Below are 223025 nucleotides of genomic sequence, written 5' to 3' on the forward strand. Positions count from 1 at the left end.
ATCTAGGTTAGACACTTAAAATTTGTAAAGTTATGCTATTCTATGTGACGAATAAGATATGTTCTGCAATTTTCGTGTTGGTAATAGATTATTATAAATTATCAAATTTAAACATAGTGTTCTTTAACTAGATGTTTCTCAAAAACGGACCGAGATATCGCAATGAAGCAAAAGTACATAATTAATGAAAAAATAATTGCTTTCTTCAATTTTTGAATCAAATTTCATGTTAGACATACGAGGTAAAATATTACTAACTGTAAGTTCTGTCAAATTGACTGTAAGTGGCTCCCTCTATTAGCAACGCGGCATCTATTAGGACCCTGTATGTGCTTAATCATATGTACTCCGCTCAAGCAGTGCTTTACCACGCGTTTATCATGTAATTCCTCTTGAGAAAATGCAAAAGCAAATTGTTTTAAATAATGTAGATATTCGCATTGCACCGATGTATCGCTCGATAAAAAATCTAATGTGGAAAAATTTTCGAGCGGCATCACGCAATAAAGCATTGCTTGACCTTTACCAACATGAACGAAGACTTTCTATGGATAATACAGTAAGTGCTAAGAATTTTTATATAAATATAGAAACTACTCTTTCTAAAAATAATAAAACGCAGGTGGAGGGCTACCACGATATCGCACGAATACCGCTTATTCTTAAAAAAAAAAACAACGAATGATCACATTTCACACGTTTGCGTTAAAATCGTCATTAGGATTTTTAGTAACTGATAATCGCATGGGTGAATATGAAAAAGCCAAGTGTGTAGTCAAAATAAGAGGAGAGGAAAATTTTTAATTAGAAACTTTTTATCAAGTCCCCTAACAACTCATACTTCCATTGCAGGATTCGAGAGGTTAATTGCTCTTAGCGTTTTTTAAGCGGGTGTAATGAGAAAGGTCCTCATTAAGAAAAGTTTTAACACCTACCTATTTAATACGAATTTTATATTTGTTTCGAAGGTTGACAATCAGATATTGTTTACCAGCTATCGGAATATTGTAAGTGAATATTATAAATAAATATTTCAGATGCTATCAAAGGTATTAAAGGAAATGCAAGGAGTACACGCATGGGACTCAAACGTGGTGACACTGAAATAACTCCATATGTGATGATCAATTTGATGAACATCTCATAGAGACAGTCCAGAAATTTGGGTTTGAAGCCCAGTTTTTTTACAAAAACATTAGTTTGTCCAAAGGGACAGCTTCGCTTTGTTGATCGTCTGTTCCAAATGTGCATTCCAGTTTAGTGTCTTGGCTGGGATTGCACCTAGATATTTCGCCTTTAACCCAAGTGAAATGATCTGTCTCTAAAGAGATGACACCTATAAATGATCTAATTTTTCCGATTTTTATAAAGAAGACTATTGCTGTTTTGTTAGGATTTACAGAAATCAGCAGTCCAGACACCATATGCAGGGTGATTCACGATCGATGATAAGTTAGACGTTTTCGGAAAACGAAATTCATGAGCTTTCTGAATTTGTAAAAAAACGTAATTGGCTCTATTGGCCTAAAATATTTTCAGCATGTTACGTTGCTTGTTATATAAAAAAGAAGTTGGAACTCCAATATTAAACGAGGCACCCTCTATTTTATCCTATTTTTAGGATCGCTTTTTCTTTCGGAGCATTTCTGCTTAATAATTCCTAATCTAGCTGGTTAATTTTTTTGTTAAAAATGCGCCCTAATAAAACTTCTGTTTACAACACGATTATAATTTTCAATGAACAGAAGTTTTGAAGATTGTTTCGGGAAGGTCTGCCAATTTGTCCCATGAAGAAAAAGTGGATCTGCCTTGCATAAAGTGATTCAAAATTAATATTTATATGATTAATTTTTAAGTTTCGGCACCTAAACCGTTATACTTCGTAAATTAAGCTATTTTATGTATTATTTTGTAACATTATATTATTTTGGACATGTAAAATCGTTCTTTTATCTTTCCCATAAGTAAAAAAATTCATTGGGGTAAGATCGCGATATCTAGCAAGCCAATCCAAATGCTTAAAAAATGGTCGTCAAACATTTTAAAAGTTCCTTTGGTACGTTCTGATTCCAATAAATTGGTGCTTCGTCCGATTGGAAGCTACAGATGTAATGTTCTTTTACAGTCAAATTTCCTAAAAAATCGCTCACGGTTCATCATAAATGATGAACCTTGTTATATTTCAGGACACAAAACATTAAAAGTAATTTTTAAAAATTTAATTTATTTAACCAAATGTGAGTCGTGACTAGTCCAGAACAGGTTTTTGTCCATTGAAAAAGATTTTATTGGAAAACTTGATTTCGTCTAATCAAATTAAATTTAAGGAAATTGGGGTCTTTTGGTATTCGTACCAAAATTATTTTACAAAAGTGGATCTCGCGTTTGCAAGTTTCTAGCTTCAGACGTTGGACTTTGTCGAACGTGAATGCATGAATTATATACTTAGGAAGAATTCTCGGAATGTTGAAGTGTAATTAAACTGAACTGCCCCGGACCAGCATGAACTAATTTTTTATTTCCTGTCTTTTCCTATTTTAATATATTTTTTGTTAAAATGTAAATTAAAAAATATACATTTTTATGAAAATATTAAAAATCATTTTTTATGTTTCATCATGTTATCTGGTGTACTAAAATTTTTGCATCTATACCTCTGTACAGTTGCAATGCTAATGCTAGGGCTCTCTAGCCCTCTCTAGCCCTAACATTAGCATTGCAGCAATACATGAGCTCATTTATTTCTTAAGCATATCGCATTTCCATTGACTAATTTAAGACTTATTCCCTTTCATTTGTATTTGTCTTAACAGAATATGACGTTATATCAGGCCTGAAACTATCGTAATCCGTTCATTTATCTAAAACCGGATCAGCACAGCACCTTTCCTTTCGTCCTGACCTTTTTGTTAGGTCGTAGTTAATTATGGTTTCCATGGTTTCAGGACGATGAAGAAAAGCTTGTAATGTCTTTGATGATAAGGAAAACTTGTAATTTTTGTGATAATAAGTCAAATGAGGGTTTTTTACCTGAAATTAAGATTTGCGAACCAACCTGCGATAACCCAATCATTATCGACGATGTCCACCGATGGTCGCGGCTAAAGTGGTCACACAAAGCCGTGCATGGTTCCCGCTGGCGAATCGTAAAATTACTCATTCATACCAATTTGTTTCATTCATCCATTCTTGGTAATGCGGTAATAAAAACATGGCAACTGCATAATAAAAACAAATAGTCAAAATGTACGCACTGTTCACATAGCTCCATCCTTAACGATTCATTGTGTTTATGTTAGAATGGAGACAGACACTTCTGGTTGCGGTTTGCTTCGTTTTTTTGTTGCCTTGAAGCTGCACAGTAATGTTTTTGATTTAGTTGAGACAAAATTGTTAAAAGATAAAAGATATGAAGACATTGGGGCTAATCACAGAGTAAAAGAAAAATCAACAAATTACTCATAGACAGGAAAAGGATGTGGGTATCATGGAACAGAATGTAAAGATTATAGAGAAATCTCATGCTTAAAGCATTTGGTTAAAAAATCAGAAAAACATAACTCGATAAGAGATTGCGAAGACTACACAAAAGATTGCCCGAGAACTGGACGCCAGGCTCCCACGAGTAGTTACATGCACAAAAAAGTATCTTTTCGTGGAACTGACCACAGAAAAAGGGTCAGACCCCCATTTATATTTTCGATCATATTAATCTCCAAACCAACTAGCAATCAATCTGTAAACTTTCACCTACAACTGAGACGCCATATAACGTATCCTTCAAATCAGTCTTCAACACTTTCAGGTGGTGGAGTGTCTTAAAAACTCATTTAAATGATACGTAAGGTTAAGAGGTGTTGAATCAAAAGATTGGCATCTCACCTACCCATCCATTGGTGGAGAAATCGATAGTTCAGATATTTTTCATCTTCTTGATAAATGAGGTTTTTGTTGTTGAATTAAATATCAATTTTTTTAATTAAACTTCCATTTCAAAATATCTTTTATAAACTTCGAACGATGACTAGGTCTATGCTATTATAAAAGATACAAATACAAATGTTTCTTAAATCTTCTTGGAAAAAGACTGACCCAATGATTTAGTTTCTTAAACCTTTGTGTGCAGTCTTTGCTTTCGGTCAAAGCCCTATACGATGATTCTTAAAAATGTGTGGAATTTCATTATTCTAATGTCTGTCTGTCTTGTGTTTGTTTAAAGTCATTTGAGAAAAAAGATGATTCGCCACCAGAACACGGACAAGGGGCTAAAAAAATGTTTGATCCCTCTATGTAATTACTGAGTCGTATAGTCAAATAAAAGGTCAATTTAACAAAAGCATTTTTTCATATCTCTGAATTATATCTAAAACTATTTCAAAGTCATTTGGACGAATTACAAGTAAGACAATTAATATTTAATTTGATGTTATTTAAGAGATTTTTCTTACTATTTGATTTGGTACAATTTTAAGCATTGATTCAAGTGTCACAGAAGAAGCAGAACAAACTGAAACAACACCCTGTAGTGCATAGATTGACACCTGGCAATTTGAGAGAAGAAACAATTTTTGTGATAACTCAACAAAAAAGTTTTTTCTTATACAGGGTGATTCTTAACCAATACGTATAAACTTAGGAGATTATAGCTGAGGGCAAATATCGATTAATAGTGAAAAAACAATTTTAAATTTGGAGATACCGATTTATTTCAAATTAAAATTAAAAAAATTGAATTTCAAAAAACTGACAATACATTTAATTCATCATAGTAACTGTTTGAAGTTATTTCCACAGTTTTCAATACATAGTTAAGACACGAAAAAGTTATATGAACCCGAACAGTTACTATGATAAATTAAACGCATTTTGAATTTTTTTGAAATTCAGGTTCTTTTATTTTTATTTTAAATAAATCGGTATCTCCAAAACTGAAAATGTTTTACTACTTTTTTTCATTATTAATCATTATTTGCCCTCAACTATAATTTTCCTAGTTTATGAGTACATGTTAAGATTCACCCTGTATACACACACACATAAAAAATTCGATTGTGGAGTTGATCGACCTAGTTTCTTAATTTAATATACCGTATACAGCATCTTATCATCATCAATATACAAATGATCGTTCCACATAATTCTTCGCGTGTTAATCTGTATTCACAATTTACACTTTGTCGGCTTGTAACCCTCATTTTTCTTTTTCACAAGTACCAAAAGTTTCCTGTATTTTAGTATGTGTAAATTATCCTTAGTAATAAATGATGCCCTCAGTATAGGGTATTTGGCCCAAAGGATTGATGCACGCATTTGTTTCAATTCTTTAACTAAATTGCCAGGAACGCGCATTCTGTATGTAATTTTCATCTACTTTCTCTTCACGCCATTTTTTGAAGTATAATTATTGTTTCTGGTATATTAATTTTGACTTTTTCGGTCAAAGTGCCGCGGTGGCTTCTTCTGAAGTACATTCAATGGTAATATTTGACATTTATTATTGATATGCCTTAACAACTCGGACTACCTATTGCTTAATGGTAGCTACAGGGTTGTACTTAGCATTCAGCTTTATGTTATGTAAAAATACCGACATTTGGAATGAAAATTTTATAAGCGATAAGCTTGGTTGCCAAAAAGGATTAAAGAGAACGACAAAAGAATTTACAGATCTACAATACATAACAGACACTTTTAGTTTAAGAGATTTTTTTAAAATTCAAAAACAGGGTTCTTTCTTATTAAATTTAGAAACTAACTAGATGAGGAAAAATTGAATTCTCTGAAAAAAAATTCCATGAAGTAAAATGTCTTACAGGACCGTGGAGTAAGAAGGGGTGCTGGGTGGGGTAAGGTAAGGTAGGTAGGGTAACCAAAACATGGTTTTGGAAAATTGAAACGATACAGAGAAGATTGGCATGGCCCCTGTGCAAAGATGACACGCAAAATCATTAACGTTAGGTTAAGTGGTAATACTGTCTGTGGTAATCCTTGCGCAGGACCCATGCTAATCTTCTCTGTATTCTTTCCATTTAAGTCGAAGCGAATATAACTTAACCTAACCTAATCTAACCAGAGTAAATATACATCTAAATTACGTTTTTTTTACCTCTCCCAGCATCCCTTTTCACTTCATGGTCCCGCAAGACACTTTATTTCGTGAAAAATTTTTGGGAACATTTTTTGAGAAAATTCAATTTTTACTCATCTAGATAGTTTTTGAATTTAATAAGAAAAAGTCCTGTTTTTGAATTTTTTAAAAATCTCTAAAACTAAAAGTGTCCATTATGTACTGTAGACCCGTAAATTCTTTTGTTGTTCTCTTTAATCCTTTTTGATAATCAAGCTTATCGCCTATAGATTTTTCATTGAAGTTAAACATCTAAAGAACCTGCATTTCCAACAGTTAATAATGTATATATATGAGGTGATGTGCAATTTGGGGCTCGTTTGAACCTATGAGTATGGGTAATTTTCGATTATCTGGAAAAACCGTTAAAATAATAAAGACCTTTCTAATAAAACCTGATGATGCAGGCACAAACAGTAGCACTTTTCTTAATTTTTCCTTAAACAACGTGTCAATTTGAAAGCAAATCACCCTCGATCTTTCAGTCCTTATAGAAAATATGTAAATATGCAAAAACACGTCGATTTTATTTTTAAGGGAGACAATTTTTAAGTCGGTTTTCTATTAGATTTCATCCACCCTCTAGCGGGGGCTGAAACAACCACTAAAATTTTAAATGAGAAGGGAGATTGAGTTATACTTCGGTCTTTCAATGACTATGACACTATACAGTCTTTCAATGACCTTTAGAAATTTACGTTTTTTTTTTATTGAGAGGTTTTCGAAAAATCGTACCCAAACCGTAAACCAGCTTAGGTATCAACTACATTGTAGAAAAATTGTTTTTTGATGTTTTAAGTGTTCAAAATGTTGTTCATTATTTTCTAAACAGTAATAAAGTGTGTTGTCCAAACTCCACTCTAACATTCACAAAAATTTCTATTTGAATTTTTCTACACACAACTGTAATTCTTCTCTTTAATTCATTCAAATCTTGAGGCTGGGTTTTATAAACTACAAATTTCAGAGAGAAAAAATCCAGAGATGTTAAATCGGGCGATCGTGGTGGCCACTCAATTGGTCTTCTTTGAACAATTTATTTGTCCGGAAACCTATCGTGTAACCACTGTCTAAGAGGAAGAAAATAGTGTAGTGGAGCTCCACTTTGTTGAAAATGAAAATCTTATTGTAAAATGCTATTACCAGCGTTTAACTCGCGAAATAAAATTTGCAATTGTAAATAATTATTTAACAAAAAACTCAAGAATTCCATCGTCATTTCTTACTCGAATAGTCTTAGTCTTACTGTTATTTCTACAAGTAAAAAATTTAAATAAATGTATTTATAAATGCAAATAAATAAATAAAAACCAAAATAATTATCTCTTGTTTCTAAACCCCAGCTTCAAGTTTTGGAAGTTATGGGTAAGGAAATTCAAGTAGAAGTTTTTGTGAATGCTAGAGTAGAGTTTGAAACAAATTTTATTACTGCTTAGAAAATAGTGAATAGCAATTTAAACACTTCAAACATTAATAAACAATTTTTCTACAATACAGTTGATACTTAAGCTTGTTTACAGGTTGGACATGATTTTTCCAAACTTTCAATGAAAAAATATAGGAATAGGTACATTTGGAAAGGTAATAGAAAGATCTTTCAATGAGACATAACTCAATTCCCTTTCCCATTTAAAGTTTTATGGGTTGTTTTCACCCCCGCCAGAGTGTGCATGCAATTTAATAGAAAACTGATTTAAAGAATGTCCCCCTTGAAAATAAAATCGACGCATTTTTGCATATTTACATATTTTGTATAAGGACCGCAATTTGAGGGTGGTTCGTTTTCACATTGACACGCTATGGACACCATATGCAAACGCGTACAATTGTAATGGATGTTGGTTTAGCAAACTCAGGAACAAGTTGCGAAGTAATTTGTTTCTCGGTTAAGTAATGATACACCTTAATGAAGTAACGAAATGAAGAAACTCCGTTAACGAAGTGAACGTCAACGCGACAATTCGGCCAAGAGATCTTTCGCAAGTTTCACAAAGTTCTTATATGTATACTAAAACGAAGGTCTAACGCACAGAGGTGTACTACCGTTAAGGGGCAATCATCGGTTAATTTACTATCATCTTTAAAGCGTAATACTTAGCTGAACCGCAAAATAGGTCTTTTATTGGGGTGTTACAGTTAAGCTTTTGGAACAAAACTTGAATGCGCTTAAACTGTAGTTCTCACAAAAAATGATGAACGTTTTATTGTACAGGGTAAAACTTATTTGGGATAATTGGTACTAAAATCTTACCATGCTGGGTATATTACATAAAAAAGTGATAATGCGCATGGGCATAATATAAGGGTGCATTACACAATTACGAATTTCAAATATTTCTGCGCTGTAGATTCAAAGGAACTATCTGAAAGTTACAAATATTTCTTTATCAAAGATTACCGCAAATGCAAAAAACAATTACGTTGTATAAAGCTGAGTAATCACCGTGTGAGTAAATATGTTTAAGCAAGCACTTGCCCAGCTCGGTTTATCACTAAAGAAAATATATTTTACACAGGTGCGGTCTTCGTCAGTTCTTTTCTTAACTAAAAATATTCAATAATTCAAATACGAAATATGACTGGAATGCAAGTGCACTTCCAAAGAAAAGTTCGCGAGAAATTTTGAAACAGCTGCAGTGCTCTTTCGCCAATGACGGGGCTCAATTGAAACATTAATAAGACAGTTGCTGGGTTTAATAAAATAATTGTTAAAAAAATTAATTTGGGTTACTGACACACATTCTCCACCGTAATTTGCGAATGCATTTTTTTTTTTTTTGACCCTGTTCGATATGGAAGTTCATGTGTGGTTTGCAGCGATCTCAAAGCGGGTTGCCATTTAACCTGGAATTTTGTACGTGTTTTCGTGAAATTAATTCTACAGAGTCAAACAATAACTAGGGTGATTAGTGTTAAAATGAAATCCCTCTATGTTTCTCTTCAGCTTTGTAACATCTTTTCACGATTGATCTGTACTTTCTCCAATTTCCCTATTGTATCCCCCAAAATACTACATCATCAATAAAGGGCACCTAAGGCCAACTTAAATATTTCAAATATTTACCGCCATAGAAGAAATCAATTGACGCTATCTCCATTCATCGAAAACAATTTCAAGCTCTCCGAGGAAACTCCCTGAGACCTTGGAATCTGAGGGAGCCCTCTTATTCTTTACCTTGTAGCCCCCGGCTTTGAGCTACTTAGGGTCTTGGCTTGTCAGCCTGATTTACTGAAAGTTTTACTCAAATATCAGATGAGATTGTAGAGTAGCTGAGGGTTTAATATGATCATGTATTGACTAGTTTTTCATGGAGCCTGGAGATATCTGGTTTCTTGGGTAAAGCATTTGCTTCTTCCTGAATTGACTTATGTATGTAGTTGACCTGTAGGTACAGATGAGATTTACTTGATTCAAATAATTCTGGAACTTAAAATTCAGTTTAGAATATTTCATGTTACAAGCATCTTTCAGTAGAGTCTGGGAAATTTCAATATTTTCAAATATACAGTATATTCCCATATTAGGTTACCAAGAAAAGAAAATTTCTTATTTTTCATTTTGCGAGAAAAATGTATTCTTCATGAAAATTTTTACTTGTTTTAAAACAGTTGAATCGGTTCTCATCGTTTCAATTTTTCTTTTCGCTACAAAGAAATGACGAAAAATAGGTTCGTTTAGTTGAAAATTTTTCTAAGTCACAAAAATTAATACTCGTTTCCATGGCAAACGTAATCAAAACTTTTGTTTATTAAGTTTTTATTGCAATAATTCGCCAAAAAAAGTAAATTACAAATAAGAATTTTACATTAAAAAAATATTGTCCAATTATACCATGGTAAGAAATTGCACACCATACGTTGACTTCAACCGGATATTACCATTACGAACGATTCGGAAATAGGAATTGTAGTGGCACCAGTGCTTTTCATGCTAAGATGAAATAGTACCATTGGTGGAGAATGTGACCATCAGAGAATACTATGTCTCCATAAAAGTGTTGATTATTTATAGTTTGAGTGCCCATCCACAAACAGAAATCCAAACGCTTTGCTCGATCTCCTGGTTCTAAAACAAAATTAACAATTGGTTTAAACGGACGAATTATCAATTGTTTCAATGTTTTTTGAATATATATTTTACTTATTCTTAATTGAAGTGATATTTTCCGTAAAGAAAATTTTGGATTATTTTGAACCGAATCCATTACAATAACAGTGGCAACCTCATCTTCCTTGATTAATTTTTGTGTACCACATTTTGAAATGTAAATATACGGAACTTTTGATTAAATTCCTCGATAACTCGAGGGATTACGTTATCACCTTTGCCATAGCACTGTATCAGGTAAATTCGTTGCTCTTTCGACAACGTTATCGTTCAATTCAAGTCTTGTTTACGATTGCCGTAAAACGAGAAATTAATTTTTGGGACTTGGAAAAATATTCAACTAAAACAAATTTTTCAACATTTTTCTGTGATGAAAAGGAAAATTGAAACGATGAGAACTGATTGAACCGTTTTGGAACAACCAAAAATTTTTATGAAGAATGTATTTTTCTCGTAAAATTAAAAATAAAAAAGTTTTTCCTCTTGGCAACTCTATCCAGGAACGTACTGTAGAACAATTTAAGTTCATTTATATCCCATTATACCACATCATTAGTGTAGGATGTCCTATGATGAGAAGAAGATACTTAACTATACAGCTCATTTCCAGTAAAAAAGTAACATAAACATAGGTCCGAAAATGGTTCGTGACCTAAAGACAGGGTGTTAAACTTTGAAAATGGTTCACAATCTGTTTTTTACATCTTCCAGCGTTTATGAGTTATATCGTTCAAATTTAGGGTGGATAATACTCTCAAGGATATATGTACATCATATGGCGTATCTCAGTCGGAGCTCTACAAGGTATTAGTTGCTTTTGACTCGGGCCCCCATTAATATTTTTGATCACATTATGCCTGAAACTAATTGGCTATCAAGCTGTAGATGTTCCGCTAATAACAGGGCTCAATTGAAACATTTAATAAGACAATTGTTGGGTTCACATATATTTTCTTCTGTAATTTACGAACATGCCACATTTTTTAGCTCTGCTCAATAAGGAAGTTTGTGCCATTTGCAACGATTTCGATGAAAATTGCCATTTAATCTTCAAATCCAACTGGACGTGCTTTTGTGAGACAAAATGTTCCATGAAATGAAAAAATGAAAGTCCCCATTTGTTTCTCATCAATTTTCTAACTCTTCACGATTGACCTGTGCCTTCTGTTGTATCTTTATTGCCTCCTGTCCAATTGCCACAATCAGAATGCCAATTTGGGATCAGTTTCGTGTATTTATCTCACTTATATCATTCAATTTTCAACTCTTCTTTCTAATTCAAAATACCACATCATCAATCAAGGGCATCTAAAGGCAGCATAAATCCTTCAACGATTTACCACCAAAGAAAATATCAAGCGGCGCCATCTCCATTCATCGAACACGGTGAGCAAGTTCTTTGAAGAGACTACCTGGAATCCTGGGACCTAAGGAAGTCCTTTTATTTATTCCCCTGTATTATAATCAACCAAAAAGCACTCGTCTTTGAATTACCTGCGACGTGGCTTGTGCTAATAAACAATCATTGCCAGATTTACTAAGATTTTTGTTCAAAGGTTCGATGAGCATGTTTTTAAATAACACCTTGACGATTCCATTTGCGAACACCTGTCGTTACCCCGTATATGAGCAGCTTCAGGGGTGATATATGGTGACAGCTGTTACGTGGTGGGCTGCAGTCGTATTTTCAAATTTATGGAAGCAGAGATGGGGCAGTAGGAAGGGTAATTTTATAGATTTATCTTTCGTATGATAGAACAGACCATTTTCAGGGATATTTTAAGTGAAATTGTATGCTAAACAGCTAACAAGTAAGTCACGACGTTTAACATAGATGCATCCTTTAGAGCAGGGGTCCCCAAACTTTTTATAAATAGGGCTGCATGTCAATTTACAAGGCGTCTCTAAACATAATGCCATAAATTTAACCATGTATTCTTCCAAAATATGTCGAAAACTTCATATAAATATACAGGGTGTAACAAATTCGAGTCTGTGGTTGGGAATCTCGGAAACGGTAAGAGAATCAAAGTCGCTTAAACAGAGACAAAGTTGCCTATTTTAACACTCAACAATAATCCTTTTGCGAATTTAAAAAAATCCCAATACTTTCGGAAATATCCGACAAAAAAAGGAAAATTTTTATCTTCATTGTTCTGAAAAAACTCGAAAATCATTATTCGGAAAAAAATGATAACGAAACATTATTATAGCACTTTTTGTTTGGCTCTCTACTGGTGTAATCGATATTTTTACTTGATTATTGATTTTTGAAATATCACGAACTAATTTAGATTTTCTTATAAGCACTATCTTAGATTTTTACAGAATTGGAGTCTACATGAAATTTCCTTTCCAGTGATGTATCATATATTCAGTATTTTAGTGAATTTTGTATGAATAAAAGTAAAAAACCTTTTTCCATGTAAGGAGCCTTGAATTACGTTGCTAAGTTAACAAACGTTGACTTGACATGGTGCCCATAAGAAAATACAAAGTAGTTCATGATATCTCTAAAACTAATCATGGAGTGAAAATATCAAGTAAATTTGTAAAAAGCGAGACAAAAATGCTCTAATAATGTTTCATTATCAGTTTTCGTCGAATAGCGGTGTTTGAGTTTTTTTAAGAAAAAACAAAAATCAAAATTTTCAGTTTTAATCGGATGTTTTTGAAATTATTTGGATTTTTAAAAATTCGCAAATGGATTATTGTTGAGCGTCAAAATACACAACTTTGCCTCTATTTAACCGACTTTGTATCTCTTACCGTTTCTGAAATCTCCATACAGAAACTCGAATTTGTTATGCCTTGTATATCGAAAGACGCTTCGTTTTCAATGTACAAGGTGTGAAAGTTGGTTCCTGAGAATGGCATTTTTATTAATACTTTCAAAACGTTTCGAGATAAATTAATGAAATTTTATACTTTATTATAAATTTTTAAGCTCTTTCTGAAACTCTATAAAGTATCTCTAAATAACTTTATAAATTTTCATATTTTTCCAGAGGCAGGATAATGCTTTGAAAGTATCTAAATGATTTTGTATCAAAAACATAAAATATGAAGATTTTAACATAGAAAAGGTACTAGTTGAAAATCGAAATCTCCAACAGTATTCGAGAAAATTGAAATTTAACAAATAAGTGGATATAATGTTTTATTAAATTTAAAACTTTTTTTATTCATTCTCTTTAACCATAATTGTAATTAAACACTGTTCCGGAGACAGCGAAAAACCACCAGACTTTATTAATAAATGCTATCATGTGCGGTAATGTCAAAAATGCTTTTTGTTACATTTCCAGGCCAACCGCGTTTTAAATCTAATGTTTATTTAATAAAATACAGCATCCATCGATTTGTTAAATCACAATTTTCTCGACAATTCTTGGAGATTTGTTTTTCAACAAAAGTACCTGTTTTAATTTAAAAACCTTCAAATTTAATATTTTTCTTACCAAATCACCCATAAAGTTAAATAAAAAAAGGTTAGGTGCTTTTTAAGTATTACGCCCTATGTTACCCGCCTCTGGAAAAATATGGCAATTTCTTTATCGAAATTAAGAAAGAGCCCACAAAGTTATAATAAAGAACAAAATTTCATTAACTTATCTCGAAACGTTTCCACAATATTAATAAAAAAAACCATAGTCAGGAACCAACCTCCCATGCCCTGTATATCGGAAACGAAGGGCGTTTCGATATATATTTATATTAAGTTTTCGTCATATTTTGTGAACTAGAATACGTGGCTGAATTTATGGCACACTATTCAGAGACACTTTGTATAAAACTATGAGCGGACCGGATATAAAAGTTTTATACGAAAATAATGTTAATAAAATTATTTGTTGAATGTTTTATTATTTATGAAATATATAGAATTATCAAACAAAAAATACAAATAGATACAATATGATTGATGTACTTGTTTTGTAGATCTTTCAATTATTTTATTTATATTTGGTGCCGATTTAGAAGCACCAATAGTCAAAAAATCTTTCAAAGACTATCAGTCATTTTTGAACGATTTTTTGATTTTATATATTTCAATCTGGAAAAATTTTGGTCACATACGTAAGTTGTTCCAAAAATAGATATCATTTTTCTAGCAAGAATTCTAATATTGCTATAATCATTTAGTGCAAACAACAAAACTGAACTAATTTTTCATTTTTAAACAAAGAATTTAGAGTATTGTTAAATTGAAAATCCATTTTTAATTGCATATTTACATCAACCTTATTATGGTCTACTTCAAATGAATTTTGAAACAAAATAAACATTTTTTCATATTTACAAGTCTTTGAACTACACACATAGGGCGTTTTCTAACAATATAATTTTTTCAATGCAATTGTGAGCTGAAAATGTAGATTTCTATTGGATAATTTTCTGCAAATTTTCACATGACCGAAAATGTGAAAAATTATTTTGCTGCAACTATTGCATGAAAAGAAGTAATTTTATTTGAAATGATTTAATATGGAAAAAGAGTTCATGTACAAGTTTTCCTTTTCCTTGTAAGTTTACATTAAAGGAGCTAAGACGTTCAGTTACGTCAGTCAAAAATGCTAGATCCCACAATCATATGGAATCTGAAAGTTATGGAACTGGCTTTAATTTTTCCATCACATCAATTTCCTTTCGTAACTCAAAGAAGCGTATTAACACTTTTCTGAGGCTGAACCATCGTACTTCAGTATGGTTCAATAAATGGCCATATTCAAGTTCAATATGTTTAAGAAAACTGTTTGTGATTAAGTTCAGCTTTTCTTATAAAATTTACTGCAGAAACGACGATAGACATCACTTGCATTAAATTAAGCATTTTTTCCGCGTAAAGTCTGTCGGTTGAAAATTTCCGATACGCTTTTATATGGCATTAATATTTAACACAGTGGATAATCGTGAATTTTTTTCTCCCTTCGGCCACGGGCCGCATGAACAAGTGTCAAGGGCCGGATTTCGCCCGCGGGCCGTAGTTTGGGGACCTCTGCTTTAGAGTATTCGAGCTGTTTAATAAGCACGCAGTGTAACCAACATCCTTTTTGCCACGTTGAATATTCGAGGCAGCTTTAATGGCCCATCGAAGAGGAAGTCCCAAGAGTCTTCCACCATCGACAACTGACATCATCAATCATAAGTCACGTACAGATACGCAGTGTGAGTATGCAGTTTTGCAGATTTTCAAACCGGATTTTAGTTCTCAATAGGCTACAAAAGCGTGTCAAAATAATCGCATTTCGCCATTATTACCCCAACACCAAGTTTATTTGATTATAAATGATGACAGTAGTGATATGCGTATTTTAGCTTTAAAAATGCATATTAACTTTCCAATGCCCCTTGATTTGCTAATTTCACGGCTATCATATATCAGCTCAGAGTGCCAGCAAGGTCAAATAAACCATTATTCAAAACAAGTCTCAGTTAAATTAATCCGCCCGCAAAAAAGATTAAAAGAAAACATCATTCGAAATCATTACTTTGGTATGGTGAAAAAATCAAAATATGTCACCCATATTCATCAGTCATTTTTAACCGGTTTCTCTCTGTTTGTTCAGACTTAACGTAATCTAAACCCTTCCTCACATGGACCAAAAGTATGATATATCTTAGTAGTCTAATCCCATGGTGGCAAATTTTAGGGTCACGACGAATTTGACTAATGAGTATAAAATGCCGACATCCGCTCTTTTTTCATTCCGACATCTCAACCTAATGATTACACTACAAAAACAATTTTGGGAAAGGTTATGGGTCTGTTTATTTGGTAATTATAGCTCGGCTAGAAAATGTCATGTATACTTTCGTAATGCAGAGCATACTGAGCATTTTTTGATGATCTCGGTTTCAAAAAGTGAAGATAAATGCATTAGTCGGACACGGTTAGGCATGCGCATGTGCATACATTGTTGCCAAATTTGCACATATTTGGTAAGAGGAATACAAATCGAACATATTTTTCGACATGCGCAGAATTTGTAATGTGCTAGTAACGTCAGTATCGATGTTCTCATCCCCCCCCCCCCCCTTTCTTTTACAGACCAAGGTCACCTGTGTAATCCCTTGGTCACGAGGAGTGTGTTATGAAAGTGTGCGTAAAATATGCACTTGTGTAGATTGAGATCAGTGAGGAACAGCTGTCGTTATGGTCATTCTCGCTCTCGGACATCTGCGCCATTAACGTTGATGGGCTTTTTTTACCAGGGAAATCGATATACCACGGAAAATATATACAGGGTTGATGTTAAACTGATAATGGTGCGTTATGTTCAAATTTTTGAGTCATAAAAATTCCTCAATGCCAAAATTGCATAGTTTCAAAATATCTATCCAATACCGCATAGAACCAAGATCGCCTTTCATATATGTCTTAGAGCTCATTTAAATCGTTTTCAGAATATTAACAATTTAGTTTGTTATAGGATAAATTTTTTGTTGCAATTGTTACTCATTTTTAATATTACAAAAAAATTATGAAAAATAGTTGTAAATAAAATCGACATTCAAGGAAAATAAGATAATAAAATAAATATTATACACTAATTGAATAAATTAAATCGTTAATATTTCTAAAAGTATTTGAAAGAGATAAGGATATAAGCTTTAGGTCTCCTTTTTAAGCAAATTACTTTTTAAAAGCGACTATATTAAGGGTTATAAAAATAAAATTAAAAATGCGCAAACTTTAAGGGCGTAATAAGCTTTACAGATAATTATGTATAAAGGCTCGTTGGGAGTAGTTTTATGCAGTTGGCTATTTCAGAATGCGAATAAAGTTTATCAAACTATGTTGATACCGTATTTGCGATAAGAAGAAAACTACATGACTCATGTTACATAGAATAGGTCCACATTTACCATGATGAATCTAAAAATGCGATATTATACAGTCAGCGGCAAAAGTGAGTACACACTTAAAAGTTGTACAATTTATCCCGTGGTAAAAAATTTTTAAAAAACCTTATTTAAAGTTATGAATACAGTAGAATGTTCGTATAATTACCGCTTAAAAACATGTTTATATACAATTGGCAACAAGGTAGACTTTGGGGAATCACAGGACTCCATAAAATACGATGCAAAAATGAGTACACAGTCTGTGTATTAGAGATCAGTTAAAACTAAGTACAGTTGAACTCGTCTATTATGGACTCGCTCATAATGGACACTCGGATATAATGGACAACTTTTGAGTTCCCGTTTCTAAGTACATTTTAATCAATGTAATTTAGTTCGGATATAATGGACTCGGTTATAATGGACTTTCGGTTATAATGGACCTAAAATACAACAAAGTCCACTATAAACGAGGGTTATTTTAGGAAAAATCCCGATTTTAGAATCTATCTGCTTTTATATTTTGTATCTATTTAAAGGTTAGTGTTAAGGCTTGCTCTTATATATACAAATTATAAGTTATCCAGATGCAACGTCTATCCAAATCGCACCTTTGTCAGCGATTATCGAGGTTTTACCCGTTACTTCCCGATAAGGGAAATGATATTCCAGCGGCACTCTTTGTCGGTTTCTCGATCACACTCGCTGGTGCCTTTATCACCATTTTTTATTTTGACTGGATAAGGCAGGATTATTGCTTTGTACGACTTGCGAGCGTCCTCTTTGATGCTACAGTTGTTCTGGATACATATTCAGAACGACGTTCTAGAATGTTCCATACGATGTATTTAAGCTTTTGCAGCTGAGGAAAGACGCCTTTTATCCATTGTCCATCGCATGATTTTCATTTATCTACCTCTCGAATTAAGTTGTTAAGTTAAAGAACGAATCTCCAACAGTTGCGTTAGGTTAAATGTAACCAACAGAACATTTTGTGTTGTTGTGTAAAAAGAAACAATGGAAAAAACAAACGTCGTGCAATTTCACTGATTGAAAAACTATCCATCATCAAAGAAATTGAAAATGGAATTCCGCAAATCGAACTATCTAAAAAATTATGTTTAAATAAACAATTTCAAATATCTGGAGACAGCGGGATAAAATTAAAAATCATTTAAAAAATAATAGTGAATCAAAGAAGAAAGTGCGAGCAAGTACACATTAAAAAATTGATCAAATGCTTTATAAGTGGTTTCTTCAAAAACGTGCAAATAAAATTCCTATATCAGGAGATATGTTAAAACTGCAAGCGGAAGCTTTCGATCAGCAGAGTAGTGATGTTTTCAAATGTACCACCGGATGAATAAACCGTTTCAAAAAACGACATAATGTGGTTGTTGGCAAAATTTCGGGTCAGGCTGCATCTGTAAATATTGGAGAAACCAACAGTTGGCTTTCATCAGTCTGGCCTTTATTGTGCAAAAATTATGAAGAAAAAGACATATTCAATGCAGACGAAACTGGGATTTTTTATAAACTGACTCCTGACAAAACATTGATGGTAAAGGGCGAAAAATGTGTTGGCGGAAAACTTTCAAAAGACAGGATTACAGTGTTAGTTTGTACAAATTTGGATGGGTCTGAAAAACCAAAATTATTTGTTATAGGTACGTCAATATGAAATCATACATATTTATTTATTTCAATTATCTTATAAACACTTATGTTGTAAGCAAGTTTCAAAAACCGAGATGCTTAAAAAATTGTAAAATATTACCCACAGATTACACCGTAAATAAAAAGACCTGGATGACTTCAACAATTTTTGAAGATTATCTTATAAAACGGGATCAAAGCCTTTTCCATCAAAAGAGGAAAATATTGTTGCTTGTGGATAATTGCTCAGCGCATCCTCGTCCTCAGTTGCGGAACATTAAACTTGAATTTTTCCCGCCAAATTCAACTGCAGTTTTGCAACCGATAGATCAAGGGGTGATATGGAGTCTTAAGCAAGTTTACAGAAAAGATATGTTGAGAAAAATTATTCGGATGCAGGAAGTTAATGACATTAAAAACTTGACAGTTTTGGATGCTATGAACATTTTGTCTTTGGCTTGGGAGACAGTTTCTTCAAAAATAATTCAGAATTGTTTTCGACATGCCGAATTGATAAAAGGGGCAACTGTAATACAAGAAGAAAATTGGTTTCCAGAAGATGAAATTCCATTACGTGAATGGATTAAAATTCAAAATCTTTTAAGTTTTAACAGTAATGATCAGTTTTTAGACTATGTACGAGTTGATGCTAATCTTATTACTACTCAGAAATTAACTGATCAAGAAATTGTTGAAGATATTTGTTGCAATGAAAATACCGATGTGAATGAGATAGAAGAAGTAAATGATGACGAAATCGAAGAAGTGACTGAATTAGAGGCTTTGAAATCACTTCAAACATTACGAAAATACTTCCAGCGAAGAGATTCTCAAGACGAAGTTCTTAAACAATTAAATAAGTTGGAATTACCTTTGATAGAAAAATATTTCAACAACACATTAAAGCAAATCAAAATAACGGATTTTATTTAAGATTAACTTTATACAGGGTGGCGCACTTCACCTCCCGTCTCCTATAGCTAGGTTATCATTGACAGTAGGATTTCGATATTTTGTATACTTTACCTGTGTCTTAGGACGTACTCCAGGAAAATATTTCTAATTATACAGGGTGTCCCAAAAAAGTGTGACGATACCGAACTTTTTTTTTTTTAATGGAACACCCTATTTTTTTTCACAATTTAAATGCTTTCTATGATTGTCTACATATTCCTAAAATTTTGTTGAGATCGGTTAAATATTACTGGCGAAAAAAATAAAAAACTGAAAAAAATTACATTTGCGCCTCTAGCTTGAAAAAATAATAAAACATAGAGATAATGTCTATGTGAAAAAACTACTCAAGATGCTTATTAAGCATGGTTTAATAGTTTTATTAAAAAAGTTTCGATGATCGATATTGTACAGGGTCTCCAAAATTTAGCGTCACATTTTTCAAACTTCAAAGTGTTTTATTTTTCTTATTTTAAATTGGGACCCCCGTATATTTTAATTTAGTTCGATGCAGAATTCAAAAACAAACATTTTTCGAATTACATGTCTGTCGCAATTCTTAACACTTCGAGAGTTGTTCGCGGAAAACCATTCCAATAGTAATTAAATTGATTAAAAAACTACGGTTTCTATGACAAACGAATTATTTATAGGACTTATTTTATAATTACAATTATCTTACAACCATTACACATCTAAAGTATGTGTTCGAAATGTCCTCCGTTCTGTTGAAGACACAAATTAAGACGACTATGGAAGGTCTTGTAACTTTCTGCAATTCATAAAAAAATCGAGGGTGGCTTTGAACAAATTCGAAAAAAAATTTCGAACACATACTTTAGATGGGTAATGGTTGTAAGATAATTGTAATTATAAAATAAGTCCTATAAATAATTCATTTGTCATAGCAACCGTAGTTTTTTAATCAATTTAATTACTATTGGAATGGTTTTCCGCGAACAACTCTCGAAGTGTTAGAAATTGCGACAGACATGTAATTCGAAAAATGTTTGTTTTTGAATTCTGCATCGAACTAAATTAAAATATACGGGGGTCCCAATTTAAAATAAGAAAAATAAAACACTTTGAAGTTTGAAAAATGTGACGCTAAATTTTGGAGACCCTGTACAATATCGATCATCGAAACTTTTTTAATAAAACTATTAAACCATGCTTAATAAGCTTCTTGAGTAGTTTTTTCACATAGACATTATCTCTATTTTTTATTATTTTTTCAAGCTAGAGGCGCAAATGTAATTTTTTTCAGTTTTTAATTTTTTTGGCCAGTATTATTTAACCGATCTCAACAAAATTTTAGGAATATGTAGACAATCATAGAAAGCATTTAAATTGTGAAAAAAAATAGGGTGTTCCATTAAAAAAAAAAAGTTCGGTATCGTCACACTTTTTTGGGACACCCTGTATAATTAGAAATATTTTCCTGGAGTACGTCCTAAGACACAGGTAAAGTATACAAAATATCGAAATCCTACTGTCAATGATAACCGAGCTATAGGAGACGGGAGGTGAAGTGCGCCACCCTGTATGCATTATATGTATATGTATGTTTTTGTATTTGTATGTATTAGGTGTACAACTTTGCTTCCGCCGTTTTTGAATAGATGTATGTAGCGGTAAGTAATGATCGAAATAAATAACCCCATGTGGGCATGCAGGAGCCTTGGGCACCTGTTAACATAACCTCATAAAAATATTAGTCTATTTGTGTCTTCATCATAAAGTTATTCGCAATTGAAAATGTCAGTGTACAAGCCAAATTCTCGTCATTTGCGGGAGGTTTTACTTTTCTGCTTCAATATGAAGAAATCTGCTGCTGAGGCTCATCAAATGCTCTCAGATACTTATGGGGAAGCCACTATTAGTGAAAGGACATGTCGTGAGTGGTTTCAGCGCTTCAAGAACGGTGATTTTCACGTCGAAGACCAACATAGCGGTGGAAGAAAGAAGGTTTTCCAAGATGCGAACTTGGAAGCATTACTTGACGAAGACTCGTGTCAAAGTCAACAAGAATTGGCACAATCATTGGGAGTGACTCAACAAACAATCTCAAAACGCCTCAAAGACATGGGAATGATTCAGAAGCAAGGATATTGGGTGCCGTACGAGTTGAAACCAAGAGATATTGACAGGCGTCTGTTCGCTTGTGAACAGTTGCTTGCAAGGCAAAGACGGAAGGGATTTCTGCATCGTATTGTGACTGGGGACGAGAAATGGGTTCATTACGATAATCCCAAACGCAAAAAGACTTGGGGATATCCCGGCCATGCTTCCACGTCGACGGCCAAACCGTCTATTCATGGTTCCAAAATCATGCTCTGTATTTGGTGGGATCAACTCGGCGTAATATATTATGAGCTGTTACAACCAACTGAAACAATCACAGGTGCTCTTTATCGAACCCAATTAATGCGTTTGAGCCGAGCATTGAAAAAGAAACGGCTGCAATACAACGAGAGACATGATAAAGTGATTTTGCAGCACGATAATGCTCGACCCCATGTTGCGCAAGTGGTCAAGAAATACTTGGAAACATTGAAATGGGAAGTCCTACCCCACCCGCCATATTCTCCTGACCTAGCTCCTTCTGATTATCACTTGTTTCGATCCATGGCACATGGGCTAGCTGACCAACACTTCCGGTCTTATGAAGAAGTAAGAAATTGGATAGAATCGTGGATCGCTTCAAAAGATGTCCAATTTTTTCAACACGGGATTCGTATGCTGCCCGAAAGATGGGAGAAAGTAGTGGCCAGCGATGGACAATACTTTGGATCCTAAAGGTATAATTAGTTTTTTACAATAAAATCGCGAAATTCGGAAAAAAAACGGCGGAAGCAAAGTTGTACACCTAATATTATATATAATACATGCATATTTATTTAATAAATTTATATGTAGTTTTATGTATCTTTATACAATTAGTTTGTTTTATTATGTTGTATAATATATTATTACATATAATGTACTATATAGATGCATACATACAATTTTTTTAAATTTTTTGTGATACTAAGTGAAATAAAAAAACTTTTCATTTTTTAACTTGCATTTATCTGTTTTTTTTTAATCACTCTTTAAAATTGTTTTGCTTATAATGGACTTCAGCTATAATGGACTTATTGGGGTAAATCCCTGGAGTCCATTATAACCGAGTTCAACTGTAGCATGCAGTGAAGAAGTAATTCGTATGATTTGTTAATTGTTTGGCTGTTAATACAATATCCAATAAGTAACAACATGGCAAAACGTAATGAAAATCATAAAAGGACTGAAATATCAGAAAATTTACGCAAACTTATTGTAACCTTGCGGCAAGAGTTCAAGTCTTTTCGGGAAATTGGAAATATAGTGAAGAGACATTACAGAACTATAAAAAAAATTTGGGATAAATATGAAGCTACGGGTAGTGTGCGCTATAAACCTCGTTCAGGACGTCCACGGAAGTTAACACCTCTTGATATACGCGATATAACAAGGACGGTTAAAAAAAATCCTAAAACCAGTGCAGTGCAATTAGCCGCGGATATGTCAGAACAGAAGGGGACTTCTATAAATGTTAGTACTATTCGGCGAGCACTCAATTCGCAAGGTTTCCATGGTCGTATACCCCGTAAAAAGTCAGCTATTAGTGCTAAAAATCGAACCCTCAGAGTGGCCTTTGCAAAAAAATACTTATCAGAACCACTAGAATTTTGGAACACGATTCTTTTTACAGATGAAAGTAAATTTGAGATATTTGGTCAAAAAAAGAGATCAAAAATATGGCGAACGAAAAATTCTAAGCTGGATCCCAAAAATCTCTTGAGCACCGTCAAACACGGGGGTGGTTCCGTAATGGTTTGGGGTGCAATGACAGCCTCTGAAGTGGGGCAGTTGGTTTTTATTAACAAAATAATGGATAAAACAATATATATGAATATCCTAAAAGCCAATTTACAGCCCAGTATTGTTAAATTAGGTTTACAGGGGTCATGGGTATTTCAACAAGATAATGACCCCAAGCACACTGCCCATATGGTTAAGGAATGGTTGTTATACAACGTTCCAAAACAACTCCATACTCCACCCCAGTCTCCAGATCTCAATCCAATTGAAAATCTGTGGGAAATATTGGACAGGAAGGTGCGTTCTAAACAAATTACAAGCGCAACTTCTCTCAAAACTGCACTACTTGAAGCATGGGATACAATTTTGCCTACTGTTACACAAAATTTAATGAATTCTATGCCCAGACGATTAAGAGCTATCATCAAGGCCAATAGTGGACCAACAAAGTATTAATTTTTATCGTTAATGTTAACAAAATGCATTGGAACACGCCGATTTGTAAATATTGTGTACTGACTTTTGCCTCTATTTTAAAGCTCTGTTATAAGGCAATCATCTATAAATCGATTTGTAATCCATTTAGGTAATTACAATTATTACCATGTTTTTATGTAACCACATATGTACCTATATTTAATGTTTATAAAATCTTTTTCATTATTTAGTTTATCTTAAATACATTATTCTTTCAATTTCTATTGTGTGTACTCACTTTTGCCGCTGACTGTACATGCAATATACAGGGATTAGTTTAGGTTAATTCGGGTTACCACTAAAGAAAAGTTATTTACCTAACAAGTGCCGAAAATGCACAGTGCAGTAGTTTAGCAGGTACCGTCGCACCTCCTAAGCAAATAGCTATTTTTATGGGAAAGTACAAAAGTGTCTTTATCATACTTGATTACCGACGGAATTCCGCTTCACGTCTTTGGGTCAACTGGAATCAGCGTGTTGTATCACCTTTCGCACTTGTTAGGTAAATAACTATTCTTTAGTGATAACACGAACTAGCATGAGCTAACCCTCACATATTATCGCATTTTTGGATATTTTTCCTACGAGCGCATGCATGTTGACGTTATTGCCTTGTAAAAGTTCATTTAAATAAGAGCGTGCGGTAAAATCTTTACACGCAGATGTGTGGTATAATATATTTCATTACAGGTCAGGAAAACAGCAATTTGACGTGTGCGCGTGAGAATTTGATGTGTCAAGTAACGTGGGAAATCATTTAGGCACAAAAAAATATATTTCGGACCTATAATGAATGAGTCTCTTCATTGTTAAACTCGGAAAATGAAAAGCAATACCTCGAATTGACTTACCTGCTACGTAGAGTTCATTTTTTGCATTTGTAAACAATTTTACAAGAAAATTCTTCTGTTCAGGAAGTCTTGCTGTTTACATGTATAGGAGGAATTTACTCTTGTAAAGCAAGAAGTTTCATTAAATTACCTTCTCTGATGAAAAACGGAAATATTGTTAGCGCAATTTTATATTTACCTCCTTTTCTTTTGGACATGCAAATTGCTAGTACTCATTGTCTTAGTTTACATAGCTCTTTCTTGGAGTAGCTAGAGGCATCAATTCACCATTTAGAGAATATCTTCAGGTATTTGCTTGAATTTTCAAGTTCCGATAGGCAGATTTAAAAACGATAAGCAAATTCTGATGTGACACATTGGGGTAATGCTGAAAAAATAGTAATGACGCTTTTATTATTATATTTCGTATTCCATAAGGAGTCCGTCAAACGACGTTTTCCGTGCGCTCACAGGAAATATGTATTTTCTCGTGCCCTTATAGGAAATGTGCATTTTCAATACAGTTGACTAATGAAAAATGCTAATTTCCAGTGTCATATAATGAAAAAATAATTTATTGTAAAAAATTCAACGCTGTTTACACCACATTGATTTGCGTGCGGCAAAATGCAACTTTTAGTTCTAAAATACGTGCGGTAACCCACCATATTGCACACTTATAGAAAAAAACTTATTTTATGAGTTTTTTGACGATCAAGATAATAGTTTCATCCACTGGATAGGTTTTTCGAAAACTAGGACGTTCGCATTTAATGTAAATTATAATTAAATCTTAAAGTTTCTGAGATATTGGAGAGTTGCCAGGTTCATCAGCGACCGGTATATGGATTGAAGAATGCCCTGTTTTATTCAGAGACTTAATTCCGAGCTCTCAATGTAACTAACGGTTTTTGAAACTGAATCGTGATGAGTTAAAAAATTTATTACTTTGCTGGCAGACTTTACTTTGTTTGAGAAAAACCAATATACGATAACGATAAAAAATCAAATATAAACTAAATAGTCAGAAGTGAATATGTAAATGTAAACACTACGGATATCTTCCATGATTTTTTGGAAAGGATACCTACATATGTAAGGTTTGAGAAGATACACTTAAACAGAAGGCTTGCAGTAGTTCTTTATAACACTAATAGAGAATATCTGCACAATTTTAATATTCTCGTACGTCCATTGTGTGTCTAAGCGTCTAAATTTTCATTATTTGCATAGTAAATATACTTTTAGTATTCCTTCTTTTTTTTCAATTTGTTTGCAAGTTATTCCAATCCTACATTTTCGTCTAAAGCCAAAATTCTGTAAAAATGCTGATGTCAATGAAAGGGGCAATGAGGGCAAATATTTACTTTATAACAAAGTAACAGGTTCGGAGGTTCTAGAATATCAAACGAGGTATCGGTGTTATCACACCTCGGTTCTGTTCTTCAAGGGTGGAAGTCCTTTAACAAAAGAGAGAGATCGATGCTAGACGTGTACTATCGAAAGCATAAAATTGTAAAATGAATATGTTTTGGTAGTTTAATAAAATGTCTCGAGGCACATTATGTGACACCTTACATAGATTCTTTTCACTCCATATCGTTCCAACTAAAATAATTGACCCTCGCAAATATGGGACAAAATACAGAATAGTCCTTCAGGAACTGTACTACTGAGTTGTGGAAAAAGTATGAAAATTTGGCACGATACCAAAATTAATTGTGGCATAACGACTTTTTAAAAAATTTTCAAGATAGCGTCACTTCTGGTATAATCGGAAGTGGATGTAGACTTACGTATTTAATTGAAAGGGTCTTGACATCATTAAATTTTTGGATTCACATGCAAATTCTGCAGATATTTTATATGACATATCCGCAATGTTCGAAACAATTACTTTCCAAATATATTATAACACTTTTTGCACTTTCCAGTGCTTTAATTTCGGAGCTCTTAAATGTTTTCTAGTCCTATCCTAATTTCTTAAAATCAATTCACGAGTTAACAGATGTAACAAATGTTGATACATATCAAATTAAGACACATTTGCCATCACACAGAGCTCGAGGAGTTAAAATAGAAATCTGTTTTGCACTAACTTTTACCCTTCGGAAGTCACAGGCGTAGAACGGCTAGAAAATGTCATATGTCAAGCGCCATTATATCAAAAACATTTGAAAATCGGTATAGATTATATCGTATGAAATATTCCTAGAATATTAAGGCCAACTCAAAAATTTTACAATAAATAGATTAATCTATTAAAAATAAGTAAGTTGACATCAACTTCTTTATACATATGTATAACCGGGAGGTATAACCTGGGTATAACCGAAAGTGTTGCGCTGCTAGACTTCCATATTTTGGCAAATTTTCAGATTTTTCTTGCGTATATATTTAATCCTTCGTCCATCGATACAATTCCAAAAGGACCACCCTGTATATTCAGATAATATATCATGCCTTTAGCCCACCATAATGAGTTAAATTAACAGTTTTTTTTTACATGTTTAATAGAAGAAGTGCTAATTATCCGCTTAAAATAGTTAATTACCTACAAACTCATAAATTGAATAAGCTTCAGGAACAAGGTTGTTAGGTTCTAAACTTAAAAAGACACTTTAAGCTAAGGAAAAGATGTTGAATGGGTGCCAAGGCAACTATATTACGTCTCTTAAGTTAAACGTTATTAAGAACCTTTCCTAGTTTAGTTTCTTTTAGAATATCCATTAACGAACTTGGGGAGTTCAGTGGCGGACTTCCCAACTATATCGTTTTTAAAAATTATTTTTACTTCTCATTTCTATTCATTATAACGGATGTTTTCAACAATTTTGATTAGGTAGCATGAAATCGTCATAAAAATTCCTCTTCCGCATTAGCTAAGACGCTTTATTAAAGCAAATGATGATATCCGTCTGGGTCTGGTGTGATCTCAAGAAGCCCCACTATAATGTTAAATTTAAACTTCCTTCGTGACTCGTACTTGAAAACTATATGCCAGACCTCAGGCTACGTTTTATTTACGAAAATAAGTCTATTGTTTTGACTCATGATGATGCCTTTTTTGGGAACAACGTTTGAAATTTTATTGAATGAGCGACCAAACTGTAAGTGCCATTGTCTGCATGAATAATTAATTAATCGAATATTTTCAGAAGGATTGAGGGACATACATGTAGATCTTACAAAAGCTAGTAGCGAATAAAGTTGTGCCGTATATGTGTACATGAATCTCTATAAAACAAATTTACATCACGGTAACTATTATTCATATTCTCATACTGCGCCAAATTGAGTATACAGGGTGGTCTGAAGTGCAAACGCGAAATATCAGTCACGTGTTTACGTGGAAAAAGTAATACAAGAACAAAAAAAAAATAAATAAAATATTTTTTAAGGACTTTTTTTTTAATATAGGCTGGCAAAAATATGCAATACGACAGAACTTAAATTTTGCCCTGACAAGACTCGCTGGTCCTTACGGATTACATTAATAAAAATAAAAATAATTTTTTACAGTACAATGTGTTCGATCCTCAATAATCAGTGATTACAAAATTTAGTTTAAACGACTCTAGCTGTTCTCAATAAATTGAAGAATTTGCATGCTCAAAATGAAATTTCAAATCTTTTTATACAGGGTGTCCCGAAAGTGTATGCCAAAGATGGCATCATGAGATTATTTGAGGCAATATATTAAAATTTGATTCAAAAATCATTTGAAAAAAGTATTTTGTTTAAAGAATGTTGGCGGTCAAAGTTCTTGGAAAAAAAACATATATTTCGCTATATCTAGAGAATGCTTCAAAGGATTTCAGTGAAACCCATTGTGCAGTTATTCATTGGTACAGGAATTATTTTTATGTAACATTTATATCTATTCACAATGTGTAAGTGTCAAGTTCTAACCATCTCCAACAAAAATGACCAGAGCTTTTCATTGGGTACCTGCATCATATTGATTTTTTTTCTCATTATACAGTAGCCCTTTCTCCAACTTTTTTTATTGATCTCAAAAAAAACTTAAGAAAATTTTTATAAATTTTTATGACATTTTCCGTAAGTGACATCAGCGTTCACACCGGCAATTATCGACAATTATCGAAGTGACGGCAAATTGTTGTTCTGTATAAGAAAATAAAATAATTTTTTTCAGCGTGAAATGTTAACTGTTCGAGAAATGTCCAAAAGATAAAAAAAAGTTGGAGAAAGGGCTACTGTATAATGAGAAAAAAAATCAATACGATGTAACTAGTCAATGAAAAGCTCTGGTCATTTTTGTACGAAGATGGCTAAGAACTAACCACTTGTACATTGCGAATAGACATGAATGTTACATAAAAATAATTCCTGTACTAATGAATAAATGCACATTGGGTTTCATTGAAATCCATTCGAACATTTTCCATATATAGCGAAAAACATGTTTTTTTAAAGAACTTTGATCATCAATAGTGTCTAAGGAAGACCCTTTTTTCAAATAACTTTTGAGCCAAATCTTAATGTACTGACCCCAATAATTTCATGATACTATTTTTGACAGGCATTTTCGCGACATCCTGTATAGCAACAAATTTTTTTAACGTATGCACGGTTAATAGATTTGACAACATAATTTCAATTACTTTCTTCAAAACGTTGTTCAATACGAGGGCAACACCTTGCATGGTCCAAGCTATTATTAACTACTAAAGCAGTTTAGATTAACTTATTGTCACAGGTCAACTTAACGAACCGTTTAGGTAACTAAGTATAGATTTAGTTCCGTTTTAGATCATATGTGTGCCCACACGATTTCGAATGGAAAACAATGTCGTCATACCCAGCATCCAAAAAAGTCAATGCTATGAACCCAACTAATTATAGCATTCCGATGTTTGACCAGACGATAGGTCAGACTGTTTTCGACGAACTCGGCTATTCGCATATATTTTGTCTGGAATTTGTCGGCTCCTCTTTCCAAATCAATTACCGTAATAATTTCATTAAAACCCTAAACCTTCAACATTCAACTGATGCACTTCGATGGGTTTAATGTTTCTTACAACATCCTTAATTGAACACAAGTCCCCCGTTAATTGGTCATTTAAATAAAAACGCAAGCCCGCTGCCGTTACCTACATAACTCCTTCAGTAAATCCAAATGACTTGCGCTCAAGATATTTCTAGCTGATACAATTCCCTGAAGCAGACCAAAATCATATCTTCTTTGAGTGGAGCATTCCTATCCAATAATAGAGTTATTATGTGTAAATTCATCTGTGACATTTCACTTTCCTCCCCTACGTTTTCACGCCGTAAAACCTTTATGACGGACTAAATTGTAGTTCGGTTTCCAATAAAAGAGAAAATAAGGGGCTTTACCTTATAAAGCCATTCGCTTGTTTATAAGAGATCCTTTTCTTCGAAACTTGTGTGCAGGCCATAAATTGACACCATAAAGGGTGCAAACTTAATAACTTCCTTAGATAAAATTCCAGTTCATAAGGAGAAATGTCCATTTTCAAAATATTTAGAACATGCCGATAGTGGGAAGTGACCGTATATGGCTTGCAAAGTAGAAATTTTTATTTATTCATTTAATTTTTTTTGGGAAGGGGTGGGGGATAATAACGCCTCAAACCCCAGTAGGGGTTGTAGCAGAGGGATTGCACACTGCTCTCAGTTAAAAGTAATCCGAATAACATTCGCCCTTTACTAAGGGTTCGGACGATACAGTAAATCAGAAAAATATTCGGACATTCAGTCTTAGAACTATTTATCACATCAAAAAAGTAACTAATACGTATTTTTTAATTAGTATGACCTCCTTTCTGATCTATCACACATTGCAATCTCTAGACATGGATGAAATGAGATTTTTTATAAAACTAATATTAATATTTTCTACTCTTCAAGTAAAATTCATTTTAATTCATTTTTATTTGAAATATCATGTCTTATTTTTACGTCTAAATAATGCCATCGTTTTCAATGGGATTAAGATCTGAAGATTGGACAGGAATTTTAATGACTTTTGGATAATTGTACAATCTCCATTCTAGCACTATTTTAACAGTGTACTGTGGATCATTGTCCTGATATAATTTAAAAGTCTTTATGCCCATGTCACTTGCACTTTTTAATAAATTCGTTTTTAAAATGTTTAAGTACATTGTTTTATCCACGATATTATTTGCTACCATGAGCTTTTCTTAGCTACCCTCCCATTATATCCATTTCTGCGTATGCAGCATCGAATAGCTTCAACAGATACTTTTTTATCCATTTGTTGTTCTAGGTTTACTTGCGATTTAGGAGCGCTAATTTTGGGATTTCTCTTAAGTTGGTTCATAATAAACCTTTCTTCGCATTCGTTTAAAATATATGGACGACCGGTTTGTTTTAGAGGAGAAATGCGATCTTCATTCTTAAAACGTTGGATGATGTCACTAACTGTACGTTTCGCTAAATTTAATTTTTCGGCGCTTTTGCGATAGGAAAGCTTCTTTTCATAATTGAATATCACTAATTGTCTTAAATCAAAACTAATATTGCTTTTATTTTTAATTCGATCCATTGTCCTCGTTTCTAACTGTAAATTGACGGATAACACTGATTTCAAATTGCCAAATTGAGTTATTTGCTGGAATAAATATTAAAATATTGAAGAATCAACAAATGTCCGAATATTTTTTTGGTGTCGAAAATCGATACGGGTTTAAAGTTTCATCTATTTTTTATATTAATTAGAAAATATTTACCTATTTTTACATTTTTGTTAGTAATAAACGACTACAAAATCATATTAAAAAGAAAAACGAACACCCTTTAATTTTTTGTTAGTTTGTATAAGCATATGTGTCCGAATATTTTTCTGATCCACTGTATATCCTTGCGAACGTTACAGCAACAAATTTGTTACCATCTTTCTTTTATTATTTATTTTTATACAGGACATCCGGCAAGGTCATGTCGCAAACTCTAGAGATTTTAAAGAAGACTAAAATAATGCTAGTACTTCATATCAAAAAATTCCTAGCAGCCTTCGTTACACAGTTATTCGCTCTCAAAGTAAAAAGTTAAAAAAAGTATTTTTGCTTTAACTTTCAAACAATTTTCATGGTAACAACGAAAGTTGGGCGATGTAAATAATTCATAGTCGTGCTTATTTTCATATGTAAACAGATATTTCGTATGTCTGTCTTATACAAGGTGTTGGGGAAATAACCTTAAAGTTATTTCTTTAACACCCTGTACAAGGGAAGTCAAAATTTCTCACTTAAACTGATTCACTTCACTATTTCTTTTAATGAATTGACAAAATCGCTACTTTTTTCACAATTTTCCTACAAAAAATGTATACTTTGGTTTAATCGATATCTTGTACCGTTTTTGAGAAATTCGCATTTTCTTATCTACATACACTATACATGTCAACAATTTAAAATCAATTACAATAGCATATAAAGCAGCAAGATTCTTTCAAAGAAGTTCTTAAATTACTCCAGGACGATAAGCACGACCGTAAACTGGAGGATCACAGAATGAAGTGAAGAGTGCGTTAGACAACAAAGTAATGTTTTTCTTTGTCACTGTTTTGAATTCATAGTATCGTGTAGGGATTGGTTTTCCAGAAAGTATGTGTCCGCTTTTCAATATGTTGAGAAACTCTAGTTTCTATTTTATCTAAAATTTAATTTCCGTAGTTCTGGGTGCTACCGGGAATCCAGGCCTGCTCGACGGTTATATATAATTAACGTACAATAAAAAACTAAACTGGAAAGTAATTATTTGCGCAACAAAGGAATGAACGTGCCACTTTGTCTCCTTGGACCTTTAAATAATTTCCTCTAAATTTCTTTTTCGTTATCGTAAGTTTTTAATCTGCAACTTCATTTCTCTAGTGTGACTTGGAGTTTAGGCCAACTTAACAGCTCCATTAAGACATTTAGTTACCTTAATGAAGTTAAAAAGACTACATATGTAATTGGAAAGGAAGTGTCTATCCTATGTTCACCAATTGCGCTTGGCGTACAAGGGAAAGTAAACTGAACAAATCGTGAATATTGCTACTTTTTGTAGCGAAAATTTATCATTTCCTCTTCTTATAGGGCTTTTGGGAGTACTGAGCTTGACCCATGCGTTCTTCCTTAGACCAAGATCTTCTAGAGATTCAGAAACGTACGAAAGACGACCCAGAGGCCGGTGTCCGAAACATTTTCAATATCTTCTCATTTCCTCACAAGTTCTTGCTTCAGTCCACGACGTTACTTGGTGCACTGGCATCTTTTGAAAAGAATGGTTGCAATTTTTTAATAAATGAGGTGTAGGTCTTGACACTTAGTCTCATGTACTTAAAGTGACCTTTCGAGAACTCAAAGTAACTTCCCAAACAGTCTTTTCCAAAGCCGTTTAAAAGATCGAGGGCTTTGCTTATGGTCCTCTGAAGAGTTTTCAAAGGTAAATCAAAGAAAGTTCGTGTATATTTTGCAAATGATTCAGGAAAGTCAACTTGAAATTTAACAAGGAGAAAAATTATGGACTGTGCTGAAAAGATTACCAAAAACTTCATTCCTATTAGAACTTCCAGCTGAGTCTAGACATATAATATAGCAGAACTTCTGTTTTGGTATGCCTTCACGAGATACATAGAATAGGAAATTTTACATTGTTTATTTCCTTCAAGCTCCTGATTAAGTTTAGATGAGTCAGAGAAGGAAATCATAGACTGTCCCGAGAACGGGAAAGAAGAGTTTCATTGCTATTCAGGTTACTTTAAATTAGGATCAGTATACACCTTTGCGTAAAGAGAGACAAGATAAGATTTTCTCGAAGTTAATTCAGGTTGACTTCAGATTTTGAGTGAATTGGACAAAGAAATTATAGATTCTTACAGAGAAAGGCAAAGAAGAGATATAGCCCATACCAAATATCAACTATTAGGTTCCTTAGATGTTGAAATTTCACGTAAAACCTACAGGCCATAAGTTTGATTGCCGAGACAGATTAAAGAGACCGCCAAAATAATTTACGACTTCTAACACATCGATGCTGATACCTGAAATTCTCAAGGATTTATATTACCTTGTATGTTAAAATTGCCATTTAATAGAAGACGAGAAGAATTTTCTCTTTTTCAAGGCTCATGTTAAATAGTACGTTACGTATCGAGAGACTAAAATAAGTCTTTTAATCCCGCTGTAAAGCAAATTGTTAAGAGATTAAAATACACTTTAGTGTTGAGGTGTGTACCCTATTTTTTGCACTTTAAAATGTTGGGGTTCTTAGTATTTTCATATAAAATAATACTGAGAGCTAAATGATACTCGAAGTACCCTGTATATGGATATTCTGAGGTAACTGCTAGGTACATACATAGGTGCATAGATTGCCATGAAGTTATATTGGTCTCAATTCATTAATTTTATCATGGAAAAAGTCAACGCAGCAGTTTTACCGAAAAAGTTAAATTTGATATTCCAAAAACGATATATGGGCTTCCGAAATTAAATATGAGAAAAAAGACGCGAAGAGAAAGAAGTAAGAAAAAATTACACAAAAAGCATGTGTCTGGTATATTCATTGATGAATCGAAGGAACTGCAAGCATCAACAGGCCTGATTTGGGCATATCAAAATACAATCAGCTTTCACCATTTTTAAAAAGGAGAAAGGTGTATCTAAAATGATTTTTTTGTGCGAATTTTTTAGTATACTTTCCAGTTTGATTTATCTTAATGAAATAATATCGCAATTTCGCTTTATGTTAATACTAGAATTCAGATTTTTTATTTCCTAGAGTGCTCAATTTTTTATTCAAATTTTCATAGAGATTTGGCAATAGCTATGAATTCTTGCAGAAGAACTGGAATTGTTAAACATCTGCCAAGTGACAAAAAATGAAGTTTTTGAATCTGGGGGTTTCTTGTTACAATTTATTTAAAAATCGAAATTTCAACGTTCTCAAATAACTCAAAAGTTTCTATATTTATACATGACTCTATAAACTCTATCAACAAAAATTACAAATAATCAACAATTTTTTTTTTAAATCTTGTTAATGTTACTAAATTGAAAATTCGTTAATCTGTATAGTAGTAATTGCTCCTTTCAAACTGAGTTATATAAAATTAGGGTTGCCAGTAAAAAAAATTAGGTGATATCACTTCTGCTAGGATAATGACGTTATAATAGCATATTAAGATACTAGTTTCATAAGATAGCGTGCAGCTTTGGCGCACGAATTGAAGTTTGCAAAACGATAAACGAAGCGACGAAAAAAAACTCAAAAATAATTACAAATTTATATTTAATTATATATTATTATATAATTAAATTATTATTTATATTATATTATTATATTATTTATATTATAATTAAATATAAATATTACTATTATATATAATATATTATTATATATAATAGTAATTTTAAGGTTGTCAAAAATTAGGTTAGTCACATTATGTTAACCACTCATTTTCTTGAATTTGCCTCTTTAAATTGTATACATCAATCGTAGCTAACGCATCAAGGAAAATATAACAATAGCAGTACCATAATATAGCTCATAATTAAATTGCTAGCTGTACGGTTATGTAGCCATATTCGTTCGAGATTAGAAAAAATATGTTTACTTATCAGAGTTTTCAGTTTCCAGGGTGATTTTTTCTTCATTTTATATTTACAGCTTTTACTCAATTTCTTCCAACTTTACGTTCTTACTACAATAAGATAAACCTGTACCGTTAAAAATAAAAAGAAATGAGTGGTTAATATCTATGGTGGAATTTGAATTAAACATTTTATGTTAATTATTGAATTTCGAAAAAACTGAAACTTAATAATAAGAACAAAAATGTTAACAATAAGAACAAAAAACAATTCCTTCAGTATTGTAAATCACAGAGAAATTGCAACGCATTATGAGAAGAACCTTGATGATGATGTTATTAACGTTAATAACAATGTTAAAAATATAACAATACTTATCTATAGATTATTCTAATTAATAACAACATTTTGACCCTATACAGGTTGAAAAATATTTTTTCCACTGTTTGCTTTAAAAGACATCATTATTGAATGCATTAAATTACTGAAAAATTCGCTTTCTGGCCTTCTTTACAAAATAATGGAATAACAGGGTAATAATAGCTCGTGTACGGCTCACTATCGACTTATCGAACTAATGGAGAAGTTTGCTTTGCATTGTTGTGTAACTTTTGGTTGCTATGGAAACGTATGTTAAATAAAATGTCCGTGTTGATGTGTTCAAAATGCGATGTTTTTTTTGTGTTTTGGATTTAAATGTGGAACCTTCGGCAATTCTGGCAAAATAATCTAATGTTTAGAGGTTATACAGAAATGTAAAAGTTTAGGTATAGGAATATTATGAATCGTTTTAAAAGAATTTTTTTTTCATGTATTTACTAACATACAGGAAGTACTATTAAAACATGCAGTTCAGAGAGGTTTCGTATCTGACCGAAAAACATTAATTTTGGGCCACTCTGAACAAGGTAGAGCCACTTTTTTTACTTGGGGCAAATTCGTGGACTTATCCAAAACAATTGCCATGATTTCCGCGTTTTTTTAAATTTCAAATAACGTCGTAACAAAGATTTTATAAAGGCTTTATTTACAAAAAAATAAATTTAATTGATATTTCGACAATCACTAGAGGTGAAATGATTAAAAAATAATAGCGAATCTAAATAATAGAAATTATACAGAGTGTCCCACTTGATACTTTTGAGTTGCTACTCGATTTTTATAACCATCAACGCCGTATTTGTGGAAATATTTTAGGTTGATTGACCGATATCGATTAGCTGTATTTGCGACTTTTCGAAAAGATCATGTGTTCCATAAACGTTTAACCTACCATCGATCGTGAACCACCCTGTATAATATAGACCCTACTAATCTTTGTTAACGATTAGTTTCCATGTGTTCTGTTGTTGTCGGTTGTTTTAAAAATAATATCATTGTCAAAACCTCTTTGTTGTTTCTTCTTGTTTGCTTATTTTATTATTTCATTTCCCATATTCATTGATGAACAAAATTAAGTTTTTATACTGACTACTGTGTTAAAAATAACGCTGATTTTTGGAGCGGAATAAACCTTTCCAATGGACTACTCTTTGGTTCATAGTTGTTACATCTACGTGTGCTCTGAATATCTACATAGTTCAGATTAGAATCAAACGAACTTACCTGTGATGGTCGATCTTGATTACACGAGGCCTCGTCGAAGTAAGAAAGGTCCCAACCCAAATCCCTTGCCCTTGTTCAGGTGCACCATTCCAGCTTTAAACATGATTTGGCAGTGATACCTAAAAGACCGACGCGGGTGGAGGGGTGCCGGAGAGCGTAGCCTTCAAATTTTGTGATCGATATCGCATAAAAGAGAATTGACCTCATATAATCAAGATCGAACATCACAAATCAATTCGATTGATCTTATAATTATGGTGCTCGCGTGTGGCGTAATGAAAACATTGTTTACACCTTTGGCGTAAATCACTTTAAATAAAAAAATAGACCGAATCTGTTTGCTTACACAATAACTTCCATGGCGGAAACATTAAGTTTACGATCAGCCATTGTTATATTCTACGACCCCTCTCTCGAGGCAACGGACCGTAAAGTTACAATATCGCCCGTCGCCCTTGGCAGCGGGCTGTAAAGTAAAGATAACCCTCCGGTAATTTTTAGTCGTCTTTAATCAAATAATTAAGTATAATATTCTACTTGAATGTCGAAGATAAAAAAATATAATTCCTGCGTCAAACCTTGAAGGTGCCACGAGCCGAAAGAAGGTTACGTCCTTGACCGAATAAAAGTCCTCTGCTTCAGTGCTTTGCATCAACTTCGGCCGCAGGCGTAATCTTCTTATTTCAGCTCTCTACATGTAAGTCACTATTAAGCCTTCATCTGTTGCTTACAATGGTTCCCAATCAGATGAGGACATTTTCACTAAAAGGCCAAACTTTCAGCTGCGGGCGTAAAGTTGAGTTTTACGCCCTTGGTACCAAAATAACCCAACCACAAATAATGAATGTATACACTTTCGTGTCACCCGTTTTCAAATTTTGGCATATGTTATTGTCGGTGGGTTGAAATAACATCTCAACTGTAAGTAGGTATGTATGATGCCACTCACAGACAGTATAACAACCTTTGAAATCATTGAGTTCAATAGCCATTGCTCTATTTATTTACTTTTTTTAAATAGATTGTCAAACGTCTAGGGCGGAGGAGGACAATTAGGGGATTTGGCACGGAGGTTTCTCCACAGCACGTGTACGATTTAATTTGGATCGACCTTTAAAAAAGGCGACGCGCGGCGTGGAAGCAAGGTCAAGAAATAAAGTAGAGAAGATTATTAGATTGTGTTCATTTAAACAAACGTCATTATCAAGGCAGTTAAGGGAAAATGGAGAAGTATTAAAAGCACAAAAATATACATATACGAATACCCAAATGGAGAACTAACCTAAATATAAATGCACCACCTATAATGGAATTAGTGTCAATAAATTATGTTTCCCAATATAATATTTGCAATTCCCACAAGTAATATAGAAAGCATGACCAAATTTTTGGATGTTGCTAACAAGGCTATGATCTTGACTCCTTTATAACCCATAGCAAGGCGTATTTATGCTTAATGAGAGATACGTTCCACATCACTCAACGTTCCCCGCTAAATGATTTACTTAATTAAAATAGAAAAAACTAACGGTTTTTCCATGGGCAACGCAATTTCCTACATCCATAAATCTGGGCTCGGGTAACCTTCGTCCGTGAATCTTATGTCTAAAGCCATAATTTTCTGTTTTATTTTGAAATATTTTATTACGCATCCGCGCTTTCGTATAATTGAAATTGAACGTGTTTAGGTCTGACTCATAAGACAGGGTGTCCCAAGCTAAGTTATCAGGAATTCAGAAGCCGTGAAAAAAGCGCATCCTAAGATGGCTTGCTCGCACAAATATAAACGCTAGGAACTCTACGGGATGTTTCAGGAAGAATGGGCCATAAGATGAGGGTGGATAGACCATCTGAAATGTAGTTAAATGCAGCTAGAATGAGAGCCCTAGCCTAATTTTTCTTCCAACCATTTTAGCCATTTTAGTAAATTTCGTTGAAAACCCTTTCATCTAAACCAGCTACACTCACTTTCACCTGAAATGCACCACCCAGTAATAATAATAATTAAATTTTGTAATTTTGGCAAAATAATGCTTCATAATAGAGTAATAAATGATGAGAGTTTCAGTAAAAAAGAAAGAACATTTATTAATTAAAACATTAATAATGAGTGACATCGCCTCGTACGGCATGCAAGCACGTACTCTTAGCGACATGTTTTGCAACAAATGATCAATACCCTCCTGGGATATTCCATGTTACCTCAAGATGGTATCGTAGGTCATCCTCTATCAAAATCCGAAACGTGGAAAAAATTTCGACGCTGTCTCACTTTATTTTAAGCATTTTAAGATGTCTTGTTCACAGTTCGGCATCACAATAAACTGATATTTCCATGTAAATATTATTTTATTTATTAACAATTGAATAAAAAATCTAGAATTTCGATGACAAAAAAACCATTGGCATTCTTTCTTTTTTACTGAAACTCTGACATTTGATACTTCATTGTGAAGCATTATTTTGCCAAAATTACAAGATTTAATTATTATTATTACTGGATGGTGCATTTCAGGCGAAAGTGAGTTTATTTCTCCATTTTTTACCACTCCAAAGGTAAATACGGCTACATTTTTAAAATCCATATTAAATTTCCTATAAGATAGGATAGTTTTTGTTAGTAAAAGTATTTTTTCGAACCCACCATGGCCCCTTAAAAAATAGGAAAATCTGAAACTCCATATTTCTTAGTGGTACTCAATGATAGCTCTCGTAATATTTCTAAGCTACCTCTTTGGGGATGTCGCCAAAATTGCCCTATTTAATATACTTTTAAACGGTATACCCACGTTTAACGTCCAAAAATCTTTTGGTCAGAAATACGGCGCCAAACAGTTAAAAAAGGCAAACACAAGAGTAGGTAAACCGTTTAAAAGTACATTAAATAGGACAACTTTTATAAAATTCCCAAAGAGGTAGTTTGGAAATTCATTACGTAAGCTATCATTGAACAGTGCTGAGGAATTTGGAGTTTGAGATTTTCCCATCCTTTTCGTGGCTACGATGGGTTCGAAAAGACTTTACTAACAAAAACTATCCTATCTTATAAAAAATTTAATATGGACTTTAAAAATGTAGTCGTATTTGTGTTTTGAGTGGTAAGAAGTGGAAAAATAGCAGGTTTAGATAAAAAAAAACTCGGGTTCTCGACGAATTTACTAAAATGTTTATATCTTGAAGAAGAGTCAGTCTAGGGCCCTCATTTCGGCTGCATTTAATTACATTTTATATGGTCTATCTACCCTCAATCTACAGCCCTTCTTTCCTGAAATGCCCTTTATATTCACATTCTTATATTTACATTCTTATGACATTGCAGGTCGGTTTTATGATAAATAAACCTAATGTAAAATGAACCGAATTTGAGGAAAAAGGAAAATATTTTCAAAAATTAGAAAAACACTACCTATAAGCTACGAAAAGAAAAGGAATGGAAAAAAAGAAAAAGGACAAATCAATACGTTATGATCAAATTTAACCATGTTTATACATGTATATTTTTGACACACCTAATAGACGTGTAATTTTTGTAAAACCGGTACTATATAAAGTAGTACTCGTCGATGTAGCTTAATGCACCGAATTTGGTCAAATGGTAAAATGTTAAAAAATTATTTAAGAAAAGTCATTTTAAAATCAAAGTTTAAAGCCGTTTACTACGAAAATGAAGCAATTTTCTATATGTATACAGTGTGGAAGTTTTGGATGGAACAGTACATATAACTAAGATGCCGAATATGCATCCAAATTGCGGCCAAAATTCTCAGACACGTCGATTTTTATTTTTTCTTGCGGTTTTTTTTTATGGTAAATTCATGTATATAGGGTAGTCCAAAAATCAGGTATGATCACTAACTTTGTTTTTTTCAAATAGAAACACCTATTTTTTATTTCATTTTTGAGTTCTACGCAAAATTCTAGGTGTTTCATGTACCAACACAACAGGTTTCTAGAAATTTACAATAGAACATTGTTAACGTTTATTTACCGTGTGTCCTAAAAAATTTTCTGATCAAGTAGATCATGAAATTATCTTTTTTTTATTGTTTATTTTTGTTCAGTTTCTGTTTATGCCAAGTAGTATTCTTCGTTGCTTTTGATTTATTGCAAAATGGTTCGTCATTTGACAGAAAAACAGAGAATCGAAATTCTGATTATGAAAGGATGTGGAGATAGACAACGTACACATCAAGAAGTATGTGTTTTATTTAACAATAAATATCCAGATGATAGCCCTTTAGTGCACTCCACAGTTTGTAAAATTTTAAATAAGTTTTCTGAACTGAGACACGTTAGAGACAATTTACAGCACCGGTTTGAAGTACCCCAAGAAGTACAATTAAACGTTTTATTGAAGCTACAAGAAAATTCGCTTAATACTTCGCAAGCAGTGGCTGTAAATAATAACATCAGCTACACTTCTGTTCTGAAATATTTGAAAACTTATAAATGGCATCCATACAAATTACCACGATTTTCTTTGGCTTGAATTAGTTAATCTACGAGTTAAATGCAGATGATCTTAATCGTAGAGTTGAATTCTGTGCTAACATGATGGAGAGGTGCAATACTGATGCTACTTTTGTCAATCTTATTATTTTTTCTGATGAAGCGAAACTACCTTTACACTTAACGATACAGTCAATAGACAAAATTGTCGTTATTAGGCGCCCCAGAATCCTCATTGGACGATGGAGGACCACGCTCAATTTTCAAAAAAGGTAAATGTTTGGGCCGGATTAGTTGACAACAGAATTTTAGGACTCTATTTCATTAACGAAACATTAACGGGTCAAAAATTATTTAGAATTGCTCATAGATCTTGTTGCTGCTTTTGTTGAGTTATATCCAAATGAGAATCATCCTGATGTTCCCAGTGACATTTTATGGTTTCAACATAATGGAACACCCCCTCATTACTACATTAACGTTAGGGCTTGTTACATGACATTTTTCCTGAACGCTGGATTGGGAGACGAGGGGTAATTGAATGGCCGGCACGATCACCTGACCTCACCCCTTTAGATTACTTTCTATGGGGTTATCTTAAAAGTAATGTATACTTTAACCAACGAGCAAATATCGAAGCCTTAAAAGAAAAGAAATGAAAAAAATTAAATAAGAACAATTACCCCAGCAATGCTTCAAAATGTCAAATAGGAGTTTATTCATCGTTTTCCTTACTGAAGTAGAGAAGTAGGTGGGATTTGAACATTTAATTTAATTGTTGCTTGTTGTTTTATTTTGTATTAAATCGGTCCTTTTCAGGACCAAAGCAATTTTAAAAGAAATCAAAAGTTTTAATTTTTGATATATTCAATCGTAAATTTTTTGAGACCTGTTGCGTTTAGGCCTTAGGACATGGTACATGAAACACATTTAGAATTTTACGTAGAATTGAAAAACGAAATAAAAAATAGGTGTTTTTGTTTGAAAAAACAAAATTGGTAGTCGTACCTGATTTTTGGACTACCCTGTATACATGAATTTACCATTAAAGAAATCGCAAGAAAAAATAAAAATCGACGTGTCCGAGGATTTTGGCTGCATATATTCGGCATCTTAGTTATATGGACTGTTCCATCCAAAACTTCCACACTGTATACAGAGTGGTCCACTTTTTTGTAGCAAAACTTTAACAATCAAGAGAAAAACTTATTTTAAAAAGAAAATTTCATATCAATATAGGCCCATAAACGATTCATTTTAAAAATGGAGGGCGTTGAAAACTTTTTAAAAAATTCGATTATTTTTTATAATACTCCAAATTCTGGAGATATTTATACTAAATTTGGTGTACAGCATCATATTGTATGCTACCATATTCAGTAATAATATCACGGTCCACAAGCAACCAATGCCGGAGTTATGAAGTTTTACTACCATAAAATTCAATAAATTATTAATACGGTCCTGTCTAAAATCAAATTTCAATTTTTTTCTAAATGAGTAATTCATTCTCTACAATAAATATATCTTGAGATTTTTTCGTACCTGGCTTAGTTACGTAATAAATTCAATAAAAAAAAATTTAATTAATAAATTCTCTCGACTTAACCCCGTTGGATTTTTTTGTTTGAGGATTTTTAAAAGAACAAGGATATGCAACTCCTGTGGAAACAAGGGAAGAACTTATTGGCCGCATTAAAGATGTGTGCACAGAATTTAAAAATCATAATTTATAGTGTTCTCCGATCCATTAAACGTCGATGTGAATTATGTGTGTAACAAAATGGTTCATATTTTGAACACCTACTTTAAATGAAGTGAATTTTTTAGCTGTTTTCCACTTTTAATTATGCAATATGTATCATTGACAATAACAAACAATAAAATTTGATTTTAGACAAAAGTTTATTGGTAATTTATTGAATTTGATGGCATAGAACTCCACAACTCCATCATTGGTTGCTCGTGGGCTATCATATAATTACTAAATATGGCAGCATACAATGTGATGCTGTACACCAAATTTGGTATAAATATCTCTAAAAGTTGGAGTATTATAAAAAATAATCGATTTTTTTTTTAAGTTTTCAATCCCTGATACTTTTAAAACGGAGCATTTATAGAACTATGTTGATATGAAATGTTCTTCTTGAAATAAATTTTTCTATCGACTATTAAAGTCCTGCTACAAAAAAGTGGACCACCATGAGTAAATTGAGCTAAATCGACTTACTTGCTCCTTAGGAATTAATGGTAATTTTTTTCAGAAAAGTTAGTCTCACAAATTACTTACATATATCTTATTGTCCATGATTTTTTTGGACGCCCTATACTTTAAATAAAACTGGGACTGTTAGAAAAATTATTTTTCGCGTAAAGAGAATAACTACTGTTGGAAATGTCATCAAAGAGTAATTAATATTCTGGTTTAGTTTTTTGTTCTGTATATCGTAGGTCTCCTTCAATTCCTAATTATGAGTTTGCCGATAATCTAGAAGAAGTAAATGTAACATTGTTTTTTATAACTGTGGTCTACTCTTTTTGGCAAATCACATATTAACCCATGAAGGTAAATTAGCTTTCTTCACAGTCTTATCTTGGACCCGGCCAAGAATACCGCCGCGGGAGTAAATTTGCTGCTTTATGGCCTTGTAAAATAAGTATCCATTTTATTACTATTTTGCCGAGTTATATAAAAAGTAACTCGACGAAATTTTAAAAAAAAGTCAGTATTTTCACAAAAAATTTAAGCTTTTAGCTTATATGAAGTATTTTAATTGTGATCGTCAACCAAAATACGTGAATCTGACTAATTCCATCGTACTCTACGTTAAAATGTAACATAAAAAAAATTGCTATTGCTATTTTGAAAAATAATTACATCTGTGGTTATTGGTATCATTTTAAAGCTTAAAAAACCTTATGAAAAGAAGTTCATGTCATATCTGAAAAGTGATAAATGGTAGAAAAATCTGTTAAATGTGTTTTATTTAAAATAATTTTTCCTACAAATTTATTATTTAAGTTGTTTCTCTAAACTCGCAAATAGCTATTTGATTGGCTTAAAAAAAAGTTACAAAATTTGGTTTTCTTGGTTTTTCCGGCGAAAGTCACATTATCATGACATTTTACGTCTTATATATGCGCCGATTACACCGACGTATAGTACATCTATGGCCACCAAATGATGTCATTATGGTATCATAGTATCATATCATAGTATCATATCATGAAATCATAATGGTATCATAGTACATGGCAGCCTTCCGTTCAAAAATTGAACCAATTTTAATGAAATGCCGGAAACTGTTTGTTATATCCCGCCCTTGTAGATCATTGAGTTTCTCTAAACTTTATATCGCTACTTATAACAATGTTTTTTGGGACTACCGGCAAAGCAAATTTACTGCTGTTTATGGAAGGTCTCAATGGAATAATATACTAAAACTACTACACCCTAACCAATGAGCGTTTATGGAGTTTGTTAGGTGAACCAAGTTGCTGCCGGCCGATGTTTATACCTGTAGATTTATTGTCCGGAAATCGCGCAAACCTCACACACTTTGTCTTAGCATTTAAAGATGTATTTGGTGGCATAATTTTTAGCAAAATTAAATATTTAGATTAGTCTCAAAATATCAAGATAGGAACGTAAAAACGATTTCTATTTAGCTTAAACCACTTGGAAGTTGCGTTTTTTTAAATGCAATCAGTATCAGACTGCAAACGTTAATACCTTTTGGAATAAGCTGCATAAAATAATCTTAGAACTCTGAGATAAATCAAAAAATAAAAAAATATACAGGGTTCATGTGATCTATTAAAATATCGCATTATGTTTGATTTAAAATAAGCAAGTTTCCATTTATTTCCGGTCTAACCTGATGTGCCGCCATTTCTGAAAATGCTCTAATTGAGTGGCATATTTCGTCTTTCGTTGCTTGAAGCTTTGTTCAAGTAGAAAAGAATTATTCCGGATTATCATAAGGAGTATAAATTCCCGATAAGTATAATGCGCATATTTCTGACTGCTTCTGCCTTTCCAAAATCTCTGTTGAAGCAGATCTGGAATTTCATGAAATTTTATTTTAAAGCACTCAGCAACAATAAGGTACGGGCATCATCATCATGTTTGTTCATGACTTGACAAATTGTTTGCATTCTTGCAGGATGAACTGATCATGTTCAATTTCTTTGTTTTAGGTCCATTTTTCGTGCAACAATTAAGGAGCTCACGCATTTCTGCCTCTGAGATAGGACAACCATGTTAATCTCCCGCATTTACGATTATTTTCAGATCAGCCTCATAGTCAAGAAGGTAAATCGTTCATATCAAAACCGAAATAGAATGAGCCTAAAGGAGAGCATCGGGTAGCCCTGGCAATTCTCTATAGGTTTTTATGTCTCTGTGGACTAGGAACTCTTAAACAGAAGTCTAGAATGATGTTTCCCCAGCGGTATGTCAAGCGGATTTGGTTAAAAGCCTCCTTAAAACTTCAAAAGTCCCTTTAAAGGCTTCCTTTAAGTTGACAAGAAAGATCCCCCTATGATCTCAAGGTATTTCTCATATCCGGCAATTCATTGCTTTTTTATCCAGCGGTCGAGTGTGTTCCAACTACTAAGACATTATTCTGAACCACTGGACTGTGGATCGTTGGAGAGTAGCGAAAAATACACATATTTAAGAACCAGTAACAAGTGGAAGCAGACCATCAAGACCATCGGAGAAATTTAATCGAGATAAGGTTATTATTGCTATAGCGAATCAAGTAGGATGAAGATAGATTCGTGCTCTTTGCGAAAGAACACTTCACCTTCCTCGTTACAAAGTCTAACACTCAAAATCAGATTGTTTTGACAAAATTCTCTATAGACAATCCTCTCTGGAGGATTGCTGAGTACTGTCCTGTTCAAATAAATTTCCCAATACGATTCATTAATATAAATAAAAGAAATCCATCTAATCATGCAAGATTTAACATAATGGTTGCCTGACGATTCTTAGACACATATTGTAACTATTATAATAAGACACCAATGCGGTGGTCCTCAATTGGGCGCTCATTCTTACCATCCATAACATCGAACAAAAAAAGCCAATTAGAGGTTGTGTCTATTTAAAAAAACATCACGCCTAGCGGAACTTTTTTAATTCTCTCACACAATTTTTAGCTCAGGGACTTTTTGAACACGTTTTAAGTATTAAATGAAAGTCTTTTTTTTCGTTATTTTTTTATTTGCGTCTTATTATGGCTTATTTGGGGTAATAGTTACCTATTGAATATATCGTACCGTGACAGAATATAACAAAAAGCGAAAAAATTGGGGCTGAACAAGGCTACTTCAGGTAGAAAATATTTTTACGCACGAATGGATCGAAACTGTTTGTTTACACCTTCAGTTCCATGGCGGAAACAACCAGGCGTTGTTATACTTTTGCGGCCTGCCACTCACGGCAACAGGCCGTAAAGTTGCAATAACGCTCGTTGCTCTTGGCAACGGGCCGTTAAAATGAATATAACGTCAGTTAATTTTTTAACACTCTTCATTAAATAACCAGGTATAATATTACTTTAGTTGTGTGGAAAAGATTTTAAAAAAATTATTAATGCATAAAAGTTGTACATACAAGAACAACGAGCCAAAAGAGGAATTGCGTCTTTGGTCGAATACAGGCTCTGTGTTTCGCATTGGGTTTCAAACTTTGCCCACGGGCGCAGTCTTCTCTCAGCAATCTACACGTAATTAACTATTGTTAAGTATACATCAATAATGAAACAAAAAAATATATAAATTTTAATATAAATGAAGGGGCGGTGATTATAAAAACAAAGGCAGAATCAGTATGGCTGATTATTTATTATAGTTATTTAACCAACGAGTGTATTAAAGTAAGCGTTAATAACGAATACCGTTTAACGCGTGAACGAATGGATTGCGTAAATTTATGGTTAAGCACGCTAATTTAAGTATATAAGATATGCAAACTTCCTATTTCAAAAATTCAAATACAATGATACTAGCAGAGTCGTAACAAGAACCAGAATAACGGATGACAAATGCGAGTCTTTTAAATTTCAAAGTCCAAAACTATATCTTTTACAACCTATATCTGTAATGTATGAGTAAGTGTCAAGAAGGACAACAACATAGTGACCCTGAAATTATTTAGCAATGGAAGGAAATGTTATCCCATTTTACGATTTTACGTATACTTGGTTGATTTATGATAAAATCATGCATAAAATTAAAAAATGTATATTCATTTTTTTGGACTTAATGATAATTACTGAATGATTTTGTGCACATTAAGCAAAGTTGTTAATAGCCAGTCCAAAGAAAAGATGTTAAGCGATATGGTAGAGCCAGGAAATTTTTAAAACATACTACACTTAACTTAAAAATTATTTAACGAGAAAAGACGGAAAACGTAAAGTTAAGAGGTTTTAAATTTTTGTCGGTTACTATCTGTATATTTTCGGCAATGATTTATCTTTAGTCTTTTTTCCTGTCAATTATTGCGTTCCCACTTTATCACTTAGTATTACAAAACTATAACTTCAACGACAAATTTGATGCAAATTTTATTTAACCGTTTGAAGATGTGAAATGAAAATGAAAATTAAAATTGAGTATAAAGTCTTTTTCCACAATTTTTTACCTACTTACTTTTCCTGTAGCTTTTACTTTCTTTATTAGGAGTCATTTGGTAAACGTACTCCTCTCTAAAGAACTGGTAATATAAATTACCGGAAAATTAACTTATTTTTTGTATACCGATTACGACCATATATTATAGTTAGATTATAATTAAAACTTAACTATAAAAATTCGGTCTCACTGGACCTCATTTAAATTTCACTCGAATTCAGAGATTGCTGAACACTAATTTCCTCATTAGTATACGAGTTCTATTAGACATTAACCCATATTTCAGTTGGAGAAAACACTTTCTTGTTAAGAAGGCAAAGAATGTTGATATTTTTTGAATTTTTAGTATTTACACAGAAGTAAGCACCATTAATATGAAAAATAATAAAATTACAAAATGGAAATTTACAGGCAAGTTCCAATGCCAACAGTCAATGCCAACGTACGGATATCATCATATGTTGGCATCGAATCACATTTCAAAACAAATCGGATTTTTTACTTAATTTTTTCAATTATCTGTTTTATTTTGAAACTATTTTTGCTGTATTTCATTCAACCTCAATGCAGATTTGCTTGGAAATTTCCATTTGGCAATGGAAATTAATTTGATATTCAGAATACATATTTTTGTGTACACGCTGAAAATTTAAAACTTAAACTATTCAATATGGCATCCGATTTTAATAAAAAAATATACGACTTGACGCTCTACAGTTTTTTGTCAGTTTGTGGACAGTATTTGGATGAGTAAAGCCCATTCAAATACATCGTGAATGACCTTAAATACGAATTATTGTCTTTTTTAAGTATACTCTTCTACAGTGAAAAATGTCAATATACTGTGGGTACATAAATCCCCCCTCCCCCGGTTACTTTTTATCAAATTGTTATTTCTTTAAAATTCAAAAGCAACGTTAAATGAAACAAAAAAATACTATCTCTTTACCTTTCTTTATTTTTTAAAATTTTGCTTACGTCACCATTGCGCAAAAGGGTTAATTTTCTAAAATTGAAACAAGGGTCAAGCAATAGAAAGGTTTTTAAAAACTACATTAAATGCTGTATTACGATTCAAAATCTATTACTTAGTTTTTGAGAAAAACAGCTAAAAATTTCGTAAAAAATGCAATACAAACTCAGTTAAATAGTGTGTAAACATTCAAAAAATTTGTTTGTTGATAGGAAATTAGTTTGTTTTCGATTTTATGATGACAAACAATCATTGGTTTTTTTATTTTTTTTTTTAAACAAACCCACAAAAATATACTATATGACACACAATGCATCGACTATACAGGGTGTCAATAAAAGATCTTTACAACGCTTTACCTTAGGTAGCTGAGATCAAAATAAAACAATTTAACCACATTTGCCTTAGTCTAAAAGTTGATAATAACCGAGCTACAGGGTGGCAAAGTTGAAATGTAAAATTCAATTCAATTTTTAGCCATAATTATTAAATGGCAAGAGGAAAACTCATGAAATTTTCTACATGGGGGTTTTTCGGGCTGAGGAATTCATATCTACAAACAAAATTTCGGTAAATCGCAGAGGGCCCCACGTATACGCATTAGGTACTTGTTTAGGTCCTTTAAGCTTTTTTGTTTTTAACGGTAAACCAGTTTTGGATGAAAAAACGTATTTGCGCGGTATTTTTGCTTAAAAAAGGTATACCTTAATCAAGTCGCTAACTGCAATCATTTTCGAAAGAAACGCTTGTAAAGTAAATGGAAAGGAATGTAATTTTTAAAATTTTTATTTTTTAATATTAAAAATAACATTAAAAAAATTCTTAAGTAACTGTTCAAAATGCCCACCATTTACACGCACAAAAAAATTAAAGCGACGAATAAAATTTAATTGTATTCTTTGCATTACTTCGTCATTGCCCCGTTGCATTCCTTTCCATTTACTTTACAAGCGTTTCTTTCGAAAATGAGTGCAGTTAGCGACTTGATTAAAGTATACCTTTTTTAAGTAAAAATACCGCGCAAATGCGTTTTTTATCCAAAACTGGTTTACCGTTAAAAACAAAAAAGTTTGAAGGACCTAAACAAGTACGTAATGCGTATACGTGGGGCCCTCTGCGATTTACCGAAATTTTGTTTGTAGATATGAATTCCTCAGCCCGAAAAACCCCCTTGTAGAAAATTTCATGAGTTTTCCTCTTGCCATTTAATAATTATGGCTAAAAATTGAATTGAATTTTACATTTCAACTTTGCCACCCTGTAGCTCGGTTATTATCAACTTTTGGACTAAGGCAAATGTGGTTAAATCGTTTTATTTTGATCTCAGCTACCTAAGGTAAAGCGTTGTAAAGACCTTTTAGAGACACCCTGTATGTATAAGGAAACTATCACAACTTGCATTCTTTTGCAATTATATAAGATAAAACTCAATGACGTTATGGAAAGAAGTGAAAAAAGTCTTAAGGCTTGAAGTAAGAAAGAAATGCAGAAGGTGAACAATATAAACACACACAACAACAAATTTAAAACTTCTATTACCATATTGTTTGATGCTGCTGGGCGTTCCAGGATGTTCTTAACTGAAGATATGGGACTTAAATGCGTCGTCCCTTGGAAAGAGAAGATGCAGTAGCAGAGGGATCTTGTGGAGCCTGTTCATCTTTCACCATGTCCTCTTTCTTTCAAAGAATGTTAATCAAACAATGTCAATTATACTCATATTATTAATCTATTTTATATACTTTCCTAATCAAAAGAACTGGAATGCGTGTGACATTTGAAGAACAATTTTATGTTTAGCGTATCATATGTACTTTTAATTTTAACTCTACAATTATTGAAAATTTTGCAAATTAATGTGATGGATAATTTTGGTCTGATAAACCAATTAGGTAATATTAATAAATTGAACTAAAATTAAAATCAATTAAAAGTAACACATTTTTTATATGTCTTGTTTCAAACAATATGTGCAAGCCCATGAGAGCTAAATAAGAATTTTCGACTATTTGGTAACATATTCAAATGAGAAATTTACATTTTCGGTTAAAAAGAAGTACAATTCAGAAGATAATTGGTAGATATATAAACCTACAAACAAGTTTATCAGCATAATGTGCTTTCATTAATTTTAAATGACTTTACACACCAAATTAAGGGTGATTGGTTGCTAATCTCAGTAAAGAAAGCTGTATATATGAAAATTTGATATTTATCGAACCAAGGATCATTTCGACACATATCAGATAGGTTCAACGTTACCATTAACCGTCGAGTGATTCACTATAGTTTTATAACATCTAGTAGAAAATCCGAGAACTTTAATGAGAAAAGCAACCTATTACATATGAGTGGTGCAGCAGATGGAACCCACTTGAAAATTTTGCTGCCATGGGAGAACGAAGAGTTTTTTTTTATGTTAGTAGAAAAATCTTTCATATTGTACTTCGAGAGAGACTTCAATATTTAGTTGATTTAACGCTTTGCAAAAGAAAATTATGATACTTCCTTTTATGGAAGGTACTATTTTGTAGGTGATTCAGCATAGCGTACCCTTCCAAAAGATAGATGATGATTCCTCATGAGGGATGGGCATCTAGTAAACGATTCAAGACAATAGAATTGCAAACAGTCTACGACTAGAACGGTGATTAAACATGTATTTGACTTGCTTAAAGGCAGATTTGAAAGAACACGGAATTTTGAAAACATTAATTTACTCATTTATTTCAAGCTGTATTACAACAACTTGTAAATTTTATGTAATGATAGATATGATGATATGATACAGTAATATGTAACGATGAATATGGGAAAGTATTTGAAGATTTTAATGAACTTTTGGTGTACCAAATTGTAGAAAAAATATATGCTTTTTATGAGAATACTTTTTGTTCAGTTTCAATCATAATACCCGTAAAACCTAATTTTTCTCAGATTTTTTTCAAATCTAAATACTCTTTCAATGCTTCTATTTTTTTCTCTATTACCAGTTTTTTTTTCGCAAGTTTGATTCTCACTCAATATCGTTTATTTTCAGTTTCTTCTATCGTATACTCTCCTTTTTTTATTTTAACAACTTGTGGGTAACTTTGTGGATACTACATCTGAGACTTATGTATCGAAGTGGACATGTTCAGTAGCCATTTACTCAACATCTTTTGCAGTATCAAATAAATCATTTACGTAACACTACATTCTTTTCATTATATTCTATTTACTTCAGCCCTATATGAATACATGTCTTTACTTCACTGTTCAGAGATTTATTTCCAAATATGGCGTTCAGTCATTCAATATATTGAAATATTTGCAGTTTGTGCGCCACGGTAAGATTTTTCTCCTTGATTGATCTCTATACTCTCATTAAATTTATAATTAAAAAAAAGTACTTACATTATAATTTTGAGCAGTCATTTCTTCGGCAATTATGGTTCAAACATGTTTGTTCTTTTTATTTTTATTGCTTCTTTCTGGTCGTGAAGACTTATCAAAAGCAAGTTTTTCATCCTTAGCCGGTCCAGTGATTCTTCAATTAACGCATATCTATAATTCGCAATAAAAAATAAATGGATGTTGAATAATTAATTTAATTAACGGATTAGTTCTTCCATTTGTAACTCGTTCATAATCTTCAACATTTTGAGTACAGAGTACTCTTCTATCATCCTGTAGATCAACCACATCCAAAACGTTTTTATTTATTATACCAATAGCAAATAATAGCAATTTTCAAATAATAAGTTGAAGAGGAATTTGAATAATCTCTTATGCTTAACAGTCCTTTGTTAAATACAAATTTAATATACCTGGTGATTCAAGAAGGTGGTTTGTCCTTATAACTTTTTTGTTTTTAAACTTAAAAAGTTCAAATTTAAAGAGAAGCTATATGAGAATAGAGCCGATTGATTGACATTAATGACGTTTATCCAGCACTTCTGATTTACCCGGATATAACTTCAACTTTCAATTTTTAAATGTGATGCCCTACATTTTTTTCTTTTTTTGGAATCTAGAGGTTATTTTTAATCTAAAAATATGTCATTAAAAAAAAATTGTGACTTTTTTCACATCAAGCTACAGCTCTGAGGTATACGTATTAGGCACAATTTAAAATCAAAATTATGGGGAAAAATACTAATTCATCATTTTATTGAGCGCGTTTTCTCTTATAAGCAATTAAAATACCGAAAAACAAAATTTTACATTTATCTTCCGTTTTTCAAATGGCAACATAGTGGCTCATTACGATTTTCTAAAAGATTATTTTTTCCTGATTTTTTTAAACTATTTTTTTGGTGTTTAAATTACTTATAAAAGAACAAGTATTCAATAAAATGACAAATTAGCATTTTTCCTCATAATTCTGACCTAAAATTGTGCTTAATACGTATACCTCAGAGGCTTAGCTTGACATGAAAAATAATTTTTTTTTTTATATAACACATTTTTAGATTAAAAATGAACTCTAGATTCCAAAAAAGAAAACATTTATAGGGCATTACATTTACAAATCGAACGTTGAGGTCATTTCCGGTTAAACCGGAAGTGCTAGATAAACGTCATTTAATGTCAATCAATCGGCTCTATTCTCATGTAGCATTTTAAGTTTAAATACAAAAAAGTTATAAGGGCGAGTCACCTTCTTGAATCACCCGGTATAACGTTTTGTTGTTTTGATAAAGATTGCCCTAACATTGCCCTACTAAGCATAAAATTTTCATGATCCAGAACGGAAAGGCGATTACAGATCCGCATTTTAGAAACATAATGCGTTTCAATCCAAAATGGCAAGTTCAAAGAAAACCGTTCATATTTCAACACATCGAAAGAACGAAGCACGCGTCTTATTTGATAACCCAAAGGATAATTCTGTGGTCAAATGGAAATTCTGTTAGTACGGAATTTCTGTGTGAATAAATTGATGCCATTTGTAATATGGAGAGGAAGGAAAAAACAAGTGAAATTATCGAAGAAAAAATTCATCGTTAAAGACTTCAAAGAGTTAAATGTATGATCCATCGTTAGGATTGTGGACTTTCCACGACCACTCATGAAATATTGGGTTCTTCAATCATTATAACGTTTTTAACTTAGAGTACAGAAATTGTACATAGTAATGTTGATTTGAAGTGAATAAATAGCGATAAAGTACGGATAATTTTAAGGCATTAAGAAAGTACAAACAGTAGGAAAATGGAGTAGTCGGTTATTGTGATAATGTTATATTGTATATATAGGTAAATTGTGATAATAGTGACCGCAAATTTTCAAATTTGATCTATTAAAGAACCAAATTCAGCAACTTTCAGATGAAATCAATCTATTGTGAAGATCAGTATTTTTTCTGATGAAAGATGTCATCTGCCCCTGCTTTGTTGATACAAATATAGTATAGTAGCATAGCAGCTAGAAGCATTGATCAATATTTTGGGTAATTATCTTTGTTTAGGTCATAAAAATTCTAAACCCCGCCCTCCAGAAGAATAATCCATTTCATTCTTCATTGAGTCCACCCCTGCATCAAGGAAGTATAATATACACTTTCCACCTACTGAGAATCCGTCAGTGAAGACTACTTCATAGACAAAGAATTTGGGCCAATTTCAATAATTAATCAATGTCTTCTTAACAAGATTAATATCTCCGAATGGAAACAAAGACATCTTCTGGGTGTTCTCTTAACAACTTAAGAAGTAACGGCTTAACGGTGTTGTTACGAAAATGCTTTATATGCGTTTTTTTGTAAAATTTTATTTAAAATTTAAATTTTCACATTAGTAAGCTTTGTCCGAAGAAGTTTAATGACCTTGATGTAGAGAATTTGAGTGGGAGTTGCAGAAAGAGAGCGTTTCGCTTCGTTGCACTTACAGACACCCTCAGAAGATAAGCAGCGCATAGTGTGATGGCTCGCTTTAATCTCAGTTAAGTGGTCCATGGTCAGATATGGACACAGCAATATGATTTGGTATTTAAACTCAACAAACACTAACTAATATATAACCATTTTTAGAAGGCTCGCCTACCATTTCAATCTAATCTGATCTGTGACAGAACGGTAATATGTGCTTCTAAGTCCGATAGGTTACTTTCTCACAAGGCAGTAAAGCAGGTTTTGCCATAGATACCGAAACAACTTAATAATTAATAAAATTAAATTTATATCCTTGTATCAAGAACTTTTGTGAAAAACTGCTTCCATAAACATCAAATTTATTAACTTATTCCTGGTAGTCATAATTCATGACACCTATTCCAATAAGTTGGCCACTAATTGGTTAATAAGAGGTAAGAATTAACACATTTACTTGAAAGAGAACGATAAAACCTTCAGCTACTCTTGATTCTGATGTGAAAATATGGAGATTGAGTGATCATTTCCAAAAATCTAAAGAAATTTATGAATGAGCACCGGTCCTCTGCGGTTTTTGTTACATTACAAGCTAGTCACCACTTGATCTTTCACTTTTTCTTTCCTTTGATTTTGATTGTTATTGTAGAAGTTGGCTTTAGCTTTTTTCATATATTATACCAATCTACAATTTTTTTGGTTGCTCTGATGGATTTTCTAACTATTTATACCCACATGCAATATTTCAATGTCTCGGCTGAAATAAACCGTAAAAGAAATCTCAATAACCTTTAATATAATTTACATCGGTGTACCGTTGCTTTCATTTTAATGTACGAATGCGAATATAAAGCAAATTAATTTTAGAAACCAGACCGGACCGAGACAAGTAACATATTGACGTCACCCGATTTTATCGCCATTAAACGGTGAAAGGGAGATAATATGGACTTTCTGCTTGCCATTTCAGAATGTTTGAACAATTATCGAACGTTTAATAGGGGGTGTGTCGCGTGTGTTACGGGTTTTATGTGTAGGAGAAACAGCAGATGCGAAATTGGAACGATGATATTGCTAGAGAGGATTCATCAAGATGGAATAGGTCAGGTTTCTGCGTCGGTGTGAGATGATTTTTAACATTTACTACGGCCATTACTTGGACTATTATATGTAAGTTTTATATGTCTCATGCTGGGATAATGCAGAATGACGGTTGAACCACCTGCATTGAATATGGCACTACAGAAAGAGGACAAAGAGAAGCAAACAACGTTCGATCTAACCAACACTCACACGTACGAGGATAATCCCAGAAGTACGCTACCTGGCATATACAGAGTGGTCAATTTGTCTTGAGACACTCCAAATTGGCAACAACGAGGCATTTTTGAATCAAACGTTCAATTTAGAGTTATATGCTGTTAAAAGGATGACAAAATGGCAATTTTCATTTTTTATTCAAACAGCATTTTCTGGGTTATTTGAAGGCGACCTCTATTTTTTTTAATGGCAATGTATCGTTTTTATTATTTTATTTATTTATTATTTTTTATATATTTTTTATTATTTATTATAAATTATTTATTATATATTTTATTAAAAATTCGTATCCTTCTAACAAAGGTAAATAACTTTTATTTAAAACATTTTTATGCAAGCGCAGGTTAAGCAGATGTAAGATGAAACATCTAAAATTTACGTTTGGTTTTATCAATAAAATAAATTGAATAAGGACAAAATGCTTATTACAAAAAGTGTTCAAAATTATTATCCCAATCAAGTCAATACACTCGTTAGTTCGCATTCTGAAAGATTCACCACACTCTAAAAGGGTTTTTCTACTGACAGCGCCATAAACAATTGCAATGCGTTCCCTCATATTTTCCGGTGTAATTGAAATTTCTTGATAAACTTTGTTTTTGAGGTAACCCAAAAAAAAAGATGAAGGGGCATTAGATCGGGTGACCTAGCAGGCCACCCAACAGGACTATCTCTAGCAATCCATCGATTAGCAAAATTCTGATCTAATGCTTCACGGAAAATTCTGGCAATACGGGCAAGGCAACCATCATGTTGATACAACATGTTTAGCCTTTGTTCAAAAGACATGTCTTCAAGTAGAACTGGCAGATGTTGGTCCAGAAATTCTCGATATTTTCGGCCATCCAATATTCCGTCAATAAAATATGAGCCAATCAATTTATCTTCGATAGTTCCACACCATACATTTATGACCAAAGGCGCTGATTTTCTACTTCTCTCAACCAGAGTAGATTTTCCACATTCTAATAATGCATATTATGACGATTTACCTGTCCATATTTTGTAAAACTGTTGTTAAGGAATTTAGGTTATTGTTTTTTGGTGTAGTTTGCTTAGTTAATTTATTCGTACTTTCATCCCTTAAGTTACGCCTATGTATATCGATACTTATTTAGAGGATTTCATCTGGGTGCCAGACAAGCGTAACTATCAGGACACATCGAAGGGTTGTTTATGGCTAGAAAATACGCTATTTGTCAATAGAAGATTTCTAAATTGGACTATTGTGGAGATCTGCAATACTCCAATAAAAGTGACTTGTATAGGTATTCACCTGATGACTGCGATTGATGATATTAGGCGCGCCCATAGCTTATAAGGACTCCTGATAGTGGTACGCCCCTGCTTGAAACTTCTCAGCTTTAGTACTTAAGGGGCAAGTAAAGTGGTTTTCCTCTCTTTTATCAGTGCTCATTTTAATCATGTGAACATAAACTTAGTTCGTAATCCGCTCAACTAAGCAAACTCCCGAATCGTACGTAGGACATTTTTTAATTATTATTGAAATAAGTGAAAATTAATACAGTTCTCTTTCGTAAACCAAATTGTTTTCGTGGTTTCGTTTATCGAAGGAACCTTGACAACTATATTCATCAGAAAATAAAACATTTAGGAGAAAATTTTGATTATTATTTTTTTTTATTATGTGTCCATTGAGAAAATATCACTCAATTTTGAAAATCATCGCCATGAAGTTCTTAATGTAAAGAAATGTGTTACGGGTGAAATTTATGTCGCTTCAATATTGTTAAAATACTACTTTTAGAAATTCCAGAATCTTGAAAACATTTTTGAGTGGAAATATAAAAATCTACAGCAACTGCCATTTATACTGAAATTTCATTATCTACACCAGTGACCGTACCTGGTCGTAGTTTTTCTTTAGACTGTACACTTCCACTTTCTTTGAACTCTTTTACAATACGATAGAACGCACATGATATAGTATTTCGATCGGAAAAACATTCGTTTACAATACAACAACATCCACAATATTTCTACTACATTCACCATCTCAACTTTTTCCGCAAAAGGAAAACGTTCCATATTTGCAACAAAATAATAATAGTCACCAAACTGAAACTCCGTACAAATTGTGATCTTAAAAAATACTGGTATAAAAATTTATACCAATTCAAAAAATGTAAATAAACTTCGATCGACTCTTTATCAACATTCACAATAAAAAATAATGCTGAATACATATTTAATTTTTTTTTGGCAATACCCAAACATGTTTAACTTGCGTTTGCATAAAAAATGTTTTAAGTAAAAGTTATTTATCTTCGTTAGAAACATACGAGTTTGTAATAAAAACGATACATTGCCATTAAAAAAATTGAAGTCACCTAAAAATAACCTAGAAAACACTATTTAAATAAAAAATGAAAATTGCTATTTTGTCACCTCTTTAACACTGAATAACCTTAAATTGAATGTTTGATTTAAAAATGCGCAGTGGTTGAAAATTTAACGTGTCTCAAGATAAATTGACCACCCTGTAGGTGGCGATTTTTTTCTTAAAAATTTACATATATTATAAAGCCTATGTCTAAAATTTGAGGGAGCTACGTTGATTTATATTTGTTTTGGAGCTATTTTTAGTGAATGCTTTTAGAGATTTTGTGAACATGAAAAAAATTTGTCATCGATACGTGATTCCATACTTTCATTTGAAAGGTCATACTATTAGTCCATCCAACATAAAAGGGGATTTAGATTCTACTATGGGAGAATCTGGTCTTTCGTTAAAAACTGTAAAATATTAGATGGCAGAGCTTAAGCTGCCAAAATCAACTCTACAGCGGACGACCTAAAGAAGTCATCACTCCAGAAATTGTGGTGAAAACCTACAAAACTGTACTGGAAAACCCTCAGATAAAATTGCGCGAGTTAACAGACGTGATAGACATTTCAAAAAGTACTGTTTTTTTTTTACCGAACAATTGGATATGAGAAAGCTGTGCACAACATGAGTGAACGTTAGAATTGAACGAAAACAGTGCCGTGAAGATATTTTAATGAAATGTTTGGCAAAGTATTGTAACAATAAAGCCAAGTTTTTGCGTCGATTCATAACCATGGATGAAACATGGGTCTATCATTTCACACCTGAAACGAAAGAGCAGGCAAAACAATGGACTCAAAGAGGAGAAGCGGCTCCAAAGAAGGCGAAAACCGTTCCATCTGCAGGAAAGGTGATGGTGTCAGTTTTTTAGGATGCACGTGGAATAATTTTTATACATTATATCTCCTAAAGGAAAAACAATAAATGGAGAATATTATATAAATTTACTGCAACGTTTGAGCGAAGAAATTAGGAAGAAGTGACCGTATTTGGCGAAAAAGAAAGTTTTGTTTCATCAAGACAACGCACGAGTCCACACTTCCGTAACCGCGATGGCCAAAATCAATCAACTTGGTTTCGAACTTTTTCCTCACCCACCCTATTCCCCAGATTTAGCCCCTTTAGGTTATTTTCTATTTCTAAACTTGAAAAAATGTCCCGGTGGAAAGATATTTACCAATAATGGAAACCGAGCTTGATGTCTATTTTAAAACATTCGAAGCTTCTTACTATAAATAGAGTATAGAAGTCATGAAGTATCGCTAGGAAAAGTATATCAATCTCAAAGAAGACTATGTTGAAAAATGATGTAATATTTTTAAATTTTATTTTTCTTTAAGTGTTAGATTGGGTACTTCTGGGACTATCCTTATATATTAGACGAAAACATTATTGATGAAGTGATGTCGATGGAGATAAAATGAAAGAGTTGCCAAGAATGTATTTCACTGGAAAAGTTCTAGGTGTTCCTCACGGAACTGGATAGATACCTGTTTACTCAACAGTTGTTGTTTGTTGAATAATCAACAACTTCGGGAATTTACTAGTTCCAAAGAAAATAATATCAGTGACATCGTTCAATTCTTGAATTTCAACTGTATGCACCATAGTCAAAGGAAGCCTCGTAAAGTCAAGAATGATATTTTATTCACCTAATAACAATATAACTATTTAATGTAAAACAGCTACACAGTGTACAATACTTCAGTGTAAAAAAGCTTCTTGAGAAGATATATCAGATATCAGATATATCAGAAAAGATGCGCGTTTGAAAACTTACCTCCCTTATTTCTCCTAATTGTAAAACATTTTAGAAAAATCAAGACAATAATATTTTTAGGAGGTATGAATTATGCCACCTAACTTAATTCTGCAGAGGCGTAAACACATAATTAACACTCCCAGTTACACGTTTATAAGAATATTAAATGGAAGGTATAGTTTTCCCATACAACTTTTTAGAGTTAATAATTATTTTATTGTCAGAGACATCAAAATATGTCAAAAAACAAAATGTTAGGAAGAAATTAAAAAAATGTAGTCTCTTTGTTTCACCCAATATGCAATAATGATAAACTTTTAAGAAACATGTAAGTATATAATGCCATTCTTAAAGAATGAACCTACATTTAAATATCAAAATCGCTCAAATGGGACTTTAAGTTTAAGGATTATGTAGCATTAAATGTGTGTTATTTTGTAGTAATATGCTAATTTTGTCCAGGAGTTTATATGACAGCTAGAATTTTAGACCTTAAAAATGTCAAATTAGTAACTAAATAGCAAAAAAAATTAAAATGTCACAGTTGTCAATGTCACGTGTCAACACTGTTGTGGCTAATAATTAATCTGTAATCAGCAATATCTAATTTTTTAAAATCTTATAATCCAATATCTAATTAATTAAAAAAAATAGAATTTTCCGGATGTTTACTAAAATATTGGCAATACTGCCTATTCGAAAACCCATTGCCTTACTCACCCTACCTAACTCGTATCTCTTGATATAAGTTAGATTCAACTAATGGGGCAGGAAATCGAATATCCTATATCAACAGAGATTACTAATTTGAATCATGGTATATACATATACGCATCAATATTATTGTTGGGATAAGATAATACTAAATTTGGCATAGTTCTATTTAATTTTTATCACTTTCAAACAGCAATTATTGTCATGCGTTGTTTTTAAAATGCAACCTAAAATCAACATGGCATATTTCTTAGAAGAAATGATAAGAATACCTAACTTTTTACTTTATATCCTCTTATCTATAACCCATAAACTTCAATTTAGCAATCTGAAGAAACCTGCTAAATGACCTGAATTCCTATCTACATACATATATGGACAAGAATAGCTTACCGAAGAGACATGAAAGATTTGAATTTCTAATTAAAAATTTCTAACCAAACCACGTGGAAACTTAACATCTGGAAATAACCTGAAATACTTAAATTCTAATTAAAAACATGTAATCCGAGTTGGCTATAAAGACCGCAATTTCACAAAACAAAAATTTAGCACAGTGTAATGGTCTAAAAAACCTGAATTTCCATTACTTAATAAATATATACTAATCTGAAATTACTTTAGAGCCTTGTATTTCTTCTTAAAATTCTATATTCAGAAGTGACCTTAAATATTTTAATTTTACCTAAGACTTCATTAACATTAGATCAGCTGAAAGACATGAAGTTCCAGTAACAAATTTAGCAAATCTGAGTGATATTAGATATTTAAATTTCTGTTTAAAAATACGTAGTAAATGATCTTAATAAATGCCTAAATATCTATCCATCAGAAAGTTGTCTCCCTGAAAATTAGTTGAATGGCCTAAATTTATAGATAAAAATTTAATATCCTGAATTGGATTTAAAGCTATGAAATTTTAGTTCAATTTTTTTATCCTGAGTTGACCGTAAAAAGCAGAATTTTTATAATACAATAATTTAACATCCTAAAATGAGTTGAAAATCAACAATTTAGTAACCTGAATTGCCTTCACAGTCTTGAATATCGAGTTATACATTTATGTTCTCAGATGATCTTTGAATCTGTGATTTGAATTTATACCTTGAAATGCATTATCCTAATATTAGTTGAAGGACCTACATTTCATGTTACAAATTTCTAGCTATAAATTTATAATGTAAAATTTGGAAATTCAACGACTAATAGATCAGAGTCCCGTTAATTCTACCAAAAAAATAATTTACATGGAAACGGGATAATTGGCCAGTCCGCTGCTTCGATTTCGGCATTTTAATGAAATCTCTCTGGTTAGCAAAGTTGTCAGAAGTTTGATATATCGGCGCTAAGTGATTAAAAAGAATTTAAACCTCTATAATCCTAAATCAAAAATTTGCAATTTAAAGTGACCCTAAATTCCTGAATTTTTATCTAAAAATTGCTAAAGCTGAAGGAAGACCATAATTATCTTAACTGTCATGAAAGACTCATGATGAGATGATGAGAGAATCATGAAATAACCTGAAAACTTTCATTTTCAATTACAAATTTTTCAAGCTAAAGTAATTTTCTCCAAAATTTCGATTTAATATAATTATTAAATATAATAAATAAATAAAGTATTATAATTCATATTAAATTATAAATAATATATACAGTATTTTCCATAATTATTACAATTTTGAAAATTGATTTATAGTTTTGTTTAAATCGAAGGGACAAATGCGCCACCCTGTACATACATCTTTTATTGAACTACCTTTATTTATTAGAGAAAAAGAATATATTATCTCTTCTTATAGTGGTGTAAACAAATTGTTTTTCTATGCTGGCCAAAATTATTGCAACTAAATTGTTTTGCTTAAGTAATAATTAACTATAACAATGAAAAATAAAACAATTTTTTTAAATTTAGCGTAATATTCTTTAGCCCTCCCTACATCTATCATTCTATTTGCCATAGAATTAATTAATTTCTCAATTATAGCTGAATCCATTTCTGATCAAGCTTTTGATAATAATTTGAATAGTTTCGAGGCATTTTTAACTTTTCTGTCCGGAATTTTCTGGTCCAAGATCCAGATTTTCCATAAGTTCTCAATTGGATTAAAATCAGGACTTTGGGACGGCCACTTCATAACAGATATTTTTTGCTATTCTAACCACTCTTTGACTAATTTGGAAGCATGCTTTGAATCGTTATCGTGTTGAAAGGCGAATTGAAGCGTCATGTGTACAGGATTCCAAACGTTCTTCAAAATGTCTCTGTATATAAATTTGTCCATCCTTCCCTCAATTTTGTGTAAAAGACCCATATCAAATGACGAAAAGCACCCCCACACCATTATAGATTCTCCGCCATGTCTCACAGTGGGACAAACGTATTTAGCATCAAATCTCTGGCTTTTAGGTTGCTTTACGTAAACCACACCATCACTTCTACATAAATAAATTAAACTAAGACTCGCCTCTAAATACGACCCTTTTTCAATAATTTGGTGTCCAGTGAATGTGATTTTGAGCAAACTCGAGCCTGGCTTTAATATTCTTCTGCGAGAGCAAAGACTTTTTGGCAAGTCTATAACTAAACCATTTTCACAAAGTTTTCGCCTTATTGTTCGACTTGAAAGGCCAGATGGTCTTGCTTGGTCGATTTCACCCAGGATTTTCGTTGAAAATAGAAAAGGACTTCTTTTTGTAATATTTAAAATCTTTCGGTCCAATTGTTTGGAGGACTTTCTTACCAGAGGACTCTCTCTACCAGTGTTTTTAATGGTATTATACTACAAGTACAAACTAATTGCTTGATGATTCTCGACACTGTCAATTTATGAAGTTGTAAATTTTTGACTATTTTGACTTGCCTTCGACCATTCTTCTAAAAATTAATCACTCTTGTTCTAATACTACCACTATACGTTTTACTTCGAGCCATGACGAAAAATTCGTCAAATAATAGTCGAATTAAATATAAGAACTGAGAAGCGAAATTTTCTAAAAAAAAACACGAAAAAATAAATTGTTACAATAATTTTGACCAGCAGTGAAACACAATTTGTTTATACCAGTGAATATAAGAAGAAATAATACATTCCTTTTCTCTGATAAGTAAAGGTAGTTCAATAAAGGATGTATGTTCAGGGTGGTTCATTTGTTCCTTCAATTTAAACAAAAATATGAATAAATTTTAAAAATTGCAATAATTATAGTCAATACTGTAGATGATAAAGTGATCTGAAAAACCTGAATTTTCCTAACAAATTCTGCAACTTGTGTAAGCGACCTTAAGTGCTTGAATTTAAGCTTTTACCCGGAAACGAGCTAAAAAGCTTGAAGTTTAGGTTAAAAATGTCACATTCTGAATTACCGCAAATTCTCTGAAGTTTATTTATAATATTTTAATCTGGTGGACTTCTTTTTCTGAATATCTATGTAAAAATTGAGCAACGTAAAAACCCAATTACCTGAATTTCTAGTTAAAGATATAAAACCAGAAGTAATATTGAGACTCTGAATATCTATCCAAATTTAGCATACTGGGTGACTTTAAAGCTTTCAGCTTTTAATTACAGTTGCACGACATTGTACGAAAAGTAAAACTTGATTCGAATTGAAGTTGAATGTCTGATGGGAATAGGAATATTAACAATTTTAATCCAGTAGTTAGTTCTATGTTAGGTCTACATATGTCGTACGTGTACTCAATGAAAAGCTTGTGAAAAATGGAGTCTTATCATATTCTTTTTTCGTTTCAGCTATGTGATTACTAGAAAATAAAAAAAAACTCTTTTAAAAACAAAAAAATGACAAATACCTTCTTAGTCTTATCTACAAGTTATTAAACGTAGCAGATGCTGAAAATGTCTTCCATCCTTTAGTTGGCGTGTTCCCAGGCGATGGTAAAATCCGTCCATGAAATTCCGAACGGCTTCAGCCGGTATGTGATTTGACTTCACTCTAATTTTGGCTTTTAGGTCTTCAATATTAGCCGGCCTATTTTGATAAACTTTATCTTTCAGATATCCCCAAAGAAAAGAATTTAATGGCGTTAAGTCTGTGAATTTGGGTGGCCATTCAACTGTACCACATTGTCCAATCTAGCGACCCATAAATATGTCAGAAGACCCGAAGGCGAGTTGCTTCCAGAAGCCATGAGTGACAAATTAAACACTAGAAAAAGTCACTTAATACCACTAACTTATTACTAAGAACGAATGTCACTAAGATTACACTAATTTATATTTACACGAATATTTACTGATTACCGTATATGGTGATAAATGTCTTATGCCAATGATCTCTTTTACAAAAGGTAGGTGTTAATCGAATCAAAGGATGAGAGACATGACAATCCGGGACCTCTCAATCTCAACTCTCGATAATTACTGTCCTCCCTTCCTGAACTTTCATTTGTTTTGGTCCGCTGGCCCCGTTTTGCCCTCCTTGCATGTTAAAAACAAGTGTGTCCCTTATTCCCGGGGTTCCTGGAAGTCATACCATAAAGAATGATAATGAATGTTTTTGGTCGACAGAATAGCGAGAAAACCAAAACCCCGATCGATTACATAGGGTCTTACCAATGCAAAGAGTCTGTCTGCCTGCTACTTAGGGGTTTTCGCTAAATTTATGATGGCGCCGACAAATATTTTATCAAGATATCCTCTAACATTAACACCAAAATGTAGCGAAGCGCCATTCTGTTGAAACCAAATTTTTTCAGTGAGTATATCTGAATCTACTACGTTGGGAAACATAATAGCCAAAAGAGGCACTAATTCAAAACTTAAAAACTCTAAGAAGCGTTCACCTGTAATAATTTCTTTGAAAAAAGAATGGCCCTACAATTTGGTTGTTAATGATACCTGCCCATACGTGTACTTTCTGAGGGCGCTGCGTATGATCTTCACATATCCAATGTGAAATTTCCTGATTCCAGACACGATAATTGTGTCTATTAATCTACTCCATTTAAATAAAAGGTAGCTTCATTCAAAAAAAGTACATATGTTCGGTGGAAAATCATTATTTTCGTCACTCCGTCTCATCATTTCTTCACAAAATTGCAAATGTTTTGTCACAATCATTTTCCAAAAGCTCTTGAACGAAATATATCTTATATGGGTGGTATTTTCATGTTTTCAAGAACCTCCCAACCGTACGGCTAGAGACAGCATGGGTTTGAACCAATGAAACCGTTGGCACATGCGGATCTTCCTGTAGAGATAAAGCGATGTCCAATTTTTGATCATCATCTAAAACACGTAGCCCACCACTTCTGAACAAATCTTTCACTATACTACGTTCCTCAAATTTGTGAAATATCTTACTAACAGTAGCCTGGGAAATTGTTTTTTTTGGATATTTTGCATTAAATAACGCGGGCGCTTCACTTTGACTTTGCATTCTATCCCAAAAAATCCCAACAATATCAAGACTTCGATACGCTGCCTTTCTGACAATACTATTTTTGTTTAGCAAATTCAAATAGAACACCTTGAGAGTACACAAATTAATAAATTGGACGTTTCAAGACAATTTTATACAAAAATGCTAATTTTAAAACGAAATTAAAAAAAAATTATTTGAGATCGTTTTTTTCGCCTTTTGAAATACATCTTGACATGCTGAATACCACTTTGCTTGTTTATTTATTTTATCGATGTAAAATACAAACTCATTCAGAATTGAAGAGGGCATATCGATATTAATTTTTATTGGAGTTTACCATCGCCTGAAAGCAAGCCAAGTACAGGTGAAGGACATTTTCAGCATGTGCTACGTAAAATAACCTGTAGATAGGACTAAGAAGATATTCGTCATTTTTTGTTTTTAAAAGAGTTTTTTTTATTTCCTAGTAACCACATAACTAAAAGAAAAAAGGGTATGCTAAGATTCCATTTTCACGAACTTTTTAACGAACCCAAACATGACATGTTTTCATTTTAAAAAAATGTTGGGTAGGGTTGCAGCTAAGGGGTTGAAAGAAAATATTTTATTTTATTGCCAAAAAGCACATACAATCCAAAATCAATTCACGGATTTCAGCGTTTTTTTTAAATCACTCGTTGAAAAGACATTAGTTTTATTCCCGACTTTCGCACAGCCCTGTATACCCATTCTAATAAATTATATTCAAAATTGGGCAAAAATTAAACTATAATGAAAGTTAGCGATCACCACAGTGCGAGAAACGCCTTCGTACAAGTTTTCTTATTTGAGAGTCAACGTCTTGCATTGAATTAAGCTACTATGTAAACTAGCGTTTGATTTTAATAATTTGAATTCTTAATGAAACGAAATTCACCATGTACTCAAACTCATATTCAATCAAAAATCACTTTCAAGTTGACGTAATTTACCCGCAGGATTTTATAAATGATTTGATTGAACCAGCCTGGGGGCTCTATACTTACTTATTAATATGTAAGATCTAATTTATACACCCTACTTTCATTTATTTCTGCTAGGGGGGTTTTAGCTTTCTCATAAGGCCTAACACAAGACAGTGTTCACCATCTTTATGGAATTTAGTAGCTCACGGCCCATTAATTCCTGTATTTAATATTGGAATTAAGCAACAAGTATAATTCGACTAATAACCATCATGCATTCACTGTTTAGTTCAACTGCATTAAATTAAAGTTTATTATAAAGCAAATAAAAGGACTTATTAAATCAACAAAAACTCTGATGATATTACGTATGCCAACGATAAAAGGGACCATTTCAAGTTAGAGAGAGGAAATTAAACATATTATGCATGAGCAGGACTAATGAATATGTGCTTAGTTAGATCTGAACTGGAGCGTCAGGAACATTTCAGCTCATTGAGCAGTACTTAGTAAATTTCCTATTCAAATATGCTATTAATATTAATGAAAAATTCCAGTATTTATTGTACTTTTGTATACTATATTTATTCGATTCCGTGGCAATTCCTTCCGCCATGATTCCCATCTACTCTCCTCTGTGAACTCTATCCATCTTCAGCTCATCATTAGACGTTTAGACATACATATATACATAGATATATAGATAGTACATATATTCTTTTACATACGTATTTTATTTATGTTTCCCACTAACTTTCTTTGAGACCTTCCTATTCATTACTAAATATTTTTGTCATGGTTTCTGTCGAATATTATGCCCTCCAGCTCTAAATGGTACCCCCTGTTAAATTTTTAACAAATTATTTTTTTAATTGTAAAAGCAGCATTAAATAGGACAAAAAATACTATCTTTTGATGTTTGTTTCTTTTTAAATTGAAACATGAATCACGTGACACCTCAAATTAAAGGTTTTTGAAAACTACACTCAATAGCGTATTGCGATTCAAAATATATCGATTAGTTTTTGAAAAAACAACTATAAATTTCGTAAATAATGCAATACAAACTCAGTTAAATAGTACGTAAATAATGAAAAACATGATTGTTGATAGAAAATTTGTTTGTCTTCCATTGTGTGCTCACAAACAAGTTTTTTTTTTATATTAACAAATAAAAATAATCAACTACTGTTTGTGAGCCCAAAATCAAAAACAAACCATTTGCCAATCAATAAATAAGTTTTTTAAATTTTTTACGTACTATTTACGGTTAAATAGTAAATAGTTTGGTAAAAAATGCTATACAAACTCAGTAATTTGCATTGCATTTTTTACCAAATTTAGACATGTTTCTCTCAAAAATTAATCGATAGATTTTGTATCGCAATACACAATTGAACATAGTTTTGAATTGAACATAGCTTTAATTTGAGGTGTTACTTGACCATGTTTTAGTTTAAAAAACTCGACCATTTTGCGCTACCGGTAACGTAAGCAACATTTAAAAAATAACCAAACGTCAAAAGATAGTATTTTTTGTCATGTTTGTTGCTGTTTTTGAATTTTTTAAAAATAATCATTTGTTAGAAAGTGACAGGGAGGGTGGAGCGGTATACAGTTTAGAACCGCGCAATATACAAAGTGTTTGATAGACGGTTCAACACAATTTTTTGGGTGACAAGGGAAATAATTTGGAATCGATTTAACCTAATTTACCTCTATATAAAACCTTACAGTTTTCGAGATGTAATTTTTTATGGTTTTTTATAAGTTTCACAAAATTTGAAATTTAGGTTTAATAGTTTTATTTTTAATAATGCTATCGGCTTGGACGAAACTTATTCCGTAACGTAACTATATGCCTTTTCTAAATGAGTCATAAAAATTAAAATCCAGGCATAAGGAGAAAAAAAAGAAATAGTAGATTAGAAGAAAATGGAAAAATGATAGAGTTTAAATTATTAGAAAGAAAATATTATTCCAATCGAGATTCGTACAGATCCCCAAATGCGACAAAAACTTATTCATTTTATGCCCTATCTAATGGTGTATTATATGTCACATAAAGTTTATAAAACCTAATAAATTCAGCATGATTAAAAAAAAGGACAATTAAATTCAACAAATCATTTTTTAACATTTATTAAAGATTTTGTTCAAATTGAATTTCACCATTGCGTATACAAGTTCTATACCTTCTTCGAATTTTCACCGTAGTTAGTCGAAGACGCGTTAAAAAATTATTTATTGATTTTTATTGTTCTTTTCCTTAAATAATGCCGCATTTATTAGGTTTTGTCAATTTTATGTGACATTTAATCCATTATTAAATAGTGCACAAAATAAATAAGTTTTTGCCACTGAAGAACTATACGAATCTCAGTTGGAATAAAATTTTATTTGTAATAATTTAAACTATCATTTTTTCATTTCATTTTAACTTACTACTTCTTTTTCATCCTTATTATGCCCAAATTTGAATTTTTATGGCTTATTTAGAAAAGACATACATTCACGTTACAAAATAAATGTAGTTCAAGACCTTATTATACTATGTATATACTAGAATTAGTAAAATCTAAATTTCAAATTTTGTGAAATTTGTAAAAAATCTCGAAAACAGTGAGGTATTGTATAGAGATAATTTAGGTTAAATCGGTTATAAATGGCTTCCCCCATCACGCAAAAAATTTTCTCAAACTATCTACCAAACACCCTATATAAATCAGCGTAGGTAATCTTTAAACGCATCAAGGAGTAGGTAATTTATAGTTCTACTCGTATAACAGGGTTTTCCCCATGTCCAAAATATTTTTGTCAGCTCTGTCCCAAGTACCCAAAAATTAAAATTTATACAACTAGCAAGAAGCTTGTTCCTTTGTTTCCATGGAATTGATCTTCCAGGGAAATTACTAGTATTTCGATCTATTGACACTGAAAAAGTTCTATAGTTGGTGCAATTTGTACAGGATATCCAGTTTTCGACACTTTTGCAGGGTATCTCCATTATTATTGGAGTTTTCGCAAATCTGCATCACTTTTTTGCAAAACAAACTATGCCGCAAACAAATTTATCATAATCTTCTTAGTTTTTGAAATACAGGGCGAAATTGTGCATTTTCAGACACCTATTGTAATTCAGTTATCTTATAAGTTATCGACTAGGTAAAAACAGAATCTTACATATTTTTTATGCAGAATCCAGTTGACATTTCTTAAATGGAATGTCCTGTATCTTAATTGGTAGTTACATTCTACTCATTAAGAGCTTTCTAGAAATATGTAATAGTCGTCACTTTGTTTCAAATCGAAGGCTAAGATTAAATTTTTTTTAAACAGGCTTAGAGATTAGAGATCAAACAGACTTATCTTTATTAAACTTATATTAAAAACCGATAACTAATAGCGTGCAGATATTTTTTTAGAAATATTGTTCAAAATGGTTACAATTTTCCTTAATACAAAGCTGGCACATTTGTGAAATTTTACTTAAGGCATTTAAAATTATTATGGGGTGATTTTGTAGATATTGAAATGCTAAATGGATAGCCTGTCAAAGTTCTTTTATTGTTCTATACCAAGTTTTGTTTATCTTGTTCTTCATAAAGCTCCACAGGAAAAATCCAACACCAATAGATTAGGCGATCGCGATGGTCATCTTACAGCTCCATTTGTGGCTAGTGATCTTTAGGGAAAATTATTTTCTATGTGAACATTATAACAGGGTGCACCATCTTACTGCAAATATATACTATTTAGTTGGGCCACAGGAACGTTTTCTAACATTTTGTTATAACATCTTCCATGGTTTCTAGACATCTGTTTGTTGTAAGACTTCCCTCAAAAATCTAGTAACTTATTTGGGTGTCTAATATAAAGCAAGACACACCAAATTCAAAACGCTCTTGCTGCTGCATTTCAAAAATAAAATGCTGATTTTCTGCACACCACTGTTTTGTATTATAACTGTTAAAAATACCAGCACTTGAAAAATGGCTCTCATCGGACCAAATTACCAATCTTCCAAAATTGGCATTGGTTCGAATTTCTTCTGTGTACCAATGACAGAAGGTTAATCGCCAATCTGCATCTCCAGGGTGTAACTTTTGCACGATTTTAAATTTGTATGGATGGTATTCATATTTTGTTAACATTTTTTGAGCACGACTTTTACTTATACCAATTTTTTTCTCTATTATTCTGCAGGAAGTTGAAGGAGTGGCTACTGCCCATGCCAAAACGTTTATCTCATCTACTTCTTTGTTTTCTTTGTTGTATGTTTTGGGTCTAGCCTTCGTAAAGATTCTATGTACTATTAGATTTTTTTTAAGTACGGAAAATCTATCGGGAAATGGCTGACTTCTTTTAGGATATCTTCAAAATAATGAGAGACCACTTTATTATTATCCATTTATCGAATGTCCCATTTTAATGGAAACAGCTTGATATCTCCTGAATTATTTGACTTAAAAAAATTTTTTCAAACAAAAGTTGTAAAATATCGAGGGGCACGAAAGGTAGCAATGCTAATTTTTTTGCAGCGAATTGCCGTCAAGGTTATTTGAAGGTTAACTTTAATATTTCAAATGGCAACCTATATTTTTTTTATTACAGATTTATTCCTAGTGCAATTCTGGATACTTTTTATAGGAAATATTTTTTAAAATAACGTCTAGCTTCTTTGTTATAAAATGAGAAATGTGTTTTAATGTTGTAATACAGTTTATTGAATGCAATGTTACACTAATTACTCTATCAAATGTTCAAATGTATTACCATTTTCCTGAGGACAGAATTGTATTTATCCTTTGGTGAAAATGTTGTGTTGTTTGCAGTAACATTTGTTGCGGAATATTTGCACGTGCATTAATAATTCCTTGTCGCATATTTTCGCATGTTGTAGGTTGCTGGCGATAAACTACATTTTTCAGATGACCCTACAGAAAAAAATCTGACGGGGTCAAGTCAGGAGATCTTGCCGGCCATAGCACAAGGCCTCCTCGGCGTATCTGGTGCTGGAGTATTATTTCATTGAAATAATTTCGAACTCGACGGGCAAAGGGAGAAGGTGCCCCATCCTGTTGAAACCACATCATTCTTGTTTGAATGTCAACATTATCAAACAAGTACTGGAAATGATTTTGAAAAAAATGTACATAGGTGACACCATTAACAGGTGTGCGAAAAAAGTAGGATCCAATCAAATTTCCGTTGAGAATGTCACACCACACATTTAACTTCCATTGATGTTAATAATCCATTTCCTGAAACCAATGCGGATTTTCGGCTGACCAGTAATGTGATTTATGTCGATTTAATATGCCAGTACTATGAAATATTGCCTCATTACTAAACATAACGTAAAGAAAAAACTGTGGGTCATCGACTATTCTCCCTGAAATCCATTCACAGAACTGCATACGGTGGATCTTGTCAGTGTCAGAAAGCTCTTGATTCAGTGTAACGTGGTAAGGGTGATACTTCACTGCTTTTAAAAACCAGTGTACAGTAGATCGTGGTACTCCCAAATGTTGTTGAATTTCTCGGATACTAATATGGAGAGTTTGATCTATCATGGCAAGCACTGCTAATAGGCGCGGATCTTCGTTGTTAATTAGGTTACGTCTGCGCCGTTGTAGTGTGAATTGTCCCAGTCAGCTCTTTAGACTATTTTCCATAATCCAGATGCACTCGGATGTAATCTGGGAGGATATTGCCTTTGATAAAGTATTGATGCCCTGCGGTAGTTTCGGTGGCATTCCCCCAAAATTAGAATCATGTCGACAATATGACTAGGTCGATAATCTGGCATTTATAAAGGAAGCTTTATAGAAACTAAAATAATATTTATACTAATAAGCGAACATGCATACAATGTTTTTTCAACCAATGTCTTTTTTTGTTGGATTTCTTTTAAGAAAACATTCCAGGTCAAAAAACACATCGAATACATTGTCGGTCATAGTGGGCCCGATTATTGTTACAATTATCAAATGTGTATTAAAAAAATGATATTGCTTGTCGAAGTAAAAAAACTAGATATTTGATAGGATAATTAGTATAACAATGCATTCAATAAATTGTATTACAACATTAAAACATCTCTCCTTTTATAACAAAGAATCTAGACGTTATTTAAAAAAATGTTTCCTACAAAAAGTATCCAGAATCGCTTTAGAAATAAATTTGTAAAAAAAATATAGGTTGCCATTTGAAATGTCAAAGTTGACCTTCAAATAACTTTGACGGCAATTCGCTGCAAAAAAATTAGTATTTCTACCTTTCTTGTCCCCCCATATTCTACAACTTTTATTTGAAACATTTTTTTAAAAGTGAAATAATTCAGGAAATATCAAGTTGTTTCCATTAAAATGGGACACCCGGTATATCTAAGATGCTACTTAAAAGCATTTCGCATAACTGTAAACATTTTAGATAAAAAATGGAAAAGTGCATTCTTGCACACTTGCCTATTAAAATACATATAAATATAGCAACCCCTTGAGGATTCTCGTTACTTTGTATAGAACATACCATCATGCCGTATTTTTCGTAATTGTTATATTTTTGTGTCATCGTTAAAATAAATTAAAAAATTATTAACATTAGGTTTCCGATAATATTATTTTAAAACAATTCTGACAGGAGATAAACAACAAAATGAAACTTTTATTTTTTAGCGTCACAGAAGTCATGGCATATTATTATTTCTTAGATATGTATGTTTCTAATTATTTTTTTAATATACGTTACAATAAGAAGAAATTACCTTTTACTATTCGCTTTTTAATTAGGTTAAAAAGTTTAAAATCAAACAGCCAGGCATGTTTAGAACATATTATATCAACAATAATGCATTTTTAATAAATAATATCACTTCTTACTGGCAATTTATAACCTGTTTAAAAAAATGTAAATTCTAGCCTTCAATTTGAAACAAAGTGCTGAGTATTATATATTTCTGGAAAGTTCTTAGTGGGTAGAATGTAACTACCAATTAACATACGGGGTGTCCTATTTAAAAAATCTCAATTTTGGTAATTTTGTCAAAAATCAGAACACCTGGAGAAAATTGAATATGTCACTGGATTCTGCATAAAAAAATGTGTAAGATTCCGTTTTTACCTCGATAACTTATAAGATAACTGAATTACAATAGGTGTCTGAAAATGCACAATTTCGCCCTGTATTTCAAAAACTAAGAAGATAATGATAAATCTGTTTGCGGCATCGTTTATTTTGCAAAAAAGTGATGCAGATTTGCGAAAATCTCAACCCTCGAACTGCAATAATAACGGAGATACCCTGCAAAGGTGTCGAAAACTGGACACCCTGTACAAACAGTTATGATCATCGAAATTGGCAAACTGCTTGTGAACTATAGGAATTATTCACGAATGGAAGTTTTTTGAGTATACGGGGTACTACAAGTTCGCTACATTAGGAATATTATTTTTGTAAATTTATAATTGTATTAGATAGAAACTCTCTTAAATTGAGCAAAGTTGCGCGTGAGGCTGAATAATAATTTCCTTAAAATAAATTGAAAAAGTTCTGATTATTTAGGAAAAAAAGAAAATATCGCTATTAGTTTATTAATGGCTTAATTCCTCATTATTTTAAAATATTAACAACATTTCTTTAAGGCACTTCAGATATTAACTTCAATTTTATTTTTTCAAATACAGACCTGCTTTTTTTACGTTTTTAAGTAATTTTAGACTTTCTAAAACTTAAGATACCATACTTCGAAATTAAATATGCACTGGGGAATTTTTAAATTTGATTAAATTTAATATTAGGAAGGTAAATAGCTGGTACAAAAAAAATGCAGGTCCGTATTAAAAAAAAAAGTTAATACGGGCGTCTTTACTATGAAATATTTTTTTTCTTGGGGGGGATAAAAAGTGTCTTAATAAGAAAGTGCTAATGGTTTTGATGAAAATGAAGCAATAAAAACATAAAAAACAAAGAACAAAAGAAGATAATCGATTTATCAGTTCTTTACAGATATCTCTAGAAATATTCAAAACTGTTTTTTTTAATTTTAACATGTTGCCTCCATTTAACTAATTTTATATCTTGTTTATATCTTTTAAGGTTATTCAGAAACAACAATGCTGATGCATTGAATTAGTTACAACCTCCTATAAGAGAGCCCGTTATTGAGTTAATAATAGTAATGAATAGTCGGCAGTGGAGAGTCGAATAATAAAATAGAAACTAAACTGGGTTATAGCGTTTTAGGGCGAGTTATTGAATCATGACTTAAACTTGGTTCACCTAAAACCGATCGTCGTAAATTTTGACGTCCATAACAAATGTTTTGCTTCCACAATAACAGCTATCCGACAAAAATAAATGCTTTATGTATTTTCGTAATATATGAGGGGCCGGTTTAACAGAACCAAGCTTAAGCCATGATTCACAACTCGCCCTAGTAGTATTAATATTGCAGTAATGAAGTGATAGTAAATTATTAGTTGGAGTAGTTGTGTTCATTTGTAGACTTAATATAGTGTCTAGATGATAAGAAGTAGCAGTACTTTATTCTTTTAAATCCTGAATACCTTATTAAGCATTTACATACGAAATGGCATAACAATACCATTTGTATGTATTTGACAGGCAGTTAACTGGCTCTGGTGATCGCACAGCTCCAGTTCTTTCTTTTTAAACCCAAGAAGATGATGAACCGAGCTCTTCCTATGCCTACACACCCCTCATTCATGTTATATATTTAAATTTATGTCTTATCTCTTTTGCGACATAGAATTGTAACGAAGTCTGCCATTTCGGACTGTAACAAAAAACAAGACATAGGTATGTTACTTACCTTCACGTTTTCTAAAGTCATCGATATTAATATTCAACAGGTCATTGAGATAATTTAAATTAGATCACTCATCATGCAAATGAAATCAAATTTAAAGGGAATACATTAAATAAGTTGTCTTTTTTTTGTTTAGGGTCAATGCTCTTGGTACATACGTACCTATAAGTATTTGTATACAGGGTGGAACATTTAACTGGAACAAATTTTATATCTCGTTTCGCATTAGTTTTCTAAAGAAAAAAAAAATACGAGTCCCATTTTTTAGGTTCGACACTTTCTTGGGGCATCGAATTGAATTTTACACGCTATTTAAACGTAGAAATTACCGCCAATTTTTTTTCGAAATGTTAAGATATACAGGGTGATTCACGTAACTGTTTCATTAGAAACTTTTGTACTTGTAACTAATCTAAATTTTTCATATTTGGGGGTTAAGTTAATATAGATACACTCTACTTTTTAAAAATATTTTGAAGGTCATATCACTTCCGGTTATACCGGAAGTCGAGGTCAATTTCCTTATTTCAAATGAAACACCCAGTATATTTTTGCATTTTTGGAATCTAGTGATTAAGCTGATTAAATTCTTATTAGGTACTCCTATACCTAAACCTAACCATTTTAAAGATATATTGGTTTAAAAGAAAAATCTTTCTAAAACACCATTTCTATAAAATTTAAAATTCTCAGCTATTATTGAAGCTGACTTTACGAAAATTTGTTGACATATTAAATAGATATGGTAGATCAGGTTTATGTGAAAAGTTTTTATAAATATCATACAGGGTATCCAAAAAACCACGTCATATTTAAAGAACTTTGATAGCAAAAAAGTCGCTTATTTCAAATGGAACACCCCATATATTTTTATATGACTAGAATCTAAATTTAATTCTGAATCAATTATTATTAAGCATCCCTATACCTAAAATGAACGCTTTTGCTCTAATTTGCAGTTTTTTAATATTGTACAATAATAATTCTAAGTATCTTAGTTGGCTTTGAAAAGAACATGGCTGCTTCCTGTAACATGCGTTAATGTAATTATCAATTTAATAAGTTCGCTCAGCAGTTTAGAATCATGAACTTTAATAATACTTATTCAAATAATGATATTTTAAATTTATTCTTTATTCATGGAGAGTGTAACAAAGTTTTGGAGAGAACTAGCCGTACATTCAACGAAAGATATCCGCATCTTCCGAAAATCACAAAGAACAAATTTAGGATATTGAAATCAAATTTTTTAAGACATGGAAAAGTCAAAATTAAAAAGTCTTATTCTAGTTCCATCATAAATAAAAAAATAGTTAATAAAAACAAATAAAATTAAATTAAAATAAATGTTCAATATGACCCCCATTAACTACTAAACATTTCAAAATTATTTTTTTAACTTCATGTTGTGTCACTTTATTAATTGTAATGGGGTGAAGATCTTCAAAAGCTATCATTAATAACAATAAAAGTACAAACCTAAATCATTAGAAGCAGTTCGAATAGAAAAATTCGGATTTGGATTAAAATATCCTAAAACGGTGATTTCATTGCCTTCGTTATTTATTATAGGTCTAGAATAAGACTTTTTAGTTTTGACTTTTCCATGTCTTAAAAAATTTGATTCCAATATCCTAAATTTGTTCTTTGTGATTTTCGGAAGATGCGGATATCTTTCGTTGAATGTACGGCTAGTTCTCTCCAAAACTTTGTTACACTCTCCATGAATAAAGAATAAATTTAAAATATCATTATTTGAATAAGTATTATTAAAGTTCATGATTCTAAACTGCTGAGCGAACTTATTAAATTGATAATTACATTAACGCATGTTACAGGAAGCAGCCATGTTCTTTTCAAAGCCAACTAAGATACTTAGAATTATTATTGTACAATATTAAAAAACTGCAAATTAGAGCAAAAGCGTTCATTTTAGGTATAGGGATGCTTAATAATAATTGATTCAGAATTAAATTTAGATTCTAGTCATATAAAAATATATGGGGTGTTCCATTTGAAATAAGCGACTTTTTTGCTATCAAAGTTCTTTAAATATGACGTGGTTTTTTGGATACCCTGTATGATATTTATAAAAACTTTTCACATTAACCTAATCTACCATATCTAGTTAACATGTCAGCAAATTTTCGTAAAGCCAGCTTCAATAATAGCTGAGAATTTTAAATTTTATAGAAATGTGTTTTAGAAAGATTTTTCTTTTAAACCAATATATCTTTAAAATGGTTAGGTTTAGGTATAGGAGTACCTAATAAGAATTTAATCAGCTTAATCACTAGATTCCAAAAATGCAAAAATATACTGGGTGTTTCATTTGAAATAAGGAAATTGACCTCGACTTCCGGTATAACCGAAAGTGATATGACCTTCAAAATATTTTTAAAAAGTAGAGTGTATCTATATTAACTTAACCCCCAAATATGAAAAATTTAGATTAGTTACAAGTACAAAAGTTTCTAATGAAACAGTTACGTGAATCACCCTGTATATGTATTGTGATAGCTCATTAGAAAAGGCATAAAAAAGGAATTAAATCACACTATTGAAACTTTTTTACTATAAAAATTCTTGGAAATGTTAACTATTTCTTTCTTCGCATAACCCTAGCTTAAAATGAAATTTGTTTTTTACACTACATAGTATTTCTGGGGTTATTTATCGAATTTCGTGAATTAATCTTTGCCTTAGTTTCTCTAAATGTTCAGGATCTGTCAAGTAAACTTTAGTTTACAGATAACTCTGAAGGAAATAATCCAGAAGATTAAGATCTGACAATCTTGGCGGCCATTCAATTATACCCCTTCTTCCTATCTAACGGTTTGAAAATACTTCATCTAGGTATCGTCGAACATTATGGGAGTAATGGGGGGAGCACTGTCTTGCTGAAACCATGTTCGATCACCATGAAGGTTTGCTTCTGCGTGATGAGATAATAAGGCAGCCAAAGCTGGAATAAGATCTTGCTGTAAGAAATCCAGATATGTAATTTAAAAAGTTTCCAAGAAATATTGGCCCAATGACGTGATCACCAATTATGCCTGCTCAACCATTAAGGTTTTGCGGTCGCTGAGCGTGAGTTTCGCGTAACCTGTGAAGATTCTTTGTGGACCCAAATTGGTAGTTCTGCTTATTTACTTCACCATTTAATATAAAAGTACACTCATCTGAAAAAAGAACTCAGGCCAAATCTATTCAATGCTGGTCAAGTGTATTCATCATAATTTCACAAAACTGAAGACGACGATCCAGATCATGTTCCATGAACTCTTGGACCATTCGCATTTTGTATGGGCTTAACTGACATGATTTCATTAAGCTCTCTGCAGACATAAGACTGATGTTTTTTTCTCTTGCAAGTTGCCGAACTAAAGTAATAGCATTTTCTTGAAGAGCAAGTAAAACATTTAATTGTTTGCCTTTATCCATTACTCTAGGTTACCTTCGTCTTGGTATCTCCCTCACGTGACCCAATTCACAATAAACGTTTTGGTTTTACTTATAGTACCTTGCAAAATTGGCGGTAAACCAGGGTGTATTTCTTGAAACAAAGATACAATTTCTGCTTGACTACACAATTTATCGCCATACTCTGTCATCATTAAAATTTAAATTTTAAGTGATTCGGTTAAATAATCCATAGAAACGATTTTAAATGCTTGAAAACACAATAACAGGTTACAATTCCGCTCAAATTGAAAATGAATTGACAATTGGAATGTACAAGCAAATAAGTTAAAGACCTTATCGATAAAAAAAAATTTTCTCACCATTTTGATAGAGTTTCTGCGTAAACACAAAACTAAATAATAGTAACAACTATTGTTAGTATCTCCAAAATCGCATTTACATTTTTGAAAAAATGATAATTTTTTCAAAAATGTAAATAAAATTATCAAAAGTAGATCTAATTATTTTTTATTCATTTTCTAATAAGCTATCAGAATACATATCTTTACATTTGGAAAAAAAGTGGGGATAGTTTCTATCTTTAAATATGGTGTAAAATTTAATTCGATGCCTCAAGAAAGTTTTAAATTTAAAAAATGGGATCCGTATTTTTTTGTTCCTTTAGAAAACCAATACTAAACTAAATATAGAATTTATCCCAGTAAAATGTTCTATTCTATACACATACGGATGAATCAATTTTTTCTCATACAGAAAATGCATAATATGATTATTGTCTTACAGCTTCTCTGCTTAAACTCCCTGTTTTTGTTCATAACCACCTACGTATATTAGGAGTTTATTAAAAAGTAATCTTAAAATATGCATTTTGACTATATTAATATGCACCATTTTTTTATTTTCCCTTCGATTTTATGTAGTTTATTCTATTTTTTCGTATTTATTTTGTATATGAAATACTTGAAGAAAATGATTAAAGAAAAAAACATGAATTCTTTTTGAAAATTTGATATAATATTAAGGAATGTAGGTCTAAATTTAAGTAGAAAAACTGATAATTACTTATTTAGTTTCCATACAAACTCTTGGCATAAAGCAAACCAGCCTCGGCCCACAATGTAACACTAGTAATTTTGCCATGATGATCTGAAGCTATAGGCCATTCACCTGAAGTTAAAGTGTCTAATTAATATTATATCCATTAGGCGAGTTTAGACAAGGCCAGTCTTATTATTACGGTGTTAGTCACCTTTAAATACATTAATGTTTTGCTGGTGTAGACGTTTGGCTGCGTAACATTGTGATGAAGGTGCTAATTTTTGTAAACCTAAGAACAAGAGCCTCGTCCTTACCACTCGTTATCCATGTTCAACTAATGTTTATTAAATAAATAAATTTAATTAAACATCGCCTCAACCTTCAATGCTGATGACAAACAAGTAATGTCTTTTATGTATTTTTATGTAATATGAGTGATAACCTCTTTTCCGAATTTTGTTATCTTGCACGAACTATCTATCTCTTATTTAACTTCTCCTTAATGCGTCACTCCATTCATTTATCCTTCACAGAAACCTACGCATGTATGAGATAAATGTTGTATAATATAAACACTTGCGGTAGGAACCAAAACATGCCATATTCAGATAATCTTTAGATGAGAAGGTTACAAACGACGGGTCATTTGTAAAAAATAACAATGGGCTTTAAAGGAGATCAGTGAGACCCGCAAGAATTACACGGAAACCACAATTACCTTAGTAATGACCACATAATCCAACAGTCTGCCGGAAAAATGTGAAGCAACAGCAGGCAGATGGGCCAAATTACGACCTGGGTATGGTGTTGCGAGAATAGGAGGGATTGAGGGATTGCATAACGATTTGTTAATGTCAGTTTTGTTTTGGTTACCGAGAAAAATTACATACATTTTGGAATGCATTTGCATTTCTTAGGATTGAAATAAAAGAAAAATCACACTGACAGTTGGTAATCGAATCGATCATGGATCATGAATGGAATGAAACGAGCATTTCTAGATACTACTAAAAATTATTTTATTTTTTCAAATATGGATTTGCATTTTTTGCATTTCAAGTAACTTTAGACTTTCTAAAACTTAAGAGCAATACTTCGATATCGAATGATATGTTTCGGCACAGGAGAATTTTTAAACTTGAGGAATTTTTAACTCTGGGGCAGTCGCACGGCTAGTGCAAGAGTTAAAAAAATGCAGGTCCGTATTAAAAAAAAAAACGATATGGGTATCTTTACCATGTTACACAAAATTATTTTCATGAAGAGTACGAAAAAACGTCCTAAGAAAGTGCTAATGGTTTTTGAAAGTAATGATGCGGTAAAAACATAGAGAAAATAATTAATTGATTAGTTCCTCACAGATATCAGTTTTTTGAAACAATTCAAAAGAAAAAACTTTTCAAAATTTCAAACTGCAAACAAAGGTGAAAACATTCCCTGGAACTAACCCCAATGAGCATAGAATCCTAGACATTATATTACTCTCGACAATTCCGAGATTCTTAAACGTAAATTTCGTAGTATTTCTAGATTCAAACTGAAAAGTTTTTTTCCATGAATGTGTTCGATATTGTTCTTAAAATTCCGAAATCTGATATATTACATCGTGTTCTAATTAAAATAAGAAAAAAACATTTTTCACGCTATGTAGTTATAAAGGTTATTATTTTATTGAGATGAGACGGCCTTATTAACTACAATATGCACATTTTGACGTCATACTAAGTATATTGACCTTTTTTCTCACGAGATAAAATCTTCGGAACCTCGGAATACCGTTTTTCTTCTGATGTTAGTAATGCATACTCCCGATGTAAATATTCACATTTTCCTCTTAAAAGCCGTAGAAATGAATAATACTATTAGTATATAACAGGTATAAATACACTCTTAAGCACGTGCGACATTTTGAAAAACACGTTTAGCATAGAAGTGTTTTGTAAGGCCTAAGAACGCTAAAGGCTCTTACACACGAATATTGGATAATATTTTTATTATTATACAAAGGCAGCAACATTACAACTAATTGATGCTTTTGGGCATCAAGATTTGATATAAATTTCGCAAAATTATACCGAAATTAAAATATTTATAATATGATTGGGTAGAATCCATAAAACATTTTTCATTACGCATGCATCATAAAGACTGTTTTATGCACGCTGTAGCGTACATAAAACGTCCGTTGCAATGCATGTGTAATAAAAAATTTTTTCATTGCCCAATTTTATAACATTAATACTCTATTAGATTATAGCCTGGAAACCCGTATCATATATTACATGTATCTTACTGGCGCATGTAAAACATTGGTAAGCACTACCTTCAGCTCATAAATACGTGCGTTAATAGGATATGTATTGTGCAACTAGTGCCTAAAACAGCACGTTTTTGTATGAAAAGTAATTTTCGCACGTATTTCACAATATATTTTCTTACGACTGAAGAAACTATGAGAAATTGCTTCATGATTCCTTTTAAAATCATTCCAAGTTATTAAAAATAGGAACTGAATAAGTTGATTATATTGACATAAAAATTAAATGTTTTTAATGTTGGTGATGAAAGATGTCTGAACACTTAAGCAAAGGCTGCAAAAACATGGTAAGCTATTTCGTTGGATATTTAAATCTGGAAAGAAACAATAAGATCATTCCTTGTGTGGTATCTTATGTCCTATGTGTACTTTTTTATTCTAACTTCAATAGTTCCACTTTTAATGCTTAAAAACGAAAGTATACTCGTATAACCAGCCAATAAGGAGTTACCGAAGTCGGAGGTCTCATTAAAATTTAAGACAAATAAGAATAAAATTGTTTTGCGTCGACTCTAAGACGTCTCCCACTTTGTGTAAACTTTAAATAAATTGTTATTTAATAATTGATAGGAGTTAATAGAATAATTGACTGTTTGGCGAATGCCAAATAATTTTCTTCAGAAAATCTAGTAACTAATGATCAACTTGACGGATTTGCCTTAATTCAGCTCACCCAATAATTGAAGTAAGATATACTATTATTATAATATATATTATAATATATATATTATATATATTATAACTATTAATATAATTATTATAAATATTAATATAATATATTATAACTATTATAATAATATATTATGATATATTATTAACATGCACAACATTTCATACAATTATTGCAAGAACCTTGATGAAATGCTCTTAAGCCTTTCATATTCATACATAACCCTAACAAAAATCAACTTTTTTTTTAATGTAAGGTGGTTTCCACTCGCCCGGAGTACTACTCGGTCTTATGCCATTTGGTCAATCTCTTTAAAAACCCAACTGAAGCAAAACATTCACGATCCAGAAAACTACCGTTTAATTTAATCCTCTTGTTTACCATTACGATCACAACAACACATGTCTTAAGAAGACAGCACATAATCATTTTCTACCACTATAGGGAAAGGAAAAATCAAGACGATGGTCGAGGAGCACCTGCCACGAAGTGGGTGCACCTGTCTCAATAAAAAAAGGGGCGCCAGCTGGGGTGTTCGACACGTCTTCTCTTTGTAAGATATTGTGCGTGATGGCTTCTATACCCGCATCAGGCATGTGGATATTTAATAATTTATAGTGATGCGCCTTCTTGAAACTGTTTAAACTGCTTTTATCTTCACCGTGTTGGAGGGCACGTTCTAAAGAGGTGCATTTAAGGGAAATTAATTTATTTCTTCAGAAGCGCTGCTCGGGGATATAGACAATATACAAGGTAAAAACTAATTATATCTCAATTGCATCTTGTTAGCCTACAGCATTGACTTATTAAACTGAATATTTCATATTAGTAACCAGGAAGGAGAGAGTTGTTAGTTCACAAGAATTAATGTTTGATATTATAGTAGATACTCAATTTGCGTCTATGTGCAAATCTAGCAAAAGAGAATAATGATGAAATTAAATCATGGAGAAAAAAGGTAGGTAGGTAAGTTACACGCATTTCAGAATTGAAAACAATATTTCTCGAGATAATTTAGCAATTCTCGGCTTGACTTGCCTACTCGTATATTCGAAAACTAAATTTATGAATTAAATTGAAAATAAGTCAAACCTCATGTACAACACATCAAATCAAGTTAAAAAAAGTTAAATAGAGTTATGTATGAAATTTTCAGCATTTTCGTAAAAGTAGGTACAACGAATATGAAGTTAGTAGAAAAATTATAAAATGGAAATTTGCAAGCAAATCTGCTTCGCGATCATTCCAATGGTTGCAATTGATTATTAAAAATAAATAGAGAATGAAATTGAGTATAAACAGCAACAATATACACAATACATAGTAGATAAATGTAAAAAAAAAAAAGATTTAACTTTGAAATGTGAATTAAAGAAGAACATAATATATACAAGGTGTCCCATTTAAAGCTATGATGAGATTACTCAAAAACGGTACGTTGCATGAAAAAAGTTTCAAATAAAAGTTGTCTGGTAAAGAGGGGGACAATTCATGAAGATAGTGCCTTTAAGTCAAAAGGTCAATTTAAGGTCATTTCGAGGGCAACCCCGTTTTTTTTACAAATCCTTATAAACCTTCAAAAAATAAATATTTTCTATTTCAACAATTTTTTTATTAGAAGTTTTGCTGCAGTGTTATCCTTGATTTTTGTCCAATTTTTGAGATAGTCGAAATTATTGTATTTTTTTTTCTAGAAAAGTTTTGCAATGCATATTCTGTTTAAAACTCATAACTATCTCTTTATTAAATAAAAAAATATATATTTCTATGATTTTTTTTTTATTTGACAAATTAATTTAAAATCCTGATTTGAGAAACTTATGGAAGCAAATATAAAAAAAAAATATTCCAAACATGTCTCAACTCTTGTTCGAAAAGAATTGTTTACTCTGCGCAACATCTCATTCATCAAATCATCATTAATTCATGAATCAATTTCAAAAATTCAATCAATTCAAATTCATTTTCAAATTCATCAATCATAGAAAGTGTATGAATCGGGTGTGTGAATACTCTAAATCATAAATTTCCAAGCCGTTGGATTGGAAGATGTGAACCTGTTTCGTGGCCCCCCAGATCACCAGATCTGATGAAACTTAATTTTTTTATGAGTATACGTTAAAAATTTTATCTACAGGACACTTCCAATTACAGTAACAAACATGATGAAAAGAATAAAAGAAGCATGAAATTTATTTAGCGTGTTAATGCTAAAAAATATAAATAAGTCCTTAATAGAGAGAATAAATACGTGTCTGCAACAAAATATGCAGTACACGGTTTGAACATATTATGCATTAATTATGTACTAATAAATAGCCACCAACCTGAGAAGTTATTTTTTTATATACAGTTAAGTAAAAAAAGTTATTTTTCAAAATAAATTATTTATTGTTTCTTGTTTATTTTTTTGTGATTTTTCTGCTTATGTCACATACTGGTAGCAACGGAATTTTGTTGGTATTATCTCTATTTGTTTATTTCCATAGATATGTCCATTACATTCACATTAAGGATGTACCACCTATGCATAAACTTATAAAACCAAAAATTACACAAAATCTATGCAACTTTAGTATAGGTAATTAAATGTGAAAATAGGTTTTTTTTCGATGTAGTTTCATAAACCATTAAAATAATAGTAGGGTTCTATTTGAAATTTTTAAGTTTTGACCATTTATTGATGTTCAAGTTAGCTCGATTTTTGTGAACAACCTATAGAAAGTATTAAGCAACACTTGGTAGCATACTAAAATATGGACTTTTTACTGTATCGTGGCAAAAAAGAGTTCTAAAATATCTTTCCGTTTGTTAACAAATCACAATTTTGCAAACATTTGTAACTGTCACTTTCAACATTCAATTGCACATATCTTGTAAACTATTAATTCTAAGAATGCCAACGTTTTAATAAACTTGTATTAAAATTGAACATCGAATTCAAAAATATAATAATAATTAGGGTGTCCCATTAAAAAAAAACATTTTTTGTTGTATCTTTTTTTGACAGATTCTGTATAAATGAAAATATTTTTAAAATGTACCTTGTAAGGTCGTACATTATAACTGAAAAAGAATTTTCGAAAAAAAATTATAAATAAGGTCGTAATCATCCGACGCGCGCTTAGTAGACAACCCTGTATACAATATCATATGTATATACTATATGTATACATACATATGTATATACAGGGTGTCTGTAAAGGGTCTTTAGAACGCTCTACCTCAAATTCTTCAGATCAAAACAAGACGATTTAGCCATATTTACTCTAGTTCAAAAGTTGATAATAACAGCACTAGAGGGCGTCAAAGTTGAAAATTAAAAATACATTTTTTTATCATATTTTCCATACTGTACATTATAAAAATGTGAAAGTTAGTGTAGGGAAGTTTTTCAAGACGTCGAATTCATATCTGCTGATAAATTGCACTTATCTGGTAGAGGGCGCCACTTATGGCCCACAGCATGTATAATATTTAATTGATTGAAACTTTTTTACCTCCTGGTATAAATGATTTTTGAATACAGTAGTGTATATGGTCATCGCTTCTAAGTAAAAAAGATATACCTTGTTGATGTTACTAGGAGGAGCCGTTTACGAAATGAATGCATTTGAGTAATTTAGGTGTAAAATTTTAGATTAAACAACTTATTTGCTATAAAACAAGGTACTCTTGATAAGACTTTTAATAATTCGCAATAGTTTTACAAGAAAACTTAATTACAAAAACACGAATGCAAAGAAATAAAAATATCATAAAAACTGTTTAAAGTGTCCATCGTTTGCACGTATACAAAGATTTATACGTCGAAGAAAATTAAAATGTACTCTTTGCATAACTTCTTCGTCGTTTCTAATATTATTTACTGCATCTTGAATACGTTGCCACAGTTGTTCTTCGTTATCGACAGTTGTCATGTAAACCATGGACTTAAGATGTCCCCATAAAAAATAATTCATTGAATTTAAGTCCGGAGAACTTTTTGTGACCATTTTACAAGGGCGCCATTACCTCTACTCATTACTCTACTTTTATGCACGGTGGAGCTCCACCGTGCATAAAAAACATATCTCTCCGAAGTTGTAAAGGTAAATCCTCTAACTTTAGCAACGAATTTTGTAGATGTTACAAATAAATTTTCCCTGTTAATCTTTGTGGAAGAATGACAGGACCAACAATATGATTACTAATTATTCCAAACCACAGATTAATTTTGAATTTGTGTTGAAAACGTTTTACCTTGATTACATGCGGGTTTTCATCTGTTTAAACGTGTTCAGTATGAAAATTAGTTACCCCTTTTCTTGTAAAACACGCCTCATCGCCAACAAAATATTGTTTGTAAAATTTAAATCTCCTTCTCTTTGACTATTAAAAAATCAACAAAAAAACAGGCGTATATCAGAATTGTGTTGTAAGAGATCTTGAACTGGCGTCTTGTGGTAAGGATATAGCAACTCTTCTTTAAATAAGAAATAAAAAAATCAAAGTAAGCGGATGAAATTTTTTTGCTTTTTGTGCTAATTTGTTTGTTAATATTATTTATCGAAACTTTCTATAATTTTTATGGACTAACAAATTCATTTTAAGTACAATTGTAATCGAGTTATTCGAATATTTCTCCAAGGTGTCCGAAAAATATGCGAAAAATCAATAATTAATAGTTCTATAGCACAAATTTAAATATTTGCATATTCATAGATTCTTACTGACTTTTTTTCACCTCACATGTGTAATGTTTAAAGTGATTCCATTCATCTCTATGTGAAGTATGTAAATATCCTGTAGTATATTCTATCGAATACGTTTCAATAATCACGTTATAAGTAAATAGAAATTTAAGCTTTAATTTTTGTAAAATTGCAATAAATTCTGCTTAGAAGTATCCAAAATGGTTTGGATGTTGTATTTGTGTTTAAGAATATAATGAATTTGAATAATTAATTTCCAGTGATAAAAAATGAATTTTAACTTTATATTGATATTAAAAAACAAATTTCTGACACAATGCCACTACTCTAAAAAATAATAATATAAATAAATACGAATGGTGGTTTGCTCCAGTATGGTGATAACACCCTGGGTTACATTATACATAGAAACTAACCACCTGTCGACAGTTAAAACAAAAAGACAAATAACTTGTACTGAAATACTTCCTGATGAGTACAACACCTGGTCTACATTAAACGCAACACAGAAGTAAAAGCAAACAAAATGGCAAAAACGGCATGAAAAATCGGTCATAAAATCAGGTTGAGATTTTTTAGACCTTATAAGTCGTTTTCTGCAAAATAGAGATAGATTAACCTTGTTGACCTTTGGTTTAATAACACTCTATATACTCTTGTATCTTGTCTGTAGTCTGTATAACTATATGTAACTATATTCAATTATTTATATATGAATAAATAATTTACCTAATCTTCAAAAACCATTTTTAGTTAAATGAATGCTGTTAACTTCCTAAACGCTAATTCTGGGACTAATGTTGCACTTACATTTTCAGTATAAACCAATAATAACATCTCTTTGATGATCTGATGAGATGCTGGCTGATCAACTTTAATCAACCAGCATCTCTAACAATTGAGGTCCTCACATTATTACCTAAATCAGAGAGTAAGAAATCAAATAGTCTGTTAACTCGATTGTCACTATTTGCACAATTTGCTGAATTTCTAACTACAGTGAAATTTCCTTTAGCGGATATCTCTCTCATTACCGGACAATTTTTCTAGACCCAAATTATTAAGTATCAGTTCACATGTAAGTAATGTTCTCTTGAGCAGACGCTCTATCGGACGGACACGGACAGAAAAATTAGCCCCAATTTGCTCAAAACGCCCTCAACAATGAATACGAATTTCCGAGACCGCACAAGCTCAGTTTCATTCGACAGTCACGGTTTTTCACCGATTACCACTGGGATTCCCCTGTAGTTTCAAATACTATGCTTAGCACGTCTTAAAATCAGTAATATTTAAATTGTGTTTTGGAAGCGGTGCAGTGAAAAATGGCGCCCCTTAGAAATTTTTTGACATTAAAGCAAAAAATAGAAGTAATTAATAATGCAGAACAAAAAAATTTTAATGTTCCCAACCTGGATAAAAAGTAAAGTTGGTATAAACATTTTTTAATTGTTTTTGCATATAATTGTAAATAAATTTTAGATTCAATATAAGCAAAACTCAAGCCGCAGAGATTGTGAAACAAAAGGATTCGTAGGTAATGGCAGTCGAGAGGCAATTTAGATAAAAAATCTTTAAAATTGAAAGGCTGCCTAAATAGACAAAATTTGTTTTGAATGGTTTGCCCATGCGAGAAGCCAGAATATTCATATTTCAGGGTCGCTAATAAAAACTAAGGCCAAAGAAGTAGCTAAGGCTTTGGAGTTTCAGAACTTTAGCGCATCCCATGGATGGCTAAACAAATGGAGGAGAAGGCATAAAATTAGCTTCAAGTGTATTTCAGGTGAGTCAGCGGACGTTAATCTAGAATTTAACCAATTTTTAGAAAAGTTGCCGGGAGTGCTATTGGGATACAAACTCGAAGACATCTACAATGCAGATGAGAGTGGTTTGTATTTCAAAGCTTTATCAGACCAAACTTCGACGTTTAAAGGCAAAACGTGTGCAGGGAACAAAATGGCAAAGGTAAGATTAACCATATTGTTTTGTGCTAATGTAGCAGGCGAAAAAGAGAAGCTTTTGGTTATCGAAAAAGCTGCGCGACCAAGGACATTAAAAAATACATCACTTAAAAGTTTACTTGTAACATGAACCTCCAATAAAAAAGCCTGGAAGATTAGTTCTATAATGACTAGCTGACTTCTAGATTTTGATAAAAGGATGAGATTTCAAAAACGAAAAATTCTGTTTTTCCTAGACAATGCTGCTTCACATCCTAGAGAATTGAATCTAAACAATATTAAAAACATTTTTCCCCTAATACAACATCTGTGTGTCAGCCCATGGATCAAGGCATTATATAGAATTTTAATTTTTCCTACCGTGATCAGATTTTAAGGTATGTCCTCTCAGAAATGAATTATGTTTCCTCAGCTTCAGATCTTTGGAAATCGGTGAATGTTTTAGAAGCTCTTTATTTCATTAAAAACGGCTGAAATAAAGTAACTCTAAACACCATTAAAAACTGCTACACCAAAGCAACATTTTAAAAATCTATTAAAGAAGGATTAGACATAGAATACAATGCAGAAGATGACTTGCTCTTGGCAATCCTAGCAGGGCTTTAGAGAAACTTGAATGAAATTGGTCAGTCTTCTAAAAGCCAATATGTGGACTTTATTAATTTTTACCAAGGACTCTCCATTGAGGAGACATTTAATGAAAATTCTGAAATTGAACGTAATGTAAAAGAAGATGAATTTATGGAGGACAGTGATGATACAGAAGACGTCGAAGAAACATCTAATCCTATAAATTCCTATACTAACACCTTAAAAGTTGTTGAAAAACTTAAAAGGTTTTCAAAAGAAGATTTTGTTACGTTTGAACATTTAAAAAATATTGAGTCACATTTTCAAAACCGCCTTTTCTGGGAAAAAAGTAAAAAAATGAAGCAATCAAAAATATTAGAGTTTTTTAAAAAATAGTTTTTTTTTAATCTCCAAGTATGTAAAGTACACTGCGTGACATAGAAAAGAGAACACCCCGTAAAAATGGTTTAATTTAAATAATTTTTGGTATGCATGTTTGTTTATATGTATAGCAGAAACGATCAAAATTTCACTCATATTTATCTACGTATTTACGAGTTATTCGGAATTTTAGGTTTTTTTTAAATATAAAAATTGCAATAAAATATCAACAATACAACTGGAAAATAACATTTATTGGAGTATAGTGTGCTTAGAAACTGCGTAGAGATATGCCTAGAACCAGAATAGAGCGAAATTTTCATCAATTGAGCGAGTTTGAGAGGGGTCGAATAGTGGGTCTACGAGAGGCTGGTCTGTCATTTAGGGAAATCGCCACTAGATTGAACCGTAGTGTAAACACTATAGTGAGATGCTGTCAGGGATGGTTCGAAGAGGGGCAAACAGGCAGAAGAACAGGTACTGGACGACCTCGAAGAACTACAGAACGCCAAGATCGCCGACTCCGAATTATGGCCCTAAGAGATAGGTTCGTCTCGTCGAGGACGCTGGCGGATCAGTGGTTCGCTGAGTATGGAAGGCCCATTGGGATACGAACCATTTATCGCCGCATAAGAAGTTTTGGATTGATTTCCTACCGTCCCTATCTCGTGTTACCCCTCACCTTAAATCATCGTCAAAATCGACTACAGTGGTGCCAAGAACGGATACATTGGACTCTGGAATGGGATAATATCGTGTTTAGTGACGAATCCAGATTCTGTTTCGGTATGCATGATGGTCGGGCAAGAATACGAAGGAGACGGGGTGAAAGATGGGATCCTCAGTTTGCAATACAGAGGCATGTCCATCAGACTGTTGGGGTAATGGTTTGGGGTGCCATTGCATATGGTAGCAGGTCACCTTTAGTTTTCGTCAGAGGCAGTATGACAGCCCAGCGATACATCCAAGAAGTCCTGGAACCTCATCTTGTGCCTTATCTGGAAACTCTTGTTGATCCAGTTTTCCAACAAGACAATGCACGACCACATGTGGCTAGAGTGACTATGGACTTCTTCCAACAAAATGCAGTCAATTTGCTACCTTGGCCACCTCGATCTCCAGACCTCTCACCGATCGAACATGTATGGGATATTATAGGTAGAAGGTTGCATAATTTACCCCATCCCCCGCAAACCCTAGCGATGCTGTGTCATGCTGTCCAGTTAGCCTGGAATGAGATCCCCCAAGAGGACATCAATCACCTCATTAGATCCATGCCTAGACGTGTACAGGAATGTATGAGACACCGCGGAGGACCGACAAATTATTAATTTTTTTTTAGTTTTTAACAATTAAATTTGTTCAACTTTTTAATGAAGTATTTGTTTTGACGTAAACAACATGCATACCAAAAATTATTTAAATCAAATCATTTTTACGGGGTGTTCTCTTTTCTATGTCACGCAGTGTATGTATATACTATATGTACATACATATATAAGTGGTTTTATAGTGATACTTCTTTATTTCTTAAATCTAGTTTTTAAGGTACGTATGTCAAATATAGATTTCAAAAAAATATAAAATAAATATAATTAAAAAATTTTTTTAAAAGCCGAAATATTTAAATAAAAAGAAATATTACATGGTTGGCCTTGACTCCATCGAAAGACTTTCTTTTGTTCATGATATATGACAGAACTCCTCCAACGAGATAAGAACGTGTGCAGATTTCCAATGAAAATGAGCTTCAGAAATGAAGAGAAACGAGATATGTTAAGACTTTATTACAAATTTGACAGGAACAGTACGAACCCAACTCAAATGTATTTTGCGTTATATCCGGGAAAACAATAGCCGCATAGAACATTATTTAAAACTTTGGATGAACATTTCAAAAGCACCAAACTCACCAAAATGACCAAATACCTAAAATGAAGTATGGAAGCAAAATAGAAGAAGATTTTCAAAGGTACCAAACTCAGCTAAATGTTGATCCAAAGTTTTAAATGTTTTATGCGGCTGTTGTCTTCCCGGATATAACTCAAAATACATTTGAGCTGTGTTCGTACTGTTCCTGTCAAATTTGTAATAAAGTCTTAACATATCTCGTTTCTCTTCATTTCTGAAGCTCATTCTCATTGGAAATCTGCACACGCTCTTATCTCGTTGGAGGAGTTCTGTCATATATCACGAACAAAAGAAAGTCTTTCGATGGAGTCAAGGCCAACTATGTAATATTTCTTTCTATTTAAATATTTTGGCTTTTATAATAAAAAAGTTAATTATAAGAAGTTTTATATCAATGAAATCAGAATGAAACGCACTATTTTTCTGTCGAAAAATTCAATATGGCGCCCATAAGAAAAAATAAAGTTGATAATGGTAGCCGAAAGACGAAACGTCGGATAGCAAATCTGAATATGTCATCGTGTAGCTGAGAAAAAGTGGCAATGAAAATGTGTTTATGGATTTAACCTTCTTTGTCAAATAACGCTAAAAAAAAATAAAAAATGGATTCTCCAATTTTTAGTTTTTCACGAATATCTTCCTAAGTACTCGGAAAATTAAAATTTTGAAAATGGTATTCGATCAAGCGCTAGATTACGCAACTTTGCCCCCATTTAATCTTCTTCGTATCTCTTCTAGTTTCCGAGATCCCAATGGTGAGGGTCGAATTTGAAATACCCTGCATATTTACATTTCATACCATATTCATCTTTCACATTAGAAAAACTATTATTATCGTTTCTTTATACAGGGAAACAACATTTGTATACATGGCGACATGAAATATTTAATAAGTTGGAATAACATAACTAACTATAGTATAACATTAGAATTAAATGTTAAATTATGATAACGTTTCTATAACAAATTAAATATCGAACTGTGAAGGTAAACTAATAATATTAATAAGTCACTTATTATGACGAGAGCATAATATCACCTGAAAAAAAAGAGAAGAAAAGTCTCAAATTAAAAAAATTAAAAAGATTAAATAAAAAGGCGAGTGGATGAATGGATCTCTTGGCTTGAGGAAAGGCTAAAAAATCGTCTGTAAATGTCCATTTTTGTCGAGCACATTAGCCATAAAGCTAACATACAATAGGTCTTCGAAAAAGTGAAATGATTTTTGCAAACGTTAAAGACTGATTTCTAATATAATTTCAGTTTTTAAATATCAAGTATATGCCAAAAACTTTCAAAAAAATTATTTCTCTGTAGCATGGCTTTTATATGACAAATTCAGCAAAAAGCTATTATTAAGAAAGACTGTCTAGAATCAATATATAAATCCCTACACCAAATTTTAAAGTCCTCAACTAACTTTGATATGGACAATAAACATAAAGAAAATATGAAAGATTAAAGTTATAAGCAATTTTAGACAAAAACAGGTTTTTGGAAAATTATCGATTCATATTTGATCTTTCAAAACTGATATTATATAAAAAATATTGAAATAGAAAAATTATAGAAATTAGTCCTGAATTAAGCGGGATTGAACCCCAAAAAAGTATAGGTCCCTACATTTAAATCATTGTTTTTTTACAAAAGACATACTTTTCCGGGGACACATTCGACATTCAATGTATAGCTATTTTGTATCCTCCCGTCAAGCAGTTCTTACAAAAACATCGTACAAACGTATTCAATACATATATCTACGTACAATATCTGAAAAGTACGAAAATGCTCAACCTCTGGAAGTAATAAGCACATTTTGGCTCTATATCTAATAACAAAATGATAACGAATTTCGTAGTCAACCGCATATCGGTGGTTTCTTGGTAAGATGGTTATGATATTTGATAACTGTTTAACTCTGGTTACGATTTTCGTAATCCTATCGGAGTGGTGGTTAAGGAATATAGTAATAGGATTTAACCTATGACTAATATTCACAGAAAAAATTTCAAAGCAAAAAATTATTTATGTATAACTTGAAAATGCCAAAATATATTCATTTACAGTCACACAATTTTTTTAAATTTAAACAAAAAGGTCGCAAACAGGATGATTTAAAATACCCTGCATCTTTTTCCAGAGACGAAAAAAGTTAACTGCTGCGATTTTCGTTTAATTTATCTATATTCCATATACAGGGTAATTAAAATTTTATGATATTTTTTACTGTTTTAAAGGGATATTTGAATTTTCATATAATGATGGTACCATAATAAATTCTTGCTATATATCGCATGTTAATACAGCTAATTTTTTTGTTTAAATTACTATATTTCAAGGATTTGTTGTCATTTTTCGAATATCTTAGACACCATTATTATCTTAAGTTCAAGCCTGTATTGAATTGAGGATCTAATTGCTCAACTTTACTACAGTTTAACCGACTCTGTACCTCTTACTGTTTGGGAAATTCCAAGGATCACTTTCGAATTTAAGAGGCCCTGTATATTGCGCGTTGGGAAAGAAAAAAACTATTAAACTTACCCGATTGTGCTGTTTTTTTTTAAGGACCGCATTCAAGGGCTGAAGGTCACCCTCGATACTACTGTCGCTGTTCCAATGGCGCGCAGGCGGAGGAAGTGGACACTTCTTCATTACCTTCCTGGATGGCTCACCTGATGATGGCAATTTTGGAAAAACAAAATCTGGTGTCTGAGCTGCAACTATCTTGGCATAAATCGAAGCAGGAGGCTTCATGTTTTGATTCTTACTTCGCTCTAATTCCTTGATGTTCTCTTTCTCACTAATATAGACTGTATTCAACTCATTATTTTCCTTTTTTTGCTGCTCTATTGTTTCCAATAATGATTTTTTTTTCGTTTCAAGTTCATTAATATTCTGATCAAATATTTTAAGGTTGATGTCCAGTTGAACTTTATTCGTTACGATCTCATCAAGCTGTTTCTCCAGTTCTTTCGTCTGCTTTAAATAGTTATTTTCATACGCAACCATCTCCTCCTCCCCTTTGAGTTTCATTGACTCTAATTGATTAGTGAGTTTTTGAATTTCATGTTGCTTTATCTTGGCCGAGTTTTCAAGAGAAATTTGTTCATCTTCAAGTTCGTTCACTTCAGCGGAAATGTCGTTGAATTGCTGAATTACATTTTCAAGTGTTTCTAATGATTCCAGTGCTTTTTCTACCTCCTGCAACTCAGTGGAGAAATCTTTGATTTCCTGGAAAGCGGTTTGAAGTTCTTCACTTTTATCACTCAGTAGCTGAAATAAAAATATGTGCTTTTCAATTTTATTTTTACATTAGCTCACTTGAGAATTTCTATCCACTTCCTGTTTTATTTCATCGAACTTCTTATTTTTCTCTGCAATATCTACCCGAATGCTTGCGATTTCCTGCTCAAATTTCAAAATTTCGTTTTGATGATGATTTTGCAGATCTTCATAAAATTTCGATGTTTCAGACAACTCTTGGTCCAATTTCTTTTCGTATTCTTTTAAAGTTTTATAAGAAGCCATCGACTCTGTCTTTAAGGCATGTTGTTGTTTTATATCATCAGTTAGTTGCGAAATTTCTACATCAATCTGTGCGGATCTAGAAAATATAAGTAAATAATTAAAACAAGTTTGTAAATAATTAACTCACAATCTCGTAATTATTAAAATATTTTCAAATGTGTACATAAAACTCCGAAATTGAATTTATGAAAATATATTTAATAACTCCTTTCCAATATCACTCTATAAAATCGGTGTCTTACTTTACGTACTATTTTTGTATTTTATATATGATATTAATATTTTTTTACAGAAACGTAATTTAGATTTTTTGAGGCATTAAACGCATTTTAAAAATTTTTAAAACTCAAGGTAGTTTACAATAGATAAACTGCTTCAAGAGGGATTCCAACTCAGAATAAGAAGGTTTTGCTTTTATCATTGAAACGTTTGCAGATATCTATATTTCTTTCGCAATAATAATAAATAATAATGCTAATAATAACAATGGCAAAATTCTAAAAAAACACTCACTCAAAAAGATATATTTTCACAAACTTTAAATATGTTCGGTGACTAAACGTTCATAAATTGAGTTAATCTTTGATAATTGGTTTATTTGTCAAAAGCAATTTAGCCATAATCATTTTAAGAGCCTTTTTGTAGTTATGACATCAAGTGTCGTTCACGACCACTCTTGCAACTTTGCAATACGCGACCAATGTAGGGTGTCACCAGTTTGAATAATTTAGTGAGAAAATAGAATATTTTTTGCTGGGAATAAACTCTTTCAAAACCTCCAATAAGACATAAAATTTATTGCATTAACACTGCAACTATTTAGTAAGAAAATCAAAATATCTTGACTGTGTAACATTTTCAGAATTTAATTAATTTGATGAAAAAGTTTAAAATTAAGTGCATGCGGAAATCAAATTTAATATGATATCAAAATTTCTTTTACGTGAGCAGACACGAAAATATAAATGAACTCTTTCAAGAGAAATTGCAACCAGAAAATGAGTTTAAACCTCTATAATGTTTCACCTCTTTCAGAATATATCCAAAGAGTAGTGAATTTGGAAATTTTGTTTAGAAAGTCATCACCTACACCGCTGTATATTTTACAATATTGCGACTGCCTTAAGAAAAATTCATATAAAAATGGTACATTTAAGTCAGTGAAAAAGAAAAATCAATACGACAATAGAAACATTTACATTAGATAGCTAGATAATATGATAAGTGAATGGTGAAAAGAAACCACCGACTTATCAGCTAAGGATTTTGCAGCCAACTTCTACAGGAAAATAAACTTTACTCTTCCGCTATTGAAAGAACTTCATGTTACAGACGTTACAGTAGTATTTGGAAACAAAATTTAACTTAAATTTATATCTCTTTTGCCTTGAACAAACTCTTTTAAAAATAAACTGAATGCTAAGGAAAGCCAAAACCATGTGTTACTGAATTATTGTTAACCATTTTTACAAGATTTTAAAGCTTTTTAATCACAAATTCAGCTGAAAAGTAAGCATGAAAAATCCATATTTCAAATAAACTCTTTCAAAAAATTCAGTTCAATTTTAAAAACTACCTCAACAATGTAATCATTTTTCCTCAACGACATTGAAATTTCAGAAATTTTTAAGTGAAATCCAATAAGGAAGACAGTTATTCACAAATTCCAGGGAAGTGAATTAAGCGTTCTTTTGAAGGATAGTTAACAGTTTCTGATAGTAATCTGCCAATTTAATTAAGATAACATATAAACTCACCTGGGGAACAATATATTGTGCAACTACTACTAAAAATTACTGTTGACGAAATGCTCTCGATGGACATACTTATCTTAAACACACTCTATAATAATATCTTTTTTTGTGAAACGAAAAGCAATAAAAAACTTCGTTTGTATTTCATGTGATGATTTTTCATTGTTTTAAAATAGTATTCATAGCTTACTTCTTTTCCATATCAGCAAAAACAGTACCTCCGTACATCTTTTCAATACGTTCGAGGGCTGCATCGCATGTTTTTTCTTCTTCGCTAATCCTTGAGAAATCTTCGTTTAAAACTGTCAATTTAGATTGCAACTCTTCGAGTTCTTTTTGCAGTTGTTCTGGATCGTTGCAATCATCATCATTGTTTTCAAAGAATTCACTTTCAAGTTGCTTTAACTTGCTCTCAAGTGCAGTATTTTCTTCTCTCAACCTCTTTTCCTCCAACTCTATTGATTGAAGCTTTTTGTTCCGTTTCTCAATCAAGTTTTGTTGTAGTTTTTCGAAATTGTCCATCTTCTGTTCATAGCTTGCCATTTTCATTTCGATCACATTTTCTAAAGCAAACAGCCCTTTTATTATTTCATTCAATATTCCACCTATACAGGATGTCTCATAATTAACGAAACACAACTGAACCATAGATGTTTAATGAAAAAATATTATATAAATACAGAGTGGCGAAGTTTTATTATTTTTTGTTTTTTTTAAACTAATTTAAGGAAATCAACAAAATATCACACAATACCAAATATTATTTAGAGTGTTCATCCAGAGAAAAATGTGACTTAGATTTTGATGCATAGTACACAAATCAAGATGCTACCGGCGAATCTTTTCCTATAGTTAAAAGCCCATAGTCTTTTCTTGCCCTGTTACATTTGACTAAATAGTAAAATTGACTAATTCTCTCGACGTTATCTCACGAGTTGATTTCCAGACATTTGCATTTATACATTTGATTGTTTCGCACAGATCATAATTTAAATAATTAAATTGAAAGGTCTGGAAAAGAAAATCTGTAAAGGCAAATTAGTTTTTTTGTTCATCAGAAATATGCAATTTAACTTACTTACATGTAATAATGAAATTCATTTTTAAAATTTTTTGAATAGGAACTTTTTAATAATTATAATTTTAAAGTTTGCGAACCTGTTTTTCGCTAATTATCAAGTTTTGAATATAGCGGTGGTCAAGGTATGTGGTGCGAATCATTAATTATAAGACAGTTTAGTTACTTACCAACGTTGGCTAATTTATTACTGATAAATAAAAAGTCTTTTTCGACATCGTTGATGAGAGAATAACATGTATTGTACGGCAGACACATTTTCTTGCATCGGTCTTTACAGCTCCTAGTCGCTTCATTGATAAAACTTGTTCTGTTGTTAGCCAACAGCACAGCGGCTTGTCTCTCGGCTATTGATTTATTTAGATCATCATTATATTGCATTAATTTAACGTAAAAATTTTTCTTATTTTCAACTAATTGTTCCTGTTCGAGAATTTGTTGTTCATTGCTGTTCTACAGGCAAAAAATATCATGGTTATAAACATGAAATGAACCCTGTAACAGATATCAAAGAAACATTTGTTCTGTTATAGAGAATTTCTATCTATTCAACATTACTGCAATATGAGATAGAAAATAGTTCTCAAAATAAATAGAAAAGTAATTTCTTTGCTATGTGCTCCAGAGTTCGCCTATCGACGATTTAAATTTCTTTGACATCTAAGGTGATTTATTAAAAAAAATCAATAAGACATATAAAACAAGAGATGTAAAAGTATGAACATAATGAAGCTGTCTGTATGGGCTGAAAACGCCCATTGTTGTTAGCACTCATCTCACTTGTTACTTGAGTTATCAAATGATTTTGAAAAATACAATATTAAATTTGTTATTTTGAATATATACAGGGCGAGTCAGAAAGAATGAGCCAACACTAAACTGGAGATACTAATCACCAAAATATTATGATTGAGCTCAATATGGCTTATAATAATGTCACTGGTTTAAGGGGTACAGTCTGTTCAAAGCTTAAATTATGTTCTGAAATATCTCAATAATTAAAAAAATTTTGATAGCATCAATCTGAAACTTTGTAATTTTACGTTTTTTGGTATGAGAATTATGAATTTTAAGTTTATTTTGACGTTGCTCTTAGAGGGCGCTAGTTTCACGGTATTATTTAACTAATTTGAGACATATTTTTTTCCGTTGAACCATGCTCAAAACAAGTCGAAAATTTAAAAAAACGCTTAGTTCTACAGAGAAAATGTGCTGTTGTTTAGGTTGTCTAAATCTATTGGTTTTTAAATTATTTGCATTTAAAAGGTTCAATGTATTTTGCTATGACTTTTTTATTCTTAAAATAAGGAAAGGTGCGGAGAAGTAATCAAAGTAACAATAAATAACAATAACAATTATTGGTAATAGTGATAATTCAAATCAAATGTTGGAAGTGTTCACCACCTACTGCAATATATTTTAAAATACACTTTCTTAAATGTCTCTGAATGTTAAATAAAATTTTCCTATTATTTTTTAATAAACAGCGTTTTTTTGAGAACGATAAAACTTCAAGCTTGAAAAAAATGGTACATAAGACATTCTTGGATCAATTTCTTTTTTTATTTGAAAATATGTTTAATGACATTAATGTTTAAAAATAATTTGAGTCATATGGGCATCGCGACTGTTTCTGATGAAGCGAATTCGTTCAGTCCAATTTTGAGTAACTTTTTCGAGCATTTCTGGTTATATGTCATTAATAACACGAACAATGTTGGCTTCCAAAGCATCAAGTGTTGCTGGTTTACTTACATAAACCATTGATTTGACGTAGCCCCACAGGAAATAGTCCATTGGTGTCAAATTACAAGATCTGGATGGCCAGTTAACAGGTCCATTTCTTGAAATCAGTTTATCTCCAAATTTTGTTTGCAATAAGGCGATAGTTTCGTTTGACGTATGAGACGTAGCACCATCTTGTTGCATCCATATTTCAGCTGCACCGATATGGTCCATATTGCGAAAAAAATATTAATTGATCATGATCCGGTAACGTGCTGCATTAACCGTAACGTTTGCTCCAGCGTCATTTTTAAAGAAGTAAGGACCGATTACGCCATTAGCGTATAAAGCGCACCAAACAGTACATTTTTCTGAATATAACGGGATTTGTCGAATCTTTTCTGGATTGGCATTCCCCCATATTCGGCAATTTTGTTTATTTACAAATCCGCTAAGCCAAAAGTGCGCCTCATCGCTAAACAAAATTTTGCGATAAAAAAAACAGGTCAACTTCCAATTATTCTAAAGCCCAATCGGCAAGAGAACGACGCAAATGGTGGCCTGGTAACTTCAATTCCTGCACCAGCTGGATCTTGTATGGATGTAGGCCAAGATCTTTCCGCAAAATTTTCCAAGTTGTTGACGGACAGAGCCTTAATTACTGCAACCGACGACAAATTGATAATTTTGGATACTCATTCACACTTGCGCTTACAGCAACGATATTTCTTTCATTTCATATATACCTTCTACGGATTGGTGTTTTTACATCTTGTAGAGAGTATGTGGTACGAAAATCCACAATGCGACGGATGGCTTGTTCAGATGGACGTTTACGTATGCCGTATACTTCGCGTAGTCTTCTATGCGTTTCACGAATTGATGATTGACTTTCAAAGTAAATTTGAATAATTTGATAACGTTTTTCAAGCGTGAAGTTATTCGTGATGATTTGTCAAACTTTATTGAATATGAATTTTAAAAACTGCGGCAGACTGACAATTCGGTTTGACAGTTATTTCTAATCAAAGTTCTATCGTTCTTAAAAAAACACCCTTTATATTTGTGGTTTCTTGTATTCTCTACCGTAGCTTCTGAAGAGTATGGAAATCAATTTTAAAAAAATTAAAAAAAAGTTCAAGCAAAATATATTAAACCTTTTAAATGAAAATAACTTAAAAACCGATATATTTAGAGAATCTAAACAAGAATACATTTTCTCTGTACAATTGATCGTTCTTTTAAATTTTCGATTTGTTTTAAACATAGTTCAATAGATAAAAAAAACATGTCTCAAATTAGTTAAATAATACGGTGAAACTAGCGCCCTCTAGGAGCAACGTCAAAATAACCTTAAAATTCATATTTCTCATACCAAAAAACGTAAAATTACAAATTTTCAAATTTATGCTATCAAAACTCTCTTAATTATTGATATGTTTCAGAACAAAATTTATGCTTTGAATACACTGTATCTCTCAAACCAGTGACATTTTTATAAGCCATATTGAGCTCAATCATAATATTATATTTTGGTGATTAGTATCTCCAGTTTAGTGTTGGCCCATTCTTTTTGACTCACCCTGTATATGCACATGTCATTTTAAAAAAAAGAGACCTTTAAAGAAACTATTGACGATTGTAATTTCCTTTCAAAAAAAGTAAATTGGTTCGTAAATTGAAAAGAAATCTATCCTATCTACGTAAAAAAATCTGTGCAACCAAAAGATCAATAACACCTTTACAATTTTGTTCAATAGTAAATATATAGTTTATGAAAGATTTAATCATGGTGAAAAAATTATTGTTTTCATTTTTTTCTGAAGCTTAAAACATTTCCCAAATTTAAAAGTAACAATGAAATCTGCATATAGTTGGGCCCAAGTTTTCCCATTTAATGGAGACTGTATTTTCATTAATAAAAAACTTATTCACACAATATAATGGATAATAGCCATTTTGTAGATATAGTTTAAAATCAGCATGAAATGACGCAAATGTGCAGACCCACGCGTTAAACCGTTTCGATTATTAATCACCTTCATTAATAAACTTATTAGTTATATAACTATTGTAAATACCTGAATAAAATAATTAAATTGAATGTTCGAAGTTGTGTGGAATATATTATGCAAAAATAGAAACTTACCTTACACGCCAACAGCTTATCGGTTTCATTGCAAACCAAGGCAAAAGACTCATTATTTTTGTCATCGTTCTGCATGTTTACAATTAATTGTTGCTTGATTAATTATTATAGTTATTACCAATAATTATTGTCAATTTGTGCAATGAGAAAGCGGATTTTAACAGAAATTACTATTAACAATAACTTGAAAAGAGGGAATGGCAAAACATTAAACCTGCATTTGTTTTGCGAATGTCAAATTTTCAAGATGGAAGCAGTATGACGTTTCATCTACAGCCTGCTGGATTTTAAAAGCAGTCGGCATTAGGCAGTAAAGCTGAGTTTTTAAATATGAAATTATTTTTCTGTAAAGTAACTATTCCCTCTGTTTGGAAGTGTCCGATTACGAATAATTTTTTATTCAGAAATACATTAGACACTCCATAATCCGAACCCTCAGTAATCCGGATTCCCTTGTAATCCAGACAAAATTGAAATACTGTATTTTACTATTAGGTATCTTATAATCCGGATCTCTAAGGATTTCGGTAATTCTGACTGCAATCAGTCGATCGTTTATTGGTTGAATTTAGTTAGATCAGGGAATTCCCCGATCGGTATAAACCAATATGGCTGCCAAGTGATCATACAGAATGCTAAAGCTCAGCGAAAAATAAGAGATTTTAAATTATTTGAAAAATGGTGTAAGTGGCAAATCTTTGGTTGAAAAGTATGGTGTTGGTACATTTACAATTTCAGGCATAAAAAGAAAAAAAATCAAATAATGAAGTATGTAGTTTTTCAGTTACCGTTTCTAATTTTGTATCACCGCAATTAAATTTCTCGTAGGTATATTGCTAGTTGAATTGCAACACCAAAACGTAAAAAAACTTTGCGCAATTCGGAATAGCCAGTAATGGAAATCGAACTGTATAAATGGTTTTTATCGCAAAAAGGAAGGCACGTGAACGTAACAACCACTATTCTAAGGAAAAAGGTTAAGCAGATTTATGCCAACCATTACAACGCATCAAGTTTATTGCAAGTAAGGGGTGGTTAAACAGATTTAAAGAGAGGCATGGCACTTTCCAATTAAAAGTTAGCGAAGAAAAGTCATCAAGCGATCCCACGGTAGCTCAGCCTTTTCAAGAAAAATTTACTGAAAAAGTGAATGAGATAAAGCTATTACCTAGCCAAATATACAACTGTAATGAATCTGCACTGTTTTGGAAGCTGCTATCAGAACGTATATTAGTGCACATCAAAGAAACCTCAGCGCCAGACCGAAAAGTTCCCAAAGAGAGGGTAACTTTTCTCGCTCCTGCTAATGGCGATGGTTCAAAATGATGGTTATTGGCAAAACCAAAAAACCCAGGACTTTCAAAAATGTTAACAGTCCAGTTGAGTACCATTCAACAAAGAATGAGTGGATGATTTCAGCTCTATTCGTTCAATGGTTTCATGAATTTTTCATCAAACAAGTTGGGAAATTTTAAAAAGAGCATAATCTTAATGGCAAAGCGCTATTATTAATCAAGAATGTTTCCAACCACGCGTCAATAGCTCAATTGACAAACGATGATGGTGAAATTGTAACCATGTTTTTACCGCCTAATTGCACTCTTCTGCACTCTTCTGTCATTGGATCAGAATACTATTCGCTTAACCAAACTTTACTATCCTCAAAGTCTTTTGGCTCACATTTTGGCTGTTGAGGATGACATTTCGAAAGCTCTCAAAAATATGAACTTGGAGGATGCAGTCTTTGTTCTCTCAAGCTCCTAGGACAAAGCGTCATCTAATGCATAAAGAAATGTTGGAAATAAATATTTTCCTATTCCATTAATGATATTTCGACAACAACTCATCTAGAATCTGAAGATAATTCAGATGATGACCTCCCACTTTCTGTTATGAAAGCAAGACTATTTTCTTTACATGACAACCTACAAGAACTTATTGAAATTAAGCGCTTACTGCAGCAAGGATCGTCTGATGATCATTAATATACGAAAGCTTAGAACTTAACAAATGGATCGTTGAAGATGAGGAACTTTTACTCCTACTCAGCGATGATACTGTTTCAGGTGAGCAAATTGTTACAAATAATCCAAAAGTGAAACACGATGACGCAATCGGCAGCTTTAGCACTTGCATGTAATGGGTTGAAAAAAGTGAAGCCCAACTAGCAATATTATCCACACTAAGAATGATGCAACAACGCGCACTGGAAGTTAAACGATTAGTATTACGCAAGCAAAAATTACAGACTTTTTTTAATTACGTACATAAATACATATGTTTACCGATTTTCTCCATATTAAATGTTTCTTAATATTCTAATAACGAATTACGTACCTATTATTTATTTGTTAAGAGTACATGTATTTTATTTATTTTATTTATTTTCATAATTTTTTTATTTTTCTAGGAATGACAAATGTTTGACAACCTAAAACACTAATGTTATCAATATAATACTTTAATGACGATTCAGTATTCTGGATTTTTCGATAATCTGGATCGTTCGTGTTTTAATTAATCTGGATTAGCGGGTCTCTAACGTAAGTATAAAAGTGTCTTTCCAAAAAATATTTATTAGTGTTAAAATAGACATGAAATACTTAGTCTATTAAACTGTTCCATCGCTACAATACTCCTACCACACACATTTCGTTCTTTGGTGATTTGATTTTTAGTTTTTTGAACAAGATTAATATCAAATGACAAGCTAAATGGCAGCTGGTCTCGACTAATCGAACGATCCTTCCCCAATTGGTGTATTTTATAATTATTTCCGCCATTGATTAATCTCTTATATTATTAGACAGATTTGGTTTTTAATTTTCTGGGATGACCAAATTTTTGTTCTCACCTTCTATATTTTTCTTACAGTCGTATTTCGAGTTTCAGACTTAAAAAGACACCAAATTAAATATGTATAAAACGTAGAAAAATAATATTGTACCCTTGCTTACGTTATATAGGGTGAGTCAAGAGGATCGTGCCAAACTTCAGAAGCGTATTGTACATGAAAAATAAATATAAAAAAACTCAAATGTTATTATCCGATTTTTATTTGTTTACAAGTTATACCATAAATCATTTTTTTAACTAGCGTGATATTTACGGTAAAAGTACCTTACCTTTGTCATCAGTGATACTCATTGGATTAGTCGCGGTGGTTCTATTAGTTGTCCTCCAAGATCTCCAGACCTCACACCATTAGACTATTGTTTGTGAAGCTGGTTTAAAAATGAAATGTACAGGGTGAAAGTGAACCCGAACTAACCTGAACTAACCTGAACACTCGAAATGCACTAATTGACATAATACAATCAGGAGCGCAACGAATGCTCTTCAGAAACAAAGTAGAAAGTGTTTAGAAGTCAATAGCGGTATTTTTAAACATATATTAACACAACAGTATGATAACCAAAATGTTAATTTATGAAATTACTTATGAATTTTTTGAATTTTATGTTTTAATTTTATTTTTGCTACATCTTGAAAACAATTGACAGTCAGATAACAACATTTGAATCTTTTTACATTTATTTTTCATGTATAATACGCTCTTGTAGTTTGGCACAATCCTCCCCACTCACCTAGTATATACTGCCACATTTATAAAATAAACAACGGCCATTAAAAAAATTTCAATATAAGATAAACTTAATTTCTGAAAAAAAGAGGAAATCAGACATTTATTTCCGAACAGAGGGAGTACTTAATAGTTTACTTTTTATCAACTGACCATCAAGAAGTTCTACGATTAATGTATGATTTTCCCTTAATGTATAATTTCCAATTCTTGCTTGATTTGTAATCTATGAATTGTATTTTCAGTACACAAAATATACGAACACCATTCGGACGCGTAGACAGTAAAGAGTAAATGCTTATATTAACTACATATTAATGTACCATATTGCGAAGTATTAGGTTCATATATCGGCAAAATGATATATTTTCTTCAATTGAGAAAGTCGATTTCTGCGTTGTAGCTTTGTCTACATTTCTATTACGTCAATATGGTATTGAAATAAAGCTTCAACTTGCATCAAGTAATCCTTTTATTGACTTGGGAACGTCAAATTCCCATGCTGAGTGAATACTCCTCTAGTGCATTTAAGATACGAAAATACTTAAAAAAGCTTTTATTTTAAACATATTCTCAATTTAAATACGTTGACCTGATGTTAACTGAAACTGATATTGGTACTTCGCATACTTTCAGCAATAAACCCGTGAATAGATGGTTGCATTCATACATCACTATCAAACCTACGTTTCAAATCGGTACATTTTATTTATGCTGAATTCAAAAATAGATTTTCTTCAAGAACCATGACAGCAAATACTCGTACTAATATGTGCAATTGATGGAAAAAGTATTATAACTAACTCGTGTGTTAATGGGCTCTGAATAATCTTGATTCCATTAACGCGCTAACTTCTCTCATGCGTTAAATCGCTTGGATTCTTAATCGCCTTCATTAGCAATTTAACTTATTATTTATCTTATTTCATTACCTCATTATTATAAGTACTTATTTCATTAATACACGTAATGCTTAAATAACTATACTACTTTTTAAAAGTTTTTTATTTTCAATTTTCGTAATGGAATACCCGATTTCCATTTTGTTAGATGGGCGTCATCATTGCAATTTCAAAAATACAAGGTTTCGTAGCCTCATCTCCAATCATTTTCACCCAAACGAATTAATTGCGAGAGACGAACATCTTAATTTCACACCTTTTACTGATGAAGAGCAAAACTACATTAAGACCAAGACTAAACTGGTCTTGACCTTATTCTTTCATGAAGAGTCTTGGTCTTGGTTTTAGTGTTGCTGCTAGACTCTTGCAAGTCTTGTCAATATACAGTGAGCTCAAACAGTTAACAATTAATAAATTTAAAATTAATTCATTAATTTATTGGAAAAGAGCGCAGACCCGTCAATTCTTTGTTTTAGTCCGACATATTTTAAACCCATTTTTTGTTTATACAAGATGGTCCAAAAACAAACTTTAATTACTCATATATTATATCGTCATCGTCGTTGAAAGGAGACAAACAGAAGTAACTACCTCGAGGTCCAAGAATCTTACCGGCATTAAACTATTTTCGTTGAACGTTTAACCCGATGTCTTAATGAGGTAAATATTTGAAATCAAAAAGGTTCCACTTAATTGGATGGTCGGGGATTATATTCCCATGGTCGGAAACCTTCTGGTCTGCAGTAGATAACAACAATAGAATAGTCTAATACCTATAGAGTTATTACCCGTAGATATAATTTAGCCCCCTTTTCACGCCTCCGTTTTTGAGCTTTTAATATACAGGGTGTTTAAAAACATGTATCCACAAATGAAGGGTGTAATTCCTTGGCTCGTTATAAAAAAAAGTTCCTATTAACACGATTCATAAACGCACCGTTTTTGAGATATGGGGTGTTAAAAATAATTTTGTTTTTCAGTTTTTTGACAATATCTCAGGAATCGTTTGAGGTACAGAACTCAGCTTTTGTACACATATTATAATTGATGTTAACTACTTTTGAGCGTTAATTCAATTTTTTTTATAAGCCAGTGGCAGAGATTTTAAGGTTCTTGTGAGGTTTTTTCCCCCAATTTCCATGCCACTCAGACAATTGGAAGTTTGAAACCACTTTTTAAATCGCGAGTTTTTTACATAAACAAGTTGTCTTGGTCAGAAGCTCTAAAGTGAACCGTGTTTCAAAAAAATGGCATTTTATGATGACAAACATGAAAAAATTAGCAATATGATTAAAAATATTCTATTATCAAAACTAAGCAAATAAATACTAAAAATCACAATTATTGAATATGGCCTCCTCTTACGGTAATGCAGACTTTTAACCTAAGTCTGAGTAACTGACGTACACGTTAAAAAATATCCGGAATGCTGCGAATCGTATTGCAAGATATAAAACGTGCTGCTACTTTTTCCAAGTTTTACATCATTAAATTTTTCTGGTATACAGTTCGCTTTAGAGCTTTTGACCAAAAACACTTGTTTGTATAGGAAACATTGGCGGTTTAAAAAGTGAATTCAAAATGCCAATTGTCCCAGTAGTGTAGAAATTAGGGACAAAAAACCTCACAAAAATCTCAAAAATTTCAGCCACTGACCTATGAAAAAAAAATTGAATTAGTGCTCAAAAATAGTTAATATTAATGATAAAATGCGTACAAAAGCTGAATTCTGTACCTCAAATGATTTCTGAGATATCGTCAATAATCTAAAAAAAAAGCTTTATTTTTAACATCCTATATCTTGAATATGGTGCATTTCTGGACCTATATTGATAGGAACTTTTTTTCTTACAATGAGCCAAGGATTACATCCTTTATTTGCGGACATGATGTTCTAAAACACCCTCTATGTATGAATATTTTTACACAAGTCTGACAAAAAAACTAGAACTGGAAGCTAAAAATTGTATTTTTTGCTCGATTCGAGAGTAACATAGCTGTTTATACATGTAAAACTAAAGATAAAATCATATAGGTATTGCAGATCATTTTTTTTTCTTTTTCCCATTAGAACCAACCCACCCCCGAATACAACTGTGTAATTTCGTCAAAAAACTGCTTACCAGAAAGTACAGGAATTTAGAACAATGTTGTTGTATGAACTTTTTCTAAAATTTGAATTTCCAGGATTTTTTAATTCGTAGACGTGACATTTAATGGTTACTTGATGATATCCCAAAGTTTTTAACTATTATAAGATGAAATTAATGTCTTACAATAACTGTTCCTAACACTTCAACGCATTAGCATAATAAGTATGTATTATTAAGATTTTCAGATTAATTGATAATTCAATTTAAGAAAAGTAGTATATATTACTCAGACTAAAAGGTCTTTCTTGTCCTTCGCCCTTTTGCTACCCCAACTTCTTCTAACTTCGTTCATTCACTAATTGAGCCGTTCCGGAGCATATACCTAGCTCTGTATGGAAATTTGGAATAAAAAATGAAGATGAATAATACCAAAATAACTAAAAGTTAAACAAATAAATACACTTGAGCTACTAGAGAGACTCAAGTACTAAAGTACCACATAGGAACGGTTTTTTGGCAAACTGGAGAAGTCGACAAAATAAAAGGGAAACAATTTTAACATATCCATTTATTATCCTTTAAACTACAACAAAATAAGATTGCAATGGACCGATTTATCTATAAAAAGTTAAAAAATATGGAACATATATGAAGTTAATAGTGGTATGTTGGGTAGTAAAAGTTATGAAATTCGTAATGGCAACTGTTTAATCCGGCTCGTAGGACCAAAAATGTTGATCCGGCTCGAAGGACCAAACTGTTTATTCGTGAATCGTGGTACCAAGATGTTGATTAGACGTGGCCTAATTCTTGATACGTCTAGTAAGCAATGGACTGGATGCTTGCGAAGGACCACCCTGAGTTCGCGGTCTCAGAGACACCGTGTTCGTGCAAATGAAGAAAACAAAAACCCTTTTTAACGGTAACGAAGGTTTATTGTTCACCAACAATTTCGAGTAATTTAACAAAGAAATAACAACTTTTCGTGACAAGTTAACTAGTGTACTAATTAACCGTGTATAGGAACCGTGAGTAAAGTAATCGCGTACGAGTAACGTGCAAAGTACGGAGTTAAGAGTCGACGGAGACGCACAAGAAGAGCGAGATTTTTCTTCTTGCAAAATCTTAAATACTAAAGTTAATGGTAACCGTACATAGGCGTACCAGAAACTAAGAGGTCATCATCGGCGCTTCTTCTAGATTTGTCCTTGTGACTTGCCTAACTTTAACAATATAATTGGGTTTTATTGGAGGGCGTTTATGACCAGCATCGAGAACGTGTCTAAATTCTAGTACGCACAAAAGGTCGGCGAGGAGTTTTATTACACAGTTAGTCTAAGATCAAACAAAATGCGAATCAACATCTGGTCATACGGACAAAGTGGCAAGAGAAACGAGTAATGTCCATAGGCGTAGCACACGGATTTCTTACATACTAGTCACACATTTAATACTAGGCTTATGAAGAATACAACTTATCGAACTAATACATTAAATTAATTATCGGGAATTCTGTCCCCTACACAAGCCCTAACATGCCGGCCCCGTTAAAAGGTCGTTACCTTTTAAATTATTTACAAAGAGTTATTTGTTATTCATGGGCAATGGGCATATTTTCGACAATGATCTTCGCGATATAGTTCCACTGGGTAAGCGCACTGACACTACACGTATCACATGATCCTTTCCTTCGTGGAGTTCGACAACTCGAGCTAAAATCCAGCGCAGTGGGGCAGTATTGTGTTCCACCAGTAAAACTAATGCTCCAATATCTATGGTTTTATCTACAGTGTTCTTCCATTTACATCGAGTTTGCAAATTTGTCAAATAGTCTCTGGACCAACTATTCCAAAAATGCTGCTGGAGTTGTTGAAGTCGTTCGTAATGAGATAAGCGAGAGATAACGGCGTTCTGGTAGTCGGGTTGTGGTAAACTTGCCAACGAGTCACCAATAAGGAAATGCGCGGGAGTTAAGGGTGCATAGTCGTTTATGTCGTTTGAGATTGGCATTAGTGGTCGCGAGTTGAGACAAGCTTCGATTTTTACTAATAGGGTGTACATCTCTTCGTATGTTAGAGATGATTCACCTAAGACGCGGCGAAGATGAAACTTAGTCGATTTCACCGCCGCCTCCCACAATCCTCCCATATGGGCACTACGCGCGGGTATGAAATGCCACTTTATCAAATGATTGGCTAAAAATGTAGTTGTGGCGTTAATGTGTGATTCATTATTTATTAAGTTATAGAGTTCGATAAAATAATTATTGGCCCCTACAAAGTTAGAACCATTGTCTGAATGTATGTTTGTTGGTTTTCCTCGTCTGGAACAGAACCTTTCCAAAGCATTCAAAAAGCTATCGGTCGAAAGATCTTTAACCAGTTCGATATGTACTGCACGCGTGGCGAAACAAACAAAAATGCATATGTAAGTTTTTACGGATTTGGCTCTACGCAGCGTACCCTCCTTTATGAGTATAGGCCCTGCATAATCGATTCCGCAATTTGAAAAAGGTCGTGAAGGCGTTACCCTTGCGGTCGGAAGGGAACCCATTAAAAATTTCGAAGGTTTCGGTTTTACTCTAAAACATCTTATACATCTACTAAGGTTACGTTTAACTGCATTTTTTCCGTTTATTATCCAAAATCTGAGGCGAATTATCGAAAGCAAGTTTTGAACTCCCGCGTGGAGATGTTTCATATGCTCATTCTGTATTATCAAGTCAGTGAATTTATGTTTATACGGTAATATAATAGGGTGTTGTTGTTCAAAATTAAATTGTGAATTTATTAAACGTCCCCCGACTCGAAGTATTCCTTCTGAATCGAGAAATGGGTTTAGATTCAAAATTTTACTTTCGCTTGGGAGTTTTTTACTTTTGGATAAGTCGGAAATTTCCTTTTCGAAGCTATCCCGTTGAACCAATTTTACTAATAAAAGCAGTGACTCGTTTAATTCTTCAACTGTCAAGGCTGTTGACTTATTCATCACTTTGCGGCATCGATTTTTAAATCTGCATATGTAACCTACTACTCTGTGCAGTTTGAAGAAGGTAGAAAATCTATCAAAAATGTTAAGTCCGTAGTTGTCGCTATTTATACTCGTTGTTTTATATACTGTGGTATAATTATTTTTTAATTCGGGCAAGACATCGATGGGAACCTCATGGCTATCTAAGTTCGCTTCTGTCCTTGATGTGTTTTTCTTTAAAAATTCGGGACCGTGAAACCAAAGATCACATCCCAGCAATTCCCTTGGGCTCAATCCTCTCGATATTACATCTGCAGGGTTAGCCTTGCTTGGCACGTGAGCCCACTCCGTTATCTTAGTCAATTCATTAATTTTTGCCACTCGATTGGCAACAAAGGTCTTAAGGTGAGCAGGATCAATTTTCAACCATGCCAAAACAATACTAGAATCCGTGAAGTATCGTACGTCTGATATTTGTATGTCTAAAATTTGTCTTACCGTATTCATTAGTTTGGCCAAAAGGTGGGCCGCCAGAAGCTCAAGTCGAGGCAAGGTCAGTTTTTTAGCTGGAGCTACCCTTGATTTTCCTGTCAACAGTCGTAATTCGTGACTACCTGACTCATCCTCCGAGGCCACATAAATACAGGCTCCGTAAGCCTTTTCGGAGCTATCAGAAAATCCATACAATCTTATACGATTCGTCTTTGTTGGAATTACAAGCCTATCGATCTTGTATTCATTGAGACACTCCAGTTCATTCGAGAATTCCTCCCAAATCTGTCTTACGTCATTCGGGGCTACTTGATCCCAACCGATATGTAATTTCCATAGAGCTTGAATGATTAACTTGGCCCTAGTTAATGCGGGACCGATCAACCCAAGCGGGTCAAAGATCTGCGAAATTTTCGAAAGAATAGTCCTTTTGGTAACATGGGATGGCTCGTACTTAATATTTACTGAGTATTTCAGAGTATCTTGTTTAGGATCCCAGCTGATTCCAAGAGTTTTTAGATGCTTATCTTCATGAGGTAGAATTAAATTGTCGTGATTTTCGTTACTGTTTGCTTGTAGGATACTATTTAAAACTATGCTACTGTTGGACGACCATTTTCTCAATTTAAAATTAGCTTGACTTAAAATATCGTCGAGTTCCCTATAAATTTGGAATGCTTCTGTTTCCGAATCAATGCTAACCAGCAGATCATCCATGTAGAACGAGCGTTTAATTATTTCTGCTGTTCGTGGATACCTGTCTTTGTTGCGCTCGGCCAATTCTATCAAGCAACGTGTGGCTTGAAAGGGTGCACTCGATGTGCCATACGTTACCGTGTTGAGTTTATACACATTAATCGGATCATTAAGATTTGGTCGCCATAGAATCTTTTGGAAGTTCCGTTCTTCCTCATGAATTTTTATACATCGGTACATCATTTTGATGTCCGCGCTCAAACCAATTTTGCGAAGTCTTAGACGTATCAAAATTGAGTACAAGTCATCTTGTACTACTGGTCCTACCAAAAGCGTGTCATTCAGGGAAATTCCTAAACTTGTTTTGCAGCTTGCATCAAAAACGACGCGACACTTCGTGGTAATAGAATTCTTTAGTACCGCACTGTGGGGTAAAAAATAAGAATTGTTTGGAATAGAGATGTCCTTTTCAATGGGTCCTTGAAGCGTCATGTGGCCTAAGTTCTCATATTCCGTCATAAATTCTACGTACTGCTTCTTGAGGTCCTTGTCCTTTTCTAACCTTTTCTCTACATTTTTTAACCGTTTTAGGGCATTCGATTTGGAGTCACCCAGACTAAAATCTGTTTGATTATTGAACGGATACCTTACGACAAAACTGTTGTCCATGTCGCGGGTTGTAGTTTGATTAAAATATTCCTCACAATAATTTTCTTCCTTTGATAGGAATTTAACATTTTCAAACTCTTCAATCTGCCAGAATTTCGTCAACGAATCATTTAATGTTTTATTTGAAATACTAGTCGCAAGGTTGCACACTACTTTCCGACTTTGAGATTCTCTGCATATTAAATTGCCCGATATTACCCAGCCTAAAGAGGTTTCTTGTAACATTGGCAATCCCTTTCCTAATTTAAGTTTACCCGAACCTAATAGATTATAAAATATATCTACCCCTAATAAAACATCAATTTGTTTTGGTTCATTAAATTTTTCATCAGCTAGATTGATATTTGTTGGAATTTGAAGTACCGAACTGGGAAATCTAAATGAGGGTAGATTTTCGGTAAGAATGGGCAAAACCAAAAATGCTATGTTAGATTCATATTGGTTGAACCTGGATTTTATTTTCGTGTGCACTCGCTGATTAATCTTTGTGACAATTTGACTGATACCTGATAATGAAAGGTCAATTGTTTGGGGACTTAAGTTTAACTTTCTGCAGAAGTTTTCTGTCATTAAATTTGACTGGCTTCCGCAATCGAGTAAGGCATTGCATTTATGCCAATTTCCTTTTCTGTCTGAGATGAGAATGGTAGCCGTAGATAGTAGTACTTGATTTTTATCAATACCTAACGATGATAATGCCAAAGGATTGTTTTCCGTATCGTACGTGACCGCGTTACTTTGGCCGATTGTTAAAACTGTAGATTGTTTGGATTCTCCATACCTTCTCAATACATCGTGAGCCGAAGGATTAGATGGAGAACTGATCGATGATTCATGTTCAGTTAATGATGAGGAAGGTTCATTAGTGCTGCTGTTGCTAGAATTTTGAACATGTTCACTTCCTGAACGTTTCTCTATATGTAACGTGCTATTATGTTTTTGGTTGCATTTTTTGCAGCCTCTTGATCTACATTCCTGTTTCAGATGCCCTGGACGTAAACAGTTGCTACACAATTTATGTCTTCGAATTTCGTTATATTTGTCCGACACTGATAATTGGATAAAACGAGGACATTGATGAATGAAATGGTTTTCGGTGCAGATGTAGCACTTATTGATTTTTTCGGTCAAAGAATACGAATAATTCTTAAACTGATGTGATTCGTTTCTTTTCTCGTGGCCTTTGTTTTGCATTCTATCCCTATCATGTTTATTTGAATGTACGGTTGAGAAGCCGCGAACCGCTTCCAACGAACGACATTTTTCGGTTAAAAATTCCATTAATTGATCAACAGTCGGCAATTCAGTATTACATTGTTTCCGCTCCCACTCCTGATTAGTACTATCATCCAGTTTGTTTAATATTATCGGTATCAACAAAACATCCCATTGATCCACGGGTAATTTTAATTTTCCTAATGATGATTTATGTTGCTGAACTGCATCTATTAATTTTCTAATATTTACAGATGATCCTTTATTCGCGTTTGGTAAATTAAGAACTAAGCCTTTAGCGTGAATGTTAATAACTGCCTTTTTATTCTCATATCTTTTTTGTAACAGATTTAAAGCGATTGTATAATTATCGGGAGTTATGTCGAGAGAGTCTATGAGATTTAGCGCATCGCCTTTACAACATAATTTTAGATATAACAATTTTTCTGTTTCACTCAAGTCGGTTCTGCTATGGACTAAGGAATCAAATATGTTTTTAAAACTGAACCAAGTTTCATAATTGCCATAAAATGAACGTAAGCCTAAATCCGGTAATTTTCCTAGACCTCTTGGTGAATTTTGTTTTCCTAAATGAGTATTAGTACTATTTTGATTTTTGCTAATTGAATTTATTAACTGCTTTAATTCTGAAATTAAATTAAAGTAGGCTGATTCGATTTCAATCCGTTGTTCTTCTTCGTTTAAGCTTAAAAATTCTAGACGAGATTGTACTTTATCGAACTGATTATAGTCCTCCTCCACGTTCTTGAGGCGGATTTCTAATTGAACTGTTTCTTGAATATCTCTGTTTTCACGAAGGTACTGTTCAAAACGGGATAAACGTTTAGTTAAAATTCTGCGAGCGTGCAAAAGTTCTCTAAATTCATCGTTCTCGCTAAGAGACTCTGCTGAGCCTAGTTCCATTTCGGATCGTTTTGAAATTTTTTCTTTTTGAGCTCTAGTGGTCATTTTTAACTACTATTGATAACGTGGCGTTAAAATAAATCAATTTACGCGATTCAAACAGAAGTACTACTGGAGAAATTAACTAGTTTCGACTTCTTTAATGTGCATAAATCGAGCATAAACCAAAGTAAATAAGTCGTATCAATCTCATATAACTAACGACCATTTAAAGTATCAAATGGGAATCGGGATTATGAGGTTATGCAAATTCAAAGAGGAAAAATCGTGATAAAAAGGAAATGACTCACCGGGATTGTTTCTTGCTCTCCTTGGGATCCACCGTTCTACTCCTTATTCCGCTTTCGATGTCCTATGTTCCACAGGTTCTGATCCAGTCCCGTGATATCCGGTTCGAAGTGACCAAAAATGTTTAATCCGGCTCGTAGGACCAAAAATGTTGATCCGGCTCGAAGGACCAAACTGTTTATTCGTGAATCGTGGTACCAAGATGTTGATTAGACGTGGCCTAATTCTTGATACGTCTAGTAAGCAATGGACTGGATGCTTGCGAAGGACCACCCTGAGTTCGCGGTCTCAGAGACACCGTGTTCGTGCAAATGAAGAAAACAAAAACCCTTTTTAACGGTAACGAAGGTTTATTGTTCACCAACAATTTCGAGTAATTTAACAAAGAAATAACAACTTTTCGTGACAAGTTAACTAGTGTACTAATTAACCGTGTATAGGAACCGTGAGTAAAGTAATCGCGTACGAGTAACGTGCAAAGTACGGAGTTAAGAGTCGACGGAGACGCACAAGAAGAGCGAGATTTTTCTTCTTGCAAAATCTTAAATACTAAAGTTAATGGTAACCGTACATAGGCGTACCAGAAACTAAGAGGTCATCATCGGCGCTTCTTCTAGATTTGTCCTTGTGACTTGCCTAACTTTAACAATATAATTGGGTTTTATTGGAGGGCGTTTATGACCAGCATCGAGAACGTGTCTAAATTCTAGTACGCACAAAAGGTCGGCGAGGAGTTTTATTACACAGTTAGTCTAAGATCAAACAAAATGCGAATCAACATCTGGTCATACGGACAAAGTGGCAAGAGAAACGAGTAATGTCCATAGGCGTAGCACACGGATTTCTTACATACTAGTCACACATTTAATACTAGGCTTATGAAGAATACAACTTATCGAACTAATACATTAAATTAATTATCGGGAATTCTGTCCCCTACACAAGCCCTAACAGCAACTAAACAACCCTCAACATATTACCTATAAATAAGCCTCTTGCATACAGAGTAATCATGCGAGAGCGCAACCTCTCTAATCTTTTTATTTGAAGACCTACATATGTGAATGTGTTAAATACAAAAGTATGTTGATACTTATTTAATGTCTTATTAATAAAACTAAACAATAAGACGTTAAAGCACTATTCAATTCAATGATTTATAAAAAATTATGGATATTTGTAATGTGTACATATATAAAAATTAGTTTATAAGCGTCAGTTGTGCATTCAAATTTCATCCTCTAAGATTAGCTAAAATTAAAATTGTGTTAAATCGGGTACTTAAGCCCTAAATTTGTACTTTAACTTTGATAATAACTACTTCTAAGAAATTTCATGGCGAATTAGGATATCCAAAAAGAGCGCTCATATGCAACAATATGGCCGCTGACAGCTACCTGCGTCAGTTTGACCTATTAGAAAAAATTAAAACAAAGGCAATCGGAAAAATTGGTGCGCAATGTTTGGATGGCCGAATTCCCTAATAACTTTAGTAGATAATTATTTTCTCATTATATGTATATGTAATATAAGAAAATGGCCTTTACAGTAAAATTAAATACCTATACATTTAACATAATTGAGATGAAAAGTGAACCGTGAAAGCCTTTGGTTATAAATCGAAAAAAGGAAATATATAATCATAATATCCGTTTCTAGTTAGCACTATTGAACAATCTAAATTGTCATAAGTCAACGTATATGATTCAGGATCTCTACGGTACCTACTGCAAGAAAATTAAAGTTTTGTCACTCTACTTATAATTAAAATCTATCTGTTCTTATAAAATTAAACTCCTTATAACGTCCCATCTTAATTGTTATTAATTCTTTCAAATACCGCTATTAGTCTATTCTATTCAAGTTCGATAGAGCTTATGCGTATATCATGGAACTCCGTGTTAAAAGTGGGCAAGTACTCCACGACAAAAAAAAAATACATATCTATGATTTAGTATGTGAAGAGTGCAATTTGCACATGCATATGAATATACAACATACTTACATGTACACGTGCTCATTATTCGCACTAGTAAGCATGCAATTTGCGGTTTTCATTAAGTTAGTAGAGTGTATTTTTATTTATTTTGAATTGATTAAAAGGCAGGCATTACGGATTTTCTAGAACCTAACCATCCAGCCTGTATTACCTAAAGGTTTTTCGTTCTTTTTTGAACAGTGAAAAATTGGGTCAGCCCGTCAAAAATTACAGAAACTTATCCTACAGCAGCAAAGAAATAATATGAGGTACGAAGTCGGTTAAAGCAAAAAGAACACAATTTAATTACTAATTTTGCAATTCTCCAAAAATTTAAAAAGTTTTACTGATTTTTAAAAATTATGCTCACCACTATTTTTTGCAACTATCTCATTTAACTTTTTGATGTATCTAAAACTTTAAAAAAGATATGGAATAATCTCGCTTATATGGAAGAAATGTTAAACATTTATTCAATGTTTTCCTGACGCAGACACGCTACAACTTAATCGACCAATAGAGAGCAAACGCCTTTCATATAGATAGAAAAACGTCAGCAGGCTTTTAAAATTCTCTATTCCTCGTAAGCCACTAGACCATCGTGGACCCACACAGAGAACAGCAATTCAGCCAATGGAGGAAGTACTTGCGTACCTACATATACAGGGTGATTCCTAACCTATACGCATAAACTTGAGAAATTATAATTGAGGGCAAATAATGATTAACAGTAAACAAAAATGTAGTAAAACATTTTTAGTTTCGGAGATACTAATTTCTTTTTAAATTTATGAAATTCAGGTTCTTTTATTTCTATTTGAAATAATTTAGTATCTCTGAAATCAAAAATATTTCACATTTTTTCTTTCACTATTAATCATTATTTGTCCTCAGCTATAATTTGCCAAGTTTATGCAAAAAGGTTAGGAATCACCCTGTATAGTTGCTTAATAGCGATGTATGGAGATAAGTTCGCTAGTTAACTATCAAAACTCTTTAAAAATCTAATTCTGCAATTCTTCATGAGCAGCACGAGGTAAAACTGAAAGAAGAAGAAGTTTCACTGAAATTTGCCTTCGAATTTAAAAACCGTGAAAAATACTAGATCAGATTAATTTATTAACTTAGCAATATGAATTCATACCATTAATGTAATTTCAAAAGAAAATTTAATGAAAATTGTTTGAGATTGAGAGAAAACAGTGTACTTTTAGGAACCTAATGCCTCGTATAGCCCGAAACATTGAATTTTCACTAAAACTTCACTTTCACAATGAATCGAACGTCAAATAAAACACTAATTTGGACAAAGCATCAAACTAACAAAGCTGTTAGCAAACATGTATTTCGCTTGATCTAAATTAGTATTTTGTTTGGCGTTCGGTTTTTTTGCATTTTTTCTGTACGGTCAAATATTCAAGTCTGTATAAATCTATACACTGTATATCCGTTTGAGATATAGTACAGAGTGTTTCTGAATAGATGCTAAAAATTTTAATGAATGAATCCTGAGTCAAATTTAAGACGAAAAGTTTATATAAAGACATGTCCAAAAATGCTTCATCTTTGATTTACAGGGAGTAAAAAAACACTTTTTTTTTCGTTTTTTTTTTCAATTACTTGTTAATTTTTTTATCGTTACTTACTTACTGAAAATTTGTACATATCATACATCGAATGTTTCCTACAAACGGACATTTTCAGAGTTTGATTTCATATACAAAGTGATGCGGATTAATGGGTCTTGAGCTCTCATTTATCACATATATTTTTTTGTATTAGTAGGTGGAAACAATTTTCCGCAGCTGCTACAAAATTAAAACATGATATTAAATAAAGTCAAGCTCTCGTTTAACCTTCGTTGATTAGCATTGATGTTAATAATAGCATATGCAGGAAGCAATTACTTATTATCGTGAATATTAACTAAACCATCGATTTAAGCGAAATTTTGTAAAAGACTGAAAAGTGAGAAAACTAAATGCTGATTTCAGAAATTTTTTTAAAAAAATCAAAATATTAACAGAAAAAAATGTGATAAATGAGTGCTCAAGACCCATCAATCCGCATCACCCCGTATATGAAATCAAAGTCCGAAAATTTCTGTCTATAGGAAACACTCAGCGTATGATAAGTACAAATTTTCAGCAAGTTTGAATAAAAAATAAACAAGTAATTAAAAAAAAACGAAAAAAAAGTGTTTTTTAACACCCTGTAGTTGAAGACGGAGCATTTTTGGAGATGTCTTTATATGAACTTTTCGTCTTAAATTTGGTTCAGGATTCACCTATAAAAATTTTATCATCTATTCACAAACACCCTGTATACCCCAAACGAACCTTTTTCGAACAAGTGAAGGTATATTTGAAGTCTATGGGCTCATGAATAACTTGGTGATATGATGATGGTTTGAGACGTATTTAAAAGGTAAAAAGCAGTTGAATGAAACGTTAAATATGAAGGGGTAAAAGGACAGCGCTGGCGAGAATGAAATAAGTATTATTAGTGTGAATTATCACGATGCAAAATGTCAGCAATACCTGGAAAGATAAATTCAATTTTGGAGCCATTTAACTTAGTGAGTCCCACTAAAGTTAGTATTTGCATTATAGTGGGATTATCAGAAATATTGGGATTTCGGCCTACTTGCTTATGAATCGAAATTAGATCTTCTTTAATGCGGATGCCAATCAATTTATCTATGACTTTAACCTCGTTGAAAGAAATCTTTTTTAAAAAACGTTCAAACTTTTCATCAATAAATTTAGCGCTAAAGTGTAAGACGTCTATCGAAGGACCATCACTTTCGCATAACACTTCAACTAGCACCTTGACGTTCACAGGACTATCTAAAAGTGCAGGGAAACCGACAACCGAACATATACTCTCGTCAATATCTTCATAATTTTGCTTCCTATTTCTGCACAAGTTGTTGACATATTTCAATCCCTCAGATGTGGTAATTTTGTTTAAATGCAAAACGGCCGAAACCCCCAATTTCTGTTTAACAAATTCTTCTTCGTGAGGGAACGCAGTTACCCACAGCTGGTGAAGGTTTGTTCTAGATAGAGCTTCCAGAAAAGTTAAAGCTTTGTCATCGTATTTTGGGCTCTCTATATCCAAGTCGTCGCAAAATACAACTATTTTTGGATATTTCTTCGTTTTGTCTTGAGCATCGGTCAGGGACAAGTGGAAAAGTTTCGTTGTAAAAGTATTATGTCCAAGCATATTTGACAAGAGACTAATAGCTCGTTCATGGTCGTCTCTTTTCAAATTAATTTGCTCCAGATGTTTACTATGTTCGTTTAAGTTAATACGTACTATCCACCTATTTTGGTTAGATTTTTTTGAGGCTTCATGAAGATAGGAAAAAAATTCAGTTTTACCAAATCCTACCTCAGCTGTAAGAAGGAAAGTTCCTTGCTGAAGAAAGAACTGGTCGATTGTAATAAATTCTTCATCAAGGTTTTTCCAGTCATTCAAATCCTCACTTGTTCCCATATAACGTACAGATCTCTTCATGTAATTTTGTCTATCGTAGTTTGGCAGTGAGTTGTCGATTAGAATTGGAGTGTTTTTGATAAAATGTTGTTCTAAAACATTCGCATCAAGGCACGAGACTACAGCCTCGCGATTTATGATCTGTTTTAAACGAATATCTGGATTTCCTTGAAAGTTGACCTTTTCCTGCAAAATTTTCTCCAGACTTTCCTCAGTCAAGTCGAGGTAGTCTTTATCATCCGCACTCATAGTTTCATATTTTATTTTAAGAAATTTGAGTTGTGACTTCAAGATGTTATTTAATTCTTCATTTTTTTGGTTGGTAATAAACAGCACTTTTTTGAACTTTTTATCCTTATTTTTATTCGTAGTCTTGTGTTTTATTATTATATTCAATATCTGACTTACGATGTGGCGTATTATACTACTATCTAATTCTTGACCGTCATCTCTAAGAATTAATAAATTTTGAAATTTTGGAGCTGTAAATGTTTCGGTTAGTAATTCTGGCATCCACGTATAGCAAAGTTGCTTAAATGGCAGAAATATTATGTCATCTTTAAACTTAAAATCATTGAATCCGCTTGTTCTTCGCAAGTATTGATTGACTTGTAATGCAGGTAACAAAGGGTTCTCAGAGGAAATATACAAAACTGAAGTTTTACAGTTTGTAGATTCCAGGAAAACTTCAATCTTTTTTGCTATGTTAAATTCAATTTTCGGAAAACTGATGTCCCTAGAAAATTTTAAGCTTAATTCCGTCATTTTTATTTGACTTAAGTAAACTTCGAACTTCTTAAAAGAATATTTTTCTTTTTCTATTTCAAGCATGGGAGCTTTATTGTCACCCTCCTTATTCGCAAACCATAAAAGTATATCGTGGGCGAATAAAGCCGTGAGCATACCTGAATCTATAAAACCGACCTTTACAGCAATTTCACCTTTAATTAGCTCCTGCAGTTCATCCTTATTAGGATAATTAGTGAGATAAATAAATGTCTCTATAAACTTGTCTAAAAACGAATTTATCAAAGCTCGTCTATTCTTAAGAATTTTGTTGCCTTTTTTCTTATAAAGTAATTCGAATTGCTGTTCTAATTCACTTTTGCACTTCGGCTTTAAAGAATATTTTTTTACATCAAATCCTTGTTTTGAAGAAAATGCCAATAAATCAGATTCTTGAATTGTTTTTTCTTCAAAATATGGTTTAAAATCTTCGTTGATTTTTGCGTTAGTACATAAAATTACCTCGAAATCAGCATCTTTAAATTCCTCATTCGATTTTATATTACAAAAGGCTTCCCAGTATGTAAATAATTCGTTAAATATATTGTCATGCGTTTTTCTTGAAGACGAAGGATCAGAGTTTATGTTTTCCTTATGTTTGCATTGTATAAGATGCCACACCCAATTGCCCATCTTTTTCGTATTACCAGAATTATTCCTCTTGTACCCGATCACTATTTCATCAAATTTTGAGGCATTTTTCATTTCAGTGGCCAATCTATAACTGTAATTGTTACACATCTTATGCGCCCTGTATGCATACAAAGTTAACAGATTTAATTGAAACTGAAACCCATGTGCATTGTTTTTGAAGCCAACAACATCATATAGATCACCCTTGCAAAGACGGGAATCTTCTGTCGACATGTCTTTCAATTGCGTTGATGTTGGTTCGTATTAATGCCCAAAACGGTTAATTTCCTTAAACCAAACCTGCATAAAAGGAATCAAGATTGGGCTTTTTATTACTTTTTAAGCGGTCCAAATATTACTTACTCGTCGTGATAACCCTGAACTCAACACAAAGGTCAGTTGTCGATAACAATAGTCAAACTGTGGAATAAAAAAATAATTAAAAAATCAATTTAATTTGATAAACTGCCGGGCACTAAGAGGAAAAGGGGTGAGTTATGTAATTATTCCATTTAACTAAAAACAAATAACGTTTAACATCAGATACTTTTTGAAGCTCAATCCAGTGATGTATTCCAATCTCTTCTAAGATGTTCCGTTTAACCATAAAAATGGAACTAATATTAAGATAGCAGCTTCATATTCATAAAGCAACTCATTGTCCTACCAGTCCAAGTTGAACCAAATTATGTGAGCGACAAGGAGCCTTATAAATCGCATATACAGGCTGGTCCAATTGCTATGGACCACTATTGCTAATTTCTAAAGTGTAAACGTTACAAGTTCGGTTAAATTAAACAAAAATTGTCAAGTTTGATAACAAGTTAAGATCTCGAGGCACTGTTGCCAAAATTTGTTCGATTTTGGAAGTATTGGGAAAAAACGAAATTTTACCGAAAACGTTTTTTGTAAATAAACCGAAAACTAGAGGTTTTCGAAAAAAGTTTTTCTTACAACATTTTATTGGTTTTTAAAACTTTATACACTAATGTTAAGTTTTAAAAAAACAGCACTTTTAGCTTCTGAGATATCAACACAAACTTTAATTTTTTTAAATGCAGACCTGGATCATTAATTTAATGTCTTATTTCAACGAAGGTACCTAATTTATTTTATTCTAAATTAGAATTATAGGATTAGAGCAAAATAAAATTTATAGTTTCCAAAGGACAAATATAAAAGTACAGTCGAACTCGGTTATAATGAACTCTAGGGGTCTACCAAAATAAGTCCACTATAGCCGAAATCCATTTTAAGCGAAAAATTTTTAAAAAGTGTTAAAAACAGATAAATGCAAACTAAAAAATTATAAATGTTTTATTTCAGTTAGTATCATAAAAACTTTTAAAAAATTGTATGTATGAACCTACAATACATAATATGTAATAATGTATTATACAACATAATAAAACAAACTAATTGTACAGAGATACATAAAAGTATATAAATATATTAAGAAAATGTGTACTATGGACATACAAAAACAAAAACATACGTATATAACGCATATAAAGTTAATCTTGAATAAAATCCGTTATTTTGGTTTACTTCTATTTGTTTTTGAACTATTTTTCTATCAAAGGTAATTCTAAATTATTTAATTGTTTAATTGTTAAGAACTTCGTCTTGGGAATCTCTTTGTTGGAAGTATTTTTGTAATGTTTGAAATGATTTAAAAGCCTCTAATTCGGTCGCTTCCTCGATTTCATCATCATCTACTTCTTCTATCTCATTCACATCAGTATTTTCAGTGGAATAAATATATTCAACAATTTCTTAATCAGTTAATTCTTGAGTACTTATAAGATGAGCATCAACTCGTACATAATTTAAAAATTGATCAATATTGTTAAAATACAAAAGATTTTGAATTTCAATCCATTCACATTTCATCTTCTGGAGACCAATTTTCTTCTTGTGTTACAGTTGCCCTTTTTATCATTCCCGCGTGTCGAAAACAATTCTAAATTATTTTTGAAGAAACTGACTCCCAAACCAAAGACAAAATGTTCATAGCATCCAAAACCGCCAACTTTTTAAGGCCATTAACTTCCTGCATCTGAATAATTTTTCTCAACATATCTTTTCTGTAAGCTTGCTTAAGGCTCCATATCACTCCTTGATCCAATGGTTGCAGAACTGCAGTTGAATTTGGTGGGGAAAAATCGAGTTTAATGTTTCGCAATTGAGAACGAGAATATGCTGAGCAATTATCCACAAGCAACAATATTTTCCTGTTCTGACGGAAAAGTTTTTGGTCCCATTATATAAGATAATTTTCAAAAATTGTTGAAGTTATTCAGGCCTTTTTATTTACCGTATAATCTGTAGATAATGTTTTGCAATTTTTTAGGTATCTCGATTTTTGAAACTTGCCTACTACATAACTTTTTATAAGATAATTGAAATAAATAAATATATATTGACGTACCTATAACAAGTAATTTTCGTTTTTCAGACCCGTCCAAGTTTACACAAACTAAGACTGTAATTCTATCTTTTGCAAGTTTTCCGTCAACACATTTTTCGCCCTTCACAATCAACGTTTTATCGGGAGTCAATTTATAAAAAATGTCAGTTCCGTCTGCATTGAATATGTCTTTTTCTTCATAATCTTTGCACAATAAAGGCCAGACTGATGAAAGCCAACTGTTGGTTTCTCCAATACTTATAGATGCAGCCTGTCCCAAAATTTTGCCAACAACCACATTATGCCGTTTTTTTAAACGATCTATCCATCCAGTGATACATTTGAAAACATCACCACTCTGCCAACCAAAAGCTTCCGCTTACAGTTTTAACATACAATTTCCAGATATAGGAATTTTATTTGCTCGTTTTTGAAGAAACCACTTATAAAGCATTTAACCAATTTTTTTATGTGTATTTGCTCGCACCTTTCTCTTTGTTTGACTATGATTTTTCACATGATTTTTAATTTTATCCCGCTGCGTCCAGATATTTGAAATTGTCTGTTTATTTAAAGATAATCTTTTAGATATTTCGACTTGTCGAATTCCATTTTCAATTTCGTCGATAATGGATAATTTTTCAGCCAGTAAAATTGCATTTGTTTTTATCCATTAGTTAGAGATTCATTTTTTAACTTAACAACTTGAGAGGTACACACGTAAATGAAAACGAACAACGGACTAAAAGCATTTTTCCTCAGCTGCAAAATCTTAAATATGTATATATGTGAGCATTTCTTGTTTATGTTAAGACCGTTAAGTAATACCATGTGAAAATGATATGGGGGTTAGCCGTAAATTACTTCTAAGATAAGCGTGAGAAAACGATAGAGGGTTGTTTATGAATTCCTTTAACATAGGCGAGAGAAAAATTGATGATGGGTCAGGTAATCGTGGGAAAAAGCCTGAAATGTGGCTTATCAATGCTCTTAAAAAAAGGAATGCTCTTGGGGGTGAATAGGATGTGTGTATCGGGATGCATTCTGGCCTTGGTTCTTGAGAAGTAAAGAAGTGCCTCAAAACTTGTATTGTTTCTTTTTCTCATAACCATGCCTAAATCTTACATATACAGTGGCGGCCAACAAATTAAAAACGATACAATTTTCAATATTTTATGTTATAATACGTATGGTATATTTTCTATTTATACATAAATATTGTTATCACTTCATTTTAAGTCTGAATATGTAAAAAGACATAGAATTGAAAAATGTTTTGTATCCTATATATAAACAATTTATAAATATCTTGGACAACTAAATAAAAACGATTTATTTTTTACCTGTATTTTAGCCATATTTGTCGAATGCAATGTGTAGAAGGTATTTATTATTTAGTTGGTGTCTTGGCTTAGTAGTACATGATTCAAAGAAAACATACGTTATGGGAAAAAAGAAAAATTGTGATTCTGAAAAAAGGCAAATAATTTTAAATTTGATTCGAGAAGGCCATTCTTATAGTAAAGTTGCATCACTTCTAAAGTGTTCCAAGTTTATGGTGTATAATGCTATTAAACATTATAAAACCCATGGTACTGTTAAAAATTTTCCTAGGAAAAAAAGGCCTAGAATAACAACGAAAAGAGAAGACCAAATTGTGGTACGTATGGCGAAAAAGTCGCCCCATTTAACAGCAGTAGATATTAGACGTGAAATGTATGCAGAAAACGATCCAAAGCCATCAGTAAGAACGATTCGTCGCCGCCTTAATGAGTTTCAACTATTTGGAAGAGTTTCCAGAAAGAAGCCCCTTGTCTCAAAAAAGAATCGTAAAATCCGATTGCAGTTCGCACGCGACCATTCGAGTTGGACACTTGCTCAATGGAAAAATATACTTTGGTCGGACGAAACAAAGCTTAATCGCATTGGATCAGATGGTCGTACGTACGTACGAAGGCCACCTAATGAAGAATATAATCCACGATACACAAAATTGACTGTTAAACATGGGGGTGGTTCGATCATGATGTGGGGCTGCATGTCATGGTATGGAGTTGGACCAATCTATAAAATAGATGGAATTATGAATCAAGAGAAATACAAATATATATTAGAAAATGTGATGCTGCCATATGCAGAAGAAAAATTGCCCGTTACCTGGAAATATCAGCAAGACAATGACCCTAAACATACGGCACGGTCAGTAAAAAGGTGGTTTGAGCAAAACGTGGTTGATGTAATTGAATGGCCCTCATGTAGTCCAGACCTTAACCCTATAGAAAATCTGTGGAATGATCTTAAAAAAAATGATTCAGCCAAAACAATTTAAAAACATGGACGAGTTAGTGAAAGGTATTCAAGAAGCTTGGTATTCCATCCCAGTCAGTCGTTGTCAAAATCTAATTGAGTCTATGCAAAGAAGATGTCTAGCAGTGATAGAAGCTAAAGGCTATCCTACCAAATATTAACTTTTTTATTGTAAAAATTAAAATATAGAAATCGTTTTTAATTTGTTGTCCATTGGTTTTTTGAAAACAAAATAAATTTTGTTAAATTCTTTTATAAATGACGTTTGTTTTGGGGTAAAATGTGTTGTACATATCTAACCTTTATAAATAAATATCATATGTAAAATTATAAAATGTAGTTCTCCAGGTAAATTAAATTTTGGATCGTTTTTAAATAGGTGGCCGCCACTGTACATACAATTACTCACAAAATTAACCGTACATAACTTAAAAGTTGCTAAATCTGTAGTAAATAAATGTTTCTAAATGTTTTTAATTGTTTTAACGAACATACAGGGTATCCCACTAAGATGTTCGCGAAGGATAACTCAATAACTATTAAGCTTAGAGAAAAAGTGTAAAGACAAAACAGACTTAATTTTTTCAACACTACAAACTAAAAATATTTTCGTTTATACAGGGTTCAGCATAAAGCTTGTACAATATGAAACTTCTTTATTTCAAATGGAACACTATGTACATTTTTGCACTTTTAGATTCCAGGCATTAAACTGATCAAATAACTATTAGATTTCCCTACACCTAAACCTAACCGTTATTGAGATATTTTCATTTAAAAGAAAAAAATTGCCAAAACACTATTCCATTAAAATGTAAAATTCTTAGCTGTTATCAAAGTTGGCTTTATAAAACTTTGTCTACATGTTAACCAGACATAATAGATTAGGTTGGCAGGAAAAGTTTTTATAAATATTATACAAGGTGCCCAAAAAAAAGTCGCATTTGAAGAACTTTGAAAGCAGAAAAGTCGATTATTTTAAATGAGACACCCTGTATATTTTTACATATCTGGATCCTAAATTTAATTTTGAATCGATTTCTATTAGGGATCCCTATGCCTAAAATTAACGGTTTTGCCATAATTTGCGATTTTTTGATTATTGGCTAATAATATTCCGAAATATCTTAGTTGCCTTGGAAAAATATGGCTGCTTCTATAAATGACATTTTATATTATTTAACAAACGACTATCTCAGTTTATGCAAACAAATATTGATTTGTCATTTCTTTAACTTTTGGTTAATTAGTTGATTTTTTTAGCTTAATAAGTTGATTAGTAATTATTTATTGATTTAAAAAAATGAATTTTTCTAAAAATGAATTAATACAAATGGTCTATGCGCTTGGAGCTAGTGACGGAAATTGCTTATTAGCAAGTAAGATATATCGGCAAAAATTTCCAAACATCGAACAATCACTACCTCATGTTTCAACTTTTAAGAAGCTCAAAGAACGATTTGAGAGAACGGGAAATGTTAATTACATGAAGAATAACCAGAGGAAGAAAAACGTTTCAAATAAAGAAAACGAACTTTTAGTTCTTCAAAGTTTAATTGAGAACCCTCATAATTCTTGCCGGCGCCTGGAGTTAGAAACTGGTATTTCCAAGTCTACCATAAATAGGATAGCAAAAAAATTTAAGTTTCATCCATACCATATTCAGTTATGTCAAGAGCTTAATAATAATGATTTTGTTAATCGATTAAATTTTTGTAATTGGGCCATAGAAGAGAATCAGCGTAATCCGAACTTCTTCAATACGGTTTTGTTTACCGACGAAGCAACTTTTCACAGCAATGGATTTGTAAATAAACATAATTTTCATTATTATAATAATGAAAATCCACATTTTTTTTACCCCTGAATCATCAACATCGGTGGACATTGAACGTATGGGCGGGGATTCTTGGAACTAAAATAATAGGTCCCTATTTCTTCGAAAATTCTATTAATGGAGATACATTTTTACAATTTTTGCAAAATGGTTTTGAGGAGTCTTTAGAAGAACTACCATTAGAAAGAATTAAACTCATGTGGCTGCAATTAGATGGGGCTCCGCCACACTTTAGTCATTCAGTAAGAGAATATTTAAATACCATTTTTGAAAATAAATGGATAGGAAGGGGAGGACCTATTAATTGGCCAGCTAGATCGCCTGACCTAACTAAATTGAATTTCTTTTTATGGGGATATGTAAAAGAAAAAGGGTATAAAACTGTTTCTACAGGAAAAGAAGATATGATTAATAGAATTAGAACTATAATCCAGACGATTGATGTGCAAACTTTAAGAAAGGTACATGAATCATTTTTAAAAAGAATTCGTATTTGCTCACAACAAAATGGTGGACATATAGAACATTTGTTAAAATATACTTAATATATTAATTTTGTTGTTTTTTTTACTTTAATTTTTGTTAGCGCGGGGAACGAGCCATATTTTTCCAAGCCAAATAAGATATTTCGGAATATTATTAGCCAATAATTTTTAAAAACGCAAATTATGGCAAAACCGTTAATTTTAGGCATAGGGATCCCTAATAGAAATCGATTCAGAATTAAATTTAGGATCCAGATATGTAAAAATATACAGAGTGTCTCATTTAAAATAATCGACTTTTCTGCTTTCAAAGTTCTTCAAATGCGACTTTTTTTTTGGGCACCTTGTATAATATTTATAAAAACTTTTCCTGCCAACCTAATCTATTATGTCTGGTTAACATGTCGACAAAGTTTTATAAAGCCAACTTTGATAACAGCTAAGAATTTTACATTTTAATGGAATGGTGTTTTGGCAATTTTTTTCTTTTAAATCAAAATATCTCAATAACGGTTAGGTTTAAGTGTAGGGAAATCTAATAGTTATTTGATCAGTTTAATGCCTGGAATCTAAAAGTGCAAAAATGTACATAGTGTTCCATTTGAAATAAAGAAGTTTCATATTGCACAAGCTTTATGCTGAACTCTGTATAAACGAAAATATTTTTAGTTTGTAGTGTTGAAAAAAATTTAGTCTATTTTGTCTTTACACTTTTTCTCTAAGCTTAATAGTTATTGAGTTATCCTCCGCGAACATCTTAGTGGGACACCCTGTACATTTGCAATAAATGGGTATAGAATGGAATATGCTACAAAAGAAATCACATAGTAGTTTCAGTTCAAAAATAATAAGTAACAAATAATAATCAACCATAAATGTAGGCACAAAGTTAACCGTACCAAACATGTGATTCATTTTTATAGCCTGTAAGAATTTATCAAAGCAAGTTTTTTGGCTCAATTTTGTCAACGACTGATAAGTTTAGTCATAACTCGTTCAGTTGAGTATACTGCATTAATTTTGGCAGATATAACTATGGCAAATAAAAGAACGCAAACCGATCTTGCGACGCGTAAATTAGTAGTAAAACTTTATCCTACAGGAAGCACAATAAGAAAAATTGCTGTATTAATAGGCAAGGCCCATTCCACATTGCAATGGATTATAAACAAGTATCGCTATGAGGGATTAATACAAAATAAGCCTGGAAGAGGACGAAACAAATTATTGACTAAAAAGAATGAAAGATTCATTTTACGTGAAATGAGGATTAATCTGAAAAAAAGTGTTCCAAAATTAACGAAAGAAATGTTCCAAAGAGTAAACAAGCTCATGTCAACTGAAACAGTACGAAGAGTTCTTAGGAAAAGTAGTTACAACGGTAGAATAGCACGGATCAAAAATTAATGGACAGAAGCGTCTTGAATTCGCAAAAAAATATGTTAATGAACCTGTTGAATTCTGGAACACCGTGATTTTCACTGATGAAACAAAAATGAACTTATTCGGATCAGATGGGAGACAAATCGTATGGAGAAAACCAAACACCGAGCTTCATAATAAACATCTTGTTAAAACAATCAAGCATGGAGGAGGATCTTTAATGTTATGGGGTGCTATGGGAAGTAGTGGTACAGGGAATCTGCACGAAATTGAAGGAATAATGGACAAAAATGTTTACTTTGACATTCTAAAAACCAATTTGAGACCTTCTACCGAAAAATTGAACATGCCTAGAGTTTTTTATTTCCAACAGAACAACGATCCCAAGCACGCTGCTGTGATCGTAATGCAATGGTTCATACATAATGTGCCAAAATTATTGAATTCTCCGTCTCAATCGCCAGATCTCAACCCGATTGAAAATCTATGAAGAATTTTAAAAAACGAGGTTCAAAACAGTAAATGCACTAATCTAGAAGAACTCAGAAAAGCTGTCTTTACTGCATGGCAAAATATTTCTGCAGATTTTAACAACAAAGTTAGTGCAATCTATGCCACGTCGCTTGACGGCTGCAATTCAAGCTAAAGGAGGTGCTACAAATTATTAACTTCTTCAAATTTATTAAAGTAAATTAGTAATATATATGTATATACGGTTAATTTGGTGCCTACATTTATGGTTAATTATTGTTTGTTACTTATTATTTTTGAACTGAAACTACTTTATGATTTCTTTTGTAGCATATTCCATTCCATACCTACATATTTATAGTAGATACTTGTTCGTTAAAACAATTTAAAAAATTTAGAAATACTTATTCGTAACAGATTTATTAACTTTTACGGTATGTATGGTCAATTTTGTGAGTAACTGTACATACAGTGGGTCAAAAAAGTATTTGCACACCAACACTTTTTGAAATATTTGAAAACACGTAAGACTTATCTTGATTTCTAATATTTTCTAGCATTATGCTGAAGTAAATTAAGCAAGATTTAACAAAATTTCTTGTTCCAATTGAACGTATACAATACTATAAAGGAAAAAGTGAATATTTTGCCTCAAATAAGTATTTGCACATCTTCATACTGGGTAGTAAATTGGTTTTTGCAAAAGGGAATTTGTTTATTATCTGCTTGAGCATGAACTATTTCCTTATCAAAATTGTATTATTAGACCTATTTGGTCAGTTTAAAATCATCAGTGCAAATATGGGTCCGAAAAAGGGTGAAATAGAGTTATCGAAACGTATTAAGATAGTTGTTTTACATGAACGTGGTAAAAGCTATAGAGCAATAGCAAATATTACTAATGTGACATTCTCAGCAGTGCGTTATATCATTAAAAATTATCAGCAGACAGGAAACGTCAAAAACAAGCCCCGTTCTGGAAGACCACAAATACTAAATGAACGAGAAAAACGAATGATTATTAATGAAGCTCAAAAAAACCCATTTATTAGTGCTCAAACTTTGGCGTCTGATGTTGCATCAACAACCAGAAAGTCTGTCCATCCTCAAACTATCAGAAATATTCTTCATTCAGCAAATATCTATAATAATATCTATCATATATCTATAATAATATCTATAATATAAAATAAATATCAGAGCAGCACGAAAAAAACCATTTATTTCGGAGAAGAATCGTCAAAAACGTTTGGAGTTTGCTAAAGCGTATATTGATAAGCCTTTAGAGTGGTGGAAAAACATAATTTTCTCTGATGAAAGTAAATTTTGCCTTTTGGGTCTGATGGTAAACGTTTTGTATGGAGAAAGCCTAATACAGAACTTCAAACTAAAAATTTGAAACCAACGGTCAAGCATGGTGGAGGAAACGTCTTAGTTTGGGGATGTATGGCGTACAATGGGGTAGGAATACCCCATTGTACGCCTCAATAAAAGCAAGAGCTTTTATTGAGGGTACAATGACAGCCAGAAGTTACATCGACATATTGCGGGATAATTTGATAGAAAGTGCTGTAAAATTAAACATGGAACATTCTTTTTATTTTCAACAAGACAATGATCCGAAGCATTCGGCCAAGTTAACACAAGAGTGGTTATTGTACAATGTTCCCCATAGACTTTTAACTCCACCACAGTCACTGGATATTAACCCCATTGAGAATTTATGGAATACTTTGGATGTGCAAATTCGGAAACGGCACATTTCCAACAAAGAAGATTTAAGAAAAGCATTACGCGAAGAATGGTCAAATATGGCACTAAATTACGTACACACTCTTATTAATTCCATGCCCAGAAGACTAAAAGCTATTATTGATGCAAAAGGGATGCATACGAAATATAATATTAGAAACTGTTTATTTTCACCTCAATTTAATTTAACCATTTTAATAACATACTGTGCAAATACTTTTTTGAGTTAAAATTTTGATGTTTCTTTTTTTATTATAATTATGTTTAAACTTATAATAAAAGTTTTTGTTAATAATGATTTGTGTCGTCTAAATGTATTCTATATTATGCAACAAATGATGATAGGTGTTCCCTGTTTCTACATATTTCAAAAAATGCTAGTGTGCAAATACTTTTTTGATCCACTGTATATGACATATTGTAGAATGTCGTTCTGAATATTCAGAACAACTGCAGCATCAAAGAGGACGCCCGTAAATCATACCTTCTTCAGCCAAAATAAATAAAATCGTGATAAAGACACCGGCGCGTATTAATTTTTGATCGAGAAGCCGACAAAGGGTGCCGCTGGAATAAACACTTTCCTTATCGGGGAGCAAAATATAAACGCAGATAGATTCTAAAATCGAGATTTTCCCTAAAATAACTCGTGTATAATGGCCTTTATTGTATTTTAGGTCCATTATAACCGAAAGTCCATTACAACCGACTCCATTACATCCGAACTAAATTACATTGGTTAAAATATGGTACTTAGAAACGGGGGCTCAAAAGTTGTCCGTTATATCCGAGTGTCCATTATAAGCAAGTCTATAATAAACGAGTTCAACTGTATAAGAAAACGAAACATGTTTTCTGCAAAATTTCGTTTTTCCCAATATTTCCAAAACCGAACAAATTTTGGCAAAAGTACCTTGAAATCTTAACTTGTCATCAAATTTGTCAACTTTTGTCTAATTTAATCGAATTTCTAAAGTTTACGGTTTAGAAGATAGCAATAGTAACCCATAGCAATTGGACCACCCTATATAGGATGTCCGTTTCGAGAGCTCAACCTTGTGGATGTCTGTAATCATAAAAGATAAAAGCACTTCGATCGATGAAATGGAACTAATTTGGCGCAATTTAGAGTTCACGAATACGTCGTTTCAAAATTTGAAAAGTTCTCTTCACTTTCCAAATTATTAAAAAAATACTGAAATTTTAGAAAAATATTTTCTTCAAAGAAAAAATCTAGAGTTTCAGTCTGCTGAACCTGCAACCACTTTGTAATATCACGTCTTACGTACAGTATAAAAAAATCTATAATCTGTATAGGGATTTTAAAGTAATATGTTCTAAGTCAGTCATTTCATATTTGAATAATTAAAAAGTATCAAGTTTAGCTGTATCATTCAGCATTCGATTAAACAATAAAAACTAGAAAATTCCATTTTAAAAATCATAACTGACAATTTCGTTCGAAACAGTTTTAAAATGGGCACAAAACGAAAACTAAATCGCGATTTTTATTAAAATCGCTGTCTTCAGAATATTTCTGAAATATACCAAAATAACTCACAACCCCTTAAAAGAATTGATTAAATATGGAGTGGTTAAAAATATGATTCCATTAAGAGCCAGTAATTTAACTGCTTGCTTCCATGATTTTAGCTCTTATAAACTTTCTTAAACCACCAATATTAACAGTTAAGTAGGAATAATTGCCCGGCAAGTACAAATTAGATTGACAAAACCTAAAGGCGAAGTGCTTTATAATCAAATCTTACCTTTCTCCTAACCTTTCTTTACAGAAATCAACACAGCAATAATAAAAACTTAACTTCTAACTTTCTCGCTTTACTGCATAAAACGCGTTTCTTACTCTGCTTAATCTTAAAACGAAACAAAAAGAAATGAATCAACCTAATATTCACAGGGTTTAAATAAAATCATACTAACATAAAAAAATTGTGTCTTATCTTAACTAATAGATACGAATTTTGATATTTGGTTTTACTAAGCAGAGCTTATTTATGTTCATAAAAACCAGCAAACATTAATAAGGAACTTAATGCTGAGTAAATTACGTTTAAGTACACTTAAAACTTAATAATTAACTAATACTATTTGAACCAATACTTCAACTGTGTGACAGGGGATTTCTTACTTTAAAATTATTAATTTTCTAAATCTGCAAATAAATGTCAACACATATCTATGTAAATGCCAATTCATCCTGCAACTAGAACCCGTACATACATACAGGGTGGCGCAATAATGTGACAAAGTACCATATCTTTCTTATTTTATAAAATAAAAAAACTGTTTATTATAGATACAATTGAACTGCTGAAAGTTTCGGTCTATTTTTCTTTTCACTATCCATATGTCATCTCGCAATAGGACTTATTTTTGCCATAAGCCCCAACTCAAAGTTAATAATACTTAAATTTAAATTTGGAATACATATAAATTTAACACATATCGGCAACGTTTTGTTGTAGTTTTCATTGAATTTTCGTAACAGGTTTCTTTTACGTTACAATAGCGTTACTAATGATCTAGAAGAACTGGACGTATGGCAACCTTTTTGGCAAATGAGACTCTAATCTATGACGGCCTTCCAGTAAAAAAAAACGCCTCACTTTCAGGGGAATACCAACAAATGTTTACTACACCCAGTTCTTCTAGATCATTGGTCGTTATACAGTGATTGACATTAATCTTTGAACATCACAAAGTATGTTTTTCAAAGGCCTATATCTTGATAATTATTTGATACATTGTATGATTTTAATTATTAAATTAGAAAGATAATATATAAGTCTAAATCCTCAAAATGTGAGCAAAATCAATTCTTTGGATTCGAATTTATTGAAGATTATGTAAAATTGCAGCAAAATGATACGTTACATTAATCTACGAACACGCTCACAAGGCTAGGGCTCACACGTAAGCCGTGCAATCCTACGTGTCATAACTTCTTTCTGCTGATACAACTAGAAAGATTTAGTCGGGAATCATTAAAATTTTTATCGAAGTTCAGAAAGGTTTTAATACAAGTTCAGTGATATCGCGTAAAGGCCAACATACCTCCCTTGCAGTACGTAAACTTGTAATTTCTAAATACAATGAAGGTTTGTCGGGTGGTCAAATATCAAAATTATTAAATATTAGACGAACAACCGTTTATGCAATCATACGTCGCTTCAAAACGGAAAATCGCATCAAATCAATTCCTCAGAAAGGTCAACCGAAAAAATTGACTGAAGTCGATAAACGTTGAATGAAGAGAGAAATAGAAAAAAATCCGAAAATAAGTGCACCCAAATTAACTACAAAGTTATCACATAGAAAAGGAGTGACAATTTCAATCACACCTATTCGTAGAGCGATAAAAGAGATGGGGTACTTTTCGCGTACTGCTCGAAGGAAACCCTACATTAGTACAGTGAATAGAGAAAAGCGGCTAAACTTTGCAATAAAACATCAGTTTGAGTCGGAAACTTTCTGGCGTGATGTGATTTTTACTGATGAGTCGAAGTTTAACCTGTTTGGAAGTGATGGGAAAGTAAAAGTATGGCGCAAACCCAATACAGCCCTAGACAGCAAAAACTTGACTGCATCAGTAAAACATCATGGTGGTAACATTAAGGTTTGGGGATGTTTTTCCGCAACTGGCGTAGGAGCATTGCACTTTATTACAGGGAATATGGATACTGCAATGTACATTGATATTTTGAAAAAGAATCTATGACCCAGTGTAGAAAAATTGGGGATCCTGGACAGATTTCGATTCTACCAGGATAATGATCCCAAGCATAAAACTTACCGTCCGCCAGAATGGCTCTTATACAACTGCCCAAAAGTTATCGAGACACCGCCCCAGTCCCCAGATCTTAATCCCATTGAGCACTTGTGGGATTATTTGGACAAAAAGGTTCGTGAGAAGCCGGTTTCAAACTTGAAAGAACTGCAAGAGAAACTAAAAAAGGAATGGGAAAAAATATCGCTTAGTTACTTAGAACAATTGGTTTCATCTATGCCACGAAGATTAAGAGCAGTTATAGACGCCAAAGGTGGTCACACCAAATATTAAATTAAGAATTATTAAGTAACCAAAAGGATATTTGCCACAATTTTGGAAGTGTTCAAAGATTAATGTAACATGTTATGTTTGTATGTTTTGAGTTTTTGCTAAACAAGACTGTTTTTAAGTTATTTATTCCTGGTTTTTGTGTTGTATTTATGTTGATAAGATTCCTAGTTTTAATTAAAAAATAATATATCTATAATAAATCTTCTTTTTCTCTTCTTTCTCGGTGTATTTCTGCTACAAACGTAAGTGTTCAAAGATTAATGTCACTCACTGTATCATATTTTAACAAGTATTATATAGGGTAACACATTGAAAACGAAACAGAGGCATTTTCAGAGATATAAAAATTTATTTTCGTATTACGTAAACTTTATATTCGAAAAGAACACATTATGAACGTATACTCGCTCCTTTCACATCAACTCCCTATCCGGGGTGAGTTAAACCCCTAAAATCTAACCCCTAATAAAAGAGAGGTTGAATAGTACCTTGTTTGAAAGGTCTTTCGATTCCGTTATAATGATCCCCAATTTGACTAACTTTGATTCAGCAGTTTTCGAGAAATTTGATCAAAAGGTGTATCGTCTGAGATGAATTAATAATGTGAAATTGACAACAACTGAGGTAAAAATGACATAAACAGGTAATCTTATAGTTTCCGAGATTCCAATAGATGTAAGATAAATCGAACCCACTGTAAAAAGTATCCCAGTTCTTACTTGTGCAAATGGCTGGAAAACGGTAAAAGATAAGGATCAACAGAAAACGGTCAGTGGCGTTCGGCAACCCATGGATTGTACCCCTTTACCACCTCCTATATTGGAGGTAGTCAAAGGGATTGTGGTCTCCAAAAAAGTACAACCTGGTACATGTTGACAACAATTTGTAAATTTTATTTCTGTAGATTCTAAACAAAAGTGAACGTTCAAAATCGCAATTGGATATCTAAAAAACTGGAGTAGATATGAAAAATTTTTTTTCTATTTCAGTGACGAAACGTTTTGCGAATACTGTTTATACCATGAGATCATTTAAATTTCATATCTAGACAGCTGTGAGATTTTACACAAGAGAAATAGAAGATAAAAAGTAAGTCGTAACTTGATCATATGCCACAAAATGACGTTAAAATTAACTTTTGATAAAGGAGCCGGGTGAGGTTATGTTGCTTTATTTAGTTTAATCGACATACGTTCTTTTCTTCAAAAAACCTCTCAGCTGACCAGATATGAAATTTAAATAATCTCTCTGTATAAACTAGTACTATTTTTAAACGAAAAATCACTAATTACAGTTCTTTAACAAAAAAAAACTATCACCTTGTACTTTTTCAGCTCACAAATATGTTCTGGTAAAGCCTACGCCTGGGAAAATGTTTGAAAAGTAACAAGCTAACACATATAAATATAAATATATCGTCGGATTACTGCCAGAACTAGCTAACTCCATTTTTTGTCGATTTTGACTTAAGTGCGCTATTAAACTACAAAACGCTCAAAAAATATATTGCCTAAACGAGCCAAGTTTAAACATTGTTAAAGGCGAGAATATCGATTGGTCAAAATAGCCTATTTTCATTTTCTCTCACTTTTAGTCAGCCAAAATCAGATATGTGCATTTGTGTTTTAAAACCTATTAATATTTTACCATTTCAAACTTTCCAATTCAGCCAAAACCAGACATGAGGCAGTTAAGTTGGTTTTGCTGTATGAAAGTAATATAGTAATAGTAAATATAAATATATATAGTATATGTAATATAGATATATGTATATATGTAATATAAATATAGTAAATATAAAATATTTTGATAAATTTTATCACAAAAAGAGAAGATATTTACGTTTCGTCGTTTACTAGGTATATTATATATTCTGATTATTTATTATAAATGATTCAAACCTAACTGGTTCAATATTATAATAAATTGAATCATTTATAATAAATAACAAATCATTTTAATAAATAAAAAGTGTAAATTGGCGCCTACTTCTTGTTTGCAAACGAGTCAAAAAAACACAACATAAAAACCATAACAAAACAAAATGTAGATAATAATAATGAAAAAATGTTGGAGTCACTTTTCAATGTATTTTGATACGGGTTGGTTGATACGTCTATTTGAGAGTGGTGTTTTCGTTTTGTTGAAAAAAGGTAGAATGGAGGTAGATAAATTTCAAATTGATGTTATAAATAAAGTTATATTAGAAACTAATAAAGAGGGAGCTAACTATGATAAACCAAGTACCTCAAATGACTGGCATGTTAATTTAAATGATTCTGATTGCTCGATAAAAGACAAATATTATGTGACGGATTCATACAGCTCTTCAGAAGAAGGTGAGATTTTTTTCCAGGTATTTTGAACATACATTTTTTTTCAAAATAAAAAAATGTGTATAATATAAGTTCTAAATTGTTATTTTTATTAAATTTGTTTAATTTTTGGATATTTTAGAGGAAAATGGTAATCTACATAAAAATTTACCGAAAGACGTAACATCTGGAAGCCGCTGAAAAAAATGTCATCCAAGTAGATGGAAAAGGAACATTAAAAACGTCCTAAAATTAAGGCTAAGGCTAAGGCTCCGAAATCAATTGATTGTTTTAAATGTCGCTTTAAATGTACAGACAAGTTCTCTCAAGATGCAAGAAATATGATATGTAATAGTTATTGGTCAGCCGATTTTAATCGGCGAAAGAATTTTGTCTTAAACAAAGTTGAGAGTAATACACCTGAACGAAGAAGACGCAATCCAGGAAGTAATAAAAAGCTTCGACGGGATTCTAAACGTTACTTTCTTGAATATAACAATGCTAGGATCAAAGTGTGTAGGGATTTTTTTATAAAAACCCTTTGTATATGCAAAGAAGTTGTTGAACATGCTTTTAAGTTCAAAGGTAAAGACGGTTTATTTGAAAGCAGTGACCAAAGTAAAAAAGAGCCCTACAATGAAACTAAAGATTCTCATGTAGAAATGGTAAAAAATCATATTGAAAGCTTTCTTGTGATGGAATCCCATTATAGTCGAAGTTCCACACAAAGAGCAAGTTGCAAGTTAACTATCGCAAAAATGCATTCATTGTATAAAGAAATTTGTGACAAAAAAAATCTAAAACTTGTGACTCTCATGACATACAGAAGAATATTTTGCAACAACTACAATTTGTCTTTTTTTGCTCCCAAAAAAGATCGATGCTAGACCTGTACACTATATGAAACAGCTGATTTAGAAAAAAAGAAACAACTGGAAGAAAATTACACAAATTACATTGTGAGAAAGAATGATAACTACAGAACCAAAAAGGGAGGAAAAGAAAGAGCTTTACGAGAAGGTAGCTTCACTTGCTGCTCTTTTGATCTTCAATGCGTGCTGCAGATTCCCAGTAGTGATGTTAGGCCGATGTATTATAGACGTAAAATCTGTACATACAATTTAACAGTGTATGAGTTAGCTACACCCAATGATGCATACTGCTTCTCATGACCTGAATTGAATAGGAAACGGGGAAGCTTAGAAATTGGTTCTTGTCTTTTGATATATCTAGAAAAACTTTCTCAAGTTGTAACGGAACTTTGTCTTTTCTCTGATGCATGCAGCGGACAGTAATCAGAATATTAGTGCTCTGTTTTTGTATTTCGTTCAAACAAATACCTCTTTAAGGCAACCAAATACGTGATAATCGCTGGGGGTGAAATCAGACGAATTTGGAGGACGTGGTTGACATTCAAACTTCAAATCTTGGACGACTACCGCCGTTGCACGGGTAGTATGTGGTCGCACATTATCGTGTTGCAAAAAGATGCCATTACTCAGAGATCCTCGCCTTTTAGCTCTGATAGCAGACTTGAGACGGTTCTTCAGAAGTTCTGAGTATGTAGCACTAATACTTCCATGAGGCATATTGTAGTCTTCTAAAATTTGCTCTTTAGCATCCTATAAAACAGGGTCAACCTTTCCCGCCGAGAGCTGCGTGCGAAATTTTTTTGGAATTGGTGAAGAAGTGTGACGTCATTCTTTACTTGCTCGTTAAGTTTCAGATTGATGATAGTGAATCCAGGAATCATCTCCAGTGACAATTTTTGTCAAAAAGACATCTCCTAATTTATCTATAATAAAGCAGAAATTCCTGGAGAATGGACATAGCTACATGGAGACAGATAGTGTGCATAACGCTATCGATAAAACAAAAAAAAATATTCTGATTTACACTATACATGATTGGCTATATATTTTTCGTATGAAAAGATCGTCCAGATCAAAGAAAAATTTGTATAGCGTAAAAGAGCTTAAATATAATGACTTTTGCAATTTAGAAGCGCTCTCAAAACTAATAATGAAAAATAAAACCAGAAGCACAAATGGAGAAAAAGTCAGTTGGCTAAAAATTAAATGTTTAAAGTATTTATAATCTAAACCAGGCATCATTTTATATACTCGTAGATACAATCACAGTTCCGATTATAAGGGGATTAACGTTTTTGGTAAAGGCCACCCTATTAATCTAATTAAGATCGAATTATTAAAAAATGCATATTCTAAATCTTGGCCAATCAATACTTAGAAGAAACAGGACTTGCTAAAGCTGTGCAAGTCGTGTGTGATTCCAGATCAGTTTCATCAGTATTATAAATTGTTACTAACTTCTAAGGAAGTAAAAGATTGCATCCCTGTGCCCGATATTGAGGATAGTGATGTGTCAAGTGATGTTGAAGATGATTGTTTTTCTACCTAAACAAGAAAAGTACAATAAAAATAATGTTTTCTTGGCAATAATTAACTTTTTTTTTATTTGGAAGTTTTCACAACGGATGTGACTTTTGTTATGTTATTTTACTTTGATATTTTTCAAATATAAAACGGTGATTAAGCTCAGGCGATTTTTCATTTCAATTCAAACCTTCAAACATCAATTTCTTAGAATTGCAAAATGTGAAGTTAGCTTGTTTTTATTAGATGATACAAGGTTTCAGGAATAATACTACACAGATATTTAAGGGCGGTTATAACTTCGATATACTATAAAAAGGGGGACACAAGTTAAATAACTAAAAGAGAAACTAAACCAACGGTCCTAAGTCTATAAAATTTAAAAAACTACTATAGCTCTTTTTTAAAGCCTGGCCCTGGCGGCGTTCCCGATAATATGTACTGAGTCATCATAATGATATCGGAAATGCGTTATTGCTGTTTCATATCACGAAAGATGTTGATAATCCAATAAATTTACCAGTAACTAGACGATATATTTTTGTTAACAATAATTTCACTGAAACTAATATCATTAATACCGATCCTATTTGTACAATCAAAAGTAATAAAAAAAGGATTTAGACAACATTTTTTAACTTGTGGAGATCATCCAATGTGGTTTAAAAGGGATAAGTACAAATGGATTAAATATTTATGGTAAAAGCTGGGTGTCATATAAGGTTTACCTGCTTAATTATAGATACACATTTAGTTATTATTAATCCATTACGTTTAATTCGGAATAGTTACGAAACCATACTGATAAATACAGTGAATCAGAAAAATATTCGGGCACCTATGCTTTTGAAAAGTATTTACTTATACGAGTAACTAACAAAGAATTAAAGGGTGTTCGTTTTTCATTTTAATATGATTGTGTATTCGTTTATTACTAACAAAACTGCAAAAATATGTAAATATTTTCTAATTAATGCAAAAAAATAGATTAAACTTTAATCCTGTATCGATTTTGGACATCAAAAAAATATTCGAACATTTGTTGATTCTTCAATATTCTAATATTTATTCCAATAAATAACTCAATTTGACAATTTGAAATCAGTGTTATCCGTCAATTTAAAGTTAGAACCGAAGAAAATGAGTCGAATTAAATATAAAATCAATACAGTCAAATTTACATAACTCGAACTTCTATATCTCGAATTTTTCAGTAACTTGAACTTAAGCGTGATCCCCTGCAGTTCCTATATATTTTACATGTATTTTACTCTCCATAAATCGAACTTCTATAACTCGAAAATCTCTTTAATTCGATCAAATTTGGTGGCACCAAAAATGAAAACATTTTCATAACTCGAACTTTCCGGAAATATCTGAAGCTTTCCGACGCTGAGAGTCCATTACCCCGTTTCGCATATTCTATTCAGGCTAATTTCTGGGATTCCCGTTCTTTAAATTCAACTAAAAGTTGCAATTATTGGTGTTGTGACTGCTGATATCATTCGTATTTTTTGTGTTAATTTATTAATAAAATGGAAAAAAGAAAGCTTAAAAGTCTCACCATAAAGCAGAAATTAAAAATAATAAAAAAGGCAAAAAGTGGCAATGAAAAAAGGACATCGTCGAACAATATAAAATACCAGCAAGTACTTTATCGACAATTCTAAAAAACAAAAACTCAATTCTCAAGTTTAGTGGGAATATCAATGTAGCGAGTAATTTTAAACGAAACAAACCGCGGAAACCAGTCAATACTGCAGTTTTCGAATGGTTTTCTACAACAAGACAACAAAATCTGCCAATATCAGGTCCGATTTTAAAACAAAAGGCACTCCAATTCTCAAGATCTTTTGGAGATGAAAGTTTCATTGCCAGTTCTGGATGGCTGGACAAATTTAAAAAGAGGATGATTATTACTCACTTTATTTTTCCCAATTGAAGAGCAGACTTGAATAAGGGACTAAGTGCCAAAAGTAGGAAAATGTATTATTTTCTTTAAAAAAGCGTTCAATGTCATGATTTATGTCCTCTATAAGGGGCTAAGTTCCAAACAAATATTTTGTTCCTATAGTTGGTTCCACATATCCCTTAGGCTTGGTCCACTCTACTGCTAAGCTTGCAATGTCGACATTGGCACAAATTCGAGTTGCGAAAGATAACCCAGGATTCGTGTTTACTAAGAAAACACACAGTGATATAGACCGTTGGGAAAAAATAAAAGTTCTATAGAAAAATATATCTAGAGGCCAAATCAAAAACGTCCAGATAGTTGGTCAAGAATCTACACCACAGCTTAATGCAGCTAAGAAGCAAAATTTACGTGCTACGATTCCATATCTTCATTTACCAGAGCACCAGGAGTTCTACCAAAAACTTACAGCATAGTTGGTAGCACTTATCTACCACGAAAAAGCTATTATATTAATACTTAGCCCGTTTCTATTTTTTTAAATTTTCGTTCATTTATATTAAAAACATTCTTAACATATCAGTTTTTTTCTTACTATGTATATAATTTAAACTTCCAAATAAAGAGTTTTGCCAAATTATAATGTTTTATTCATAAAATGGTTAAATTGATCATGTTTTGATTCTTCTGAACATTTTGCTTTTTGGCACTTAACTCCTTGTTCAAGTCTCCTCTTCAATTGTCAAAAATCTCATTTTAATTTTTTAGGTACAGTATTTCACAAAAAAAATCTTGTAGTGAAAGTGCGGCTGTGGATGAACAACAGCTACATTCTTGGACGAAGGGTATTTTATCAGAACTTTTGGAATCTTACGATGAAAATTACATTTTCAACACTGATGAAACTGGTTTATTCTTCAAATTTCTACCAGAGAAACATTCGCTCTCAAACATGAAAAGTGCCATGATGGCAAGCTAAACAAAAAAAGAGTAATCTGTTTACTAGCAACAAACGTGAGTGGCACTGAGAAATTGAAAGTTCTTCTTATTGGAAAAAGTGCTAAGTCACGATGTTTCAAATGTGGTTGTTTATTGAATACAAAAATAACAAACAATCATAGATGACCAAAGAATTTTTTTTAAACTGGCTTCTTAAATTGGATGGAACATTTTCCACACAAAAAAGAAAGGTTTTACTTTTTATCGATAATTGACTGCTCATCCAAAAATACAAAATAAATTAAAAGTTATTAAACTGATTTTTTTCACTCAGAATATGACCTCTCGGTTACAACCTCTCGATCAGAGAATTATAAATTCATTGAAATGTCATTACAAACGTAGAATGTTGGCACAAATCTTGGACAGTTATAAACATTCTAAAGAAATACCCAAATTCAATCTTTATGATTGTATTAAAATTGTGGCTGTGGCATGGAATAGTGACGTGACTGAAGAAACTATCCGAAACTTTCAAAAAGACAGGATTTGATAAAAATATTTTTTATAACTCAGAAAATTCCATAGGCCAAACTGCAAGAACAGTTAAAAAAGCAAACTTTAAAAGAAGAAAAAGCGACAACTCTAGAAGAACTAGGAGGAAAATTTGCAGAATTTTCAACCATTCCCAATATAAGCGATATAAATTTAGAAGACTTTTTAAGTGTCGATGAAGATCTTGCAACTAGCGGTCACATGACTGATGATCAGATCATTAAGGATGTTCAAGAAGCAGAAAAACAAGCTGCTTCGGATAATGATAACAGCAATAATGAGGAAACTGTTTTTGACAAAACCTTCTAATCATAAAATACGAAATACTTTCGATGTTTTGAATCGTTTTCTTTTAATGGATGGAAACACTACAGATTCTATCTTTAACTCATTAAAAACGTCTGAAAAATTTTATAAAAAAAAAATCTGTAAATACTCATCAAAACCTAATAATGGATTATTTTAAAGCATAAATTTAATAAATTAAAAATTTTGCAATTAAAAATAAACTGTTTTTTATTTTTTTTCTGCAACTTGAAGTCTCTATAACTCGAACTAATTTTAGGGACTCTTGAATATTCGAATTATGGAAGATCGAGTGTACTAGTTTGGATTTAAGACGATTAATGATATTCAAGTATGAAAAGAAGTTTTCCTATGGCAAAATCGCTGAAAAACTAAATTTAGCGAAAAGTACAGTTAGTGACATCATCCAACGTTTTAAGAATGAAGATCGTATTTCTCCCCTAAAACAAACCAGACGTCCACATGCCTTAAACGAACAAGAAGAAAGGTTTATTATGAACCAAGTCAAGAAAAATCACAAAATTAGCGCACCTAAACTGCAGGTAAACCTAGAACAACAAACGGGTAAAAAAGTATATGCTGAAACTATTCGATGCTGCATACGCAGAAATCAATATAATGGAAGGGTAGCTAAAAAAAAGCTCATGGTAGCAAAAGGTATCATGGACAAAACAACGTATAATACTTAAACACTTTAAAAACTAATTTATTAAAAAGTGCAAGTGACGTGGACATAAGGAGGACTTTTAAGTTTTATCAGGATAATGATCCAAAGCACACTGTTAAAATAGTGTTATACTGTAGGTAGTACAAATGTCAAAAGTCATTAAAATTCCTACCCAAATCCCAGATCTTAATTCCATTGAAAACGTATGGCATTATTTAGACATAAAAATATGACAACATGATATTTCAAACAAAAATGAATTCAAACGAATTTTACTTGAAAAGTAGAAAATATTAATATTAGTTTTATAAAAAATCTCATATCATCCATGCCTAGACGTTTCCAATGTGTGATAGATCAGAAAAGAGATCATACTAATTAAAAAATAAGTATTAGTTACTTTTTTGATGTGATAAATTGCTTTAAGACTGAATGTCCGAATATTTTTGTGATATCCAAAATATATAGTTTGTTGTATTCTTGTTGCTAAATATTCTGAACTGTTGAAATAATTTGTTAATACTTTTATGTTTTTATTAATAATATATCATTATAAAGATTACTATAAAAAAATTTCATTATCTATTGTTTCTTAATATGGTATAGACACATATACACTATGCTTATACATAAGTGTCTCAATATTTTTCTGATCCACTGCAATTATCGTTTACTATCTTACGATAGCAGCACTCGATGTATAGCAATTTATAATCATTTTTTATTGTTTTCAAAGCGGTAAATCATAAAAATTTGGCTTTGACATTGACTTAAATTTAATAATTGTTTTTCATTATTTATTGTAGGTGTCAAACTTCAATTAAAAAAAAAAAATGCAAAACACAATTTTGCCCACTGTTACACCCAACAAAATTAAGTTTTAAAATTTAGCAAATTGATAATGTAAATTTACCTGAAAATATTAATTTATTCTGAATGTTAAACAAAAGCTAAAAAGAGAAAAATTCCAATATTTGTTGTCAACTATTTATAATTATTATTATATGTGTTATTAAATTTTTTATTAACAAAATATTTCAAATTATTTATTGAGAAAATCGTTATTTTTTGGATATTTCCCCACAATCTGAAATTTTCTAATTTTAAAACACACATTTATTGGCATAAAAATTTGCAAGTTTCCCTAATTTCTTCGTGTCTCTTACAGTTTTTGATATCTGAATAATAAGCCGAAATTAATTCCAATTTGAATAGTCCTATATATGTAGATATGTACATAAACCCTTTCATATTTTGGCAAATTAAACTATTATTAATCATTTTTTATATTTAAATTTTTTTAAAGTTAATTCGTTAATAGATTTTGCTTACTTTCGGGTAAACAACTATCAACAAAAAGCAATATACTACCAAAACTAAACATAAATGGGTATAAAGATACTTTAATAAAACTGGAAGCAAAGATCCAAATATCAACAAATTAGGATTCTTAGTTACAAGATTTACCAATTATAAATCCCAACAAAAAATAGTCCAAATTTTTCTAAGTTGCAGGGCCTATAGAAAGTAATGACGTCAGCGTTTAACATTACTCTTCTACCACATCAGTTCTTATTAATATGTATACGTAGTCAATGTAGTTTGAAGCTTATAGTAGCTATTAGAAGACCATCCTTTTTCTAAATAAACTGGCAAAAATAATAGCTCTGCTATACAGGGTGATTCACGTAACTGTTTCATTAGAAACTTTTGTACTTGTAACTAATCTAAATTTTTCATATTTAGGGGTTAAGCTAATATAGATACACTCTACTTTTTAAAAATATTTTGAAGGTCATATCACTTCCGGTTATACCGGAAGTCGAGGTCAACTTCCTTATTTCAAATGGAACACCCAGTGTATTTTTGCATTTTTGGAATCTAGTGATTAAGCTGATTAAATTCTTATTAGGTACTCCTATACCTAAACCTAACCATTTTAAAGATATATTGGTTTAAAAGAAAAATCTATCTAAAACACCATTTCTATAAAATTTAAAATTCTCAGCTGTGATTTCATTGTCTTCGTTATTTATGATGGGACTAGAAAAAACTTTTTAGTTTTAACTTTTCCATGTCCTAAAAAATTTGATTCCAATATCCTAAATTTGTTCTTTGTGATTTTCGGAAGATGCGGATATCTTTCGTTGAATGTACGGCTAGTTCTCTCCAAAACTTTCTTACACTCTCCATGAATAAAGAATAAATTAAAAATATCATTATTTGAATAAGTATTATTAAAGTTCATGATTCTAAACTGCCGAGCGAACTTATTAAATTGACAATTACATTAACGCATGTTACAGGAAGCAGCCATGTTCTTTTCAAAGCCAACTAAGATACTTAGAATTATTAGTGTACAATATTAAAAAATCGCAAATTAGAGCAAAAGCGTTCATTTTAGGTATAGGGATGCTTAATAATAATAGATTCAGTAGAAGTTTCTAATGAAACAGTTACGTGAATCACCCTGTATACACTGTTCAAAACAATTAGCGAATATTTTTAATTTTCCTGATTAATCTGTGACGTAACAGAAATTTATTGTATAAATATACTAAATATGTAAAATTAATGGTAATGAACCAAAAACATAGTTTATAACGTTTAATGTAATGTGGATAAGTTTAAGTAAGTTTATTGTTGAACCACCACATAATGAATGAATAAATGAACTGAAAAATTGTTTTTAAAAACAATATTTTAATTAAAAAATATGGAAATCTTATGTTAATAATTCGTACAATCTCACTGGACTGCTAGAATGACCCGATATCTTGATCATATTGATTCTGTCAAATTTGCAAGGAGTTCTTGAGAAATCTGGTTCCATTCTCCACGAGGAGCAATTTGATGTTTACGAATTGTTCGTGGTGGCAAAGTTTTCATCATGATTCGTCTTCGTAGAGCGTGCCATGCACGCTTAATTGAATAGCATTAGAAGAACTTACTAACCAGTTTTTTCTTTCTATTCCTCTATCATGTAAAAAATTAGTCACTATCTTTACTCTATGGGGAGAAAATGATGAAAATGAATATTTCCCCTATTATTGCTACGTAAGGAACAACAATAGGTTCAAGAATATCATTTAAATGCCTTTGAGCGGTTAGAGCACCATTCTCAATAAAATGGAGGTCGATATGATCACCCGTGCTTATACAAGCTCATACCATTATTTCACCTCCCTCATATTGAGAAACTTCTCATATAAATTGTGGACAATTTCTTTTACCGGATTCACGCCAAAGCAAAACACGTTGATTATCTGACTGTAAAGTAAATCTGCATTCATCACTAAATAACAATCGAACCCAGTCATTTTCGCCCCAATTCATATGTTCATTTGCCCATATTCGTCTCACCCTTTATGGGCTGAGATTAATAGTATGCAAACTATAGCCCTCGTACCATATAATCCAATATTGTGAAGGCGATTTTTTATCGTTTGTGTTGAAATTGGCTTTCCAATAGCAGCAGCAAATTCACTTCGGAGCTGCGTTGCATTTAACAATCGATTTTTTCGCTCAAATTGTGAAAGATAAGTCATCTTTGTACGATGTGAACGATGGTCTGCGTTAGCCTTGCCTCTGGTAATTATTTTCAATTTGAAGGAAGAGATTTCAAAATTGTGAAATGAAGCTTTGGCTTGCCTCAAACGCTTTAACAACTGTTCGCTGGGTGCGCTCAGCTTCAAGCTGTTCAATGAGACGCCAAGTCTTATATTCCAGTAAATCATGATGGTGTTCCGTTTTTTGAAGCTTTTGTGTTATATACGTTTAGCACTTCAACGTAAACAAAATTTTAACTGCAAACCGAAGACCTGCAATGCGGATTTATATATCCTCTAGGCACAAATCTGCTTAAACTCGAACAAATAAGGTTTATGACAAAAAATTGAATGTTTTTATTAGGGAATATCACCATTTAATGTATAAAATATCTTGAAATGTTTATTGAATAATACGGAAAGTTTTTAGGGTTCAATTTTTAAATATCCTTTAATTGTTTTGACGAGTGTAGAATTTCTTAAAAATCCTGGAACAGTTGACTATTTCAGAAACGACTTCAATAAAAATTGCCAAATTTTCGACGAAGGGATTATTTTTGTAATGGCCAATTCAGTGATAATAACGGCAATGTTGTGAAGTCTATGGTTGGGGGTAACTTTAAACTTTACAACTTCGCATTTATCACCATTGATTCGTGCATCACAAATAACCCCTTTAGCAAATTCGGAATTTTTTACTGAAGCTATCCTTGAAATATGTATGTATAACTTTTCTCTCAAAGAAAATTTTACGAGAAGTTCTAATATGGAATAATATACAGTCATTCCATTTCAAAAAAGAACCTAAAAATGTACCCAGATTTCATGCAACACTCTATATGCTTAAAAATATTTTTTTATAATGCACCCTCGTTCTCTTACAGCTTCCTTATAAAAACTTTTTTCAAGTAGTACAAAATAAGGAAGATATGGTACTTTACGACACCATTCTTTTTGTATGTTTTTATCTATTCTATAGATCACAAGAATAAAACATACACTTAGGATATTACATACATCATGTACAGGAAAACAAGGGAATTTATACAAGACCTTTACCTACTAACGAAATAATTTAATTATGCAAAAACCAGGTTATTAATTAAATTTATTCAGGCGGCTTAATATGTTTAGCGAACTGAAGGGATGAGATTAGACCTGTTAACTGGATATTTTCATTCGCCCCTTGTGATAACCTATATTCAACTTCAGCCATTTTATCCAACAATCGTATCAACGTTTCGAATGGGAATTCAACTAAAAACGTATTTCAATAAAGGAAATAAAAACAATATTTTGAAACACTCACTTCTCAGCACAAAGTTGTGAACCTCAGTTAGTATGTCAGTCAGCGCTAAACCTTTTAAGGTTTTTAACTCCTGGATATCTAGAAAATCGTATTTTGATTATTACTAAAATCGACTAAAGAATGAGGAGAAAAAATACTTTTATATGTAGTTTTTATATCATCATTTAGAAGCCATTTAATGATATTCTCAATATCCCTCCTCAACGGATGACCCACGCAAGTATAAACTGTATCTTCAGTGACATCTTTGAAGGCCAACCAGGTACTCTGAAGGACATTAAGTACCTTTCGCATATCGCCCTTTGCTAAAGTTATTAGGGCATTCTTGCCATCTTCTGATATTTGAACTCTAATGAGAAAAAAATATATTTTTGCTCAGATTTAATCTAGGTTTTATTGCTGCAGATAAATAATAAATTTATTAAATTTTAGTTACCTCTCTTCATCAATTACATAATTTAATCTGGGCATTATTTGTTCGGGTGCTAAAGGACCAAATCGAAACCTTGTACACCTTGATTGCAATGCAGGTATGATTTTGCTCAAATAATTGCAAATTATACAAAATCTGATGTTTTCAGTGTATTTTTCAATAACTAGAAATGATATATATTTCAAAGAAGAAAACATTGTATAATCAAACTTACTTCTTCTTAGAGCATTTTGGGCATCCATAGTCATGGCATCAGCTTCATCTAATATAATCAACTTAAATCGACTCTTAAAAATAGTTCTAGTACTAGCGAAAGTTAAAATTTGCCCTCGTACAATGCCTATACCCCTATCGTCGGACGCATTCAACTCTAATACCTAATAAAAACCATAGTGCACAAATAAAACAGAAAATTTACTTAAAAAAGGGGGAGCCCTGAAGAGGGCTCCAAATCATTTATTGTAGTAGGGCCCTCACAGGTCCCACTATAACAACTTAGTTCTAAAAGATTATAAAGGGCATATTTTTACCATTGAAGAAAACTGACTTGGCGTGTACAGCTGTCGAGCACATGCCAATATTGTACTGGTTTTGCCAGTACCTGGTGGACCATAAAATAAAAGATGTGGCACTTGGTCTTCTCTAATAAATTTGCTAACTGAAAGTTAAGAAATTTGGGTTTCACATTTCATATTTTTACTTCATAAAATTCTTATACCAGTGTCACTTCTAAAACTGCTAGTGTTAGGAATTTCTAGATAGCGTCAAACCATACAATATATTTTATAAGAACTAATTATAGCAAAATAATAAGGAAATGTATTTTATTTACTTCAATAGTTTCAGAGAAATAAATTAAAAATCAGAAAATATGCAATTTCCATTAGAGTGAAAAATTCTAAAAATTGTCTAAGCACTATATACTATAGAATTAACAAATATAGAAATGTTATAAAAAAAAGGTTTTATTGTGTACACAGCAGAATAGACCTCATTTAAATCAATTATTTGCATTGTGGTTTAATCAAGTGCTGTGTTGTCATGACAATATCATCTACCAAAACAAAATATTTATTGAAACAAATGACACAATTAACAAAATTTAAGCCAATTAAGAGCTAACATAAAATAAAAATTTTCTACCTGATAAAATTACTTATAAATAGTAAAACTAAGATATTTTTAAAAATTCAACCAAACATTCAATTTTAAAAATTTTCATTTCAAATAAGGTAAATATAAGAACTTATTGATTTTGCATATAACTGTCTTTTAGCTAAAAATTAATTTAAGTATGGAAGGTATGGTTTATGCATGCTCTGCATATGCATATAATCGATTAAACTAGATATTTACATAATATTTCCTATTAGATAAATATTGAATATGGCATAAAAAAATGCCTCCAGAAGAATATTAAAAGGATGATTCTTTGTTTAAAATGGTATACTAGAAATGAAAGTATACCTGCATTATTCAAGAAAATCATTATTTTTTAGTTAAATCTATTATTTTTAATATTTTTAAATAACATTTTGCCTAACCCCTATATTAAGGTCAAATGGATTCTTCTATATGTTAGGAAGTCAACACTAATGAAATTCTTAACACTAGTAGTTTGCAAGCTATCAAAAACTGACAATATTGAAGAACCCTGTATAAAAAACTGAAAAATTCAAGAGTTTTAGTAAAGTAATAGGAATTGTATTATTTAAAGAAACCTTAGGTACCTGTGTTTATAATATCATCATGTGAAACAAGATCTTCTAAAGTACGAGGTCTATACTTTTCAACCCTAAAAATGTTAACATTAATACCCTACTTTTGAGGATAAAATAGTCATAGTACACATACCAAGGGAGGTTTACTTTCTGGTCCTTTGATACCATGTTTATTTTATTTTTGTAATAATGAAACACAGGCCGATTTATTAATCAAATTAATCACTATAAAAGAGCTTCCGAAATGAGCAAACAATTAAGAGAAAATACCACTTAATACAAAAAAACTTTACTACTGGGATGAAAGAGCGGGAAATATTTGTTTTTGTTGTGGAGTATAAATTAGGTTAGGATCTAATCCAAGTGACAGATTACAGAATAAAATCAAATTTTGTTAACCGTATTCATCCAAATGTGCTCCGCAAGATATTAGTGTCGTTATTGTGAGATTTTCTTGTTCCAAAATCACACAATTTAATTACAAGTCCGTAGAACAATGGTAGAAAACTTTCAAAGCAAACTACATGCTTCGGAACTGTTCCGAACTACTCCGATGACAAATGGAAAGCGTCATACTTTCAAATCTGAAATTACGGAAATGACAAGTATTTGATTTTTTAAAAAGTTGTTTACATCAATCAGCTGTTTTTCGTTTTTCTTTTAGTTAACTATCACATTCTTTATTTGTATATTTAATCCTGAAAATTTGTAATTTGCTTTGCACAATGTAATTTTCTAAAATTCAGTACCAGACCGTATCATGTATTTCTTCACTACAGAATTAGAATATTGGGTTTAGAAATTCTTTAAAATGTCAGAATCTGAAGAAGAAAATGAACATTTTTGCTTTTATGGCAAACCATTGGAGCCCTATGATGAAGGTAATAACTCCGAAGTTATATATTTAATAATATGCTAGGAGGAGAATTTAAGACAGTTTTAAGACTAAAGACAAATCTCTAGTAAAAGTTACTGCACAGTTTGCTCATACTGCATTGTAGAATTAAAATTTCTACAAGTTAAAAATGAATTAGTAACAGTAGGGATATAAGAACATATACTCACCCTAATTTTTTTCTGGCCTTTTTACATTTTACCATTTTGCTCAAGCTGTGTACTATCACTAGACATTTTATTCTTTTAATCATCTCATTTAAACTTAAAATTTTTTTATGACAGCTTTCTGAAACATTACATAATGTAATTTACCCATGGCAGACACCATTCTAATACTCTTTCCTGTTTTTTGTATAATTTGTAACTCTTCTCCCAATAGTCAAGCAGCACTTTGCACTTGTATGAACAACTGAACTTGACCTTTAAAATGTAACCCCTTATTACATATGTGACATTTTTTTAAAAATCAAAATGTGATCCATTACTGTTAACAACTAATTTTGTGGATGACTGCGCCATATTGCAGTTTTACTCCAAGCCCCAATATCAAAAGGATTAAATTGATTTACCTTTATACATTGATTTTCACCACAATTTTGATGCTTTAATGATGAATCATATATCTTAAGGGACATAGTCAGAGACTTGCCAGAAATAACATTAAAGCACCAGATTACTAGTACTTCAATATTACAACAGGATTAGTCAAACTTTTGCAAATGCTCAAAATTGTAATTACTTGAAGTACACTTTTTCTCTTTTTTAAATAAATATCACATTGGTGCAGGAATGTCTTGAATGCAGATATTAAGTGTAATTAATACTTAACATTTCATCAACAAGAATGATTGGCATCATCAAAAACCAATCACACGCCTGCTCAATATACTCATTGAAATGAGTCCTTATGAGTAGTCATGCAGGTAATTGGTTCACTTAGTTCTCTAATCAATTCAACAAGTGAAAATCCTAAAGTAAATAGTAAAAAATGTTATATTGCTGCAAACAGAGCTAGTCATTGGTTCTGGTGAGGTTTAAAGATATTTCTATGATACTTCCAAAGTCCTGATATTTTTCTTTTCGTTTTGTGTGTGCCCCTTACTGTTTTCATAGTCTTATAACCTTATTCCCTAGCAGAATAATTACAAATCTTTCTACTTTCTTTGCTAACTGTTTAACAGTATTTTTTTACGTTTTCCAGATACAATTCCCAGAAAACGTCCCATCACAGTTGAAGAACAAATTGCCACTGATGCTCAAGGACGGCGCCGCTTCCATGGCGCTTTTACAGGTGGTTTTTCAGCTGGTTTTTTTAATACGGTAGGCTCGCTAGAAGGCTGGCTTCCTGGCGAGTTTAAGAGTTCCAGATCTGCAAAAACTGAAAAAGTAACACAAAAACCTGAAGATTTTATGGATGATGAAGATATGGGAGAAGATGGAATCGCCCCACAAGTGGTCAGAGCCACTAATGATTATAACACTAGTAAAAAAAGGAAGAAACAGGTAAACATATTTTATATCACAGTTATATACGTTTTAAAATATTTCTATAACTTTTTATCTATTTTGCAACATTTCTTTAACAAACTTATGTCAGGTTGCAACTGTTTTATTTGAATTTCTCGTTAAGATTTTCTCTGACGGGCCGATACCAGGCGAACCAGTTCTGCATAACATCCTCTCAAGTGGCAACGAAACAATCGGCTACATGCTACTGAAACATCTGCGCATAAAAGATAAGAAGAAAAACATAACTGACCAAAAAACCTACGGCTGTCAAATGCCAAGTTCGGACGTTTTTTTCCAAAGCGCCGAAGACAACCAATACGAAATTCCCCAATTATACAAGGACTTCCTTGTGCGTCCCAAAGACAACACATTTGGCCTGGGTTATACAGGATTAGATAAAACCAGGTTCAGTCTTTTTCCTAATGAAGACAAGCCTCAATTTAAAGTAACTGACAGAAATAATAAAAAATTTTCAATATCTGGGCAAGCATTTGGAGTGGGTGCTTTCGAAGACGATGATGACGACATTTATATGAAAGATGACATGAAGAAGTATGATTTTGAGCTTGCTTCCGAGAAGGATGTGGCTAAAATCAGTGTGGACAAGAGTAAGTTGCATCTAGGCATGTTTGAACGTTCGAAAGAAAATCCAGTGCTGCGTAATCAAACTAAATTCCTTCTGCCAACTATACCTCACAGCTTTACCGGTAAACACAAGGTGAGGAGGTCGCGATTCGAACCACTTCCCGAAGAGGAAACTCCGAGCACTAGTAAAATAAATCCTATGGTACGAGCTAAATATTTAGGCGAAGATTACGAAAAAGAATACACCTCTTCGAAGCCTGCAATAGACCCCTCCATCAAGGAAGAATCGACAAAGAAACTTGCGAAAATGCCTGCTTCTTCAGAAACGTCCACTGCCGCCACGAGTTCTGCAGATGTAAACTCTTACTTAAACGACAGATTTGTGTCTTCTTCGACGAATGAGGATGTGGGAAATATATTGGAAGTGGTGGAGAAGACTGAAACAATGCACGGGACGTCGCAGATGCGCGATGCTGTAAGAATGAAAATGTTTGGGCCGCTGACTAGGATTACTTCCGATTGGGTGCCCCATGCGCTGTTGTGTAAGAGGTTCAACGTCCCCGAACCATTTGTTGAGTAAGTAGTCATCGGGTTAAGATTCTTTTTGTAAGCAGTAATCAAAATTAAATGTTTACGTCATTTTATTATTTTAGCCGAACTGAGAAGTCCAGAACCCGAACCAAAAACATAATATTTGAATACCAAAAACACATCGAACAAAATAATCTTCAACCAGGGATTAAAAGGGAAGAAACAATCAATGAAACGTCTCAAGAAATTAATGAGGATGTTCCTGAAATGCCTTCAAATGGCAATGCTACTGTGGAACCTCCAAGAGAAATAAAGCCAGATACTGAACCTCCATCTTCTATTACCCCTAAAGACATTACTGAACCCATTCACTTGGAAAAACAACAAGACTTGTTCAAGGCAATCTTTATGAGTGATAGTGAACCAGAAGAAGAAGATCAAACTGAAAAAGAAGATGAAAACGTAGAGCGCAGTAGGGAAGACATCAGGAGAGAAGAGATGAAATCCACAATTCTTTCTGATCAACTGATCCCTAAGATAAAACCACTAAAAGAGGGTGTTTTGTCTGGCATTAATTTCCATGTCTTTTCTAAACCTGATGTTAAAACGATTGAAAATAATCAAGTTGAATCGAAACAAGCTGAAGTAAATGTTGATCCAAATTTGTATGGTCCGAAAATTCCAGAAAGATTAATTGCGGCACCAAATACAACTAATATTAAAGTCGCATCGGAAAGTGAAGACGAATGGATAGAGAAGGACGAGAGAGACAGCGAAAGCAGAGAAGAAAGAAGATGTAAAAAGGAAAAGAAGCACAAACATAAACATAAAAAGAAAAAACATAAGAAGTTGAAATAGGTCAGTGAGGGTTAAGCCATTTTTCCTTGATAACCATGATCCGCGATACCAAACCAAATTGGAATTGCAACGTCGTTATTCCATTTCCCAAAAATATGGAGTTCTTCTGAACTACATATTAAGTTGTTAGTTTGCTTCAATTTTTCAGCCACTTGGTTCGAACTCATGTCCTGGCAGTCTATTCTTGAGATGCGATTTTAAGGAATTCGCATTGACATGATATCAGAATTACCTATTTCGAGGAATGGTTAATTGAAATAATATAAAGACATGTAATTTTTATATTTTTTAAATACGGAATTGTTCGCAAAAAATAGGGCTAACAGTCGCGCATAACATCAGGTGTCAATATAAAAATATATTATTTTTTAAGAATTAAAAAGATATTAGCAAAAGAAAACGGCTTTAATTGTAAGCTTAATGTTTAGAAAGATACAGAATATTGAGCAATTTCTATCTTCGGTGGTATAAGGTTATGAATTATGTTACGTTTTGCTAAATTTGGCCCTCGTATGACTCTCTTACACATAAGAAACTCGTTTATGTCATATTGACACCAATGTATTTCTTATGAATATCAGTTTTTAAGGATGAGAACTAACTTAATTATAATGGAAAAAAATGACGTAACAGCTTTCTTTGTTGAACTTTTAAAATGTTCTGTGATATTTCTCACTTGTAAACTTAAAACAAAAATGGAATGTAGCTCTTGCTGATATGTCACATGTTAATTAGATATATGCGATAAATCTGCATTTGTTTTCTTTTGTTGATTTTCTGGTATAGATTGATGAACCAAAAAATCAATGCACCCTATTGGCGGATAAAATATCACCAGTTCAAATGTACACATGGGGATTGTGCAAGTAAAAGAAGAATCGCACAAGGTTTAATATGCATGCGACAAAGATCAACAAAGTGGATCAAAAGTTCCTTTGAAAGCTAACACTTGCACTTACACCATGAGTGTAATTTCTGAACTCGATTCTGTATTGCTGTTTATTTTATTTATGTCGTAATTGTCATATTAAAAAACAAAACAAAAAAATTAAACCTTAATCACGTTTTCGTTTCTAAATTTCCTTACAGATTTTCTTTAAAGTAAAAGATTCTAGTCAAAAAATCTATTAAGTTGTGAAAAAATGAATGGGTTAATTTCAAGACACGTCGTGAGGAAGTTGACATATATGGGCAGAAGAACTCTGGCCGTAACTCAGAACAGGAGTGCATCATTCAAGGTACAAGATGACAAAGATTTCCTGGATAAAGTTGAGAATAGTAAAGAGCCTGTGATAGTGGATTTTTTTGCTACGTAAGTATTTAATAAAATTAATTCATTAGAATCGAAGAATATTACCATTTCTATGGCCTATCAATAGGTGTATCACTCTGTGTAACAATAGAGGTTTTACCATTCCTACAAATGGAAAGAAAATAACATCAAAATGTCCAACAGTTCTGAAAGTTTTCTTATTTAAATAAACAATAAACAAAATTGCCTGATTACACTTTATAGATGCCAAAATAAGCACAGGCAGCAGCAATATTACTTTAAAATTAAATAAGTAAAACATAATCCTAGATTAACTGGATTATGCTGGATTTATACATTTTCTATACAATTTGTTGCTATTGCTGCTATTAAAACATACAGCTTAAATTTCAGTATTGTTTATACAAACATTAGTGCATTTCAAAAGAATGATGTAGATTCAATTGATTCTTATCAGCTGATTTTCAATTAAGTGTACTTACTAGTTATCACCTAGAATCTATTCAATTGATTGAAAACCAACTGTTAGCAATCAATCATATACAAATTATGATTTCCCAACATGCCTGTTGGTGTTCGTTGTGTCCTTGATCATGTCAGGTACCTTTGGGAGTCAGAGTTTTGGAGTCTGGCCAGGGTGATGTGGGAACAAAGTTTTATGATCTGCTAAAAGTCTTACAGTGATAAAGCAATGTAGGTTTTGACAGCACATAGTGACTCATTTTCTAGATAGATGGTGCTTTCAGCAATTTAAAAAATGTTTACATTTTACATGATAAAAATAGATAGTAACATTGGTCACCATCAAATGTTCATTTCACATATTTTTTATTTTGATGGTGACTGACAGAGAAAGTGGAAAAACCACATGATATCGAAATTGTCACTGGATACATTGTATTCCCTGTGACAAAAATTTTTATACTAGACATTCAGATGCCATCAAAGAAAAGCACAAACAACAGTTTATGAACACATATTATGGATTGCTTAACAATAGCAACAACATAGAAATGAAAATGGAAAAGAAAAATTAGCAATAGGAGCTATACATTTACATACAGTGTGACCCACTTAAGAGCGGGACACCCCTGTAAAATTTTTATTTGTGGTTCGATTTTGATCATTTTTTTATATGTTGTAGGGCATCAAAAACTCTATTTTGTGACAAGTTCTTGTTACGCTCGCTTAAAATCTAAGGTCTACTTTGCCCCTTTCTTATGACGAAATTTTAAGAAAAGACATTAGGGAATTTTTTATTTTAAATTTAGCTTCAGTAATAACTTTAGAATTATTCAAAATGGCTGTATTTCAAATTTCGTTAAAAAATGTTTATCCATAAAAAAGTTGTAGAACAATTAAATTTTATTTAATTTAAATTAATTAATGATTCAATGTGAAAAAAAAATTGTAACGAAAAGAGATTTAATTCATTTTAAAAAACACTTGCTTCGATTAAGCTACCGTTCAACTGGATACATTTCTCGTATCTTCTTCTAGTATTACTCATTACTTTTCTGAGAGATAAGGGAGTAATTTCTTCACAGGCGCGTCTCAACCTTATGCATAGTTCTTCTCTATTTCTGGGGCGGTTTTTATATACTTTTTGCCCAAGAGTACCCCACAAAAAGAAATCTAAAGGGGTCAGGTCCGGTGATCTGGGTGGCCATTGTATTAATGGACTATTCCGTCCGATCCATTGATTGGGAAAGTTTGTATTTAGCCACTGCCGAACAATTTTCGCGTTATGTATAGGACTTCCATCAAGTTGAAAGTACATGTTACTTGTGTATAATAGTGGAAGATTGTCAATCGCATTGGATAATTCATTTCTCAATAGTTCTAAAAAACTTGCAGAATTCATATTGCCCTCAAGAAAAAATGGACCGATAAGTTTGTCATAGATTATTCCACACCAAACATTTACTTTTTGGGAATATTGACTTTTGCAGTTGATAATCCAGCGTGGATTTTCATGAGACCAAAATCTACAATTCTGTGAAGAAACTATCCCGTTAGTAGTAAATGTAGCTTCGTCACTAAATAGAATACATTTTAGAAAATTGTTGTTATCTTGATACTCCCCTTGCACCCACAAACAAAATTCCAATCTTCTGTTCTTGTCTCCTTCCTCCAAAGTATGCAGAAATTTTGGTTTAAATGGCTTAATTTTATTCTTTTTCAGGCATCGACGAATCTTTTCCCTCGGTACATTTAAATCTAAACTTGCTATTCTTAATGTAGCATGTGGGTTATTAGTAAAATAATTTAAAATTGCGATTTCTGTATCACCTTCATTTCTATTTCCAGGACGGTTGTTTTTTAACAAATATCTATCAACGGCTCCAGTTTCATTAAATGTACGATTTATTCGATTCACTGTACTTTTAGTAATCGGACGTCGATTAGGATATCTTGTGTTAAATATTCTAGTCACTTCCCTTACACTTCTGTCATTGTCACCAGAAAGACGCACTATTTCAATTTTTTCCCTTAAAGTTAATTGATTATTCATATCTGAACTTTTTCTTCAATCAAAAACAGTTAAATTTTCTTCTAAACCACCAAGAACTGGTTTATTTATTTACAAAAAGACAATTGCATTGTATTTAATGACAAGGATAAAACAAGTGACTTAACTATGTTTATTGGATCCGTACTCAGCCAACTTGACCAAAAATTATTACATCCAGATGGTTCAATAAATTTAAAATTGGATTGCTCTACAACTTTTTTATGGATAAACATTTTTTAACGAAATTTGAAATACAGCCATTTTGAATAATTCTAAAGTTATTACTGAAGCTAAATTTAAAATAAAAAATTCCCTAATGTCTTTTCTTAAAATTTCGTCATAAGAAAGGGGCAAAGTAGACCTTAGATTTTAAGCGAGCGTAACAAGAACTTGTCACAAAATAGAGTTTTTGATGCCCTACAACATATAAAAAAATGATCAAAATCGAACCACAAATAAAAATTTTACAGGGGTGTCCCGCTCTTAAGTGGGTCACACTGTATATTATAAATGTAAAAATAAATTCAAAAAAGTGCTTTTAAATAATATTCTTAAGAAAAGTATGTAATAAATTTTTTGATCTGCAGCAATGTTAGCGATTGTTAGTTCCTCTAAAACGATAATGGTTGTCCAACCAGAAGTTAATATTTTTTTACAAAACACTTTAAATTTTGTCCAAGCCTAAAACTGAAGAATTGATGATGAAAAATCAAGGGCCAAAACAGTTTTCATTGTTGAAATTGAAAAATGAATGTTGGATACTGTAATTATTGTTAATAATTATAAAGGAATAAATTACTATTCAATTCTAGATGGTGCGGCCCATGTAAAGCTTTAGAACCAAGATTAGAGAATGTAATCGCACAGCGAAAGGGTGATATTTCAGTGGCAAAAGTAGATATTGACGATTTAGGAGAATTGGCTGCTAAATATGAGGTAATCACCAGTATATATTTAGCATTGATTATAAATAAAAGTGACAATATATGTATTTCACGCACAGTGATAACTCTAAAACAAGTTTATTAATAAATAAATATGGTTTTTACTAGATGATAGTGCTATTTTACACTTATTTGTCAATTTTTATTTAGGTGAGCACAATTCCAGCCCTAGTAGTTTTTCAAAATGGTAAAGTAAAGGAACGCTTGGTTGGCCTGCAGGATGAAGACAAGTTGAATTTATGGATTGATAATGTTCTCAAGAAATAAATGTGTTATTAGTTATTATTTGGTTGTATAAAAGTTGAAAAATTAAATATTACACAATAAATTTTAATAATTGAAACTGCCATCTGAGCAAAGGAGGAGGTGCACACAGCATTGCAGAAGGCTGAAAATTTGTTTTTTTGCAATCAAGCGTAAAAGAATCCTTTTTGTTAGGTTGTTTTAATACTAAATTTTTAAGTAGCCTCCTACAAAATCAGCGAGAATCTGCTATTTTTGATTGAGTGATCCTTCTAATACTTCACTTAATGTCGCTGAAAACTTTAAACTTCCACGACAAAAAATCTTTTTGTTAAAAAAGTTTAATGATTTTATTACCAAAAAATAATTAAGCAGTATTAAATGAAAAATATCAATATCTTTACAAAACAAAATTTTAGCTTACATGAAGTATTTCAACGGTTAAAAATCAAATAATAATATACAGGGTATTTCATTATCAAATCGAAATTTTACATCATAACTCTTTTGTTTTATATGGAATCAAATTTTTCACAATATATTTGAATACTACTGCTTTCAATACATAAAATAACATGTTTGATTTATGAGATAGATATGGTGTGATTAAAAAGAAAGAAGTATTCATTATGATCTTACCTAGAACAGCCATACAGAGTATTTTAAACAAGGCTACTCCACAAAAAATGTGATGCTTTTTGTGTAGTATATTAATGAATAATTTTTATTGGCCTGGTTGGTCTTGGCAATCCAAAACTGTAATAATTTTATGGTGGAAGTATACTGCGCAGAAAAAATATATCAGTGTTAGAAATTATAAAAATTATTATAAAATCCATTCCTAATTTGATGACCTGTCAAAATTGGTATATTTTTTATCAATAAAACCTTGTCAGTAATATTATCAATTACCAAAATAACACATTGTACTCTTTCTTCTTCAGTGCCTATAGAAAGATTGGTGATGGGATATTTTTTTGCGTAATGTATTTGCATTATATTATTTAAAATCAGTAGTTACGCAACTAATTGTATTAAGAAAAATGGTCAAGTGCTTTTTTTGGAATATTAAGGGACTCATGAACCTTTTCAAATAAAAACAAACCAAAGTTGATTTGATGTCTCTGAAAACTGAGAATATTTGCCGACTTTCTAATTATGCTCTTTCTGAGATCCTTGTACTGAAAATCAGAAAAAATGTATTCTGTTAGTATGTTCCTATATAACTATGATTCTAGTAGTATGTTTTCTAGCTATGTATAACTAAGCTTGGAATTTAAATAATCTAATATCCTAATATACCTTGAAGATACGTTTAGGTTAAGTACCTAACATTCTACTAAATGAAACAATATAATATAAAAAATTAACGTAATATGTATTTAAAAAAAAGTTATGCGACATTTATCTGGCGATGTTAATTGCAACAAATCTTTATTCTAATTTATTGGTCTAATTTTCGGAGATCAAAACCGAAAATAATTTGTCCGCGAGATCAGAAATATGTGATGTATATAATATAAACAAATTTTGCAGAAGGCTTAAAAATATTAAACTTACACCTACTTTTAACAACAAAGACAAATATAATAAACTTCACATTGAATCATAACTAATTTCCAGTAAATAATAAACAGTTTTACTAGAAAGTTTTTTTTGGTTTTATAGAAAAATAATTAAATCGGGAAAAATCTTACAAATACGGTTGCCATCCATGAAACAGGCGGCACAAATTCATAGGCTCCATAGCTTGTTGGATAAGGGTACCTACTTGTTGTTCTACACTGGAGGGTTTTCCTTCTTCTGTGCCTTGTAGTTTGCCTCTTAGGCGCAACAAGGCTCTTTGAGCCGATATATTTTTGTTTTCTACAGTTGAAAATTAAAAAAAATTAGTGAGTGATGATGTGATACTACATTAAACTTCAGGAAGATCAAATCTTTGCATATCTTTATACCTTCGTCGACATCATCTGCCACAGGTCCATAAGAGTCATCCTCAGTTTGACGCTTCTTTGCTTCAGCTGCCGACACAGTCCAAAAGTATAAAGGATCATACAAAAGTACCTCCAAGATAGTCAAAATTGTTTGGGAATTAGATCTCAACACTTCCATGGTCTTCTCGCATGACTTTCTAAACAGACCTTCAACTCCAGATACGCCCATTCCATCTACGATATCTCTTGATAATCTGAATGGTACGGTTTCGGGCGTGGGGAGACATTTTCCTTGCTCAAAGGCGATACCTATGAAAATTGTTCAACTACGTGATTTCAATTATTATTATCAAGATTGTAAAATACCAAAATCAATGTGAATAACTTCAGCTGTTTGTTTGTCAACAAGAATGTTGCTCACGTGCCTATCTCCGATTCCCAGCACATATCCGCACATGCTCGTGGTAGCGACACTGTGAATGTACGCCCTTCTTCGTTCGTACCAAACAGACGGTTGTCGGAAATAGGTTTCGAAAAATTTATGGAATATCGGATGAAACTGCTTGCAAATCGAGTTGTAAATTGCCAGTTTGTCCTCTAAGGATTTGCCTTGACACATCTAAATATAATTTTATATATTATAATTAATAATTTTAAGAGCAACCCATCCTAAAATGCGCTAATGTAATTATTCCTTAAACTCTGATCAAATCTCAGATACCCTGAACAAAGTGCGTGAATACAGCAAGAAAAAACCCTCATGATGAGGTATTTCTGGGTTAAGAAGCATTGGAAAAGAATACAATTAACACAATTTTTTAATATATTGTGTCTGTCGTCTTACCCTGAACATTTGTTTGCAATCTGTTGGAGTCTTATCTTTGGATCTAAACTCCTTATGAGCCCCGACGTATTCCCTGCTACCACATAGATATTCCCCAATTGGCATACTATTAGCTACCCACTCCAAAACGCCACTGCGCATCGATAGGGGCACTATTTTATAAGTTCTGACTAGCAAGTTGTTTGTTTGTTTATTCGATGACAGGAGATTAGTTATTATGGTAAAAACTTGCTGCATCACTGCGTCCTGACGCAAATCATCCTGTCCTTTAACTAATTGCAAGTGAGTCTCACCGAAAGTGCATCGGCACTCGATCCGCTTGGGTGCGTTAATACCCCCGACAGTTCCGAATTTTGGAATAAACCTGGATATACCTGAAAGAAAAATATATCTTTTTGAAAAATTGTGTCACAGTAAGAAGTTTAAAAAAGGTAAAAATATTTGATTGAATGTTCTCAAGATATTCATTAGGTACACCGAAATACTACTTACCAACAATTTTGTCATAAGTATTATTCTTGCTCACTGGCAGCGAAACCGTGGGAACTAAAATGTCATCGAATGCCTTTATTTTTCTTATCTTCAACCTCGAAGGAATTTCAAACTCGTTCTTTCTACCAGACTGACTACCGTTATCCACATAATAAGCCAATTCGATTAACGCGTCCGCCAATTTCAACATTTTGTCAATGATGCTATTAAAACCACTCTTCTTCCTTAGTTTACTGAGCATAATCCCAGCCGTGATAGTCCTCTCATTAGCTGCAACTTTGGTTTTTGAGCTGGTGTACTCCCGGTCTTTGTTCGCATTCACCAGAGCCAGTAGCAGTGGTAAGGTGTGATGCGGATGGTCGGAGGCGCATTTCTCTATTATTTGGTTGATTTGTTGCCCGAACAAGTCATGCTGGTGATTTGTTATGTGCGGAATCAATTGAGGTAACATGATGATGTATTTGTAACTTGGAAATTGTGGGACCATTTTTTGGAGGAGATCGTTTAACGTCTTGTTGTCCTTATTTTCGAGAAAGAGAGTCATGATTCGGAAAATTTTTATGTTGTTAACGTCGCAAGATAATAAATTTTTTATGTAATACCTGATGAACAAAAACAATAGTTTCCAATTACTGGATTTTACCTCTAATTAACCTGAATATCTTACTTTATAGCGAAGCCTAAAAGTTGATCTTTATCACGCTGGGTTGCGGTTACTTCACTTTCATCTATATGAATCTGCCTTTCATGAATGATTTGTGCTTTTTTTTCGTCATCTGTTTTCTTTTTCTGCTCATTGAACGCCATTGCCACCTCTTTGCACGACTTTATGGTGGAGATTTTTTTTTGGAACAAGTCCGAATTGATGTGGCTCATTATCTTAAAGAAACAATCATGTCAGTTTACAAAAAACGAGTTTCCACAATGCCTACCCGAAATATTTCGCATCACAACATGTGATAAATTTTTCATCTATCTTATGCAAAATTTGTCATATATTAAGTAATGCAAATTAGTGTTTAAGGGTGTCTTGAAAACAGTAAAAAATACTAATAGAGTAAATTTAGGACCAATGTCCCTTTAAATGCTGAATGAAAATATTTTTTTGAACTCGCAAAGTCCCAAATACTTCAGGATATCCGCTAAAATTTGAATATTCCGATTTTTGTTTTTCATAAATATGTATAAAAATTAATATACACTGCTGCACAAAACTATAAAGCTACTTGGAAAAATTGCATAGATTCCGGAAAAGACGTCCGTTTTAGCTGAAATTTTTGTTACACATATATTTTAGGCCTCTAAATGATATCTTAAAGTGATGTTACATTGTGGGTATATTTGATGTAAAAAACTTAATAATATCGTGTTGTAGCATTTTTGACTCTGCGCAAAACTATAAGGCCACTTGATTTTTTTGTGTAAATTCCGGGAAATTTGGTTCAGTCATATCAATTGTTGTCTGTTTTAGTAAAGATTATGTTTATACTGTTTTGATGAGTTATGCCGCGTGGAAATAAGCTCAGTGAATTAGAGAAAGGGCGCATCATTTCGTTTAAAGCACTTAACTGGTCAAATCGTAGCATCTCTCGTGAGATTGATCGTTCTAAGACAGTAGTCGATAATTTTTTACACAATCCTGATGGTTACGACACCAATAGAGCTGGCGGACATCCATCTGCTCTGACAGCACGTGAAAAAAAACTGATAATCAAGGCTGCGTCTAACTCGACAATGTCTTCTACAAAGATTGTCCATGATTTAAAGCTTGGATGTTCTGCCATGACTGTCCGCAGGGTGCTTCACAATAGTAGTGTAATTGTCCGTGGTAAACTGGTGTCCTGCCCGACACTTATACCCGCTCACAAAGCCGCTCGACTTGCCTTTACGGAAAAAAAATTGGCGCAGCAAGTAAATTGGAATAAGGTTTATTCATCTGAAATTAGGTTGACTGTCGATAATGAAAATGGTTTTTAGGTAGTCTGGTCAGACGAAAAAAAATTTAATCTGGACGGACCAGATGGCTTTTCTGACTATTGGCGCAATTTGCGCAAAGAACCGCGGTATTTTTCTAAGCGCAATTTCGGGGGCGGAAATGTCATGGTGTGAGGTGCATTCGATGCAAAAGGAACACTTCCTTTGGCATTTAGATCGAAGAAAATGGACACTGAAGATTACCAAAAAGTTCTCGACGAACACCTCATCGTATATTGGCAGCTAGATTTCCTGTTTATGCAGGATAACGCAGCTATTCATCGCAGTAGGTCGACGCTGCAATACTTCGCCGATCAACACATTGCACTTTTGTACAACTGGCCAGCCTACTCACCGGACCTTAATCCCATAGAAAACCTTTGGGAATTACTTGTTCGTGAAATCCATCGTGATAACAACCAATACGCTTCTGTTAATGAGTTAAAAACTGCCATTTTGATCGCAGGGGGGTAACATTGACACACGTTCTTAGCAATTTGGCCTTCTCTATCCCAAAACGTTTAGTTGAAGTTGTTAAGAATTCTGGTTGTCCGACTAAATATTGATTTATCGTTGTTATTGTTATTTGTTGTTAATTCGTAATTAAACGTTAAAAAACAAAGTGGCTTTATAGTTTTGCGCAGAGTCAAAAACGCTACAACACGGTATTATTAAGTTTTTCACATCAAATTTACCCACAATATAACATCACTTTAGGATATCATTTAGAGGCCTAAAATATATGTGTAACAAAAATTTCAGCCAAAACGGACGTCTTTTCCAAAACCTATGCAATTTTTCCAAGTGGCTTTATAGTTTTGTGCAGTAGTGTATACTTAGTACAAAAATAAAAAATTGTTTATTAAAACGACGCAAAGACGATAGCATTAAGGCACCGTAGCACATAAACTTGTCAGAACTAGCTGACATTTTTCCACTGAAAACAAAAAAAAAATTATTACCTGCTGATACTCTCTATCTGTAAATGTTGCTATTTTGTCGTAAGCATCCAGCAAATTTTTGTAATCTTCAGCAGTCATGTTATTGCGAATTTCTTTATATTTTTGAAGTAATTCGTTAAAGTTGTTTAGTACTAAAGTTTTGTCGTAATACATCTCGGTCATATAAACTGCCTGCAACCTTAGACAACTGGCTTTCAATCTGAAAAAGAAAAAAATCTTCGATTTTATCACCAATCACTTAAACCTTTCTCTCAATTATTCACCTCGGTGTTATATTGTTAGCTTTATACAGTTTTCTTAGCAACTGTTGTGCAATAAATTTATCTCCCTTCAGCCACTCCAACTGAGCTTCCCTTAGCTGCAGCTCAGTTTCAATTGTATTATCCAAATTGGGAATCTTCCGAATATTCAAAATTGCGTTCTCAGCTACTCGGATTTGAAATTCCTCTCTCGCATAATCTAACACAAGATCTAATACTCATTATCCTAACTCAAATTTGTGTTGGGCAACACAGGTTAAAAGTGATACATATATGTACATATGTAAATACATTATCTAGTTCCTTTTATACAGGGTGTCACTGAAATTACTATACAACGCTTGACCAAAAATTCCTGAACCAAAAATAAGGCATTCTAGGTAAACTTACCTATATCTAATGTTACTTCGTTTTGCCGGTACGGGGCACCAAAGTTCTTAAATTCACAGTTCAACAATTTTTTCGAAATAATTGCTTGTCACTATTATTGATTTTCACTAATTTTGCAGTTAAGAGTTACTACATAAATTGGCGTGTTTTGACGTGAGTACGATCTTTTTTTAATGCGCGAAAATATTAAAAATGACACGTGATTCGTAAATAAAAGTCTGTATTTTTGTTACCCCTGGTACGAATGACTTTAATTTTTTTTTGGCATAAGTTGACTTTACTTTGAAACTTTTTTGTCTTTTGTAAAATTTTCACCAAACATAAAGTTCCTCTACAAAAAAATTATTTACGATATTTTGCAATTCATCATTGTTGTGAAAACATGTTAAAAAAATTGTATTTTGCGTTTTTTATGCAACAATAAAATAAATATTACATCTGACTCGAGTTGAGTTTATATTAAATTGAAGAATTTTTAGTTTTTTAAAATGTAATATTAGTCTATCGCTGAGAGGGTTCACATGTTTCTAGAATATAGATTGTGAAAGGGAAATGGACGTATTAATGTCAGAGTTTCCAACCATTAAACTTTCGTGAGTATTAAAAGTCAACTTAGGGAAGCGGTATTTTTAATCCAAATAATATTAATCGAAGATGTCAACGTAGAAAAACGTCAAAAATTAAGAAGAAAAACATGGATATCTATGGAAGTAGAAGGTAACAAAGAAACCCATTCTTAATCTAGCTCTCAATAATTCCCAATATAAAAATAAAAGGTAATAAAGCATTCAGGAAGTAAATTAGGAGATAGAATTATGTTTATATATTTAATATAAATATTGAAATAATTGCCTGTAAAAGTCAGAAAAGCGCTGTTAATAAAATTTGTAAATTCTAAACAATTTGGTGAAGGTGAATTTTTTTCGTGTAAAATCGTCATAATATGATGCTTATTGCTATTGCTTATTAGATCCCAATTATTATGCAGCTCTCGAGAGCCTAATAAATGATAAACCAAAGATGTTAGAAAAAGAAGGTGTCTTATTAAAATAAAGAAAATATAAATAGGATATTTTATTTAACCCGCTTGGGAACAATCTTATTAAACAACAAACAAAGAAAATTATAAGAATAATAAGAATAAGAAAATAATAATCATATTTATTAATAATAGAATTTATCTTTAATTTCCAAGGGGAAAGGCCATGTCTTTTTTTACTGCTTTTCAAAATTCAAACGTCAATATTTCAGGAACGCGTGAGGTAATTGTTTTGAAAAATATCTTAAATCTATCGTCTCGATGCTCTCGATAATACTTCGCAAAACGCTTTACATAAAGTCCTCTAATTATACAATTTAATTAATTTTTTACAAAAGTTACATGTTTTGGTCAATTTGATGAAGGAAAGGATGCCACTGGGGGATCACGACATGATGCTTAGGTTATTGTTCATAATAGAATTAAATTTATAAGCTCATATATATTATTCAGCCCTCGAAGTTATTAAGTTTTTAACAGACCGAGGCAAAATATTATGGTTGATAGTGGCTTTATCTTTATTATGTATATATGTATATCCCTTAATCCACCATGTGGCATCTAACAGACTTCCCCATAAACTAATCGCGCTGTATATTCTCAGTGGGACCACGCCCGAATTTTTTACGTTATCTAATCGTGCTTTATTTTGTCCACTACATTATTTTATGGTCATTTTCATACAAATGATCAGAGTAAACATATAGGACGTAGTCTGATAGACTAAACATGGTTTGTGTGATTTAAATCATATGAGTTGATATGGCTGGTTCATCGAAGAGTTTGTTTTGGTGATAAAGAATTCGAGAAGACATTTCTACAGTGATTTAGTGATGATGACATTGAAGCTAGTGCCATAGAAAGTGCATTAGAACCTGAAAACATTGAGTCTGAGCACGATACGATTTCCGAGTTTTCTGCAGAAGCGGAAAGTGACAACAACGATAATCTAGACTCTGATAATACAGGTAGCGGAGTTGGTTCCGCGAAAAAGAAATTTCGGCGTTGACGTCTCCTATTAACATTATTTGGATTAAAACTACCCGTTTTCCTAAGTTGATTTTCAATATTCGCGAAAGTTTGATGGTTGGAAACTCTGGCATTCATATGTCCATTTTCTTCGTAGAATTTATATTCCCACCACCCATATCCATTCTCAGCGATAAAATAAGGTTAGGAGAAAAATGTGAAAATTTGATCATTTAAAGATGTTCATAGGAGTGATAATAACAGAAATATCCATCCATTAAAATAAAATTAATGACTGTACATGGCATCTTTTTAAAAATTGAACCAACTTGATATCTCTTAAAGTCTCAAAGATCGCCATACACTGCATCTCCATCTTGGACACCCTGTATATGTCATGACCATGACGCGTTTTCGGTATTCTCGGGTATCAGGGTTTTAAAGTTTTGATAGGATCATGTCAGAGCAAAGATTTGCGATGTGTTAAAGTATTACTTACTTAAACAATGTAGATTTTGATAAGGCTCAAACCATAAAAATGTTCCAAGCAGAAAGTGATTTTCAGTAATTAAATTTAGAAGTATGCACATTAGCAAATTGTTTTTTAAAAGATATTTGTTCCGAATCCAAAACTAAAAATGAGTTACCAAATTAACAATTATTTAACATTTATTTACCGACATATTACTACTGGGACGGCATTAAATTTTTATTTCCAATCACATGTGACATGATTACTTTACTAATTTTAAAAATTTTGAAAGTATCATATTCGGTCTTCTACTTTCCTCGTATTGTAATATACTATTAAACTTACTTTTTGCTAATGCGCAAGCTTCGCAGTACCATCACTGTAAATTACTTTCACTTGGAAAACACCTAATGACTTCGACTTTTCAAACAACTGACTTTCAAACCAACTTACCGGCAATATCCAACATTAAATTAAAATATTTCTTCTTTAAAGCAGGATCTTTCTTAACATATTCACCTAGAATGGTCATTCTTTGGGCAATTATGGGTTCTATAAACTGAAACTCGTTTTTCCGTATAATAGTGTCTTGAGCCTTCCACTTCCTTATTGTCTCATCAAGGCATTTGTCATCAGTTGCATTTAGACAGTCATCCATTTCAGTAAGAGATTGCAATTGAGAGAATATCGGATACAGACTTTTGGTGCTTTCGAGACTCGTATGTTTCAGATTATCGATTATGCATAAGTCCAGTTGATTCTTTGACACATTGAAAGTGTACTTATCATTGTCGCAAAGGGCTTTTAAGCAATAAAACTGGTACTTATCGTAACCTGACGAATTAATCTGAAATCATCAAAAAATATGTACTAACCTGATAGTAACTGACATTGGCCTCTTTTAATACCTCATTATATTTAACCGCATCTTTTTTGTTCAAATTCCACTGGCCTAATCGCCACAAACACTCATATTGGGGTTGCTTTGAAATATTGTCGCATAACAATGGCAGCTGATACAGACCATTCATTTTGAAACTTTCGATCAGATTGGCCCCGTTCATCTCCGAGGACCTTACTGAATTTATACTATAGTAGTTCATTACAAGATCCCATTGACCGGTATTTTTGTAATATTCAACCCGACGTTCTGGTTGCAGAAACAAAGAGATTCCGCATCCAGACAAGGCGTCCAAATCTCCAATAGATTTGTAGGACTATAAAAATAATATTAAATTTAACCCAGGCTTTTACCGCAAATATACACTTACGCTCTGCAAAATTTGTTGTAAAGTAACACCTTCTTCTTGAGACTGAGATTCATAAATGAAATCTACCAAAGTGTAGCCATTCTCAAACGGCTGTCCGTTCAATTTCTCTTGGGCTGACGCAATTTTTTCCTGACACCACAATTCTGTGTACAATAAGGCAGAAAAATGAGCAGAACAAAAAGCCGCTGCCTTGCCAATGGGCAAATAGTTAAGTTCCAAATCATGCGATCTAAAAATATTCCAAGATTTTAATTTCAAACACTATTAGGATATATCAAAACACTCACTTTTTACACCTTACTGGTTGTTGCCTGATAAAATTTACTACGTCTAGCATGCATTTGACCGATTTCTTGTTTACAGGAATCAAGTTACTGGTTGAAGAAGAAGACAGGGTTAAACTCCAATGTTGGGTAAAAAAGCTATTTATTTGATTAGACAGCACCTTGGTAACGGAAGAATTGTTTAAAGAGAGCATTAGGTAAACTAAGATAGGTAAAATGTGCTCGCAAAATTTTGCCTAAAATAACAACGGAGTTATAATATGTATTTTAAAGTAAAATCGAAAGCTGACCTTAACTTTACAGAGGGAAGCCAGATCTCTTAAATAAGCACCATAATTAAAGGCATTGAGTAGACCTAGGACCAAAGAAGTAATCCATTCGTCGTTTTCGATGGGGGATGAAGGACACCATATTCTTGAGGTAACCGCCATGTCGGATAGAACTTGAATATCTACTTTTAATTGTGATGTCACTTTTTGGGATGTGCTCATGTATGGGATTATAAATTTTTCATTAATTGGTCTATAACCAAAGTCAATGCCAGAATCTAAAAGTATGTCTAGTTAACACTTCTCTTGCGATCACTGTGTTACAGCACTACACAGAATAAGATTCGATATTCTTCTAAGTAAATTTTGTTTTTTTGGATACATTGTGTTAAATAGATATTTAATACAACGCAGAAAATAGATATAGCCACTTACCCACAACTTTCTTGCCTTCTTTATACTTCATAACTTCATACAAGACCTCAGTAGCAGTCTTAGCGACATTTATAACGGGATCCACAATATACTGCGTCAGCAGCGACACTACATGTCCGGTAAACAACTCCAGTGGAGTGCACTTGATGTCCAAAACCTTCTTTTCAGGCTCTAAAACTATGGTGGTTAAATCAGCAGGACCCAACTCCCCTAAGCATTTTATAGCCTCCTGGCTAATGTTTTCTCTCGGATAACAACTCATTTTTATTAGCATTGAAGTCAATCTGTGAATGAGGCTTTCCTCGCAGTCCTCGGAAAATCCTCTTATCTCTGACAGATTGTCGTAAAGCTGTTTTACTTGTTCTTTTTCTTTAGATAGAAGGTGTTTAAGGTGGATTAGACTATCCTGCCTAGTGGCAAAATCACTATAAGCCAAAAAAGACTTAATTTCGTCCACTAATGTCACATTTTTACCCTCGTATTTAATTTTTTGATGAGCATTTCTTATGCGGTCAAATTTGCTAGTTAACGGAAAGGCATCCAGTTTTTCGATAGAGTGCATTAAAGACTGCTGATTATCTATTATTAAAAATTCCAAAGTGTCAATGCACAATGCGGAGAGGGCGTCCCTTTGCTGGCAAATATTTTTCAAAGAATTGACAGTGAACAACAAGAACTCTTCAAAATCTTTGGTTTTATCCGGCAGGATGTTTTTCAAAAAATAGTGGATATAACGCAGTACTGCCCTACACACTTTAATCTCCGAGATATTTATGGCCAAATGCATTAAAAAGTAAATGGTATCCCGTAGAAAGAATGTTGTCAATGGAAATAACTCTTTAAGGGAACTGATGATGAGGTCAGTAAATATTGTGTACTGGTGAAAACACTTCAACTGCTGATCAACCGTGGCAGAGTACACCTTGCACTGAAGGTGCAGATTTATTTGCTGCAATTGGCTTATGTTGCTTCGACTAAGAAATTCAATCAAAGGACGGCTGTCGCAAAGAAAACTCTATAATTTATAAAACAAAATTGTCAAACACTTTAGTAATATTATGGTTTATCGGAATACCTCAACGAAGGAGATACAGGCTTGAAAATCTTTCAGTAATATGCCTTTAGAGATGAACAAGACGTTTTCTCCCAACACTAGTTCTAAACTTCTTGCATCGGTCACCATGTTAATAAGACATAAAATTAATTGATCAATGTTCTCAATTAAGTTTTCTTTGAGTCTGCTGCCTAACACTTGCGCAGTATATGCAACTTCCACGTTACTTTGAATAAAATTGGCGTTCAAGTTGCTAACACCATTGGATAAAGCTCGGCCAAAAATTTTCGTACAACATCTCTAAAGAGCAAGAATATCAAACCAACTAATTTTATAATACTCAAATTTAACATTTGGCTTACCTCAAATATGTCTTTCTCAGTCATACCAAGCTGTCTGGCAGCTATGAAAAGGTCGGTTCGGTCCGTTTTTAATAATAACGGTAAACAAATGTCAAAATACTTCGTATAGAGATGGATTTTATCGGTGCATCCTAACATTCTGTACTCAAAATCACCTATTTTGTAGCCTAAATTGAACCAATTAGTCAGAATACTTTCTACGTATTTCTCCATGAAATTTTCAGATCCGAAATGATTTTTGAGGACTAGAAATGCCCGTCTCATCAACTCTGGAATTATATCAATTGTCAGAATTTCATTCACCACATATGCTGCACTTAAAACCAAGTATTTTATGATTAAGAAACAATTAATTAATAAAAAAAATAAGTACACTAATGCGATAACATTTTTGACAATACCTACGAGCCGAAAATTCTTCAAAAATGTCACAAATACGTGACATATTATCGATTATTTTAGGGCAAATGCATATTACTCTAAAATAATAATAATTTCGATGTCAGAGTTTTAATGGGCAAAGAACTTCTATAACCAAGGCAAGCTGGGACCTCTTGTCCTGAGAGCAAAAAGCTGTAATCTAAGTACCTATCCATTATTTTTCTTCAAAAAATGTAATTATTACTATATTTTCGTTTTATCATGTAATTAGAAAATCATATAAATAAAATTTTAGAAGCAAAATGCTTCGCTATCAAATTCTGGAGATACAAGCCAAAAAACCGAAATAGTTCGTCTTCGATATATAGTTGGACTAAACTCGGAATAAGTCATTTTCTTTTAGGGTAAGCTCTATCGAGCCAATATAAATAGACAAAATGATGGCGCTTTCAGTAAGAAAGGTTTACAAGTTAGTTGTTTTAACACAAGAATTGTTTTAAGAACTTAGTTGAATCACCTAAAAAGACTTCCTTTAACTTATACAAAAGCAATCTAAAATATTTTAAAAACTGCACTTACCTCCATTGCATAAATCATATAACTTTTTATTGTGTTCCAGGCGAATAATCGCAAATAGAGATTCCTCAATCCAACTATTACAGTTTACTATGATGGACAAAAATGTCTGCAAAGCAGACGAGGCCCGAAATATGACTTCGTCTTTCTTTCTCTCATCTGTCAGATCACCTTCTATTTCAAAAACTATAATATTCTAAGAGAAAAAAAAACGAGTTAAAACCCCTAATTAAAAGTCACAAGAATTTTTCATACCGATTCATAAATCAAATCAAACAGCTCCTCCGACAGATGTATGGTTTCCAATCTAGTGGACCCGGATGATTTGCTTAAGAACAACTCTAATACTTCTATAGCCCGATAACGAACCCTTTGGAAATTACTTGAAAGATATGTAGGAACATACTTTATTATTTCTTTGTTATCCCATTGGGAATAAGAACATTGAGGATCGGCCTAGGTGGGACGATTAAAATAACGGACATTGCACTACAAAATTTAAATTGTACCTTGCAAAGTTCTTCAATACAATCCAATACAGCAAGTGCTACTTTAGGTCCGTAATAGACCGAGCGAAGGTAAAATGGTTTCAATAAATCAACTGCTTCATTTTTTAAAGCGTCGTTTTCAATATGTTTAAGATGTTGGTAAACACCTGCATCAAATAATAATTTAACTAAAGACGTAATTGTGGGATTTTATGTATTTATTTTACCTTTCTGGATTTGTAAAATATGTAAGGCAGATTCATAACGACGATATGTAGCAAAAGCAAGGCCCCTAATGCATTGTAACACGTTGCAAATAACGGTTTCAGACAAATAATTTTCTTTGGCCAAATGGATGTTGCTTAAAAAAACCATGATCTGGAATATAACGAAAAACTTTTAGAATCTAACAATAATATTACAACCTATAATAGACATTAAACTACTCACAAGAATTCTCGGAACAGGACTTTTTCTCACATTTTTATGAGATTTAGTATTTTGGAAATGTCTTTGCTGATTTTTATAAATAAAACATTTTTGAAAGTATGTTTATTCTAGAGTTATTCACTGATTAAGTATGTGTTTATTGAAACATTTGACTCTACGATCAGATAGTTTAATTTTTAACGAAACCAATTTTTAATTTAAGTTAAGGTCGTGATTTATTGGATACCTTAACTTAATTTTATTTATTCAGTGAGTATCTAAAGCCTCCCTTTTCTTCTGACTTTGAAACGCATTAACATATCGATGTGAAATTTGTAGGTATATTATATTGTATAAAAACCTACTTTCTGATATATAGCTGACAGCTCTAGATTTCAAAATGGCGATTAAGTACCATTGTTATTTAAAAATAATTAAAAAAAATACAAAATGGCGTACAGGTTCTTTACCTCAAAAAATATTTTCATGCCTTATAATATACTTCTAAATTTCAAATCGAAATGTCAATTCATTTTACAAACACGGGATGGGCGCGTCAAAAAACATAATTTATTATGTAATCGCACAAAACAAAGTTAGATTACATTTTCACTTAAGTTGTCTTGCTTTGTGTATCTTGCCTAGTAAAGGTACAAGAATAAAGTTCAAGTGGAACATTTTCAAACTCATATGTTTATTTTTACTATTTAAAAAATTTTTTTAAAGGGAATATCCAGTTAAAATCGTTGACACTAATTTTACGACCCCAGTATGACACCAGATGTCCGATTAGTGTTTTTTAAAGATTTTCAAACGAAGCACATATTTGCTTAACATTAACATGCATGGATATGAAATGGTAAATAAAGTACAAACCAAGTCGTAATCTGTGTCGTCACCAAAATTATAATCCGGTTTGGCTATTGCCACCATAATGTGCTCTTGAGTTTGACTTGCTTCGTCAACATTTGACACCAATGAATATTTGGCAAGCGCTCCGATTACAGATTTCTTCACTCGATGCTCAAGCTCTACCTTAGATTTTGACACTAAAAATTTCTTATTCAATAACGAAAAACGACATTTTTTAAAAACCGTGCAACGTACCATGTTGAAAAAAATTAACGATTCCCAAAAGACCTCGCAAAAAACTTATATGAAATAAGTTTTTTACAATGCTCGTGACGCTATTATTTAAAGAAAATATATAGTCCAGTATTTCCACAACAGTCACAAGTTCTTTGAGCATTTTCTCGTTATGGTTTTCATATTTGCTGAAGGATTTAATGCTGTCTCTGTCCAGTAATTGATTAATTAAACCAAAAATAGGATTTTCCTGAATTTGCTCCATTCCGACCGCTTGAAAATCAAACATATAACTCAACACATTGTACAGTAATCCCACAATGCACAGCAATTTATCAGTCGACTCTGCATTTGCCCAAAGAGCGAAGCTTTGTAATTTTTCAGTGAGAATCTTGACAACTTCATAATCGACATTAAAGCTCCTGTCGGACAAACTTTCCTTGATTGGATTTAAAGATCTACATTGAGCCAGCTCAAAGTTACTTTTTGCGTATAGATCTGCTAAAATCTTGTAATATTGATATGACTGCTCAACTGCATTTTCATATTTGAATGGGGGACATTGCTTTAATGTTAAAGCCACCAAGAGTTTTGCGAAACTCGGTTTTAATAAGCAATGGAAATCCTTAATGCTCTGCCCATTGAGAAGACTATTAAATAGCTCTTCTCGCTTTGAAAACTCCAATTGTGAAAAGTTAATATGCTCCAAAACTAATTGCAACGTGTGCACGTGATGTTCAGTGATGATCAGTACTCCTGATACGTAAGTTTGTATCACAGATTCTAAATCTATTAAATTTGAATTGATCAATTTTTGTAGTAAATTTTGCGTCTCTTTTACGTTTTGATTTAAACCTACTGCCCTGAAAATAGAAAGAATAATGTGCGTTCAATTAAAATCAATCTCAAGTATCCTGAAAATATAATTGCATAACTGAAATTTGAACTTCTCTCCGTCATGCAATTTCATTTCCAAGATTAACTAGTATATTCGCGATATAAGGGAAAATAGTTATTTATAAAACTAGATTTATTAAAACAATGTTTTTATGTTGATCCCTATAAATAAAAACGAAGCAACTATTTTTTCTTTAAAACCTCTACTATATATAATATATATATATATATATATATATATATATATATATATATAATATGAACTGAATAACATGTGTGGCTATTATGCTTAATGTTTAAGCAAGTGTTAGAAATTTACAAAAAAGTTTTACTACTAAAGAATTTAAAAAAAAATCTATATAATCCCTTTCATTTACTTGTCAAAATTGAAAAACTATATTCTACATTATTCGACAGCTTTACCAACGTGGTTATGGACGTTACGTTCTTGAGAAATCTGGGCAACATCTTTATTTTTAATTAATTTTTTTAATATTAACAAATCTCTCACTTCAATGATATCGTTCCAATGTTAATTTAAATAAATTGTAATTTTCCATACTTTTGAAACGCTCTGTATAAGCTTAATGACATATTTTATCGTTCTCTTGTATTAATAGATATAAAGTAACAATTCATCCAAAAAAACTGCATTTTCTGTATACAGGGTGAGTCTTAAGTAATGGCACACAGAGCAACGATGGATTTATGACATAAAAATAATGCAATATAGCTAAATTTATGTTATTCCAAAAGTTGATAATAACTGAGATACAGGGTGCCAAAGTTGAAAAATGAAATCAAATTTTCTTTAATATCTCTGGAACAGTTCGGACTAATTTCACGAAATTTCTTATATAGGGGTTTTTGGAGATTCTCAATTTAAATTTATCAACGATTTCGGTGTAACTTCTAGATTGTGCCACAATCGACAATTAGGAGTCATTTAAACCATTTAAACTTTTTTGTGCCACGGTGTATGTCATTTGGACTCATTAAAATTTGTTCCCCTACCTTTTCTAGTTAAAAAAGTTATACCTTATTGGTGTCGCTAGGAGCAACGGTTTTCGAGAAATTCAATTAAATAATTTAAATTTCCATTTTTTCTACTTGTTGACATGTAACAACATAATTTTTTTGTATTGTTAAAAAAGTACAAAGATAATATGAAAACAATTTAATACCGTAGTTGGTCTTCTATTGACATATTTATTTAAGTTCCAAACGAATATTTTAACAATAACAAAAAATTAAAAATTAAACATATCTTCCTTTGACAATAAATGTTCGACGTGTCCACCATTTACTTGGATACATTTTGCAATTCTTTTACAGAACGACCTCTTTATTTTAAATAGCAATTGTTTATTCCGAAATAATGTGGCTGCATTTTGAATTTTGTTTAATAATTCTTCAGGTGTATTTATTGTATTTTGGTAAACCGAAGATTTCATGTAACCCCATACACAAAAGTCCATAGGATTGAAGTCGGGGCTCCGTGGGGGCCAAGGTATTTCAAATCCACGTCCTATACAACGATTGGCAAAACGTGTACTTAAGAAATCCCTTACTGGACGGGAAAAATGTGCGGGTGCACCATCTTGCATAAAAAACATTGCTTGCCTTAAATTCAGAGGCACATTGTAAATTTATTTGTATACTTTACAAACACAATGCAGTGAAACTGAATTTTTGTTTGATATATCTTTGTTTTCATATGTTATATCATTCATTTGTTATATCATAGACTACTAAGATAAAGTAACGTCGTAATTTTTTTTGTTATTGTTAAAATATTCGTTTGGAACTTAAATAAATATGTCAATAGAAGACCAACTACGGTATTAAATTGTTTTCATATTATCTTTGTGCTTTTTTAACAATACAAAAAAATTATGTTGTTACATGTCAACAAGTAGAAAAAATGGGAATTTAAGTTATTTAATTGAATTTCTCGAAAACCGTTGCTCCTAGCGACACCAATAAAGTATAACTTTTTTAACTAGAAAAGGTAGGGGAACAAATTTTAATGAGTCCAAATGACATACACCGTGGCACAAAAAAGTTTAAATGGTTTAAATGACTCCTAATTGTCGATTGTGGCACAATCTAGAAGTTACTCCGAAATCGTCGATAAATTTGAATTGACCATCTCCAAAAACCCCTATATAAGAAATTTTGTGAAATTGGCCCGAACTGTTCCAGAGATATTAAAGAAAATTTGATTTCATTTTTCAACTTTGGCACCCTGTATCTCAGTTATTATCAACTTTTGGAATAACATAAATTTAGCTATATTGCATTATTTTTATGTCATAAATCCATCGTTGCTCTGTGTCCCATTACTTAAGACTCACCCTGTATATTACAAAAATAAATGTTAGTAAAATTACCATAAAAATTAATCTTGGATTACCTTAAAGTAGAATCTCCGACTAATCTCCACAAATTTTCAGTCTCCTTCATTTCGTCCTTAAAATCTAAATGCGGCTCAATATCTAATAAAACTGATTGAGTTTCGTAGATGTAGCTCGTCGTCAAGCTATCCCTAACTTCCAGTTGAAGAGAATGTAATACTTTTACCAAGCTTAAATAGAGCTTATCATTTATCAACTGCGGGTATTTGGCCAGCAGCGATCCAACAAGTTTGATCCTGGTGAATAAAATCATTATAACACAAAGTGAAGCCTAATTTCCTTTCAAACATACCAAACCCAACTTTTAGTTTCTTTTATCTCTTCAATGAAGCATTTTAAGGAAGCATCAACTTTGCGTTTCTTTTTAACTTGGGTACACAAATCTAAATCGCATAATATTGATTGACTTCCATTGGCAGCATTAGGCTCATTAGTACTAAATAACTTTAATAAAAATTAAAATATTAATCATATAAATTAAAATCACTCAATACGGCTTCGACAATATTTACCTCTTTACAAACTTCCACAAACAATACAACAAAGCTATCTAATATCACAGTCATTTTGCCTTGAGGAATGAAAAAGTGAACGTTTTTCACGTTCTGTCTCAAATATTGAGATATCTCTGTAGTAACTATAGTATAAATTTGTCTGACAGTCAATTCCCAGCAGTGAGAATTTAAAGCCATGACCTGGTATTGCCCTGCTAATCTACTATGAAGGGTCATTTGAAGGACACCAAATTCGATAACATTGAGCTGGAATATTGTAGAATTAATATGTTTGTTCGTTATTATTGGAAGTGAAACTATTGTAATAAACATGCCAATGAAGTTTTTTACACCTTTAGGAAACCTTATGCATTATTAGATAAAATGTACTTGAACGTTTACTCATTTCAAAAAATGCAATTACCGTAATTACTTACCTTCAATTGAGAATCATGACCACAGGAGCAGTACAAATTAACCAGATTTTGAAACACATCCTCCCCCAATTTCATACAAGATACTCTATTATCTTCTGCTGTCTAAAAAAAAAATTCTGAAATATTTTTATGCAACGAAATTATAAAAGAAATTCGATAAAATCCGTAACTGATGAAAAAAATTGCCGCTTAAGCAGTCAAACTTCTTACGAATTCGAAATCATGGATTAATGTGTACCAAGTGCAATAATATATTATGATGATATACATATGTGTAGTAAGATAATATATGTATATTATGTTATCCACTGACTTTGGCAATTGTATCCCAAGCGCTTTGGGCATCATTCCATATCACTAAAACTTCTCAAACATAATGGAAAAAAACAAGACAAAAGTTAACCCTGAGCTCTCGGATGTTAATACCGAACTTTGCTACATTGCAACATGTCAGACTGACTCTAAGAACTTTTAGCGACCATATTACCACACTAAATCCCACATTTTAGACGCCCAAATTCGCCATTGATTTTAAAATATTTTCAACTCACCACATACCCGTTACTAACGTCATTATTACCAATATTTTTTTAAATTACATTATGCCAGATTCTATACATGCGGACTTCGGCAAGTCTCAAATAGTGAAAAATCAGCATTTGGTAACTATCAACTATGCAAATGAAAGTCGTCCTTGTCATACGACAATCGGTTTAGCATTGTACTACCGCAAAGTCAGCACTGAATTCACAGAACTATTTTTACTGCCTAGATCTCGCAGCAGCACTTTAGGTGCCAGTTCAGATGTAAATAAAGTTACATTTTAAGGCCCAATTTGTACGTTTAATATAATATTATGTTTGACGTCTTTGCTAGATTTTTTCTTCACTCCAAACAAACTTCATTGAATTTGTTTTGAGCTTTTAGAACTCACTGTATAAATGCAACAAATATTTATAAAAACACTACGACAAATGACAGTTTTCTAAAACAAACATTACAAAAATATACGTACATGTTTACAAAAATTCAACACAATCTCAACAGCATCTTCTTGCAGTACCCTTGCATTGTGCTGCGTGATAGATTGACATAGTTTAGACACAAAACCAAACTGTTCTCTCAAAAAGCTAGCAGGAAAACTGGCAAGGGGTCCATTTTTAACTATCAAAGAAAAACACTTAAATACTATCACATTATTGCCATCTGTTGAACTGCCCCTTAAAAACTCGTTTTTAAGTATGTTGAATAGGCCTGAAATATGGTTGTTACATTATTACAACTTCTATGGATGACTGTGTGGTAACTTACATATAAAATCGTCTGGCTCTAAGCATCCGATAGAAATGGGATTTTGTAGGATTTGATCTTTAATTATTTTTAGGAAAGCGTCTCTGCAAACTCTCATGCCTCTCTCCTGTAAACACCCTTCAATGTATCTCACTAAAGTTGATAGATTTATAATGTCATCTCCTAAAATATAAATCGTAAAAATAAGTTTTTAACATAAATACTATTTTAATCAAAATAGCTAAAAATAGGAAAGCACATTCAAAAAGTTCTTAACTTACCTTCCTGAATCCCGAATTTAATAAGCTTTGAGACAAGTTCCAAAGACATATCAATAAGTTTATCAGGACCCTTTAGAGGCCCCTTTTTCATGGTGGCTCCTTCAACTCTATCACATTCCTATGAAAACACAGATATAGTATAGTTACTTTTATTTCAATTCTACAGTAAGATAATTGTAAAAGTATTACACAATTGGAAACTCACTTTTTTTAAACACATCTGAGCACTCTCTAAAAATATACTCCAGGAATGACTTCTAGTTAATTGAGATATGACCGCTTCTGTATCTATGAGATTGATTAGTTTTTCCAGAGATTTCTTACGCTCACTCTGTTTGGTGGAGCGTAAATTGGCTTGCGCCTCCTCTAATTCTCTTTGGAAACTCATAATTCCAGTAATTTACCTTAAAATAATTAGTCCTGTTTAGTAACTTCAGAAACACCATTTTATATCTTTTGTGTTTGATATAATGTATTATGCTAATAAGAAAAATATAAAGTTAATTAATATAGTAAAGCATCATATTCATCAGTTTTTACAGTTGACCATCTAGAAGTGGATGTGGCATATTTAGCAGTTTGGTGCGCCTTTTTTTAGCAAATTAGTCACTAATCCATGACAGCAAAATCAGAGGGAATAAAGTCACAATGACGTCTTACGTTTATACAGTGTATAACATTTTTTCATAACAAATATAGAAATATCTCGAATATTAGGCGTCCTATAAAGAAATGTTTAATATCAAACTTTAATTACTTTCAGGAAGAAACGTATTGATGCTAAAGTTGGTTCCCCTCCACGCCCCGTATGGGCGGGGTGCGGGTTAACTTTTAATTTCAAATGGTGATCCCCATCTTTTTTACAGATTCGGATAATACGGCTAAAAATAAGAAAAAATTGTGCGAAACATTTTTTTTCGATTCATGCTAGAAAACACTGTAATTAACAAAATTCAATTCATATATTAAATGGCAACTTCCACTTTAAAAAAATTTCTATAGGACAAAAAAATTCTATGGTAATAAAATATGATATACAATAACATAAACAAATAAAACATCTGCTTTTAAACATTTTATTGTTAATACTGTTTCATGATAGCGTATTTGATGGCATATGAACTGCCCATCTTACTCCAGGACTTAAACTTAAAATGTGTTAGAAATGTGATTTCAACATGACGATTGTCCAGCTCACTATTCTGCGGTGGCACGGGAAATTCTTAATCGTCATTTTAACGATCTATGGATCGACAGATCTGGTTCAGTGAGTTGACCTGCTAGATCTCCAGATCTTACTTCACCAGATTTTTTTTGTGAGGATATCTCAAAGATCAGGTTTATAAAGAAATACCAACGACATGTGATGATATGATCCTGTGAATTATAAACGCTTGTGCCAATATTTCAGAAGACACACTTCATAGATGTGAACAGTCCTTTAAAACACTGATAAATAACTACATTGAAGCTTGGGGGCACCATTTTGAACATTTACTTTAAATAAAAGTTATATGAAAATTCACATTTTCATTCATTCTAAAGCAGATATCAAATTTTTCGGTAAATCATAAGTGAAAGGGAAATTGAATTTTGTTAATTACAGTGTTTTCTAGCATGAATAGAAAAAATATTTCAGACAGATTTTTCTTATTTTTAGTTGTATTATCATATGACATTTTCAAATAATTACATAAATCACCAACCTACATGTACAATAGCTGGATTGAAGTAGAATATTTTTTGACTTCAATTACTGAAACCAGGATTAACTAATAACATATTATGTCAGAGTACAGATTTCTTTGATTTCAAAGTAAATTCTTCAAATTATAATAGATCTGGAAATGATTTATTAGGAATTACATGCCAATAGCTAGTTCCCCATGTATTTTTAATTTTGAGTCAATTTGAATAATTCATTGGGATTTCAAGATTACTTAAATTTAATATTTCTTTAAATCAAAGAATATACTCTCCATGTAAAACCAATATGCATGGATAAGACGGGACTATGTAAGATGTATTATCATACATATTATCATAGTATGGTAAATAAATAAGTTGACATAATGTATATAAGAAACATTTAAGTCATGAATGCCCATTTTCCTCAATTGCCATTAAAGAAACTTAAATTTAGCATGGCTTAAATTTTATCTTCTAATAAGAATAATTTTCAGTCAAAATAATTTAATTTTAAGGCAGCAATACTATTCTTATGGAAAGGTGAAATATAAGACATCTTACTTTTAAACCTTATTATAACTAAATTACTATTAAATAAATACCAATAAGCCAAACATTTGCTATCAGTTATGATTTTTTAAGCAAAAAAGTGCATTATTTTGCCTTATAATCTTAAGGCAACCATTCAGAGTATAGACTTCATAGAGGACTACAAAACAACATTATGAACTGCTTTAGTATTTTTCAAAACATGTTAAAGATAGAGCAATTTTAAGAATAATTTAAGTATATAGTAGTAAATCCCTGGATAGACTCTGATATATCTAAAATACATGTTATAACATTGTTATTCATGAACAAAAAATTTAATTGAATAGTCCTAAGCATTTTTTAAGAATAGTGCTAAAACTATTTTTCTTCTAAACTTCAACATTGTATATTTCAAAAATGAAGCAATTTATGACATATGTTTATACCAACTTTTTTCTTATTTTGATCCAAAAAAAATCCCTTTAAATTTTCGCGGTGTATTTAGGAAACACCCTGTATAGAAAATGCAAACGTTAAGGTGTTATTTCAGGTTAGGAGTCAAGAACAGTACAGACTTTCTTTTTTGCTTTGTTCTTTATTGTAGAAATAATGTTTCGAAGCCTAATTGAAATTGAAACTTACCTTATTCCCAAATTTAAAAATATACATTCATATTACTTACAAAAATACAAATGCTAAATTCTAAAAAAGGATTTCGGCGGTACATAACACTTTTTTTTCTGGCCTCTCACCGTGTTAGCAACGTTCAGCCAAACGATTAGCTTTTATTAAATCTAGCGGACTACCAATAGTCAGCCATCAGTGATGATTTGTCCGTCGAGTATTTTGGGCACATTGACGAATATTGCAGTACATTCCTACACACCCTAGATATATAATCGCTGTAAAAGCACCAAACCGGTCTCAGCAAGTCTATGTTCCAAGTTGTTAAACAAAATACTTCCAAATTCCAATCCAATTCGGTTTTCCATCCCTAGATAGTTTCTTCGGAGTAATTAGGGACATTTTCGAATAATCGGAACAATGTCAAATGCCAAACCAACGTCATTTTCTGTCAGTCCCGTCAAAACAATCCTTTAAAATGGTCGCAGTTTTGTTTTGGTTGTATAGTTGTTTACTGCACGGTAAAGGTGTGATTTCCGTTTAGAAAATGGAACGTAACGAAAGAATTTTATGTGAACTCTTAAAATATCCGGGGAATAACGTGTGTGCAGATTGTGGCTCAAAGAGTAAGTAAATTCCTTAATTAATTAATTAGTCTACTTCTGCCCCATGCTACATCATGATTATTTTGTAAATTAACAGTAATTCCCTTGATAAAACATTAATGAAGAAGTTCATTAACTGTTGTAACGTAGTTAGTGTTTCCATTAAATAAATTTTGTTTCATTATTTTAGGACGCTGAAACTGAAGGTTTTAATACTAGGTTCAAATCATATATTATGTGTCTAGATTCTTATTTAGTATGAATTATGAAAGATGCAATTAAAACGGTAAACAAAATGTATAATGTGTCATTTCTTTATTTTAACACCTCATGTTAAGAGTAGAGACATCACATAATCAACCAGCTACAAGCCCATGTAAACCTTATCATGTTAGGGCTCATCATAGATATAGGATTAATAGTTCTAGTTTTGTTAAGTCAAGTAAGTATTCCAGGCCAAAATTTACCCATATCACTACTAATGGCAGCAGAGCTGCTAATTCATGAACCTATGTAATAGAATGTTTTTCAATAATAGGAAGTAAATTTGAAAAATGTCATCCCCAGTGCTTGGAAATAGTGAATTATAGAAAATAGTCAATTCTATATTTCACAGAAGAGTTCTTTTTAAGTTGAAAATACTGACTTCTCATTGATTCATTGTTTTATTTCTAGCTAGTAATAGTTTTTTTTTACATACACCTAGACATCAGATGTCAATATGTATCCATACATATCTAATATAATATTTAAACTAAAATAATTACCTATACAATTAAATTAGTAGACATGACCCAATATTTGTTTATGATTATCAGGTCATTTTATAGTAATAAACAAATTCCTTCCCTTTTTACTAATCATGAAAGATAAGTCACTTACATAAATATTATTTGTTGATAGTCTATACCCTACCAAGAGTACCAAGATTGTCTTTCAAATGTGTCAATTGTTTGTTTGAAACATTTATTACCCATTGTTTTATTACCTTCAAATCTCAGATAACATATATTCAGACAGACAAAAGAATAAAAACTATTACTATTAGTATATAAGTTAAGTAATTGTATGGGTAGTTACCTAAGTATGGGTTCTTCATAGTTCTCCTAAACTGCATGTATAGTAACTGATAGTCAAGGCTAATCATCAGTTAAAAGGTTTCTCAATATAGTTGCCATTAATCCAACTGCCAATTAGGTCAAGTTTAGTTCGAAAACCACTTCAGCTGCCAATCACTTGGTAAATGACAACTATTGCTCCCTGACTGGACATTGAAGAACTAGTTCTAATTCTTTTTGGTACATTATTTAGGTGTTCCCAATATTTTTAACTCCGAAATGATGAAAGTTTAAAAAACTTAAATGGAAAAAAAATTGCCACCAAAGGCAGTTTGTCAATTCTATTTATAGCAAATTAAGTGTCCTCAAACTGCCAATATGCGAGAAACGGTATTCTGAGATTTCATAAAAAATGTAAAATTAGTCAATTCCAATTAAATCAAAACATGCTTTATCGTCAAAGGATCCAAACAATCACATTGACAAAGTTCAAAAAAGTAAATAAATCAATGCCAATATAAATAACTACAAAGATCCCGATTAAAAACAAAAAAGAAAACATGTTAAATAAAAACAGTCAGGCACAAACATGTGAGAGAGAACTTATGGGCAATAAGAATTATTCTGGTCAGTAACAGATGCACATTCTTTTGTGTAATGTTAAAAATTCTAAACTGGATGTCATTAAGGCAGAACATTGAAATATCAAATCTGGTAATAATTTATAAAACAAGAAATAGTTTAATGCCACAATATTTTAGAAAATATGTAGTGCCAAGATCAGAACTGCATTCCTTTGATGTTTGATTAGATTAGACAACCTCAATGCAAAAACAACTTTTTCAAATATAGGATCAATAACAAATTAAAAATTGTTTTAGTATTTTTCATTATATATTATATAATTGAATTAATATTAAAATAAGTTCATGAAGTAAGAATAGTTAATGTTGGCTGTACTTTTGAATGCAATGTGATTAAAGTAAAAAAATAGCTAATGCTAAATAAATAAACATTTAGTTACTTGCTTTTTACTGTTGGCCATCAAAGACTATGAGACATATATAGTTTTTTGGTTTATAACTATGTATTCAAATTTATATGCTAACTTTTAATTTCTTTAACTTGTTGACTTTTTTAGTCAGTCACATAGATCTCCTGATGTAATTAATGATTTTTTTATATTGTATATATTATGTTTCCCCAATTTAAATTTATAATGCTTAAGTCATGGATTGTCATACCCACAAGAATAACGCTGGGTTAACATGAGCACAAAAATTACAGCGTAACCGTGATTTTAACTGAAAAAAGTTAGAGAGCAACATCGCAAATTTTGCCCTGGACATACAATCTCACGTTCCAGAGACCAGCCTGACGTGGTTACCGAATTTCATAGTTCCTGGTCTTTTCTTTTCCAACTTATTTAAATTAAAATTATAGTTCATACACTTTATATTCATGGCCTTGATTATGAAAATATATGAAAAAATATAGACGCCAACCTCTTCCATTTATAGTTTTTAGATCTCCTATCTCGGCAACCCAATGTCGAATTTTAAAAAAATCTATAAACCGTTAAGGCACTTTTTTAGTAACTTTGTTTTTGAGGTATTTATTTAATTATTTTTTTCAGTCTTAGTTAAGTTTAGTCAAACTAAAGAAATTACAAGAAGACATCATTTGGACATATTTAAATTATGTCCTATACCTATCTGTCCCAATTTTTTAACTAAGTTACGAAGTGATGATATACAGGGTGGCGCATTTCACCTCCCGTCTCCTATAGCTCGGTTATCATTGACAGTAGGATTTCGATATTTTGTATACTTTACCTGTGTCTTAAGATGTACTCCAGGAAAATATTTCTAATTATACAGGGTGTCCCAAAAAAGTGTGACGATACCGAACTTTTTTTTTTAATGGAACACCCTATTTTTTCCCATTTAAATGCTTTCTATGATTGTCTACATATTCCTAAAATTTTGTTGAGATCGGTTAAATAATACCGGCGAAAAAAATTAAAAACTGAAAAAAATTACATTTGCGCCTCTAGCTTGAAAAAATAATTTAAAAAATAGACTTTTTTGGGACACCCTGTATAATTAGAAATATTTTCCTGGAGTACGTCCTAAGACACAGGTAAAGTATACAAAATATCGAAATCCTACTGTCAATGATAACCGAGCTATAGGAGACGGGAGGTGAAGTGCGCCACCCTGTACGTTGTATGTTGTCATATCATAGGTTGTGTGTAGCTATACGTTTCGGTTATGAAGACTATCTTCTTTTTTAAATATACTTTGTATTTATTATTTCATTTTGAAAAGCCGAAATGAGAGTTAATTAATTATTTAGTTTTAACACCTACCTATCTTTCATCAGCCTTTCTTTTCTCTAGACATTGAATATGCCGCATACAATATTGGCATATTCATTTGCGCCCGATGCTCGGGCATACACAGAAGCCTTGGAGTCCACATAAGCAAAGTGAAACATTTAAAACTAGACAGATGGGATGATTATCAAATTGATCGTATGAAGGAAGTGGGGAACACTAAGGCCAAAATGAAATATGAAGAAAGAGTGCCCCCATGTTACCGGGTGCCAAAGGAAGACGATCCTCCGTAAGTGATGGTAATTTAAGACAATTAATTTTGATGACGCTTTCATTGTCGGACGTCATTTACATACGAGTATAATTAGTCCAGAAATGCCTGGTTTCTGGCAGTTTGTGGTCTATTAATTTTTGTGACCAGAGTTTATGCGGCATCTAATTCGGATAAATCCTTGTTTAATCGGTCTTTGTTAATTTAAATAATAGTTGGGTTAATTTTGTTTCAAACTGATTTAACTAAAACCAAACAACAACCACAATAACAAAAACAAAATATTGCATAATTTATTCAAATTGCGGGCTAAGTTCATATTTATATTCAAACCAGAATTTCCTGTCACTGTTCTGTTTTGAGTAATACATAATATGTTATAAAAACTCATTAAAAAATAAATATACAGGTCTTCACGTTCATGTGCACTGTTTTTACTTGAAATTAAACTTTTTTATGTGGTAACTTAAAAAAATATGTGGAACAAATAAGTTGTTAGGGTTTTTTTAATATTTGTATGATAAAGGAAAAAACGAGTTATGAATAAAACTTAGTTTTTTTTTACTGGGACGCCCCGTGCGAGATCATATCTGTAGTTGAGGTTCTTCGTTCTAATTTAAAAAATTTATGATTTAATGATATAATCTCCAATCATTTTCACGCAAATAAAAACAGCTTGTTTCATAAAAGTAATGTGCTCTACAAGAATAGTTACCGACAAGATATGCGAATACGACACTTTAAATAAATTAGATGTCAACATATGTAGACGTAAACTAGGTAAAAATTTATTAATCTAACGTTAGCGCATATTGTGTACTTTTATGTTTAAGAACACAATTAACTGTTTATTGCAACTTCCCAGGCTACATGAAGATCAATCTCCTCATTTTACAAAAATTTTAATCTTGATTTAAACATTTTTTTTTTCATTTCTGTGAGATTATGGGGTATAGAAATAAAAGAATCTAAGACAGATCGTTTCTGTTAGAACTCTAATTTCTTTATTACAGTCAGAAGGCACGTGTTAACGGTCAAAAGATCTGTAACGAACTAACTACTAAAAGCTCACACTTTTACCACCCATCAGTATTAAAAGGGTCAAACACTGCAACCATTCTCTTAATTTATTGTCCTTGTCATCTGGTCTTTACATGGGTGAAAATACTAACTTCAAGAAACAAAAGACCCAAAAACCCATACTTTCTTCTTTCTTCTGTTTTAAGAAAAGGAGTCATAAATTGAACAAACTTGACTCTTACAGACAATAAAGTGAGAACATAAAGACTATTGAATTTTGGACGTGAACACTTGTATCAGAAATCCAACAATTTCCATTCATACTTATATTTAATAATTAAAAAAGTAAGGAATTTGAAGGCAAAGGCGTTGATTTATAAATTACTAATTTCAAAATGGTAAGATGGTGGTTCTCAACGGTTTCATGTTCTTTTTGTCCTACTCTTCGCAGCGTATCGATGGAGTTCCTTTATAAGCGATAATACCAAAAGAGTCTTAATACGCAAATGCAACATTAAAAATGACGTTTACGTTCTATGTTTTTGGTACAGCTTGAAGTACCTTATAACGATAGAGAGATTATTCATTTGCATGAAAATTATTGGAGATAATATTATTAAACCATATATTTTTGACATTAGAACGAAAAGTTTCATCCATTGAAATAATAATAAGCAGAGTGCTGCATTAAAAGAAAACCTAAATTTAGTCATATATTCAAAAGGCAATTTAAATACCAAAACATTCTAAAGAAAATTCTACACAATGTTTATACAGGCGCGACCATTTCTTATTTTTTCGAAAATTGTTAGATTTAGAGTAAAAAAAAGAAAAGAGGTAAGAAAATTTTAAATATAAACATGCTTTCCGTTGGATATTTTTTATAATAAAAAAAAATTAAAAAGTGTAATTGTTTGGACGAAAAATGTCTTATCATTTATTTAATTGTTTCTAGACAAAATAGAAATTTAATAAAATGTGAAAGAGAGTCGTCCTTCAGTGGCAATACATCGTAGCAAGTTTAGCTTTCGCCGTACTTTTCTACTTTGAGAAAACAAATAAAACATAAATTTTTCCCCTTATGTTTGAGTGAACATAATGGGGTGAGGAGTGGATTTAGACCATACATGTGTAAGAAAGCCTTGTTTTTTGCCTTAAAATCACCCTCTGAAATAAATATATGTACTTAGAAAACACCCTATATATTTTATTATTATTAGCAATTCAGTTATTCTGGTCCACATAACATCCCCAACTACAGTAGTAAACATGCAAAAAAAAAAAGAAAAACATTTAATTTAATTACTCTTTTAATGCTATAAAATATATTGTCTGTATTCTACTTCCATCGATACGTCTATTATATTTACATTATAAATTAAAATTAAGGATATATTATCCTTGCATAAACTTGTAAAATAAAATTACACAAAAACCAAGCAATTTTAGTATAGGTAATTAAGGGTGAGCTTAGTTTTTTTTTTCGACATAGTTTCATAAACCATCAAAACAATAGTAGAGTTACGTTTGAAATTTTTAAATGTTGACCATTTATTGATGTTCAAATTAATTCTATTTTTATGGACACCCTCTAGAAAGTATTAAGCAAAATTTAGTAGCATGCTAAAATATGAACCTTCTACTGTGTGGCAAAAAAGAGTTTCAAAATACCTTTCCGTTTGTTAACAATGTGTAGTTTTGCAGACATCTGCAATTGTCACTTTCAACATTCAATTACATATATCTTGAAAACTATCAATACTAAGAATACCAACATATTAATAAACTTGTATTAAAGTTGAACGTAGAATCCAAAAATTCAATAATAATTAGGGTGTTTCATTTAAAAAAAGTTTATATGGTATCTTTTTTTTGACATACCCTGTATAAATGAGAATATTTTTAAAACGTACCTTATAAGGTCCTACATACAGGGGTGGACAAAATAATATGAACACTTGACATACAAAATATTTATTTATTAATAAGGTGTTGAACCACCATTTGCTATTAGAACAGCTGGAATTTTTCGTGGAAGAGATTCGTAGTGTCTGAATAGTTTCCAATGGAGTGTTATCCCGTTCTTGTACCAAAACACCCGCTCATTGCTTCAATGACGTTGGAGATAGAAATCTGCTTCTCACTCTCTGCTCTAAAACTCCCCATAACGGTTTAATTATGTTGAAATTTGGCGATTGTGTTGACCAGGAAAGATGTTTGATGATATTATAATGCTCCTCAAACCAAGACTAAACCTTTTTGTCTCTAGGTATGGGCACATTATCATCTTGGAATATGGCAGTGTTTGGAAACAATATGTTAGTCATAGTAAGAACTTTATCATTAATGATCGGAGTATTTATTCGCAGTAATCCGATCAATGATGGGAATGAGAAGACCAACTGAATACCATGGTATAACCATCCAAATCACAAAGGAACCTCCCTTATGCTTGACTGTAGGAAGCAGGCAGTCCGAATCGTAGGCTTTTTTTGCGCTTCTCCAAATATAAACCTGCCCGCTAATAGGAAATAGTAAAAGCGATGATTCATCGGACCATACCACATTCTTTCAATCACCAAGTGTCTAAGTTTTATGATCGTGACACCACTTTTTTCGCAGCTTAGCGTTGACTTCCGTTATAAAGGGTTTCACAATTGCAGCCCTTCCATGAATGTTAGCTTTGTGGAGTTCCCGTCGTACTGTTTTTGTTGAAACAGTATTACTCAAGTGAGTGTTGAGTTCTACAGTCACATCTGCCGCGATAATTTTATGTTATCTGGTCACAATTATTTTTAATGTTTGTCGATCTCTGTCAGTTAACTTTGGGTTTTGCCTACTATTCCTTTCCGCCGATGATGTTTTGTGTATGCTATCATTACCGTGAATGCTATCGCTCGTGAAACGTTAAACAATTCAGTTGTTTTCGTCACAGATGCTCCTGCTAACCGAGCACCAATGATTTGTCCTTTTTCGAATTCTGAGAGATTCATATATTCATGAATATGAAAAATATAATGAATATATATTTCACCAATTGCTTTTTTAGCCATTATAAAAGAAACCGTGTAATACATAATCAACCTTAAAGACTTGACACATATGGTAAACTGTGCAACACATGCGCATTGCATTGATTTACACGGAAGTAGTGTTGGTAATTTATAATAAGATGCACTTTATTGCATGGTCCTCATATTTTGTCCATCTCCTGTATAATTGTAGAAACAATTTTCGATAAAAGATATAAATAAGGCCGTAATCGTCCGAAACACGCTTAGTGGACAACCCTGTATATTGGACACATTTTAAGTTTTGAAATAAAAAAGTAAGAAGGGTATACATTTTCCATGGAGACCTTGTACTTAGTATTGTATTCTAATGAAACATAACATGATTATATTTATTATACACTGACTTTCAAAAAAACCGCAACACCAAGAACACATCGTACACGTTTGAAATTCTGGCATGACGTTGGGTCGGGTAATAGATAAAAACGATCAAAATATCAAAAGAAAATTATTGTGAATAAGTGAAAAAATTTAATAATAATTTAATAATGGGTGGTATCTCCTCTTAAATTAATACATTCCTGTAAGCGACGTGGCATGCTTAAAATTAAATTGTCATGATCTTCCTGTGGTATTGTATCCCAGGCAATCTGCACCTGCTCGCGGAGTTCATCTATGGTCTCTGGAGGGCGAGCTAAACGTTGAAGTCTCCAACCCATTATATCCCATACATGCTCTATTGGGGACAAATCTGGAGACCGAGCTGGCCAAGGCAAAGTATCCAAATTTTCAGCTTCCAAATACCTCAAAGTATCGTTGGCTACATGTGGTCGCGCATTATCCTGTTGAAATGTGCTTCCAGGATGGTCGTGCATGTATGGTACAAGAACCGGTTCTAAGACACTATTAATGTACCTCTGAGCATTTAATCTATCATAAATGAAAACAAGAGGAGACCGACTACCATACTGGATGGCACCCCAAACCATGACACCTGGTGTTAAACCAGAATGACGCTTTTCCAAAAAGTCCAAATTTAATCGCTCTCTTCTGCGCCTTCTAACACGTAACCGTCCATCAGATCGCCATAAACAAAATCGGCTCTCATCACTGAACGCGATTCTTCTCCACTCATCCACCCATTGCACTCTCAGACGACACCACTCCAGTCGAGCCACCCTGTGGTTTCGTGATAATGGAAGCCGACGCATAGGACGATATGAATTTAGTCCAAAACTTGGAATTCTGCGATATATCGTACTAAGGGAGATCCTTCGATTTAGGGTGGCTACCTAGTTAGCACCAAGAGACGGAATTGTTTCAAACGGGGCGCCTGTCGCTGAACGACGAAGTCGCCGGTCTTCGCGATGGTTCGTCATTCTTGGACGGCCACTACCACGATGACGATTTACTGACCCTTCGTTAGACCAATCTCTCCAAGCTCTTAGCACTGTTGATGCGTTTCGATCCAATCTACGTGCAATTTCGCGGAAAGGTAAACCTGCCTCATGCATACCAACAATTCTTCCCCTTTCAAAGGGAGTTAACTGCCGATAAACTGCATTTTGGCGTACACGAGGCATTTTGCACTACCACACATTTAATATGGTACTAACAATAATACCTTTATCGCTATCCGCCTGTAAAAAAATTTGCAAAAAGAACGATCGTCACAGATAAAAAAGTAAAGAAAAACTTCATATTGCATTAAAATACGCACTTGAAATTTTTATCATTTTTTTCTCTTTACAAGTCTAAAATCATACCAAAATTTCAAATACATACAATGCGTTCTTCTTGATGTTGCGGTTTTTTTGAAAGTCAGTGTATTTAATGAAAGAAACTTAAAGGGTTGTAGAGATTCGGGAGATTTTTGATAAACATGATTACTTTTGGGAGAACTGCATTTGTGGATTCATAAAAAAGTAATGCCTGTAAACCTCTCGATATCTAGTGACAGGGCCATAAACATTTATGTATTCACAGATTTTGTTGTTTTTACTGTTAGTGAAATATATAAATACATGGTTTTTATTTATACGTTACCTGGGCTTTATAAAATTTAGTACCTATGCCATACTAAAACGCAATTAAACTGCAGTGTCACACATCGTTGAATTCAGAATAAAAAGGACTTTTAGAATTTGATATCTGAACATTTGGACCGCATTTAAAAAAATGAAGTTGATGATGGTTCCGCAATGAAGAAATGTCGGATTAAAAAACTGACAATGCCACGTTAAAGCGCATTAAAAGTTGCTGTAGAGAAGTGCCATCAGTTTTGGTCTAGGTTTAATATTACCGCTAGAAAAAAATAATATGTAAAATTGAAAAATCCAATTTTTCCCAAATATCTCAAAAATCAAAAAATATTTCGGCGATTTCTAAACGCAATTTTTTTAGGCCCTTAATTACGCAACTTTTCTCCCATTTAATCAAATCTGTATCTCTTACCGCTTAGAAAATTCCCACAGTGGCCCTCCTTATCTTAGACACCCTGTATATGTTTTTTTTTTAATTTTACTGTACAATCAAGAAATTACAAGAAAATGAAAAAAAATTAAGCATATTCAAACTGCATCTTGTGTTTGTAGAAGTACAGCAACCATTGTTGTTACCTGCCCCACTTATCAACTGAGTTATGAACTTAAATTTCACATTTTTTAAAAATATTCCCCATTTTTCCTATAGTTTTTAAGATATTTAGCTGACATTTTAAATGTACGTTAACATTGGAGTCTACAGTTAACCTTAATTAACCTAGGTCACAATAGACCTCAGGTCACAGTGGAAGACAGGGTAGGAATGCACTCAATTTAATCCAGTATAATACATCATGGTCTACACAGTAAGGCGTCAATCAAATTATTCATCTATAATTCGATCTTATGCTCCCTTTTTCACTACATTTTAAATATCCTTTATACATATCATCCAAGTTCGCTCACTATGTTCTGTCTTATCTCCAAAATAGCTTGACTTACAATACTTAGTAAATTGGGGAAAATGTGCATTTTAATGAGCGCATTAAAAAGGGAACTATCGGGATATCACATTATAATTGCTCAACTGAAAGGCTAAACTTAAATAATTCACTAAAATGAAAAATTAATATTTGTTGCAATGGTTGTGTTAAATTTTTCTTAATGTTTTGATCCTTTATGACGAAATTTCCATACATAATTATAGAGTGTTGGTCGAACAGTGGATTCAAGCAAAGTACCAGAGGGAAGAGTTCTGTCATCCGGAACGTCAAAAGTACACTAGTGGATACTATTCAGGATTTTTAATGAAACGAGGAAAAGAAGATAGTAGGTATGTAACATTATAACAATTGGATGTAAACTAGCATGTAAATTTAACAGTAAATTTTATGGTCCAATTAATTCGAATTAATTCTTTCAAAACCATATTAAATAGTTATTTAACGAACAAATGTATTAATCACTCGTTAATATACTTGTTAGTTACACAATTTTTCCCTTTATTGCATTGCGAAAAATTTAAAAAACGTGGTATTGATCTAATGGCAAGCATATAATTGCAATTCATCGGACGTACGGAGTAATCATGGGCTATTTATCAAATTTGCAAAATCAAGCATTAATAAAAAAAATGTGCATTAATATGAATCATCAATGAATGATTTTGTGTATATTAATTGGAGCGTGTTACTACTCAGTCAACGAAAAATTTGTTTAAATTAAGTAATAATTTAAAATTTAATTCATTTTCTAAGAAAACAGTAGCTATATTAACATGACAAACTCATACAGTGTGTCCCATATTTAATCCTCATCACGTAATCGTGTGAATTATTACCCACCTCATTGATTGTTTTGTATGATTGATTAATTATTGAATTCGGTAATAACAAAATTACATAAAAATCATTGAGTTTATAACTCCAGAAACAATGGCTGTATTCAGCAAAAATAACCGTTAAGTAAAAAATTTAAAATGTACACTGTTGCCCAAGTAAAATTAGTTTTATTAATTTAAGTCATTTCATCCTTGATGAAGACAAAATCCTACTCAATATAGACGATAGCGTCATTGTTCGTATTTATAAATCATTAACTCAAATTATAAATGGAACAATAAGTTGTGTAGAAAACAATTTTTCAACGGATGCACGCATGACTTGAACAAAATGCTGTTCATTTCAAGCATTCACCTTTGTAATTTTAAATTTAATAAACTATTTTTACTTGCATATTAGAAAATTTTATTTGCGAAAATGGGACGCCCTGTATTATAATATTTTATTATTTTGGAGTAATAATAGAATCTTCTAATACATTATTACTTACTGATCTGACTGAAAAAAGTTGACTGACCTTTCTATTTATTTTAAATACTTTGGCTTCACCTATAAATTTATTTACTATGATTAATTACTATAATTAACAATTTTTCAAGGTACCGATCACGAAAATTCATCTTATCAGAAAAAGATGACACCCTAAGTTATTTCATCACTGAGTATAAGGAGCCCAAGTTGCCCAAAGCGGTTCTTAGAATATCGGAATTGAATGTAGTTTTAGCGCCCGAGAAAATGAACATACATCCATATTCCTTACAGGTTAGTAATAGTCTCGCCTCTATAAAATGTTGTAGATTAATATTTATTATAAACTTTATTAGATTACATTTCTGAAAGACGGCACAACACGTCACATTTACGTCTACCACGAAAAGGCTGAAGAGATAACTAATTGGTACATGGCTATCCGTTGCGCTAAGCTTCACAGATTACAGGTAAAAATGTAGAAATTAGTTAGGTGAGAGTTTTTAAATATGCGTTGAAATGGTGGTTTATTTATTATGATCTACTGGAGATAAGTGCTTATAGGATAAAATATTTCAAAATTGCTTAGACAGTTCAAAAATCGAAGGCTAAAAACTACAAACCATCGTAACTCACAAAATCAACCAAAGTGATGTTTTACCATTTCTCAGTATTTTGTACTTGCCTAGATCTATTGGCAAACATACTGTCAAATAACAACTTTTAGTTAATTTAATTGAAAATTTAAAATCAAGTAAATAAGACCTTGTAATAGTGACCCTGTCAAAAAGTACCAAACCTCATATTCTTCATTTTTGACAATTTAGTAGTTTTGTATTACAGCCATTTCTAGATTGTTTGAATATTTCGATATTTTCCAGAGACACTGTTTGAAATTTTTATGTTGCATATTTTAGGAGAAATATGTATAACCGTATGTATTCTTCCTCGTATATATTCTTCTTGCTCAATACGCTAGGAAAAGAACTTTTCGCATCCTCTGTAAGATCGGTGACGTTGTCAGTCACTCGTACAGCAAATTGAATAGGGAAACTAAAAAAAAGTGAACAAGGTATAGCCTGTTTAAAAATATAAAATTGATTTACACAGAAGTGCAATATATCGTTGGCGGTACTTCTAGCGGATGCTAGATATATCCTTTCACCCTTCAATCATTTGAATTTTCACTACATTTTAGTTTTCATGACATTTCGTCTCAATAGAATACGTATATATGTACTCAATAGAAACAATTGCACTTTTATATGCTCTTAAGATGCCTCTTCGTTTTCAGAAATAATATTATTTTGCGAAAAACAAAAAAGCCTCAAAATCAAAAGATTATCGTGCCACTTTTGTTCTGATTAAGCCAATTGAGGTAAATTTACGAAAAACAGACATAACAACTAGAAAGGTGTTTCTTATTTTAGCTTATTGTTCTAAGGTACTTTATGATTCAAAAAATCAAAGCACTCATACAAATAAATCTGTAATTTTATTGAATTTCGTGTTTTCAACTTCAAAAGTGTCAGCTTAAAATTTCTGCGTTAAAAATGTATGTTAAAAATTTCTTATCTGACCTTGTTTTATTCTTTAAAGTAAAATTAAGAAGTCTTTAGGTTGCATATCCATCTGCCAGTGAGTCTGAATTGGCTAACTTCCTAACCGAAGATTTCGCACGGGAGGGTTGGCTATGGAAAACCGGGCCTAGGATAAGCGACGGTTTTAAAAAGAGATGGTTCGCATTGGACAATAGGAAACTAATGTACCACGACGATCCCATGGATTCCAACCCCAAAGGGGAAATTTTTATTGGTCTGTAAACGTCAGTTTAATAGAGATTCAAATTCGGTTATATGTATAAGCAAAACTGGGCAGAATTTTATGCTAAATTTAAGAATACTAAGATATTCTGAAAATATATATTTTTTTTTTAATTCTTATAAACCATTTACCACTTTACGGAAAAAAAAACTGAAAACTAGAAATTTGCCCAAATTTGGAAGTGATAATGAATTCTACATAAAATTCCACCCAACTTTATCCATGTAATTAAATTTGAATCCTTATTGGAAAAAAGTTATCCATACAAGAGATATAATGGCCACCCTGCATACTACGATCTATTATAAAAAAATATCACTGCAATAATGAAATCAAATATTTTTCTCCATTTATTTTTATAATGTTTGATTTCGCATCGCGACATATTTTGTATAATATGAGATATAGTATAAGTATCAGAACGTTTTTAAAGCTCAATTTTTCAACTAAAGTTATAATCTGTATTATAATAACTTAGGGTACCGAATGTCGTACCGGGAACTACGCCCATCTATATAGAAAACGAGAACTAGGCAAAAACTGAAAATTTGAGCAACATTATTTATCTCAGAATACGTATAGTATAAGAAGCCAGTGTAACGACTAGAGTTAAAAGTAGGTTCGTGAATTTACCACTGACGTCGTGGTAGTGCAATGCGAGACCAATTGTCAAATCTCAGGAACCACTCGTTTAACAATTACATAATATTATCTATTTTCTTAATAATTATATATAACCAAATTCATTGAACTGAGTACTTAATAGCTTATAATATAAACTAAACATGGCAAAATAAATAGTTGTTAGTGACGTAGTTCGTAAAATCAAAACGCCTGTATCGAGGCCCCTAATAATGATTTGTGAGAGCAAAACTTCAAACTACTATTAGATATCAAAATTGAGTGATATCCCAATTTTTTAACTAAACAAAAATTTGGACATAGCAAAAAAAGGACAATAGCAAAAATTTAAAAACTAATAATTTCATTAGTAGTAATGGATGTATGTTATTTAGATTCATAGTCATTCGCTTGAGAAAAAAGTGTACAATACTCGGAGTAAAAGATTTTTGTTGTGCTTGGTCCAATTGTCCCAATCAAAATATCTTTATAAAGTAATAAAAAACTTTAGGTTTAATATAGAGAGATGTGTTCTAATTAAATATTACTGAAATCCCTTCTGTTCTGAAAATTCTTTAATGATTTAGCCCACATCGATTTTCATAGAGTATCAAATTTTCAGTTTTTTTCCTAATTATAGTTTTTTTACATTTTATAATCTCATTTGCCGACGCAGCATCACGTAGTTGTGCCTGATCGAAAACTAGCTTGTAACAGGTGATGCCATCATTGAATTTAAACAACATTTCAACGGTTTTAGGTCATTCATCGGATGGCTATAGTCTTAAAATGGGTGTATCCACCGGAGTGAGAGATCAAGGTTTTTCCTTCATGCTTGCCACACCGGAAAGAGTGTTTAATCTGTCCGCACAATCAGAGGTCGATCGAGATTTGTGGATTGAAGTATTAGAAAGGGTGATTGAGAGACCACTAACTCCTCAAGATATCGCAGGTACTAATTTGATAGATGATTCCTTTGGAAAAGACGGTTAAATGTGATTAATTCACATAGTAATTAGATTAAATTCAAAGATTGAATTTGAAAAATCATTTACATGCACTCCGCAAAAAAGTATTGTCCCATTAGCTTAAAATTTGCAAAAAATGGGGAAAAAATTCTTAATTTGGGCACTTGTTAAAATTAGCGTGTTTTTCATCAATAAAGTGTCTCAAAAACTATTAATAACCAAAATAACACTTTGCACTTCTTTTTTTCTTTCTCGTTATCAAAAAAGATTGATGATTGATGATACTTTTTAGTAGAGTATATTTAAACTTCGCATGTATTTTGTTCGAAGAAGGATCAGTTTTCCATTTAAACAGGATTTATCGTACTGCAAAAAAATGGAAAAGCGTCCTTAAGAGATACCAACGAGCTTCATTACTTGTGCTTAATTTTGTTAATATTTCTAGTAAAATTTAGATGTTTTTATCATTGTAGAAAATTGTATGTTGGTTGTCGGAATTAAGCAAGCTTTGCCAAATGCTTATGTCAATAGCTCACCCAATAATATGCCTTTTGTTTCAGTTTCAAACCGCCTTGTGCGCAAAAGGACGAATACGAACTCCATGAGTATATTCTCACCTAGGTAGTTCCTAATGGACATATCGCCACTCCCATCGCTAGCCTAGTCCTGCCGTATCACGTGTATCAAACTACCATTATACCATGCCACACTCCTCATTATTACAAATACTCAATACCAAAACAGGTACCTATATTTTTCCTAAGAAGCAATCTCCTTTTTGCGATAGCATTTATATATTCCAATATTTTCGCGTGTCCCTTTAGCCATTACTTACCAAGAACGTATCTGAAAAAGATGGATAAAGTTTTCTCTGTTTCAAGTAATGGTTAATTGAACTATTGTTGAAGACTATTTGTACAGGTTTATACTAAACATGGTTTATTTATTTTCAATTTCCTAGCTTTATTTCCTACATATACCTAATAAGTCTGTAAGTATACCAAAATGATCGTTTCTGGATTCGTCACTCGTCAGTTATCTTTGGTTTTCTAACTAATTTTTGTTTGTTATAATGATTAGCGTGATTTTTTTTAATTTAAAAAAAAATTATTGTATTAAAAAATTTCATTCACAGAATGTCCCAAAGTTCCGGGTGACCATTGGAATTTCGGAAAACTATAAAAGGCTTTGGGTCACATAAATGCATAATATTGTACTCAATCAAATGCATCTTGTAAATTGAAAAAAATTGACAGCTTCCGAAAATATGCAAAAAAACGAAAATTGCGAATTTCGATTTTATTTTTTCCACTATTGTTTATTTAAAATATTGTATTTTTTTGTAAAAACGGACCAGGAACTTGTATTTCGGTTTCGAAGAAGTTCTTCATTGTAAAGAAAGCAACATATAACCTTACTAACAATTTTAGTCGTTTCAATTTCAAATTTATCTGAAAAATCTTCGCAAGTCTATATTTGTATTATAAATAAGACATCTTCATTTTAAATAGCAAAAATACATATACCTGTTCATCTAATCTGAAGAAATATACACACCATCTAAGATTGTCTATGATAAGTTTAGTTTTTCCTCGAATCTATCAACGGTACCCCAACACACAAAAGAGATAAATAGGACACATTTAATCCTTGGCAGTGATTATAAAAACAAAGGCAGACTCAAAATGACTGGTTGTTTAAAAAATATTATACTTCATACATTTTGTTCCAGTATTCAGATTAAATATTGTCAATCTAGCCCTTAACTACTATAACTAATTATTCGTTACCTATGTACTATTTAAGTCGTTTGATTAAATTTTCATTTAAAAAAATCTCCATTGTTTGTTAATCATGTATTTATGTATTGGAATTGAAAATACAATTTTATAACTACGAAAATTCCAAAATGCAAAATTATCCCTTACACCTATGCATATTTCAAAACAACATTGGAAACAGACATTTGGTACTCTGAACATACATAGTTCGTTTTTCTGTCCTTTTTGTTAGGACAAATTGAACATCTTTTCCGGTCATCAGTAGCTGAGTCGAGATCCGAAAAAGTTACAAACTTTGTCATCAGCATTATCATATCTTTATTTCCGACAAAAACCACTAACGTGTGTGTAAGCAAATATCAAACTAAATGGAAAAACGCACGTAACGCATAAGATTTAAAAAAATGTAGAATTCAATAAAAACCAGAACTCAGTTAACTAAAAAAATTGAATAATTAATCTTAACAATAAGAAAGAAAGCAAATATGTAATATCAGCCATATAGTAAAAATATTTTTAGGAATTTTGAGGATTTTATTTGAACTTCTCAACACTGTCAGTTTCTTTTAATTCTGGTATTAAATATTAACACGCTTTAATTGCCATACAGTGTGTCCTTTTGGTTAAAAGATGTGACGATCACGAATATAGTAAAGAACTGTTTTTATTTAATCTTGACAACTACTTAAATAAACTAATTTGACAAAAAGTAACTATTCGCAAATATTCTAAAAAGTAATAATAATTGGTGGTTTGCCAGACCTATCTATGACAACCACCAAATTATAATACACCTATAAATAAACTAATTATTAACAATTAAAAAGGAACAAGTAAGGAAATAAATCAGGTACTCACAATCAGCACCTGACCAAAATTACGTGCACCACAATACTCCCCTCCCAATAACGGAGGTATAATGTTAGGGGTGTTAGTTGTTACAATATAAAAATATAATTTAATTATGATTAATAATTTATACATTAGCAAAACGTACGGTTTTATCTTTCTTCTTTTTATGGTGATGGATGATTGGTTGTTTGATAAGAGAATCGAATTGATTAGTAATTTTTGGATCTTGTGAAATTAAAAATGCAGGTTTTAACCTATCCTTGGAAATATTCACTTCCTTATCTCTGACAACAATTGTAAAATATTTGTCTTCACGATTTTTAACAAGAAAGGGACCTTCATACGGAGGTTGAAGAGGTTTTTTTATGGTATCATTCCGAAGAAAAACATGTGTACAAGTGTTTAATTCAGGAGTTATAAAACATTTTCTGTTAGAATGATAGGTAGTTGGAACTGGTTGAAGAGATTGCATTTTTTGTTTGAGAGTTTGTACAAAAGAAGAAGGATGGTCAGGGTCAGGTTGCTGTCCTGGAAAAATTCACTTGGTAGTCTTAACGTTGTACCGTACAACATTTCAGCAGGAGATACTCCTATCTCTTCTCGTAAGGTAGAACGTAATCTGAGTAAGATAGTAGGTAAGATTTGTGTCCAGCGTTCAGTTGCATAAGCTTTGATAGCTGCTTTTAATGTTCGATGCCATCTTTCTACTTTGCCATTTGTTATCGGATGGTAAGGAGAAGAACGGGCACGTTTACAGCCTAAAATTTGGGTTAAGGAGTGGAAAAGAAAGCTTTCGAATTGACGACCTTGATTTGTAAAAATTTTAATAGGGGCGCCAAAGCGACAAATCCAATTGCTATAAAAGCAATTAGCAACGGTTTCTGATGATATATTGGTCATGGGATAAGCCTCTGCCCAACAAGAAAATCTATCAACAACTGTAAGACAATAAGTAAAACCATTTGAGGGAGGTAAAGGACCTATTATATCAATGTGAATATCATGGAATCTGGAATCCGGAATTTGAATTTGTTTGAATGGGGTAACAGTGTGTTTATGAATTTTGGCTTTTTGACAGTTAATACAACAACGAGTCCATTCTCGGATATTTTTATTCATTGAAAGCCAAACGAAACGGGATGAAATAAGTTTTGTGGTACCTTTAATACCTGGATGGGAAAGATGATGAAATTTATTAAATATAGCTTGTCGAAAATGTTTCGGTATGAATGGGCGAATTCTAGAGTTACTATCGTCTCAGTAAATCAAATTTTGTGTATTAGGAACTTGAAATTGTTTTAAGGTAAGTGATGTAAGTTGAGGATTTCTAAAAATGTGTTGAAATTCTGGGTCTGTTGTTTGAGCTTTTGCTATTTCATCGTAATCTATGGAATTCGGAAAGGAAATGGTTTTAATTCTAGATAGAGTATCTACTACAATATTGTCTTTTCTACTTATGTGAAGTATTGAAAAGTGTTGAAAATTGTGAAATGAAATCTAAATGTCTCATTTGTCTAGGAGATGCTTTATCAGATTTTTGAATGAATGCATAAATGAGTGGTTTGTGGTCTGTGTAAATTGTGAAAGGTCTTCCTTCAAGAAAATTACGAAAATGCTTAATTGCTGAATACAGTGCAAGTAATTCGCGATCGTAAGTACTGTAATTACATTGAGCTTTTGAAAATTTCTTAGAAAAGAAACTTAAGGGTTTCCATGAGGAATTTACCATTTGTTTTACAACTGCTCCCATAGCAAAATCTGATGCATCTACTGTTAAAGAGAGTGGGGCTGATGAACTGAGGTGATTTAATGTAGCAGTGTTTGCTAAATCGTACTTACATTCATTGAAAGCATTCACAGTTTCGTTAGTCCACTTAATTGGTGTTTTGTCATTTTTCTTATAGTTTTTATGTAAGTCATGAAGAACACTTTGGTGATGTGCAGCGTGAGGTAAGCATTTACAATAAAAATTGAGCATTCCTAGAAAACGTCTGAGATCTGAAATTGATTTAGGAAGAGGATAGTTTGAAATGGTGGATACCTTTTCGAGAAGGGGGGAAGAACCCTTTTCAGAAACTTTGTATCCGAGAAATAGAACTTGATGTTCGCTAAAAACACATTTGTTTAGGTTTATTGTCAACCCATATTGATGGAGACGTTCGAAAATTGTTTTGAGATGTTCTTTGCGCTGAGCTTCGTTTGTTGATGCAATTAGGATATCATCTATATATGAAAAACAGAAATGCAAATCTCCAAGTATTTCATTGATGAAGCATTGGAATGATTGTGCTGCGTTTTTCAATCCAAATTGCATCCTTGTAAATTCGAACAATCCAAAAGGTGTGATTATGGCTGTTTTTGGAATGGATTCTTCTTCAACTGGGATTTGATGATATGCTCTGATGAGGTCAATCGTGGAAAAAATTGTTTTTCCTTCGAGAAAATAAGAAAAGTCATGTAAATTGGGGACTGGATATTTGTCTATCACAGTAATTGAGCTGAGTCTGCGATAGTCTTCAACCGGTCGCCAATCGGAAGAGTTTTTCTTGGAAACCATATGGAGAGGGTTGGCCCAAGGACTATTTGAAGGACGACAAATACCTAAGTTAATGAGGTGTTGAATTTCTTGTTTTGCCAATTTAAGTTTTTCTGCTGAAAGGCGTTTAGGTTTCGAAGAGATGGGAAAACCTTCTGTGAAAATAGTGTGAGAGGTTCTATGTTTTAGTGATGAGGGAGTAGATGAGAATTTTGTAATTTCTGGAAATTGAACCAAAATGTCAAAATATTTGCATGAACTGATGATGTAGAAAGACAAGAAATTTTACCATTGTTTGCCAGATTAGTTGTGCTATCGATAATTCGTTTATTGCCCAAATCTAGTATTATGTTAAAATAGTGAAGAAAATCAACTCCAATAATCTCGTGATTTGTTTGTGCCACAATAAAATTTCATGTAAATGTTCTTCGGAACCTAAACTAACTGTAAGAGTCATGGCCCCGAAGGTGGAAATACATGTGTTGTTGGCCGCAAATAAGGTGTATTAAGATTGATTTGTTGTATTTGAAAAGATTTGGGTAAGAACGAAACATCAGAACCAGTATCTATAAGGAAATTAATATCAGTTAAATGGTCTTTGATAACTAACCTGTGACTAATTATATTAATGTTTGTTTGTCTATCTTCATTGGTGTTCATAGTGATCTTCACTTGGCAGTCTTTTGTACCCGCGCCGTCTGCTGCCCACGACGACGCGATTGTTAGTTTTCCTTCTTGTAGTCACAAGCAGACATACACTTGCGAGCTTTTTCTTGGTAATTTTGATGGTACCAGCACCATGAAGAATTTTGAAGATCTTTGCTGGGTGAATTGCTTCAAAATTTAGAAGATCTTAATTTTGAATGGGATCTGATTTGCCTCTCTAATTTTTCCAAACGTTTCGTGATGTGCTTGAATTCTTCTGGGGATGTATTTTTGTTGATTTCATTGAGACTGCTTGTGCATATCTCTAACTTGATTTGGAAAACTCTATATCAGCAATTTTATCGGCTAAATTCGCCACTTCTGATAATGAGAAGGAACATTCCGTTAAAATGGTCTGCATATTGTGAGGTAATCTTTGCATCCAAAGGATTCTCAACATCTCTTCTTGAAATGAAGAACCTCCCAAGCTGTTCATTTCGGATAGAAGTATGGAAGGCTTTTTGTCTCCGAGTTGGAGTTGCGAGAAAAGTTTCTTATACTTTTTTTCTTGTGATTCTACGAGGGCATCCAATACTTTGCGACGAAGGGTTTGGAATTTGTTGTTCATGGGAGGTTTAATAACTAGATCTCTAACACAAATCAAACTTTCTGTGTCCATAATTCCGATAGTAGTGTGGAATTTCAAGGCGTCTGAAGTCACTCCATTGATAAAAAATTGTGATTCCAATTGAGAAAACCACAATTCTGGATCTGTTCTACTAAATGGTAGAGCTTTAATAAAGATTCGAGCTTCTTGGTCCATAGAGGGCTCGATGATGTTAGCTTCTGGCTGGATCGTTCTAGAACGTGGTATGATTGGATGAGATAGCTTGTGTTCTAGAGGGTTGATGCGTTGAGTTCTATCGGGGTCACCATTTGTCCTTTTGGTTAAAAGATGTTGACGATCGCGAATATAGTAAAGAACTGTTTTTATTTAATCTTGACAACTACTTAAATAAACTAATTTGACAAAAAGTAACTATTCGCAAATATTCTAAAAAGTAATAATAATTGGTGGTTTGCCAGACCTATCTATGACAACCACCAAATTATAATACACCTATAAATAAACTAATTATTAACAATTAAAAAGGAACAAGTAAGGAAGTAAATCAGGTACTCACAATCAGCACCTGACCTAAATTACGTGCACCACAAGTGTACCAGGGATGTTGCTAGCGAAATAGATATTTTAAATCTGATGAGACGCATTGGAATGGTATGTTCGTCTCCAGATGTGTGAAGTATACAAGTTTCTGGTCAGTTGATTCAAAAATATAACATGAGATATAGACTTACCGCCGATCGTAAATTATCACCGCTGTCCAAAAATATGGTCATTGGCCATCTCCATATTGTATGAGCAACAGTAATTGGTACATTTCTGCTGCATGCAATGATCCGATATTTAACTTTGTCGAAGTACAAAATAAAATGGTATCCAAGTTCTTTGTGTTTTTGTCGACTGGTTCATCGTGGCGCATAGTACATGTTAATATAACTCTTTTGGCTTTCTGGGGAAAATGAAATACCATGATTTCATCAGGAGTAAATTCTAATAAAGAAAAGCCAATCGCTCTCTTTTGATTTAGCAAAAATTGTGTAATGTAGTCTAATCCAGGCAGCCCCCATAGTAAAAATGATAGGAACCCGAAGAATCCAAGTGTATTTGGCTGTTCGATGCTGTCGGTTAAAAATATGAAGGGATAAAAATATGCACCCAATTTATGAAAAAAAAAGTTAAATACAAAAGATAAGGCTAATCAATTAAGTAGCAGTAGTAGTTTATCTAAAAATTTAAAATTTTTATATAGGATTGTCTAAAAACGGGTTGCATATCAAATTTACGTTTTGTTAAATGGCATTCATTATATACAAGATGTTCCTTAATGAAGTATTTCAAATAAACGTATGTCCATAAAGGCTCAAATTTTAGCTTCAGGATGTTGCAGTTTTTCTTTTTAAATCGAATTCTTTGAAAGTACTGTACTAAATGCTAATTTTACTCTTACTAGATATTACTTTCAGATTGATAAGCACTAATGCTAAAAGGACATGAACCAAATATTTTAATTAGAAAAGATATTCAATAGCTTCAGCAATAATGTACGTGCATATGTACTTCGATACTGTTTCCGAAAAAAGTGTCATCATTGACTTTTTTCAAGGAGGTGCATATATTTTCTGATTAGGCTAGTCTCTTAAGCCTGTCTTGTCAGACCACCGTTTTTTTTTAAATTATGATTGTTTCATCTAGCAACATTCACTAATAGTTTGTGAATTCGTGAATTTAATTATACCGCGAGTTTTTACAAGAGTGATTTCACAGATTACGGAAAACGAAAAAAAGTTAATTTTACTTTTTCGCATTAGCGTAGAAAAGTGTACTTTGTTGTGTACATAAACACACACACGTTTTTTCTAATTGCTCTGCTGAATCTGCTTAATTTGTTTTTAAACCCTGACGAGTGACGACATAATTTTTGTATTACAGTTTAAAACAAGAAGCCTAAAGTTATGGTTGGATTTAAGTGTTCCAACTTTCAGCTAATGAGGTACTAACATATGATTCAATAACTCGTACGAACTTAGTTTAAAAATGCAAAATGTCCCCGTTTGCGTCATCAATAATGTTAGAGATCTCGAATTAAAGAGCTGTATTAAAGTAGCAACCGTAAAATTAGGCTTCGTTTGTGTTTAGATTTCTTTTATACAGTGCACGTTAATGGTTCGTTCACCTTCTAACTAAACAAAACTAAACTAATCACTTACAAACCCAAAAACAATGCTAATTGATGAGCTATAAATATAATAGTTAACAGGTACTCGGTAATGCAATTTATATGTATTACCTGAAAGTTAAGTTTTAATACTTATAGGCAGGGAATTGTCCAATTTAGCGGTACTATATGAAAATGATGTTCCATACAAGGCAGTTCTGTGACAAATGATAATGTAGTCATGACGCTTCCTAGGTGCAAAATTTTTCCTGTGATTTCTTTTAAATAGCATATGATAAAGATAATGAAGGTCATGGAATTTCCATCTTATACATTATGATACCCAAGTTCAAAAGGTACGCCTTGTCCAATTTAAACCAAATTGCACATAAATTGGTATTATATGTTCATATTCTCCAACTCTAAAGAAAAATTTCAGGCAAGAATTAACCAGTCTTTGCAGCCTAACTCAGTCCCTCTGAATAAGATCTGGCTAGTACAGTTCCAGCCTCATACCCTTGCTGAGATAAACCTGGTAGAAGATTAAATTCTCAACATTTTCGTAACCCTTCTGCAAAACTAGAATTTCAAATCAGTATACCAAAGCAGATGCCTAAATTCTCATAGATGGCTTGATTATTGACTTGTTCCCTACCAACTGCGAATTATTCTCAACTACGTTTTTGATGAATTGAGAATAAGACTATGCAAAGAACAAATAAACTGTCTTTTAAAAAGACCGCAACACCAAGAAGAACACATCATACACGTTTAAAATTTTGTCATGACGTTAGGTTGGGTGATAGATAAAAACGATCAAAATATCAAAAGAAAATTTTTATGAATAAAAAATTAATACACTCCTGTAAGCAACGTGGCATGCTTAAAATTAAATTATCAATATCTTCCTGCGATATTGTATCCCCGGCAACCTGTACCTGCTCGTGCAGTTCATTTATGGTCTCTAAAGGACGAGCTAAATGTTGAAGTCTCCGACTCATTATATCCCATACTATTAGGGATAAATCTGGAGATCGAACCGGCCAAGGCAAAATACCCAAATTTTGGGTTTCCACATACATACCTCAAAGTAACGTTGGCTACATGTGGTCGCGCATGTTTGGTACAAGAACCGGTTCTAAAACACTATTAATGTACCTCTGAGCATTTAATCGATTATAAATGACAACAAGAGGAGACCGACTACCATACTAGATGGCACCCCAAACCATGACACCTGGTGTTAAACCAGAACAGCGCCTTTCCACAAAGTTCAAATTCAATCGCTCTCCTCTACGCCTTCTAACAAGTAACCGTCCAGCTAATCGCCATAAACAAAATCAACTCTCATAACTGAAGATGATCTTTCTTCACTCATTCACCCATTGTATCCTCAGACGACACTACTTCAGTCGGGACACCCCGTGGTTTTGTGTTAATGAAAGCCGACGCATAGGACGATATAAATTTATTCCGAAATTTTGAATTCTACGATAGATCGTACTAAAGGAGATTCTTCGATTTAGAGTGGCTACCCAGTTAGCACTAAAAGACAAGGTTGTTTCAAACGGGACGCCAGGCGCTGAACAACGAAATCGCCGATCTCCTCCTTGGTATGTCATTCTTGGGCTACCACTACCACGATGACGATTTACTAAGCCTTCGTTAGACCAATCTCTTCGAGCTCTTAACACAGTTGATGCGTTTCTACCCAATCTTCATGCAATGTCGCGGATAGATAAACCTGCTTCATGCATGCCAACAATTCTTAACCTTTCAAAGGGAGTTAATTGGCGATAAACTGCATTTTGGCGAACACAAGGCATTTTGCACTATCAAACGTTAAATGTAATACAAATAATAATACCTTTATCGCTATCTACCTTTAGAAAAAGTTGCAAAAAGGATAGTCGTCACAGATAAACAAGTAAAGAAAAACTTCATATCGCATTAAGATGTTATAATAAACTTTGTAAGATAACTAAGAATAAACTCGAAATTTTAATAACTTCTTACTCTTTACAAATCTAACATCATACCAAAATTTCAAACACATACATACGACGTGTTCTTCTTGGTGTTGCGGTTTTTTTGAAAGTCAATGTATATTAGAAATTCACGTGAAGTCATCATTTAGAACAATCTATGCCCCAAGAATAGGATGCAATCCCCAAAAGGCTACCTACATACACGATCAACACAAGAAGTAATAATAATATCAATCAATATGCAGCTAACTATAATGACACGTGCAAGGTCATTAATTATCTCAGTTACCCCTTGTGAAAGTGCAGTATATTTTTTTACTACAGTAATTAAGTCTCCCCCAAACAAAACCAGACCAAAAGCAGAGAAGAAGGTAGTAATTGAAGTTTCAAGATCACAATTAAAGATATACACATCGCATGTGTCTAGGGATATTTTATACGTTTAAAAAAATAAATAATTAACAATTATGAAACTGATTATTTTTAATACATTAATAAAAATGTCTATTTCTTTATTAGTTACAACAAGAAAACTTAGATTTATTAGCGCCCCAAAGAAAAACAGGATGAAACAAAAAATAATTTCCTGTCATATAAAATTAATTCAAGCAGTATTCTTTTCAAATATTGTAAAAAGAACAAGAAATTAAAATGAATATCTCGTGTGTGCCCCTCTGGCATTTATTACTGTCCGACACCTGCTGGGCATACTTAAAATTAAATCATCCAACAAATCTTGAGGGATAGTTCTCCATGCTTCACGTAGGCGTTCAAACACAGATGGTGACGGTTCTCAAAGTGACCACTATTCCTTAAAACCCTTCTTTGGCTTCAAATTGTTTTATTTCATATTAAGAGCCACAATTTATTTTTAACTTAAAAAAAAAACATTACAAAGTAACATCCCTAGACATTTGCGATGTATGTATTTTCTTCTGAAGGACGGTATATTAATTTTAGACAAATCCGTTTTCCATCAACTTTCCCACTAATCCATAGCTGTTCCGATGCATTTAAAGATGAATCAGAATGATCTTATATTTAAAGCAATTATTAACAAACAATGCTTCACCCTTACCTCTGCCCCAATGATCAGCCTTGCTCAGGTCACAGTCAATAATTTTGCAGATATCCCTAGGTACCTGATCATTAAGCCAGGTCCCAGTTAAGCCAGCGACATCAAAGTTCCTGTTAGCGACCAAATGTAGAAAAGAACGGTAATCGAAGACCATGTACGCACATTAATATGCATATAATCAAATTTTTCCGTAACATTACCAACCTGAAACATTAAAAATCAGCAGGCCATGTCATTTACTTTGCCAAAATAGTAGAGATGGTAAAAATGTGTTAAAATGTTATTGACTATGTTTAAAATAATTATTTCTTTTATAGCGGGTAAGGTTAATGTGTTAAGCACTAACCGGGGGCCTTTAATGTTATTGCTGTTGCTCAACCCTCAAACAGGGGATTCGCACTGGGAGAACAGAGAGGATATCCACTAAACACCCATTCCGCTCTTCACTCCATTTTCATTCTGGGATCACCGTTAGGCAGCATTTCAGAAGAGAAATGATATGCAGAGTGTAACAAATTCTAGTTTATGTATGGGAATCTCAGAAACGGTAAGAGATACAAAGTCGGTTAAAAGAAGGCAAAGTTTGCTTATTTTGACGCTCAACAATAATTCATTTGCGAATTTTTTAAAATCCAAATACTTTCGGGAATGTCTGATAAAAACTAAAAATTTGGATTTTCGTTTTTGTCAAAAAACTCAAAAGCCATTATTCGGAGAGAGCTGATAATGAAATATTATTAGAGCACTTTTTGTCTGACTTTCTACTGTTGTAATTGGTATTTTTACTCGGCGATTGGTTTTTGAAATATCATAAACTACTTTGAATTTTCTTATGGGCGCCAACTCGGAGTTTTACAAATTTGGCATCTCCATGAAATTTTCTTTCTCTTCCCAGTTCCAATATTTTAGTGGAATTTATATAAATTAAAATTTAAAAAACATTTCCATCTAAGAAGCCTTGAATTACGTTGCCATATCAAATCAACAAACGTTTTTTCTTTTATTTTTATTCATATAAAAACCACTAAAATACTAAAATATAATACATGACTGAAAAGGAAATTTCATGTAATTTCCAATTTTGTAAAAATCCAAGATGACACCTATAAAAAAATCCAAAGTAGTACATGATATCTCAAAAACCAATCGTCGAGTAAAAATACCAATCACAACAGTAGAAAGCCAGACAAAAAGTGCTCTAATAATGTTTCATTATCAGCTTTCTCCGAATAGTGGCTTTTGAGTTTTTTGACAAAAACGAAAATCCAAATTTTCGTTTTTTTTTATATTTCCGAAAATGTTCGGATATATTAAAATTTGCAAATGAATTATTGTAGAGCGTCAAAATACAGAACTTTACCTCCATTTAACCGACATAGTATCTCTTACCATTTCCGAAATTCCCATACATAGACTCAAATTTGTTACACCCTGTATACATATGCTTTTTTATTTCTCAACATCTCTGCTGCTGTTTGCGAATCCCTTCTTCCTTCATCTATATTTTCGTCACTGCCTCCAGACATCCTCCAATAGCGTCCCAGTGTTTCTCTGATTTCAATAGCATTTTCGCACAGGATTCCTTGCCAAATTCCTCTATGCAAGTGTTAATGAGTTTTTTCCTCAGACCGACAAATTTTTGACATCCAAATATCGTGTGTTTTAGGTTATCAAATTTCCCACAGAACCAACACTCGTCAGTCTGCAATTTACCGATCCTGTTTAAATACCAACAGAAAACTCTAAGTCCCGTGAACATCTGGCTAAAGTAATAGTCCGCCTCTCCCCACTTGCACTCTATCCATGACCTCAAATTCGGAATGGAAACCTTTATCCAACCTTGGTCCGTTAATCTTTCTCTGACTTCCTGCTTCCTTTTACTGTCGTTTCCATACATGTCAGAACGTTCCTCTACTAGAAAATCAGTTGGCGGCAATCCTGCCAGAGCCTCCAGTGCAATTGACAGTGCCGTTTAATAAGCGCTCCTAGTCAAGAGAGTTAGTCTTCTCTTTACTTTTTCCAGCATTTTCCTGTAGCATTGGAAACTCGTCGCCTCCTCCCATACCTGGGCTCCATAGAGCACGATTGATGTAGCATAGCAGTCGCCTCTTGCTGGATCTAGGGCTCAATTTAATAAGATTGTTTGTCATGGAGTTTACATTAAAATTATTATCAAATTCAAGAATAACGAATTGTAAAGTGCGTAGGAACGAAATGAAACTTAAATGGTGCCATTATAACTAAAGTAAAGGAGACTTACATATATGAAGATGAATAGGTACCAATTTAAATCTACTAAACGACATGCCTGCGTGCCATATACCATATTTGAAATGCTATTGAGTACTAGAACAAATAAGGAAACGTAAGAGTATAGTCCTCCCATGGTGATAAAATGTCTCACGCTTAAAACCAGATAGTTAAATATAAACTTTACCTCTTTTATCATTTTTAGAGTCCATGCGAAAAATTGTCCTCCTTGAGAACCAAACTTTCGCTCTCAAATCTCTTCTTAGCGGCCAGCAAAGTTACGTATCGTTCAGGTGTAAGGTGTTCAAAAGTACTAACTGAAAGTAAGTTTTTTTTTCTTTACGAGATGAAATCTTCCTAAGACACCCGGTCGGGTCGTCTGTCGACCGGATAGTGTGAGATTTACCTGGTGACACTTCCGCCCGCCTTCTTCAACGTTATGATGGCTAAATGTAACATAAGCAGGAGTCGGCCCATGCATCTACCTAATAAAACCTTTCAGGTTTCCCTTATATTAATGTTCAAGAACTTCAATGTGCCGGTTTAATTTGGTAATAGAATTATAGTTATCCGTCGACCCTGACTCGGTGACGAAACAATTTGTTTTCGAAATTTGTTATTCGGCTTTCGAGATTCTTGTTATTAAATATCAAATGCACGTCTTGGATAAATTCACCTGTTGTCTGTATTATCACAGATATTTTATTTGTATGTTTAAATTGGGAAATTTATGTTTAAATGGCTTAATCAATGTCCTACGTTTATGATTCACCACTTACTACGAGTTTTTTTAATGGTCACCCGGTAAATTATTTAAAAAATCCTTTCATAACAAGGAGTAATCACTAAAACCATGAACCTGTTACGACCTATTAGCCTTTCAAATTTATTCAGCTGTCAACTTTACGTCAAATAGTAGTATTTTGAGCTTTATAATTGGCCATTTCAAAAATCGATTCGCCCTCTGATGACAAATGTGAAATAAAACAACTCATATTCGCAGCCAATCAATTAACAGAATTTTGACAGGTCTTACTCGTTGTCCTCCATATCTGTTTACATTTCGGAGCGCCTTTGTAGATACGGACTACTTATTTTGACGCGCACTGTATAAAACAACTAGTATTGAGTTTGCCTATAGTATTGTACAGTTTGAGTGTTTGACTTGTACAACTTCTTTTAATACAAACATTCTTTAGTAAAAGACAGCTTTGCCACTTGTTAGGCGACCAATTCGTCCCTATTTAAAACAAAAATATTACGCCAAAACAATGATATGATGCTGAAATCCATGACTTCCTCGTATAGCTATAATGTAAAAATAAAAACCTACTTACTTCTTGGTTTAAACTCGTTCCAAATTTAATCGCTTTCATACTTTGCCATAATTCTTAGCTGCAATATTAAAGTCGACATACATCAATTCAAATTTATGTGTACCGTTGAGTTTCAATGAATCGCAATAGCATAATTAATTAGTTGCTGAATTCAAATATTGGATCTATGCTTAGAAGCTAAAAATGTTATATGGGGTGTTTCTGAATAGATGATAAAAATTTTAATGGGTGAATCCTGAGCCAAATTTAAAACAAAAAGTTCATATAAAGACATGTCCAAAAATGCTTCGTCTTCGATCTACAGGGTGTTAAAAAAAACGTTTAAATATTTAAGGGGCATATAGTGCTAACGAAAACAAGTAAAAAAGTTTCAATAAACATGGGTCCACAAATGAACTGTTTTCGAAATAAAAGCGAAAGTCTCTTTTCTTTGTACAGTTTTTTTCATCGAAAATAATTAATACAAAAAGACAAAAAGACAAATAGATGTTCGATATGTCCTCCTTGTATTTCGACACAAGATGACACAAGAAAAAAGCCCGGTTGTTGTCGAATTGTTTAACAACATTGTTCAATTCGTTGCCACAATTCATCGGGATTATTTACAGGTGTCGTGTATACTAAACTTTGTAGGTAACCCTAAATACAAAAGTCTAAGGGGTTTAGATCAAGAGATCTAGCAAGTTATACAATAAGACCTCCTCGGCCTATCCATCTCCTTTGAAATGTTTCGTTTAAGTGTTCCCTAACAGCGAGCATAAAATGAAGCGATGCCCTATCTTGCATAAACCAAATATTCAATCTTAGATTTAAAGGTACATCTTCCAAAAGGGCGGTCAAAGTGTTCATCAGGAAGTCAAGGTATACAGGACCTGTTAAACGTTGTGACAAAACAACTAGTCCTAATAATTGGTCGCTTAAAATGCATACCTATTCAGAGTGAAACGCTGTTGATGTCTAAATTCGCGAGCAGCATGTGGATTTTCATCCGACCAAACGTGATTATTGTGATAATTGAAAATCCTATCTTTAGTAAAACCGGTTTCATCAGTGAAAAGGATGTTAGAAGCAAAATTTGGGTATTCAGCAGCACTCCTTATAAATCATTGAGAGAATATCATTCTTGCTTGATAGTCAGGGGAAGTAAGAGCTTGTACCCGTTGGATATGGTACGGATGCGGATGCAGGAGTTGTTAGTGGAGAGTTCTTCAAATAAGAAGATAACTTACGCCTAGTCCATCCGAAATTCTTCTCACATTAATTTCGGGATTTTCATCTACCATTTCCGTAATTTGTTCTTCAACCTCCGGCGTACAAACAGTCCTTGGACGTCCACTGTCATAAGCACATTTTACAAAGGAGCCACTGTCCCTCAGCCGTTGGTAAACGTTTCCAAACATCACGTGCGAAGGTATTTGACGATTGGGAAAAGCGTCGTTGTACAAGCGACGTGCTTCCAAAGCATTCCCATTGGAACGACTATACATGAAAACCATATCAGTCAATTCAGCATTTGAATATGGCATTGCAAAACGAAAACTTTTACTGTTTGATAAAGTAAATGTTTCTGTTAAAAATGTAAACAAGCAAAATATACTGTATACCTTGACTTCCTGATGAACACTTTTCACAAAGAAAGGAGACTATCGCTTTTATTTCGAAAACGATTCATTTGCGGATCCATGTTTATTAAGACGTTTTTACTTGTTTTCGTTCGCACTATATGCCCCTTAAATATTTAAACGTTTTTTTAACACCCTGTAAATCGAAAACGAAGCACTTTTGTCACGTATTTATATGAACTTTTCGTCTTAAATTTGGCTCAAGATTCAACCATTAAAATTTTTTACCATCTACTCAGAAACACCCTATATATGTAGATGCCCTCAATCATACTCTTAATTATCTAAGTACTTATTCTTCAGGTTGGGTCAGCAAAGGAAGGATCACTTAATTCGCAGTTTGGATTATGGTATTAGATGCTGGCCAATACAGATAATATATTTTGCTTTTAAAATTAGCACATTTTAGAATGCCTACATATTGCTTTGATAATGACTAGCTTAGCTTTGATATTTAGCTATTGGCTGTTAAATCGACACAGTTTATGCATTTGTAACAAAAAATATATTTCAAATTCTGTTTTTTATTATTAATGATTTTTATTTAACGTTCATTGTAATATACAGAGTGCCCTTTTCTACCGAAACAACAAAAAAATCATTTAAGCAAAACTTTAGGAAGCTAATCCTTTATACATGAAAAACTTTTTCCCTTTACTATACTCTATTTCTTTCTTTTTAGATGATAACAATTTGAATACCCTCCATAATTTTAAACAATTCAACTTATTGAACGATAGAATTGAATTCGTATAGTGTTTCAGAATAGAATTTGAACTTATCTTAAGTGTAACATGACTGAGTGATTGAATCCGGTATAAAGTTAAATTTGTCATTTATCTGCAATTGTATCGGATCGAGATTTAAAGTTGAAACGTTGAAACATACCATAAATTCCCGTTTTTAATGTTTTTTTTTACAATTATTTTTCCTACGAACGCGCAGCAAAATGGCTTTACCCCATGCATTCAGTTGCTGAAAGTAGCAGTTTGTCGTGTGTATGCAGTAATAAATTTCACCGCATGCCTATCAAAATAACACGGGTGAGTATTAAAATTTTTTATGTCACGCTGGTATTTAGTAAAATATTATTTACGTATTTCAAGTTTTTTCTTC

General features: G+C 32.3%; 12 protein-coding genes and 2 pseudogenes across 14 annotated transcripts; 7 read left to right on the forward strand and 7 right to left on the reverse strand.

Moving 5' to 3' along the window:
• The first annotated feature begins 5867 nt into the window (after positions 1-5867).
• Positions 5868-5968, forward strand: LOC136414555 (U6 spliceosomal RNA; annotated as a pseudogene).
• On the reverse strand, positions 5960-6055 carry LOC136414556 (U6 spliceosomal RNA; annotated as a pseudogene).
• A 12604-nt stretch (positions 6056-18659) lies between these two features.
• LOC136414498 (tigger transposable element-derived protein 6-like) lies at positions 18660-19673 on the forward strand. The gene is made up of 2 exons (XM_066398547.1): positions 18660-18706; positions 18752-19673. The coding sequence occupies exons 1-2, from the start codon at positions 18660-18662 to the stop codon at positions 19671-19673; spliced, it is 969 nt and encodes a 322-aa protein (XP_066254644.1).
• A 69918-nt stretch (positions 19674-89591) lies between these two features.
• Positions 89592-93035, forward strand: LOC136414499 (tigger transposable element-derived protein 6-like). The gene is made up of 7 exons (XM_066398548.1): positions 89592-89674; positions 89910-89960; positions 90065-90210; positions 90253-90501; positions 90574-90719; positions 91019-91204; positions 92955-93035. The coding sequence occupies exons 1-7, from the start codon at positions 89592-89594 to the stop codon at positions 93033-93035; spliced, it is 942 nt and encodes a 313-aa protein (XP_066254645.1).
• A 2644-nt stretch (positions 93036-95679) lies between these two features.
• Positions 95680-103648, reverse strand: LOC136414500 (myosin heavy chain, clone 203-like). Its single transcript, XM_066398549.1, has 7 exons — positions 103488-103648; positions 99784-100066; positions 98726-99098; positions 98539-98567; positions 96575-96903; positions 95795-96526; positions 95680-95751 (listed from the first exon to the last, which is right to left on the reverse strand). The coding sequence occupies exons 1-7, from the start codon at positions 103560-103562 to the stop codon at positions 95680-95682; spliced, it is 1893 nt and encodes a 630-aa protein (XP_066254646.1). The 5' UTR covers positions 103563-103648.
• An 8001-nt stretch (positions 103649-111649) lies between these two features.
• Positions 111650-117076, reverse strand: LOC136414502 (uncharacterized). Its single transcript, XM_066398550.1, has 2 exons — positions 116117-117076; positions 111650-116038 (listed from the first exon to the last, which is right to left on the reverse strand). The coding sequence occupies exons 1-2, from the start codon at positions 117074-117076 to the stop codon at positions 111650-111652; spliced, it is 5349 nt and encodes a 1782-aa protein (XP_066254647.1).
• Positions 117077-118273: 1197 nt separating this feature from the next.
• On the reverse strand, positions 118274-136745 carry LOC136414409 (uncharacterized). Its single transcript, XM_066398411.1, has 3 exons — positions 136632-136745; positions 124581-124637; positions 118274-124517 (listed from the first exon to the last, which is right to left on the reverse strand). Exon 3 carries the CDS (start codon positions 124449-124451, stop codon positions 121800-121802), a length of 2652 nt encoding a protein of 883 aa, XP_066254508.1. The 5' UTR covers positions 124452-124517; positions 124581-124637; positions 136632-136745; the 3' UTR covers positions 118274-121799.
• On the reverse strand, positions 125823-127546 carry LOC136414503 (tigger transposable element-derived protein 6-like). The gene is made up of 7 exons (XM_066398551.1): positions 127456-127546; positions 127115-127224; positions 126649-126985; positions 126535-126593; positions 126214-126456; positions 126017-126113; positions 125823-125941 (listed from the first exon to the last, which is right to left on the reverse strand). Exons 1-7 carry the CDS (start codon positions 127544-127546, stop codon positions 125823-125825), a joined length of 1056 nt encoding a protein of 351 aa, XP_066254648.1.
• Positions 136746-145189: 8444 nt separating the features above from the next.
• On the forward strand, positions 145190-145596 carry LOC136414504 (tigger transposable element-derived protein 4-like). Its single transcript, XM_066398553.1, has 2 exons — positions 145190-145299; positions 145353-145596. The coding sequence occupies exons 1-2, from the start codon at positions 145190-145192 to the stop codon at positions 145594-145596; spliced, it is 354 nt and encodes a 117-aa protein (XP_066254650.1).
• Positions 145597-152641: 7045 nt separating this feature from the next.
• RfC3 (replication factor C subunit RfC3) lies at positions 152642-155320 on the reverse strand. The gene is made up of 8 exons (XM_066398163.1): positions 155178-155320; positions 155054-155118; positions 153854-153981; positions 153538-153700; positions 153327-153486; positions 153028-153239; positions 152891-152968; positions 152642-152838 (listed from the first exon to the last, which is right to left on the reverse strand). Exons 1-8 carry the CDS (start codon positions 155210-155212, stop codon positions 152690-152692), a joined length of 990 nt encoding a protein of 329 aa, XP_066254260.1. The 5' UTR covers positions 155213-155320; the 3' UTR covers positions 152642-152689.
• A 448-nt stretch (positions 155321-155768) lies between these two features.
• On the forward strand, positions 155769-159787 carry LOC136414410 (G patch domain-containing protein 1 homolog). Its single transcript, XM_066398412.1, has 4 exons — positions 155769-155925; positions 157143-157444; positions 157572-158611; positions 158689-159787. Exons 1-4 carry the CDS (start codon positions 155856-155858, stop codon positions 159422-159424), a joined length of 2148 nt encoding a protein of 715 aa, XP_066254509.1. The 5' UTR covers positions 155769-155855; the 3' UTR covers positions 159425-159787.
• Positions 159788-160474: 687 nt separating this feature from the next.
• Positions 160475-193590, forward strand: LOC136414414 (thioredoxin, mitochondrial-like). Of its 2 annotated transcripts, XM_066398416.1 has the most exons (4): positions 160475-160736; positions 164025-164148; positions 164307-164466; positions 193581-193590. In XM_066398416.1, the coding sequence occupies exons 1-3, from the start codon at positions 160567-160569 to the stop codon at positions 164421-164423; spliced, it is 411 nt and encodes a 136-aa protein (XP_066254513.1). In that variant the 5' UTR covers positions 160475-160566; the 3' UTR covers positions 164424-164466; positions 193581-193590. The 2 variants fall into 2 exon arrangements, with proteins under 2 accessions (XP_066254513.1, XP_066254512.1); XM_066398415.1 differs by lacking the exon at positions 193581-193590 and having other exon boundaries at positions 164307-164484.
• On the reverse strand, positions 165797-186585 carry tefu (Serine/threonine-protein kinase tefu). Of its 2 annotated transcripts, none has more exons than XM_066398410.1 (30): positions 186392-186585; positions 186187-186304; positions 185927-186085; positions 185631-185869; positions 184616-184717; positions 184197-184445; positions 183977-184128; positions 183684-183920; positions 180392-181233; positions 180161-180333; positions 179083-179233; positions 178877-179022; positions 178623-178823; positions 178371-178563; positions 177411-177679; positions 177070-177348; positions 175995-177009; positions 175581-175837; positions 175294-175526; positions 175007-175235; positions 174644-174952; positions 174189-174582; positions 170869-171064; positions 170606-170804; positions 168337-168548; positions 167670-168271; positions 167178-167551; positions 166700-166952; positions 166355-166642; positions 165797-166265 (listed from the first exon to the last, which is right to left on the reverse strand). In XM_066398410.1, exons 1-30 carry the CDS (start codon positions 186572-186574, stop codon positions 166093-166095), a joined length of 8427 nt encoding a protein of 2808 aa, XP_066254507.1. In that variant the 5' UTR covers positions 186575-186585; the 3' UTR covers positions 165797-166092. The 2 variants fall into 2 exon arrangements, with proteins under 2 accessions (XP_066254507.1, XP_066254506.1); XM_066398409.1 differs by having other exon boundaries at positions 185927-186088.
• LOC136414411 (arf-GAP with dual PH domain-containing protein 1-like) lies at positions 189439-205993 on the forward strand. The gene is made up of 8 exons (XM_066398413.1): positions 189439-189656; positions 193095-193320; positions 200526-200651; positions 201759-201921; positions 201984-202097; positions 203247-203442; positions 204833-205024; positions 205601-205993. Exons 1-8 carry the CDS (start codon positions 189578-189580, stop codon positions 205663-205665), a joined length of 1161 nt encoding a protein of 386 aa, XP_066254510.1. The 5' UTR covers positions 189439-189577; the 3' UTR covers positions 205666-205993.
• The last annotated feature ends 17032 nt before the right edge of the window (positions 205994-223025 follow it).

Source organism: Euwallacea similis, chromosome 17, assembly GCF_039881205.1.
Source record: "Euwallacea similis isolate ESF13 chromosome 17, ESF131.1, whole genome shotgun sequence".
Taxonomy (NCBI): Eukaryota; Metazoa; Arthropoda; class Insecta; order Coleoptera; family Curculionidae; genus Euwallacea; species Euwallacea similis.

Bases quoted from the DNA above. Each gene is read 5' to 3' on its own strand.
- LOC136414498 (XM_066398547.1), top strand. From the start codon at position 18,660: ATGTGTTGGCGGAAAACTTTCAAAAGACAGGATTACAGTGTTAGTTT. The intron at 18,707-18,751 runs GTACAAATTTGG...TATTTGTTATAG, and splicing joins CAGGATTACAGTGTTAGTTT to GTACGTCAATATGAAATCAT.
- LOC136414504 (XM_066398553.1), top strand. From the start codon at position 145,190: ATGGAAAAAAGAAAGCTTAAAAGTCTCACCATAAAGCAGAAATTAAAA. The intron at 145,300-145,352 runs GCAAGTACTTTA...TCTCAAGTTTAG, and splicing joins TCGAACAATATAAAATACCA to TGGGAATATCAATGTAGCGA.
- LOC136414500 (XM_066398549.1), bottom strand. From the start codon at position 103,562: ATGCAGAACGATGACAAAAATAATGAGTCTTTTGCCTTGGTTTGCAAT. The intron at 100,067-103,487 runs GTAAGTTTCTAT...TTTTGCCTGTAG, and splicing joins ATAAGCTGTTGGCGTGTAAG to AACAGCAATGAACAACAAAT. The intron at 96,527-96,574 runs GTGAGCTAATGT...TTTTTATTTCAG, and splicing joins AAGTGGATAGAAATTCTCAA to CTACTGAGTGATAAAAGTGA.
- LOC136414410 (XM_066398412.1), top strand. From the start codon at position 155,856: ATGTCAGAATCTGAAGAAGAAAATGAACATTTTTGCTTTTATGGCAAA. The intron at 155,926-157,142 runs GTAATAACTCCG...TACGTTTTCCAG, and splicing joins ATTGGAGCCCTATGATGAAG to ATACAATTCCCAGAAAACGT. The intron at 158,612-158,688 runs GTAAGTAGTCAT...TTATTATTTTAG, and splicing joins GTCCCCGAACCATTTGTTGA to CCGAACTGAGAAGTCCAGAA.
- LOC136414414 (XM_066398416.1), top strand. From the start codon at position 160,567: ATGAATGGGTTAATTTCAAGACACGTCGTGAGGAAGTTGACATATATG. The intron at 160,737-164,024 runs GTAAGTATTTAA...ATTCAATTCTAG, and splicing joins ATAGTGGATTTTTTTGCTAC to ATGGTGCGGCCCATGTAAAG. The intron at 164,149-164,306 runs GTAATCACCAGT...ATTTTTATTTAG, and splicing joins AATTGGCTGCTAAATATGAG to GTGAGCACAATTCCAGCCCT.
- LOC136414502 (XM_066398550.1), bottom strand. From the start codon at position 117,076: ATGACCACTAGAGCTCAAAAAGAAAAAATTTCAAAACGATCCGAAATG. The intron at 116,039-116,116 runs GTACATTCAAAT...CATCAGTTTAAG, and splicing joins CGGTTCGCGGCTTCTCAACC to AATTATTCGTATTCTTTGAC.
- RfC3 (XM_066398163.1), bottom strand. From the start codon at position 155,212: ATGGTATCAAAGGACCAGAAAGTAAACCTCCCTTG. The intron at 153,982-155,053 runs GTACCTAAGGTT...CTTAACTTTCAG, and splicing joins TGATGATATTATAAACACAG to TTAGCAAATTTATTAGAGAA. The intron at 153,701-153,853 runs GTAAAAATATGC...GGTTTTTATTAG, and splicing joins CAAGTCAGTTTTCTTCAATG to GTATTAGAGTTGAATGCGTC.
- LOC136414411 (XM_066398413.1), top strand. From the start codon at position 189,578: ATGGAACGTAACGAAAGAATTTTATGTGAACTCTTAAAATATCCGGGG. The intron at 193,321-200,525 runs GTAAGTGATGGT...ACATAATTATAG, and splicing joins CCAAAGGAAGACGATCCTCC to AGTGTTGGTCGAACAGTGGA. The intron at 203,443-204,832 runs GTCTGTAAACGT...CAACGGTTTTAG, and splicing joins CAAAGGGGAAATTTTTATTG to GTCATTCATCGGATGGCTAT.
- tefu (XM_066398409.1), bottom strand. From the start codon at position 186,574: ATGAGTTTCCAAAGAGAATTAGAGGAGGCGCAAGCCAATTTACGCTCC. The intron at 184,718-185,630 runs GTACGTATATTT...TTTTTTTTTTAG, and splicing joins TGTTGAATTTTTGTAAACAT to ACAGCAGAAGATAATAGAGT. The intron at 174,953-175,006 runs GTAAGTGTATAT...TTATTTTTATAG, and splicing joins TACAACAAATTTTGCAGAGC to TCCTACAAATCTATTGGAGA.
- LOC136414409 (XM_066398411.1), bottom strand. From the start codon at position 124,451: ATGTCGACAGAAGATTCCCGTCTTTGCAAGGGTGATCTATATGATGTT.
- LOC136414503 (XM_066398551.1), bottom strand. From the start codon at position 127,546: ATGTTAAAGGAATTCATAAACAACCCTCTATCGTTTTCTCACGCTTAT. The intron at 127,225-127,455 runs GTATTACTTAAC...GAATTCGACAAG, and splicing joins CCCCATATCATTTTCACATG to TCGAAATATCTAAAAGATTA. The intron at 126,457-126,534 runs GTAAATAAAAAG...CTTTTCCGTCAG, and splicing joins CATTATCTACAGATTATACG to AACAGGAAAATATTGTTGCT.
- LOC136414499 (XM_066398548.1), top strand. From the start codon at position 89,592: ATGAATACGAATTTCCGAGACCGCACAAGCTCAGTTTCATTCGACAGT. The intron at 90,211-90,252 runs GTGAGTCAGCGG...ACCAATTTTTAG, and splicing joins TAGCTTCAAGTGTATTTCAG to AAAAGTTGCCGGGAGTGCTA. The intron at 90,720-91,018 runs GCATTATATAGA...GAAATTGGTCAG, and splicing joins GTGTCAGCCCATGGATCAAG to TCTTCTAAAAGCCAATATGT.